Genomic DNA, 249,573 nt, shown 5'->3' with positions numbered 1-249,573 from the left:
CTGACCACTAAAGGAAGCTTCTGGCTTGAGATCAAGATGTCATTTCAGGACACGTTTCGCTAATAAGTTGCAGATTAATAATTCAGATCAGGACAAAAACTCGTTAGACATTCAATTTTAGTCCAGATTTATTAACAGAAAAAGGAGAGTGAAATCCTGATGAAAAATGTCACTTGTATCCCAAAGCAAGAAAGCATATTTAAAGCTTCTATCACTATATTTATTAAATGAGAGAAAATATGAAGAAATGATGTTTACTCTTTCAAATACAAATTATAAATCTATTAAAATAAATTACATGGGGGAAAATGCTTACCAATTTCATAAAGTAAACATGGGATCTTAAAATTAGTGGATATTTGTGTTAGAAAGCTTTGAATGAGACCCTTGCTCACCCTTTCCTCTGAACCCAGCAAGCTTTTTTTTTTTGTTTTTAAAAGATTGATAATAGACGTCTAAACATAGTCATCTTGGCTAAAACAAGGCTTAATCTGGGCTGTCATTAAAAATCTTATAGACGTCTGAGAATAGGACAAAACTAGACTAGTCATCAAATAAACAGACATTAATGACTACACACAAGTCAAAATTATTAGCCCCCCTTTAAATGTTTTTTCTTTTTTTTTTTTTTTTTTTTTTTATATTTCCCAAATGATGTTTAACAGAGCAAGGACATTTTCACAGTATGTCTGATAGTATTTTTTCTACTGGAGAAAGTCTGAGTTTTTTGGCTAGAATAAAAGCATATATAATTTTTTTAAACTAATTTAAGCTCAAAAATATTAGTACTTTTAAGCTATTTTTTCCGATAGTCTACAAAACAAACCATCATTATACAGTAACTTGCCTAGTTATCATATTCTGCCTAGTTAGCCTAATTAACCTAGTTAAGGCTTTAAATGTCACTTTAAACTGTATAGAAGTGTTGTAAAAAAAATCTAGTCAAATATTATTTACTGTCATCATAGCAAAGATAAAATAAACCAGTTATTAGAAAAAAGTTATTAAAACTATTATGTTTAGAAATGTGTTAAAAAAAATCTCTCTGTTAAGTAGAAATTGAGGGAAAAATAAACAGGGGGGCTGATAATTATGGGGGGGGGGATATTTCTGACTTTAACAGTATACAGTCTGTGTAATCTGTCTGACGACTAGTCTAGTTTTGAGCTATTCTTAGGGTATTTTCACACCTGCATTATTTAGTTTGGCTGAATCACACTCAAGTGCGCACCAAAAGCGGACCAAAAAAAGCGTACTGAGACCACCTCTTTAAAGAAAAGCTTTCAAATAAACCATGGAGCAGTTTGATTGTGGTGAGAACATGATCCAAACTAAAACAGACCCAACCACAACAAGTACTGCGCCTTTTTTAGCTAATCCAGCTGCCATAGTCTGATGCGCTGTCCTATCTTTGGGGGTGTGGAGGAAAAATATTTGTTGAAAGAGCGTTAGCAACAATTTTAAACAGAGAGAAAGAGGGGAAAACAGTCCCTGATGGATTGTTGGAAGATAACCATATCGCAGTTTAGGGAATGTATGAAGCTGACTTTAACTCATCACTTGATGCCGTATTACTGTCAATACATTATCGACATTTGATGCCTATTAATATGTGAGGTGTACAAGTGTGAGTGATTGACTTTGGCTGTGTGCACATGCTGTGGTGAGCTTCATACAGCTCTGCATGATTAATGAGAAAGAGATGACAAAGGTAATGAGGTTTGCTTAACAGTGTCATACTCACCCACAGGCTTTTACCGGAACCACACAACTAATGGAGAGAGAAAGAGAGAGAGAGAGCAGAGGGGGTTCAATGCAATTAAAATCTTCAATTTATTTCCCTTTCCCACTGTCTCTCCACTTCTGTCATAACGTCGTACATAGTGAGTCTTTTCATTGCTCATTTTGTATACTATTACTCATCATTTGCCACTCTCAAGGATTTATGATTGATTTTACCAAGCTTTCACTAGGATTAACACGCATTCAGGCTCAGTTTCAAAACATAGTGAATCCAGCTAGACAGCATCCTGACTCAAATGGAAGCTAAATGATTGATTTGTGATGGACTCTTTATAAACAGCAGCTCACGCATCATAAAAAATAGAGCATTTTAAGACTTGTAGCTGATTCTAATGAACTTTTTTTCTATATCTGGGTTTGTAATGTAAAAGAAAACTTTAGCAGAGTACAACTGAGACTACAGTGCATACTAAAGCCTACACTGATTTCCAGTTTGCTTCAACAGCAAAATAAAGTACTGACTATTGCATTTCTGTGACTCCCCTAAAGAAAATAATATGGAGATGCTGTACATTATGTATCTCAACAGGTTTATTTAGTTCTATAGTGCTTTTACAATGTAGATTGTATCTAAGCAGCTTTGCATAGAATATTATAGTAAATTGAAACCGTGTCAGTCCAGTTTTCAGAGTAGAAGTTCGGTTTAAATAAGTTCAGTGTGGTTTAGTTTTCATTGCTGAAGGTCCAAACACTGAAAAGCAAATCTATCGATGCACAGCTCCACAAGTCCCAAACCAAGCAAGCCAGTGGTGTCAGTGGCAAGGGACAAACTTCACCAATTGATCGAAGTGATGTACAAAAACCTCAAGAGAAACCAGGATCTGCTGGGTATGACCATTTCTCCTCTGGCCAAACTGCAGAGCTGCAGTCTAAGGCCCCGTTTACACTAATGCGTTTTAGTTTGAAAACGCATAAGTTTTGCTACGGTTACGCCATCCGTCCACACTACGCCGGAGTTCTCGAGCGCCGAAAACGGAGCGTTTCGAAAACGCTGGAGGGGCCATTTTCATTCTGAAACGCTGCTGCTCCGTCTCAGTGTGGATGGGGAAAGACGGAGACATCTGAAAACGGAGGCGGGGCTGCAGACATCCGCCTCTCTGATTGGGGCTTTTCCTCAATATTAGGTAGCCTAACACACAGTTCAGTCCTGAATCTTCTCCGTGTAAGTTCAGACTTCGCAAGTTTGATCAAGGCTGCATCTCTTCTTCTCAGTTTGATATGGAAAACATACCGAGGACACGCGTCAATCTTCACAGGGAACCATGTACTTTATAACTTCATTCACATCACCTTGGCTACGTTGTTTCACTTTCTCAACAATAAAATGTAAACTTGATATAAGGAACTGCCTATTTTTATTTTAATATTAACAACTAAACAGACAGCAGCAATGTTGAGGCGCCGTGCTGCATGAGCGTCATCTTCACTGTGTGGATATTTATAACAAAACGGAGCCGATAACTGCCTCCTTTCAATTTCAGTGAAAATACGAAACACACCCTCTCTTTTGCTGAATATCAGTTTTAATAATCGATAATGGCCATTATAAAAGTATAACATACAATAAGTTTATACATTATAGGAAATAAAGGCAAGCGATCAGTCAATATACAGAACGTAGGCTACGTGGTTACATTAATCATTAACTTATCTTTGCGCTCAGCCAAAACACGTTACCTGCGAACAAGTAATAGATTCCGATGACCAAAGTCAGGGAATATGTCGTTAGATAAAGACAACAAGATGAATGAAATATCACGTTTAATAAATATAGTGAGATTAGATCCAGCGGGAGATGCTTGATGAGAAGTCCGACTAGCAGAGCTCTCATCTGGGTAGATTGGCTCCAGCGATTGCCAAAGTGTGTGTGTGTGTGGTCACGTGATGTGCGTTTTCAGCGTTTTGGTGTGGACGAAGAGCAGTTCAGAAACGCTGGGTAAAACGCGAGTGTGGACGCGGATCGTTTTCATTCTAAAACGCCGTTTTAAAACTAAAACGCACTAGTGTAAACGGGGCCTAAGCGTCGGAGGCTGGAGAACGGAAGCATTAAAGTGTTACCAAGTTTTTGCATTGGTTTTGGTTAGCATGTTGCTCAGCTAACAGCACTCTAAAGGCCCATTTGGATAATTTTTGATCCACTTTATCACCAACATTTAACACCTTGTGACAAAACAAAGGATGCCGTTGTGAGCATGCACACCAGCGCGCTAAACGGCAGCTGTGAAAACAATTTAAAAAATAACACCTCAAACACCGGTAGTTGACATGTTAAAAAATGGTTGACCAATGAAATTGGCACTTTTGTTCAAGTTCCTAGGGCTGCTGAAGTTACAGCAAACATGACTTGGTAGCAGTGTGAGGTTGGATTTAGGATTTGGGGTAGGTGTAGACGTCAATAAAACAGGTTACTGTGAGGTTGGGTTTAGGATTGGGGTAGGTGTAGACATCAATAAAGCAACAGGTTACTGTGAGATTGGGTTTAGGGTTGGGGTAGGTGTAGACATTAATAAAACATAACAGGTCACTGTGAGGTTGGGTTTAGGATTGGGGTAGGTGTAGACATTAATAAAACATAACAGGTCACTGTGAGGTTGGGTTTAGGATTGGGGTAGGTGTAGACGTCAATAAAACAACAGGTTACTGTGAGATTGGGTTTATGGTTGGGGTAGGTGTAGACATTAATAAAACATAACAGATTATCGTGAGGTTGAGGTAGGTGTAGACATTAATAAAACAACAGGTTATTGTGAGGTTGGGTTAGGTGTAGACAATATTCAAAGATTAATACTGGACTCATGTCCAAGACATTAAATGAATAAAAACTTCAGTTTACAGCCCACTTGGAGCTTAAGTCCCACCCACTTAGTGCTGGCTCAGACCACCGTTTATACCCTTCTCAAAATCTCTAAAACACTGATGATAAATGCAAGGAAAATTGGTTGTGTATTATTTACTGATTTTATGTTTTAACTATATATATGTCTATATATGTCTATATATGTCTATATATGTCTATATATATATATATATATATATATATATATATATATATATATATATATATATATATATATATATATATATATATATTATTTACAAATTTCATGTTGTAACTAATTTGTAACATCTTAACATCTATATTATGACAATTATATATTTTAGAATTTATCTATGTACAAAGTATGGTTACAAAAATCAGAATATCCATAAATCCGATGGCAAAATTTGCTCCACATGGATGCTCAAATATTTGTCATTTAGCTTAGTCATTCTGTCCACTTTTTTTGTTCATTGTATACCTAAATATTTGGTCCAAATTGAGTAGATAGCTCAGGTCTTGAAGCAAAGCTGTTAACCTTCTCTCTAGGAGAAGGTGTTGAGTTGCCACACTACATGCAGGCATCATTTCAGAAAGCATTTCTGATGCACTTCCTGTAACAAAGCTGTTAGTCCAACATGCGGTTCTGATACGCAGCCATTTCCCATAGCGCCGACAACACAACATCCTCATCCACACGCCAAACAGTGTTTGGTTTTCTATCAGACTAAAACGCTGCAGACACCACCGCAGCCAAAAAGCAGTCGGCTTAATTTCTCCTCTGTCTGGTGATAAGTATTTATGAGATTGTGCAAGAAAAACCCAGCAGTATAAATCAGACGTGAGCAGGTCTTTGCGCCGTGCCAGCAATCTTGAAATCCTCAACTTAGGAAAAGTTCAACAGATCCATCTCTATAATGCAACAAAGCCCTGGAACCTTTTCAACCACAAACGTGTGATATAGAGAACACTCGTGCGATTCATCAGAAACGAGAGATAGAGATAATGATGGAGCGAGGGATAAATATTAAGAGCCAGAGAGAGTGAGAGAAGTGTTTGGACAAGGCCGTGAGCTTAGTGCCTCGGTTTGCATGCGCACCACAGGACAATTCATACAGACCGCCATGCCAAAAGTCCCCTGCGCTCAACTCAAACACATTTCTTTTCCGAGGCTCACCACGGTCCAAGACCAATACTGAGGCGAGCTTTACTATTTCTACAAAACTCTACGTCTTTGTCAACTTCTGGAGCATATGAGATGGGATTTATAGTTGAATGCTGCATTGAAGGACAAATATGGATGAATTACGCACAACACTGAAGATGTAATCCACAGACTGTCTTAATTATCGTTAGCATGCGAAACATCACTCCATCAAAGTGCACGAGCTGCAATCAAATGGTATTTCCATCCCGTGTTTTTGTTGAAATCTGTCTTCCAAAGCGAGGGAGAGAGGGCGCTGTGCTGGTCTGCAGTGGTCTGGACGCTGTCCATTTCTGACTGCGGGGACAGGGGGCAAATGGAGGGAGAGTGAGAGCGAGGCGAAGAGCGCGAGGGAGAGCGGGACGGAGAGGGATGCTGTGAGGCGTTCTGTTGAAACGTTCAGCGGTGGAGGGAAGCCATCTGCTGCATTACAGCAACCTGCAGGAGAGAGAGAGGTGAAGGAGGTAGCGGAGCACCTCAGGTAATGATCTCACCAAGGTTGGACCGAAACAAATGCACACGCCATTCTGCTACACTGACTTCAATCTGCTACTAGACATTTACGAGCAGGTGACAAAACGCTAGCCAAATGTGATACGCGCACACACATAGGGGGAAAGATGACCGCATGCATCACAGAGGAACAGTGCATTGCTCAAAGGTCGCTCTTGCAAAGCTCAGGAGACGAGCTGCTTCTTTTAAGTATTAATATTTCTTAAGTGCTTGCCAGAAATTCCCGAGGAAAAATAAAGGCAGAAACAAAGAAGACTATTGTTCTTTTTGGTTAATAGAGGCTAGATAGCAGGAGCTGTGGAAGTCCCTTTGCCTTAAGAGGCACACTAGTGACTGAGTGCCACCAGTACCAGTGCACTCACCACACACCAGTGGATGGGAATGATTGGGAGGCCATGGGTATGGGCCAATGGGGGGAAATTTGGCAAAGACACCAAGATTACATCCCTACTCTTTACGAGAAGTGCCATGGGATTTTTAATGACCTCAGAGTGTCAGGATGTCTCATTTGAAAGATGACACTCACTGACAGTATAGCGTCCCCTTTTACTGGGGCATTAGGATCAGACCACAGATTGAGCACCTCCTGCTGGAGCTAACACCACTTCCAACAACAACCTAGTTTTTCCATATGGTCTCCCATTCAGGTACTGACCAGGCTCAGTCCTAGTTAGCTTCAGTGAGTAACCGGTCTTGAGCTGCAGGGTGATATGGCTGTGGCAATGAAATGGGGGCATCCACTGGATTGTTGATTATATCAGCAATGAATGAGGTGGCGCGGACATTCGTGCTGTGTTAACCAATCAGTAGCTTTCTCTTGTAGGGTTGTGATTATGACGTAGCGCCTGTTGTTGGTGTCCAGGGGGAAAATCCTCTTGCTAACACCAGACAACAGCCTATTAAAATGGGCTCGGTTCAGTCTGAAGCACCGCTAAAAGCCTCCATCATCAAGGTACATTTTCTGGAAGAGTTGATGAATTCATAGTTGGGTGCACCTCTAAATGGATCTTGTGGACTCGGCTCCAAACAAATTAACACTGTTTATCAGCCTTCTTTAAGCACATAAACAAAGCTATTCTCTCAATAAAATCCATGTTAGCCAATTAGCAACGAAGCTAGAGTCATCAGGCACACAGACACGCCGCGGCAATTCGTAACTTTTTGATTTAGTGGCTAATTCGTATGAATTTGTATGATCTAATTCATACAATTTAGTATCATTTGCTCATCATCACCCAATGACGGTTGGGGTTAGGGTTGGGGTTGGGTGCCACGCCTCCTTTTTAAAATCTTACATTTTCATACGACTGAACTCGTACGAATTCGTACGAATTAACCACTTAACTGACAAAACGTAAAATACTTAAATTTCCTCGTGAGATCAGGCTGGAATACCTTGATTTATCTGCTCGTGCCGCGTCTGGTGTGAACACAGAATAAAAGACACCCTCTTTTCCAGATGCAACAGACACTTTCTCATAAGCACTCTATGTCTCTGGAAAACATTGTGCAATTGTGTGTCTATGTATTGTTGCTATTGGTGATTTGAAGTGCTTCTTTTTTTTCCTCATTTGTAAATCACTTAGAATAAAATTGTCTCCTAAATTAGTAAATGTAAATCTGTCTTGAAAGAAACCAGTCAATCTGCCTGACTTTTTAATTTCATTTCATTCCTAGCAAGAAAAAAAAAAGTAAATATGATATTTCATTTCACTGGAAAGCCTCCATTTACCACCAATGTAATCCCACTGATGTCTATGAGTAATTGAGGTATTGGGCGTCTCCGAGACAAGAAGTCTCTGTTTGTTTTCTATTTAATCTCCTTGCTGTAAGAAAAAAAAAAAAGATCCCCTTTTCGTTCATATGGAATAACAATTAACACATAAAATTGAAAATCTAATTGTATTATCCGTTTGACCGCTAATTACCTTCCCCTGCTTTTTATCTAATACATGCTGATAAAATGCTTCACAATAAGAGCATTTGTCATTTGTTTGAAATAACAGCATATATCACGCTTCGGTCGCTGTGTCAGCTGTATCAAGCCGACATGGCCCCCGACTTCACAATCGACCATGAAAAACACAGAGATAAGGCTATTGTTTACAAGGAGGACGTTTTATTTGGAGTACATCATTGACATTCCCGTTTGGTGCAGGTAACGGAGATAATATGGAGCCAATTGCTGCGCTCCAAACCTGGCATAAATATTCACCAGCCCTGCCCGCACAAAACAAATTGATTCCACATTCAAGGTTACTGATAAGATAACATCCGTGAGTGAATACCAATCTAGCTCCCATTGACTGAGCTGTAGCTGACATTGGTTGGGTGGGGGAAAATCTGCACACGTTGTTTTGTTGAATGATGAATGGACCAATTGAGTCTGCAGAGTTCTATTACTTTCCATCATCAAACGAAAGTTGCAGAGGAGCGCTGCTCTCCATTTTAGAGCAGGAACAGATTATGCATACAAAATGAGGACGGAATTAACCTTCACTAGCTATGACTGAAACCTGAACACTGCTTCATTGTGTACGTGCTTTTTTTAATATTTTTTTTTTGCGTGACCCATGTCTAATAATGTTATCTTGCACTAAAATGCCTCATGTTATATACGTTTGTGCCCCATCCCCCCCGCTATTCTCTTTTACTGTTTTCTCCAGATTTCTTCTCTCCAGTCGGTGTCCCCTGAGCTCAGACTAACTCCAAATATGAGATATAAATATCCTCTACATTTAATCTCTATTCTCTTTCAGTCTTCTTCATGGCCGGAGGTTTCTCTTTGCTCTCCCATTTTTTCAATCTTCTTCCCCTCCAACTACAGAGCAAGATTGATCCACTAACTTACTGCAGGACAGAATTTGAGAAACATTTTTATCCAGCTCAAATGTTTTATTGCATATTTAGATTTTCCAAGCAGAATTTCTTAGAGAAAAAAAAAAAAAAAAACTAAAAGACTTTCATGATGTATTATTCTAACTGGCAGCATCAACAGATTAGCATTTCTGTTCAAATATGTCCAAATAAACCTACTGCAGTGATGCAAATATCACTATCCAACTTTAATCTGTAGATATGGTGCTTCTGCATTATATGCGTGAACTATCACTTAAAAAAATCCACATTTTGATCAACTGGTATTGCTATTATTAGACACATCCGTCTTAATTTTTTAACTGCACTGGAATGGAGTCCACTTGTAAAATAATTCCCAGCTGTGACTTAATGGAATACAGCATTATTCGTCACTACCAGTTAAGCCCGATTCCCATAATGATGACACTTATGAGCTGTCTGTACAGTGCGACTCGGGAGGCAGTGGAATATATGGCTGATTCTAAAATTTCAGGTACACCATATAAACCTTAAAGATGCATTTTTCACCAATGAAAAACAACTTTGATGAAACTGTTTTCAATAATAAAGCAAATCTTATCAAGTGATCTCTACAAACCATGTGTTTATGTGTATTTGGAGGAATTTTATTTTGGAAATATTAACTTAAAGATTACCCCTGTTTATGACTGTCTCTCCCACCTGAACCATCAACACAATCTCACGGCAAATCGTAACTTTTTCATTTAGTGGCTAATTCGTATGAATTCGTACAATCTAATTCGTACAATTTAGTACGATTTGCTCATCCCCCAATGACGGTTGGGGTTAGGGGTGGGGTCAGGTGCCACGCCTCCTTTTTAAAATTGTACCATTTCGTACGACTGAACTCGTACGAATTCGTACGAATTAGCCACTAAACTGGCAAAACGTAAAATACTTACGTTTTCTCGTGAGATCAGGCTGGAACCATACATTCAGCTTTAAATCATCAAATAGTTGAGTCTAATTTTCATATTTTTAATGTATTTATTCCAGTAAGTTAAATAAACAGATACATGAAACATCTATTTTTGTATTATTTGCCATTCAGTAATAAAATAAAAATGTTGTGTCTCTTCCTGGATTTTGGTCAACTCTGTTAGATTGGCTGCACCCCAGTCCAATTTTTAATGCTCATCACTTGCTAAGTTCTCTCTGTCTCGTTCCCTCAGATCTACAACATTGATTACATTACACATGTCCACTACACGTCTTTCGGATGAGACATTAAACCAAGGTTCTAACACACTGTGATCAAAAAAAATGCCATGGTACTTCTCGTAAAGTGTAGGGGTACCCCGGTGTCCTGGCCAAAGTCTCTGAATCGGCCCTTATGAACTTGGCCTCCCAATCATCCCCATCCACAGAATTCACTGTCTTTCCACTCCACCAATAACCGGTGCGCACTGGCGATGTCATCTTGAGGTTGTCATTGCATCATACAAGTGGATGCTGCACACTGGTGGTGGTGTGGAGAGACCCCCCTCAAGATTGTAAAGTGCTTTGGGTGCATACAAAACCATAGAAATACACATTACATTACATTGCATTACATTACTGACTTCTGAGTTTAAATAGAATGGCCTAAACCAGGGGTGTCATACGCAGGCCGCAGCCCTGCACAGTTTAGTTCCTAACCCTAACCCACGTTTTAAAAACAATAATATGATGGAAATCCCCAGACTTCCCTCTTCTCAGACACATCCTCCAGCTCTTCTGGGGGGGATCAACAATTTAAAAAAATAGTAACAGAATTAAATGCCCCTTGTCACAAAACATATTGCATTATTTACGTTTATCATGTATTTAGTTTACTGCTAATTATTCATTTGTTCTTTATCATTCCAGTTAAGGAAAATGAACAGAAAATGTCTAAAATGGACCCAAAATTCTAGAATGAGTCATATATATTCCCAGAAGACTTGTAACAACTTGATATGAAACAAAAGTTTTAGAGATGGAGACTTTGACAGGCCCTGTCATGAGCATGAAGGCAGGAATGAAGGGAAATGTCAGCATCGACATCTACAAATGCTAAATGAGTAAGTTCAGTCCTCCTATACTTAAAGTGTCAAGCAGTGATTTCCCAGACCTAATAGTCATGAATCAATGAAATAGCTTTAAAGTGTTTATGGCTAAAGCTTGTGGCTAAAAGACGTTAGAGCACTCATTCAGTAACACTCCACTGAGTACTGATAGTTCTGCTAAGGATGCACAAAAGTCTACAGGTCTGCGGCAATCTGTATTTCACAGAAGCTGCATGTTTTATTTATCAGCTGGGTTCAACAAGGACTACCTGATGATCTGTGACCAGTGTAAAAGATGCTTTAGTTGGGAGACAATTGCCAATCACTACACTTTTAGAAATAGAGGTAAGCAAGCTGTCACTGGGGTGGTAGGTACCTTTTGAAAAGGTACACGTTTGTACTTAAAGGGTTCATATTGGTATCTCAATAGTATATATTAGTACCTAAAAAAATTAAAATGAACACTTTTGTACTTTTTAGGTACTAATATGTACCCTTGAAGTATTAATGTGGACCTTTTACGTACAAATTTGTACCTTTTTGAAAAGGTGCCACCCCAGTGACAGCTTGCGTACTTTATTTCTAAGAGTGTATGTTTCCATCCAAATATCCCAATTAGACTTTAGAAACTTGAATGGTGCAAAAACATTTGCAAATAAAGCACAGTGTCCATCTAGTGAGTCAAAGTGAATAAAACCGTTCTGATAAACAGCCACCAAATATCAAAAGTAGAATTTTTTTTTGAGGCATGAAAAGCCACTGTTTACCTTTTTTTCTTATATAATAAATTACCTGTGCCTTAGAACCAGGACACATCAAGCCGACAGCAAACATCCAGCACCAAGGAAAGACAAATATTTTGCGTTAGATCGCATCCGGGCAAAAAACTGTATGTTAAAGCACACCAAACAGATTAAAGTTTGTTTTGGCAAATGGGATACAGCTGTGGATACCTACATCAAAATAGCAACACTTTTGTGATCCTGTACAATAATAATTCATATTTTTACATTACCATGAGGGTTGGGGTAGGGATAGATATTAATAATATACAATCGAATTGGTAATTAAAAAATATGTAAATAATTTTCATTATAATTACTGTTTTTACAGGGTTAGATGTTAACAAAATACAATTATGCGTAATTTAATAAATAAGCATAAGAGAATTTTTGGAGGTAATAATACAGAACTACTTTGATGATGGACATTTGCTGAGGACATTTAGAATGACCGAAACAATATTTCGAACAAGCGACCTTTTTGCTATGAGGCGATTGTGCGTTTATCCAACTCAGTTGTGCACATTTTTTATGCACTTTTCACAATTGATACACTTCTTGTTATTTGCATAATCATTGTTCATGTGATATTCCAAAATGCACATAAAAATGGGATGATCAAAACATAGCTACTGACCTAAAACCGCATCAAAAATGCCAACTGAGCCAAGGTTCGAACCAGCAACCTCCTTGCTGTGAGGTGACAGCACTACCTATTGCGCCACTGTGTTGCCAAAATAAGCAATGAAATAAAATTACATATATATATATATATATATATATATATAAACCCTGCTGAAAAATCCAGCTTAAACCAGCTTAGGCTGGTCGGCTGATTTTAGCTGGTCAAAAAGGCTGGTTTTAGAGGGGTTTTGGCCACTTCCAGGCTGGTTTCCAGCCATTTCCAGCCTGATTTTAGCTGGTCAGGCTGGAAAATGACCAGCTAAATCCAGCTAAAACCAGCTTGACCAGCCTAGCCAGGCTGGGAGCCCTGCCAAAACCAGCTATGTCCAGCTTAAACATATTTATAAATGTCTAAATATCGGCGCAGTGGGTAGCACAATCGCCTCACAGCAAGAGCATCATTGGTTTGAACCCCAGCTGGGTCAGTTTGCATTTCTGTGTGGAGTTTGCATGTTATTCACGTGGGTTTTCTCCGGTGCTCCGGTTTCTCCCACAAGTCCAAAGACATGTGCTATATGTTATTTGAATAAGCTAAATTGGCCATAGTGTACGTGTGTGAATGCAAGAGTTTTTCTGTGTTTCCCACTGTTGGGTTGTGGGCGGCTGGAAGGGCATCCGCTGTGTAAAAAATATGCTAGATAAGTTGGCGGTTCATTCCACTGTGGCATCTCCTGATTAATAAAGGTACTAAGCCAAAAAATGAATGAACTAACGTCAAAATATCTAGCAAAAAGTGTCTTTCATAATTTCTGCATTTAATCTCATCACAGTCTAGTAGAGAGAATTGAGATCTCATTTGTGATTTTCTTTCTGTTCTAGTGGTTTTTTCCTGCCGTTCCTCCTCCTTCTCCTCCACCCACCAGTCTCTCTGACTTTCTCTCCCTCCGCATTTATCTTCACTTCCCTCTGTGTTTCTCCCTCTCTCTACGCTGATAGATCGCTTGTTGTGGGTTTGCTGACAGGATCAGCACGCAGACAGCCCGCTTTATTTATCTCCTCCTCTGTCCCTGATCCATCTCCGCTGTCACACACAGTCCTGCTCGCCCTAATCACCGCCATCTGCGAGCGGGAGAGAGTAACAGGAAGCCATACTTGGACATGTGACCTTCCTCTGCCACTCGCCGGGGCTAATCATCGCCCGTGTTATCAGCTGTTGGAGAGTGGGAGTGTGAAGGGAGAGAGAAAGAGAGAAAAAAAAAGATTCTGTGATGAATGATGTTGCTTTGATCGATGCAATTCAGATTTCATAACCTCAAATCTCTTAAAGTGGCCACACGGCCGTAAAGGTCAACTGTCTTAATAGAGACGAGGGGGCTTGATAATTTCACTGCATGAGAATAGAATTTCATTTGGATTCTCATCACACTACAACAGCTTGTTACACGCTGATTCTGAGTGCTGTTAGTGCTGGACTGGGCATGTTTAAGGTCAGTGGGAAATGTGTTTGCAACCCATTTTAGTTTTGTTATTGTGACATTTCTGGGTTATAAAAAATATAATCAAGGAGGAAAATGAAGGGTGGAATTAGATTTTGCATTAACTGGAACTTGAAAATGAAATGTATGTGTTCCTGAGCTTATGTGGTGAGTCCTTGGTGACTTATCTTTTATTACTATTTTTTTTAAATCAACATTTTAGATTTGGATTTTATAGGAAAAGCCTAAAATATAGTACCCAAAATGATTGAATAATTTCAGCCAACATAAACATAGAAAAAATAAAAATAAAAACCTTGCTAAAATAGGGTTCCCACAAAGCTAAATTTCTCTGGCCAAGATCTAGCCCACACAATCAGCTTTTGCTTGGCCCAAATGTTGTAGTGAACTACGGTACATGATTGGACCAAGTCTGGCTTCCATACAAAAGCCAAACATGGACCAAATCTGGGCCAAATCTCAGCCAAGTTAATAACCCATAACTGGGTCTAAACTGGGCCAGGTATGTTGGTGTGTTACGACTGCAATTAATTTGATAAACACATGAAGCATTTCACTTTATGGATGTTTTTTCTTGAAGCAACCTGATTGTAAGAATTTTTTTCTTACTCAAAAAAATAAATTAAATGTATTTTAAAAGTGGTCCAAGATAGGCCAAATTTACGTAGTCCACATATACATTTTTTTAAACATCTGGACCAAATACTACATTTGATTTCTGGCCCAAGTCTTGTTTGCCGCTTTAAAGACGGTGTATGCTGTATGCCAGTGCTGGACTGCCCACATGCTGTATGCCAATGCTAGACAAATGCCTCCTGTGCCAGCTTTATGCTAAATCTGGGCCAGAATGTTTTGCTTCCTGGGTTTTTATTATGTATTATATGCTTAATTCAGCCAGGAGATCAAATTGAGACAGTACTGCCTCTTCTTCCAGTGAGACCTGGTCAACACGACAGGCAGCACATAAAGTTTCACATAAAAATCACAAAAAACAATACCACAAAATTACAAAATCAACATTCATAAAAAGATCAGATCATACAAAACAATTACAAGTATCCCTTAAGACGTTGTACTGAAGATGTTTAAAGGTACTCCGAGTCTTAAGTTTGTCAAGATTAAGCTGATTTTGCAGGTCTTTCCAAGCCCTAGGAACATAAAAGGAAAAAGCACATTTGCCAAGTTCTGACAATACCCTTGTGACTGTTAACCAAATGAAGGAAACAAATCTAGTGTGTTGGTTATTTATGTGAAATTTAGCAAATTAGAAAGATAGGGTGGTGTTTTACCTAAGAAAGCCTTTAAAGTAGATAAATGTCATTTTCTTCTTTGATATAGAGATAACCAATCTAAGGAATCGTGCAAAATATAGTGGTGTATCAATGAGTCTGCACCTGTGACAAAGCGTATTGGTTCATGAAAAACAGATTCCAGTTTTCTAAGTAGAATAGCGGCTGCATGTATATAGAGATGATCACCATAATCAATTATGGACAAAAATATATGTACTCTCTACTAATTTCTTACAGGCCTTATTAGGAAAACATTTTTTTGACCAGTCTAAGAAACCAAATTTTGGCCAAAGCTTTTTCAATAACTTGTCAATGTATATATCAAAGGCTAATCTCTCGTCAATCCGAATACCTATATATTTATAAGAGGCTAAGAGCTAACTCTTTCTATTGGTACACCATTCGAAAATGTAATTGTCTGATCTGTTACCTTTGTGCGGCCACAGCTAAAAGTAATTTACTCTTATTTGAATTTAAAACCAATTTTAAATCCTCAACGTACACTGTAGTTCTTGAAAAGCGTTCTGTAAATTCTGTACAGCTTGATTTAAGGAGTGTGCCAGTGTATATATTATTGTATCATCTGCATACAGGTGTATTTTAGCTGAGTCTATTCCATGACGCAGGTCATTAATGTAGATAGAAAATAACAACGGAGTTAAGACAAATCCTTGGGAAACTCCAGTGTTGATGTTAGGAAAGGATGAATTATAATTTTCAACAGTCACACTTTATAGTGTGTTATAATTTTTTTAACCATTTTAGAGCAGGTTGACTAAAAGCCCTCTATACATTTTGTCACCTTAAAATTATAAGGTTCTACCTGACATTTTTGTCAAAATTTAGTTATTAACATTTTTATATAACAACTGATTTACATTATGGGATGTTTTTTTTAAAGTTGTTTACATTACACATACTGTTTGCTATAATGAATGCAAAAACTTTGAAGCTTAATATCTCAAAATCATTCAGAACGCAGATAGAACCTTATAATTTCAAGGTGACGATTTGCTTTCCAGGCTGTAACAGCACATTCAGCATGCAGCTTTTGATTGAGCTGCCAAATATCACCTGATTTTAGGACCATGCATGGTTAGGTCCGAATTTAAGTTTTTAAGAGCAGAATGTAAATTATTTTAGCAGTTCTTTTTTCCTTATCACAAGTTGTGTTTCTTTTGTCACACTGCTATTTAGTGCAATAACACATGCTTAAGTTTGCAATGTCTGAGTTTTACAGTTTAAAATAAATCAGGTTGAAATGGCAAGAGTCCCCGTAGGGACAATAGTAACACTGTTATTTATGTCCCACTGCTCATATTCAGACCTTATTTTTCACATTCTCATTAGAGTTTTCAGTGTTTATATTCAGATGTTTCATAAACTGAATGCATATTGCCCATAAAAATAAGCAAATATTCAAAATTTGAAGAAATTTAACATTTTGCATTGTTGAATTGCTTTTGAAACATTTGATGGAGCTGAATTTTAAAATAAAAATGCAGTTTAATAGTTTTTTGCAAAAATAAAAGACAACATATGTTTGCAGTTAACACAAGATCGTCAGATATATTTAAAATAAACAAGATTAAGCTGTTTACAAATACATCCATTCAGTAAATACTGTAAATTATAACTAATTATATTTAACCTCAATAGAAGTGATTGGGCAGCAGAAGACATGCATTTTGCACTCACCAAAAAGTCAATATATTGCAATAATAATAAAAAAAAAAACAATAAAAAAAGTAAGAAATGTAGTCAGTGTTAGTTTAAGCAAACATTTAAATTAATCTTTAAATTAATGCCTTCATTTAGTCACTTTCATGCTATACTTTCATCCCAAAAGTTTTGCTCATTTTCAGAACACAAGTGCAGATTATTGTGAAGAAAATCTTTGAAACTGGGCGGTAAGGTAGCACTGTCGTCTCACAGCAAGAAGGTCCCTGGTTGGACCAGTTGGCGTTTCTGTGTGGAGTTTGCATGTTCTGCTCCTGTTCGCATGGGATTCCCCCACAGTCCAGACACATGCACTGTTAGTGAATTGAATAAACTAAGTTGGCTGTAGTGTATGAGTGTAAATGTGAGATTGTATGGGTGTTTACTAGAACTGGATTATAGATGGAAGGGTGTCTGCTGCATAAAACATATGATGGAATAGTTGGTGGTTCGCTCCACTGTAAATACCTCAAAAATAAAGTCTAAGCCGAAGGAAAATGACTGAATGAATCTGGCCATAGTGTATAGGTTGTGGCTGAAAGGCAATCCGCTGCGTAAAACATATGCTGGAATAGTTGGCGGTTCATTCCAATATAGTTGGCGGTTCATTCCGCTGTGATGACCCTGATAAATGAGGGCCTAAGCCGAAGGAAATCATTTAATTGTATGTGCTTACATTGAAATTTTGTTCATCCCAAACAGCTTTTTAGCTTCAGAACATTTATTGAGAACTGAAAAAAATATATGACCAAAGCTGTTTAATCAACAAGACATTACTTTTTATGATGAACAGATTGATTTAAGGCTTTTACTCGCATAATAACATGAATCACTGAACACAAACAGAGGCTTTTTTCCAAGGCTTTTTTTCTTCTTTTTTGCTGGATTTTATAGGAACAGAAATGACTCTGACTTCATTAAAGTACTTTTGAAACTGATCAAAACTCTCTCTTTTTTTAGGTTTGAAACGACATGAGAGTGAGCAAATGATGACACCTTTCATTTTGGGGTGATCTAAGCCTTTAATACTTTCCATTTAGAATAAGACACATCATAGCAAATGCGTATTTAAAAAGTCAAAAGGATCAATTTGGTTTCCATGGATAGTTTTGGGGTAATGTATTAAAAAAAGGCTTTGTTTTGTGTATTTTCATAAGCCAGTCAGCAGACAGAGCTTGCCTCGCTCATGCTAAACAAACACTCTGTGCTGATCTGTGCAAGCGGAAGTCGAGGGAATTTAAGAGGAGCTGCAGCAATGTGTGTGTGTGTGTGTGTGTCTGGGACTGCAGTGTAATAAATGTGTGTGTGAATCAGAGAGGGTTTGTTAGCCTGCGGGCGGTCCGGTCTGGGGACAGCAGGAAGTATCTGCACTATGCATCTCGCCAGCTCACTAAACCCTGTGAGTATTCATAAAGTTGGGATCCAAGGAAAACAGATTACAGATCTTGTTCTCTTTCTCTGCCTGCCACAATTATTCCCCGTGTGCTATCAGAGGTAAAATCATACCTTTTGACACACACTTTGCCCTCAGTGGGAACTCGAAATAACACAGCCCGATGCAAACCAGACCAACGGGCTGGAAAAAGATGGAAGGGGTGTGAAAAAGAACCGAGAGAGGGACGTAAAAAGAGAAGGGCATTGGAATGAATGGAGAAAGTGAAAGAGACTGGGGAAAGGGAGAACAAAGGTGAGGCTGAAATTAATAGCTCTTTTACTTAGAGTGCTGTCAAAGACAATGGCAATGAAAAAGAGGACGTAGCTAAATGGTGGGAGATAACAAGCAGCTTTCCGCAGGCTAGCAACGTGCATGTGTGGACGTTCGGCCAACCACTGATAAACTCCTGCTGAGGACTGCAGGGGTCTGATTTCATTCATCCAGGCTGGTAGCTGAGAGTTGATGACTTCGGCTCACAGGTCGGCATTGGATTGTCTTTCTGTGTGGAGATTTGCTCTGTTTTTCTTGGCCTGAAACAGCGTCTCATTGGCCCTTCTGCAGCAGGTCATCTGTACCAGTGACTCGCTGTCCATCAGATTATCACACCAAAACTCACCACTCCATGAAAACTATTTGATCTCTCTCTCTCTTATTTTTTTGTAGGGTATACAGAGGTCATGAAATGGCAAGGACACAACATGAGTCAGGTTCACCTTGCCTACTCGAGCACTTGATGGTAAAATTGACAGTTAATTTACTCACTCTTTTTTTTCCTCAGTAGAACATTGAAGGAGATTTTAAGGTTAAACCATCATTCCAGGGGCCTCATGTATCAACGATGCGTACGCACAAAAACTTTGCGTATGCCAGGTTTCACGCTCAGAATCGCTCACGTTTGTATTTACAAACAATAAACTGAACGTGGGAATGTGCGCTGCTCCACGTCAGCTTAATGGCTGGCGTACGCACATTTTTTGTGTGCGCCTGTTTTATTTCCATTGGCGACTCCTAGAGGCAGTTGTGTTAAATTGCACTCTACAAAGTGTCTGAGCCTTGTAATGGCAGCTGTATGAGACAGGTTCACTAGCAGGTATACAAGGTTTCCATACCATACAGTTGACCAGCCAAACATTAAAGCGCAATTTGCTGCGGTCTCCTGTTTTCCCAATGTAATCGGAGCTATCTACTGCACGCACATTGCTATAAAGACACTATCTAAAGATGAATTTGCAAATGTGAATCCGAAACATTTCCATTCAATAAATGTGCAAATAAAAATAAAAGATGATGCACAGACTTATTAATAATTCCTACTTGTCTTCCTCGTTTATTAATAGTAGGCAAAATCTGTTATGTAGCGGGGGGGTGGGGGGGGTCGCTGGAAGAAGAATGAGTTCATCAGATGCTGGATTCGAACCGAGTTCATGCTCGAACGTGTCAAAACATGATAACATGCGTTTTCTTGCTGCGCCACTCAAACTGTTAAGGATTTTATAACATTTTGCACCTACTTTATACATCGCACTATCTCTTTTTTTTAATCCACACAGTGTGATGTTTAGACCCAACTGTGTTAACCGCATCAGCTAAACTCTCCCCACTCTTGTTTTAATTTGTTGTTAATTCCGGAGGACAAACTTGCAAATAACACAGTTTTTCTCTGGTCTTCCTCCGAAAGGAGCACCTCCAATTAATATTCTGTTCAAAGTCTCTCTTTTTGCTTGCTTTTGCCATTGCTTTTTCGTTGGGTTTAGCCAAAGTAGAGTCATTAGCATATTCATACAGGGGAGGAGGCAGGGAGGGGTTTTGCGCTCGTGCATGTTGCGCTTAGTTTCACGTTCATTTAGATGTACAAAGAATATTCGTGGGATTCGGCGTACGCAGTGTTTCTTATATCTGAATTTTTTTCTGCATACGCACATTTACAGCTTTGTGCGTACGTAATGTTTTAGTATGATTTCCACGCAAGTCTTCGTACATGAGGCCCGTGGTGAGTCTAACATAAAAGGTCAAATGTAGATGTTAGGTCCTATTTTCTATTATTTAATTTGAATTACACTATTTAACCAAAAGGTTGGGTTTGTCCATTTTTGACCCTATGCTTGATTACTACAACCATTTAAAAGCAACTAAAACAGCATTTTCTGTGTGTCGGTGTGTGTGTGTCACACACTGCAACTATGTTTGTATGAACAATTGGGAAGTCAGTGTGCAAAAGAAAGCTCATTGTGAAACAAAGGGGATGCCCCTTTAGAAAATAACTATTTTCCATTTATTCAGACACACACTTAAAAAGCTGGGTTGTTGTAACCCAACTGTGGGTCAAATTTGGACAAACCTAGCCATTAGGTAATTTTTGTTGTTAATTAAATTGAAATCACCCTTTAAACCCACAAGCTGGGTTTGTCCATATTTGACCCACATTTAGGTTACGATAACCCAGAATTTTTTAGAGTGCACTATGTTTTGTATGTGTCACAATCACCAGCTATCCAGCCTGTGCAGATCACTGGTAAAAACCCAGTATTGCATAGAACTACAAAATAATACGACATTAAATAGACTACAAGACCCAGTCATGCACCACTCACACACCTGGCCTAGATTGCCATGTTTGGAGACAGACTCAGCACTGAAGTGTGTGTGTGGGCGTGTGCTATATAAATAGTCCCAGTAATCAGTTCATGAGGAGCATCAGCTGTGTTTGTCTACAATCATGGCAATCTAGGCCAGGGGCCTGTTTCAGTAAAGAGGTTCAAACAACTCAGAGTTTAAACTTGAACTCTGAGTTGATTTACCGAGAGATTAAAAACTCAGAGTTTTCGGTTTCAGAACAGCTGATCTGAGTTGGGTCAATCAACTTCGAGTAGACCAACTCAGAGTTAAGCGCGCGCACCGTGACTATAAAAAGGCATTATCAGTGGAGCGCAGACATTACGAGTGACTATGGCAATATCTTATAAAAGAGATCACCATTTCTTTCTCCAGCTGAACTTGATGTTCTCATGCAAAGTTATAGCAAATATGAGTGTATATATTTGAAAAGAAGCAGCCACCAACCAGTTAGCGTGGGAAAACAGCTGCTCAAGATAATGCCTAATTTAACTTTTTAAGTATTTAAATATTTAAGTATAATAAAATAAGTAATGTAATTTGTGACGTTTATATATTTTTTCTAAACTTTCTTTTATACATTTATTAGTTTTAAATGATTTAACAGTGCACTTGTGTGTCTGCCTTTTTTATTGATCAAGTGATAGAGGTTAATATAACATTTAGAAGGTAAGCAGTACTAAAAATAATTTTTAGAAAGAATAATAATCCCATTAATCTAGTTACATGCATATCGAAGGTGAATTCAATTTAATTATTTATTAAAAAAGCATAAGCCATTCTCGTACAGTTCTTCTGTGTGTGACTAAAATGAAGGCAATAGCTATGTTTCCATCCAAATATATTACATAAATTTATGTGCAAGACTGGAATATTGCATAAAAGATGCGAATAAAATTCCATCCAACGAGTCAAAGAGAAAAAAATTGTCACTTCCTGATTTAACTGGCACCAAATATCAACAGTAAAAACAGAATTTACTGTGGTAGAAGAAGCTGCGTCAATTAATTCTTTATTTAGCCTAATTAATGTACTTGTGCCTCGATGTCAGAAGACAATGCTGAAACACAATGAACACGTGGGGGCGTCTGAAGCCATGAGACGCGGAGACTCTTGACACGCACCAGACGTTCGGAGGTAATTAATAATATACACTAATACTGAAACAGTTAAGGCATTTTAGAATGACTAAAACAATATTTAAGACGTGTTACAGTGTGCCCAGCCTGCTGGTTTGTTCATTTACACACATTTTCATTATCATATGATCATGATCTTTTTTTAATGTACATACTGTAATTTGTTCAGTAAAAGTGTTTCCATCGTAGTTTATGCGCACATTTTCTATCGAATAAAAGTTTACCCTACTCAGTTATGTGCGTTTTTAATGCATATTTTAAAAAGTTATGTGCATCATGACGTTTCTATCAATCGTTTTTATGCACGTATCCAAAATGAGCATTAAAAAAGGTGGGTGGAAACGTAAGGCTAAGGCGAGAAATACCGCTTCATCTTTAAAAAAAGGGGAGGAGACAGACAGAAACTCTGAGTTTAGAGAATAAAACCTGCTTCTGACCAGGTTAGATTCACAGAGTAAGTTACCACAGTAACTGACTCTGAGTTAAAGTTAACTCTCTTTCAGAAACAGGCTTGACTTACCCTGATTTCTCGAGTTTAACAAACCTGCCATTTTGAAACCGAAAACCCAGAGTTTCTCTCATTTCAGGGTTAAAATACTCTGAGTTTTCAGTTAACCTCCTTTCTGAAACAGGCCCCAGGTGTGTGAGTGGTGCACGACTGGATCTTGTAGTCCATTTAATAGTACTATGCTCTATTCCATTTGTAGTTCTATGCAATACTAATCAAATCTGCACAGGCTGGATCCAGGGGCGCCCCCAAGGGGTGGCCAGGGGTGGCCACGGCCACCCCTCGGTAAACTCTGGCCACCCCTGTGGCCACCCCTTTGGCCACCCCAATATCATTTTGCTGTTGACATTATGTACTTATAAATCCACAACATTTAAATAAATAAAATGCAGCCACTAAATTATTGTTGGTGTTACTGACGTAGCTGATTCATTGTCTCTCCCCCTTAGTGCTGGTTCAATGCTGAATGCTGGTGAAAGCAAACTGACGCATGCGCACAGAAAATCATTCCCGCGCGCCTCACGCACTCCCGTGTGAATTCCGGTTGGTTGTTTGCATGCACGCCGACAAAATACAGTACGCGCCGCTCATGCGCCGTGAAACGGAGTAACAGCCTTTTGTGCAGAGGTGAAAGTCGACTAAAGTTTATATAATATGATGATGATGATGATGATGATTATGATGTTACTTTCACTAAGCATGCCTTTAAAGCAGAAAGGAGGGATAATGAGTCAGGGAGATAAGACTTCATAACATGATTTCTCAGCCATGATCTCGTCTAAGACCACAGATAATTCTATAATACTTTTTTTGTATTCTTTAGAATTGTTATAATTAATTTTCATGCAAAAGGTTTCTCAAGTGATCTTGGCATATCACTCCAGTTGTTGTTTTCCAGTAATATTTAGGACTGATTTCTGTTATTTATTCAGAATAATAGTTGTATAATAATATTAATTGTATTTATTTGAAATAATTATAAATAAATTGTTATATTTATTGAATAACAAATCTAACAATTCAAGGGAGGTGGGGTGTATAGGGTGGTTCGCCAAGGGTGTCATTTAAACTAGAACCGCCACTACCCTCCCCGATCGTGGTTGACAGCACGCACACACCTTCAATAGACAGCAATGGCAATTTAATATTTACCTTAAGGTACAGTTTATCAATAGAAGAAGCTGCATTAATAAAATGGCTTAAAAAGTAATATGGATAAATGATATTATTAGGTATAGTGAGTGTGTATAGTAATGCCTTTTTTGGTTCAGTTTGATCATTTGTTTGGGTTATTAATAATTTCATTATTCTTTCATTCATTTTCTTTTCGGCTTAGTCCCTTTATTAATCCAGGGTCGCCACAGTTAAATGAACCGCCAACTTATCTAGCACATTTTTACACAGTGGATGCCCTTCCAGCAGCAACCCATCTCCGGGAATAATAAACTCATTAATCTTTATTAATTTTAGACATGGCATATACCATATGATGTACAATAAAAGCACGTAAAAAGTTATTTATAAAAGTTATTTATACTATATATATATATATATATATATATATATATATATATATATATATATATATATATATATATATATATATATGAAAAGTGTTTTTTAACTAAACATAGATTTTTATTTGGTTTGCACATGTACTTCCTGAATTACTTCAAGGAATAAATAGCAATATTTCAAGAAGAATTAATTAAATGAATAAAAACTACAATATTACATTTACCAAAAACAAAAATATAACATTACACTTAATTCATTATTTTTTTGTGTGCCACCCCAAGATTTGGTGCGGCCTCTTCTGGCCACCCCTAAGAAAGTTTTCTGGGGGCGCCACTGGCTGGATCGCTGGTGATTGTAGCGTTATGAACAATTGGGAAGTCAGTGTGCAATATAAAGCTCATTGTGAATCAAAAGTGATGCCCTTTAGAAAATGACTATTTTCCTCCATTTATTCAAACATGCACTTAAAATGATGGGTTGTTGTAACCCAGTGTTGGGTCAAATATGGACAAACATAGCCATCAGGTAGTTTTTGTTTCCAAATAAATTGAAATGACACTTTTCACCCACAAGCTACGTTTGTCCATATTTGACCCTCATTTAGATTAGGATAACCCAGCATTTTTAGAGTGTACTGATGTTGAATTTATGTCAATATTCTAAACATGTTGTTATAGAGTGTTAAGCTTTAGTATGTATTTACATATGAAATAATGGATTGTCAAAGTCAAATCAAAGTTAATCATTCCACACTCCCATAGTATCAGAGAAAATATTAATAAAGGACATTTATCACACCAAAACTCACCACTCCACTCTCTTAATTTTTTTTTTTTTTGTAGTGTATATAATGGTCAAGAAATGGCAAGGACACAACATGAGTCAAATTGGTGGCTGTGTGGAGTTTGCATGTTCTCCCCATGCTCGCATGGGTTTTCTCCGCATGCTCCGCACTGTCCAAAGACATGCACTGTAGGTGAATTGGGTAAACAAAATTGTCCATAGTGTATGATTGTATGTGTGTGTGCATGCGAGTGTTTCTCAGTACTGGGTAGCAGCCAGACCCTAGCAAAGAATTCTGGCCCAGATTTGGCATAAAGCTGGCAAAGCAGGCATTCATCCGGCACTGGCATACAGCATGTGGGCCAAACATGGCCGGGGTTTGGCAGAGGTGGCACCGTCTTTAAGGCGGCAAACAAGACTTGGGCCAGATGAAAAATTTAGTATTTGGCCCAGATTTAAAAATTTGATAAGTAGGCCATGTGAGTTTGGCCAGTCTTGACCCACATTTAAAATACACTAAAATCATTTTTGAATAAAGAAAAAAAATTCTACCTATCAGGTCACTTTGAAAAAAAGCGTGCCCAGAGTGTGCCTAAAGCGCATCACTCGATGGGTTTATCAATTTCATTACAATCGTGACACACTAACCTATCTGGCCCAGTTCAGGCCCAGTTATGAGTTATTAACTTGGCTGAGACTTGGCCCAGATATGGTCTGTTTTTGGCCCTTGTCTGGAAGCCAGATTTGGTCCAGTCATGTACCGTAATTCACTGCGGCATGTGGGCCAAGCAAAACCTGATTGTGTGGGCCAGAGCTGGGCCAGAGAATTTTTGCTATGTGGGGAAGGTCATCTCCCGCATAAAACATGTGCAGGAATAGTTGGAGGTTTATTCCACTATGAAGACCTCTGATAAATCAGAGACAATAAGTCAAAGGAAAATGAAATAATGTTGAATTGACGTCAGTATTCTAAACATGTTGTGCAGTTGTGATTCAACTCTGAAAACTGCACTGACACAGTTTCAATTTATTAAAACTTCTATGTCAAGCTGCTTTGACACAATCTACATTGTAAAAGTGCTATAGCTGCAGCTATAGATAATAAAGATTAATTGAATTGAATTATAGTCAAACTTTTGTTTGTATTTAAGTAAGGAATTATGGAGTATCAAAGTCAAGCATTCCACATTCCCACAGTAGCATTGAACATAATAATAAAGGACATGTGCTGATTTGTAAGTGAAACCTCTGTTGATAAAACACTGCACCAATTTTCCTAAAGTCTAAGAGCACAAGCTTTACCAAGTAAAAAAGTCCTCTAGGCCTTCCGCTAGGCCACGACTCCAGCTTCCATGTTGCTTTATTATGAATATCTGAATATTTTTACCGATTTTCCACAGTTGTGCTGTTGTGTATATGCAGCTTGTTTTTTTGTTTAGATCAACTTCAGCAGGGACCTTATTTGTATTCGCTGCACATACATTCATTAACGTACTGCGCCCAGCTTCAATCAGTCTTGTGCTGCCCGGTGTCTGTGTATGTGGTGCGCGTGTGTGGACGTAAGCATTGACTAATGGAAAAGAGAGTCGTGACAATAACGATTAGAGTCGACCCTGTCCCTAATGTATCTCCCACACACAATGAATACAGAATTAGGAATCGTCTTTTAAAACACTGCAGACAATGTCCAGTGTATCAAAGAGCACAAACCATTACTGAATTCTATCTATCTATCTATCTATCTATCTATCTATCTATCTATCTATCTATCTATCTATCTATCTATCTATCTATCTATCTATCTATCTATCTATCTATCTATCTATCTATCTATCTATCTATCTATCTATCTATCTATCTATCTATCTATCTATCTATCTATCTATCTATCTATCTATCTATCTATCTATCTATCTATCTATCTATCTATCTATCTATCTATCTGTCCACTACCTACAGTATAAAGTGGAGATCAAAATTAGGATATACATTTTAAGCCTATTTTATAAGTTGAATATATTCTGTTCTATATATAGATAAATATATATTGATATGTTAATGATAATAATATAATATATTTTATTTATAATGCACTTTTCTCAGTCTTAAAGCGCTAACAGGCATACAAGGCAAACAAAGCAGAACAATAAAAACAGTAAAATAAAAAAAATAAAAAGACCACAATAAAATATGAATGATTCAATACAATTAGATGATAAAATTAACAAAAATAATCTATCTAAGTTAAAAGCAACGGTAAAAAGGTGAGTCTTAAGAAGTTTCTTAAAACATTCCAGAGAAACAGCATTCCTGATGCTGGTGTAATGATCCATTTTGAGCAAGTGACACACTTTTGCAGGTTATTACAGTTTTTCTCAGTCGCTTTGGTGCGTTTCTCACAACACTAGTGCATTTCTGCACAACAGTTAATGCATTTTTCAAAACAATTAGTACAAACTGCAAAACCTAGCTGATAACCTGCAAAAGCGTGTCACATGCTTAAAATGGATAGTTCATTCCTCAAAAGCAAGTATTCATGTCAATCAAAGTGTCAGTATCATCAAAATGAAAAGCCCTGACACCGTTGTTTATGGACAAGATAGTCAAATGGCTTAGTCATGTTTTCATTATGACAGTTTACTCTACATTTTTTCAATGCAAAAAAGTCAGATTTTGGTGACACTTCCTGAAAATGCTCAAGACAGCACTGTATACTATTTGCACAGCCATTTGAAAACTACAGCAAAGTTAGACATCACCGCATTAAGTGAGTTATCTGAGTACAAGACACTGAATATGTATGTTTCACAATTTTACTGCATTTGCTCTTTGCAATACTCATTTATTCCCAGCATTGTGCAAAAGAATAAACACACCCTTATTTACAACAAACATAAACTCCCTTTAGGTAGAGCTGTGCACAACTGTAAACAATATTGCAGTACATATTGGAACTGAGCCTACAACATACACAGGTCTGTAAATCATTCATGAAATTGTTCAATTTTAAATACATTTTCAGTAAAATAAAGATTTAAATTTGTTTTATAAAATTTGTTTGACAGATTTTGACAAGTAGTTCAACATTTTTGTGTGTAACGACTCAAGTAATGAAATTTGGACTAGTTTTATATGGAATGACTATTCAGCATTCACAAGTTTAGTTAATTTTGACTGACATGACATAAGCAAATGATAATGTTATAAATAACAGCGAGTTATATGAAAGCAATTGATGCATGTCCAAAAGCAATTGCAATTTATTGAAAAGAATTAGAAACTGCTACTAGGATGTGCACAAATGACTAACTGTTTTGAGAAATGCATTACCTGTTGTGCAAATGTAAATAGTGTTGTGAGAAATGCACCAAAGCGACTGAGAAAAACTGTAACTAGGCTTTGCGGTTTGTACTAATTGTTTTGAGAAATGCATTAACTGTTGTGCAAATGTAAATAATGTTGTGAGAAATGCACCAAAGCGAATGGAAAAACTGAAATTGGCCGCCTAATTTTTAAGGTTTTCACTGACTTAGTAGTGAAAAAATACTAAGTGAAAAAAGTAGTTTTAAAGTCACTTAAACCATTCTAAAGTTGTTGTGCAAAAGAAATGTGACAAACACTTGTCCAGATAAAGGCCAAACCCTTTCAGGCTTATCAAAAGAAGATTATAAAATATTGCATCTTTTCAATATAGTGAGGGGAATCTCACTGGACAATTACAGTTTTTCTCGATTGCTTGGATGTAGTTGTCAACTGAAACTCCACATTTTCAAAACAGTTAACACACAGGCCTAAACAGCGGCACTCATGGTCAAAATGACACATTTTGCTTGCAAAAGGCACATATCGTGTCAAAACATTTAACATATGCAACAAAAGCTAGTTTTACCTTCAAACAGCACAACTTGCAAACAAGTATATGAGCTCTTTTAATTAATCATTACACAATGGACAACAAAATACAAAATACAGAACTCAAAATGCATCACCATTGCTTGCCATTGTAGCTTATAGCCAATGGCATTTGTTGTCTCTATTTGGGCTGTCAAATTCGCCTTTTTGCAAAGAATTGGATCAAGAATAAGATGTGCTTTGATTGAATATATATTGAATTCATGACATTTTTCAAACTGTGGCTGAAAACTGAAATACTGTATATAAAAAAACAGACAAAAGTAATAAAATACTGTAAATATTAGAGAAAACACATGTAAACCATATACAGTCAAAACTATTGGGAGTATAGGACATAGCCATATTGACCTCCTCCATCAATGCTGGCACAGAACAACACAGACCTTCCATCGTTTTTATAAGGTTTGCAGAATGATGGCTAATTGAAGATTTGTGTGAAAGAGTGTCAAACCGGTGCTTCAGTGATTTCATACTGATGTTGGTAGTTTTTAATAGTTAGGAACAGATGGATTCTGTTTGGTTACCAAAACTAAAACAATGGAGTTTGGACTGCTTGAATGACACCTGTGTTAACTGTTTGGAAAAATGGTGGGGAAAATGTGTCAACCCAATAAGAAAGGGTTTACACATTTGCAAGACCGGTCCTCTGCTCTGCTGGGATAGTGATAATGAAAATGAAGAGTAACCTAGTTCCTTTAACCAGGTCAAAGCAAACAAGAAAAACTTTAATTCAATGCTTTTGCTGGAAATTGGAATTTAAGATCTGTCCTAACATACATCGTCTCAACATTTAAGAGAATTTGGACCAAAAACACACTCTGTGGTCACTAAACCTCTCAATAGCATTTATAATGTATACACCATTTCAATGTGGCAAAGTCACTGGCGCACGAACATTTCCTGCTTGTTGTCAAACTATTTTATAACTGTAACAACAGGTAATTCAATCATATCAAATGTTAAAATGTGTTAAAACAGCTGCCATGAAATTATTTATCAATATGTGGACCTTTTTGGATTCTCTGAAGCTATAGAAATTAAAAAATGTAAAACAAAAAAAAGGTCAGAACCATTATTATTGTTTAGATCCCTCGAAAAGGTCTATATTAGTTATATAAAAAGTGTATGCACACTATAATGTAATATAATATATACCATTGCAATATTTATGGTCAATCGTTATATGATGTATGATTAGTGTTTGAGAATCTGTCTGTTATGTTTAGCAATATCCAACTTGTTGTTGGTAATGTATACTGTATTTTGAAGCCGTGAATGTCTCGAGGTGATTCATTTCACTTGCCGGGGAGAAAAGCAATGGCTCAAACTATTCCAAACAGCATTATATAGCTGGCATGTCCTAACAGCTGCTGTCAGGAGACATCTCTCCTGCCACCAGTGTAGCTAACGACTGCCATATCTCTGTCTTTTCAGACATTGTATTAGCCAGTCTAAAGTCCCACTCCATTCTCTTCGCCTACAGGAATGCAATTTAGTAGCCTGCAACAAAAAGTGGATTAGGTTTGGGAAGGAAACCCTGTGTCTGTTCTGGCACCCCCTCTCTTTAAGCTTGATTTTCTGCCTGATTGCAGCTCTCTGAATGAACCAATGAATGAATGAATGTTTCACAGAGACAGATCGGAGGGAGAGAAAGAGAGTAACTTTCACATTTCACAATCTAAATGGAAGAATTGCAGGCATAGACATAAAAAAATAATCAAAACAAAACAGTAGTGAAATCAGGAGCAGATTTTTGGACTGGTTGCTCATTCCAGTCATATGGTTTGTGTTTTTCAGACGACTGCTGAATGCTAAATGAGACAATTGGTCAAAAGTTTGGAATAATTAAGATTTTCTAATGTTTTTGAAAATAGTTCCTTGTGTTCACTAAGACTCAGGTTTGATCAAAAGTGCATTAAAACAATGCTGTTGTTATAAATTATTACAGTTAAAAATAATCCTGTGAATTTTCTCTAGTCCAGTGTTTAGTGATGTGATCTTTCAGGAATTATTCTAAATTTGTATATAAAATTAAAACAATTTGTCTACTTAGTTTGTAATATGGCACTCATGACTTTTACAGTCACTTTTCTGTTATTTTATGGATTTATTTCTTCTATTTTGACTACTAAAATGTCAATACATTTACATTAAACTGTTGTAATCTGTTGAAGTTAATAAAAACAGCGTTTTGAGCAGTGCTTAAAGTCTTAATATTCTGAAAACATTAAAGTTTTAAGTACAAGGGTGTATAGAATTAGCATGGACGGAGGGGACATGCCCCCACCGATATCCACAGAATATTAAAATGTCCCTATTAATAGTTTAAAATTAATGAGCTTTTAATTTAATTAATAAGTAAAATGTTCCAGTGAGGCTTGCTGTGAGACATGGACATTTCAAAGAAAAGTGTCAGTCACTTGAAGTCAAGTTCACTACAAGTTCACCATAAAGGTCAAGATAAAATGGTTATTGTCATATGTCTCCCCCTTTCCAGAAGTCTGCATTCATTCCTTATCAAAGTAAAATCATGTAAATTTTCTTTTGCACCATAAAACATGCTTGATTTAATGTTGTTTTCATTACTAATTGTATTTGATTTGTTTTGTTTTTTATTAAAGTTCAAAACAGAACATTCTGTTCTGTGCTGTTCTGTTTGCATGCTCAGAGAAGGAAAAGAACATGGACTTGAAAAGTAATCTTTTAGCTTTATGTGCATGAATGGCAATATCATTTATTCATTTTCTTGTTGGCTTAGTCCCTTTATTTATCCAGGATCGCCACAGCGGAATGAACCGCCAACTTATCCAGCACGTTTTTACGCAGCGGATGCCCTTCCAGCCGCAACCCATCTCTGGAGCTGTGGGGGAAACCGGAGCACCCGGAGGAAACCCACGCCAACGCAGAGAGAACATGCAAACTCCACCCAGAAATGCCAACAGAGCCGTGTTTCAATAGGTTTTGCAATATCATACTTGCAAAAATGTGTTCAGATGTGGTGAGAAGTGATTATGCACAAATAATCTCTCAGTAAACGGAAGTGTTTATTAAACTACCATTTTGTCAGACATTCCTTTAACTTTACATTTTAAATTTAAAAATTGTGCAATTGGGTGAGGGGTTTCAAATTAGGTCCCATTAATATCAAAAGCAATTCTACACCCTTAAGTAATTATTCACTTTGTATTATGTAAAAAAGACAATAATAATTACCTCTCTTGTTCAGCAAAAATGCGTTCATTTGATGGGTACTGACCATAAAGACAAAAGATTTGTTTTTCAAATAAAGGTGGTTATTGTTTTATCTTTTTATTAAAGAACCCTGACATTTTTAATGTACTTTCTAAAAAAAAAAAAAAAAAAAACATAAGTGGCGAAAAAAAAATAATTTTTTTTCAAATATAATAATAAACGAGAACAGTTGTATTTGGAATTGTTATAATTTGCATATTTCTGACGTCATTGATTGGACAAACGCAGGCCACGCGGCCCAGGCCACAGGCAATCTGTTTACATGAAAGCTGGGTGACTCTAGAGTCTAGACAATACTGCAGATCAGACTGCTATCAAGTTTATTCCTGACTGAGCTATTTGGACCACAGAGGTAAGAACGAAGTAGTTTCTCCATGTTTCTCCTAGTTTTCTTTCTCCATGTGACAGGGTTCCCCTTTCAGTAAGTTATATAAAATGACTGCTTATAAAAACGTGCTGTTGTTTGCTAACTTTTAGCACCATATCATTGTACGTAAGTTTGAAACTAAAATGTGCAGTAAAAAACAATTTCACTTTCGATTTGCTTTGAGCGTGAGACGCCGGGAATTGCGTCACAGCCGAGTAGAACCCGTTCCAGTACACACGCTGGAAAAACTAAATGAATGTTCCATTGATAACAATACTAACAGAGCACTAAAGATTCAACTTATGGCTGCTAACTAACAACCAGGAGTCCTGAAAAATCACAGTCAAGTAAACCTTGCCAAAATTATGTTGTGCAAGTATTGATTACTCAAAGTTTGAGTAAAAAGTTGCCCTTCAGAAGTTATCAAGAGTAGTGTGTAGAGTAATACACTAAACATTTTTCCACCTCATAGCCTGTGAATTAAACTTACTTAACTTTAACTTACACCAGTGCTTTTTACTTAAGAGAGTGTTTCTAAGTGCAAGTTAAGTTACTTGCAATTAATGGGTTATACTGTATATATAAAATGTGAGATGAAATTAATGTGAGAACACAACACATTACAGGCTGATGTATTTACATATGGCGCAAAATATGTGTAACCTAAGGAGCAAAAATAGGCTAAATAATTCAAAAGATTAATTGACTTCTGCTGTCTACATTTGTTTAAAAAACACTGATTTCTTTACAATTTAAAACGGCATCTTTGGATATGTTTTCTGCTGGAGATACTCTTGTCCTAAAAAAAATAATTAAAAATCTTACACATACCTTAGGAACGGTATTAAACATTTTTTTTTACGGTTTTAAAAACTTGACTTTTCCAAACCGCGGTATACTTTGAAAACTGTTATCGTTTCATGCCTAGCCTACAGTACAGTTTCAATAATTAGAGTATGTATAATTCGTTACTAAAATTCAGAAGAAAAAATGACATTTTAAACCATGTTAAATTATACTTTTAATTGTAACGATAAATTATAATAAATGCTCAAAAAAAATAAGCAAAAATGTCTAATTTTAGAAACATTTTAAATGTATTATTTAAATAATCATAATTTAAAAAATTCCTCATGACATGGCTACTGCATTTTTCATCCTCTGTTGTCAAATGTATGTTTTGCAGGGGTTGTGCCAATTACCCAGAACACCACACTCGTGTCTGTCACAAACATTCAAATTGCCTTCATTTTCCAATTATTTACATAAAGTGGGATCGATATCCCCGAACACATGGAGATGACAAGCAAATCACCATGCCACACTCCCCGCTGCGATGCCCAACCTCATGCTCTTCCCATAATGCAGCGCAGCTTTTTGCATACCATCTCAGCCTCAGTCAGCACGCAAACAAACAGACACATAAATATACTCTGAGACGTTCTGAAACAGCTGCACCATATGCGTCTGGACCGGACCGCTGTGAGGCTGAAAGGCAGCCCTTTGGGTGAGGGGTGCATCAGAGAGATACGAAGGGGGCGGCCGCTTTGAAGAGCTGATCTCTTTAACCACGTTAGACACAGCAGCCTTTCATTCTGCCCATTTTATTATGACATCCTGGCACTGTCATCCTCTCTCTCTCTCGTGATGTGATCCACCTCTGTGGCAGATTCTCGCCAGCGTGTTGATCCTGATGGATCGTGACATGCAAGAACGACACACAATCAGCCATGGACGAGCAGTCCAGATTGTATTATGAGCATATTTTGGGGAGGGCAAACGCAATGAAATCACTTGAGCTGTTGAGGGACAGTTTTAAATGAACATGCCCCCCCCCTTCCTTTTTTTGCTTGCATTGTCTCCTTTATATCATCAGATTAGTTTCTGTAAAAGGATCTCCTAATCTTCTGAGCCTGCACATCGCGGTGTGCCGGTGGGGTGTCTTTGCTGCGCGGCCAGCCATGCCCAAATGTGTGCTGACGAGCTAAAGTAGAGAAGGGAGATGCCTTTAAGGAGCTGCCTGCGCTGCCCATTATCATTTAAATGCCCGCTGGTCTGAGCAGGACCTGGCTTTAGGGGTTCCCACGGCAACCCTGATTCCGAGCTTAGTTGGAGAAGATTTTTGGAAAACTGACCCCGGGTGGAAGGAAAGACAGACGTTTCTGCAGTTGTTCTTTTCTTCCCAGTTGGGGTCGTTTGAGGTTTTGACATCTCAATGAGCTCATGGCAGGGTCTGTTCAGCGGGGTGATTGGCTGCAGATGAGGCTGAAAAGTGGAAGTTTTCAGTGTGAATTCAGAGCGGCTTGTCTGCTCACACACTGACATGCAGTATTACTTCCACTACAGCTACCTGAGCTGTCAACATCACACCACCGTGACAAGAGGGATGTTTGCGCATCTATTAGCACAAACGCATATCAATGAATTTGGAGGCATAGACGCAAGTTGCTGTAAGCTCATATGCATCATGTGCATGCTTAAATCAAAATGTTTGCTTTGCCTTAGTTCACTAAACCCCAGTGTCATTCTTAACTTATGATTTTATTCTTCTGTGAAACCTAAAAACTGAATTTTAGAAAAAAATGTAAAAATTAAAAATAACGTATTTGTATTTTAGTAAAGATTGCTCCTATAAAAAGTAGAATCAACTTAATTCATTTAGGGTCAAATTCTTTTACAAATATATATTGTTATCTTTGACAATAACTCATTTATTCATAAATACATTGAATTGATCTGATTCACTGAGTCCGTATAGAGACAAAATCTACAGATTATTTTACAAAATGACTTGAAAGATTCTCATGAAAGCCAATTTCTGCCCATTTATGCTTTTGTAAATGAACATTAACCCTGAATAGTCAAAATGATATTAATCATAATTATGATATAAAATTGAATTGATGACATAAATAGTCAAAATTGTTACATGAAACACAAAAAAAAGGCAAAATGTCAATTTTTACTGAGCAAAAATGATATAAATGATGGCTTAATTTGGTCTTCAAAACCACCAGATCCTGGGCGACACAGTGACTCAGTGGTTAGCACTGACTCCTCTCAGCAAGAAAGTCACTGGTTTCTGTGTAGCATTTCTGTGTGGAGTTTGAATGTTCTCCCCGTGTTTGTTTGGGTTTCCTCCAGGTGCTCCGGTTTCCCCCACAATACAAAGACGTGTGGGTATAGGTGAATTAAATAAGCTTAATTGGTCGCAGTGTGTGTGTCTGAATAAGTGTGTAAGGATGTTTTCCAGTATTTGGTTGCAGCTGGAAGGGCATCTGCTGTGTAAAACATATGCTGGATAAGTTGGCAGTTCATTCCGCTGTGGTGACTCCTGATGAATAAAGGGACTAAGTTGAAGCAAAATGAATAAATGAATGAATGAATGAATGAATGAATGAAACCACATCCTTAAAGTTCAGCACTTATTAAACAAAAATAAACAGAGAGGACAGTGGAAAGAGGAATAGAGTGTAACATACATGGCAGAAAGAGATGCACACATCAAGTGATCTAATACATTTCATCAGGCGAAGGAAGGGAAATAAATTGCTGACTTTTTGAATCATTATTATTTTGTATTATATTTACATTTTTGTTCCTGTAATGTGGGTAAAGTGGACCATAACTCTAATACATGTGCCAAGGAAAATACATATTTTCAATATCAATTTACAGCAAATCTGTGGCTATATGATATATATTCTTTATTCACTCATAAATCCAGCTGAAAAGCCCCTCATCTCGTTCCTATATTGTTCACGTAGTCCAAGTCAGCATGTGACAGTGTGGCTACACTGCAAGAAAGCTGAGCGACGTGACTGGATTGCTCCCATTATAATCAACAACGCTGTCTGTATTGCAAGCAGAGAATGTCTATCCAGGCTTGCTGTTGCATGCTAACTGTGTTGTGACAGCACAATATACCACTTCAAATTGTAAAATCCACCTGCAAGCCAAGCATGCTGCTAACGCTATGGAAGAGAGAGCTTCAGCCAAGTAATGACAGTGAAATAATTAAATTAGGACTAAGCCAATAATTCAATGCATTATATATACAGTTGAAGGCAGAATTATTAGCTCTCCTGTGAAATTTAAATTCTTTTTCAATATCACAAATCTTCCAAATGCTGTTTAATGGAGAGATGTTTTTTTCAACATGTTTTTAAACCTAATAGTTTAAAAAAAAACTGATTGCTAAAAGCTAATTATTTATTGTTTTTAAAAATATTTAGTCAAAAATTATTCACTGTCATCATGGCAAAGATAAAATAAATAAGATATTAGAGATGAGAAATTGGGGGGAAAACACGGGGGCTAATAATTCAGACTTCCACTGTGTGTGTATATATATACATATATATTAGTGCTGTCAATCGGTTAAAAAAATAACTAATTATCACACTTTTTGAAAATTAATCGCGATTAATCACATTTACAAGACTGGAACTTGTTATTTTGGCTATTCAAATGTAAAATAATGTAAACGTAAGACAAAAACTATTTAAATTTAAAATATAATTTTTTATTAGACTTTTTGTTTAACTTGTAACACAGATTTCTTCATGTAAACAACATACCCACAATAAACCATTAAGATTATGGCTTATTTAAGTGGACTGCCAAAATACAGGCATTGCAGATATAGAAAATGGAAAAATATAATAACTATAAAGAATTGAATACAATCTATTGCACTCATTGTAAAGTTGTATTGCTGTGAGTTGAGAACATTAATTACAAAGTAGAAACAATTTTGCTTACTCTTCTTTTACTTTCAGGCAGTTGCTAAAACAGTCCAGTCTGTTGACATATCTGGGGACAATGTGGACCTTTTCTTTTGAATGATGTGAGCTGAGAGTGCAACGCAATCTCATGGCAATTCGTAACTTTTTGATTTAGTGGCTACAGACAACGACGTGTTGGCAGGTTTATGCAGGTTTGTTGCTAAGAAACACACACACACACACACACACACACACACACACACACACACACACACACACACACACACACAGTGCGCGCAGAACAGGGCAGTCGGAGCGACTCCCTTCAGATTCAACACGCATGATCGCAATCATCAAAAAACTAACAAAAGCAGTTTTTTATTTTTTGAAAAGCATTTAAAGGTTAACAATATCAATCCTTTTAAGCTATAATTTTTGATTGTCTGCAGAACAAACACTTACAATGTCTTGCCTAATTACACTAACCTACCTAATTAGCCTAGTTAAGCCTTTAAATGTCACTTTAAGCTAAATGCTAGTATCTTGAAAAATATCTAGTAAAATTGTATGTACTGTCTTCATGGCAAAGATAAAATAAATCAGTTATTAGCAACCGATTTTTCAACATTTGAGTTATTAAAATTATTATGTTTAGAAATGTGTTGGAAAAAAAAATTCTCTGTCTAACAGAAATTGGGAAAAACATATATAGGGGGGCTAATAATGCAGGAGGGTTAATCATTTTGACTTTAACTGTATATATTTTATAGTATATTCTCAAGACTTCATATGGGTAGTTTCCCACAGACAGTAAGGATCATCAAATAGCATCAGACGCAGGCAGTAAAATCTTTCTAAGTGCTGACAGCTGAAAGCTCTGCACTTCTGGGATGCTCCTAAAAGAAGCTGTAAATTTTGGTCTGAGACGAGCCAAAAACTCAATGCTGCCCTTTTTTATCCTGACCGATTCTGCATCTCTCACCATTTTCTCCCTCACACAAACACGAAGATGCTGAGCCTTGGTAACAAAAATAAAGCCATCAGCACACTGGCTCATTCAGGCTTTTGTGGATTAAAGGCTCATTGGCACTGGATGGACGACCGGCACTCATGGTGGCTCACGTGGAAAAAAAAAACTTTGTAATTCCCGGGGATTTTTTCCCCTTTTCCTAGTTCAGAACAATACAGCACTTCAGTTGTATTTCAATGCACAATGGAAAGGCCCAACATTAGGAAACCCAATCATGTGGAACATCCCATTGCTGCTTCTTCAATGTGTGAGTGTGTGTAGTAGTAGGTGGATCACTGACACTGTATCCACAGACCTGAATTGTATGGATGAATGGCTCTACCTGAGTAGTAATTGACAGATTGACAGCACTTAAGAGATGCTGACAGTGTGTGTAACTGTGTGTGTGTGTGTACTTCTGAGAAAAGTCATGGGTCACTGGGGCAAGATGACCAGCTGACCAGATAAAGTGCAGTGTGTCTACATGGATCCTCCCACAAATGCCATTGCCTGACCTGTACACCTCCTGTTTTCCAGGACAGACATCCAACAAAGGCAAAAATCACAGAGGTCCTGGTCTTAATGATCATTGTCTTGGGGAACAGAATGACCGGCTTTGTGGAAATACACAGCTATAATTGAATGCAGCATGACCTCCGACCTCACCCCTAATGGTAGTGTAATGAGAGATGAGGGCTCATTGTTGCACCCATGTTGAAGATTTGGGATTCTACACTAACGACAGAGCAGACGGCCCATCTGTCAGGTACCAAACATATACGCTTTTTGTCTTTTTATCGCACACATGGGCCTATTTACTTTTAACAATTGCGCATTATGCGTTGCAACTCAGCATTTTTCCACACATAATTCACTGGAAAACTGGACACATTTTTTCGGCCTTTATCATTCACTATTTGTGTATATACTTATCGAAGTCATATATTGCTTGTTAAGTCATGAGTCGTGACATAGGGAATATTGTTTCTGGGTCCAAGCTGCTACTCAGTTTAATTAAGAAAGTATTCGTTCATGACCCCTTTTTATATACATATATATAAAATCACGGTGTACACAACCGTCTCTGGTAGGGCTGCACGTTAATGGAAAAGTGTAAACATTGCGATTAGGCATGGGATGATATCCGTTTTCAAGGTATACCGCGGTTTGGAAAAGTCAAGGTTGTAAAACCATCAAAATTTTCTTTAATACCATTCCTAAGGTATGTGTAAGATTTTTTTTTATTTACATTTTTTAGGACAACGGTATCTCCAGCAGAAAAGATATCTAAAGATGCCGTTTTAAATGGTTTAAAAATCTGTTTTTGAAACAAATGAAAACAGCAGAAGTCAATGATTAATTTAGCCTGGCATGTTTACTCTTTCAAAATATTTTAAATGTTTCTCAAAATAAAATATATTGTGTTTAAAAAGGAAAAAGTTTTTTCGAAATTAACCCAGACATTTAAAAATAATATATTTTAGAGCAGTAATCACAATACTGTGATACTGTGATTTTTAAAAAAATGTATCTAATGTTATCATATCGTCAGAATCTTATACCAGCCCATGCCTAATTGTGATATGTTTTTATTCTGTTGCAATAATAAATATAATGTAGCAAGTTGAATAACTATTTAGAAATAATTTATAATTTTAGATTGATTGGGAGTCTAGATTGTTTCTGTATGGGAGTGCATAAAATATAAACAATCTACAAGCATAGATAAATTCAATAATAAAAATATATTAAATAAACAGCATTTTAATGTTTTCGAGAGGAGTTGAACTGTATTCAGGTATATAATAATTGAATAATCAAATGTAAAATAATACTGCAATAATACTAGTCTTTGTTGTATAATTCAATCAAATTAATCGTAATTGAATTAAATTAAAAATGGTACAATTTTGCATCTAAAACCTTTACACAGTCACAGGCCTTAAAAAACACTTGCAAAGTGATATTGATGCTGAAATGATATTTTGTGCAGCCCTAGTCTCTGGACTTGCTGCATCAGTATTTTGACAATTTATGTTATATTTTGTGATACTATTATTTATAAAAAAATAAACCACTTTTTGGCCATCATATATTAATTATGATCAAGATCGAAAGTATTACAGCACTTTTTAAACTTCACTAGCACATTTATACTTTAACAATTCAAAAGTTTGGGCTTTTTCAGATAACATTTTTTTCTATTGTCTTTTTTATACTTACCAAGAAAGTTATTATTATTTTTTTTTATAAAAAAAAATAGAGTAAACAGCACAATTGTGATTCTTTTTTAAATTAATTTATTAATGTATGTAATATATTCTATTACAAATTATTTTTTTATAATTTAATTTTTTTTTATTCAATTAGTTTATTTTAATTAATTTGAACATTTATTCCTATGATATCAAAGATACAATTTGAGAAGATTATGGGACTAATCTAGTTTAATAGGCCCTATTCAAATTTCCGGGTTTTTCAATAGCAGAAGGCGTCATAGCTGGGTAAACAGAGTGCAGTGAATGGGAGAGTACACAAAATATGTATATTTTTTGCAATCCTATTTGCTAAAATAATAAAAGAATAGAATATAGTTTCAGAAAAGAAAAAAAAATGTCTGAGACTGATGACTAATGACGGCAGCCAGAGGAGAGAATAATGTCAAAGTTACTCTCAGCTCCATAGACTCTACATTAAAAAACACCTCGCATAAGCGGTTATTTGTTTTTTGTAATTTAACACAAAGATGATATAATAAATACATAAATGCATATAAATGTTAACACAATTTTAAAATCTAAATATTAAAAAACGTTCAAGGATTTAAGATCATGTTGACCGTTCAACGCGTCATGTTCAACAGTCTTGTGAAAAGGGTCTTGTGAAATCAACATTATTATTTCAAGATGTCTAAAAATAATTATTCATCTAGCCAATTTCTGTCAGATACAAAACAGAAAACATTAATTTATGCAAGCATAATTAAATGCAAACATTATTTTGCAGAAATTAGAAGTCAGTTATGAGGTAATATAATTATAATTAAACCACTATATAAAAGTCATAAGGTATTAGATTAAATGTCATTACTTCATAATTACATAAGACATATTGCATTTTTTATGATAAATAGTAAAAATGACAAAAGCTAAAAAATCTATGAAGATTATATATATATTTTTTAATTATGGCTGCAAATATTGAAATCATTTTAAATAATGTAAACCTTTCTTTGGCAAAATATTGCTCATTTAACAATTTGGATTTATTTTAATTGTTCTTTAAGCATTTTTAATGTGGCCAGGTGTTTTTTATTTATTTATTTATTTTTTTATATAATTTTATCAATTTAAAGCATAGGCCTCAAACTCTATTCCTGGAAGGCCACAGCACTGCATAGTTTTGGTTTAAATCGAAGTAAACACACCAGATCCAACTAATCAATGTGTCAATAATAATCAAGACTACTAGAAACTATTAAGCAGGCATGAGTTGGAGCTGGTTGGAGCTAAACTGCAGAGCTGTGGCCCTCCAGGAATTGAGTTTGAGAACATTGATTTAAAGTCTTCTTGATAAAAAATAAAAATCTTTAAAAAATATTACAAATCTTATTGACCTCCTTCCCTCCAGATATTGTAAAGGCAACATATTTTCTTTTTACACCCCACAACAAAATAAAATCTGTAATGTTACTAACATCATATGTGTCAGTGCTTGTAAAAAAAAATGGAAAAGCAAACAGTTTTATTCTACTTTGTCCAGCTGTCTTTTTTGCTCTTTTCAAAGTAGCACACTTCATCCTACCTCGCAAATAGATCTTCCATCTTTCCGTATAGCGCTGATCTATTATCTTGTTTTCCCTCCCGGGCCTGATTGCTCTAAACTAAAGTGATAGTGTGTCCTGAGGAGAATTTTCACCCCTGTTTTTATGTCTGTGAAAGGCTGATTACTATTGTGACAGATGCCTCACACAGCTGCAGACATTCTAGCAGACAGCTGAAAATGAGCAGTCATTATTTACATTATGTATTTTAGACTCATTCTTGCTGTTCTTGTGTCTTCGCCTCACAATGTCCCCCCTTCCTTTCTCACTGTTTTTTTTTTTTAATGTTGCCGGCTGTTTCTTCATCAAGGTATGAGTGCAGAGACTGATAACTAATTCCAGCAAAGTACAATAACCGAAGCTCCTGTCCCCCAGAGGGGCAGAAAGTAATTACTGACCTCCCACTAGTCGCACGCATACATGTGCGCGTCTCCCTGCTTCGCTGTCATTCGCTGTTTTTCTGTCTTGCTTTGACTGATTATGCTTAGCCCTCTGATGCATGGGGCTGAAAATTAAAATGACATTTTTTATAGATCCTTTATGATCTAAAATGCATGCATCAGAGGATTTAGAAAGTTAAACCTGGGTTATTTTAAATCCTAGGATTTCATGGTTTAGAAATACTCTCTCTTCTTAATTCAAAATAATGTTTTCTTTTACCATTTCAACACCTTACACTTAAACTACTGTAAAGACACAAACAGTGTTTGCATTTTCAAGTGGGTTTGCTAAAAAACATTTTAAATATGTCTTAATTTTCCTATGTCCTTGTACGTATATATTTACCAACAATCCATCTAACTAAAACTTTTAACAAAACTCTTATTTATAACTCCGTTAACCAATAGGGTTTAATTGTTTACCTTACAATAACATTGGTTTAAAAGTTCTCCATGGATTTATGGACCATATATGGTGAGGATACTGACCTGCACAGACTTTTGTACATGTGTTTAGTATTATTTTAAGAAATGGTATATTGAAAAAAATCTGTATGTGTACAACTAGTGTTTGCTTGTTTTGACACATATTTAAAATTTGTAATGTAAATTTTTTTGAGGGGTGTGGCAAGTAAAAATCCTTAGTGTTTAGCCCTGTTTAAGTGTGAAATGTAACAAATAAGGGTCTTAAATTAGGTTAGAAATTAATAATTAAAATGTGTTTAATGTCTAAAATTTGACTTGGTAAAATCTTCAAATACTCGAACTAAATACAGGTGTCTAAAACATTTTGAAGTAATTCACTTTTGATCACTTTAGCCTCGTTGACATCTGGTATTAACATACATTTTCATTGACCCGATCACAAGTGGACCATACTGAATACAGGTGTAAATGGGGTCTAAAACAATTTTGAGATAATCCACTTTTGACCACTTTAGCCTTGTTGACACCTGGTAATATACATTTTCATTGACCCGATCACAAGTGGACAATACTAAGTACAGGTGTGAATGGGGTCTAAAACCACTTTGAGGTAAATTACTAAACTTTTGACCCCGTTTACATCTGGTATAAGAAGACCGCTAAAAAAATGGACAATACTAAATACAGGTGTAAATTGGGTCTTAAACCCCTTTGAGATAATCCACATTTGACCCCGTTGACACCTGGTATTAAGATAAATTTTTATTGACCCGATCACAAGTGGACAATACTAAATACAGGTGTAAATGGGGTCTTAAACTATTTTGAGGTTATCCACATTTGACCTGGTGTACACCTGGTATTAAGATACATATTCACTGATCCAAAAAATAATAATGATATTAAAAACAGGTGTAAATGGGGTCTAAAACTACTTTGAGGTAATCAACATTTGAGCCAGTTTACACCTAGTATTAAGATATGTATTTACTGATCCGATTTAGAAGAAAAAAAGGGCGACGCTAAATACAAGTGTTAAAGTGTTTATAACCAGTTTGAGGTAATCAACTTTTGACCACTTTAGGCCTGTTTACATTAAGATACACATTTACTGATCTAATAAAAAAAAATGGATGATGTTTAATACAGATGTAAACGGGGTATAAAACATTTTGAGCTTATCCAATTTTCACCACTTCACTCATTTATATTTGCTATTAAGATACATCCGATCACAAGTGGATGATGTTTAATGCAGGTGTAAACAGGGCTTAAAATGTTTTTGTCTAGACCTGCTTTGACCACTTTGACCTAGTTTACACCTGGTATAAAGATACATTTTTATTGATCTCTGATCACAAGATGTCTAATGCAGGTGTAAACAGGGTCTAAAACTGGGTCAGTCACAATGGGTCTAAGTAAAGTTGTTTATGTATGAATCAATTGAACATTTTAGAAGATGTTTTTAGTAAGCGTTTAAAGTAACAATAAATAAGGATGTACCGATATAATCTTTTTGAAACCGATCCAATCTCGATATCAAAATTATAATATAACCGAATAATCCTATCCCGATACTGTGCCATTTTTTTCCCACATTAAATAGTTTCTACAGTTTTGATCATCATAAACTCAATATATCTTCTTTAGTAAAAATAACAGACCTATAGACCTACTGTACATGACAGATGACACAATCTCAAAAAAAAAAAATGTCATGCTTAGTGTTAAGTAGGCTACATTATTTAAGCATTCGTTACATTGATAGGATCTGTTGTGGTCCACCTTTTACTATTTTAATATTAACCCTCAAATACTGACCCTCATCACTATTAAAATAACCAGCCTTTCAGCAAAGCCTGATGTTTTCCTGCAGGTTTGATGCAGACAAAACTAAACTGTCTGAGGCCAATTTTACTTATTAAACACTCCTTTGCCTAAACTCACCGCGAGTGAAATGGAGAAAATGAAAGCACATCAGCACAGAGGAAAAATCAAATGTGCAAGACATAATCTTTAAACGAATGACTTATTAAAAATGTAGCAAATATATGTAAATATTTAAAAAATTACAGTGGAATATCAATTAAATCCTTATATTCCATGGAGCAAAGCTAACCATCTATCTGCACAGTTGTGTTAATTATTAATTTTTATTATTTTTTTGTCAGAAAAATTATTTTTTTGGAATAAATTTTGTTTGGTATAATTTGTATATTAATGTATTTTTTGTTGATCAGTTATCTACTAAACAAAAAAGAAGAAAAATTAACATTTGAGGTGAAGGTTAAAACAAGGTCTTTTATGCTTCAGCGCCAAAACACACTGGTTTGTTAGATAACAACCCAGCAAAAATATGCGTAATCAGAATCGATATTCGATCCAAGTATTGCATCGATGCATCCCTAACAATATAGCATATTAACACAAATATGTAGTTGTTTATAGCTTTAGTTGTTTTAGCTTCATTGCAAAGCAAGTTTACTTGTATACAAAAAATTCATATACAATAATAATTAATTATTTTCACATAAAAAAATGAGAAAATTAAACTAAGAACAACTAGAAAATTTAACAACATTAATCACACAGATTTCTTTGGGTTTCTGGTTAAAAATGTGAGGCACAGACTAATGCTATGCATTTAGTAATGTATGAAGTCATGAAGTTGTTTTAACTTTAACCTTGCTTTTATCTTGTGTGAACAGTTCCTAGTGATATATGTTTTATAAACACATTTTGGGAGGAGCATGGGCAGATGTTTTTGAAATTCAAATACATGATTACCAATCGTTCTATTATCCAATCAGCGTTAGACCAAACCCCTATAAATACCAAAAGTTGTCCTACCTGCAATATCTCATGACTTTAGCATCCATCCACCATCTCGACACCTCAGCTCTTAAACATTAACTACCCGGGGGGAGCGTTTTGGGGCCTGGCTGGACACTTCACTCGAACCCCAACTTCTCTTTCTTCCTCGATAAGGGGAATAACAGTTGGGGTGTCTTCGCCGAGGTCAGAGCCCTCTCCCTGTACAGCACGCCAAATACGCTTTATTTTTAAAACATCTGTAAGTGTGAACTCGTGAACTGTGGCTTAAAAGCAGGATTTAGCACAACAATAACCTGAGGATAAATGCGGTGTGATAAGCCCTAATATGAGCATCCATATACTCATATCAATTTTGTTTTCAACAAATAAATGCAATGAAAAGTTTGACTTCTTGGTTTATTTAATAGTGTGAATAATAAACTTGGTATAATGAGCTTATTTTTTTTGTATCAAAGGTCTGTCTGTCTTGTCACTGTCTGCGTGTCTCTCTCCTGGGCCTGTCCCAGTAAACACCCCTCCCACCCCGCTATGATGTGTCACTTCAGTCATCTGAGCCATCTGTTTACTGCCGTCCTCAATTACCTCTGGATTTGTGTGTGTATTTGCATGCGTGTTTGTATGAGAAAGTGAGTGAGAAAGAATGGGTTGAGTCAAACAGGTTAAGAGCGCTTGAAGTGTCATCGTATAGCAGGCGTTCCAATATTTATATTGCACTGGGCGGTAACTATATGCACTTTGCAGCTGTGGATCTTAAATGAGGTGATCAGCTTACACTGTTGCAGCATCCTCTGCTGAAATTGAGGGAGTTGTTTGTCATGTGTCATTGTTTGGCAAGGACGCTCTTTGTATACGGTCCCCTGAGTGTGAATGCGGCACCCAGGATGGCATTTCACGCCAGCGGTGATTTCCTCTTCCCTCAGTTAAGAAAGAAAGAAAGAGAAAGAAAGAAAGAGAGTAATAAAAGATCTGTTTTATTAAACGTATTGCAATTTCAATTTGATTTGCGATTTTAAGTTTGTTATCAACCTTCAGCTTAAAAATGTATTGTAGCTTTTTAGTGTTGGTTAAAAAAGGAAATGAAAAGATATTAACTTACTCCAACTTTTATTTAAATGTGTTAATAAATATTTAGAAATTAAACACTCATTTTTCTCTGGAGCGAACAGTGGTGAGTTATGGCATTAGTTATCTCCTGGTGCCTTTGTGATGTTTTTTCATATGGTGTAACAGCTGCAAACAATTCTGAAATTGTACTTTGCTGTTGCCAGCTACTATATTGAGTGTCACTGGCAATACTTTTAGTTGACTTTTTAGCAAGATACTCCCCATATAGCCACCTGTGGTGCTTTTTTATGTGCTGGTTGTTGTATTTCCTCGTGCTGTGGCAACAATTTGGCGATAGCTCTTGCAAATGACCTGGTTTTGTTTGGTGTCTGTGACATTGAAAGTAAAATATTCCCATATTACCGACATGCTGTTTTTCTTTGATATGAATTTGTCTATCAATGCTTCTGAAGCAGCAGACGCCATTGCACTTGTCTACGCTTTCTTGTTGTTTGTTTAATTGTGGGCTTTCTGCGTAGTTCAGTCGTGCAAAATTTGATTGGGCAGAACAAAAGTGTGCTCGCTCAATTGGATAGTAAAACGGTCGCACACAGATGGCAGTCACGCATTTGATCTGGGTGGGAGAAATTATAATACATATACATTTCATATCGCAGCCTCTTGCGATTTTTAGCTAATCGCAGTGTTTCAAATCGTTTCTGTGTGCTTCACGCAGGTGAGTGGGCTTGACATAACCGTATGTAGGTGACCAACTCTCTCTTTTCTATATGCACCAGACACTTTCTTATCAACATTCCGTTTCTTTGACTTGTCACAACATTTTATAGCTATACTGCTACTCTAATTGTTTTAAGTGCTTCTTTTATCCTCGCTTGTAATTCACCATAGATATAAATTGGTAAATGTAGTAGTCAAAATAATAATAATAATATTAATAATAATCACCAACTTCACAAAGTTTTAGTCTTTACAGGGCTCGAAATTGCGACCGTTTTGGTCACATATGCACCCGAAATTTTATGCAACCTCAATTTTCTTGGAAGCATTTGTGTGAGTGCATAAAATTGTGTTTTCACAGCAAATAGTTCACCACATGCACAGATTTAGGAGGCATTCACGCATTAAGCATCTTTGCACCTAAAAACAGCAAATGCATCGCTTAGGAATGGTTTAAAACAGTTGTCATGTCAACTTGCTGCAGCAAACAAAGCCCGTAATGCTTGCCCCGCCTTCAAGCTCTTCTTATTGGCCCACTGCACTAGAACACAACTAGATTGGTCAATATCAGCTGTCAATTAGGGTTGGGCCGATGAAAATGATCCACATCCACATCGTTTTACCTTGCATTTCTGAACAGCCCTCTGTCCGGTGAAAACGCACATCACGTGACTACACGCACACACACAACCACACGCTGTCATAGCTCTTCAAACATCATACCAAATTGGTCGACATCGCCCAACCCTACTGTCAATCACTCAGTTCCGATGACAGGGAGCTACGGCCGTGATAATGTAAAGGTCTGGATACAAGAGAATTAAAACAACACTGGCAGATTTAGTTTTGGAAACCGCCTGAAGTCACAAATAATGGCACATCTGACTAGTGATTATGTAATGAATGTTAATCCAGCATTTATAGTTTTGGAAGAGTAGATAAAAGACTTCCAGTGTTTTAATGACTAAAGCATTCACTGTAAAGCCGGGGGGACAAAGTTTTTAGGTAAGTTAACAATGTTTGCCACTGAATCTACACAATTTAAGCACGAGATGTTCTAACGTTATTTAATCCTTCATTTAATCATCACGATGCTGTCAATCGTGTGACTGACACCGCGTTTACCATCGCTAAAGAGCATGCATTCATTGAGATGAAACTAATATTGCAGCTCATGAAAAGACCTTTATATATTAAGATGGCTTATGCAAATAATAAGTTCTATGTCAATATCATCTGTGCAATATCAGATACCACTCGTGAGAACAGCAGTTTTTTATTGTTAATTCATTTAATCTCATTCACGTCAAGCAGTGCATGCTGGGCCGGTGAGCTCATGCAGATATTTGTGTTTTTGTTAGTTGTGTTTAGAGTGGAAATATACACGTACAGTATGGTGCTTATAAGTTTTGGTGGGTGCGACTACATTTGTTTGGTGCACCTAAATTTTTGAAGGAGCCCTGGTGCTACCAAGAAAAAAGGTTAATTTCGAGCCCTGTATTATTTTTATTAAAGAAACTATACAAAATGCATGTTGATATATTGTTCACAGCAAGATAAATGACACATTTTTCCATGCTAACTTTGAGGCATGAATTGTAACAATAAATATTAGCACCTTTATGTAAAACTGAGATGTTGCCTCAACGTATTTCTTAATTGTGTAAAAATTTTCTTTTAATTATTATTGAAGTAAACAATCAATTTAAAATGCAGCAAGCTTGTTTTGATCAGTAATGTACTTTAATTAATATTAATGGCATATTGGCCATGACAGTCATCTGGCTGCACTTACAATGCCTAATCCGCAGATCTGTTATTCAAACAAAAATAAGTCCCAAGTGTTTACATTAACTTAAATCACAACCAAGTATGCTTACCTAACCGAAATGATCAATCTGACAAAGTGCATTTGACTCGTGCAGCTACATGGGCATGAGATATTAATATAATTAGGCAGTAATTAGTCAGCGCCTACTCCTCCTCATGTCTTTCTAATGCAATATAAGCAATACTTTTGCTCTAAGGCAGACTACATATTTACACACAAATCCCACCAGTTTACTTCAAATTAAGACATAAGTGACTGCTCTGACCCATGCAAGTCAAACATCTGAAGCATGTAGGTATGTGATTGTGAGCTATGACTGCATATGAGATTATTCGAAAGCACCAACGTAGTTTTGCAAATCTAGTGCTTTCTACTGTAGAAATATTGTTACAGTTGTAACTTTTAGTATCAAATTGGCAAAGACAGTTCACTAATAGAGAGGCAGAACGCACGGGAGAGAGAGAGAGCAAGTAAGTAATGAAGAGAAGTTCATCTGGAATTGTTTCAGCGCTTTCATTATGCGTAACAACGTTCCCTGCACTGTTGATCAGACAAATTTGTCTGCGGGGCTTTTCTGACGCCCCTGTACACGTCACTCTTTCCTACTCTTACTCCTCATGCAGTGAAGCATTAAAAAGTCATTAAACTGCACTAATCTCACCCAATGAATAGATAGAGAGAAAGAGAACGAAAGAGGGAGAGACAGAGAAGTGCACTTCAAAAGTCAATTCAAATGATTTATAAGCTCCGTTTCGATCAGTCGTTTCTTTCGCCCTCTGGTTTTCAAGGACGTGGCCACACACCGATAGAAAAACAACTCAATAATGAAATAAAACGTGCGGAAAGATTGATAGTCAGCGAGGGAGAGATGCATTAGGCTGAAGGTAAACAGTCCACTTAGTCCACAACTCCTTAACTTTTCACAACGGTCCCAAAACAAGCATGCAGTGGACAAGAATGACAAACTGAAAGATTACTCTAATGGACTTAGACTAGGTTTCTGAAGCCAGTGTCGCCTTCAAATATGTTCTTGGTTGCCACGAAAATCCATTAGGCCTGCTGGAGTAGCATTACATTAAATCATGGCTGCCGTCCCCTTAAAATAGTCCTATTTCTTTGTATAAATCTAATCCTCTGACAACACTAGACTAAAAGCAGGACGATGAGAGGGTGAGAACAACAAGGTTTTGGATTGTTAAAAGCAGGGAATGAATGCAATGTTATGAATGTGATAGCATCTCAAAGCAGCGCTTCATCCTGACAGCAGGCTTAGTGTCAGTGTGTGATGATAGTCAAATCCCTGTGTCGGCACATGGAGAGAGGGAAAACAGCGCTACAGGTGTCACACAGGACAAGTGAAAGGGGGGTGTGTTTGTGTGTAAAAGCGATAGCAGGTATTAGCGCAGAAGCTTCTTGCTAAGCCCCTGTGGTGGTGACTGGACGGAATGCTTTAACACAGGTGCGTTTGAACTTTGATGTCTACACAGGTAAACTGCACACACACAAGTTGCACTCTTATACTAATGAGGACCGCCCATAGATGTCTATCTCTAAATTTAGGGAGTAGTAAATGTCAGTTGTTTATGAGCAAATCAACTGAATGAATTATTCACTGAATTAATCAAAAACACTGATTCTTTAGGGAACAAAAACAAGTGATATTTGATATGAGTGAGCCATTGATTTATTCATTGAAGTGTTTTGTGTTGCTAGTGGCAGTGTCTGAAATGATTTGCTCTGCAACCATCAAGTATGTTCTATAAATTATGAATGTGTGTGATATGAAAGTATTCTCGACTTCCAGTATAAACATTTTGTCTTCGTTTCATTGCTATTAACAACATCTCTTTTATGCCCTCATGGGCTACTAAACTGCTTGTGGAAATTTGGCATGAAGACAAACAACCCACAGTATATAACATGTAAGATATGAGAAGTCAATTTTAAAGTCAGCTTGAAATCAAAGTTTACATTTTTTTATTTTTATATGCATATACATTTACCGGCCACTTTAATAGGTACACTCCCTATTGTCTTGTTACAGGAGATATCAAGACTCATCAGACCAGGCAACAGTTTTTCAATCTTCTTTTGTTTAATTTTGGTGAGCCTGTGCGAATTGTAGCCTCAGTTTCCTGTTCTTAGCTGATAGGAGTGGCACCCGGTGGGGTCTTCTGCTGGTGGAGCCCATCCGCCTCAAGGTTCGATATGTTGTGCATTTAGGGATGCTCTTCTGCATACGTCGGATGTAACGAGTGGTTATTTGAGTTATTGTTGCCTTTCTATCTGCTCGAACCAGTCTAATCATTCTCCTCTGACTGCTGGTATCAACAAGGCAGAACAGAACTACTAAGTAGTCCCAAGTAGATCAGCTGTTTCGGAAATACTCAGACCAGCCCACCTGGCTCCATCAACCATGCCATGTCTTAACTCATACATGTGAAAGTGTGACATGAGCAGCAAACAGCCAATCACACAAAGCTGAAGAGAGCCCGTTTGAGTCATGATTCATTTCTCTGTTGAAGATTAACCGATATGTTTTTTGATAGATAATAGATTTCTATACATTTAGAAGGTTGATGCAGCAAAAAGTTTGAAAAGGCAACTTAAAGAAAAATATTATAAGAGTTAAAATTAATCAACTGGTTTTAATATTGTATGATTACAAATAGCTCAAAAGACTTTAAAAGCTATATTAAAGCATATTTATATGTTAAAGAGCCCATATTATACATGAAATAAGGTCATATCTTGGTTGTAAGGGTCTCCAACAACAGTCTAATATGCATGCAAGGTCAAAAAACACTTTCATGGTCTTATAATCTGCATTTATTTTTACCTAATTATCCCAGCGACTCCTGTATGAATCGTCCAGTGATTCATTTGTTCCCAAACCCCTCCTTAGCGCGGAGCTAATCTGCGCTGATTGGACCGATGACAGTCTGTCGCGATTGGTCGACTGCCTTCAGTCAGAGAGGGAAATGGCCAATAGCTAATCAGCAATTTAAAAAGTAATCACAGTTCATACACGCTCGATAGTGTAGGCGTGGACTTTAGCTGCCACACTATGGCCAGTGGATAGTGCCACGGATAACCGAACGAAGGACACAGTCGTGTACTCGCCATACCACACACACACAAAAACACACACACACACCTCCGGATGACAACGCTCCCGCTTCAGCCCGCACCCGCCAGGTTTTAGCCTGAGAACCCGCTCCGTTTTCTGCCCGCCGCGCCCGGTCCCGCTAGAGCGGAGAACACAACCAAATATCACCCAGTATACAGTCCAGACAGCCAAGCTGTCAGTATAAACACATACACACAGCACAAAGTACACAAAGCTCGTTCGTTCGTTCGCTCTCTCTCTCGCTCTCTCTCTCTCCCCGCGCCAGATTTCTGCGGCGCGGGAATACATTTCCGAATAAATCGCGGGAGCAGAACTCTAGCACGGAGCTCCATAAACAAACAGCACGCGTCGCGTTTTTAACGTGACTTTGCACGCGATAAGATAATATATCCAGTTAACCTGATACAGTACACGCGGTTACAAGTAACAAATCACAACTAAATACATTTGCAAGCTAGAGTAAACGAGGCAACAACTTTAACCGCACGTACTTACACTTGAGAAATGTAGGAAGAAACCCATCCTGACGTCCATCAGTTACTCTTTACTGATCCTTCCTTTAACAAACTCAGATGAAGTATTCTTTGTAGCATGTAGCTTCCAGAAGTTTCCAACTGCTTGGTTATAATGCTGATGTTTCATCTTTGGGTAGAGACTCAATATATCCATCTGCAGTGTGACTTCAATCGACCGGCATGTTTGTGTGCGTGTGTTTGTGGGTGTGCGTGTGTTTGTGGGTGTGTGTGTGTGTGTGTCTGGGTTACTGCGTCAGAGGGCGGGGCCTCAGGTTTGAAATCTCCCGGGTTTGCGCGTGCACGTGAAAAACTTTGTTTCGTTCGTACGTCATGGCGAAACACCTAATGAGTCGGTATCAAGGCGACTCGTTTGAAGCACTATGATTCGACTCTTTTATAGATGAATCAACAGTTTTAAACACTGTATTCTTACAGATTTAAGCCTTAGCTGGATACTTCACTTCACTTAGAGCTGTGTTACACACTACATGGAGGGGAATTTTCAAAAACCCATAATATGGGCTCTTTAATATTTGAATGCAACTGTTATTTTAGTTCATTTACATATTAAAGTTATTACTTTAATAGACAATTTGAAACCATTTAAACATATATAATTTGCAAATTTTATATAAACAAGTAATTATCAGCAAAAGACAACTTTGATTCCAATATATATATATATATATATATATATATATATATATATATATATATATATATATTTTTTTTTTTTTTTTTTTTTTTTGGTTAAAGGTTTAATTTTGGAACTATACAAAGACATAGGAGTGGCTTTATTGCATCAGATATATGTGTCACTTTTTCACAGCTGATTGGTGCAGTTTGGGTATGCTATCTCTAACCTAGAACAAAACCTGCACCAGATCAGTTTAACCATGTATCTTAAGTTACTAAGGTGAAGGAACCCAATCAAAACCAATCCACCTAAAACTCAAAGTTTGCTCAAAATGAACATTCCAATGCAAAAACATCATCATGTCCTGGATCAATAGCATACATTCAAGAGAATGAGATTATGATTGATTATAAGCAAGTATGGCATGTTGTCCCGGGAAAGAGCCCTGAGCTAAAAAGGTCCTTGAGCCCTGGGCTCCCTCCCATTTGCAAGGCGAGAAAGGAGCTTTGAGCTCAGGTAGATCTCGACCACTCCCCCTTTTTTGATAAGAGCTGATGACTGATGAAATGATTGCTATGAAGAGATATGCTGCTGGATGAGAGTTTGACTGTAGTGCTAAATTTAGATTGATCAATTTACTTGAGGTGCATGTTTTTGGAATGTGGGAGGAAACTGGAGAACCCGGGGGAAACCCATGCGAGCACAGGAAGAACATACTTCAGCTAACTTTGCACATGGCCTGTTATTGGACTACAACCGGTGACGTTCTTGCTGTAAGGCAACAGTGCTGACCACTGGGCCACCGTGCCGCCTTTAAAGGAAAAGATGGAAGAGTAGGGGTGGAAGGGGGGATTCTTCAAATCGAAGATGACTTTAGTGAGAAACCCTGGCTCTTTATAGGGGGTTAGGAATAGTCTGATTGGTGGATCAAGCGTAGTTAATGCAGAACTAGCCGTGTTCAGTCATAATCACGTGATCCTCTCGAAATTAGTTTATAAATAAACTTCACTTAATATAAAATATACTGAATGTATTTAACCCACATCATAAAATTTTATACTACGAAATAAACAGTAGCCCTATTATATTTTATTAGAAAAGTTAGTAATCAAGTTTTCCAAATAGCAATCTATTTTTTTATCAGTAATTGTTTTTGTCTCCACAAAACTTTGAGGCTTAGCTGAGCTGAGTTCTGCTGGAGGATGTGCTCGTGTCCAGACAGTAATTCTCCACGCCTCATCAGAATGTGTTATTTCAGCGGGTCCAGATTCTGGATCAGCCACGCTACACTAGCCTACGTGTGTTACTGACTAATCAGACTCCCCCAAGGGGGTCCGCTCGCTCTGACGCCAGTAATCCTGAACATGTAGCTCTAACTGCTAACAACCATGCAGACTCACACTCACTCACACACACACACATGGTGCCCTCTCCTGCGCAGTCATCCAACAGCTCCTTGGACAAACAGACGGAGAGATGATGATTATGTTGCCACTAATCTGTAGTCCCTCATTCCAGCCACCAGGGAAAGAGTGTACATCTTTTTTTTTTTTTTAATAAGGACATAAATGATCCCCACAAGGCAAAGAATTCCCACAGGATAGGGAGAGAGAGAAAATTTCACTCTTATGCTTATCATTGCGACTGCTTGCAACCAGGGGACAAAATGGCAATAAACAAGAGGTGCAGCAGAAGCCGGCGGGGTGATAATATGCACAGTTATTTACACGTTTGCATGTTTATCTGTGCTTGGCAGACTCCCGCTAGATCTGGGATGCATTCTCTACTCTCGCAGGGCGCAAAGCTTCTAGACAGTAGCACGCACACACACAGTCTGACTCCTCTGCTACTTGAGTGTGTTTTCTAGCTCGAGGTTTGAATGCATGATTGGCTTGGATAGAGATGTTTGTGCTCCCTGGAGAACGGCAGCCCAGCAGAAGACGGACTGCGCAGTGACTGATAATCTTTAGAAATTATAGAGACACTGCCCTAGAAACAGAACGAAAGAGAGAGGGAATGCAAAGAAAACCCATCACGATGGGAATTTGTCATAGGGATGTAGCGTACTTGTAAAAAAAAATCGTGAATCTGTTTTGTTTGCATCATATAAATTGTAGATTTTTTATTTAGGCTTCATGTGATTGTGTTCATATTTATATTCATAAAATATTCATAACTTTTTTTTATTTTTTTTTCCTCTTCAAAACAAACACGTATTCCAATTTTGGTTCTTGCAGCTCACATAAAAACAAAACAGTAAAGCATTTATCCCTTTGTAATGCTGCCATTTCTTTTGACGAGACATTTAGGGACCGAAGACACTAAGTAATAAGTGTTTCAGGTGTAATTTTGTCCCATTCTTCCTGCAAACAAGTCTTAATGTGAGCAACAGTATGGGGTTTTCATTGTTGTAATTTGCACTTTAAAATGCACCAATATTCTATATTGGAGACAGGTTGGGACTGGGCAGACCAGTCAAGTACCTGCATCATTTTCCTCCGCAGTCAGGACTTTTTGTAATGTTTGCAGAATGTGGTTTTGCATTGTCTTGTTGAAATATGCATGGGTGTTCCTGGAAAAGAAGGCATCTTGTATGTACTTTTTAGCATTAATGTTGCCATCACAGAAGCACCTTTGACAGACAAACCCCATGACAGACCTTGGTTTTTGGACTTTTGCTGGAAACCGTCTTAATGATCCTTTTCTTCTTTGGTCCAGAGCACACAGCGTCTATTTTTTTCTAAAAAAAAAAAAAAAAACCTGAAATACTGATTCATTTGACCACAGTACATGTTTCTACTATGTGATGGTCCATCCCAGATTCCTCCAACTCCAGAGAAGTCAACAATGCTTCTGGACACTGCCAACATATGGCTTTCTTTTTTCACAGTACAGTTTTCACTGGCATTTGTAGATGTAACTACATATTGTGCTACTTGACAAAGGTTTGTAAAAGTAGTCCTGAGCCCATGTGGTGATTATATCTTATGATGATTGTTGATGCAGTGCCGCCTGAGTGATCGGAGATCACAGATATTCAGCTTAGGCTTGTGCCATTGTCCTTTAAACACTGAAATTCTTCTAGATTCCTTAAATCCTTTAATTGTGATATGATGAGTTTAGATGCAAAAACCTCTAAGTGACGTCAGAAATTTCAATCGAAAATGAGCATTTTTCTTTGAGTTACTTCATTCTGAGGACTGTGAAAAAGGCATATTCTTTGCCTTAAGAGTGAAAATACTGAAGCGACACACAGGAGCCTGATAAAAATGCACAGTTGAGAAGAATATTTTTGACAGCATTTAGAGGTTTTTTGCATCTAAACTCTTCATATACAACTGTTGAAGGTGAAATATCCAAATGTCTTATCTTTCTTTGAGGAACATTGTTTTGTAACATTTCAATCATTTTCTAATGTATTTGTTGGCAAACTGGCGATCCTCGACTCATATTTGCTCCTAAAAGACTACACTTTTTTTTGAATGGTCCTTTTGTACCAAATCATAATTACAATCACCTGCTGACATCACCTGTTTTAGATCACAAATCACTGCTCCTATCCCAACTTTTTCAGAATGTGTTGCAGGTCTGAATGACAGGAAATTATGTATATTTACAAATTAAGTGAAGGTGACCAGACATTGCATGAATTACTGAAGGTAACGCTTGAAAATAAGGTTGTATTAATTACTGCTAGTTAATGCATTTACTATCATGGACAAACATAGAACAGTACATTTATTACAGAATTTGTTTATGTTAGTAACATTAGTTTATAAAAATACAGCTTTGTTTGAGATTTTACCAAAATCTAGGTGAATTGTATGTCAACAGCTCCTTTAGAAATGTTTTTACCTGGTAAAACCATGATGTGTTTAATACTTATTTTATGACAAAAAGCTGGAGTCAAACATGATCAATTAATAAATGCATTAAAAAATAAACAGAAATTTTAACATGTTAACATTTTCAAATGAATGTCATGTCAACATGTTAATGCTATATATAGTTAAATTCTATTTTTATATATAAAATATATATTTTATTTTTATTATTGTTTTAAATCAACTGCATATCTGTCTAAATAGTATGCGTGACAGTGAGAGAGTGCTGAAGCGAGAGCAGGAGATGGATGGAAGTAAAGAGAGATGATGTTAAGTATCTGGGTCATGTAAAGTTGTGTAATATAAACACAACCCCTTTGCCAGCCTGACATTGCTGTTGTTAGAGCAGAGACATTGAAATTCCTCCTGTCTTAACTAATAAACATTACACATTCCTTTCCATCCACTGTCTGTTTTTTCTTTTCTTTTGCTCCCTCTGTCTCTCTCTCTTCAGCTGTGACTTAAATGGGTCTGGAATATTCCCCTCTGTGGATTTCACCTTGATTGGATGTAATGACAGCATCTGTAGCCGCAAGTGCCCTTGGCGAGCTCCTTCAGGAGCCGAGGTTGTCCACATGTGCATACACCCCCATACATCTTCAAAAAAAAAAATGGTTTGACTTACCTTTGACTATCGGGGAAAAACTTAAATTACTTGTTGAGGTCAGGGTGACAGGACGATGGCTGACACCGCAAGCTTGTCTCCAGGAAATCCCAGTCAAGGTCAGAGAATCAGATATACAGGTGATTATCAGCTGTGTCTGGGATGCTGTGCTGCTGTCACAGCTCTTGTAATCGAAGATACACTGTTGCTTTTCATCTTCCTACAGAACTTCTTTTTTATTGTTTACAACAGTTTATTTATTTATTTTTTTAGACACTGATACTTGCGACAACTGAATAAGTTGTAAACATACATAGAAACACATAGTGGTGTTTTCCATTTCATTGTTGAATGAATCATTTGAGTAAATGATTGCTCTTCATCTATATTTTAAATTTGAATGAAGCGATTCTTTTAAAATGATTCAATGGCTTACTCAAAAAACCATCACTTTTATTCTAAAGTTGAGATAATCTGCATTTTGACCAAATAATTTTGTATAGCAGGACAGCAATTCTGTGTCGGTGTATGTGACAATTTAGTGTATGTGACAAATGAAGTATACCCAAATTCATAGTACTCATATTTGGTATTGTTTTTAGTAGTTGTGAAGTTAATATTTTTCTAATTAAGTACATACATTAGTGTGATTGTGTACAATAGAATGATTTTTGGATGTGGCCATTGGCTTTTCTTTTGTTTCTAAATGAAAGCAGATTTGAATAAATCTGTTAATTTGAATATTTCAGTGATTTGCTCATTAAAGTGGTCATTACTTTCATTATTAAACTGATGTCTTGTTTTTTTAACGAATAATTTGAATTAATTATCCAAATGAATTATTCATAAGAACACCTCACTTGTTTTGTTCTTTTATGAATGAGTGTATTAAATCAGTTAAATACTTTTGTCATAAAACCGTAAAAAGGTGAATGAGTGAATGATTCACTCATAGGGCCCTATCATACACCTGGCCCAATAAGGCACAAGACGTGTATGGCGCCATTTGTTGCTATTTTCAGACCAGTGCAACAGTAATTTTTACGTTTTGTGCCATGTTGTTTAAATAGCAAATCCATTTGCACCACTTTGTGGACTCTAGGATGTGCTAGTCTAAAATGGAGGTGTGTTAAGGCATTGTTGGTGCGCTGCGAATTTGAGAAACTGAAATAGACCGCGTCATTAACCAACTAAAAGCAGGTTTAAAGTCCAGCGCAGAGCACATTAGTTATGCGCCTCTGCAGGTCCAAACACTTACACATTGCTTAATACACACAGGATGTACAGCAATATACAAATATATTTACATATGAAAAATTAATGTATTAAAATGCTCCAAAAATTATAATTTTTTACATTAATATAAAAACCTCTGCCTCCATGCCTTTTTTCCAGCTTATTTCCAGATTATTATTTATTATATGCATGTTTATATTTGTTTTAATAACAACAAGTTTAGATTTGTCTATCTGTCGTGTTTAGGAGACATATTCGTCACTATATGGGGCATAAGAATAGGATGTGTGCTTGGATATAACTCCACACTTTGTTATTATTGTTCATTTGTTTGTTTGCTGGAAATTAGAACTGCATTTAGAAATGTTTTTGAAACAAATCTTTGCACTTAACATACAAAATTAAATATGTAGGCTAATGGATGCCTTCAGTTAGGTAAGTTTCCAGCGTTTCCTTATCCACGAAATTAAAGGAGTTAAAGAGCCCATATTATGGGTTTTTGAAAATTCCCCTCCATGTAGTGTGTAACACAGCTCTAAGTGAAGTGAAGTATCCAGCTAAGGCTTAAATCTGTAAGAATACAGTGTTTAAAACTGTTGATTCATCTATAAAAGAGTCGATTCATAGTGCTTCAAACGAGTCGCCTTGATACCGACTCATTAGGTGTTTCGCCATGACGTACGAACGAAACAAAGTTTTTCACGTGCACGCGCAAACCCGGGAGATTTCAAACCTGAGGCCCCGCCCTCTGACGCAGTAACCCAGACACACACACACACACACACACACCCACAAACACACGCACACAAACATGCCGGTCGATTGAAGTCACATTGCAGATGGATATATTGAGTCTCTACCCAAAGATGAAACCTCAGCATTATAGCCAAGCAGTTGGAAACTACTGGAAACTTCTGGAAGCTACATGCTACAAAGAATACTTCATCTGCGTTTGTTAAAGGAAGGATCAGTAACTTACTGATGGACATCAGGATGGGTTTCTTCCATTTCTCAAGTGTAAGTACGTGCGGTTAAAGTTGTTGCCTCGTTGACTCTAGCTTGCAAATGTATTTAGTTGTGATTTGTTACTTGTAACCGAGTGTACTGTATCAGGTTAACTGGCTATATTCTCTTATCGCGTGCAAAGTCACGTTAAAAACGCGACGCGTGCTGCTTTGTTTATGGAGTTCCGTGGTAACGTTAGAGGTGTGCATACCCGCGGCTGTCCCCGCGCCAGATTTCTGCGGCGCGGGAATAAATTTCCAAATAAATCGCCGGAGCGGTCGGTAACGGGTTTGATTTGGGACGGGAGCGGGCTGCCTGAGAAAGAGAAAGATGTGTCTGCTTGGTGCTTGTGTGTTAGTGCGCACGCGCGCGTATGAGAGAGAGAGAGAGAGAGAGAGAGAGAGAGAGCGAGCGAGCGAGCGAGAGCTTTATGCTTGGTGCTGTGTGTGTGTTTATACAGATTTTCGGTTTTGTTCTCCCCCGCTCTTTAGCGGGATCGGGCGCGGCGGGCAGAATACGGGGCGGGTTCTAAGGCTAAAACCTGGCGGGTGCGGGCGGAAGCGGGAGCGTTCTCGTCCGGAGGTGTTTGTGTGTGTGTGGCAGCTAAAATCCACGCCTACACTATCTAGCGTGTATGAACTGTGATTACTTTTTAAATTGCTGATTAGCTATTGGCCATTTCACTCTCTGACTGAAGGCAGTCGACCAATCGCGACAGACTGTCATCGGTCCAATCAGCGCAGATTAGCTTCGCGCTAAGGAGGGGTTTGGGAACAAATGAATCACTGGACGATTCATACAGGAGTCGCTGGGATAATTAGGTAAAAATAAATGCAGATTATAAGACCATGAAAGTGTTTTTTGACCTTGCATGCATATTAAACTGTTGTTGGAGACCCTTACAACCAAGATATGACCCTATTTCATGTATAATATGGGCTCTTTAAGTAAAGAGAAAATAAAGAGGCTGAATGGAGGAGGCTCATTCTTTTTCCTGGTGCTGCAGATGGTCTGTTTACTTGTTTTTTTGCTAGTAAAGTGTTCAGTTTTTCCACTTACAAAGTGTGCCATGTAAATAGCAAATGCGCCATGGCATGATGCAACTCTTAAAGTAAATAGGAGATGAGACTCTGATTGGTTTATTGCACGTTATGCTCAAAGCACACCCAAAACTCATTAAGAGAATAAGCACAACTTTGTTAGACCACGCGCCAGGAAGCAGAGCATATTTTTTTTTATTCCTAAAATGGCATAAGTGGATTGGCACACGCCCTTAATGCTTTTTTACCGTGCGCTTTAGACGCCTAGATTGATAAAATAGAGCCCATAGAGCACAGGTGTCAAACTCAGTTCCAAAAGGGCCACAGCTCTGCACAGTTTAGTTCCAACCCTAATTAAACACACCTGATCAAACTAATTGAGTCCTTCAGGCTTGTTTGAAACCTACAGTTAAGTGTGTTGGAGCAGGGTTGGAACTAAACTGTGCAGGGCTTCGGCCCTCCAGGAATTGAGTTTGACACCCCTGCCATAGAGTCACTACTAATGATGTAACCCCCCCCAAAAAAGTCACCTAATAATAATAAACATAAAATGGCTTGTATAATGCTATGATTAATTTGACTTTGTCAATTTTTATCATATTAAAATTGTGCGCGTGTGTGTGTTTATTTTTATAATTATTTATTTATTTATTTATTTTTGCAGAGTAGCAGTTGAGCAAGTACTTCTGGAAAGACAAAGTGACTGGTGTTCCACTAAAAGAATTGCCTCTTTTAATTAAAAAGCATGAAGTATTTCCCCACAGGCTCCATGTTATGTATTTTTTTCATATTCTTTTTCAACAAACGGCCTGTTTCTTTATATTGTCTCTGCAACTCTTGCATAATAGCCCTACAGCACACCTGTGGTGACCACCTCTAATGGCCACTTTATGTGGCTCTCAGCTGGACTGTGTGTGATTCCTGTCAGGTCAGGTTTGAAAGCCACAGAGTGAGCGATGTGCCAGTATTGTAAAGTTGATGTACTGTGTAAGTTTAAATTAAGTCATACTATAGAGCTTTTTGGCAGGCACTGACATTCACTCTCATAATGACAACTACAAAGTCCATTAAGATCATTGTCCTTCAATTTAGAAGATGAGTGGGTGGTGGATACCTTTCCCACTCTGCAGCCAGAGTGTTTTACATTCACATTGCTTTAGATTCTGCAAGCCTTAAGAAAAAAAGATTAGCAGTTTTGTATATATTTGCATAAATGTCTGAGAAGTACTTATTAAAAAAAAAAAAGTTCAAGGGGCCGAAAAATAGTTTGCAGGAATCTGTATCTGAAATAATAAAAATAAGCTAATATAAATATACATTTGACCTCCCTATAATTGTATACCATTACCAATTCATGATCAAGTTTAGCAGGGATGTGGAAAAATATGCACTCAGTGATCTGAAAGATCTTGACTACCCCTGACTAGACAATTTTTATTGTAAATTAAATGTTTGTATCTACATTTAGCCTAAACATGAAGTCAGATTAAACTATAGTGAGTATTTTAAATACGTATTTTAAAGATACTTGTGCCCACACATGGAAGTTATACAGTAAACAGTTAAGTGTGACATTTAAAGATCATCCATTTTTGGTGCAGGGATGCAAACGTGTACCCGTTCTGAAAAATTCACCATTTTGCTCACTTAAAAACAGATAATCTTTGATAATTGTTTGTTGAAATAGCCTAAAGGCATGGCCTGGTATAAGATTCTGACTGTATGATAACTTTGGATAAAATGTGACGATATCATAGTATCACAGTATTGTGATTTCTACTCTAAAATGTTATTTTTTAAAAAACAACAACTTTTTTTCAGCTTCATAACATGCTTGTAGGTGCAAAAGCAATTTTTGTTTTAAATGTTTGCTGATTCGTGGGCTGACCAGTAGCTTTTGATGTTGATGATACTGTTGTGATACTTTTGTCATAAATACATAAATAAAGAAGTTTTTGACAACACATAAAAAACAAAGAAAAAAACATACATATACCACAGCAAGAATACTGTATAACAGAAAGCTGAATCAGTTTTAAAACCGTGACTTGTACAAACCGTGGAAAACATTGAAACAGGTTACTAGATGTTAGAATCCCTAAAATCGCAGAAAATAAATGCTAATTACTCTTCCTCGAGTGGTTACAAGCCTTTGAGTTTCTTCAGTTAAACGCAAAGATATTTTGAAAAAAAACAGGGGTCTGTTCCATGACGTGGATTACTCAATAAGCTGCATTTGGTTATTGATGGTTTGACACAATCCAGGATCGTTTCTTTCTTCAAAACTCATTCGAGAGTTGTCAGAGTTGTGGTAGCTCAAACTTGCTTAGGAGCAGGCTTATTTCATATGAACAGGATTAGATAAACGGGTCTTTCTTAAGCAAAGGTAAATACTGGAAGTACTGAATTCTAATATTTTCTTAATGTAGTAGTCATATACACTTGGGAAAATAGTAAATGGTTGAATTTTTTTTTTTTTTAAATAAATAAATGATAATTTATCCAGTCATTCACATATTTTGATGCTCACCTTTACTAATATCAAAATGCTTTTTTAAAATCCGCTCTAAATGTAAAACAAAATAAATTGCTACTTTTGACATATGAAATTTTAAAGCATGCAGCCCACAACAAACTTTTTGTTATGAATTTTATGTAATTTTGCTCACACGGATAATTGAATATTAATCAGATGATGTCATAATGCTGCTGTGTCGTCAGCCAATCATTGCATTGCTGATCATGATTTTGAGGATCGATAGATCTGTCCTTCATAACACACACAGCGATCTCAGATCAGTTCATCCAGACATTTTAAGTGGATTCACAAACTTTTTTGAAGATCCAAATTAGCCAGAGATCACTTATCATGATTAAAAGATTCAGTATCTATCCTATCATCTTTAATAATTTAGGCGATGGTAGGAAGAATGGATACCTGAACACCTGTAACCATTGACTGAAAACAAAACAAATAGTATAGAAGTCAATGTTTAGAGATCTCCAAGATTTTTCAAAATATTTGAAAGAAACTCCTGAAGGTTTGAAACAAGGGTGAGTAAATGGTGAAAGAATTTTCATTTTTGGATGCCCTATTCTTTTAAGGGGAGAATTTATAAAGAGATTTTGATTGAACAAACATTTGTCTTAGTGAAGAGGAGTCATCAATATTTTGGCCCCAGAAGAGAAAAACAATGCATTTTAAATGTGAAAATGTTAATCACAGTGCATTGTGTGAGTGTTTTTGGAGAACACTAGCATACAGATTAGCCACAGTGGAACACAATGAAACTCAGAGGACACACACATCTTCACAAGGACCAACAAGGTACAATGGATCGACAGTGAAGTGTAACTGGAGAGGTGTCATGTTGGTTGTTCAAGAAACATGACAAACATTGACAGGAAGTACTAGTGTAATGACATGTTTTCCTCTCAGACTTCAACAAAAGCTACTTATTTATTATCCCTGCTCTGCTCCCAGGTGGCCCACTGGCTCAAGTAGGCTTGACCAGATATCTAAACCAAATAAAGCACCATTGTTGGAGACCAATCTATATAAGCTTGGACCAGTTGGAAGTAACTTCTTGTTTAAATGTATGCATACATTAAAATATCCAATAAGGAATACAGGGCAGCACCTTTCCAGGGTTTCTCTTCACACATCCTTAGAAGCGAAAGTAGGAGAATTCCTCCGAGGCCAGAGACATCTGCAATATAGACGTGGGCTGCTTACTGCCTGAGATCACAGACATCCTCCTCCTTCCCATCAGCATTTCTCTACCTCTGTTGATGTCTTAATGCAGTCCAGACCCACTCCACCGAGACACACCGTGTAGAAGTCACGGAGAGAGCTGGAGTCCACGCATCAAACTGCCTTTTCATATTCACCCTCTCAAAACACCCAGACACGTCCCTTATTCATGACTGACATCAAGAAGAGGACATGAGGTGAGAGGGGGAGAGAAAGCGAGGGAGAGAACGAGAGGGCTTCTGTAAGAGAAAGAGGAAGGATGAAAACCCAGAAAGAGCTGAGAGACAAACAGGAGTTGCTCTTTGAAGTCGTTTGATGTGCTGTGAGGATTGTAATGCTCAGGGATGATATATATTTCGAGCAGAGCTGTTGCGAGGACTGAGAGGGCTTGAGAATGAGAGAGAGAGAGAGAGAGAGAGAGAGAGAGAGAGAGACTGAAGGCTTTATTGTGAGAGAGACACATGCGTGCTGACCTGCTCCAGTCAGCTGCTTGATGTGCAAGCTAATGAAACTTTCTGCTGATGCCATTTATACACTAATGAGGGCCACTCACCTCCACACATGCGCGCACACACACTACAATGCATGTTGAGACTCGATACACAAATATGACATTTATTATTAAAAACACAAGCTAAGGCATGACCTTCGCTCGTAGTTAAGCTTAGTTTTTTTTTTTATAATCTTCCAATTTAGTTATAATTGTTTTGCAGGACTTGTTTCATTATGCCTCATTCACACTGGCAGTGACTTTTTAGCTGTCTGTTGCACTGGGTGGCAACCTGCAAATGCAGGTCTGTGTAGGTGTACAGCATGAGAGGATCATTTAAGCTCTACTGGTGCTCCTATTGGCTCAAGAAAGTCACTCTTCATTTGCATGAAGTTAAAGGATTCTCAACTTTTGTCGCATCGCTCGATATGCCCACCTGGTCGCCAATGGTCGCTTTCACGTGGCGCGGTGTCGCTGACCTCCACTGACTGTGCACACACCTCAATAATTGGAAGAGGCTTGTATACTTGACATAGTGATAATCTTTAAAATGACTGGGGGCGGTCAAAAGAAACCAACCATAAAATAAGACTGAAACAGAGAAGTAGAAAATTTTCGGAACGAATGTCATTATTAATATTGTTCGAGATTTTTAAACAAATTATTTTTTATATTTTTATAAATTATTTTAATGATTATAAAGATTTTTATAACCATTCAAGATGTTTTTTTAAAGTCTAACTTTGTTGCATCATGTGCTTTTGTTCATATCTCGGACAGTTTTACCTATTAAAGTTGATTAAAATCTAAATGACGAGAACATGGGTTGCTCTACAGATATGTTTTATTATGGCAAGAATAAAAGGAAATGTTTTACAAGAAAAGTGCCTATGTGAATGTATGGGTGGGATGGGTGGGGGTTTCGGAGTTAAAGGCTTACAAAAGTGTTCAAAAAGGGAAAAAAGCAGAAATTGAAAATTTGTATACAACAAATTCTATCTACTTGTGTTCAATAAATAAAGTAAAAAAAAAGAATAAAAGGAAAAAGTACACTTACTAAAAAATAATTATAATTTTTTTTTTTTTTGATTTTGCCCGCTCCTGACTAGTTTGTGGTAAAAAGGCAATGGTCCCACATTCCTAGCCATTATCAACAATAGAGCCTAGAAAAACAGGGCAACCTGTAAACCGATAGGTTGAAATATTCTTTTCCAGTTATCAAAGAAAAAAAATTGTTCCTTAATAATAGTTTTGTAGCTATTAAATTGTTTTATATATATATATATATATATATATATATATATATATATATATATATATATATATATATATATATATATATACACACACACACATCAGTGTTAAACCTATAAACGGTGGAAAAAAAATTCTGTAATTGTGTGCCTGGGTCTCCCCTTTTTCCATGGCCTCCTTTGGCTTTAAAAATCTTATCTCTTATCTAAGCAAAACTTTCCTCTCATTCCATGACTGGCAATTTCTAACCAAGAATTATTGGTCATCTGGTTATCCCTACTGCATAACCACCCATGGACGGATCATAAGTATTGTCTGTACAGGCGTACATGTTTCAGACAAAATCTCTTCAAAATGATTCATATTCAACTCAAATCAAATGCTGCACAGAACAAACTGTTTGCTCGAGTCTTATAATAGCCAATAAAGACGCAGAACACAATGTGCTGTAAAAATAGCATGTCAAATTGCACAAAAAAATATGCGAAACTGTGAAACCGCGAAAGGTGAACTGTGCGAGGGAAGACTGTATATGAATACTTCATATATAAGTATTCCATTAAAGAATGGCTTGTTATGATAGGGCAATAAGTAGCTAAGAAACAACTATTTAAACATTTAAAATGTAAGGGTTCAAAACATCCTAAGTACAGAGAAAATTATGTTTAAATTTGTCTACGTTATGTAATTATTGATGAAGCACATTGCTAAAAAAAAAAAAAATTTGATACAGTTTTGATAAAAAGGTTTTACAATAGAATATTTTTTTAAATTTTAATCTTAATCTTCATTTAATATTCTAATAGTTTTTGGCATAAAAGAAAAATTACATTTTGACCTATGCAATTTTTATTTATTTATTTTTTTTTGCGTATAGCCAAAAAAATACTCATGCAACATTTAGACACCACAAAAAGATCTAGGTTGATATGTTTCTTTATATATCTTCAAATATGATTGTGCAAGCTTTAATTTTACATTTGTTAAAGCACATCTCATAATTATGACAGCAATTGCTCTTTTACAGTTGAAGCCAGCATTATTAGCCCCCCATGCATTAGCCCCCCCCCCCCCCTGTTTATTTTTTCACTGTTTTCTGTTTAACTGAGAGCAGATTTTTTTCAACATATTTCTAAGCATAATAGTTTTAATAACTCATCTCTAATAACTGATTTATTTCATCTTTGCCATGATGACAGTAAATACTATTTTACTAGATATTTTTAAGACACTTCTACACAGCTTAAAGTGACATTTAAAGGCTTAACTAGGTTAATTAGGTTAACTAGGCAGGTTAGGGTAACTAGGCAAGTAATGGTATAATGATGGTTTGTTCTGTAGACTATCAAAGAAAAAAATAGCATAAAGGGGCTAATAATTTTGTTCTTAATATGGTGGGTTTTTTTTTGGAAATATTTAAAAAATAGTAAAAGGCTAATATTCTGACTTCAACTGTATATCTCAATTATTACAGTAATTATTATATATATGCACAAATGTGACTGTCAAAATAGTTTATCTTATGTGACTATCTCATAAATGTGTCAAGTTATATCTGCAAGTAAATATCTCAGAATTACTACTTTGTGCAAATGCAATCGTATAACATATGCACATTTATTTATATTACAATTGAGTGCATAGCTAAAAAAATTTCTTCCTTGCAAATGCTACTTTTTACCTAGAGTATCTCAAAACTGTATGCCACAAATAAAAATAAATCTTATGAATGTCTCCCAATATCTCACAGTTTTGTTTACAGTTTATATACAGTGCTCAGTATAATAGAGTACCCCCCCCCTCCTCTCATTTAAAATCTCTCATTTAAAAGGAACATTTTCTATAGGATGCTTTACAATATTATATTTGTCCATATACATTACTTTAGTCAGTACTAAAGCCAAATCTGGAGCTTATCTAACAAAATAACTTACAATAATAGGTCAATAATTAGTAGCCCAAATTTATATGATAGGGAAAATTATTAAATAAAATGTTTAAAAATAGCAAAAATCAGGAGAAACAAAAAATATATAAAATTTTGTTGAAATATTGCATTAAAAAATACAATGTATTATCTTTCCATTTCTAAAGATTTTCTGTGACAAAATTTTTTTAATAAATATATGTTTATTAAATCTGTTTTGTTCAAGTGCACCAATATATTCATATTCAATTAGTATTGGATACAAATATTCAATATGAAAATAGGGTGTACTCATATTTGCTGAGCACTGTATATTCATATTTTAATTGTTCTGTCTGTCAATAGTGACTTCCTTTTTACTTTGGCAGAAACAGGGATCTAGAAAGCCAGAATCTATTCACTCCATCCATTTAGCCATCGCCCTGAACAGTTTAGCAACTACTGTATAAGAATGCACCAAAAGCACTAATGTTTTATTTTTTCATAATGTAAAAATTGAGTTCAACTCAATGCTCCGTCACTGTGCTTCAGTTAAATGCACTTGTGAAGGTATTAGACGAGAGCTACAAATACTCTCTCACATACTGAAGGATATAAATGAAGCATGTTTATGTAACACATCACTGCTATAATCTCGGTGACGCCGGTGTGAATTGAAAATGTTCACATCTAGTTTGTGACCCACTCCACACCTTTCCAAACTTCTCCTTCCCACACATACTTACAGTTCAATGTATGAAACCCGATGTCCCTCCCACACACACACACACATGCACTCATATGCTTACATATGGAAATCAATGTCGGTATACACTGACAGCAGCTCTTCAAACGACAGTGAGAGAGAAATTGTGGAGAAGAAAAAAAAGCTATTATCTGCTACAAAAAGGGTGAGGTCTGATATGTAGAGTGATTGTTGACCTTCTCAATGCTGGGATGTTCTTCAAGACCCTCCTCAGAACCTGTTATCGTTATCTTCCAGACAATGCTAGACTTGCATTACAGACTTAACCATGAGGGCTATTAACTGTATAACAATAACAAGTGCAGATACACACATGCTTGACACTCCATTCCAGCATTAAGAAGGACAAGGGAGCGAGTTGAAAAGAAAGAGTGTAAAATGCGTTCGAAAAAAAGGGAATGGGGGTCAGGGATCAGCACTACCACCATGGTGGTCCTAATAATGCCGGAAAGCTTTGGAACAAAACAGATGAGCACAAACAAACGATGGCAGCAGTTTTCCCTCCAGTCCTCTGAATTAAAACCAAAGAAATGAAGCAGTGCTAAATTTTGGCTTTGGTTTGAGGTTTCAAGATAAAACACTGTATGACATAACTAATTACTGTAACAAAAACTGAGTGTCTTTATTTGACATCATGCTTGAAACTAAATCCATTTGTTTTGTCTAGCTAATCTTTAAAAAAAAGCGTTTGACAACTGCTCTGATAGAAATTAAAGCAAAAATGTGAGAACAATATTTCCATTTAACCAGCAGCATATTTATGTCCATCTTTATGTTGTTGTTTTTGTTCTATTCATTACAATCAAAAGAATTTAGAGTCAGCAGACATCAGATTTGTTAAAAAAAAAAAAAAACCTGAAACATTTACAAAGAATAGGATTTTTGTGATCATTAAGTTCTGGTCATCAGATGTTTGGTCATCAGATGTAGGTTTTTGGGACCCCACACAGACTTTCTATAGGATTTAAAACAAGAGATCTCTTTCTTTCTCTTGCCCCTCACACTCACATGCACACACCCAATCAGTCCCATGGGGTCACAACCAGAAGAAATCCCCTTTAATTGTTCACTACTTTGGATCTAAGGCATTTATTTACTGTTTACAAGGTAGAACAATGGGCATAAACAATTGGGAACAGCAACCTGCTGTTCCTAAAATAGGTTCAGTGGACTTTCAGACCAAATCCCCTCATCCCACCACACACAGAGAACAATGTGAGGGAGCAATTAACTAAAATAGTGATGCAGCTGAATAACTTTACTTTAAAGAGCTGCTATGCTTAGCTACTTAAAAAAACAGTAACAAGCTGTTTATTAAACTGTATCATAGTAGAATGAAATATTTACATGACAAAAAAATGTAGTAAAAAGTATTGTACATTTCGTGGACAAATTACAAAAATGATCCCCATTTACACTTTATGAAATTAAATGATTTATGAAAGTAATGGAATGTTATTATTAGTATTATTATTTATTATTTGCATATGTATATTTGTTTTAATTAAAGCAAGTTTAGATTTGGCCACCTGCTGGTTTTTGGAGACATGTTCATCCCTACATGGGGCATAAGAATAGGATGCGTGTTTGGATAGAACATTAAGTTGGAATAAAACTGAATTTAGAGATAGTTTTGAAACAAATATTTGTGCTATCAAACAAAATAAAATATGTAGGGTAATAGATGTCTTCAATGGAGTGAGTTTCCGCCATTTCCTCATCCACGAAATTCAAGGAGTAAAGTAAAGAGTAAAAGTAAAGTAAAGAGAAGGTGGCATTCTCTTGATGCAGATGGTCTGTTTAACTGTTTTCTCGCCTGTGAAGCGCTCAGTTTTTTTCCACTTACAAAGTCCGCCATGTAAATAGCAAATGCACCATGGTGTGATGCAACTGACTCTTAAAGTGAATGGGAGATGAGACTTGTTATGTTCAAAACACACGCATAACTCATTTAGGCACAAACCTGTTAGACCATGCGTCGGACAAGCCCTATATGCTTTTGCGTCATTCGCTTTAGACTTTGTGCCTAGATGGTTAAAATAGAGCCCTCTATCATACAGTATATGCCAGGCCAGTAGTTGTCAATATCATTTTGTGAGGGAAAGAAAATCACCAGATGCCTCCTGTTTTAGTTCTTGTGCATGCCTGTAGACTTCATATGTACTACACATAATGTCACAGTTTTATTTATTTATTTATTAAACTAATAAGCAGTTTTTTAAAACATTTTTTCATAATTTGAGCCCTCAAACTGACATTTTCACATAGGTTTCGGCATGAAAAAAGGCATGAAATGTTTTCTGTCTAAAATGTGAATCTTTCCCCTTAAATCTGAATAGGATATGTTTTGGGGTGCATTCTCTAGTGCTTAATGTTATGCAACCCAAAATAAATTTTGACTACTAGCAGCATCAATGAACTAATCCAACAGCTTTGTGAAATAGTTATGATATAGAATAAAGTGATGCATAATAGCAGTACTGTATGCTTTACAAATACAGTGGCTATGATTATGTAGCACAGTATTATTGACTACAGACTGTTTCAAAGCAGCTTCACATTAATGATTATATCTGAATCACACAAACTTCATTTTTTCTTCTGCAAATAAAAATTCTCAAAAGTAGCTAGGTAGCACTGTGGCTCATTGGTTAGCACTGTCGCCTCAAAACAAGAAGGTTGCTGGTTCGAGTCACAGTTGGGCCAGCTGGCATTTCTGCATGTTCTGCCCATGTTCGTGTTAGTTTCCTCCGGGTGCTCCGGTTTCCAAAGACATGCAGTATAAGTGAATTGAATATACTTAATTGGCCAGAGTGTATGTGCGTGTCTGCGAATGAGTATGTAAGGGTGTTTCCCAGTACGGTGTTGAGACTAGAAGGGCATCCACTACAAAAAAAATAAATAAAAAATCATATGCCAGAATAGTTGGTGGTTCATTCCACAGTGGTAACCTCTGAAATAGACACTAAGCTGATGGGGAAAAAGTAGTTAAAAATCTTCTAAAAACAATTTTGGCTATAAAGACTGGAATAGAGTCATTATTAAGTCAGTTCAGTCTCAATTACACTTCAGTAACTGTTAAGGTCAATACTATTTGATTATGCAAGAAAATCAATTCAGTGATGAGCAAGCAATAAAGATGGCAACCGTGTTGTTATTCAGTTCATGGCAGTTTAATGTTGATTCAGTTTAGTTTAACAATTCAATTCACTGCTGCTTTTTTAAAAGAGTAAATCAGTTTAACAAGTTGCTACAATTTTAAAGTACTGTAGCTTCCCCAGCACTGTTGGTAAGGGTCTTGGGTGGGATGTGTATAGGTGGGATTGAGTGAATCTATACGGCTGAGTGGGTTTTCAGGGATGCATTTCTAATTAGACTCAGTTAACGACAGTTTTTTTCCCATATTAATCAAAATCACAATTTCTTTACACAATTGTAGTCAGGTGAGAAGATTGACAGCTGACCTCACCGGAGATGGAGCATTAGATTGAGATCTCGGAGCATTGGATTGATTGATGATATTATTCTTTTGCAAATTGGGATTTGCAGGGGAAGCCAGAAGCTCTGCTGAAATTACTTCTTTCAAACAGTCCTCGGTGCATTCCATCTCAGTCCATCATAAGCCGCAGATGTGAAGCAGACCATTAAGTGCGTGTCTGTGAGTGTGTGTGTGTGTGGCGACGAGGTTGCGTATTGACGTCCTGTCTGCCTAATCACATTCCTAAGTCTCTCATCGTGTTTTCCCTGGCTGTGATGATCTGTTCCGAGCAGCACCAACGACCTTGGCTTTGGCCTTGTTTCAGACCCCATTGTGACTGATTGCTTAGCGCTGGAAGCTGGCAAAGAACCGGGCATGCCCTGGATCACATGATTCAGTTCAGCCCTTTGGTTCTGCATGCCATCGATAACTATTTTTTTTTATTTCATTCACATGACACTCAGCACACTCTTGGCTCTGTCCTTGGGGGACGGTGAGCAGGCGCAGGCATAGGAAAACGGAATATTAATAAGCCCCGAGTTTGTCTCACGCTGGAATTCATGCATCCCAATGATGCAGACGTTCCAGGGTCAAACATAAGGCTCTGGAATAGATGAGAAAAAATGAAACAGATGTAAATACAGGCAGACACAGCAGATATCCAAGATTTTTAACCCAAAATTTGCAAGGAAAGAAAGTGGAGTGTATCTGCAGACATGCTGACGGGATAGCAAAACTATTCATTTGCATCTGGTTAGTAATAATGATTCGAATGCATGAAAAGTTTGCCTTACTTTAAGTAGGTTCTATAGTGGAAAGCTAGTTTAATTCAAATAACTTACATTTTTTTTAGACTAGTGATGTCTGATAGTTATCATATATGATGATATTCAGGGCTTGCTAAATTTTTATATCCTTGGAAGCTCTCGGGCAGATATTTTTCAGTTTTTGGCAGATATAAATTGATATAAATTGTAGTAGCCAAATATAAATTACATCATTTATTAAATTAAAATTAAAACCTACATTTACTAAATAAAAATTCTATATGCAATGGCGTTTGTTACAGACTGTTTATTTTTAAAATAACCAAAATATTATTTAACATTTTTATTAGATTTTTTTTTTTAAAATAACCAAAGTAAAAATTGTTTCATTGTTTTTGGCAACAATAAAACCTTTTCAGAATGTTACAGAGTAGTTATATTTAAAACAATAACAATAATATACAAATATTTAGATGATGTGCAACTTGCATTGACAGGTGAAAATCCGATTTACCTGCTCACACTGCAGACACGAGAGCACAGATCCGATTCATAAAGGATAAGTTTCCACATATGAACAAGGCCTGAATCTGATTTGAGTAAATTGGAATTTACTCATGTGATTTTTTTCCTGCTTACACATACACGGGCCATATCTGTGCCACATGACAGAAAAAAAATCTCAATTGAGTCAATTGAACCATGCAGTGTAAATTTAGCCTAAATGTATCAGCAAGTGTGAACAAATCATTTGAATGAATGATTCAACTTAATCACCAAGGGCAGTTTTAGCATGTTATTTTTTTTATGAGCCACTGGCAGAAATCCCCAAAATATAAAGACATAATATTTTATTCAACATCACACACCTTAATTTGATGTTTCAAAATTACACAAGCAAACTTTCTTTTCAGTTTAACTACTAGCTAGAAAATACAGAAATCAGAAAAAAGGCTAAAAGGATTTTTTTTCCCCCTAGAGAAATGTATGCAATCAAGACACGAGAGGCTGGTTAACATACTGGGTTTAGTGCAATAATTAGTCATTAAAATAACAGTCACTATTTACCCATCTTAAAAAAAATAAAAACTCTTCAGCACAGTGAATCCTCATAATTTCTGATAAGTAAAATTAATAATTTGAAATCCTTACATATTAAACATTAGGCACTAATATGTCTCTAACTTTATCATCTTTTTCAAAAGCTCATAAAATGGCACATTCCTTTCAGCTTCATACTAAAACTCCACTGGCCATTTTCAGCAAAGCCAACACGAATCATTAATTAAGTCCCAAAACAAATGGATAAATTTGAATTAAGTAGATTGAATGCAGTAATAACGTGGTGACAAAATGTGTTGCATTAGCTCATTTTAATTAAGTAAATTGAACGAGCAGAAGAAATAACTTTTTGAGTGAGAAGCAATCATGAAAGGTTGCCGCATCACCTGCATGACTCATGAGTTCTCAGAAACACTTGGCAGCCGGCGTTAAATTAAAGCATTTCATAATAATTTCTTTAAAATGTTGATTAGAAAAAGACGCATAGTGGCATGTCCTCCCAGCCTAGAATACTGTACTTGTGCTTCTTTCCATACACTGAAAAATGACTTGTGCTGCATGTTCTATCTACTTTCAACAACACAGCTCTTAAGTTTTGTTGGGGACAACCTAATTGTTTTATGTTCAATCTACTTCAGTTTGCAAAAAAAAAAAAAAAGCGATTTGAAAATTCCCTTTTATGCAGACTGTAATACAGCACTAAGCGAATGAAAACATTCAGCTGTGGTTTAAATCCGAAAGTGCCCTGTGTTTAAAACTGTTGATTCTTTAGTGTAATAGTTGACTCAAAGTTGAATAAAGGAATCAAGTTGGGCTCAAATATTTTGCTTGAACACATCAACGTCGACTCGGTACATCACTAAATATATAGTTATAGATCCTGTAAAATGTGAACTCGCCTTTTCATTCAGACACTAACGCATCACGGGACTGATCATGGCATGAAGATGAGGATCACTGACAGATAGACATTCGGCTGCAGGGAATAAAGGATTCAATTTTATTTTCACAATGATACCACAGCATAGTCAACCATGTGCTGTGTTTGTTCCTTCATTTCTCTGATGATTGATACAATAACTTACGCTGCAATGTGGGATTCGCAGGCCGTTTGCTTGTAAAGGAAGGAGCAGCAGAGACTATTATTTATGGGACTTTATCAGACTTTGACTGGGACTTTGTCAGTAACTGTTACAGTTTAAATGGACCAGTTTCTTTTTCCTCTGGATCATGACATGTAAGTGTAATTAAAACTGTTGCCTCATTTTGTGTAGTTTGCAAAATATGTGTTCAATTGTGTGTTATAAGTTGTAATCGCCCCGCTTGTAATTATACATATCTATTATAGATCAGTGCTTGTACTGTATCTCTCAGCTTAAATCTGTATGGGACTGTTCACATATTGTGTCCAAAACCATGTTGAAAACATGGCACGTGATTCTTCCTTCACCAATTTAAATGGTGAAGAACTACAATTTAAAATTTTTATTTTAATTTCTGAATGCGTGATCCTCTTGACACATGCGGCACGGTCAATTTTCAAAATACAGTTGCAATCAAAATTATTAAACCCCCTTTGTTTTATTTTATTTCTTTTTTAAATATTTCCCAAATGATGATTAACAAAGCAAGGAAATTTTCACAGTATGTCTGATAATATTTTTTCTTCTGGATAGTCTTATTTGCTTTATTTTGGCTTGAATAAAAGCAGTTTAAAAAATAAAAAATAAAAAAACATTTTAAGGTCAAAATTATTAGCCCCTTTAAGCTACACAGTATATTTTTTTCGATAGTCTACTGAACAAACCATCATGATACAATAACTTGCGTAATTACCCAACCTGCCTAGTTAACCTAATTAATCCTAATTAACCTAGTTAAGCCTTTAAATGTCCCTTTAAGCTGTATAGAAGTGTCTTAAAATATATAGTAAAATATTTTTTACTGTCATCATGGCAAAGATAAAAGAAATCAGTTATTAGAAATGAGTTATTGAAACTATTATGATTATAAATGTGTTGAAAAAATCTTCTCTCTGTTAAACAGAAATTGGGGAAAAAATAAAGGGGGGGGGGTTGGGGGGGCTAATCATTAAATTCAATAATTACAAAAACAAGGGATTCGCTGAACTAATCATAGGAGTCATTAAGATAATTAGGTTAAAATAAATGTATATTATAATACAATGAAAGTGTTTTTTTTTTATTTTAATTTTTATTTTTTTACCTTGCATGCAGCCAGTTGTTGGAGACCCCTAAAACCAAATATGACCTTTTACAATGCTAAATAGGGGCTTTTTAAGTTAACTCAGTTAAAATAAATTTGTGTTTGGACAACATGAAGGAATTGTGTGGAACCAAGCTTTTAGAGAAGAAGAAATCCTCCTACTGCATGAAGTTTAAGGAAAAAAAAAAAAAAGAACAATCATGTTTACCATGCGCTGATTCCCCTCCCCTACAGCTCCCATGTCTCAATTCTTCTCTGAACTCTACTCTGAGTATCACAGACAGCTTCTCTCTTCTTTTGGTTGCCATGAGTCTGGTGGGAACTCTGGTGAGAAGTGCAGATGTTGAGCCATGCCTCAGTTTTACTTTCAAAGTTGTACCACAGCATGAAAACCATCTCATCTCCCTAGAGCTTCAATCTCTCTCTCTCTAACTGTCAGAATAGAACTGTATGTGTTCCGAACTCCCCGATTCCATGGATATTACCTTTCACGAGACTTTGAAATCTGTCCATATCAATTCGAGGCCCTTGAAGAGGCCAGCCAGCGCATTTAGATTGCACCTCAACGCTGTTGAACAAAAAAAAAAAGAGTTCTCTTAATGGAGCAAATCAGCACAATGATCCTGGGCCCTCACCAAACAATCATAATGTCTCCCTAATAGCCTTTACGAACTTTGAGGTTTATTCCGAATTGGACAGTTTTCCCAGAGCAGCTGTAAACCGGCAGCACTCCAGTGGAAAAATTTGTCCGTGGTGTTCTACTTCTTTGCAGATGACAAAGGGAAAATATTAGCGGGAAATAAGAGCTCTATGAATGAGAACTTTGGGATGTGAATAGAATCGTGGGAATATAGGAAGGAGGAATATGAGTAATACAAACTGTGATACAGAGGATCCTTGCTCTACCTCATTAACCGCTGGAACAGAGGTGTAGTGAAACTCAGAGAAAGCAGGCCATTTTCAAAACAAAATGGCTCAATTTGAGAACTGCAGCCTGAGCCGGCTGGGTTTACAGGTTCTCGAAATCACGTACCCTTGAAATTGTGCCGCAGGTTTGCCAGGTTCCTGGCGGTGCTGGCAGCTGAAGGAGTACTGTGGGTCCAGGCATGCAGGGGCGCCAGAACGTTCTCCATCTGCCGCGAGCTGCTCCCTGCTGCCCCGCGGCTGCTCTGGCCTAATTGAGTGATGCAGCTCCTGTCTCTCATAACGTCCTTTTATATAAGTTTTAGCATACAAGCAAAAAAAGAGACGCTACATGTGTGCATGCGTGATTCTAGCCTGATGAACGTGGGGTTTCAGGTCATGTTTGGGTCATGTAATTTTCAGGCGGATTTCCATTATAAGCTTCATTAACATCATCACTGGAGAGTCAGAGGGAGTCCAAAGCCATGTCTACACCTGGTATTTGGATGCATTTTGGTCAGTAGAATCACAAGTAGTTAAGGGAGACACATTCTCTTTTATACTTTAACGTTTATGTAAAATCAAGATTTATAATGATTATAAGTATCATTCATTGGGTGACAGTTTAGGCCTTGAGATGAAGAACAATATAAGTCCATATTTTCAAAGTTTGAGTAATACGATTTTTTTATTTGGATTGTGAACATTATATTACTTTTTTTTTTTTTATTTTACTTGAAGATAGACAACAAAAGCTTCTCAACTCTATGGTGATAAAATTTTTCATTGGCAGTATTAAAAATCTAAATTTATTGTGATTCATATTTCTCAAGTGTGGAAGAACGTTGTGGAATAGTTATAATTCCAATTCATCAAATCACTTTAAACCACTAAAGATCTGATTTTTTTTTATCTTGGTAGACATCGAAAGATAAATAAATAAAAACAAACAAATCAATTAAATAATTTTTTTCCAAGAAAATTTTTAAAAAGATGACAACATCAAAAGCTGAATGCCACATACTGACAGTTTTAGCATTAACTCCATGTATATAAGAAGTTGAGAGTTCCATTTATAGCATGTCCATCAAATACACAGTTCAGGTTCGTCTATCCATTGTGTGAGGATTCCAATGGTTAGCTAGCAAATTTTTTTTATTTATTTATTTTTTGCTGCTGTGAAAAAAGAAATCTGTGTTTTTGAAACTTATGAAGTTTTATAAACTAATTTCGAGAGGATCATGTGATATGATTGGTCGCGGTTGGCATCACATCAATAATCATTGCTAGTTCAACCAGATTTCATTGCTAGACCAATCAGATGAATTCTAGCCCAATATATAAGCCCATTCATCCTACCTTTCTGATCTTCGTTTTTGAAGAAACCACCCCATCTACCTCGTCCACCCCACCCCTTTCTATGCTACAGGACCAGGCGGGAGCCCTGGGCTCAAGTATCTCCCAGCTCAGGGGTCTCTCTCTGAACAGCATGACAAATTTATATCAAGCAATAGATAAGTGTGAACTCTTGAAATTAAGATATCAGATGTCAATGATCCATTTGAGTTATTTAGCCTGACCTTACTGCTCCGAAATATTATAATAATAATAATAATAATAATTCATTTTATTTATAAATGGCGCCTTTCTGGACACCCAAGGTCGCCTTACAGTAAGCATCATCAGACATGCTAAACAACTTAAACATTACTAAAAACAATCAATGACCAAACAAGTTAAAACGCAATAGCAAATATAAAAGAACATAATAAAAACATGATAAAAAATTGTTAAGTAAAAGCCTGCTTAAAAAGATGGGTCTTTAGACGTGATTTAAAATTGTGAAGACTATCACTGCTCCTAAGATCTACTGGAAGTGAGTTCCATAGCCTAGGAGCCATAGAACTAAAAGATCTGTCTCCCATTTTGCTCAGTCGAGTGCGAGGTGGTGCCAGAGTGAAGTTGTTAGCTGACCTAAGGGTACGAGAAGGGGTGTAGATATGGAGAAGTTCAGTGAAATATTGAGGAGCGAGATTATGAAGTGCCTTGAAAGTTAGAAGTAATATTTTAAAATCAATTCGATATTTTACTGGAAGCCAATGAAGCTGATAGAGGAGTGGTGTGACGTGCTCGTGAGATGGGGTCCTAGAGATGACACGAGCTGCATGGTTCTGAACCAGTTGGAGTTTATGGAGAAGTTTGGAAGGAAGTCCAGAAAGAAGTGCATTACAGTAGTCAAGACGTGAAGTAACTAATGCGTGGATGAGAATGGCTGTGTTATTAGTTGTGAGAGAAGGGCGGAGACGAGTTTTATATTACGCAGGTGGAAATATGCAGTACGTGTAATATTATTAATGTGACCTTCAAATGAGAGTGTGCTATCCAAGATGACACCCAAACTCTTTACCTGCATGGAGGGAAAAATTGTACTGTTATCGATGTTTATAGTGAATTTATCAGCTTTATCCAAAACACTTTTAGTGCCGATGAGAAGGGCTTCAGTTTTGTCGCTGTTTAATTTTAAAAAGTTAGCTGAAAGCCAGATTTTTATTTCAGCTAAACATCTGCTCAAAGCAGGAGGAGGAAAAGAACAGGAGGGCTTGGTGTTATAAATGTTTCTCAAAGTAAAATATATTTTGTTTAAAGGGGGAGGTTTTGTTTTTACCAAAAGATTTAAAAATAATATATTTTAAAACGGTAATCACAATACCGTGAAACCGTGATATTTTTATCCAAGGTTATCATACTCTCAGAATCTTACACCGGTCCTTGCCTAGGGTCATTCCCAAACATTTTTTTTAAAAGTGCCTAAAGATCCTTGTAAACAGAGATTGCACTTAGAAGAAAAATCATATATCTTAAAAAGTCAGCCTAAACTCATATTGTTTTACAGTGATTTACAACAGCCATGGGTTTAGATTTCAGCTTAATGCCTATGCAACTTTGTTAAAGTGACATTTCTGCACATTATACATCAACCTGACCCTATGTTGTTAAGAGCATACAGTGTTTGATGGCAGTTCATCTGTCTGCTCGATGAGAAGTGGGCACATGTGCCGCTCTGAAGGCCTGATGGAACGAGACGAGAGCAGGGCTGACGTGTCAATCAGCGGGACCAGGCGCTGGGACGACAAATGAAGTGTTGTGCTAGCGAGGGTATGGGGTTAATGCAATTACAGTGAGACTCAGCAGGGTCGAACCTCACACCTAAACCCATCCCTCTCTCTCCTCTCTCTTCATTGGCTACACCACAGGTCACACCAGGGCCAGTCCCAGGGCTTGATCCTGATCCGTCCCGCTGTGGAAACACTGTTCCCGGTGCCCTTGCTAACTGTGTTTAGTCTCCAGAGCTTCATGGAGGTAAACCCGTTCGGGGAGCCTCACTTGTGCTATGATAGAGGGAAGGTTCTGACATTAATTAGTGGGGTATGGTGGGCCGTGAAATCCAATAAGGCCAACGTAATGGTGCGCAGTGTATGCAAGCGATGAGGAGACATTAAAGTGGACGCCTGTCTGCCATCATGATGTCTGAAGGGTGACCCTGCACTTCCTGCTCGGGGCCAAGAGGCACAAACAGAGAGTAAGGTTACTGTCATAATGCGAAACAGACCGTGAGTGTGCGCAGAGGGGGAATATCTAAAAATGCACAAAGGAGAAGATGGCAAGTGGGTCAATGACATAGGAGAGCATCCATGATAAAGAAAAAGGACAGATCTTTAATGCAGTCTCAAATTTGTTTGTCGTTGGTGTTAGTTTCAAACAGTTTTGTTGATACTGTAACTACATTGAAGTCAGAACTATTAGCCCCCCTGAATTATTTTTTCCCCAACTTCTGTTTAACAGAGAGGATATTTTTTTCAACACATTTTTAATCATAATAGTTTTAATTACGCATTTCTAATTACTGATTTCTTTTATCTTTGCTATGATGACAGTAAATAATATTTTACTAAATATTTTACAAGACACTTCTTTACAGCTTAAAGTGAAATTTAGAGGCTTAACTAAGAATAATTAGGCAAGTTATTGTATAACGATGGTTTTTTCTGTAGACTATTGAAAAAAAAAAATGCTTAAAGGGGGCTAATAATTTTGCCCTTAAAATAGTGTTTAAAAAATTAAAAACTGATTTTATTTAAGCCAAAATAAAACAAATAAGACTTTCTATAGAAGAAAAATATTATCAGACATGCTGTGAAAATTTCCTTGCTCTGTTAAACAGCATTTAGGAAATATTTAAAAAAGAATAATTCTGACTTCAACTGTTTATTGTTATTTTAAGCATGTTACAGCAGGTCAAAGGTAAAGGTATATACTCAATGCACTTACCATATCATGTAAACAGTTATTTAAAAAAATAAATCATAATCATAAAATTTAAGTTCTAAACTGCTCACATATTTTGCGTTTAAGGAAATATGAATATATATATGTATATATGTATATATGTTTATGTATTTTTTTCCCATATATTACAATGTGCTTTGTTTATTTCGAGTGTTTGATTAATTTATTTAGCAAAAAACATTTAGATAAAATATAAATAAATAAATATATAAAGTCAAAACCAAAATTATTAATACCCCAGGCAAATTCTGAGTTTTTTTTTTTTTTTTAAATGCAAATAAAAACTGAGAAGTATGTATGGGTTGGACCCCCTTTTGCCTTCAGAACTGCCTTAGGGGCCGATCACACCAAACACGCTTTTTGCATTGAGAGACGCCTCTTTTGAATGATTTAATAACAGCAATGAGCATTTTGCGCGCTGCTTATGCACCCTGTGCGCCTCACGTTTTAACCGCCTGTTGCCTCTTGTGTTTTATTCTTGTGCGCCGTGCACTCGCAGTTGAAAAAAAAGGCTTATTGACACAAGGCTCAATTGGTACTAATAAAGTGTGCCAAGAAAGTATCCCTCACACCATTACATGACCATTACCAGCCTGAACCTTTGATACAAGGCAGGATGGATCCACGCTTTCATGTGGTTGATGCTAAATTCTGACCCTACCATCCGAATGTTGCAGCAGTAATTGAGACTCATCAGACCAGGAAATGTTTTTCCAATCTTCTATTGTCCAATTTTGGTGAGTCTGTGCGAATTGTAGCCTCAGTTTCTTGTTCTGTGCTGACAGGATTGGCACCCGGTGTGGTCCTCTTCTGCTGTAGCATATCGGCCTCAATGTTTGATGTGTTGTACATTCAGAAATGCTCTTCTGCATAGCTTGTAATGAGAGGTTATTTGAGTTGCTTTTGTCTTTCTATTGGCTGCAGTCTGGCCATTTTCTTCTGACCTCTGGCATTAACAAGGCATTCGTACCCACAGAACTGCCACTCACTAGATATTTTCTCTTTTTTGGATCATTCTCTGTAAACCCTAGAGATGGTTGTGCATGAAAATACCAGTAGATCAGCAGTTTCTGAAATACTCAGACCAGCCTGTCTGACACCAATAACCTCACCACGTTCAAAGTCACTTAAATCACCTTTCTTCCCCATTTTGATGCTCGGTTTGAACTGCAGAAGATCGTCTTGACCATGTCTACATGCCTAAGTTCATTGAGTTGCTGCCATGTGATTGACTGATTAGACATTTGCTAGTTAATGAGCAATTGGACAGGTGTACCTAATAAAGTGGCTGGTGAGTGTAGACAATACTTTTACTGCATTTAACTATCTTAATATTAATGTTTACATTTACTAATAAATAGCTGAAACCAGTGGTTGCTTTTGTTAACATTATAGACAAACATGAACAACCAATGGACAATGGTGTTTTAATTAATTAACATTCTAAAAAGTATTAAAAGCATGAAATTATGTATAAATACATTGGCCATTGTTAACTCATGCATTAATTAATGTTAACAAATAAAGGCATTTTAAGTTTTTGTGTCCATAAATAGAATTATTTTCAATTAACCTCATCATCAACCCTAGTATATTCTTGTATACACTAGAAAGTTTTAAATAAAATGCTAATTGCGACCACAAAAACAGACCACGGCATCAATTTAACAGTCATTTACTATTAAACACTTGTTAATGTTCACAGCAATCTATTGCATTTTAATCACTTTACATATATTTCACAATAAAGCAAAAGTGGTTTATTAAGAGAGAAAAAAGATGAAGAAAAAGTATCCCAGCTAGGAACACAAAACAAATTCTAATTACCTCACCCCACAATTCTTTAAACTGGCTGCGCTCAGCGGGAGGAAATGGGCTACTTCTGGAGCATAACATAAGCTCCGAGTTAACTCACACAGAAAATACCAACCTTAAACAAACATACACATGTATCGATGCCCATTTTTTCAGAGAAGCAGATACAGCAGGCTTAGCTAGCACAAAGGGAGGGGAAAAAAAAACTCAAATTTTCATCCAAACAAACACTGAGACCCTTACAGATCTCAAAGTGAAACCATATGATAAGATCCACAGTTCACCAAACGTCTGGCGTTCCAGCCCCAACCGGCCCCTCTACTGTCCTGAGCCGGTTCTCAGGGTTATGTATTCGGAAAAGTCCAAGCGTGAAATCACAGAGGCAGAGATTTGCATCTGCTCACCTAATACCGCAGGAATTCTCATGAACTCTGCACACTTCTAAACTCTGATAAATGCATCTTCCCAAAGGACGACGATGTTTTGAATTTCTCCACAACACTGTATGAAAAATGTATATTTATGATTTATAATGCAATCAATGGTCTTGGCTGCCTCTGAGATTTGGGGATTTGGAACAAACCGCATGCAGTGGATGCCGTCTGCAAGTCACAAACAAGATACTCTAAATGTAATGTGAATCCATACAGTTGTGGAGCTAACAAAAAAATTTATGGCCAAATCATTATATTGCAGTTGAGCCTTGGAAAATCCAGTGTTTTTATTTATTTAGTTTTTTATTCCAAGTCTGTCTATCTGAGCTTGCGCCAAGGGACAAAGATGGAAAGTGATGGGCTTTAAGTGACAGCAATCCCAATGTCTGCTGGTCAGTCAACAGGGGAGCAGCCATCCCTTTGGAGGGTTGACTAATGGACAACTCTCAGTCTCTGGGAAATGAACTTGGACGACTGCCGTCTAGGGATTTTCTTCCCTACGGTGTGAAAGCTGTACAAAGCAGCCTGCAAGTAAGCTTATGCAGATATGAAAGAGGAAAAAAAGGTGCTTTCATTGCCTTTTTTATGCATTGGACAGCAAATGTCACTAGGCTTATAATTGTTTCCTATGAGACAAAGAGGAGTTTTACTTTAGGGAGGAAACGGTGGCTCAAAGTCAAATGGCCTACTGAGTCACATTCAAATTTCAGGCCCTTTCTTGACTTGGAGGAGACATTTATGGGTCAAATGAGTTTCATTTTGGTGACTACATCACATTTTGTTCAAAAATAAGCATAGGATAAGCATGGGATACATGTTAGATGCAATTAACCTGTCAGATATAATATTGTAATTACATTTTTGTTAAAAAAAAGTCATGTCATAAATACATGCATAAATGCATTCAAGCTGCAAACTATGACTGGACACAAATGACAAAAATTACATTATAGGTAAATCATGTGACAGCAATATATGAAGGCAATCTTATCGTTCAGTTTAATTATACTATACATTGAACGAAAATATTACATTCAGTCATTTATTCATTTTCTTTCGGTTTAGTCCCTTTGTTAATCAGGGATTGCCACAGTAAAATTAACCACCAACTTATCTAGCCCATGTTTTTGGCAGCGGATGCTTTTCCAGCTGCAATCCATCACTGGGAATCACCCATACACACTTGTTCACACACATACACCACGGCCAATTTAGCTTACCCAATTCACCTATAGTGCATGTCTTTGGACTTGTGGGGGAAACCGGAGCACCCGGAGGAAACCTACGTGAACACTGAGAGAACATGCAAACTCCACACAGAAATGCCAGCCGAGGCTTGAACCAGCAACCTTCTTGCTGTGAGGTGATTGTGCTACCCACTGCTCCACCGCGTCACCCAGAAATGTTACAGTTACAAAGAAAACACTCATGGTCATTTGCCAAGGTAGGGCTTAGTTTAAACTAGTTTTGCTCATTGAAGTGCAATATTTGTCCGAATTTTCATAGATTTTGACATAGATTTTCTAGTCCCTCCAGGAAATCAGCAGTGACAGACATATAGAGAGAGGTTGTTCATGCTGTTCATACCTGCCAACGTTATTACAGGGTGTCTTAAAAAGTATAAAAAAATGATAAATCAATTTAGAAATATTTAAGGCCCTTAAAAAATATTAAAGTCTTAAATGCTATTTTACAAGGTATTACATTTTGTATCAGTATGCTAAAGTTTGCCTGAATTTAATCGTTGATGTTGGGATGCTGTGTAGTTTATGAAATCAAACAAATTCTGCTAGATTTGACATCACACTGCTTTGTTTACTGCAGTAATCAGGGAAACACTGTTATTCCTGCTTTTGTAAAGGTGCCACCTGTTGGGTTAATATTTTTTATTTAGTATTTAATTCAGTTTTAGTTTAGGATTCATTTCTTGCAATATTAATCAATATTTAGTAAATATATTGCAAGTTAAAATGTCAGCAATGTTACTGGTTGAAATCTAAAGTGGTGATGATGAGGTCTTAATGTATGCAAAAAGTCTTTAAAAAGGTCTTAAAAGGTATTGAATATCAATCTCTAAATCCTGTATATACTGTACCCTCCATAAAGCTGCGGTTAAACAAAATAATTGGACATTTAAAAAAGCGAGCGATTGCTCCATATTTCAAATTTCTGTGCAGAGAGGTCACGTTTTGATCTCTGATTGGTCTCACGCAGTCAAGTGATGCAATTTCGCAGGTCAGAGTTCACAAAGCTTGAACTTTGCAATGCAGTGAACTGTGAAACTTGATGCACGAACTTGCGTTTCCGGTCTGATGCATTCGCGTGCATATGGAAGTCTATGGAGAGAAAAGTGCAGTGTGACCGCAAATTTAGGATGCGATTTCATCAGTCCAATCACAGGTGAACACATAAGACCTTTCCAGTCAAACCTGGAGTGTGTTTTCAGTCACATTTCCAGTCACAAGTTTCTTTTGTCTACTTTCTACCACTATGATGAGGGATCTATATTGGCTTTCTCTTAACATTACTTGTAACACTGCAATAGCTGGGCTACCTATAGCAGAATTTCAGTGATTTACATTTTATAATAAACATACAAATCGTACTAAAAGTACCATATCAATTAAATACACTTTAGGAGTATGTTACTTTATGCATTGGCTAATGAAATTAAGAATAATTTATTTTATTTCCTATCAACTTTAAACCTTCACGTTGTTCTGTTTAGTTTTTTGTAAAATCCATTTAACATATAGTTTTGAACAACTAAAGTAAAAAAATTGTGTGTAATTATGCCTCTTTCAAATTTCTAAATTATAAGGCTAGGCAAATTGATTTCATCAAATTGATCTTACAAAATACTGTGATCATTGCTTTAAGTAGAATAACGTTACGATTGTTAAAAACACAATAATCTATACAAGTTTGTACAAATGGAATTAAACATTCACAAAGCTGTATGTCATGAAACACCAGTTCAAGGGCACATAAGATGCATTTTGAAGAGAAAGCATCTAAAGCCTATTTCAGAAATGTTTGCTGTTAAATGTGTAACATTAGGGGCATTTTGTAAAATAAAAAAATAAAAATAAAAAAACATACGAGCACAAGTAAGAGAACATTCTGAGGCCTGTGATCAAAACTGACTGGAGCTACTTGTGCATTTTAATGAAAATAATGCACACTCTCCAGCCTATTAAGAGTTTCAACAGACCATGGCATAACATGCAATAATCAATATGCTAGCAATCTTTTCGAGAGGTGTCTGGATGCAGACCTGGTGCAGTGCAGTGCAATCTGAGCTGGGCTTTTTAATGAGTTTTTCACCTAACCCTATCCCTCACAGTGACGTCACTAGCTCCCTTGAGTGCATTGTGTCTGACATTGCATCACTGAGAGATGCAGTCTCAGCTTGCATCATAAAGGTTGCATCCAGATACTATTGATCTTTTCATATAACTCATTAAATATATTGCCATGAGTGGTCTTTGATCCATTTGACAAAGCAATCGGTACCACTTTGTTTTGATGTTCCATTTGAGTAATAGTAGACTGTCTGCTTGATATCTGTTAGTACTGCTACTAAACAGACATTTAACTGACTATAAGAAACTATAAGACTCCATGTCGACTAAAACTAACGCTAACCTCAACCTAACAGTCCTTCTTATAATCTAATCGGAATTGGTTTGCATGTAGACGCAATGTAACTTAAATTCAGCGGACCATCAAAATAAAGTGTAACCAAGCAATTTACTGTATGCGCTGCTTAAGAAGTCCTTTACCTCACTATATCTGTCCAATTAGAGAGTTCTGTGTCTCTATGCCCCTCCCACTTCAGAACCTTTAGATAGCTTTGCTCTCATTATTCCTCCTCTCCGCAGGAAGCCCTCAAGGGTGGCTAGTGTTTACAGGACCACTCACTATGAAACTTACTCTTTGACAAGGTTGCAAAACAGAACAGTTCACAAATTCAGAAAGGTGTCACTGACAGATGAGGTCTGTCCTAACGCATGGCATATCAGCTTCATTGTAATATTTCCTCAAGGCTGAGAGAGCTGAAAGAGAACATAAAATATGCTCCATCTGTTCTGACAAGGAGAGAGAGAGTGAGGTTCTCACAGAGGCTCTGAGAAATGAAAACCTTTTTCTCTTGGGTCTTCTCACCCCATAAAACAGAGCCAGTGACTCGTCCGCCCATCTGTTCCTTTATCCACAAGAGTAAGAGAGGAGAGAGACGGAAAGAATGACACAAACGAGACTTTAGGTGCACTAGAATAAGGTAGATCACCCACCTCAACCTTTTCAGACTTTTTTAAGCACTCAAGAAATTACTTTTGCTGCTTGTTTTAACTACACTGTGAAACCCAATAAGTTAAGGTAACTCAAACGTTTTGAGAAATATTATTGCAACAAACCATTTAAGTTCAAAAACTAATCCTAATGAGGACTGTGAACTTAATCCATGTGAGTAAATGACACAATTTGAGCATGGTAAAACCAAATAAATGAAGAGAACTCAAACCAACTGAGTACTGTAAAACCCAATAAGTCAACTTATTTCATTTAAGTTGAAGTAATGAGGTATTTACTGAACTCATTACCTTCAACACTGAGTTTAAAACTCTTTTCAAATGAGTAGAATTAACTTTTAGGAAATTGAGTTAACTACACTCATTTAATTTGAGTAAACGCTGACTGTTGGGTTTTACAGTGTACGTATTCAAAATGAGTTGAAACAACATTTTTTTCTTTTTAGGACAATTTAATTGTTTTATGTTCAATCCACTTAAATTTGTAAAAACTATTAGGTTAAGTTAATCGGTTTGTTCCTGGACAACATAAATGAATTGCATTTATTTATTTATTTTTTTTGTGAGGGCTAATTCTGACAAAATTGTAATTTACTCATTACTCACTTGTTTCATTAAAAGCCCTTGTGGAACCACATATTCTAAACACTGATGTTTAGAATGAAATTACAATCAGGTAGCTAACAGGGTTTATCAAGCTAAAATAATTCATTAAGTTATTCAAATATTAATAGGGCGGTTTCTTCTGGGTGCTTCAGTTTCCCCCCACAGTCCGAAGATGTATAAGTGAATTGGTTAAAACTAAACTGGCCGTAGTGTATGAGTGCATGTCTGAATGCAAGGGTGCATATTTGTTTCCCAGTACTGAGTTGCGGCTGGAAGGGTTTCCACTGCGTAAAACATACTGTATGCTGGAATAGTTGGCAGTTCATTCTGCTGTGGTGACCCCTGATAAATAAGGAACTAAGCCGAAGGAAAATGAACGAATAGAGTATAAATACAGAGTAGCCATACAAAAAACATTGAGGAATAAGGCTAATAATTTATTCATTCATTTTTTTTTTGTCTTAGTCCCTTTATTAATCTGGGGTCACCACAGCTGAATGAACTGCCAACTTATCCAGCATATGTTTTACGCAGCGGATGCCCTCCCTGCTGTAACCCATCCCTGGGAAAAATCCATACACACTCATTCACACACATACACTATGGATAATTTAGCTTACCCAATTCACCTGTACAGCATGTCTTTGGACTGTGGGGGGAAACTGAAGCACCGTGATGAAATCCACGCGAACATAGGGAGAACATGCAAACTCAACACAGAAATGGCAACTGACCCAACCAAGGCTCGAACCAGCAACCTTCTTGCTATGAGGCGACAACACTATCTACTGCGCCATTGCGTCGCCTGAATAAGACTAAAATTTTATTCTTTTTCAGTCTTTAATAGCAAGCAATAGATGGCTGAAAGACCAATGTCAAGTTTAAAGTTTTGTATTACAAATAATGAAAGAAGTGGGTTTGCAATACATATTACTATACATACACTTATTGAACCAAAAAATAAATAAATAAAAGTGGAGTGTTGACACCTTTGTGGTTGCAGCTTTAATTACAGTATGTAAAGTGATTAAAATTGTCATTTTAAAATCTTTTTAAAGTCATTCAGACAAAAATTTGGTTGTTTTTCTTCACGGAAAATGTCAAACACTTCACATTGCATATGCCAATTAGACTTACAAGAATTTTACTGAGAAATAAATTAAATATCTTACATGGAAAATGAAATATAGGTGTCACGGTGGAGCAGTGGGTAGCACGATCGCCTTGCAGCATGAACGTCGCTGGTTCGAGCCCTGGCTGGGTCAGTTGGCATTTCTGTGTGGAGTTTGCATGTTTTCACCGTGTTGGTGTGGGTTTGCTTCGGGTTCCCTCACAGTCCAAAGACATGCTGTATAGGTGACATGCTGTATAGGTGACATGCTGTATCGGTGAATTAAATAAGCCAAATTGGCTGTGGTGTACAAGTGTGAATGCAAGAGTGTATAAGTGTTTCCGAGTGTTGGGTTGCAGCTGGAAGGGCATTCGCTGCATAGAACATGAGCTGGATAAGTGGGCGGTTCATTCCGCTGTGGCAATCCCCTGATGAATAAAATGACTGAGCCGAAAAGATAATGAATAAATGAATAAATGAACGAATAAAAAAGAAAAGAGTAAGAAAACTAATAAAATAAAAAAAAATTTCCTTTTCTTTTATATTTTTATAATTGAGAAGAAATTTTGACTCCCACCCAGTGTTGCCAAAGTGGATGGTTTTGAATTTGATTGTACAGGTAAAAAATGGCTTAGGCAGGTTGACAAAATTTGGGCGGTTTTGAAACATACATTTTGCTTTAAAAAAGTAACTATGTACTCTTACTCTTTTTAGGACGAATCCCCTTCATGTGCACGTGTGTCACGCAATGCCTGCAGGTAAACTTACAGCACTTTTTCATGAAACATTGAAGCGTTGTCTGATTGACAAGCAGCACCTAAATGTATTTATGGTATTATGCATTTACCTGAATCCATGGGGCTGCTGTTGAAGCTGTAACTCTTGTGTCCCGTTACTGTTGTGTCAAACAAGTCATCATTTGGTGAGTCGCCAAAGAAATTATTTTTAGGCTCACCAGATTTACTAGAGACAGTGGAGCACACTAGCTAATTAATATCCTTAAAACTAACAGACTGAAACTAACATCTAAAACAGTGTTTCTCAACCACGTTCCTGGAGGACCACCAGCACTGCATGTTTTGAATTCCTCCTTTGTCTGTCACGCCCATTACAGGTCTTTCAGTCTCTGCTAATGAGCCGATGATGTGAATCAGGTGTGTTTGGTAAAAGAGACAAGGAAAATGTTCAGAGCTGGTGGTCCTCCAGGAACGTGGTTGAGAAACACTGATCTAAAATACTTTATTTTAATTTGATGGGAAATTAAATGCAAATTTTTCGTAAACTATTTAAATAGCATCTTAACACAAATAAATCTACAATATCTAGGCTAATAGGTAGCATAATGTACATGAAAATAAGTGCAGTGTTGTGATGTGATCCGGTTATGTTGTAATTTTAGTATTGTGGTTCTGTGACTGTTTTTAATTTCTGTATGGATAAAAAATGAAAGTAAACGTAACTAGGCTAATTTCTGATTTAAATAAATACTAATAAAATAAAATAATAATCTAATATTTTCGGCGTTTGTTTATGCATTTGAGTGGATTTTGGACAGCTTTTGGGCTGGAATAAGTCAGCTATATCTGGCATCACTGCTCACACCATTTATGTTTTACTTAGGTTTACAATAATTTCCTGCTTTGTAAAACTTCTTGGGAAACAAATTGTGTAAAATTTATAATTTGTCTAAGTTTAGGTATAAAAAGTTATTCCAATAGGCTTATATTTACTAGTAAATGTGCACCGAATTCACCTTAATTCCATCACTGTGTGTGAGGAAACGACTAAAATGGTATTTGTTTTCCACTGAAATCTTTCCAGTGGCCATCTGCCATAGTTTTCTAACACAAAGTGTGAACAACACTGCGCTTCACTATTTATTAATACTAGATATGCTAATTAGATTTACAAGAAGCATTTCAGTGGAAAAATGTCAGAAAAAATATCTACTTTTGTGTTTTGTTTTGAAAAACACAAGGGTGAGTAAATGAAGCAAGAATTTTCTTCTCGCTTTACACCCAACACACACTCTCACAAAGTATCCACTCAACTTGCGGAGCAAAATGAAGAGTGACAATGCCTGAGTTTCATAATGATATAAAGATTTTAGCCACTGGACATTTCTTATCTAGCATCTGATTGTGTAGAATGGATTTATTGAACTCATTTATGCTGAGTAACAGTTTAATTGAGGCCAGTAAAGAGTCTTTCATTATCTAGATTGCTCTGTCAGACCAGGAAATGAATGGATATCCGTCTCTTCCAAATGCCACACTGACATACACACAGCCTGATACACACACACACATGGACAAAACAGAAGGACTGAAATCATTAAAGCATGTCTTGCTGACCAATTAACTGACAAATATCACAATATGGATGGAGAAGACATTCATTGAAGGATGTTTCTGCTTATAGAGACAGATGGGAGCGTTACACGTTTATCAGCACATAAGAGCTCCTCACGCTTATCTCTGCAAATTTGCCTGCTAGTTACTATTTTTAATACGTTTTCATTGAAATATGAGCCGTTTATAAGCCAGCAGAGTGTTTAATAGTATAAATGCCCCCAAAAAACTGTGGCGCAAAGAGCTAAGTGGAACAAATAAAAATCTGTGTGAACTAAAAGGCGAAAAGAAATCTGGGGATAATACTGTATGTACAATACATACATGTTCAACTTTTACACAGTTCCTAGATTTATTGGTGGAGGTACACACTTTTTCCATGTTTATAAACCTCACTCCTCTGACCTCTAAAGGTGCTCTCGAGGCCTTGTTAGAGCAACTGACTGCCTTGTGGAAGGTCACCGGTTCAATCACAGCTTAGAGTGACATGGGTGTAGAACCGGCGTGGTTACAGTGGTGCTGTGACCCAGATGGGAGTGAGGCTTAGGGGGGTAAATGTAACGGGGGCCAGCTAGCCAGTGAAGTGCTGTGCAGGTAAGCCTCACTTCTCTGACCTCCAAAAGTGCTCTGATGACAGGTGCTAGAGGTCATGGCATTTAGCCTCCTTGTTAGAGCATCCGACTCTCACGCAGAGAGTCGCCAATCCCAGCTCAGAGAGGGTTGGATGCAGTAGGACCGACTGGGTTAAATTCACACTGCAAGAATGGGGAATAATTTTAGAAATAGGAGTCCCTTTTGGGGCAACGCAATGGGTAGCACGATCACCTCACAGCAAGAAGGTCACTAGTTCGAGCCTCGACAATGTCAAGTTATTAAGTTAATTGTCGGCCTGACAATAGTTAATTGGATGTACAGTTTTTAGTTTTATCCTTGATCCAGAATATAAAATGACGTATAAATACATTTAGATCATTTACTGTAATTATTACTATTGGAATGTGAAGAGACTTTTAACCAGCACGGCAAAACATGTTTCTGAAGACAATCACTTACTGCACCTTTAATTTAATTTCTTGAACATTTGCTGTTAGTTTACTCTTGTCATCTAACATGTAGGTGACTTTTTGTCTCCAGTAAAACATTTGCTGAATCTATGGATTGTAATAATTATAATATAAATAATGTCAAGTTTTTGCACAAACTGATCTTTCACTTCTTAAGACCTTTATGTACATCATGTGCCATGGGTATTCATTTTGTTTTACCTGTACTGTGTGTGTTTTTTACTCTCCAAGTGACAGCATTTTACAAATCACAGTTTAATTTTTTTTAAATGATAATGAATAAATAAATAATGTTCTACTAAAGAAGAAAAACACCACAAATCTTGGTCTATAAGCATGAGTAAATGAGCAGCAAATTTTCATTTTGGATGTAAACTATCCTAGTAAGAAACTGAGCAGAGGAAAAGGAAGTCCAATCAACTCTTTCTTTATGCACATAAACACACACACACACACACACACACACACACACACACACACACACACACACACACACACTCACACAATCAGTACTATCTGTATTAACCAGTCAGAAAGGCGGAGATACGGCTGTCATTCCGTGCTCCAAAAATACACATTCCTGAGATGATTTTACTGCCAATGAGAGCGAGCTCACAACACACACTGATTGATAAAATATCATCGGTGTGTGCGCATATGTGTGTGTGTTCAGAGCAGGAGGGCAAACACAATAACTGAGTTCATAGTTAACCGAGAACAATTATATCCTGCATTGTATAAAGAGACCTGCACGGAGGGTTGAGTATTTAACTGCACTAATTAAAACGAGAATTGAGAGTGGGAGACAATGCTTAGCTTTCCATCCGTGACCTTCTCTTCCGATCTCACATACAAATTAGCCGGAAAATGTCACACTCGCGCTCTTCAGCTTCATGGCTGGATTCGTACATTCTTGAGGTAACATTTATTTTCACTAGAGAATTACCATAAACTGTATACATTCGTTCAGGACTTCATTAGCGGGTGGAAATCGAGCCCCCTGGAGTTTTAGCCAGCTGTTTTAAAGTGTACTAAACTAAACAAACAACATATTTTGAGCCCTGTAGGCTGCAGTGTTCCTGGAATGCCAAAAATAAATGTAAAAATATTATGTCTGAGTAGAATGTACTGTAATGAGTTTGGCTTGTGATGCTGCGAGGAGGAACGGGATGGAAAATCGTCATTAAGCACAGGAAGCAAATCACAGATGTAATCCTGTATCATGCTCTGGATCTGGTGCAGCCTTTTTAATTATTAGCCTTCTCATTCATCCAGAACCCAAATGCCAAAACACCAATCAATCAGCTCATTTCTTTTAAATCTTGTGCCATTTGTGGTCCATTTGTGTCTCTATGACTAATGGCTGATTAACAGGATACTGAATTTAGTTACATACTTGGCCGCAACTTTGTTTGGGCATGCGTAATGCCAGACAAATGTGAAAGTTATACTAATAAAATAATTTTCTTTAAAATAATTAATTATTGTTATGTCAATAAATCAATTTTAATATATCTATTTTAATCGGCCCAGTTAGAATTTTCCATTCTTTATACAGTAAGCAGATATGAAATGTGCTTCAACATTTTTTTCTGTTTGCTTTTAAATGTGATGCATTTTCAAACAGAACTAAAATATAGATGTGGTTTACATGTTTGGCACCATAGTTTGTAATAGGTGACTCTTAAACTGTCCCGTTTAATGGTTTACAAATAATATTTGATTCACGGCTGTGTCTGAACACTAAAATATTTAAACTTCCACAACTAGAGTGAATGCACACATGTGATGTAATAGTATCACTGTAAAAATATCTGTAAATGATCAGTTTTCCATATTTTGTATTCCATGTTTAATCTCAGCCCCTGTTATGGGAACTTGATCTTTCCTCCAACAACTTTTAACCTTGAAAACTTGGAGAAAGTGACTTTTTTTAAAAAACATTTTAAAATGATATAATGGATTTGTGTTGTTTTCTACATTTTAATGTATAGTTTTAAGGTTATCTTACAGATTTATTTCTCCCTAAATAATTTATTGGATATTGTATTATTTTAAACTACTAAAATGTCAATAAAAATCACTTTGTGAAACTGTAATGTGTAATGTGAATTTTCAACATCAAAAGTTGACAGAGCAGAGACTAAGGCCCCATAATGTAATTCACAACCGTATACAAACAGAAAACACACAAAATACGGAATATATATTTTTTTACAATGCAGTTAATTAGCATTATTTTCACTTAAAAGTGTCATTCTTTACACACCATGTATAATGGTAATTTTTTTTTTTAACATTAATTACATTACATCAAAAGTCATTAAAAATATATGTTCTTGCTGATATTATTTTATATTGTAATTATTTGCTTTGTGTGACTATTTTTGTCATATTCAAATTATTAATTTTATCATGGCTAATAAATGGAGGGTAGTACTTGCTTCATGAATAATTTAAAAGATATGTCAGTTGTTACTACAGTATGTGGCAAAATGAGACAAACATGATTGTCAGCAATTGTGGAAAAGTGGCTTTAAAACAGTTGTTTCAACATGATTTAAATCAAGTCACAAATAAACCAAAGTACAGCATTTATAAATGGGTTTAGAATGGACCATTTAAGTCACACATAAATAGCATCTAGAGAAGTGACTTGATGACACACAAGCACATATGTGATACTTGATCACGAAACCTGTGTGGTGTTGCATAGCCTAAAATGCACTGTTTGGGTCAAAATGATGGATTTCGATTTAAGGCCAAAATTTATTAGTATTAAAGGTGCAGTGGGTGATTGTCTTCAGAAACATTTTTTGTTGTGCTGGTTGAAAGTCTCTTCACAGTCCAATAGTAATGATTACAGTAAATGATCTAAATGTGTTTACATGTATTTTTATATTCTGGGTAAAGCATAAAACAAAAAAATGTTCATCCAATTAAATAGAGTCGGACTGACATCTCCCATAATTCCGATAAGCAGGTCAGACTGTCAGTAAGCATATGTAGATTCGGACTTCTGCCCATCTGTTCATGCAGATCCGCCATTAGCGCGTGCCCGTCTGCATCACAAACGCATGCGCGCAAGCGAGCTGCAGGCCGCTCGCTGATGCAGAGTCGGAGCTGGAGGCGTCGAAGGACAGACGAGCTCGGGCCGATTACTGTAAAGCCAGGCACGAGTATAATTCGCCTTTAAAGCGGCCACGGGATCACGAGACATACCGGGAGAAATCAAATGCTGAATTGAAACTTTTAAATTCACTTTTATATTTGCTTTTATATTCACATTGGGTCATTTTTGAACAATGATGGCCTTCCTATACTGTTTACCATGCTACTCTGAATATTCGCACTGAAATAGCATGTAAGTGTGGCAAAGTAATTAATGTAATTCCTGCATGGCGCTGGCACTAACTAACTGGCGAATGACATGAACTAGTGGGTTGTCTGTCTGCTGTTGTGACAGGGGGTGTAGCTTTGAATCACAATCCCTCCCCGCCGTTCAAAGATAATATGCTAAGCGGTTAGCATTTTGGCAGATCACCTACTGCACCTTTAAGTAAAGATCATTTTCCATGAAAAAATATACCTACTGTAAATACATAAAAAATTGATTTCTTTGCTAAAGAATTATTTAGTCAACTTAAAGGCATTTTTCTAATAATTTTTATGTGATTATTTTATGTGATGAATTTTTATTATGATTCCCGATTTTCATATAGTTGTATCTCGACCAATTATTGTCCCCTCCTAACTCACCATACGTTAATGAAAAGCTTAAGTGTTAAGTTTTTGGGTGAAGTATAAATCTCCATTTCCAAAAATTACTAAAAGACACAAGAAAATTTGCATCCGTCTCTATCAGTTGGTACTGTATAAACCAGTCCTGTCTTTACCCGGCCACTATATGCAGGGTTAATCTTCAACCTTCAGCTTCTATGAAAATGTGGTATATACTTAAACATTCTGCCTGGTTACATTCTCTGGGAAACAAACACATTTTGGCACTCGTGAATTGAAAAAGTAACACTCATTTTCCGGCACAGTTTTATTTACCAAAATAGAAGTGTGGTTGTCACTTTCAGAAATCAATCTGTGTGAATGTAACTGTATTAAACAAACAAAACAAACTGAAAAAATATATATGTTTGCTGTTCAAACATATAGCCTGTGTTTTATAGAAATTTCCACAGTACCCTATTGAATTAAATATTTAAAAAACAAACAAACCAAGCTGACTTCAAACACAAATTGCATAATTTCCAGAAAGCCTCCCACTTTTAAATGCCACATGATAGACCTTGTAGATCATTTTAATAAATTCAGCCAAAGTAAAATCTCATGAGAACTTTCACAAATGAGAGACCGCTTGGAGCCATCTGGTAATGTGGCAGCATTCATCAGACATTAATGAGTTTTTTTTTTTTACCCAACACAAAAAGAAGAGTCTCTCGCTTTATTTGTTTATTTAAATTTTTTTTAACAAGTTTCTTTTTCTTTTCTTTTCTTTTTTTTTTCATTGTCTGCTTCCAATTTGTCCAGAAAAAAATTATTTTACAATCTTGCCCAAACTTATAAACATGCTGACAGCTGTCCCATAACAATAAGTCAACAGTTTTACACTAACAAAACATTGTACACTGGGATATCATTTACCACACACTCTTAGAAATAAAGGTACTCGAGCTGTCACTGAGGTGGTACCTTTACAAAAGGTACATGTGTGTACTTAAAGGGTTCATATTGGTACCTCAAAAGTAGATATTAGTACCTTAAAATTTTAAGTATTTTTTAGATACTAATATGTACCCTTAAATTATTAATATGGACCTTTTAGTTACAAAGTGACAGCTCGTGTACCTTTATTTCTGAGAGCGCTGTTGGAATATCTAGCCAATTCCATGCGTGTTCAAGAGAAAAGGTCAGGAGAGGTTTTTCTTCAATGCCAAAAATATTAGTAAATTTCTAATTCCAATCACAAGTGTTTTCACAAGTGTTGATCTTCGATCATAATTATATTGTGGGATTTTTAATTAGAGCATATCTTTATGGGTGTGGATTTCCTTTTAATCAGATTTTTATTTTTTTTGTGTTGGAGTTTTTAAATTTTGTTTGCTGTTTATTATTCTCATTCCTATTCTAATTTTGGTGGGGAAGAAGAAAAAAAAATTACCTTTATTGCTAAAGTGTATAAGAATGGAAAATTTTAATTATGGGATAATTGGAAGTTAATAAGAGTGTTGGGAGTAATAAGCCTGAATATAGCAAGTATAAATCTTATTAAAAGAGGATATCGGAGTGACTTCAAGAGGGAAGAGACTGCACCACCGAAGAGGAGAACCAAGAGTGTGGAAATTATAAACTGAATCCAGAAAAGTTAAAGAAGTTGAGTTAAAAGGGGTTTTGGGTATCATCTAACAATGAAAGAGCACTGTGATGTTAGAGATTATTTTGAATTAGAGGTAAAACAAAGATTTAGGCAAAGGCCTGCAGTAATGACAGTTAAAACATTTGTGGGGATTTGATTATCTGTTTTTGTTTTTGTCTGCTCCAATGAGGAGCAGAAAGGGGGATTATTGAATAATAGGAACCATTTTTTATTATTTTTTGTCTCTTTTCTTTTAATCAAACAATTATTTGTATTGGTCATGTAAGGGTCATATATTAACTGAACTTCTAATGTTGTGGGTGAGTGCTGTGCATACTAATTAGCAGTTTTGTAGAAGTAGATAGATGCGGGTCCAAAATTAAATTCAGCTCTGCAGAAACTTCCTGTCTGAAGAGAGGTGTTAAAACTGAACACAGAACACAGAAAGATGTATACTTTGTTGTTGGGCAGAGAATTCATAGAAAAAGAGGAAGTATGCCGAAGGGGCGGCCAATGGAGCACTGAACAATGACTGACAAGTGACGTTACACCAAAACTCCACCTGTTAAGATCGGTGGTGTATATATGCTGAAGTCAGGAAATGTATGTGAGTTGCGAACCTCCTGAATGTAATTCTTGTATTGCATTGGGGTAACGTAACCCAGAGCTCTGTCATCGAATTATTCATTTGTATCTAATAAATTACTAATATTTTTGGCAATGAAGAAAAACCTCTCCTGACCTTTTCTCTTGAACACGCATGGAATTGGCTAGATATTCCAACAGCGCATACACCATAGTACTTATATTTATGTGCAACTTAAATTAAATAAGGCTTTGCCATCAGTGTAGTACGATTATCCTGTGCTGAATTATCAACAAAAACAACCAATCAATTCGAATAGTCACTCTGTCATCTAATCAGAAAACATATTTAAGCATATTTTCTCTTTTTTTTAGTGGTCACTTTTTCTGTCTCTAATATCAGCAAAAGAGACATAAAAACAGACAAGACAGGATCTTAAAATATATCTTACCTCCCCCCTTTACGTTATGCTCTCTTTTTTGTCAGACCTATGAGGTGTGTATTAGTCTATGCATGTGTAGTGTTTAATATAAATCAGTCTGGATTGGGACAGCTGATAAACACAGCTTAGCATTAAAAGAGTGCATGACTGCGAGGTTGTGCCGTGCTTCCTCATTTTCGTCACCTCATTCGTCTGTGTGCGGGGTTAAACAGATCGCTCTTTTAATTGGAGCCGCTCTATAAATCTGCGCTTTGTCATAACAGACATGTTGAACACGGTCACTCCGCCAAAAAACGTCTTCTCACACCTCGGCGAGTGTCACACTGTCAGCTCTTAGCTCGGTGTTTTCACAAGAGAAGACTTATTTGGAGCTGTGTGCGTAAGACACAACAGAAGAACACAAACGTATACATTCAAGGCAAAAATAAACAAGTTTCAACATAGATTTGAAACCAAGTCTCAGGTAAAGGAACAATCCACTTTTTTTTTTTTTTTGGTTTTAAAAGTCATTTTACAAGAGTTCATTTTTTTCATTTTATAATGCATTTATTCAGTCTCCTTTTCTTGAGGAAACACTTTTAGTTTAGCCTAGCATAAATCATTGAATCAGAATAGACTGTTAGCATTTGCTAAAATAAAAAAATAATGGTAATTGTCCTATTTAAATGTTGACTTGTCTGTACTTTACATCACATCTTTTACAGTTGCTAATTTCTTGGTCGAAATGGCCTAGTTCCTTGATTAATACTTCAGAATGAGAGTATAGTTCCTACATTAGTAGGGGTGTGATGAGATTTCGGGAGACTAAATCGCGATGAGATTTCTCGACACATGTTGTCACATCAGTTGTGATGTTATGATGGACCGTGAGGGTGAATTTAGCACTGAAAATTGGAGCCAGGATTGGATTTGAACTGCAAATCAAATGCTTTGCACACACCCGGCAACCCGGGCTGCCTCTGTGTTGCGCGTCACTCATTTGCTTGTGCGGTGTGACTTCAGTGCTTTTTTACTAGAGATCAAAGGTTGCTTTGTCCAAAAGCACAGGCTGCTACAACTGCCATCACAGAAATTAACCATTTGATGGAATTTTAGTCACATTATTAAAGTGCTGTACACACAGGTAAACTTTGTGATCAAACCACCATCTTGTAGGACTTTTAGCCGCATTTTGCGACAGGATAAGCCATGCACACATGGCTATTTGACACTCTTCTCTGTACCTACCAAGTTAATAAAGCACCAGAGACACACATCTCCACTGTGCACACTCTGAGAACTCCTGGAAAAACACACACCCGTCATAATTTATGCTGTTGCAAAATAACAAAGTTTTCTTTTGATTTGGCATGCGGTATCAAATTTCATTAAAACAACTCTCTCCTATCAGTCTACCTCAGTCAGAGTTTATAGCAAGATATTTTGTAGTGTTTGAATGTCCTTTATGACATTCTTAATTCAAATAGAAGTAAAATATTATCCATTATGAGTTTATTAAAAATCCCACCTACATTTTTTTCAGTTAAATAAAAATCTGTTTTCCATTTATATATTAGCAAATATTTTGCAGTGTTTGCATGTCCTTAACTGCATAGAATTTATTAAAAACATGTAAAATAACATTCATTATAAGTTCACTTAAAGCACCTAAATAGTTTTGCATTGTGTTTTCTTTCAGTTAATATTCCATTCATACATTTCATCATTGAGGATTCTAATGAAATAGTATAAAAATCTTGTCTTATTCTCGTGAACCTAATCTTGTGTCTCGTCTTGTGGAGTGTCTTGTCACACCCCTAGTTCCTGGCCATATTGACCTAAAAAATAGCATCTTTTAATTTCCCATTGGTTACACAATGTAACTACAGACGAGTCAAGCTTAAAATAGTAAAAATTATCAAAAACTATCACTTTTTTTTTTTTTTTTTTTTTAGCGATGCTAAAGGTCTAATCCGATTCAGTGATTTATGCTAAGCTAAGCTTAAAGTGCTGAAAGCCTCAGAGATCGTCTGAATAGATTTAAAAAAACGGTAAAACTCAAATGTTTAACTGTAGGGCACTTGTAAAATGAGCTTTAAATATTTTTAGAACATGTGGAGTGCTCCTTTAAAATGCAAATAAATTGTGCGCAAGATGCTCTTGGTTTAATATCAAACAGCAGATACCTTTGGAGGGTGGAATAATCCCAAGACAAAATATTCAGGAATCGAGAGTTTTCCACTTGAACTTTGAACTTGATATGTAAATAAGAGCTGAGCGGTGTGTTTCAAGCCATGTGTTCCAACTCAGTCATGCTGCTCACGTTCTTTGAATAGCTTTTCGTACTCTCACACAATACCTAATCGCTGTGCGTGAAGTCTTCCGTTTGTTGTCGGTCGGTGAACCATTTACTTTGCAGAAATCACGCCGACAATGTGAGAGGCCTTTTATCGCTTCATAATGAAATTTGCTTTGGTGCCTCATAAAACACCTGAACAGAAAAAAAGCAGGATGGGAAAAGAGTGCAGCGGGGCTTTGAGCCTGGGTAAACATGGCCTTTAAGAGCCCTCGTGTTTACATCTGAAGTCTCCTGACTGCTTAATGAGATCAAGCTGACAATTTACTATTGTTTTAGCGTCTACAAATTGTTCCTATATGATATCATACGGATCACACCACCAACTGGATTAAACAAACAAATCAGATGGCCTGGATGTAATAAGGTTATTTATAAAGAAGAAAAAAGGAGGGAAATGAAGTCCAGTGTAGTAATATGAAGCAGATACAGGATTGCTGGGGAATGTTGCCTTTATAATTATTGCATTACTGCTTGAAAAAGTTACTAATTGCATCACTTTTATGGAAAGTGGTAACACATTAGTTTTGCATTGCTTTAGTTTTGCATTGCAAAGTGTGTGGGTTGGCTATTTCTCAAAAGTCACCCTTGCAAATTGGACTTAGATATTTCAAAAAGGTGCATTTTAGGCTGTTTTTAGACTTGGTTTGTTTAGTACAGTGCAAAAATATAGATAGAGAGTTCAAGTCTTCAAGAATCATTAGCCCCCTGAATTATTAGCCCCCATTTATTTTTCCCCTAATTTCTGTGTAACAGTGAGAAGATGTATTCAACACATTTCTAAAGATAATAGTTTCAATAACTCATTTCTAATAACTGATTTATTTTATCTTTTCCATGATGACAGTAAATAATATTTTACTAGATATTTTTTCAAGACACTTCTATACAGCTTAAAGTGACATTTAAAGCCTTATCTAGGTTAATTAGGTTAACTAGGCAGGTTTGGGTAATTAGGCAAGTTATTGAATAAAAATGGTATATTTATATATAAAGTATATATATACTTTTATTTAGACTTTAAAAGGGTGTTCAAAAATGTTTAAACTGCTTTTATTCTAGCCAAAATAAAACAAATAAGACTTTATCCAGAAGAAAAAAATATTAACAGACATACAGTGAAAATTTCCTTTCTCTGTTAAACATCATTTGGGAAATTTTGAAAAAAAAATCTAAATAAATTCAAAGGGGGGCTAATAATTCTGACTTCAACTGTATGTATTACATTGTCCGCTTGGTGTCCACACTACAGACTGATTGACTTTTAAGACACGTCTACAGCTTAAAACTAAAAGTGCTAGTTGTTGGTGCATGTGATGCTGTTTTATCAGATAAGAACTCATGGATATTTTAAAAATGTTTAGATAAGTTAGAACCACAAATTCCTTTTCTGCATTTCTGATGCCACACAACGTGTTTATGGCTGCATCTTGATTTAAATGTCTTTAGTTCATGTTGAGTTCATATTTTAGTCTAGCCATACCAGAGGTTGTTTGTAAAATCAAGTTGCACTTTAGCAGTGGTCTCAGTCTGGATGTTGGTGTGCACCAAAGTTTAAATGGCAGTGTTTATGCTTATTCAAATGAACCACAATAACATTGCAATTGCATCAAACTTTAATCAAACCAAACATGCATTTTCACACGAGAAACATTTTTTTAGACCCTTGAATGTTAACTACTTAGTACATGTTATACTTGTGTTGATTCTTGTGCTCAACAGACAGCAAATGAGATGTATGCTGAAATTAAATCTGACTGGTGGAAACTTTCTCTTTTCTGATACTGGGGAATTTGGATTAGATTTGGAAGCAGGCCTAGTACCTGACTTGCATGACTGTTAGGGCAATTGAATGTTGTGGTAGTCACATTTTTTAAAGTAATATATTTACATTTAATATATGTACTTTTTTTCTCTATTTTCAGTTTTGCCATTTTGTTCTGTGTGATCTTAAATTTGACATTCATTCATTTTTTTTTTTGGCTCAGTCTCGGCGGGGGTGGGTGGGGGTATGGGGGCATTGGGGGAACTGTATTTCTGACGGCAGACACATGAACTAGAAGAACGTTTTCCTCTCGTGCTTGAACTACATCTGACAGTTTATAATGACGTTAATACACACTTTTCAAAGTTGTGTGTCACAACAAAACACTTTGTAATCCACTCAAAACGCTATTGAAACCCATTTTCAGAGCGCAAATTACCAGTAGTAAATGCTGTAAATGGAAGTTCTAAACATTCTACCTGAAAACGCTGGTCGCTATGGCGGCCTCCATGCAGCTGCTAGGAAAAGGTCTATAGGAGGATTACATTAACGTTACTACATATTTTGCGAACTAGTGCAGCACGCTGACACAGAAGGCAGAAAGATTGCTAATGAGTGCATGTTAAATAAAGTATATTCTGAGTACAAAAGCGATGTTCTACTCTGTTTAACATGAATGCGGGGAAGGCAGCATGTTGCCTGTTACATCATTTGAGATGCCATGTTGAGCGTTGCTGCACTGAAAACATTATATTTTGTACTTATTCTGTTTTATCTTTTTAGATATTAGACTAAATCGTTCAGTTCGTAAGGCGTACGAATTACGAAACAAATATGCGTATTGTTACACCCTTATATTTACACTATTTTTATTTTATTATAATTTTTTTTATGTGTTGATCAAAATTGTAAGCAGTGTTTTATTCTTTTTTTCTTTTGCAACCTCGGTTTTCCCGATGACGTTTTTTTGCTGCCATTGTCAGTACAGAATCTCTCGATATACATCATGTTCTGTGATCTTTGCTAATTTTCTATCCGCTTGTTGTGACATATGAAATTCTGTTTCCTGCTCCAAGCCACTACTCATTTGAATTGGAAAAAGTTTAGTTTAAGACCACTATATCACACAGTACAGTGAAATTTATATAAAAGCATGGTGTACACGCAATTCTCTCTGAACATACTGCATCATAGACATTAATATTTTAACAATTGCTGTTGAAAGTGGTGTTAATGAGGCCAGCAGGGGCGCTTAACCTGCAGTCTGTGTGAGTCCTAATGCCCTAATATAGTGAAGGGGATGCTATACTGCCAGTGAGCACTGTCTTTGGGATGAGATGTTAAACTGATGTTCTGACTCTCTGTGGTCATTAAAAATCCCATAGCAAGTGTAGGGGTGCAACCCCAGTGGCCAAATTCCCTCCATTGGCCTTTACCAATCATGGCCTCCCAATCATTCCCATCCGCCGAATTGGCTCAATCACTGTCTCTCCAGTCCAGCAATAGCTGGTGTGTGGTGAGCGCACTGGCGCCGTTGTCCTGTGGCTGCCGACGTATCATCCAGGTGGATGCTGCACACTGGTGGTGGTGTGGAGAGACTCCCCCTTACTGATTATGAAGTGCTTTGGGTGTTTAACCATACATGATAAATGTGCTCTATAAATACACATTACATTAAATGGATATGTATATATATATTGTGATCATGATTTTTGAAAGTATTACACCACTTTGTAAACGTTTATTATTAACATTTGTTTAGCTTCCCTTCACAGTTTGGTAGTGTTTGGACTCAGAAGCCGCTTTGCGTGACGTTACACTTAACAAGTGGATATGATTTCTTCAATTGTTTGTATGTTTGTGTTAGTGACCTTTTGTTTATTTTATGATTAATAAGCAAGTGAAAACATGTCAAAATTGACATACAGAATTGTTTATATCAATATGTTCACATTTTAATCATTTTAAAATGATTAGTTGGTAAACGTTAAACTGACAGTCCAATAGTATAACAAAATAACACTATTTCAACAGCACTGGTCACAGACATGGGAAAAGATGTACCATTACTCGTTAACCTTTTACTAACAGTTGTCTCTGCATCTTTGCTAAACTACGGTCAGTTGCTATCATTCTGTCAATAACAGCCACTGCTAAAAGAAGAAAAAAGAGATCAGATCGATACTTCGTTCAGAGGTTCATGTTTGCCCAAGAGAATGATCCAGGCCTGTCTGCGTGTTATTTTTCATTCGGTGGCCACAAACGTGTTCATAACATCCTGTTTCGGCTCATGCTGATATTGACACCAAATATGTGCCCAAATATGGTTAGTGAATACAATTTCTACTGTATTGTTGGGCAAACAGTGTGGGTGTGTGGGAGGGAGCGAGAAGAAGGAAAGTGCATTTTTTATTTTATTAGGTTATTTTGTTTTTGTAAGTGAGAACGAAGAGGAGGGGAAGAAAAAAAGAGCCAGGCCAGTGAGATAGAGAAGAAAGAGGGAAATGAGAAAATAGACTTCAATTGTCTATTAGAGAGGTTATTGGCCAGAGAAGATTACATTACCTACTCTTTCTGCGAGCTCATTCTCTTTACTCCCGAGAGGCCACCGTCTAATGAGGAGGGTTAGTGTTTAGGCATGGCTATAGCCTCTTACCCATGATGCCTTTGAATATACACAAAGCAATCTCACTCTAAAGCTCTCCAAACTTCATTGCAAAACACACAAAGAGGGATTTAATTCTCGCTTTTCAGCACGCACCTCACTCCGCTGCACAACTAATGAAGACAGCGCGCACATACACTCACCAAAATGAGACAAAAACAATTTTCTTGTCCAGGTTTTGAAAGCAGCGGGCAGAGCAGCGGAATCACATTGGCCGTCTGTGACCCTATGAGAGAGAGATAGAGCAGGTTATGAAACGCGGACTAGAAAAGGATACCAAGGAGACCGAGAGATAGAAGGAAAATTGGACGAGGAACGAGAGGGATAGAGAGCGTGTTGAATGCCAGAGGTTCTCCAATTTCATCCACAGCAATCCAAACCACAGGCCCTACAGTTCTCCTCCCCGACACAGCACTGCCAGCATCCACCACACTTAGCCACATCCCACACCAACCAGCCCAATGCCCTGGCCGCCCACACCACTGCACTCACGGGTTTAGGAGGGGCTGCTGGTCTGTAGTAACTCGGAAATTTTGTGGGCTGCTCTGAAAAAGCAGTATTGGGAGAGGTACTTTGCCTGTTCACAGGGGAGATGTGTGAGTTCAAGTCAAACGGATCAAACCGCAGGTCGGCTGAACTGCGCTGGGTGCTGGAAAGCTGTTTGCAGACAGTTCACTATCAATCTGGTCCGGGGAAAAAGAAAACAAAGAGTGGTGTGTCTGCGTACAATCTTAAAGGGATAGTTCACCCCAAAAAATATTCAATTTACCCCTTTTAATGACTTCTATCAAAGACTATAGAATACACAAGACGTGCCACTCATACAGTTTTGAGTGCGGAAATGTGTAATGTCAATATGGCTTGTAAACTTGTAAACAAAGAGTCGCTGTCATTTCTGGAGGAGATTCACCATCAAGACCAAGTGGTGAATTACTTCTGAAGAGCAACGCGATTAGATGATCATTATCCAGAGGATAATAATATGTAGAATGGGTGCGCACTAGCTAGGGCAACCTGAAAAAATGTTGGTTTTGTTCTAGGGCTGTGCGATTTGAGAAAAATATAGAATTGCAATTTTTTGACAGATATCGCAATTGTGATTTGATTTGCGATTTGAGTAGTCAAGATTAAGCTCAAGAACTTGTGTAGTAGCCTTTTAGTGTTAGATAAAAATAAACTGTAAACATATTAACTTACTCCAACTTTATTCAAATTGGTTTGTAAATATTCAGAAATTAAAAAAATAAGTTCTCTAGAGCAAACAGTAAGCACAAATAAAATGACCATACCTAAAATGACCATAAACAAGTTCAATTAAATTTAGGGAGATAATGCATCTGATTATAAAAAATAAAAAAAAAGTAATAATAATTACAAAAATACAGAACACTCGGCAAACTTAACAGTTTGCAAAAGTTCTGATTGGGCAGAATGAAAGTGTGCTCACTCAATTGGCTAGTAAGACTATCACACGCAGATGGCAGTCACGCATTTGTTCTGGGTGGAGGAAATGAAATGAAATAATACCATATCGCAGCCTTTTGCCATTAGCTAATTGTGCAGTGAAGAGTTTGTGTCTTTAATAAACTACGGCAGTTTGTGTTCATTGAACAGTAAGATTGATTAATAAATCCATTTGAAACAGCCCCTTAAAAGTCACGGCAAGCTTTCAGTTTCGGGCTTTGGCGCGTTTTGCACTCACACTACAAGCGTACCGCGCCAAAGCCCAAGTGAACCGCGCTCTGGCCCACCTCTTCCAACCGGGCCAGGGCCGGCCAAGTGAACCGTGCCTGAGCCTGATTCATAGCACTCACACTTCTCAAACAATCCGGAAAAACAGGCCTGGGCATGTTTCGGATAGCATAGTGTGAGTAGGACCTGAAACATCTTGTGAGTTAGTGGAGTTCCTCTGGTCGAGATTGAGGGTTGGCTCCGCCTTCTAACCTAATTGGTTTTGAAAATCTGTCATTGACTTCTTTGGACCCTTTAAAAATCATATGGCTGCCATTTAGAAGTGGGCTGCTGCATTGGACTGGACTCTTTTTAAATTAGCTGTATTTAAATATTTACATCCAACATTACTACACTAAATTACATATTCATGCATGCACATGCATCTGAAACACTTCTGATTCCTGAGTACTACATTTACATAATTTTGCTTTCATTTGTTTAAAATTGTGGTTTTCTTGGATGTCAATCTTTTTGTTATGTTTTTATGGTTTTATGTTGTTATTTTGATGTTGGACCATTTGAGTATTAGTTAACTGTGCCTAATATCTGTAGTTACTGCTCCTTCGACGGACATTTAACTGACTATAAGAAACTTTAACAACAAGTACTACTTATAACCTAATGACAATTAGGTGGCATGTAGATACAATGTAACTTAATTCAACAAACGAACCATCAAATTAAAGTGTGACCCTCATTAACTATTAATAATTAGTAAATAGACCTTTTTCACAGCGGAATTGAACACCGGAAGCGCCCTTCGAAGCCGTGTATAGTTTTTTCCGGTTTTGCTAGCAGCCGCAGAAACATGGCAACTTCAGGGCATCGAATGACATCCTCACTGTCAACTTTGCCAAAATTTGGACAAGACGACGTTGTTCGCTTGGTGAAGGACCACAGTAAGGTGAAAGGCTCAAAGCTGGACAAGGGATACAAGTTGTTCTTCGAACAGTTTGTTTTTAACTACAAGGGTAAGTAAATTGATAACATTATGTCTCAAGTATTTTGGTAGTTATCCTGTTAAGTTCTAATGTTAGTTAATTTAGTTGAGAGATTTTTTTTCTGCAAACCCTGTCTAAAACTGACACAGCCTAAATAAAACAGCATTTAAAAGATTATACCGATTTGCATAATTTGTGCAGAAAAAAATGTCCTACAAAAAGCGTTTGTTATGTAGGTTACTGTAATGCGTAGTGAGCAGCATATGCTAATATCAAGTCAGTTGTAAGCAAGATTAACTTTTTAACATCCAGCAGGATTAGTTTTATGTTAGTAGTTGTCCATAAGCTGTGCTAACCCCCTCCTTCCTTTGAATGCAGTGTCAGATATAGTGAACGACGAGGTAGTTGTACAGGCAAGTTGCTATCGGTCAATGAGAAAGAACGAGGAGCCCCATAAATTACAGGTTGCTTAATGCTCGCAAGGTTTCAAGTCTGGAAACATACTTTGATTACTACGCTGAGAAAATAAAGCTATTCGTTGTTGTGTTCAGTGTTTGTATACCATTCTATTAAAGTGTTACATTTTTTTTACACTTTGGTGGTCCCTATTGCACATTTTGTTGACTAAAAGTTGAATTGCAACTACATGCCAGTTACTGCTCATTTGAGTATTAGTAGACTGTCTGCTTAATATCTGCTGATACTGCTCCTTTAACACATTTAACTGACTATAAGAAACTTAAGTACGTAAACTTACACTAACCCCAACCTAACAGTCTACTTATAATCTATGAAGAATTAGTTGGTATGTAGATGCAATGTAACTTAAATTCAACAAAATGTGTTGAGGTACCTTAAAAAAAATGTGATACCCATTTTCCCACTAACCTCTACATTTTTAAATTTTGCTGCAAAAGTTGCAAATATCTTCAAAACACTCAGTTTGTAGCGATTGGGGTGTGTTTCCAGATCTTTAGGTTCAAGTTAGTTTATGTTCTTGTTCAAGTTCATTTTGTTCCACTGCTGTTGCAGTTTTTCCAGTGTTGTTTCTTGGCCAAATTATCCTTATGTATTTATAGTAATTATTATTTTATTGTTGCTTATTTTATACTTTAAGGTTGTACTGCAAGCAGTAAGTAGGCCTGTTGCATTAAATGGATGTAGCTGTTCCTGTGCAGCTGGAAAGGCCTTGTGCAATCATGTGGTGGCACTGCTTTTCCAAACTGCACACTACAGTACCATGGGAGTGAAGACAGTACCAACCGCACTATCATGCACCAGTGCTCTTCAAACATGGCACAGGCCAAGGACAAAGGTAAGATGTCTAAACCAAGGAAGAATCTTTTCAAACACACACACACTCACACATACACACACACTCACACATACACACACACACGCACACACACACACACACACACACACACACACACACACACACACACATATATATATATATATACTCATTTCACTACATGTGATTTAGAGAAGAATAAAAAATACATGAGTTTACTGTATAATGTCACTGTAATCAAGTTAAAACATTTCATCAACCAAATGTATTAGTTTCTGTTTTTCATGGAAATCATACTTTTTTATTTGTTTAGATTGTAGTCTTGGCATTAGCAGAAACTACTTATTTAATTTGTGTAAGAATGATTTTTTTGTTAAATATAAAAACTTACTTTAGTCTATAACAAAAATGTCATTCAGGGAATTAGACCTGAACCCATGGATGAAGTTGTGGTGCGGAAGCCAAAAGCAGCAGGACGAAGTTGTGTTAAGTCTACACTCTATCAGGCATACCCAGGTGAGATTGTACACAGACACACAAACACAATCTCCCTTAACTTGTTTATCACCTATTTGACTTTCTTTGTTCTGCTGGACACAGAAAAGTAATTTTGAAGAAAGTTGAAAACCTGTAACCATTGACTTCAATAGAATTTGTTTCTCTTACTATGGAAGTCAATGGTTACAGGTTTTGAGCTCTCTTCAAAATATATTTTTCTGTGTCCAGCAGAACAAAGAAAGTCAAATAGGTATTAAATAAGTAAAGGGAGATAAAATTATGTCAGAATTTACATTTTCAACAGAAGTAATAAACTAAAATGTCTGAAAACACACAAGGGCAGGTAAATAATTATAACATTTTCATTTTTGGGTAAACAATCCACACTCTCACACAGACCTGTCTGTCAGCAGTATTGTCACTTTCTTTAATTGTCTATTTTCAGGACCTTTTCCTGACCCAGCACTGCTCTCCGTTGGTGATAAATTGAGAGACCTTAGACCACAGCTTGGTATTTGCTCAATCTTGTGTGGCCTCTCAAGCATGGAATTAGTGGAATCAAAATTTGGTCAAGTCCCAAAGGGCTCGGTTCTCTCTTATCAATGCCCCACTGCAGTATCACATGAAATTTGCAAGCATCCTGAAGCCCCTTCATTCCCAAAACTGCCATTACATGGCTATAGATTAGACAGGCACATGAATTACGTTCCCAGTTTTGAGGAGTATTACCATATTGAGAGTTTGATGGTTACTAGTGAACTATCATGCATTATTGAGAAAAACACAAGAGAGCAATCAGAGAATCCACTTTGGAAAGAACTGCGACAGCCACGCTTAACTTCCAGCAGATTTGGTGAAGTGTACAGTGCAAGAGGGGATTCATCATCTGAGGCACTTGCAGTCAGGATGCTGAGAGGTGTACGGCAAACATCCGATATGAAAAGAGGCATTGAACTTGAGCCAGAAGTCCTACAGCTGTACAGTGACTTTTGTGGTGTAAATGTGTCACCTTCTGGATTTGTCATTCACCCTGATGCACCATACCTGGGTACTAGTCCTGACGCTAAAGTTTATGATCCATCTGAAAAACCACCCTTTGGGTTGGCTGAGGTGAAATGCCCGAATGTTAACAGCATAGCAGAGGCTACACATATCAAATTTACTAATGGTCAGGCTAAATTGAAAAGAAACCACAAATATTTCTGGCAGGTTTTAGGCCAGTTGGCAATAACTGGTTTGCCTTGGTGTGATTTTATCACGTCTACTAAAAGTGATCTCACAGTAGAGAGAATTTGGAAGGACGAGTCCCTGATCAACGATTTAAAGAAAAAACTTGACCTTTTTTATTTCAACACTTACATGCAAACTTACCTGAAAAACCAGTAACATACACATGTAAAAATTGCCACACACACCACATGTATTGTTCTCTTTATGAGTTTGATTTATTCATTGAAAATGGGACATAGCTGTATATTAATGTTGTGTGTGTTTGTGTGTGTAGATTGTAGATACATGTTTGTGTGTGTGTGTGTGTGTGTGTGTGTGTGTGTGTGTGTATACATTATTGGATATGTACATTTTTATGCAAATATTCAACAATCTATTCATCTACAGAACTTATTTATATTGTGAAGCACTATCCAATAAACATTTCTTAATGGAGTTCACCTTTGTTCACTTCATTTTTTACACACAGATGTGGTCTTTTGTATCCAGTGGATATTGGAAATTGGACATTAAACAGCAGGTTGTCCATAGCTGATTAACAGAACCTGAAAGTGTAAGAGGAACAGTTGTGTCCCAGATATGGTACTCTTTTATTCTCCTGATAGCTCTCTCTACCAGAATTCTTAGACGGGCAATACTTTGTGTTTTTTCTGTGTTCTCCTTGCTGAAGCATGCACCTCTTTTGAATGGAGGGATGATGAGGCTTGCACCAACATCTGACAGCATCTGATCAATGACAAAGCCTTTATCGGCCATGCATGCATCTCCAGGTTCAAGTAGTTGGAGAATTCCACACTGCTTGGTTATTTCTTGGTCAGATATTGACCCGGTGAAGAGCTTGGAAACAAAGGTGATTACACCACATGGGGCAATACCTATCAGAGCCTTGAAAGTGGTGTGATTTTTGTAGACTGAAAATGTTTCAGACTGTAATGTAAGCGATGATGGAGATTCGCATCTAATTTCTGTGCAGTCCACAATCACTCTCAGATTTGGACAGTATTCTGCAAATTTAGCTGGCATCAGTTGTGTGACCTGTTCCCTTGACATCCAGATAGGCAGTGACCCCAAGACAAGGTATAAATAGTTGGCCCATGTGATGATCACTCTGCTCACAGTGGCGGTACTGATGCCAAAAATGTCTGCTATAACCTTCTCTTTAAGGCCAGCAGCAACACGACAGCAGTACAGGAACAGCTCATCCACAAGCGCAAGTTTACGGGTTGAACCTCCTTTTTCAAAATCCACAGCACCACTGTTTCTCTGTGCTTTACTCCAGTACACTAATTTGGAGGCTGATGGGGCAACTGATTCCCAAAATATCCAGAATACTTTCTCAGATGGGAATCGAGTGTAAAATCTAAAGTCCTCATCAGTTGCACAGTATCTGTTAATGTGTAATTTTGAGGCAGATAGATCACAGAGTTGGACTTCTAACTGTCTGATCTTGGCCTCTAGCTCTCTGATTCTTTGAGCAGCAGCATCCAAATGTCCTGAAAGGTACAAAACATATTAAATAAAAATATATACTAACACACACACACACATATTTCATATTTTATTATAACACATATGTATGTAAACTGTCTATAAATACAGTACATCCGTTTATAATGTAAATATAATAACTTATATTTTTAAATAAAAATGTTTTCTGCTGTACATACCAGGTGATGGTTGACATGCATAGTCGTGGTCTGCTTGAGGGAGTATCGGCACAGCTACGGCTGGAGCAGTGCGGTCAACACGAACATCAACACCAAGCCGAGTACTTGCCCGTTGAAAAGGTGACTCACGTGTAACTCGGTCTGTACTCCAGTCATTCCAGGAAAAAAGGCGAGGTGCAGCACCAGGATTTATCTTCCTCCTTCCACTTTTGGTAGTGTAAATATCGTCCGCTTTGAAGTGCATACTGCACACGAACGTACTCCCGCGTTTAATTTGAAACAAAGGACCTTCATCCCGTCTGATAAATTTTACCCATGACTTCCTCTGTTCTTCATCTTTCGGGAAATCGTGGAAACTGAGGTAAGGGTGACGTTGTTTTGAGTTTGAGCAGCCGGGAACGCTGCAATAACAGCGATGAGACGACTCAGCCATTCTTTCTTACTGCGTTGCATTGAACCGGATGTTGTGATACACTGCTTCGCTTACCGGAACCAGGAAGTGTGAAAAAGGCCTATTAGGAGTTTATTTAGCTAAATCATTTAATGGTCTGTAATATAATAATATTATGTACCTTAAAAAACGTGACCAAAATAGCAATAGAAATGTGTTTTCTGTGTCTTTCGGTTCTGCCAAAGTAAAAAAAAAAATCTTTGAAATGACATAAGGGTGAGTAAATGAGAGAATTGTAATTTGGGGTGAACTATTCTTTTAATACTGCTAATGGAAGATTCAATAATGCAGTGCAATAGCAGAATGATCATATCTTCAGGGCGATTCGTGTGATGGTACTTTGGTGCATTGGGTTGGTTGCAGGAATAAATGGGGGGTGAAATAGTACGCTGAAATCTGAGTTGAGACGGCTTTGAGTTTGAAAAGATGCCTCAGGGCCAAATGGAAGGATGCAACGAAATAAAAAAAAGTAGTGGATCTTATTGAGCTCTTTTTTTTCCATTAAGACCTGAAGTTTACAGAATTACTTCAATGACTTAAGTGCTAATCAAACTAAGGGACTTTTTTGATTTACCAAATACGATCACCAGCCAGTATATTACGTACAGCTTGCTATTACCAGTATAGACACCCATTTTCCTTTAAACACCCTAAATTCATTATGCCATAGATTTAACAAGAAAATTTAACAAGGTTTGCTGGAAATATTCCTCAGAGAGATTTGATTCTATATTCGCATGATAGCATGACAGTCACATCAAATTCACATCAAATTCCCCATGTCCTTTCCACTAATCTTTCATTCCACCAGAGGGGCTCTTCACTGAAAAAAAATATTCATTGGGTTTGCTCAATTTTAAGGTAAGTGGTTGCAAACAACTTATATGGCCTGAATGTAAACAAACTAAATAAATTCAGGTATGTTCAACTTATTTTTTTGTTTAAACTCAGCCCATATATATTGTTTGCAACTAGTTACCTGAAACTAATTTTATATATCTCTACCCAAAGATGCTAGTTAAATGTATGCACAAAACTGGAATATCGCATAAAAGACATGCGAATAAAGCAGAACTTCCATCCAAGTAGTCACAAAATTGTCTCTTTCTGATTAACTGCCGCCAAATCAAATTTACAGTCAACAGTAAAAGCTAAATTTGCTGCTGTAGGAGAAGCTGTGTGAATCTTTTCTTCATTTAATAAATTACTTGTGCCTCAGAAGACAATATGCCAACATGTAATAAACACGTGGTGGCGTTTAAAGACCTGAGACGTGGAGCACAGATGCTCTTGACAGTTCTGGAGATAATTAATAATACAATAACACTAATACTAAAATGGTTAAGGCGTTGTAGAATGTCCAAAGCAACATTTAAGATGTTTTACAATGTGCTCAGCTTGCTAGTTTATCCATTCACATACATTTTTGTCATCACATGATCTCTTATAGCAAAATCATATGACTTTAATGTGCATACTGGAATTTCTTAGTTAAAAAGTGTTTCCATCATAGTTTATGCACATTTTCTTATCGAATAAAAAGTTTTTACTACTCAGTTATGTGCATATTTTTTTATGTGCATTTTCATGATTTATGCACATCTTGGCGTTTCCATTAACTGTTTTTTTATGCGCATATCCAAGATGCGCATAAAAAATAGGTGGATGGAAACGTAGCTATAGTAAATCCAATTAATCGTTTTTTTAATTTTTTTCAGTGTCCTGGATTTTGAGCGCATTGTCACTTTCCAGGAAATTAGACAACACATTCAACATTGTTGTCATAAAGGAATAGATATGGTTAGATGGCACTAAGCATCCCAAAATATCCAATAGTATCTGGATGCAGCATTTATGATGCAAGCTGAGATTACATCACTCAGCGATGCAATGTCAGATACATTGCACTTAACGGAGTGAGTGACGTCACTGTGATGGGTAGGGTTAGGGTTGGGGTTAGGTGAGCGCATTAAAAAGCATTGGATGCAGCTCAGATTGCGCTGCATCCAGACCACTCTCAAAATATCCACCATTATCCTACCACTACCTATCCGAATACAAGCCAGGATGGATTCATGCTTTATTGCTATTCACGCCAAATTCTGACCCTAATGAATGTTGCAGCCAAAATTGAGATTCATCAGACTATGCAACATTTTTCCATTTTTTTCATTTTTTCCTGTGTTGCGTCAGTTTGCTGTTGTTAGCTGTCAGAGGTGGTACTAGTGTTTTTTTTTTTTGTTTGTTTTTCTGATACTGTAGCTCATCTGCTTCAAGGTTTAACACGTTGTGTGTTCAAAAATGCTGTTCTGCAGGCCTCGATTGTACTCTTATCTTGCTGTCAACATGAGCCATTCTGGGCATTCTCTTCTGACTTTTGTATTTTTACCTCCACACGAGACACTTACTGTATATGTTCTCTTATTCCATTCTACAAAAACTCTGTGTAAACCACAGCAACAACTGAGCACTGAGCCAAGCCAAATAAAACAATGAATCAAGGTACTGACCTTCAGAAAACTTTCCTTCATTCATTTACCTGACGATTTTATCAAAAGCGACTTGATTCATCCTGGAGGCAGTGCAAATTATCATGGTTGGAGTGAAGATAATACAAAGTAAGATGCAAAGTTAGGTAATTTTCTTCACACCAATTGTTTGTTTAAGAGGCGCTCATGAACCATAATCCAGTATGCATGATGATTTTGTTTGCCTTTTTTTAATATGCACTCAAGAGTTTTGAAAAAAATCTTGCACAGCACTCAAACCGATTGATGTCAAACAACCTCGGCCCATACCAAAGGGTCATGCTGGACATTTGAAGCCCATTTATGCCCAATAGGTGAAGCTGTTAAAGGCTCCCATGGCAATCATGCACCTGTCTGTTGAAAGCAAATTGGGAAAGTAAATAGCATAATAGCACAGACCTCCGCATGTGTTGTTTTCCCACGGCGGTGCAAGAGTGCTCAAAGGTGGTGTGCAATTGATTTCATGCTTCTTAGAGAACTCATACGCTTGTCTTTGACGCCCTGGAGCATTGTGATGCCTCTAAACAGTCAAATTAGCATGAATTAAGTATCCTGGACTGAGCTCTCGCTGTTCTGATGACTGTATGTGAATGTTTAAAGGTGAATGGCTTTTTTGGCTGCGGGAACTGTGTGGATGACTATGGTGGACAATGAGATGGACAATCTGGCTCTGGGCAGGAATGGACAAAGCGGACTAAAGGAAGGAAGCTGGAGTCTGAGTCCACAGAGATAACGGCTGAGAGAAGATTCACTCCAAACTACATGCTATTATGGTAAATGCTTCCCATCCTCATGCATGACACGCTGCTTAGACAAAAGATGCTCTTCGTTGTACGGATTTGTCAAAGATATGGGACATCTGTTTTCTATGGCCATTGGATTCTGTAGCACTCCAATGAAGGACAATGTAAGAGAGATATGAGTTACTAGCACTATTTTGATGCTTAAGTCACAGTGATGGATGAATATAGTTTCATATATCAGAAAGCAAAATAAAAAAATCTAGCTACTATATACAGTTGAAATCTTTAATTATTAGCCCCCCCTTGATTTTTTATTTTTATTTTTTTTAAATATTTCCCAAACTATGTTGAACAGAGCAAAGAAATTTTCACAGTATGTCTGATAATATTTTTTCTTCTGGAGAAAGTCTTACTTGTTTTATTTCGGCTATAATAAAAACAGTTTTCATTTATTAAAAAAACATTTTAGGGACAACATTATTAGCCCCTTTAGGCAATTTTTTTTACAGAAAAAAACATCTACTGAACAAACCATCGTTATACAGTAATTTGCCTAATTACCCTAACCTGCTCTCTAAAATTAAACAATTGAAGATTAGAAAAGCGTTGCCTGGTCTGATGAGTCTCGATTTCTGCTGTGACATTCAGATGGTAAGGTCAGATTTTGGCTTCAACAGCATCCATCCTGCCTTGTATCAACGATTCAGGCTGGTTGTGGTGTAATAGTGTAGGGGATATTTTCTTGGCACACTTTGTGCCCATTAATAACAGTTGAGCATCATGTCAATGCCACAGCCTACCTGAGTATTGTTGCTGACCATGTCCATCTCTTTATTACCACAGTGTATCCATCTTCTGATGGCTATTTTCAGCAGGATAATGTGCCATGTCATAAAGCGCAAATCATCTCAGACTGGTTTCTTGAACATGACAATGAGTTTGCTGTACTCCAATGGCCTCCACAGTCACCAGATCCTAAGATAATAGAGTACATTTGAGATGTGGTGGAATGGGAGATTGACATCATGGATGTGCAAAATCATGTCAGTATAGACCAATTTTTCTGAGGAATCTAATCTAGATTAATCAAAGTCCTTGATTGCGATTAACAAGTGAATTATTTTAATCGATTGATAGACCTATAATGAACACATCCCTCACAGATCTCTCTTTTAAATGAATATTTTCTTTAGGATGCTTTACAAAACCATAGTTTTGAATAAACATTAGATTAGTCAGCACTGAAACTAAAACTGAAACTCATCTAACAACAACTACAACACAAACTTAGGATCACAATGCAAAAATAAATACACCCAAATTCAAATTTTGGGGGGAAATAAAAAATGAAATTTTAATAAACATGAAAAATGAAGAGAAAATATTATGTTTTGCAAAATTGTAAAATAATTGCAATATGCTCAAATTTCAATGTAAAGGCAGACATTGGATTTTACATAGTTAGCTTAGAAAAGCCTACAGTGAATGAAGTTAGGGGACTACAAAGAAAATACATCCAGGCTAGTGAAATCACAAGCTCTTCAGGTTACTCGCAATCACCACGCGCACACACCGTTTGCAGCGAAGGGGTGTGTCCAGAAAATGTTATAGCAGAGAATGCTAAAATGCTGTCCAAATGCTGCTATTTCCACAGAGCTTCTTCTGTTTCTGTATTTTGGCTCCAAAGGACATGATACAAAGAGAGAAATGCTTAGTTTAATTTTATGTTCCAGAGAATGATAAAAAATATATATAGCTAGCATTTAACAAAGGATAGATTCTCTTAGTTCAGTGCTGGATTCAACAAAAAAATCCTGTAACCGACAAAGCTGTGGACTGTGAGCCACAACCTGTATTTTTATTTGTTAAAACATCCTATTAAAATAATCTATTACATGCAAAGTTTCTAGCGTTAATAGTATGTTGTAGAAAAGATGTAAACAATGGGAATTGCTGTTTGGCACAGCTAACAATTTAGCTACAAATTCATATTTATCCATCAAACCGCTGTAAACACCCTCAAGCTTCACCAGTGCTGCAGTGTCTCTCTATGCAGCCGCTTTCAGTGTCTCTCTATGCAGCCGCTTTCCCTGCAATCTACATCTCAAATAACAACCTCGCAAAAAATATGTAACCCTTTCATTTCACTTACACATGCTTATAACCAGAATTTGTATGAAAGACACTTGTTAGATTTTATTTTAGAGAGCAGGCATATGGTTCAGCTCTTCATTTTCTGTCTGATTCAGCTACTGTTTACACAGCGCTAAAGTGCATGCTTGTAGGGGCGTGACATGTAGCCGTTCTGTGAATCACAGCACATTATGTTAGCTGACCAATGAGAGCCTCTTGAGGCCAGGCCTTTCAGAGGAACTAGCAAATATGACAGTCGTTTTCATAATAGCTGAGTAGCTGTATATACTCAAAGTAAGATATATAAAAAAAATAACGTGATTTTCTACAAATGAAGCATGAGTACACATTGCTTTGCATCTTTTAAACACAACCAACCCTTACAAATACACTGGGGACCACCCCTTTAAATGCACCAAATAAATGTAAATACATTTGCATGGCCTGTATGGGTGGCTCTTACTTCTGCCTGTCCAGATGTTTAGACATCCAGCAATTTCACACCTCTGTATAGCACAGTGATGCACGCAGACATTTCTGACCCTGATGAGTGCTCCCTGTTCCCTCTTTCAGCCCTTATACCCAGTCTGGTTAACCCTACCTGTCACCACCAGCCAATGTCATTTGATACTAATTGAACCCCCAATTCTCCCATTCGGACCAGTTCCAGCACTGCGGGCCTCTGCGAAAACCCTCACATCCATCTCTGTGCCTTTCAGTTTGTATACCCGGCCTCCAACTTGCCTCTCCAGGCGGCGGGACGGCAGGGCTTCCTGACCGGGCCCTTTGAAGGTCCAAGGAAGACAGATTACCTGTCCGAGCCCCAGGATGCATTTGTTTGATGTTGGCTGCTCACTGGAGTGTTTGCTGACATTGCCAAGAGGCCAAAGATGTCTCCGGGTCTTTTGTTTTCCACCTTTCAACACCAGGTCCAGTTCACTTTCCAGAACATTTCTGGAACAGACAGATGCATCGCCTTGAGGTCATTTGGGTCAACAATTGTCTAGTATATTCAGTTTGAAATTTTTTTAAAACAATTTTACTTTTGTTTTAATATAAAAGAGAACTTTATCGAAAACATATTCTGCTTCTGTGGAATTTTCATTAAGGAAATTGGGATACTATATTTCTGTTCAAATTCATTTTATTTCTTATGAAAAATAACATGGAAAATAAACACAAAAATAGCATTTTAAATATATCATTATAAAAATGATAATTTTTCTTAATAATTGTATACAATAAAGAACTGAAAGTTAATAATCTACATAAGTTATGCTTCAAAGCTAATAACTAAAACTGATAACGAAAAAGTAATTATTATAAAATAAAAAGAATTAGTTTAGAATTAATTTATTCAATTCAATTCAGCTTTATTTGTAAAGCGCTTTTACAATGGATATTGAGTCAAAGCAGCTTCACATAAATGGTCATAGTAACTGGATCAGGGTAGTTCAGTTTTTAGTGTTTAAGTTCAGTTTAGTTTAGCTCAGTTCAGTGTGGTTTAAAGTCATTACTAAGAGTCCAAGCACTGAAGAGCAAATCCATCGATGTGTAGCTCTACCAATCCTGAGCCATGCAAGCCAGTGGCGACAGCGGAGAGGGAAAAAAAACTTCACCAATAGGAGAGTGAAGAAAAAAAACCTTCTGAGAAACCAGCCTCAGTTCGGCACGACCATTTTAATTTCTCCGCTGGCCAAAAGTCTTGTGTGAGCTGCAGTCTCAGCAGTGGAGGCTGGAAGCTGTCCTCAGCGAAGACTCGTCTGTCCCTGGAGCATCACTGAAATTCTCATGCTCTCCACTCCATTTAGAATTCTTTTAGTTAAAATCAGATGAAATTTGTGAAACAAGATTAAAAATGAGATTAAAGAGATTAAAATATTTGTTTTTATTATTTTGTATTTAGTTATTTAGGCAGCATGGTGGTGCAGTGGGTAGCACAGTCGCCCCACATCAAGAAGGTTGCTGGTTCGAGCCCCGGCTCGGTCAGTTGGCATTTCTGTGTGGAATCTGCATTTTCTTCATGTGTTTGCATGCATTTCCTCCGGCTGGTCCGGTTTCCCCCACAAGTCCAAAAAAAAAACAAACAATGTGTGGTATAGGTGAATTGGGTAAGTTAAATTTATTTTTATTATTAATTTATTTTTTAAGTCCCATGCTGGCAGCTAGCTCTCTACAACTCTCACATGGTCACACACTGAATGTAAGCAGGGCTGCGCCCGGTCAGTACCTGGATGGGAGACCACATGAGAAATCTAGGTTGCTGTCAGAAGTGGTGTTAGTGAGACCAGCAGGAGGTGCCCAACCTGTGGTCTGTGTGGGTTCTAATGACCCGGTATAGTGATGGGAACTCTATACTGCTCAGTGAGCGATGTCTTTCAAATTAGATGTTAAAACGAGGTCCCGATTCTCTGTGGTCATTTAAAATCCCAAAATAGTTGGGGTTTAACCCCGGCATCCTGGCCAAATCTGCCTACTGGCCTCTGTCCATCATGGCCTCCTAACCAACCCCATACCATAATTGGCTTCATCACTCTGTTAGCTGGTGTGTGGTGTGCGGTCTGGTGCAATATGGCTGCCGTTATGTCATCCAGGTGGATGCTGCACACTGGTGGTGGTTAAGGAGATTCCCCCAAAAATGTGTTAAGTGCTTTGAGTGTCTATATAATATCCGCTATATAAATGTATGTATGTATGTATGTATTATTATTATTATTATTATTATTATTATTATTATTATTATTATTATTACAGTTTTAGGTGACAGAATTTTTTACAAAATAATTTATAATTAAACTAAATTAATTTAAACATCAACAGTTCTACAATTTTGAGTTTACAAAAAGTATACTATGCAACCTAGACACGTTCTGAAAGCATAGCTCTATATACATTTCTGGAATCCATCAGAGGGCGCTGTGAATGCTTTTCATTCATTCATTTTCTTTTTGGCTCAGTCCCTTTATTAATCTGGGGTCGCCACAGCGAAATGAACCACGAAATTATCCAGCACGTTTGATGCAGTGGATGCTCTTCTATACCTGGGAAAGTTTATGCTTTTATCAGATCTCAAATTTCTCTCACGAGTGCCATTCAAGTGTGATGTTCTCATGTAAATCCACCAGAGGCTGCTGTCGACTGACTGACTGATTGACTGACCTACTCTCCTCCTTCCCTAAATAGTGTTTCCCTATAGTGTTTTTAAAAGCACTGATTGACCGCCCACCCCCTTCCCTAATCGAACCGTATTTTAAAAAGTAATCCAGAAAAAGAAAAGCACCCTGATTTTTACAGCGTTTTTAGTTTTCATCACATTCTTATTCTGTGATTTACTTATTTAATTTTTTGGCTTTTTTTTTTTTTTTTTTGGTTCACCTACTTTCTGGAAGCGTACTCAAACCCCGTTATCATGGTCAGCTATGCTTTGCGTCTCAAGTCTGCCAACACATGTCGAGTTACTGGACAAACTGGTAACAGTAGAAAAGGAACGGCATCATAACGGCCTGTGGTATTCGCTTTAAAGATGAAATGCAGGCGTACATACTTCTGGCTACATCCTTTGTGATCTTCGGAAACGTACGTATATAGAGCTACATTTTCAGAATGAGCCTATGTTGCAGCTGTGGCAGTGCAGTTTTATTTAAATTACTTATTTATTTATTTATTTATTTATTTTTCTTTTATACAACTTTTCTCCATAATGTAGTTTACAAAAAAAGTGTTTTATTTTAATCACATTATAATCATATAATTATTGTTATTATACATTCACATTTTCAATTAAATACATTAAAAGGTCCTGTAAAATTATTATTATTTTTTTTTATGTTAGTTCCAGTATTTTAGTTTAGGACATCTATAAGCGCGTGTGGTACAAAACAATGACAAAATTCACATTTAGAAGATGTAAAGATTGTAGTTTGTCTTCTGCCTGAAAAAAATCTGTTTTTTTTTTTCCACATAACCTCATACCTCAGTTTCCCATCAAATCTTGACTAATCAAATGCCCTCTAGTATCTAATGTGTCCCGCCCCCTATTGAGATGCTTCTCATTTGCTTTTCATTTGATGTGCTTGAGCTCAACCACTCTCACTGTCAGAGCTGTGATAAAACTAAACACTACTGGCTGGAGCTACTTTATGTCCCATCCTCTCTTTGTTTTTCAATTGAAACTACGTCAAACATTGAATAAAGAATGCACATCTCAAAGCACTTAATTGGACCTTTAAAGTATACTTAAATTACCAAATGCATTTCGTTGGCAGTCATGTGACTCATTTAACCCAAACAAGATATTTGCCCACACTGCACTGCACTGCTATTTTGCTTTGTTTGATAGCCTTGATGAAGGTTAATGTCAGCTTGTACAGTACAGACTTTAGACTGCACTTCTTCAGTAGATACAGGATGTTCACTCTCAGTTGTTGTTTGTCAGTAGAATGCAAGGAGTTTTACTCATCCTCGGTACAGGAATTCAAGCATTTCAGTTGAAAGCAATTTCAGTCTTCTCTGTGTGGTTTTATTGAAGACATTGCCTTAAAAAGCTGACAAAACCAACACAAATGAGAAGCTACAGTAGCATAACCGCCAACAAAACCAGCAAACCATTCATTAAAGGCTATATTCATCACTAACATTGTTGATTTGATTGACGATAGGCATTTATATATTAATCATTATACATTAGAAATGAATCAATTATAAGAAATACAATACACTTATGGGAAAAAATCATTACAACAACCACATTTAAGCTTCAGGACGGCTGACACTGAAGGAATGAGGAAAATACGATACAAAGAACTGTCAGATTCTCTTCACGTCTAATTATTTGTTACAGCTCTAAAACAGGAGCTTTAGTGATTAGCTGCCAGAGATCGATGTGTTTGATCTCCTGGGCTTATTATTTCCTGAGATGGGCTTGTTAAAGACGTTTGTGTCAGACCAGACAGAATGGAGCAGAACAAACAGCGGCATGTGGGTAAAGTGAGATTTTCAGCAGGAGACAGACTGTGCTCACCCAGGATCCTCCGGGACACAGCTCACAGGCCTTTGAAGTTCTCCCTCTTTCTTTTTTTCCCTCCCTCTACCATTCCACTTGCTAGACCTGACAGCTGTCTTAATGAAGACATACGCTCCCAAGTCAGCCTGCCCTCTGAGGAGAGGGAGAGAGAGAGAAGGAGAGAGAGAGGGAGAGAAATGCAAGAGATGCAGAAGGAAAAGCAGTAAAGTCAGAGAGAGAGATAGAGATAGAGGGAGAGACTTGTGCAGACATCTGTCAGGACAGGCTTAGACTGTGTACAGACACCGCGTTGAAGCTTCCTGGGGAAATAATACATTTGGTTTTCTTGCCCCTGGGCAAAACACAGTTTTGGGGAATTTCTCTCACTCTACGTCTCAATTTCTGAATTTCACTGCACTTCGGGGATCTTCTTGTACTTGCAGCGTTTTGGCTTGCTCCTTTTCCCAATGTTCCTGCTTTAAAAAAAAAAAAAAAAAAGATTTCCTCTTTTACTGTAAGTCCTCTCTTGCCCTGGCTGTGGCCATTTGTCTTCTCTTTCTGTTTCTATTACATCTATGAGCCCTTACATTTTTTTGCCATCTCCTTCTCACTTCAACAATTACCCGATTTATGTCTGATGTTAAAATTAGTGTGATGAACAAATGAAATAAAATAAAAATACTTAAAATAAATTAATTTTAATTAAAGAAGTAAATAAAATGACATTTAAATATATATATATATATATATATATATATATATATATATATATATATATATATATATATATATATATATATATATATATATATATATGTATATATATATATATATGTATATATGTATATATATATATATATATATATATATATATATATATATATATATATATATATATATATATATATATATATTGAATAAATGCATGTATCAATAATTAAATGGGCTTTGATTAAAAAAGGTAATAAACTGTGAAAAAAATATTAATTGGATTTCTTAAATATTTTAAGTTGCAAACAGTTTATTTAGGCTAAATTTAAACAAATGAAGTTTAACATTACTGAATACATGTTTTTGTTTAAATTCAGCCTAAATAAAATGTTTTAATACATTTTTACAAAAATATTTTTTTCAATGTAGTTACATTACATTGAAAAGTACAAAATAGCACATTGTGAAAGAAAATAATAATAAATTTAAAAAAAGACAGTTTTCCGTGTTTTGTGATGAATGCTTTTTTAGTTAATTATGCTTTTGAGTTGCATTATGGGACCTTAATCTTTTCTCCAAATGCTTTTGATGTTGAAAAGTTTTTGAAAGTGACTTTTATTAACATTTTTATTAGTTTGAAGTGATATATTGTGTGGGTTGGTGTTGTATATTATGACACAAGACCCTCATAATACCCTGCCAGTATTTCTCTAGATATTATTTCTTATAAATTATATTATTTTAAACTACTAAAATTTCAATAAAAGTAGTTTGGTTAAATTGAGTTAAATTGATAGAATTGTCAATTTCAAAAAAGGACAGAGCAGAAATAAAACTACTATCATTCATTTATTTTGTGTGAATCACAAAATATTGAAACTGTTACTTAACTGAATAACTGAAACTGTAACTATTTTTTATTGATTGGTTGATTGATGTATTCATTAAATGATCACACTAGTTAATTGACACTTTGAATTTGCCGTCTTTCAGATGAGACGGTAAACCGAGGTCCCGACTCTCTGTGGTCGTTAAAAATCCCAGGATGTCCTTCGTAAAAGAGTAGGGGTTTAACCCCGGCATCCTGGCCAAATCTGCCCACTGGCCTTTGTCCATCATGGCCTCCTAACCCTCCCCATATCATAATTGGCTTCATCAATCTGTGTCCTCTACACCAATCAGCTGGTGTGTAGTGTGCGGTCTGGCGCAAAATGGCTGCCGTCGCATCAACAAATTATTATTAATTATTATTATTATTATTATTGAATTAAAAAAAATCTTTTACAATAGTTCATGTTCTCCAAATGTTTAAGGATTAAATATATAAATCATTATTCAATCAAATAATCAATAATTTCCTTAATCTATCATACATGCATCTATCCATCCATCCATCCCTGTATCCAACCGTCCATTCATGCCTGTATCCATCCATCCATCCATCCATCCATCCATCCATTCATCCATCCATCCATCCATCCCTGCATCCATCCATACATCCATCTATCTGTCCAACTATCCCTGTATCCATCCATTCTTACATCCATCCCTGCATCCATCCCTGTATCCATCCATCCATCCATCCATCCGTCCACCCATCCCTGCATCCATCCATCCACCCCTGCATCCATCTCTCCATCCATCCATCCCTCCATCCATCTTTCCATCCATCCATCCATCCATCAATCCCTGCATCCATCTATCCATCCCTTCATCAATCTCTGTATCAATACATATATTCCTGTATAAATCCATTCATCCATCTATTCATCCATGTGTCTGTTCGTCCATCCATCCATCCATCCATTCATCCATCCATCCATCCGTTCATTCATCCGTCCATCCATCCTTGCATCCATCCATGCATCCATCCGCCCACCCATCTGTTCATCCATCCATGCATCCATTCATTTATCCCTGCATTCATCCATCCATCCATCCATCCATCCCTTCATCCATCCATATACTCCTGTATCCATCCATCCACACATCCATCCCTGCATCCATCCACCCATCCATCCATCTGTTCATCCTTCTCTGTATCCATTCATCTATTTCTGTATCCATCTATCCGGCCATCCATCCATCCATCCATTCCTCCGTCCGTCCATCCGTACCAGTATAATTAGCAATCATTTCTTTTTATAGAGAAATAAAGCATTTAATAAATTAATTTTCCTTGTGCCCGTGAGCAGGGATCTTGAAGCAGTCAGCAAGACAAATGAGTGTGCTATCATTAGCTTTATAGATAATACAGACCTCCTTGGTCTCAAATGTCCACTTGACCACCGTGATGGGATCACCTCAGGACAGATGTTGATAGCAGGTGTTAAAGAAGGCCAGTAATCACTTCCTTCTGCTCTTCTTTATCTCTTTCTCTCCCTCACTTTCTCCATCTGCCGCACTTTGATGTGGAAGTGTAGAGTAATCAGTAGTCTGTTGTTGCTGAGGGGTTTCAGCGCTTTCTGTCTCTTTCTTTTTTTTAGCTTCGTTTTCTTACATAACTTATCTATGATGGTGAGCCGAGTGCACTCGGATTCTCCTGCCTGCTGTAACTGGAACAGATGTTCTTACAAGCTGGAAAAGCATCCCGTAAGCCTTGTTTCTGAAGCTCTGAACCATTTTGTCTTCAGCAATTTCAGTTTGCAAGGAATCACCGAATTATCCAGAGAACATGTTAACACACTGCGCGCTCATGCTAATGAGATATTTTTAGGTCATCTCTGAAGACGGCTGGAAATATTCTTCAGTCATATCACATTATTGTTTTACTGTATGCAATTTGTTACTTATTCGGTTTAGCTGCGCCTGAATGAGAAAGCAGTTACTGTATGTGATAAATCACTGTCAGATTGCACATGCTGATTTCCAAGCATATTTTGTTAAGGAACAGATTGATATCATTTCAAGATGTACATACATTTGTGCTATAACATGTATATATGTCAACCCTTCAGCATCAATTGAATATAAGTTACACATACAGTAGTTACCATTTGAAGTGGATCATCACCTTTCAACAAAGTTGTCCTAAAACTTTTGAATAACACCCCTTCTTATCCTGGGACAATATTGAAAAACACTTTTGATTATTTTCAAATGTTGACTACTGTAGACAAAGTGATACCAAAGCAAGCTGATTTCCATACCAATACACCCACATAATTGTAATTGCATAATTCATATTTATTTGAAATAAGAAAACAGAGAAATACAGAAAACATGGGAAAAAAAGGATTTGCTTAAATGCCATTGAGAAGAAAAAATAGGACACATTTTGGTCCTGATGGTCAAGCATCAAGGTTACATTTTTCTACCTTGCATAAATCTATTCATGAGAGGAAATAAGGGTGAAATATAACATTTTAATCAGACAAACAGATAAATAAATTACATAGAGATGAGTATTAAATGTCCACTACTACCTGACAAAAGTCTTGTCACCTATCCAAGATGAAAAACTAATAATAACTTGACTTTAGTTGATCATTTAATAAGAAGTGGCTAATATGAAAGGCAAAGGCCTCTAGATTACGCTGATTTTATCAAAATATGACCATGCCTTAATTTTTTATTATTTAATTAGGAAAAGGTTTGACTTTGCTTAGACTAAAGTCTTTTCACTTAAGAGAAGTAATGTACAGTATATTAAATAAAGTCATGGTGTAGTGAAAAAAGAATTAACATTGTGTTTGACTCCTATGAGCTTGGATGACTGCATTCATACATCTCTTCCATAACTCAAATAGCTTATGTATAAAGTCATTTGGAATAGCAAAGAAAGTGTTCTTACAGGACTCCCAGAATTCACCAAGATTCTTTGGATTCATCTTCAATGCCTCTTTCGTCTTACAACAGACATGCTCAATAAAGTTCATGACTGGGGATTGGGCTGGCTAATCCTGGAGCACCTTCTTTCGTTTCAGGAACTTTGATGTTGAGGCTGAAGTATAAAAAGGAGTTCTATCCTGCTGAAGAATTTTCCCTCTGCTGTGGTTTATAATGTAATTGGCAGCACAAATGTCTTGATAATTCAGGCTGTTGATGTTGTCATTCACCCTGCAGATCTCTCGCCGGCCCATACTGAATGTAACCCCAAACCTTGATTTTTCCTTGACCAAACTTGACAGATTTCTGTGAGAATCTTGGGCCCATGTGAGTTCCAATAGGTCTTCAGTATTTGTGATGATTGGGATGCAGTTCAACAGATGATGATCAGAAAGAAATCTAATATCTGCCACTTTACAAAATGATCAGCTAGAAGTCAAGTTAGTATTTGTTGCTCTTACAACTGGAATCGACGACAAGACTTTTGTCAGGTAGTGTATGTGTGTGTGTGGGCATATGTGTTAAATAATGTACCGTTATATAATGTTAGATTGTGAACAAAAGATCTGTGTTCCAGCCGTCTATGTAGGTCCCCTGGATAGGTAGACGTCCTAGGTCCCAATTTAACGTGTGTGTTGTTAAAAAATGCAGCAGTGCATATTGTCAATATTCACTGAGATGTTGATTAAATGTGTGTACTCATTTAAGTTGAGCAGTATATATATTCATATATTAGTTTCAATTTCGATTCAAAAATATTTGCTCGTAAAACCTAATTATTTAGCATTTAATGTCACTGTCAGAATATATAAATGTGTAAAACTTTAGAGTTTAGCATGTAAATAAAGTCAGATTATGAGTTAAAAGTGTTTTTCACCATCAGTGTCTGTTGGATAGGTTGATGTCACTCTGAGCTTCAGATAAAAAAAAATAAAAAGACTTATTTTCAATTATATTATGAAAAAAGACCTTAAGAGAACATTTTTGGATGTAAATTTTGTTTTATTAAAATCAGCAGAAACTCTGGTCTCTCTTGTCCAGTATAGAGTGACAGTCCCCTCTTAGTGTGTGTGTGTGTGTGTGTGTGTGTGTGTGTGTGTGTGTGTGTGTGTGTGTGTGTGTGTGTGTGTGTGTGTGTGTGTGTGTGTGTGTGTGTGTGTGTGTGTCTTTGACAGAACATGTCAAAGATGAATTGAACATAGCTAATAACTTTACAACTATGTTTTAATCAAGCGTGTAGTGAAAATGAAGGTTAGTCAAGACAACACAGACAATCTGTTCCACAATACTAACAGAAACTAAAACAAGATTTTTTTAAAGGCAAAAAAAAAAAAAAAAAAAATAGAAGGCTGAGTGAGAGTTTGAAAAAACACAATGGAAAATGAAGTTTCAGCTTTGCCTCATAAAGTTAGTAGAGCTAAATTAATGCTTGTCTTAGTCCATATACTTTGTTTTTGCAGCAAGAGATCATGCTAAAATGTCTTATTTTTGTCCCTGAAATCTTCTACGCTCACTTTTAAAACTCTTGCTCAAGACAGATCTAAAGACTCAACAGATGCCTCAATTTGCACTTCTTTTAATTGCATTGCTATGAAAAAAATATATATTAATGAGATCTCATTTGTCATTTTTCTTCTTGTGGGATTTAAATCTGCAGAGAGGAGAAGTATGTGGATAAGATAAAAGATTAGTGGAATTGACCAATTTGGTTTTTGCCTGAATATTTTTTTGTTTTGTACTCTAATAGTTCAGGTACCTGTTGACATGCATTCTATGAATTATCATCAACCACAGTTTCAGCTAAAAGCATTTTTAATGTTCTACTGAAGAAAATAAAAATATCCTTACCAAGATCTCCAATGGTTTAAGAATGAGTGAATCAACATTATTTTACACTTTTATGGTCATTTTGTTCTATAAACATCTAAGTAAGAAAAGTGCCTGAATGGAAAAGGAAGAAAGAGTTAAAAGAGGAATAGAAATGAGAAGATGAAAAAGGAAAGAGAGAGAGAGAGAGAGGCTCCAAGGTGACAGAGATGGTATTGATCAGCTTGTCGAGAGTCTGGTTTTGAGAGCGAGGCCTTTGCCACTGACATTAACCTTGCTGCTCTGACACCAATAACAGCTAATGCCTGCTGAGAAGTGATTGATCTAATGCTGTCCTCCTGCACAAGCTCACTCACACACACACACACACACATGCATAAAGAGAGATGTACACACTGACTCACTTCATGATGTCAAGCAGCCACAAAATGAATCTGGTGACAGGAGAAATGGCTTGTCGATACTGACAGAAGTCTGGACGGTCAGATGAAATATGGTTCATTAAGGCAATAGTTCACATAAAAAAATGAAAGAATGTCGCTCCAAGCCTGTATTACTTCCCATCTAAAAGTGTCTGAGTCAAACTTTTTGTTACATTTTTATGAACATGAATGAGGTTTTGTGCTTTGATGCTGAGAAAGTGGTTAACTGACTTGTTTGCTGGACTCTAAATTCTAAAGCAAACTAGTTTCTTAAGTAAATACATCATGCTAACAACAACTAAAAGGACAATTTACTTGAAGGGGTGTTCATAAGACTGTCATGAAACCTTTATAATCATGACATGACACATCATGAATGTGAATGAGATTTTATATGCATGCTTATGACAACTGTTATCAAGTGTCATTTGCAACCAGACAACCAGTCTTTATCTTTGTCATGATAACATCACCAAGACAACATAACTTCTGTCATAAATATGATTGCCATGAGGAAATAAAGTTACCATAAATATTTTTTTCTGATCATATTTTTACTAGAAAAAAAAATATTTATCATTAAATTTCTTATTAAAAGTGTCAATACTTAAATAGTTGTTAATAGTGTAAATAACATTCCATGACATTTTAATTGACAACTTTAGCTTGCACCACTGTAGTTGAGGTAAGGAAATGTATATTAAGGACATTGGTGTTATACAATTCATGACATATTTATATTGGCTTCATGAAAGTCATGTTTATGACAGATTTATGACACGTTTTGTTGTGTTGGCAATGTTAAGTTGTCATGACAAAGACAAAAACATAGCAAACAATGCCTTGTTTCCATTTAAACATCAGTTCTGTCTGGTTCTCGAATCTGATTTTTTGCAATAACAGAACTTGTACAGCCTCCTCACCCTTCTGTATTACTCCGCCCACGTAGAGTGACAGCAGATCAATAAATTCACTACAGTTTGACAAATTTTGCAGCTGTTGGACAACATAATGTTCTATTGAGGCTGTTTTTAGTCGAGAATGTAGTCGTTTAGATTGCAACTATACAGTTCATTTATAAGGAAAGTGCCTAATTTAAATATTTATAACTTCGCATTGCACATTGGCATTCATCGGCCTGTCATACTGAGCAGAGCAAAGACAGTTGAAAATCTGCCACAAGATGGTGACAGAGACCGCATAATAAATGCTAAGAGAAGAAAAACTGAGCGTAATTTCAAACTACAGCTGATGTCTTTTTCGGGGTTAACTATTGTGATTGCAGCAGAGAAATACTGAGAAATGTCTCTAGACATTTCATGCCACTCAGCCTCATAATTTTAAATAAATGTGCAAAATTACCTGTTTTGTCATCACTTTAGACATTATGTGAATCATTCAAATACTAGCTCTTAAGTGACATCTGTAAAGTAGCAACAGTTTCTGTTGTCAGCTGCAGATGTGAATATGGAAGAAAGTAGTTCCTTGTATACGCAATCATGTCATCAAACTGTTGTATAAACGCAATATCACACTACTAGCAGTGTGATATGGCTGTATATCGTCACTAGTGGGACACACTTCTCCCACCAGTGCCAATATACAGCCATATCCCACTGCTACAAGTGTGATATTGCTCATTTAAAATTTCATTCACATTCATGACGTGTTATATCATGATTACAAAGGTTTAAGGACAGTCTTATTAACACCCTTGGAAAAAGATGCTGAGAAAGAAAATAGATTTTTGCCATGTACATTTTTTTACACAAATTATGTCTTATGCTGGTTTCACTCCAATGACGGAAAACAGCATCACTTGCTCCTATTTATTTGAGTGATGTTTTTCCCCTCACACAATTTTTTTCTTCACTTGTTCAGTTATTTGAACTTTCTCTGCAAGTGTGATTAAGACAAATAATGCATGTTTGCAGCAAACGCGTTACGCATTCCACATCATTCCCAATGTGCAGTAACAATTCACCTTTATTCATGTATTTCTATTGATTTTGTATCTATTTAACTTACACAAATAGTTCATTTCATGTTCGTTGTGTACTCAGCATTAGAATAGAGCAAACAATATTTTTTTCTTTCATGATTTTTTATAAAACTTTTTTTTTTTTTGGAGAAAATTAGATTTTTTTTTAGTTAAGATTCAACTTTATTGTCATTACACATGGTCAAAGCAACGAAATGCAGTTTAGGTCAAACCAGGTGTGCATTTTCAGCAAGTGCAGGATATAGGTATAAGATATAAAGTGCAGTTATAGAAAAAACTACAGCATGGGTAATATTTACAGGTGGATATACTATGAACGTTATATACAGGCTGTATTAACTATGAATATAGATTTTCTTAAGATTAATATATGTGCAGGTTACTATTAATAATCAGAAGTGTGCAGATAGATATGAAAATAATTACAAATGTATATGTTAATGGATATGTACAATTCAAGATAAATTAGTGCAGCAAAATTGTAGTGTACAATTTGTGTACATAAATGTGCAAATATTACATAGTGAATTGTTTATTGAGAGTATAAGTTATGAGGATAGTGTGGGGTGTATGGGGGGAGGGGCAATGGGAAAATTATAACTGATACAGATATAAAGATAATGATTAAAGTCTATACAATTTGTAGTACCTCCTGAATGTTCCTCAAACGTGTATTTATATATAATAAAAACTTTAAATTAAGTGACAAATGTGATCATATAGCTTCAGCAGACCTGGAATATTACTTTCATGAAGCACTTTTATGTTAGTTTTATGATGCTTTTCATTCTTCTTTTTTTAAAGCTTGAACTCTCCAATCTTAATGTATAACTTTAATTGCAGAGGGAAAAGTCACTGGTATATTATTAAAAGCATAAATTTTACCCTTTATGTTCAACTGACAAAGAAACTCATACAGGTATTGAATGACATGAGGGTGAGTAAATGATTTTTGGGTGAACTAATCCTTTAATTTGGTCTGTCTCTGCTCTAACAGATGCGACTGCCTGACCTTTCCTGCACAGATCTGCTCCTCTATTCATCTGGAAAAAAGGGAGTGGATTTTTTCAAGATGTTCTCCAATGCCGGTAAAAGCAGGTAAGGAATTTTGACAGTGGGCGAGGCGCTGAGATGCAGGTCACATTCGAATGTACATGAGAGAGAATGAATTCCGGGACCTCAGACAATGGGGCCAGTGTTAAAACGAAGCTCTTTCGCACGACCCGGGCCTGGAGGTGCACTGACAGCTCATGTCATCCCACCCCATCTGCGTTTATTTTTCAGAGTCATGGAGTCATTTCAGCATGATGTGAAGGCCGGGTGGTGATCTTCATAGACATGCACGTACAGACACACAAACTTAAGTCTGACTTCAGCTGATATCATCAACACAATCCTTTTGAAATTTGTTGGTGTGGAACTAAAAAAAAATACACATTATGTGTTTTGTTTTTTTCTAAATTCAAAGCATGTAGACGTACACACACACAGACAACCAGCCTTGCCATCTATCAGGGCCAGTGGCTGTGACTAAGCCTGCATGGAATCTGGAATCCACAGAACATTTTGCAGACCTCCACGAATTCAGCACACAAGTCATTCATCAGGAGAAGACAGATGTGTTGTGTTTATTTATATTTTGACTAATTTTAAAACCATTCAGCAATTAGGGCTTGTTCAGTCAGGCTGCAAAAATGGAATTGTTTTTTGGATCAATCCTCAACTCATAACCCATTTCGTTTTTTAGAGGTCTGAGTAAGAACCCCCACAAGCCTGATTATTCATGCATCTTTGTTCAATATTTCACATTTGCTGTTGGTGTTGTTGTTTTTATTGAGAAATGTTGGACATTCCCTCAGCATTTAATTTGTATACATTTTTCATTCTACAGTGACTTAAATGCTGTTATATGACTTTGTTGTTATTCGTGTATTTGGTGGAATGAACTGTTTTTGCACAGTTTAAGATTCAGAAACACCCTATTTTACCCTTACTGAACATTATTGGTGCTCGTCTCTATCCCATTTTTCTGAAACAAGACAATTTTTCAAGCTGAGTATCATGAAAAGCACAATGTGCTCTGATGGGCCAGCTATCCAGTGCATAAATCCTTTTCACAAGCCTGTTATGGCACGTTTAATGGTCATCAGCATCTTAAATCCTTTAAAGTTTTTAATACTTTTATTTTTTTTTAAAAGTATGAAAATTTATATGTATTTATCTATGTATTATATCATCTTTGTAAAAAACTAATTACTGCTTGTGCGAGGGTTTTCTAATGCAGCGTCCATTGGATAGGACAGCAAATTTGACGTTACTCTTTCCATCTGGCTGCCGCCATCAGTCTTACACAAGTTTTTTTTGTCCCTTTTCCGAGTCTTTATAACATCATCGTGGAGTTTCTCTTTAATTATTTGAGCAAATAAGATTGTAAAAAAACTATTAGTTGTATTCTCCCATTCACTGCGCTTTAAGTTTTCCCAACTACTGTATGACGACTTCTGCTACGTAGAAACCGGGAAGTGTGAAAAGGGTCTGTGATTGATCAAATACCTCAAACATGTGATGGAAAGTTACACCCCTTTAAGGTAACACTTCCATTTTTTGTTAACATTTAGGCAGAGTTTTAAAGTTATTTTCACCAACCAACGATTTGTAGGGTGAGTTTGAACGAGGCATTTTAGTGGGTGAAACTTATTTTTTTATATAAAGACCATCTCTAAGTTTGAGACTACACATGTTGTTTAAACTAGTGCGCTTTTGTTTTAATTTGGGTTTTAGGTTCAAAACACTCCTCATCTAGACTTGCGTTTTTATTGTGTTTTAGAAAAACAATCTGTCCACGCTGTACATCCTAAAATGCATAATACATGCATGTTTTGCTAGCATCTGTACTTTCTGTAATGGTCAATTACTGTAAAATGGCTTAATGAATCAGGAAACTCGGTAACACTTTATAACTACAAACTATAAACCATTTATTAAGTATTAGCAAATAGTGAATTCATTATCTGTTAAGCATCAACTCTACTTTAATAGATGTCAGTAAGCAGTTTATAACTGCAGCTACAAATGCTGTATTCTTGACTCAAAAGCACATTTTACATTATTTACAAACCAGTCATTCAAGCATTCACGCATAATTGTATATATATATATTTTTTTAAGATCATTCAGAATGCGTATTTGATTAATAAACTGTTAAAACTACCATTTATTATTCTTATTATTCAGGAATATACTAATAGTTAACTTGTATGTTAATAAATGCTTTATCAACTCAACTTCATCCAGTTATGTGACCTAATCTAAAGTGAGGATTATTTATGCTTTATAAATCCCTAATAAATGACAATTAAAGGCTCAGTTATATTCTAAACAGGAAAAAAAAAACTTTATTTATTGCTATCCATTTAAAAATACACCAATCAAATCAAACAAATCAAATAAAATAAAATAGTATTTTAAAAAATTATTTGCAATTTTAACTTTTAAACATCTAAACATTGTTTAAATGATGGTTAAACATTGCTAAATCACATTGAAATGTTGTATCATAAAATGTTGTTAAATTATTATATTGTTTTTTTATCCATCTTTGTTATATTTTACACTCCTGTTATTCAACAATGTTTACTCTTTACGAAAATTGTATATTTGATAGGATTGCAAAGATTATTGTTCATTTGATACTAATGTAATTGTCATTTAAAAGAGATTTATAAAGCATAAATAATCTGCACTTTAGATTAGATCACAAAACTAGATAAAGTTGGCATAATAAAGCATTTATTAACATACAAATTAACTATTAATATATGCCCGAACAATGAGATGCATAAACATTTACTAACTAATTCTGAATGATCTTAAACTACCAACTACTCTTAAATACAAATGATTAGTAAATAATGCAATATTTTAGTTAGTCATGAAAAATCAATCAGTCACGAATTATGAAAGTACAACGATTAGGAACATTATAAATGTCAAGAATACAGCATTTATAGCAGCAGTTATAAACTGCTTACTAACATTTGTTAATGTAGAGTTAATGATTAATAAATAATGAAAAAGCTATATGCAATTGCTTAATAAATGGTTCATAGTGTGTGGTTATTATAAAGTGTTATCGGAAACGCATTTGCAATAATCAAGAAGACCAGTCAGAGAGTGATTGTGAATGGCCAGGCCAGTTTGTACTGAATGAAACACCAGCATTTACAGAGTAAATCCTGACTAAATTCCATTGAAATCGGATGACCGTGGAGTGTGTTTGAGTATAGTGAACTGATTGTTCTAGAAACCAAAACTAACTGTGTTATCTTTCTGGATGTAGACATAATATTGTTATCACAGCATGAAAGGCATGGTCAGAAATGATATTTATTTGATTGTTAAGTCTAAGCAATGCTCAGTAGGCATTAAAAAAAGTTTGTCAAGACAATCTTCACCATATAATCACACCACCACTATCAGTCTGGACCATTGCAGGAAGGATCAATGCTTTCATTCTGAATGTTGCTGCAGAAACTGAGACTCTACTGACCATGCAAACTTTTTTTCCAATCTTCTGTTGTCCAATTTTGGAAAATTAATTTCCTGTTCTCAGCTGTCAGGATTGGCACCGGTCTGATCTTCTGTTGCTGTAGCTCATCTGCTTCAAGATTTGACATGTTTTGTGATCAGAGATTCTCTTCTGCTGACCTTAGTTGAATTAAGCTGTCATTCGAGTTCTCCTCTGACCTCTTGCATCAACAAGAGTTTTTTTTTTTTTTTTCCCCCATTGAACTGCACTTATTGGGTATTTTCTTTTTTCGGGCCATTCTTTGCAAACCCTAGAGATGGTTGGATGTGGAAATTCTATTAGATCAGCAGGTTCTGAGATACTCAGACCAGCCTGCCTGGCTCCAACAACAATGTAAATTTCAAAGTCACTTAAATCACCTTTCTGATGCTCGGTTTGAGCTTTAGCAGACAGTCTAGGTTAAGTCTGCATGCTTAAATGCACTGTTGCCCCTCTGATTAGGTGCTTGCTTTAACAAGTTGTTTTAAACCTTATAAAACGGCCATCGATTGCATATTACATTACAATAATTTGCAGTCAGTATTGGATTTTCTTTAAACAAATATATGAAAACGCCAGTGCAGAACAGCATTTTATCTCATTTAAACCCATTCCACTCCTCCCATTATTAATGTAAAAAAAAACTTGTGAAGTTTGCAGATGATTCCATCATGTTAATCTAAAACTCAAAGTTACAAAATCATCTAGTTCATATTAACACTCAAGCTCACATGCTTGATTAAAATTGCATCACATTAAAACGACATTACATTGCAGAAAATAAATCTTCTACTGTGGATTTTGGGACTGCAGCAGTAACATGAGATCATTATGTGGATGGAAATCCACAGAGACTTTCTGGAGCATTGAAACGGGTCAGTACGGGTGAAACTACCAAGTCACCCACCACAGTTTATTCAGTTTTGCCATCATCCATATCATCTCTGTCTCTGAAGCAGCTCATCCCTCCTGAACTCAGCGTTAAGAACATTCCATTCTCGCAGCGCCAGTGTGTTTGTGTGTTTTGAAAGGTCTCCTGGTTCTGGGTGACCTGGAGCTGAAGTGCTGAGAATCTGCTAGAGACCTCTTCATGACTTCTCTGTAAAGACAAACAGTCCATTTCCAGAGCATTTTGGGTTGGGGTCACATGTCGTGACGTTGATCCGACACAGAAAGGTCAAACGCTGGACTTGTTCAAACTCTTTTATTTTGTGCCTTAAGGAATTTAAACGGACTTTAACACTCAAAGTACAACATTTTGTTAGTTTAGAGTCTGGATAAGTCTGAAGGTTTGTTAGTGTTGTTTAACTGCTTGGCATAGGGTCACTTGTTGCAGGAGGAATTAGGTTCCTCCACAAGTGGATCATTCAGAGCTGACCTTAAAAACGTCTGGCTAGTTAACTTTCTGCCTTCTTTTGGCTCAGTAAAAACAAAATGGAATCAAGAAACGCTGATAGAACTGTTGAATCCAATGTTGCACTGCTATAGAGGAAACATTTCAAATAATAAAAATAAAACAATTTAAAGTATTTTGGACATTCATTTACTGCATTTTGGGGGTCTCAAATCAAACATTTTTGTTTTGTGTTCTCTGTGACAAAAAATAAATAAATAAATAAATAAATAAATAAATAAACTTACATTTAGTCTGTAGGGCATCACGGTGGCACAATGAGTAGCACGATCACCTCGCAGCAAGAAGGTAGCCGTTTCGAGCCCCGGCAGGGTCAGTTGGTATTTCTGTGTGGAGTTTGCATGTTCTTCCTGTGATCTCTTGAGTTTCCTCCGGGTGCTCCGGTTTCCCCCCAGAGTCCAAAGACATGTGGTACAGGTAAATTGGGTAAGCTAAATTGTCTGTAGTGTATGTGTGTGAATGAGTGTGTATGGATGTTTCCCAGTGATGGGTTGCAGCTGGAAGGGCATCCGCTGTGTAAAACATATGCTGAATAAGTTGGCAGTTCATTCCGGCGTGGCAACCCTAGATTAAAAAAGGGACAAAGCTGAAAATAAAATGAATGAATGAATTTAGTCTGTAATCGTGATCAAGTACTTGACAACCAACAGAAACAATGTCAACTACTACACTGGCATGCATAATATGGAGTTTTCAGTTGTTTTTGTAAATCTGTTTTGACAACATTATCATGTATACCGGAAACCTTTCTGTTTTAGTATATTGTTATGATGTAAACATACTCATAGATGCAAGATTATTCTCTCACAATGTGGGGCATTCCAGAATGGATTTTGCAAAGGTTGGAGTGATTTAAAATCCAGGGGAAGGCTCAAAAAGAGTGTTTTAAAAATGTTTTGTAAAACTATACTTATGGCAACATTACTGTCTGCAAAATATATGTTGTTTCTTGCACGTTTTGTGACACATTTAAAGAAATTTGTCCAGTCATAGATTCCAAAACTAAACATGAGTGAATGCAATTCTGACATACAAGATTTTCACAGAAGTCAGTCAAGTTTGTTGAAGGAAAAATCATGGTTTGGGGTTGGGGTGAGATCTGCAGCGCAACTTCAACAGTCTGCAACTTCAACAGTATTAAGACATTTGTGCTGCCCGTTACATGACAAACTACGGGAGAGGGCAAATTCTTCAGCAGGATAGCACTCCTTTTTATACTTCTGCCTCCATATCAAAGTTTCTAAAAGCAAAGAAGATCAAGATGCTCCAGGATTGACCATTCCAGTCACCAGACATGAACCTCATTGAGCATGTCTGGGGTAAGATGGAGAAGGCATTGAAAATGAATCCAAAGAATCTTGATGAACTCTGGGAGTCCTGCAATAGCGCTTTCTTTGCCATTCCAGATGACTTTATTAATCAGTTATGTGAGTCATTGCAGAGATGTATGGATGCAATTGTTCAACCTCATGAGTCATACACAATATATACACTGTGCATTATTTCTGTTCAGCGACAAGACTTTTGTCTAAGTCAGTCCTTACTGTTCTAATTAAATAATTAAAAATTAAGGCATGGTCATATTTTATTTTGATAAAATAAGCGTAATCTAGTGGCCTTTGCTTTTCATGCCTTTCATTATTTGCCACTTCTGATGCCAAATAATCAACTTGAATTCAAATTATTATTTGTTGTTCCTAAAATTTGGATAGGCAACAAGACATTTGTCAGGTAGTGTAGACTAGAAAATAAATAAATGTTGAAATGCTGCTAGTGTATTTCAACTGGAAACTGTTCTGAACTGAATATAGTTTATTTGTATTTTTGGGATCATTTTAATAAAGTCTGTGAACAAACACTAAACCCCATACATAGGCTTGCATAAATGATAAGAATTTTCATATTGCTGTGTACCTTTAAACTCTCTTTTCCCTATTTATAATTACAATATGGGTCAATGAAATTACGCCATATTCATTGTGATCACTAAAGCCTCCAACATATTCTCAGATTCATTTCTGTCTTTGAGTTGGATTTATTTGTTGTCCAGGAAGCTGTGTCACATATGGCCTTAATGAGTTTCTCAGTAAGTACCCTCTGACAGACATAACTTGGTCTTTGGTGCTTTTGACCCCAGCTGGACAGTTTCCGTCAACTGCTGAATGACAACACTCTGTAAAAGGCCTGATTAGGTATGTTCCATCCCCCACAAAAGTCATCAGAAAGCAAGACCACATATGTTTGTTGAAAAGACCAGCACTGCTCGTCTGACTCATTTCCGCCACTGTGAAATGTTTATTCTGAACGGTTAATTTCAGCGAACTGCTTTTGTTCAGTGAATACTTTTACTTTGTCCAATATGCATCAAACATGGCAGAATGAAACATTTACCTTGTCTTTACCTCTTACTCTATTTATTGTCTACAGTTTTGATGCAATCAATATATCTACTGTCACATTAATCGGATTCAGAAGCCATAGAGAAGGTGGTCAGCGAGTTGACTGGGGCTTTCAGGAGTCTGGTATCTGATTGCAGACCTCAGGCTGAGTCTGACTGCCGCGGTGATGATCGGTGATCACATCAGTATTCTCAGACAGGGAGACACCCTTCAGCTCTTCCCCTCTGCTTTGCTGATGAAATGCTGCCATGTCTGAGGGCAATGCTAAAAATGCAGGGAGGAGGGGGATTTACAGGTTCTTTTGTAAGCATTAAAAAAGACAGTAAGAAAAGAGGATGGGAACGGGAAGAGGAACTGATTCAAGCTAAATAGAATTCTAAATGAAGCTTGGGAGGAGCATACTTATCATAATCCTGTCAATCACAGAACGTACGCCTGTGATAATCCTGCTGACATCCACTTTCTCAATTGTACATTTCTCTTTTTTATGCGTATTTATTATTATAAAAAACAATTAAGTGTCACAGTCTTCCAGACAGAGTGTTGCTGTCTAAATAATAGTAATGGTGGTAGGGATAATTTGTGATTTTTCTATAGGTTACAGTTACAGCATGCCAGTAAGGTGATGGTCTTTATAAGTAAATTTTTATTATTTATTTTTTATTTTTTTAAGTGGATTTAGCTGTTGAGCTGTCAGGCTATTTTTGTTAGTGTGTTGCCTCTCGTTGGGTTAACATTGGAATGAGTTTGCCCAATTCAGCTTGCAGAATTTCCGCTGGTCGTCAGTGAAAGAGCACTCTGATTGGCTGTTGCTACAAATCAGAGCGCGAGACCAAAATCTGAATTGACGAAACCAAGCAAACAATGTAAGTCAAGAGGAAACACAAAAGATTTTTGCAAACAGTATGCATTATCAGATTTTCAGACGTATTGGCATGAGCAAACCATAGAAGTACTGTGAAAAGGGGGCAAATAGCTGCTTTGTTTATAGTTTGTATTGTGTGGAGCACTAGTTCCAGATTAACTTTGTGGAATGACAATACAGACTTCTGCCAGTGGTCCCCAACCTTTTTATCAGTGTGGATCAATCAATGCTTGACAATTTTATCATGGACCAGGGTGGGGTGGTTGTTTGTAGGTTGCTAGGTGACCATTAGTTGTTTTTTTTTCAGAGGACGACAAGCTGATAAAGCTTTGCTGTCACTCTGATACAAGTTTTGTTTATGGAGAAAACTATACAAAGCACTGCAGTGTTGGGGTGTTCTGTGTTTGTCTGAGATAATAGTCTACAGAAATGTGTATATTCCATACAAGCTGAAGGGGATCAGTCAGTTCTTGTCACATGACTCGCAGTGCACTCGCGGCATGAATTTTGGCTGGGTGCATCTAGAAGGTGTCAGCGTGTCACGCCTTTTGCGTGTGCACACCTCCATTGGAAATAACGAAATTGCACAAACTCAACAGTCGATCCTCCTGCACAATAATAGTTGTTCCCCTGATTTGTTGACAAATGGATTGCAGATCCATTCCTTGATAGTTTGAGGGTCCTTCGCTGTGCCTTTTCCCACTAGCAAAAAATCCTTTCAAAGATGTCTGTTTCTTACTCATTTTGCTTCTTGTGGGTTCAATTTGGGCACTCAGGGGATCGAGATGTAAGCGAGAGAATACAGCCATTATCAAAATAAAAGATTTTTCCAAATAAAAAATAATTCAGACTCAGATAATAAATACAACATAAATAATTAATGATTTATTTTACAGCCCGGTACCAATTGATCCACGGACCTGTACTGGTCCGTGGCCCGGTGGTTGAGGACCACTGATTTACATGACGATATTGTTTTTGGAACTGACAAATGCATAAATTTGAAAATGAGTTTCAAAGTGGGAGTTTTTGAAAATGCATCCTTTTCCAGGCATGTAAAACACCCTACTGTTTCCTAACCAAGTGACCGCACCAAATACTCGTCTGGCATACGCAGTACATGCTGATCTTCAGAAATGTTGTTGTAGATTTAATTTATTTTTTATTTTTTTAAATGCAAAGAAACAACATTTCCAGGCTCATTGTGGATACGCACCCAGGTCTACATTTCTGGAGACATCGAAATATGTACCCAGAGCTACATCTGCTTGCAGTTTTGGTTCCACATATCCAAAAGCAGCCGCTGTGTACATTGATCTCAAATTTCTGTCATGAAAAAATGCCTTTTTCACATTTAAATCCAGCAAAGGCCACAATATGCATTTCAGTTGACCAGCTTGATGTTGACTGACTGACTTAATGTTTTCAAAAGCAATCTGGGAAAAAAAAGCCGCCCTAGCTATGTGATTTTTACCAAATTTTCAGATTTTATCACATTTTTAGCCTGTTTTTTTATTTATTTTTTTTTTTTTAAAGCTTTTGCTTTATCTGGTTTCTGGAACTATTCTTCGTCAGACTCGAACCCTGCCGTCATGGTCCACTCCACTCCACGTCCCAAGTCTATTGGCATAAGTGGCTAGCATATAACACCAGAAAAGCCTTCTATACGGAGGTAAGCAGTCAGCAATAGTAAAAAATAAAATAAAACGCTGTCAGCGGCGTCATCCCACCCTATAGTGTTTGTTTTACAGATAAAATGCAGAGAGATGTACCTCTGGGTATATATTTTGCGGTCTCTTTTCTTTTGTATTCAACAGAACAAAAAACATTAGTTTGGAACAAGTCAATGGTAAGTAAATGATGGCTGAATTTTGGGTGAGCTATCTCTTTAAGGTTGTGTTTAGCCAACTGCTATACCATTCCCATAGAAACATAATGCCTGAACTGCTCCTGAAAAGTTCATATTTTGTTAATTTCCAAGATATTTCCAGCATAAGCAATCGGTCGTTGCTGGCCATCCATCTTCTTACCATATGCTAGTAAACAGTTGTTCCCAACTTTGGATTGTCTTTCAGTACTTTATGTTTGTATATGGTGAGCTCAGGCATGTGTTGAGGAAACTGAAGCTGCTTGTATGCCGTTTTTACAGCTGCGCGCTTTGAAGGCTGCTGTTATCAAATCCCAATGCTTTTCACCATGCTTGTTCACTGTTTACATATCATTTATGGAATTTCTTCTCCTATAAAACATCAACAGAAAAGTTTGCAGCATTAAAGCTTTTTTTTTTTTTTCTTCCTTTAGACCTTATCATCATCTACATTGTCTGGAAGTCCAGTACAGCGGCAGCACAAACAAAACAGACAAAGCTCATGTTTAGATGATGCTATCGTCTCAGTTTCAAAGCTAAAGTGATTTATGTCAGCTTCCTAACATGTCTGTGCCTGCTTTGGCTCATTGAGGCATTGTAAAGTGCGTTCACTCCATTCAGATCAAAACAGGAAGTACAAACAACGCACAAACAACAGCCTAATCGCTTCCTGTCAGAGGTCTTTTGCGGAGCACGACCCATAAGAAAACAACAGCGCCGTTGGTCAGATGGGGAGATAAAGAAAGGCCATCTCTTTCATCATTTCCCATCTTCTCAAGCACAATGTTTTGCAAACATGTTTATAGTTGTAAGAGATACATATTTTGCGAGCACCCACACACTATGGTTATGGACAGCGGCCAGCAGAACATATTACAGCTTCAACCCATGTGCTCTTGCCCACACACAGTGACACTGGCATGATCTATAGGGAGACTCCCATTAAAATATACACCCGGTCAGATTTATAGTGAGCATTGACTCCCCAAAAAAAGATCATTAGATGAACATGTTGAATTTATGTGTATATGTGCTCAAGTACCTTTCGAAATAGTGCCTGGGGATGTGAATATGTCTGTTGAAACTTGTGTACCTGTATATTGAACTGTGCAGTATGTGCTTTATGTTCATGTGTAGATGTGTGTATGGAGGGGTTGAAGCCGTGGAGAATTGGAATCTGGGTTATTTATGTATTTATGTTGTGTTTGTGAAATCGTACTGTAGTCTACAGGAGTCTGCGTGTCTTCTTGAACTTGTATTTATTTGTGTTGCGCCTAAGGCAAGGGTTGAAACTAGAGGTCTGAAAATCCCTCGGGGTCAAGAATGGAGCTATAACTTAAATTTACACCATGTTATCATCTCAATGTCTCTCTCACACATACATACACACACTCACTATTTTTTTTTCATTAGGTTTAAGTTCACCTCAAAAGCTCGTAGTGTTGTTGAATAATTGAATTGGTGAATTTTTACCGCTCAAAATATGATATATTTTATTATATAATAATAATATTTTAAATATGTTTATATTTAAAATGTCAGAAAATGTTTTATTTCATAAAAAAATAACAAAATGCTGCCATATTTATATTATTCTTAAGTCAACATAGTACTAATTTCAGATCAAATCTATAGTTGGTGGGATAACCAAAAATAATCACTACAAAAGAAAAACATTTCTAATTCTAAACAGTTTTATTTAAAAAATCAGCATACTTTACAATCTTTTTTATGTTCTCATTCCTTTTGTAGAATCAAACAAACATCAACACATTAACATTTTAATAAGTTGATCGCTGATCTAGGAAATAAACTAAGATGATGACCCACAATGACCCCAAATGCACATGAATAGATCAAGTAAATATATAATACCTGACAAAAGTCTTGTCATCCATCCCAGTTTTAAGAGCTACAAAAAATAACTTCTAGTTGATCATTTGGAAAAGTGGCAGAAGGTAGATCTGTTAAACTGCATTCCAATCATCACAAATACTACAGAAGACCTATTGAAAGCTGGATGGACCCATGATTCTTACAGATATCAGTCAAGTTTGGTGAAGGGAAAAATCATGGTTTAGGGTTACATTCAGTATGGGGTTGTGCGGGAGATCTGCAGAGTGGATGGCAACATCAACAGCCTGAGGTATCAAGACATTTGTGCTTCTCCTTACATCACAAACCACAGGAGAGGGCAAATTCTTCAGCAGTATATCATTCCTTCTCATACTTCAGCCCCAACATCAAAGTTCCTAAAAACAAAGAAGGTCAAGGTGCTCCAGGATTGGCCCGCCCAGTCACCAGATATGAACAATATTGACCATGTCTGGGGTAAGATGGAGGAGGAGGCATTTAAGATGAATCCAAAGAAACTTGATGAACTCTCAGAGTCCTGCAAGAACACTTTCTTTGCCATTCCAGATGACTTTATTAATCAGTTATTTGAGTCATTGCAGAGATGTATGGATGCAGTCATCCAAGCTCAAGAGAGTCATACACAATATGATTTTTTTTTTTCCACTGCACCATGACTTTATATCCGATACTGTACATTATTTCTGATAAGTGACAAGACTTTTGTCTAAGCAAAGTCAGACCTTACTGTCCTAATTGATCAATTTAAAAAAAAATTAAGGCATGATCATATTTTATTTAAATAAAATAAGTATAATCTAGAGGTCTTTGCATTTCATATAAGCCACTTCTGATAACAAATGATCAACAAGAAATCAAATTATTGTTGTTTGTAAAACTTGGCTAGACAACAAGACTTTTGTCAGATATCAATATCATACCATATTACTTTCTTTGTAAAAATATATTTAATATAATATATATTAGACCATATTATATTATTACACTATATTTCACTTAACTAATCTGTTCAAGGCCAAACTACTTTAAATTATGTTTACATTATCAAAATAGCTTCTGGAGCACAGAACGTTTAAAGACAATCAACCATAAACAGTTAGATCAGTTTGAAACGTGCTTTCTCATTGAGCAGAGCGGCTCTGGAAAGAGTCATATCCTGAGACCATTCAGGGCATGACACAAAGAACGTCCTGCCAACTTTCTGCCTTTGAAGTCCAAAACATTTCACTGGCGAATCCATTTTACACTTTTGACCCATTTATCACTGTTTTGACAAGAGAGAGAATGCATGAGTAAGCCAGTCATAATCACCAAGCTCTTCTGGCAGTAAAGAAGCACCAGGCCTGAGAGACTGTCTCTACTTGCTTTCTGTCAATGATGGTAGAGGGGGGAAAAATACTTGTAATAGATACATGCTCTGGTTTTTCTCAAAAGGCCTTTTGTTTTATAGAGAAATCTGTCAGACTTAAGGGGGATTTAAAGGGGTTTGATGTGCAACTCTAGAATGTACATTGAGCACATCATTTATCTTCCTGATCCAAAAGTCAGATGAATGCTAATTAATTGTAAACTTTAAATGTGGAGATGCATTAGACCACACATCTTTGGTGGAATGCTGTAAAGTGAAATTAGGTTTTGCAAGTTTTAGACTCTTCTAAAGCATAAAAAAATCATTATGTTTGCAGATATTTAAGGAACATGTTAAGTGAACTTAAGTTTTTTTATGAAAAACAATGCTTAAGTCAGTTATTCTCCTTTGAAATGGAGCGTTCCATGTCGTAATGTAATATATATATATATATATATATATATATATATATATATATATATATATATATATATATATATATATATATATATATATATATATATATATAAATAAAATGTCCCAGTTTCAGGAATGTTTAATGGCATTTGTCAAAAGATGAAACAGCCAATTGGATGGTGACTACATCACCACTGCAAACTGTAGGCAAACAATTGAATAATACTGTCTTTATATAATGGCTTAAATATACAAGTTTTTATAAAATAACTACAATATAAAAAAATCGAAAATTGTTTTGCCATTGTATACAGGATACAATGAAATTGCAGAGCTTCTACTTAAGATGCTGAAAGGACTAACAAAGATACATGAGAGAAAGAAATATGCAATTAAATGAAAATATTTGTAAAATGCTTAGATAAGTCATGATTAATTGCAACCAAAATAAAAGTCTTTTGACGTTATAAATGTGTACTGTGTATATTTATTATTTAAATACACACATGCATGCATAAATATTTATATATTTATTTATATTTAGATATAAAATGTATATGGACACGACACACACACTATAAATACATAAACATGCATACAGTTGAAGACAGAATTATTAGCCCCCCCACCCCCGATTATTATAATTATTATTATTATTAGTAGTAGTAGTAGTAGTAGTAGTATTAGTATTATTATTATTTTATATATTTCTCAAATAATGTTTAACAGAGCAAGGATTTTTTTTATAAATGCCATAATATTTTTTCTTTTTTATTGTATTAGCTAGAATGAAAGCAGTTTTTTTTTTTTTTTACATTTTGAGGTCAAAATTATCAGCCCCTTTAAGCTATATATTTTTCGATAATCTACAGAATAAACCGACGTTATATAATAAGTTGCCTAATTACCCTAACCTGCCTAGTTAACATAATTAACCTAGTTAAGCCTTTAAATTCCCCTTTAAAATTATCAAGTAAAATATTATGTACTGTCATCATGGCAAAGATAAAATAAATCAGTTATTAGAAATGAGTTATTAAAACTATAATGTTTAGAAATGTGTTGAAAAAAATCTTCTCTCCGTTAAACAGAAATTGGGGAAAAAATAAACAGGGGGGCTAATAATTCTGAATTCAACTGTGAATTTGTTTTAAATATGTGTTTGTATTACATAATAAATAAATATTACACAAACACACACACACATACACACGTCGAAACAAACTTTTATTTTGGATGTGATAAATTGCAATTAATCTTTGCCCAGCACTAATTTAAAATCCTTTAAATGATTATAACCGTGACTTGCTACTCAAATTTTGCACATAAATAAGTATTTGTGTTTGACACTGTGTATAAAACTTTAACCATATTACTTGCACTGGCTATATATTCGTTTCCTATTTTATTTAGAACAAACTATATTTGCTGGTATATTAATGACAAAAAATGCCATTCTCTGAGATCAAGAAGCTATTTTCATTGGTGGTTGTCTGTGTTTTACATTTTCTGATAACATACTTCTGGGTAAACTCTTAAAAATCAAAAATTCTTTTGAGGATTGGTGTGTGCATAGTTTTGGCCGAGCTCATAAGAGACCTGATCCTCTTTGATTTGTTGTGCTGTGGTTGGTGGTCAGGTTGTACACCCGCAGGCGCAGATTTACCCCACAATATCACCAACATCAGTCAACTTGCTCTTCTTATTGCCTCTTGTGGGATTAATCTGACCTCCCCAATGCCTGCATAACTCCAAGCAGTGCCCAGAATCTGCACAGAAAGTGACAAGGAGGACATGCAGGAAAAAAAGTGAGATATAAAGTAACAAACTGGAGCCTCGTTTGCATTCGAAACAAACTGCCACTGCTGAATAGTGCCCTGGAGGGTCATTAGAGCTGACATTTGTGTGTCATTGGATCATTTCCTTCCACCTCAGCCATAGCGTGCTCTGTGCCGCACTCTCTCTTTATGGAGAGGAGTCTTGCCTTTTTATTGCACCCTTGTTTTGCTATTTGCATTTACAGAGTGAACTCTGAGGTTACACTGCCTTCGCCGAGTCGACCCGATCTGCCTTTCTGTACTCCCATAGAGACTGTTTGTATAATTGTGGAAGAAACTAAGTGTGTGAAACAGCCAAACTCCTCTAAAACACCTTAACTAGCTTGTAAAATCCATCGAAAGGTCACAGTAAAATATCTACTTTCAAAGCCGGTCCCAGAATTGACTGCGGGGGATGTTTTTTGGTGCAACGTGTTTTAGCCATCACGATGGCAATTTAAGACATACGCAGAACATATTTGTCATGTGAGATTACTTTTGAACAAGCTTACTGCAAGTGCATCACAAAACATCTGTATTATAAAGACTGGAAGTCTAGTGCATCTGTTTTCAGGATGACGTCAGCCTAGGAAAGGGATTTCACTGCAATAACTCTCCATCAGGTCAAGACTTACAGTGTCATTATTAGCCAAAAGAAATCTTATTGATAATAAGAATAAAACATTTTTATAAATGTTTTAAATATTTTAATAGATGTATTATAGATTGTGTAATATTGTTATGACTGTTTTAAGATTATTTACCTTTTTTCCCCTTATATTTAAATGGGATTTTTGATGCTTGTTCAAATTCATTCATTCATTTTCTTTTCGGCTTAGTGCATTTATTAATCTGGGTTCGCTACAGTGGAATGAACTGCCAACTTATCCAGCATATGTTTTACGAAGTGGATGCCCTTCCAGCTGCAATCCATTCTGGGAAAGCTTTTTCAACTATTAAACTATTAATTTAAAAATATTTATTCTGGAGATTTTTGGGGGAAACTTAATTGCTTTATGTTCAATCTACTCAAATTAGTTGTGTTAACTTAATGGATTTGTGTTGTGGCAACATAAATGAATTGTGTGCAAACCTTCATTGTTTCACAGTGTAGCTAGTAAAGCTTGCAAATTTAAAATCATTATTATTAGAGACAATGTACGTAAGACCAGCCTTGTATTTTTAGACTTCCTTTTAGCTTTTATAACCTTGTTTTAAGTTTGCCTATATATGATTGTTCTATAGTGACAAAATACATTCCTTTATGTAAAGCTTCAGTATATTTTGAGAAGCAACTAATAATAATCTTGCAGTAACTACTCTAAGATCTCACATATATTGAATAAAAAAGTGGACAATATGAATTGGATCTTGATTTATTTCATATAATAGTCCTTTTTTATGTTTAAATGCTTTGCCTCATTTATGAGAGAATGTCACTTCTTAAATGAACAGAAATTCTCCTGTTTAGGTTCTCTTAAAACAACACTATAAAACCCAAAAAGTTAAAGTAACTCAAACCATTTGAGGAAACCGACTGCAATAAATCATTTAAATTCAAAAACTAATCCTTATGAATACTGTGAACTTAATCCATTTGAGTAAATGAAGCAACTTGAGCAAAATAGATGAAGAGAACTCAAACCAACTGAGTACTATAAAACCCAATAAGTTGAGGCAGCTCAAACCGTTTGAGTTAAAGACTAATCTATATGAGTACTGTGAACTTACTCCATTTAAGTTGAGGTAATGAGATATTTAATCAACTTATTACCTTCAACTCTAAAATCTTTGCAAATGAGTAGAATTTACTTTCAGTCAATTTTGAGTTAAGTACACTCATTACATTTGGTAAAGTTGACTGTTGGGTTTTAGTACACAAAATAATTTCTCATTAGACCAAAATAAGAAAAGCATACACCTTAAAATGCTATCAACAAGCTATGTTTAAGATAATTAGACGAAATACTCGGCTTTGAATAACTTTTATAATACTTATTTTTAGATATTTTATTTTCAGGGGCTCAGAATTTCTCTTAATTTAAAAATTAGACCAAAATAAGAAAAGCATACAGCTTAAAATGCTATCGACAAGCTAGGTAATTAGATAAGATAATTAGACTAAATACTCTGATTTAAATAACTTTTATAATACTTATTTTTAGATACAGGGGGCAACCTAATTGATTTATGTTCAATCCACTTTAATTTGTTAAGTTAACTTCATTGATTTGTGTTGGGACAACATGAATGAATTGTGTGGAACCCTGCATATTTACGCTGTAAAACCTAGCTAAGTTTTTTTGTTATTATTATTTATATTTATTTTAAAGATTATCACCAAGTATAATTATTTTACTACACTTTCAGCTAATTTGACATGTGTCTAGGCTGAATCTTCTTAAATCATTAATATATAATTTCATTTGATTGCAGTGTATTTCAAACAATTTATTTTTACAGTTGTGTTGTCTGAGTTATACGAAAAGAAGACAAACTCAGAGCAAATTGTTTTGGCCGCAGCATCTGCAGACCAGCTCTAATACCAGTCCAAGCTCTTGCTCGACCGTTTTTCGTGGCCCATGAATGTTTTACAGACAGTGAAGATAAAACACTAGTAATGTCTTCATCGGGGCAGACTTTGAAGCGCGGACATCTGCTTCTTATTTTATCACCGTTCCCTCAGCTCGCCCATCCCAAAAAGCCACAATTTCCAATCAGCCGTTTGCTTGGGATTGTTGTAATTAAATACTTAGGCTTTATTGGCTTCCCCTCTTGCTGAAGACTTCCATGGGGCCAAGTCTCTAGTGGAAAGGAAGAGCTGACTGCAGATTGTGACAGATTAAGAGGCAATAAAGTTCAGGATGAGTTCAAGCCGGGAGGTTTGGGAGGCAAGTGACCTGGCTTTTCCTCTTACACACCACAGTGTTTAGAGAGTAAAGCGCAGACAAGCTCGGCACAGTCCTAACTCTGCCTGAATAAGCTGACAGAAGAATGTCTGATGAGATAAAAGTGTAAGGAAGATAAGAGATGTTCAGAAGTGATGCAGTCAGTTTGTGAGGAAGAAGGAGATCATGAAAGAGAAAGCAGACGACCTTCTGAGAAGAAGCAAAGAATCGAGTTCATAGGATGAGAGAAAAGAGAAACAAAGTTTGGAATAAACGCTGTGAAAGAGATTATGCAAGGTGTGTGTGTTTGTGTGTGTACAGAAGAAGCTCACTAGGATGTCATTCAGTTTAACAACAGTTTATATACTAAAACATTCTTGTCAGTCATGCTTAGAACAGGAACTATTTAATGGCATACTCGGACTATTTAGAAATCATTTAAATAATTACTGTTTTACATTCTAATACACTATCCTTGCCACATGGTCATTTGTCACCAAAGTTGTGCTACAATTTTTCTATTTTTGTTAATTCGAATATTCATATATTTTAAAAAGCTCAGCTCGAATATGTTGGTTGTTTAATTTGTACATTAGTGTATGTTATATGTTAAAATATATGTTATTTATACAACCCCAAATCAGAAAAAAATCCAGGCTCTGTCATGATATGGAGTTGTGTGAGTGCCCTTTACAAAGGTAACTTGCACTTCTTTGATGGCACCATTAATGCTGAAAAGTACATAGAGATTTTGGAGCACAATATGCTGCCTTCAAGAAGACATATTTTCCAAGGACACCCATGCATATTTCAACATGACAATGCAAAACCATATTCTGCACACATTACAAAGTTCGGGCTGCGGCGGAAGAGAATACAGGTATTTGACTGCCCTTACCGCCGTCCTGACCTGTCTCTAACATTGAATATGTGGCGCATTTTAAAGCGACAAATGCGAAAACGAAGACCCTGTACTGCTGCCCATCTTAAGAATTGTCTGCAGGAAGAATGTCTTCAGTCCCTAAACATTTTTTAAGTGTTGTGAAAAAGAATGGCAAAATTACAAAGTGGTAAATGCTTTACTGTTTCAACTTTTTATAAACGTGTTGCAAGGACCAACATTGGAATACTTGTTTTATTTGAGAAAATAAATAAATTAATAAATAAATTATGAGAAACACATTAAATAATGTGCTGTTGTTGTGTCTACAATGAAATAAAAGTCAAAAATAAATTTGGAAATCACTACTTTCACTACTTTATTTGTGTTCGGAATTGGGGTTGTACGTTATTTCACCCATATTTTGTTTTCACCCAAAAGTTGATAAACCATTTATTAGAAAATTAAGCCCCTTAAAGTCTTAATCATGTTTTTACGAGGTCTTAATTTTGTTCAAGTGTTGTTCACAGTGTTTGACTCTAAAACAGCACAAAATATATTTATTTTCCTCGATTGGTTCGGGCCGGGTGCGTCCAAGCTTCTCATTCCTAGGTAATGTCAAGTAATTTGTGACAAACACTGGAAGGTGAAGTGACGGGGGTCTGTTCAATACAGCACGCGCTGCAGTTGAAGGCTGCGCAGAGCGTGAGTCACCTAACATTAAGCGAGTGGCTGAGCAGCTGATAACATTTGCATATTTAAACCTAAAGGGTTCTCAACGCCGTGTTTCTGTTGCGCAGAACGAAACTGCTGCAACTAAACAAAATGATGTCACCTGTGTGCTAGATTAAAGTTCCAAGCTTATAGGTACACCAAGGCTAATGTGCATGCACACTGGATTAACTGTAGCAGCGGGCCATTCACATATCGTATCTTTTCCAAAATAGTTGCGCAAGTCGCACCTTTTAGACGCACCGAGTAGAAAACATCACACACCGTAGCGGTGAGAGTTACATTTATAATTACACCATTGACTATTCCTTACACCTTACCCTACCTTAAACTTATCTATACCACCAAACTTTTTTCTAACCCTACCCTATACCACCACAAGAGCACCAGTAGTGTTCTGCAATACATTATGAACACATTAAGTGATTTCCATAATTGGCAAATAAAATATTCACATTCAGCAGTTGTAATTATATAATTATAATCTAAATTGCGGCAATTTTATCAATTATAAAAACAGAAACTCGCCACTTAATTTTCCCTCAGTTTAGGTTTCTAAAAAACCCAAAAGAAAAGCATTTGACTGTAGCTATACAACACATCTGTAAATGCTCTACTCTGCATTGTGGACACCAGAGCCCCACTTCTCCTTTATCTGCCAGACCACCGCCACACAGCCCTGACCGTCAGTCTCTTTTGTCAGGAAATGGAACACATTCCTCCACTTTTTCCCTCTGCGTTCCCTTGTTTTCTCCTCAACTGCTGCAGGCAACTTCAGGCAGTGTGTTAGGAAATGAGTGAGAGTATTCGAGTAAAACGGAGCGAAAACAGAAGGTTAAGCACATTTTAATGAGAATTGCCCTACTAACAAGCGAGGTGACCCCGCAGCAGCCCAGTATGCCGGCAGACAGACATGCTACACAGTCCATTTGAAGAGGCTCATGTAATGAGCCTCATGTTTGCGTGTCAAAGTTCTTCTTGTTTCTCAGCCGCGGTCTCCATCAGGTGCCTCTCTTGTCTAACTAGCAGTCTTTAAGCGATCGACAACATGACAAAGCCTTTAACATGGTGGTGACTCTGGCCCAAAGTGCTTGGAGATTCCTCTACAAATGTTGTTGTACACTGATTGTCCTGATTATGGGTTAAATATTAAATCCATGTGTGTTTCTCGCCACGCTGCCAGAGCTGTTTTAGTCATCAGTTACTCCCCGAAGCAAGAGCCCCTTTAAAGGGAAGAAGCGAGCGCTAGCTGATGCTGGAGCGTGTTCAGTCGTGTGCAAAACAGTGTCATAATACTGATCGCTTATAAAGTGAAACAATAATGGGTACTGATGGCTGCCAAATGCCTTTTCTTCCTCTAACAACGTCTATTGTCGGAGTTCATAAAAATGTGCGGGTGTAAGTTGTGTGCAGTGAAAAGGTGTGTTATTACTCAGAAGCTGTGTATGTACTTGAGTGAGTGCAAAACTGTCCCCTGGGCCATGGTTGGCATTTGTTGTCCTCCTGGCAGCCATCATGGCGAGATGATGGATGACCACCCACTAGTGGTGCTGGTCAGGGGTTCTGAGAAGACCTGCTGGTGGTTTATCTAATGAAAAGCTGGCACCATATATCTACAACACAAAGCACCATCTGCTAGGGGGCACCGTGTCTGCTTCTCCTGTTGAAGACAGAAAAACCACAGCCAGAGCTGTGTGCCACTCAGATAGATAGAATGATAGATAGATAGATAGATAGATAGATAGATAGATAGATAGATAGATAGATAGATAGATAGATAGATAGATAGATAGATAGATAGATAGATAGATAGATAGATAGATAGATAGATAGATAGATAGACACACCGACAGACAGACAGACAGACAGACAGATAGATAGATAGATAGATAGATAGATAGATAGATAGATAGATAGATGGATGGATGGATGGATGGATGGATGGATGGATGGATGGATGGATGGATGGATGGATGGATGGATGGATGGATGGATGGATGGATGGATGGATGGATGGATGGATGGATGGATAGAGCGAGTGATTTCGGGAGGGAGGGACAGATTGAGAAATATATGTATGGATAAATAAATAGACAGACGGATGGACAGATTGGTGGAATGGATCTATGGACAGATTAATGAAGATACGGATGGATGGATGGATGGATGGATGGATGGATAGATGGATGGATGGATGGATGGATGGATGGATGGATGGATGGATGGATAGAGCGAGTGATTTCGGGAGGGAGGGACAGATTGAGAAATATATGTATGGATAAATAAATAGACAGACGGATGGACAGATTGGTGGAATGGATCTATGGACAGATTAATGAAGATACGGATGGATGGATGGATGGATGGATGGATGGATGGATGGATGGACAAACAGATTGATGGAATGGATGTATGGACAGATAGATAGACAGATGGACCGATTGGTGGAATAGATGTATGGATAGATAGATAGACAGACAGACAAACAGAAAGATAGATAGATGGAGAAATATATAGACACATATGGATGGATGTAACTTGGGATAGATAGATAGATAGATAGATAGATAGATAGATAGATAGATAGATAGATAGATAGATAGATAGATAGATAGATAGATAGATAGATAGATAGATAGATAGATATTTAGATAGATAGATAGATAGATAGATAGATAGATAGATAGATAGATAGATAGATAGATAGATAGATAGATAGATAGATAGATAGATAGATAGATAGATGGATGGATGGATGGATGGATGGATGGATGGATGGACTGTGGGAGGGAGGGAGGGACGGATTGAGAAATATATGTATGGAAAAATAAATTGACAGACGGATGGACAGATTGGTGGAATGGATCAATGGACAGATGGATGAAGATACAGATGGATGGATGGATGGATGGATGGATGGACAAACAGATTGATGGAATGGATGTATGGACAGATAGATAGACAGATTGACCGATTGGTGGGATGGATGTATGGATAGATAGATAGACAGACAGACAGACAGACAAACAGAAAGATAGATAGATGGAGAAATATATAGACACATATTGATGGATGTAACTTGGTGGGATAGATAGATAGATAGATAGGTAGATAGATAGATAGATAGATAGATAGATAGATAGATAGATAGATAGATAGATAGATAGATAGATAGATAGATAGATAGATAGATAGATAGATAGATAGATAGATAGATAGATAGATAGATGGAAGGAGGGGCAGATAATTAGATAGATGGATGGATGAATGGATGGATGGATGGATGGATGGATGGATGGATGGATGGATGGATCAATGGATGGACAACCCATCAGTGGAATTGATGTATGCACAGATAGATAGACAGACGTAAGTAAGTAAGGAAGGAAGGATGGATGGTTGGATGGATGGACAGAAGGAAGGATGGATGGATGGAAGGTTGGATGGATGGATAGATGGATGGATGGATGGATCTTCCTTATAAAATTCCAGCTTAATTTTCTGTTGCTTAACTAGTTTGCATCAAATTCAGCTTTACTTGTAAATTTGAGTTCAGGATTCTGAGATAAAGGGAAATGTGCTTGTGTCTGGATGGAGTGCCGTGAACAGAGGCATCATGAGCAGAGCTGGGTTTTTCGTCCTCACTGTTTTATCTTTCAAAGTAACCTCCTGCTGTCCAAATCTGTTTGCATTTAGGGGAAGTTGGTCAGGAGAGAAATGTTCCATGTGAACGGCAATTTAAGGCACGATGGAGCACAGGCCACAGGTCCTGGTCACAGAGCATTAACTACACTTCAGCATCATGCATCATTTAAAGAAATGAGGTTTGCGTGTGAGTGTTAGAGTGAGTTTCGACATGTGTTCTTAAATCTGCATTGCATTGTGCACAAACTGTGAAACTTCTTGATTATTGTCTGGCCCTCGTTACACTGGGAAGATTGATAATGGCCATTATTTCTTTGTTTGTTTGCTGTAAAAGGGGATGTCAAGATTATCTAAATGAACATTAACATTAGATTTCCTGTCTGCATTTATTTAACGTTTGGGGTTTTAATGAGTTCTGGCTCTGGTTTTTAAAAAATGTGAACACAATGCCTTTAAACTGGAGCCAGCTCGACTTAAGCAATTAATTAAGTAACGGATTAAGATCTTTAATGAAGTTTGACACATAATATAGTAGAAAATTAAGTCCAAGTCCACAACACACAGTTTTATCAGCTCTCTAGTTCATTTCCAAGTGGAAAATTGGACCTAATTAAAAAACGCAGCTGAACAGGTACTGTAGAAATGCTGCAGTCACATTATTGGCTCTCCAGCTCCTGGTATTATTACTGTATGCATTGATCAGCTGTTCTTTCCTCTATACCCCATCGATGTACATTACTTTCCAATCGATTTTTATCCGCCAGCAATTGTTATTTCCAACTTCACGAGCCTTCGGTGAGATATCTGTTTTGTCTCTGTGGGACATCAAGAAGATGAATCAAGAGTGACTCATTGTGTTACTCATAAGCGCTTGTGGGCTTTTCCAACCGCAAACATTAGTGAACTACAGCCAAGTGGTTTGCTACTGAGATAGCACTGTTGTAACCAGACGTAACAGTTTTATAAACAGCCAAACAACCACAGAACAGTCAAACAAAGGTAATGAAGCAGCTGTATTTTTCTTAAAGGGCTAGTTAGCATTTTAAAACTATGATACTTGCTTAATCCACATTCCAGATCTTTTATGAATATTGCAGACTACAAACAAAGTTCTTTAAAGGAAAGTCATCTCACTTGGCAGCCATCTTTGAAACGTTTCTCGGGCAGTATGCTAAGGCATACTGTTTGAATGAGGAATCATCAAATTCTCCATAGTTGCATGCTAAGCTTATGGTTAAATTTCCTATTAGGAATCACTAATAAAATTAAACAACAAATGTATCTTTAGTTTCTTTTCTAAACATTCGAATCACACAAAATCTACAGAAACTCACGTCTGGTCTGAGTCCTTCCGATGAAGTGTCCTAGTAGTCTATAGCGATCGCTGATTGGCTCCTGTACAAGAAGGCGGGGCTTCATTCGCCATATTGAGCGTTACACTTTTCCCCCATTCAAAACTATACGAGTGACATGTCTTGTGTATTCTATAATCTTTGCTTCAAAAAAGTCACTTGTGTCATCTCTAAATTGCTGCATCCAAAATCGGATGTTACTTTTAAAAAAATTGCTCATTTTGAATGAGCAACAACTTCGTGAGTCTGGTTTCCATGATACTGGAATCTCATTACTGATACTACATCAACATCATATGCGACAAGTAACCAATAAAAAACGATAACAAACAATGAAACTATGAAACTATATATATAAAAATGGCTGATCGTTCTTTATAATTTGTAAAAGTTTTATTATTTATATTTTTATAATTTTATTATAATTACCAAAAAAAAGCTTTTATTTTAATGTGTTCTTGTTAAGATGCATAAGTACATATTACATGTACTAAAATAAAATCTTAAAATCAGAGAGAGAAGATCAAGCTGCAGAATGGCCCAACCAATCACCTGACTTGAATCCAATAGAGAATACAAATTAAAGATCAGATTTGTTAGAGAAAACCCACAGGACCAAAATCGGTTCAGTTCCAGGTCAGCAGCTCTTTTAGAAAATGTATTTCCAGGAAAAAACAACAACACTTATTTTGCACATGCCAACTACTCTGAGTTAGCTACAGCAAAAATGCAAATGTAAACACAAATTGTGATGATACAAAAGATTAATAGAAATAACAGTATTGTTGTCATTATTTGTTTTCAATTTATGCCAACAGCTTGCCATTAAATTAAAAAATGTAGTAGTACTTCTAATCAAACCATCAACTATAAACAGACCCATGCCATGCCAACAAAAGAGATTAGTTTACCTAATTAAGGTACATGTGTTTGCAGACTGAGAGGTGACCAGAGAGTAAAGGACATCTGAAGGGCAGCCAGAATGAACAGGAATGACACAGAAATGCTCTTCCTCTACACAGGTATTCCAATTCAGCAGAAAACGCCGCTATTTCAGCTCACTCGAACCTCACTATTGGCCCCCCTCCATAAACACACACACACACACACACACACAAGCCTCTATAATACTGTCCTGCACTCCCACACACACACACACTCTGCCAACGCTTCCTGCGTCCGCAATGCCAGCATGACTGAGCCTCTGGTGGGTTGTTGGATTCAGGTGTCAGGGGTACCAGCCAGCATGAACACTCTGTGAACACAGCCATGCATATGACAGCTCCATGGGACAACGTACAAGCGTGTGCGTTTGTCTTGCTGTTCCTGCCCTAATCAGATCATCCCTGGGGTACATCAGATTGACGCATTCTGCCCGCCTTCTCACTCATTTCTGTGGGAAGTACTGGCATGACAAGGGCTACTGCAGTGTGTACATGAGCACAGATTTATCATGAGTAAAAACACATATGAGACATTCTTTCACAGCATATGATGTTGCTGATGTTTAGCTTTTAAACCTAGAACTTTCAGTCTCTTACTTTCTTTAAAGTGATTGTGTGTCTTTTGAAAACTTAAACCACTCGCTTTTTCATAATTTATCTTATTTTTTTATCAAATGTTTCATCTTTATGTAATTTATACCTGCATGACTGTCTTTCTTCTGTGAAACAATATATTTTCTACAGATGAAAGTCATACAGGTTTAGAAAAAACATAAGGGTGAATAAATGATGACAGAAGTTGGTGTGAACTACTGTACAATATGTCCACGCCACTGTATCTCAGCAAAACAGATCTGATCTCATTTTTATTGTGTATATATCAGACCCCCTTAGTTTTTCATGATTTTTGTCTGTTTTTTGGGGGGGTGGGTGGGGGGGGGGGGGGGGTTGGGGGGATTAAAATGTCTGATTTTGTGTGGATAATTCCCAGAAATTTGCAGACAATTTTGCTATTAAAAAAAATATACATACAGTTGAAGTTGGAATTATTAGCCCCCCTTTCATTTTTATGTTGATGTTTTTGATGATGTTTATCATAGCATATCATATTTTCACAGTATGTCTAATAATATTTTTCTTCTGGAGAAAGTCTTATTTGTTTTATTTTAGCTAGAATAAAAGCAGTTTTTATTTTTTCAAATCCATCTTAGGGTCAAAATTATTAGCCCCTTTAAGCTATATATTTACGATGACCGACAGAACAAACCATCATTATACAATAACTTGCCTAATTACCCTAACCTGCCTAGTTAAATTAATTAACCTTGAGCCTTTAAATGTTATTTTAAGCTGTATAGATGTGCATTAAAAATATCTAGTAAAATATTATTTACTGTCATCATGACAAAGATAAAATAAATCAGTTATTCGAAATGAGTTATTAAACTATTATGTTTAGATAAAAATCTTCTCTTCATTAAACAGAAATTGGGGAAAAAAATAAACAGGGACGCTAATAATTCAAGGGGGATAATAATTCTGACTTCAACTGTATCTTAATATCTAATAAATGTCTTATTTACTATATTAGGTATCCTACTATGTTAGGTTTCTTTAATCTGACATAACAACGGTGACACAATAAAAATAAAGCTTCTTTATTTTGTTCTCTTGTCAAGAAAAGATCTAAAACAGATCTAAAATGTTAGGGATTAAGTCAAAGGAAGGTTGTATAATTTTTATGTGATGTGGTGGAATGGGAAATTCGCATTATAGATATGCCGTCGACAAATTTGCTTCAACTGCATGATGCCACCATGTCAATATGGACCAAAATCTCTGAGGAATATTTCCAGTACCTTGTTGAATCAGTGCCACAAAGGATTAAGGCAAATCTGAAGGTCCAACTCTGTACTAGTACGGTGTACCTAATAAAGTGACTGGTGAGTGCAGTTTATTAATAGTCAGTTCCTCAACATTTAACCCACTTAAAGTTAAACAGGAATTTCTGTTCAAAATTATATCATATGATATCATTTGTGTTTACACACCGTAGATAAGCCGCTAAGTGTGTATACCGCAATTGCTGAAGTCAAAATTCATACTGCGCTCTATTGGTCCATGGAATCGATGAATTCCTCAATGCACACACACATCTGCAAGGTTTCACACACACCAAATCCAGATGTTGCTTGAACGAGTCCACAGCGGGAGATGGAGAGCAGAGCTTTCCATCATTCCAACAGCAGCAAACAGCTCTGTAGAGGAGAAAACCTAAAACGTATCAGGTGGAACAGGTCTGGAAACTGTTTCTGCCTTGTTTATTCGACTTTCACTTAATTCTTGATTCAGAGATACTGAGTGTAGATCAGCATGTTGGACTTGCGGTCCAGCCAGAATATGCACCATTTCAAGCAGGAGGCCATTTGTGACCTTCAGAGTCGAAGTTTCGCAAACCTGTTCACTGTAAAATGGTCTACAAAAGACACAGAGAGAAACCAGGGCGGCTGAATTATTTTTGCTAACTATTCCTGTCGGCTTTGATGGTAAGCAGAGGGATGGAGAGTCAGCTTCAATGTTCCCTTGGGATCTAAGTATACATATGGTTTCAGATATTTCTACCTGTGGCTGAAATGAAAATGGCAAATGGCTTCCAGAGTTAGCCGGTGAAGATGACCCTGAAAAAGAAAAAGAAAATACAGAGGAGGTATTGATGACCACAGTGTAACCGTTTAAGATGTTTTTCATTTTACCCCTATGTGTAATTTTTTTAAAAATGAAAGTTCTATTGATCCTAAAAAGGGTTTAGAGCCTAATGTCACTGGAGATCATAAGAGAACTATTTTAGTTCATATGATCTGGTTTCAGCTTTTCTCTGACAATGGAATATTATTTTCCTGAACAAGGTTTTTTTGCAGTAATTTAAAAGAAAAAAAAAACTAATAAAACAAAACAGAAAAATAAATAAAAAGTAGATTAATACTGTATATACCACGTTGAAAAAAAAAAACAATATTATATTATAGAATGATAAGATTGCTTATTGTACTACAGTAATTAGAATGACAAAATTTTGTACAATCTGTGTGCAATCTGCGCATCAGAGCAGTGGTTCCCAAAGTGGGGGTCGAGGGACAATGACTCATGAGACAATGACTCAATGACAATAAGTGATCTCCAAAAGTCAGAAAAAATATTAAACTATTAGAATTACCATATTTTTGCATAACCCATAGAAGATAAAAATAGCAGTTTTTATTAGTAAAAAACAGCAACATGCAAAATGAAAAGACATCAGCCTTTCAATTATTGTTTCATAGGATTGCTCTGTTTACGTTAGATTAACAACACAGCAATAGTGTCAGCTGCAGCAGTTTGATTTTTATAGCACCAAGTTAAACTTTCTGACATCTTTATGGCAATCAAATAATACAGGCCACAACTGAACATTGAGAATGATCTCTGATTGGCGGTCTTCAAAATGAATGAGCATGGTGCCCACCAGTCTCTTTAGTTGAGGTTAATATTAAGTTAAACAAATTGTTAAATGACTATAAAAATTATATGGTTGTTAGACTTTTGCGCTTTTATTGTGTTGTCAATATGTTTGTGTTTTATAGGCTTATTGTTGTGTGCGCATCAATTGTTTATATATAACAACCTACAAGGATTTTGGGAGTCGCAAGCCGCTGGCATTGTTATTTTAAGGGTTGCAGGCTGAAACGTTTGGGAACCCCTGCATTAGAAAAATCATTTTATTTGATTTCCTTGGTGATGAGTTAATGATGGCGTATTGATGACATATTTAATTATAGCTGCGTAAGACTTAAATAAAAATTATCTTTTCGAATGAAGAGTTTGTTTGAAAATCTGATTTTCTGACAGCCATGCAATATTCTGCAATATCAGAACTAGTACAACCTCTTCACTCTTGTGTATTACTCCGCCTACACGAGAGGCAAGCAGAGGACCACAGTTTGACAAATATTCCAGCTGTTGGATGACATAATGTACTTTTGAAGCTTTCTAGGTGAGAATGTAGATGTTTTGTAGCAGAGAAAAGACAGTTGATGTTATCTATTTACAAGATGGTGTCAAAGACCGCATAATAAGCCCTTAGAAGAGAAAAATTCAGCCTAAAACCACAAGTTACAGCTCATCAATTCTTTACAAATCTGGTAAGTTACATTAAAGGTCAATCTCTCTCTTTTATGTTGTAGTGCTATATTTATACCAGTAGTTGTAGTGTATTGAGTGTGAGATGGGACTCATATCAGGAATGTATTTTGTGTTGGCCACTCTTTGTATAACTCTGAACTTTTTGATTGGCCATCTGTTTGTTGAGTTTCCTGTTTTCGGTACATGCAGACTAGTTCAGTAAAAAGAAAGAAAGAAGAAATGCCCACGTTTTTAGTGTTTTTCCTTATTGTAAACACAACAGCAAGTTTTTGTGCTGCTTTGACTTTTTCAAGGTTACTTACTGAGATCTCCCAATTGCAACAGAGAAATATTGAGAAATGTCTTTAGACTGATGGGATTTCATGCCGTTCAGCCTTATAGTCTTAAAATGTGAGCAAAATTGACTGTTTTGTCATCACTTCAGACATTACGCTAGAGAATCATTTAAATACTAGCTCTAAAGTGACATTTGTGAACTGACAACTGTTTCTGCTGCTCTGACGTCAGCTGCATATGTGAATGAGTGGTGGAAGAAAGTAGTTCCTTTTAGAAAAGGATTTTGAGACTCTCCGTGTTTGATTTTCTTTTTTATCTACTCAATTATGCCATCAAGTTGTTGTATAAACCCAAAAAGAGTGTTTTTAGATAGTGCACACACTTTTTCCTCTGCATTGGTTCTCATTTCAGAGCTTGTTTAAATATATCCATACTTTTGTCATTTTATTTATTTTTTGTGCGTTTTTGCTATTGCAGTCATAATTGTGTCCGTATCAATTGCAGAAAAAGTAGCTTGTAGCTTGCGACAGCACAAAGAAGTACAGCAGCTCATCCGAAGATGGCTGTCTGAATCCCAAGCAGTTGTTTTGTTATCAGACAAAGCAGGTAACAAAGATTAGTCAGCATCTCCAGAGCAGCTGGATTCACCCACGCTGAGCTCTTATCTGACGATCATCCCCGCATGATATTGTGTTTTCATATCTGAGGTTTCTGTTACAGTTACTTTTGCGTTTTTGAGAAATACGACATGTCCCATATGAGCCGAATGTTCTGTGATAAAAATAACAGGGCAGAAAAATGTGTCCGTGTTTAACATCAGGGTTTAAACATTCGCTCTGCCACATTTTGAGTGCAAACCTCAGCATGCTAACAAAAATCAAGCAGCAAAAAAGAGACGCCCTTCTGTTTCCTTTACCCTCTGCATCTCACGGCTCGGTTCGTGAATGTGTGTCTGTGTGTTCTGGCTATTTTGGCTTTGCTCATGAAGAGAAGCCCACCAGAGGATGAAAACAACACAAATCAATCGTGCTGATGGGCTCCCTCCTGCTCCGTTCAGAGGCCAGCAGCAGTGAAATATACCAGCACTTTACAAAGGAAAACACACAATAAATACTCGCAATATAAACATATGTCAGATGAATGAGAGAGAGAGAGAGGAGACAGAGAAACAAAAGAAAAATGACGACGCATGTGATTTATTGCCAAAGGATGAAACGAACAGCTTTCAAAGAGTAGTTCGGTCAGAGAACAGAAATATGAGCTGTTACAAATACTTCCTCCCTTTGTTATGAAATGGTCCGTGACACTTTTGATAAAGATGACCTGATAAAAACATTTAATGCGTTGTGTTTCACAAACAGTGGGGCTTTTGTGTAAAATCGAGAGCGATATCTACAGTGCTGGCGGAAGAGTGACTGAAAATAGTGCCTGACATGGTGTGCAAATATTTATTAGGAAGAGATAAAAATGAATAAGAGCAGAGAGACTGTCTGTCAGTTTGTTACATGTTTAAGTTAAGAATAAACTGCCATGGTAAGTTCATGTATTCATTAATATTTATGAATCATTCTGCACGTTGATTGCAGCAGTCGGTGGAGACAAGTGGATTTGTGAGTAGCCTGGTTTCCATTACAGATTTGCTCAAAACTTTCGCAATTTATTTTCTAATTGTCGGTCTGTTCATGGGTGGCACGATAGCTCAGTGGTTTACCCTGTCGCTTCACAGCAAGAAGGTCGCTGGTTTGCTGGTTCCCCATAATCCAAAGGCATGCGGTATAGGTGAATTGGGTAAACAAAATTGTCCATGTAGCGTTTGAGTGCATGTGTGAATATGAGAGTGTATGGGTTTTTCCCAGTACTGGAAGGGCATTCGCTGCGTAAAACATATGCCAAAAATAGGTGGATGTTAATTCCCTTGTGGCGACCCCTGATAAATAAGGGAGTAAGGAAAATTAATGAATGAATCTGGTCTGTTCACTTACATTTGTGAACTTGATCCGCAAAACCAGTTATAAGTGTCATATTTAATTTTCCATTCATTTATGGTTTAATATTATAGAACAATATTTGTCTGAGATACAACTAGCCTATTTGAAAATCTTGAATTTGAGATAATAACTTGCCTAATTACCCTAACCTACCTAGTTAACCTAATTAACCTAGTTAAGCCTTTAAATGTCACCTTAAGCTGTATAGAAGTGTCTTGAAAATATCTAGTAAAATATTATTTACGGTCATTATGGCAAAGATAAAACAAATCAGTTATTAGAAATGAGTTACTAAAACTATTATCTTTAGAAATGTGTTGGGGGAAAAAATATCTCCGTTAAACAGATATTGGGGGGAAAAAATAAACAGTGGGGGCTAATAATACAGGGGGGCTAATAATTCTGACTTCAACTGTAAATATTGACAAAATTCTCTTTAAAGTTGTCTAAATAAAGTGATTCGCAAGCCACATAATCTATTCAAAAGTATTGTTAAAATTACAGTAGAAAAATTTAATTGTGTTATTAAAAGATGACTTTTACAAACGCTTTATAGCAGATGAACATTTTCACCCACACAATGTATTTGTGGCTGTTGCCAAAATTTATAGTTCTAGTGTAACAAGGTTTTGTGGTATAGGGTCGCGTTTCTGAATCTTTCTGCAGTAAAAGTTATTGCAGTAGGTGGCAACAACCGTCTGTGTGAATCATTGGTTGATTGATTCTTGCCATTTGTTAAAACATGCAGCTTTATTTAGAAGTGTCTTGTTGGAACTGAAGTCTCTCACTTTTTAGTAGTTTACTGAGTACGGACTTGCTTTGCCACTTATAAAGTACATTCTTTGAATATGTGTAGGTGCATTTTAACTAGGGGTTGGATAATGAAACTGAAACATCTGGTTTAAGACCACAATAATTTATTAGTATAGTGTAGGGCCTCCATTTGTGGCCAATGCGGCATCAATTCATCTTGGGAATGACACAGACAAGTCCTGCCAGTGTGATTTTGAGCCATTCTTCGTGCAAAATAGTGGCCAGGTCACTACGTGATCCTGGGGAAGAAAGACTGACTTGCTTCTAGGGATGCTCAAAATAATCGATTAACCGTTAACCGAAAGGGTGCGTTTTTAACCGATTAATGCTATCGGTTAAACGATTAAAATTATTATTTTATATATTTTTAGTTTGGCTGCATAAGGGGCCGACTGAATGCGCCTTTGTGTTAAGAGAGGCATCTTTTGCACGCGGCTCATCCCAGAGCAGCAGTTTGTGTTGTCAAGACAACTACAGAGAACTTTTAAAGAGCTTGGTTTTCGCTACATTCATTCTTCAATGGCGGGGACCAAAATGCATCCAGCCACAACTACATTACCCATTCAAAACAGTCAGTTATTGTTGTTGTTTTTAATAGCGGATTATAATCGCACCGAAACGTATTAAAAGGTAAGTGAATTATAACAGCGCAAACTTTTCTGTAACCATATATAGTGCTGTGCGCTATCTGTTGGCGTTACGTGCTGACTGACTGACTGACAGGTGCACGATGCGTGAGGGCAGCAAACTCGATGAAGCTTTCAGTTAAGATGAACACAGTTTCTATAGTTATACTTTATTTATAGATAAAGTATGACTCTGCATATAATCACTCTATCTTGCTGGAGATTATAGCCGTTTCGCTTTACTTCAGGAGGACGCATTAATGCCGCTCTGAAGGTCTAATCGCTGTTTTAAATTATCCAGAGCTGTATGAATGTACAAATCTTGAATATCATAATAGTATTAAATATTACAATTGTAACAACACAGACAGCAACACTTTTGCACAATCGATACCTAGCTGATTCAGTCGTTTCATAAGTGGACCGCGCTCCTTCTCTTCTTTTTTCCTTGTCAACATAAAGGCAGTGAGGTGCACCTTTTCTGCCCTAATGCCATTTCGGCTGATGTTGACCTGGATCTGCGTCATAAACGCAACAAATAGGCTTTACCTTTTATTTTATAGCATATAAAGCATGTATGCACATTAATGCAATATCATATTTAAACAACAAAACTGTTTACAAAAAGTCTACATATGCGCGCGTTGTTGTTTTCTTTTCATCATGCAGCGCGCGCACTTAACCGCAAGGGAGAGAGAGGAATATAGCAAGACATAATCTTTAAAATAATGATTTCTATTAAAAATGTAAAAAGGTTTTGTGATTATAATAATAACAGCGGGGCATTAAATAAATGCATATTTTCCGTGGAGCGGGCAATTTGAGGAAGTCAGCTATTTTTATTTGACGGAAGACAAAAATATGATTGAAAAAAAAACAGCCTATGCCGGTTATTAAAAAGAATCAGTCAGTATTTTTGTTTTGTAACATAAATTAATTATTTAAGTGAAAATAATTTAGGGCAGTCCTATTTATTTTAGTCATTTTATTTAGTTTATTCTGTTCTTCTGTGCTAAACACTGCTTGTGCGTGAAAATACTGTTGATATGTTCTATTATTAATATGCTAGCATATAAAAATAAATCAGTATTTTAAAATGCAATATTTAATGTGTCGGACACAAAATAGACACGTCAATTTGTTTAATATAAAATTAATAGTAATCTGACCAGTTAACCGTTAATAACCGATTAATGAGCGGCGGTTGTCGGTTAGCAAAATTAACCGAAATGAACATCCCTACTTGCTTCATAAAAACAGCCCAAAGTGTCTCAATAATATTTAGCTCTGGTGACTGCGCAGGACATGGAACATGTACAACTTCACTTTCATGTTTATCAAACCACTCTGTCATCAGTCTTGATGTGTGTATTTTTGGTGTATTTTCAACGTGATACAAGGCACTGCCTTCATAATACAATGTTTGAACCATTGGGTGCACATGGTCCTCCAGAATGTTTCGGTAGTCTTTGGCAGTGTTGTGCCCATCTAGCACAAGTATTGGGAATGCCATGATATTGCAACCCAAACCATCACTGATCCACCCCCATGCTTCACTCTGGGCATGCAACAGTCAAAGTGGTTTGCTTCTTTGGGGCTTCTCCACACTGTAACTCTCCCGATTGAGTGTCCAAAGGTTTGGCTTTAGCAGCCCAGCCATGTATAGTTTCCCTGTGGAGCTCCTTACGAATATTTTTGGTGTTTCATCCTTTTTCATGGTATGCTGAAATTACCCTGTATACCATGGTTCTTGATACATCACAAATGTGATATGATACAATTTATCCTTTTTTTGAACTCTGACATGTCAACCATATTGTGTGCAATGCAATATTTTAAGCAAAACTGTGCATATTATTAGTAAAAAAATAATTAAAATTAATTAAAATTAAATCAAAACAAAATAAAATAAAACAAATAAAATAAAATACATTTTCTCAAAATTAATATTGATTTAAAAAAAAAACTTGATTTAAAAAAAAAAAAAGATTTTTGGTATTTAAACTGAAAAAAAAAACATCAATAAATTGACACCTACAACTTTTTTTTGGCTTTTGTCAAAATATACCATTGCAATTTAAGAATGTTCTTGTGGTCAAGGGTCATAAACAGTATGTGACCTGTTGTGGCTTTTCAAGTGCATTTAACCACATGGGTCTTAACACCTTGAAAGCTATTTGATCTTATACTTTTTCAAGTACCTCTAAAAGTAGTCAATGGTGGATGATCAAAATGTTTGATCGGATTGATAAATATGCATCTTCAGACCCATTGAGTCTAGGCTACATAAAAGCTCAAACTCTTACAGGTGTATCATTGCATAAATATAGATGCAGTGTACAGCATAGCAACTTTTGACCACCATATTGTAATGCCAAAATACTGTATTACAATTTAGTGCAATCAATAAACTACGTACTACTACATGATAGTTGTACATAGCTCATACTGCAGCTTTGTCAGGTTCCCACAGTTCTTGGGAACGGTACTATTCTGAAGTGTGTGTATTACGCATAATGCCAAGCAGTGGGGCTCACTGTGGGACTTTACATTGGTTAGTTTATGCAGCTGTGTCAAAAGGAAAACTAGCTCTCCGAAGGGGTAGAAAAGCAAGAATCCACCTAGAGACTTGAGCTCTGCTGCGCTCAGGTTTCCTGCACTGCGCTCACTCCTGCGCTCACTCCTGCGCCCACATGCTGCCCACAATCACCAGCTCATACAAGGGGAAGCAGGAGGAGTGAATGTGCCTGCAGTTCAGATCTGTCTGCTATTGAACATTTATAGTTGTTCATGAAAAATAGAATCAGATTACGGAGCGATGGAGCAGCTTGTAACTTGTCAGATTGGGCACATTTTGTTTGTAAAACTTTAGCAATTAGGATCGTTAGTTAACAGATGATTAAATGTTGCAATTAAAAGGTAAGTTGATTTGACGCAGTGGTAAACATTTTTAGCATCCATTGAAACCAAAATTATTTTACTGTGTATTTACAGAATGTAATTTATCTGAAAACTTTGGAAATATTTCCTTTTTTGTCAGTTGCATAAAGGATAAAGAGAGTTATGATATGTGTAGGCCCATATAATCTGAATCCCCAGAAATAAGCAGATTTTTCAGCCCATCATCAAGTCTATTTATTTACGTGTGTGAATTTATTCAGGATATTTTTAGATGTACAATATGGTTTGTACAGTAATATTTTTCATATTTTAGTAGATATTTCAGAAACTTTATCTAGTTTTGTTTAAGAAACAAGTAGTGGATTTGCATTTTAAACTTTGAATAAATATTAAAAACATATAATTTTTTTTTATTAAATGTGTTGTTTTAGTTACTATATTCTCAAAATCATTTTCCATAAATTCAAAACTGCAAGAAAAAAAAAGTAGATTCTCTTGGGCCCTGGCTATGTGTTTAGATGATGATTGTTGATGTACATTCTTGAAGGCATGCAGATATTTTCAGATAAACGCACTTCTGAAGTAGCTTGTTTTTGACCACATTACAGTACTGTATTACTATGTCAAGTGATCTCTATAACTGTTTCTAAATTCCAAGAATGCAGAGAACTTTTTTGCTTCAGAGAGCGTTTTTGTGAAGACCGGTCTTGGCAGGTCACCTCAAAAGAGCGACCTCGGGAGAACGTGAGAACGCAGAATGCGTCCTGTTAGAAATGAGATGCTGCTTTCTTCCTGATGGTCACATGACCTTCACGCATTTTTAAAGGAAAATTATTTAAACATAACATCATTAATACAGCAATTTTTTGTTTTTATCCCTTTATATATATATATATATATATATATATATATATATATATATATATATATATATATATATATATATATATATATATATATATATATATATATATATAACATGCATAAAAACCTTTCAAATAAATGTTGCACAATTCAAATAAAATCAATTTTAATATACATTTTTTGAACATTCCCTAATGTGTTTATGCCTTTATTAAGATTTTTATGATAATGTTTACTTTCACCGTCACATTTAGGGAAACTCCTGAGATAAATAAATCATATCTCTAAACTTTATTAATAAATCTATATAAAATGCTGCACTTCCCATCTCCTTTATTTGGTCGCAATGACTTCTGTGACCTTTAGAGCATGTTCGGTGTTTAAGTTTGCATCCGTGCGTCCTCGATTAAAAAAAAAAACACATCCGGGTCCTTTCACGTGTCCTTTTATGTGTCATCGGTGGTTGATGATGACATTACACAAGAACATGAGGACACAAGATCACTGAAGAACGCATATTGAGAAGCAAACATTGTCACAAGTCTGGTTTGTGTGCGTTGTGTTCATGTAGTTGTTGTCATGTGATGTCCCATGTGTTTGTTCCGTGTGCTTTTGTTTATGTCATGTGTTTTCTTTGTTCTGTTTTCCTGCCATTTGTTCATGTTCATTAGTTCTATCTGTGTCACACTGTATTCATTTCAATCATGTCCTGTGTATTTATATCCCTGAGTTCAGTTTATTTGTGGTCCGGTATTGTATTGTCAAACTCCACGTCCTGACTGTGTTCGATGTTCTAATTCCTGTTGTAATTTGCTTTTTGTAAGTGCTTTTCCTATGATCTGTGTGTTTGTAAGTGAACCTCATGTGACAGAACATCAGACATGTAAACACTTAGAGCCCTACAACTGTCAAAAATACAAATAATAATAAAGAAAGACTTTAAATGAGGTATATATGAGATATATGAGAAACTAGTATGACTAAAAATGACAAATATATTGATATAAAACATCTAAAAAGTGTCTCTAGGTGTGGTTATTGGAATTATTGCAAAATAATTGGCTCCAGTCTGCCGAATTATTAAAAAATAATGGACACCCAAGGTGTAACGGCCACTTTCACCACCTCGGGTGTGGATTATTTCTTAATAATTCCACAGGCCTGTCGTCAATTATTCCTTACTTAAAATGATATAATGCTGATTTTATTGCATTTGAGCGGAGGGAAAAAAAGAGGGAGAGAAGGTGAAGAGAGGAGCACCTCTGTGCTGACGGCACTCTGTCAGTACAGGAATTCCTCCCTCTGCGTTTGATTGTTTTTCTTCAAAGCAGATGATGACGGCTCCCATATTTCATCGGGACAGACCTGTTCTTTCAGATGGACCCCCGGTTCCACTTGTTCATATAAGGCTGTGTGAACATATATGGCCATGAACACACACACCGTTATGACCGTACAATACGATTAGTTCAGCTATTAGTCTTCGCTTTGGATTCGTGTCGACAAGTCATTGATCTTGTGACTTCAATTGCTCTTGTTCTGTTCGATTCAGAATCATTTTTCTGTCCAATATAATAATAACTTTACTTGCATGTCTATACAATTTGATGTAGTTTCTGTTAAACTGCCTCTTTAGGTTTTCTATAACTTTTAATCAGCAATTCTTAGCATTTACAAAGCTAGCAGAACTGACCTTCATAATGTGTTGGATCATATATATTAAAGCTGTGCAATATTGAAGAAAAATGGGATATGAGATAGCATATTAAATATATGATATTAAATATATTTGATATATGATTTGAAAAAAGTTATGTAACCAACTTATTTTCATTATTTCAGGAAAAATAACGTATACTTCTAAAAGGCAACAGCCATGTTTCATAAAACAAATTAGACACTTAAAAATGTTAAAAAAAAAAAAAAAATATTGGTATAGTTTTCTCAACCTGTAAATATCACGAACAATCAGTTAAACAAAAACACTTGGAACAGAGTGCAGTTGCTTCTTTGCTCTCTTTTGCTTTATTAACATGGCTTCTTAAATTCCTACATGTTTTTGGACAGAAAAACCATTCCACTCTTTCTTGCGTGTTGACGTAACTACCAAGGTGCTGAAAAGTCTTTCAGAAAGTGTGTTAGAGGCACACAAAGAGATATTTTTGAATGTAATTGCTCAATTATCTTAAGCCTTCAAAAATGTATATTGCAATATGCACATTTGCAATATTTTAATGGTTTAGATATACTGTGCAGCCCTAACATTCATTTAGTAAACTTGAATTCTTCTAGGCAACTAGTTGAATATCAAAATTGGATATGTGTACAAAACTATTATGCGCAATCACTGCCTAAAACTAAGCATTGAAACCCTCATGATGCTTATTCTATGAGCTTAATTATGTTAGTTAAAAAATAATAATAATAAATCAGAATTTCCCTGATGATATTTCACTTTTTATGTTTTTGTTGGCATTTCAAAAGTTATTATTTTTTTTTTTTTCCCTCAACTGTTATTTTTCCCTATAAATTATATATTAGAATGTAACATCTCATAAAATGTTGAGACATAATGCGTATTGCATTACTTTATTTATTGCATTGCTTTTTATTTATTTTATTTAATACGTATTGCAATTATTTTTAGCATGTTTCCATGATGGTGTTTAACCGTTGTGTGAATTACAATGAGTGTCTTTACATATAGTGCATTAGTATGTTTCTCTGCTTGTGGGAAAGCTGTTTGAGATGAGCTTTGGCTCATCGTGTGACTTTCTCATTACCTCATTACCATCTTATCCTTATTTTTTTACACTGTATAGGCACTAAATACAACGACTGATGTTTAGTGTGATTGTGAGTTAATATCATATACGAGTTTGCAAAATAATTGATGACTAAAAATAATCTATTCAGGACTCTAGACATTACTTTAGGAAGTCAGCATAATCCAGTAACTAATACATTCTTAGCCATAACACAACAGTAGTCATGTAAGTTTTACCTTCTGGCAGTGGGTGGATGTAAAAGTTGGCTAAAAAATAAAAGAAGCTGCTAACAAACCACTCAACTCTACAAATAAATAGTGATCATGTACTGCATTTGAGAAACTTATTTTAACATCTTTTGCAGTCAGGAGAAACACACCGACTAAAGAAACAAGTCATTTTTACTTTTTCTCCAGGCTCCTGCTGGTGGTGCTTTCGCCCATCCATAACGGCAGTTGTTCTGTGAAAGCGTGGCTGGTTATTGGTCTTGTGGTTTATGATCTACTCGACCGCCGCTCTGTTTGATGTGCAGGTTACAGTGGTTTGGGGGGATTACGGGACACCTGATCCGGGTGGTTTTACTCAACCCCCTGCTAGAGCTTTTGACGAGCGAGAGTGAGGAATGACAAGCATGAGGGAAATGTCTGGCCTCATGAATTCGCGAGAGAGACACAAAGCCATATGGAGATCTTTCATGTTGCACTACTGCGATACGGTCAAGTATAATTAGGCTGCGTTAAAAATACTGCATGCAGAGCATATCTGAATTTACATCTCAAAAGAGACGAGTCACACTGTGAATCCAATCACCAAGTCTATAAGTGCAACGCCATGAAATTTATGAGGGGCTATTAACTAAAAGATACTAAAAAAGCATTGTGTTTTACAGTATATTATTGATACTTTGTGTTATATATAACATTAACTGTTTAATAATTACTCTTTATACAGTCCTGTCTTGTTCTCAAATTAAATTGGCTGATAGCCGTGTGATATTCTCGTAATAACCGCACTTGTACAGACTCCTCACCCTTCTGTATTACTCTGCCCATGTTGAGTGACCGCAGATCAATAAGCTCACTATAGTTTGACAGATATTGCTGCTGCTGGACAACATAATGTACATTTGAGGCCTTTTTAGATGAGAATGTAGTTGTTTAGATTGCAACTATGCAGTTTATTTATACAAATAGAGCCTATTTTAAATATTTATACTGTAATTTCAGAGAGACAGTGTGTCCACATCCATCAGCCGGAGCAAAGACGGTTGATGTTGTCCATCCACAAGATGACGACAGGATCGTATAATAAACCCTAAGAGGAGAATAACAGTGTAATTTCTAACTACAGCTGATCAAATTGAGTGACTTTCTAAGTTGGTCTCCCTCTTTTGTATATGTTGTAGTGCTGTATTTATATCTTAGTAATTGTAGTGTATTGAGTGAGAGATTGGACTCACATATTAGGAATGAATGTATGTTGTGTTGGCCGCTCTTTGTGTAATCTTGAGTTACTTTTTGGTTGGTCATCTGTTTGTTTTTAATAAGTTTCCTTTTTTCTTTAATGCAGATTAGAAAGAATGAAAGAAGAAATGCTTGCATGTTTAGCATTGTTCCTTATCGCAAACACAACAGCAGTCTGGTAGTGTTTGTGCTGTTTTGGCTTTTTCTGGGTTTTTTATTGTGATCTCCTGATTGTAACTGAGAAATACTTGTAGACCGGTGGCATTTCATGCCATTTAGCCTTATAATCTTAAAATGTAAGAAAAATCACCTGTTTTGTCACCACTTTAGACATTATGCTAAAGAATCATTAAAGTACTAGCTCTTAAGTGATGTTGGTGAATTAGTAATGGTTCCTGCGGTTCTGACCAGCTGCAGATGTGAATGAATGCGGAGGAAAGTAGTTCCTCATACAAAAGGATTTTAGGACTCTCTGTGTTTAATTTTCTTTTTTATTTACATGATTATGCCATCGAACTGGTGTATAAACGCAATATCACACTCATAGCAGTGCGATATGGCTGTATATATACACTGATGGGACACAAAGGCACTCGTCCTGCGGCCTTGTGCCAATGTGCTGATATACAGTCGTATCGCACTGCTTCTCGTGTGATATTGCTCATATATAAATATATTGTTAATATATAATATTTGAATTACCTAGCATCTTTAGAAATAAATATATAATACATTTAAATTCAAGCTCATGTGCCATATAAAAAAAAATTTAATTAAATTAAAAAAAAACTTTTTACCTAAATTTTATGTTTTTTGTTTCTCTTAATTCTTTCTCTTTTAAAATAAAAAAAATTGATGTACTCATTTTTGGGCTGTTATTGTGAGTTCTAATACAAGGATATTTATTTATTTAAACACCAGCTTTAATTAGCTCCAGATTTGCCTTTGAAATGATTGTCATAAATTAGACACGATTGCTATATTTTATAATGTTCATTGAGTACCATGGTGAAAAGTAGGTAATCTTAAACAAGATTTTGTTTCCTTTTGGCAGCTATTTATTCATTGCTTAAATCCAAATGTAGTTGATAGTTACAGGTTATAAAATAATAACATCATGCAAGTTTGTAGAGAGAGAAAAAATAGGAAATTGTTTAGAAACAATAAAAATTTGTTGTATTGTTTTGTGCTTTTTTATTATGTTAAATATTCAGCACACAGCATTGATTAATGTAAATACTGATTAATAATTTATTTTATCCTAATTATCTTTTTTATTTATCACTTAACATTTAAATTATTTCAAGTTTTATATTTTATTCAATCAAAAAAAATGTAGATTTTTTAAAAATACTTTAATATTTTTCAAATTGCTGTTTAGCAAAGATAGTTTTTTTCAACTAAATTCTAAACATACTGTAATAGTTTTAATAGCTAATTTCTAAATGCTAATTTCTTTTGTTATTGCCATGATGACAGTGCATAATATTTAACTAGGTATTTTGAAAATTATTAGATACTTAATATTCAGCTTAGTAAAGTATAACAACTTTGCATCAATATATGTGTGACAATGAATACTAATTTAATAATAAAAATAATGAATGAAAGAATGAATGAGCATTTTCATAAGTGAGCCACTCCAAGTTTATAATACAATGTTTTGATGCCATCAGTGCACCGTTGTATGTTTTTTTTATGGATCTGTGCTTCAGCAGAGCTCAGTGCATGTGAAGACACAAAGCAGCAGAAGTCTGGCAAGTGTAATCATTACTCAAAGTGACACTAGAGTTGCTCAGACTTCCGTGTGCAGGAACGCTGCTGTGGCTCTGAAAGAGGAAGGCAGACGTTTGCAGTGTTGCTGTGTAAAGTCAAAGTCAAATCCCACCACAGGATTCACAGACATTAGCACAACTCACACAAACCTGTTAATGCTTCCTTATGCTTTATCCAGCTGCTGCAGTCATTCAGACACACACACACACACACACACACAAACACAGACACACACTGGCCACAGGGAGTAACCCTGAGCTCCAAATGTATTACTTTACAGTGTGTCCTTACTGTTCTTTTATTCCCACTGCATTAGGGCGGATTTGGGATATATTTAACTGCCACCTAAGATGGGAGAGGAACCTATGGAAGCTTGTTTCTGCAATATGAATATAAAATATATATAAATAGAAATTTAAAAACTAGTCATAAATAAAATAAAAATGTCAAAATAATTATAAGGGTTTTTTTTTTTCTGTAGAATGGCAGTTCAATTATTTTTACAACCCAGGCTCATTCTGAAAATGTACCGCTATATACATTTCTGGTGAGTGCCAAATACGTCTCAGGAGGTACGTTTTTATTTATTTATTTTTTATTTTTTTGCAGTTTTTGTTTTCACCAATCCACAAGAGGCCCCTGTGGACACGTTTTCTGATCCCAAATTTCTCTCGCGAGTGGCATTCGCGCCTGCTGTTCTTGTGTAAATTCACCAGAGTCTGCTGTCGACTGATTGACTGACCGACTGATCCACCCTCCTTCTTCCCTAATTCCAACCAATAGTGTTATCAAAAGCACCAATTGACCCATTCACTCACTTCCCTAAACCAAACCCACAGTTTTAAAAAGTAATCCAGTATAACAAATGTCCTCGCCTAATTTTGACTATGTTTTCAGATTATACCACATTCTCACACTGTTATTTACTTGTTTGTTTTATTTTTTGGATTCTGTTTTTGTCTTACAAGCTTCCTTGAATCATTCTTTGCCAGACAAAAATATTGCTGAAGGGGGCTAATAATATTTATTCATTCATTCATTTTCTTTTCAGCTTAGTCCTTTTATTAATCTGGGGTCGCCACAGCAGAATAAACCGCCTTTTCCAGCATACGTTTTACGCAGCAGGTGCCCTTCCAGCCGCAACCCATCACTGGAAAACATCCACACACACACTTATTCACACACACACTCATACACACACTTATTCACACACACACATACACTACGGCCAATTTTAGCAGACACAATTCGCCTGTAATGCATGTCTTTGGACTGTGAGGGAAGCCAGAGCACCCGGAGGAAACTCACGCAAACACTGGGAGAACATGCCAACTCCACACAGAAATGTCAACTAACCCAGCCGAGGCTCGAACCAGCGACCTTCTTGCTGTAAGGCAAATGTGCTACCCACTGTCGTTTTGGATAAAAGCATGTGCCAAATGCATACATGTAAATGTGCATACATGCAATGTTGATGTGCAAGAAAAACAACCCAGCATAGGTGGTCTCATATTAGCCTGAAGGGGTTTACTTTGCCATAATAACTATCTTGATGTACACAATGCTGCTTATTAGATGGCTATATTATGTAATACATTGAGTCTTAATTTTAAGTCATAAAATAGAAAAAAAAAAAAATAATATATATATATGTGTATATATATATATATATATATATATATATATATATATATATATATATATATATATATATATATATATCGCAGATATAACAAACTAATAACAATTAACAAAATTGCAAGGAAATATGTAGGCTCACAAATCAGAGATCAAAAATATGGAATTTTAAGATATACATTCTGAATTGTAAGAAATAATATCAGAATCGTGAGGAAGATTTTGAACTTGCAACTGTGAAAATAAGGTATAAATCTGTGGACAAAACACATAGAAATTTGAGATATAAATTCAGATTCGCAAGAAAAAAGTGAAGATGGGGCAACACAGTGGCTCAGTGTTTAGCACTGTTACCTCACAGAAAGGTCGATTTTTTTTTTGTATGGAGTTTGCATATTCTCCCCATGTTGGCTTGGGTTTCTTTCGGGTGCTCTGATTTCCCCCACGGTCCAAAGACATGCGCTATAGGTGAATTGAATAAACTTAATTGCCCGTTTTGTGTGTGCTTGTGAGAATGTATGGGTTTTGCCCAGTACTGGGTTGCAGCTGGAAGGGCATCTGCTGTGTAAAACATATGCTGGATAAGTTGATGATTCATTCTGCTGTGGCCACCCTGATAAATAAATGACTAAGCCGAAGAAAAACGAATGAATGAAAGTCAAGATATAACTTCACAATTGTGGAATTTTATTTTTTTTTTACAATTTTGAGAAAAAAAAAGTGTAATATAAATTAAATTAAAAACTAAATTGCAAGGAATCCTTGTAAATTTTAAATTAAGAAAAAAACAAAGGTTTAAGAAAAAAGTCAGAATTGTGGAAAAGCCTTTAATTTTACAAGTGTGAAAAACAAAGATATTTCTTTTTCTAAGAATTATGAGTTTTTAACTTACAATTCTGAGTTTGTCTCAAAATCATTTCTTACTCACAATTCAGGTATACAGTTTTTCCTGCTTCTTTCTCTGTGTGTGTGGAGGAAATGACTTCAATAGAAAACAGTCCGACAGCTGAATGAAAAGTCCTGATGTATTTCATTATAAATCCTTCAGAATGCCGCCTCCACAATACCTGCTTATGCTGAAATACATAAATTATATCTAGATCTAATGGGAAAAAGAGAAACAAGGTTACAAGAAAAGGTGTCTGAAAAGAAATAAAATTGGCACAGTTAAAAATAAGACCACTTCCACATTTCACTTCACATAACTGCCATAAAAATCGGCTGAAAGGTCAAAGCTGTCCAAACAGAAACAAAGAAATCAATTATATCATTATAACGGCCCAGCAGACGATTACAAACCCGACCGCTGCCATATGAGCTTCAACAATATTTGCCAAAGATCAAGTACATCAAAAAATGAGGCAGCTGAAGACAGAAAGCAGAAGAGAGAGAGAGAGAGAGAGAGAGAGAGAAGAAAAAAATGTCATAATTGTCACCGAATATCCCTGCTCTTCAGAAGAGAGCTCTAAAAGCTGCGGGGAAAACTCAGACAGAGCGATTACTGATGTTTTTATTGCAACCGAATACGCCGGCGCAATAATTGACTGCCTGTAGGAAATACGAAACTTTTATAGATAGAGTCTCCAGGCCAGCAAAGAGTCAGCAAGCGATTGAAGCATCGGGTAAGTTGGCAACGAATAGAGACGTCGGGATTGAAGCTGTTTACAGATGAGTCAATGAGTGCAAACAGGCACAGGACTAACAGGTGCAGAAAAAAAAGCTGTCAGCCGTTTCCCTGCCGGCGCTCAGTAATGAGGATGTATCTCGTGGCGAAAGAAATTTATGGTGCTCTGCAGTTGCCTGCGTCTATTGGGGAGCAAGAAAGTGTGTGTGAGAACAAGGAGTTAAGATTGGGACGGAGTGTGAAAGAGAATCGAATCCTTCAGCGAGTCCTTCTTTGGGTATAAAGCAGGGATCAATGAAACCTTGCTGTTGGGTGGAGCGTCATGGGCGGATTTGAATCTGAAATCTTTTGTTTGTTCCGCCACTGGCAGATATCTGAAATGAAAAGATAGAGGACTCAAAGGACGCGGCAGAAAATGAGACGTGAAGTTTACAGAGAACAAGAAAGACGTCAATGAAAAAAGTTTGCTGAAAGTTTTTTGGGGCGGAATTTGAAGCGAGACGTTTCCCTCTCCACCTTCTACTGCCTCCTTGGGTTGTGTTTGATTTATAAAACACTGACTTTCAAAGTTATTCTGTGTGTGTGCGCTGGAGGAAAGGCAGCTAGAAAGCAGGCATCAATCATGTTGATGGAGTCAGTCTGTTGGTGTGTGTATGTGGGCTTTTTTAAAAGAGAGCGTGTCTGCTTAAGTGTACTCGAGTATGTTTACTTGAAGGGGGATTTCGGCACCGCCTGAAGTTTGCACACACTGAATTAGTCAGCACACATGCTGGAGATCTAAGACAAATACTGGAGCAATGTGATTGGCCTCCCATCTCCACAAACCCCTCCTCCATCAGAAAACACAATGAGGATTGCTAGCAATTGTGACGTTTTTTACAGTAAAGTAATTTAGTCAAGCTGATGGTCGTGGGGAGTGGAGAACATGAGTCTGATTCCAGCGACGCTCCAGGGACAGACGAGTCTTCGCTGAGGCCATCTTCCAGCCTAAACCACGACGAATGAAGTTCTGCACAAGACTTTTGGCCAGCGGAGAAATTAAAATGGTCGTGCCCAACTGAGTCTGGTTCTCTCAGGTTTTTTTTCTTCACTCCCATCAGGTGAAGTTTTTTTCCCTCTCCGCTGTTGCCACTGCCTCGCATGGTTCAGGATTGGTAGAGCTATGCATCGATGAATTTGCTCTTCAGTGTTTGAACTCTCAGTAATGATTAAATCACACTGAACTGAGCTAAACTGAACTGAACTGAACTTAAACACTAAAACCTGAACCACACTGTTCCAGTTACTGAACCACACTGTTCCAGTTACTATGACCATTTATGTGAAGCTGCTTTGACACAATCTACATTGTAAAAGCGCTATACAAATAAAGCTGAATTGAATTGAATTGAATTGAATCAAGCGGTTATTAAAATAAATAATTAGTGCTATCAACATTAACATGGTGGGTTTGATTCTCAGGGAAAGCCAGAACTTAAGTACTTTCAATGCAATGTTCAGCTGAAGTCAGAATTATTACATGGATGTATTGGATGTACATTTTCCTGCTTAGTAGATGATTTTTTTCCCAGTTGGGTGCAAAAATATTAATTTAAATTGAAGTATATTTTCTCAGACAAGCTTCCACAAAAAAAGCAGTTTCTATAGCAAGTGGCAAATTTACACTGTATGGAGATTTATGGGATACAGTACGTTCATGCCACTTATAATTATGAAGACAAGATGCATTTGAGATGCATATTTAAGATGCATATATATATATTTTTTTATCTTAACTTTTTTTTGAAAAACAGCTTCCAGCAAGCATAGAGTGCTAACTTGTTATTATTCCAGTTGTTATCGGGACATAATGACACACACACACACACACACACACACACACACACACACACACACACACACACAGTTAAAGTCAAATTTATTCGCTTAAATGAAATTTTACATAAATATATATTTTTATTTCAATAATTCCAAAGTTCTGTTTCATTTTTACAACTAATTTTTTTTAATGTAATAGTTAACTAATTCTAAATACTAATTACTTTTATTATTGTCATGATGACATAATCTAATATCTAATATTTAGCAAAATATTAAATAATAGTATTCAACAAATTGGTCTTGAAAAATATCTGGTAAAATATTATTTACTGTAATCATGGCAAAGATAAAGTAAACCCGTTATTAGAAATGAGTTATTAAAACTATTATGCTTAGAAATGTGTTGAAAAAAATGTATCTCCATTAAAAAGAAATTAGGGGGTAAAAAAAGAGTGGGGCTAATAATTTATATATATGTATATATTATTAGCCCCCCTTTGAATTTTTTTTTTCTTTTTAAAATATTTTCCAAATGATGTTTAACAGAGCAAGAAAGTTTTCACAGTATGTCTGATAATATTTTTTCTTCTGGAGAAAGCCTTATTTGTTTTATATATATATACACACACACGCACACCTGTTGAGCTGCACATTGATGGATTTGCTCTTCAGTGTTATGACAATTTACATTGTAAAGCAAATTAAAATGAATATGGGGGAGGCGTGGGCTTGTTGGTAGTTGGGGGGTAGTTAACTCCTTTAAAAAGAAAATCAGCATTAACGTTTTTTATGATATCACATACGTATACTGTACACATATATGTGTATATCTGTTTAAATGTGTTGTTTATTTATTTCACTGTTTATTTTGTTTAATGTTTTTTTTTACTTTGTTTTAAGTTGTATTTTTTAATCTCATAAAGATCATCAAGTGAACAGGAAGTACTAGTGGTTACCCTTCCAAAAAAAAAAAGAAACGAATTCTTGCTTGACACCCCTCGTCCCTCTCTCACCCTCATTCTCCGTCATGCTGCTGATCAATGGAACCTTACACCCCGTCCCAATCCATCAGCACCTGTCCTGCTGTATGGCCCATACATGCCTCCCTCTTAAAGAGCACTAATTAAAAGGCCAAGGGTCAACTGGATGGAAAACACAGCAGTGCACAGCATTTGAACGTTGGATAAACACTGCTAGCTTGTCACAACATTTTCTCTTCGGCATTAAAAAAAAAATTGATTTCCCCTCCAAAGCGCCCTTAACTTTCCTCTTTACACTAACACCGCCATTCCTCCAGGCAGCGGGACAGATTACAAAGATTACTGTGTTCTGCATTTCGACAGGCACCTTGATTGAAGACTATGGAGGGTCTTGGAACTGCTTATAAACATAATTATCTGAAGGATTTCTATGATGGTGATTGTATCTCATTTCTCATTTCAACACTCTATTGGCAACTGATTACTAACGGATGCAAGACACCCCCACCCCCCAAAAAATGAAACACTGATGGCCATAGTTTTGTACTTTATCCAGGCTTTGTTCGAATAAAGTGATTTTCATAATATACAGACGCCCCAAAATGTATATGGACATTAAAAAACAATTAAAAATGAAAGAATACAATTACACTTTTCAAGCAAAGCATTTCACAAGATGACGTTTGTTAGGTTTGCAATTATCAAACAATGAATGCATTGTGTTAGAGTCGAGATGGAAAGCATTTGGACGCGTTGTGGTTGTCAAACATTAGTGAAACATGTCCATAGTTAATGTGATGACCTACACCTGGCTAATGGCTAGTAAACTTGAGGCATGCTTTGTTCTAACATGATATTTTATTTCTAATAAAACGTGATAGAGTCCACCAAAAATAAATTAAAAAAAAACATACAGTTGTAATCAGAATTGTTAAACCAACTTTGATTTTTTTTTTTCTTTTTAAAATATTTCCAAAATGATGTTTAACAGAACCAGGAAATTTTCACAGTATGTCTGATAATATTATTTTTTACTGGAGAAAGTCTTATTTGTTTTTTTTTTCAGCTAGAATAAAAACAGATTTTTTATTTTTTTAAATCCATTTTAAGGTCAAAATTAATAACCCCTTTAAGCTATATATTTTTTCCATAGTCTACAGAACAAACCATCATTATACAATAACTTTCCTAATTACCCTAACCTGCCTAGTTAACCTAATTAACCTAGTTAAGCCTTTAAATGTCACTTTAAGCTGTATAGAAGTGTATAGAAATGTGTTGAAAAAATCTCCCCGTTAAACAGAAATTGGGGAAAAAATAAACAAGGGGGCTAAAAAGGGGGTGGGGGTGGGGGGATAATACAGTAATAATGTAATAATTATTATTACATAATAATAATGGGGAGATAATAATGTAATAATTCTGACTTCAATTGTATATTTTAATGGTTTTACAGTACAGATACATTTTAATATTAAAGTGCATCTCTCCTGTACATTTCTGCAGTGATTTCAGTAGATTGTCAAAAAGTAAAAGTAAGTTATTCAAATAATAAAAAAAACGTTTGTAAAAAGTCATTTTTGAAATTAAATGTATTGTTATAAACAATAAATACATGTAAACATTGTATTTAATAAGATAAGTTTGTATGATACTGTATGATATTATTATTATTTTATTGTTTTAATTATGTATGCAGGCAAAAAAAACAGGCTAATTGTCTATTATCAAAACAATAAAATACATAAACAAACCATTTATTCATGTTTTGTCATTTTCAGGGGTCGCCACGTTGCAATGAACCGCAAACTATTCCAGCATATGTTTTACGCAGTGGATGCCCTTACAGAGCTGCAATCCAGTCGCCCAACCTGTTTTCATCAAGTAGGACATGTTCCTGGATTAATTAGTTCATTCATTCATTTTCTTTTTGGCTTAGTCCCTTTAATAATCTGGGGTCGCCACAGCGTAATGAACCGCTAACTTATCCAGCATATGTTTTACGCAGCGGATGCCCCTCCAGCTGCAACCCATCACTGGGAAACACCCATACATTCTACATTCACACTCATTCACTGCGGCCAATTTTAGCATACCCAGATCACCTGTACTGCATGTCTTTGAACTTGTGGGGGAAACCAGAGCACCTGGAGAAAACCCACATAAACACGGGGAGAACATGCAAACTCCACACAGAAATGCCAATTGACCCAGCCGAGGCTCGAACCAGTGACCTTCTTGTTGTGAGGCAACAGCACTACCTACTGCGCCAGGGTATTGCCTGTTCCTGGATTAATATTTATGTTTATTCTGAAACAACATTCCAATCAGCCAATCAGAATTAAAGGATACGTTTACCATTTATGTTACATTTAGGCTTACAGTTTATGCCTATTTTACATGATTGTTATCCAACTATTATCCCCCCTCCCCCATACCCCTTAGGTAGGGACATCATTACATTACAAGATTTTCTCATGATTCAAACAATAGATGCTTGACACAGTGGTTCTGGGAAAATCCCAAACAATACACTGTACTTTTGTTGTAGGTACATCATTGTTTGGGAAATGCACCACAGACCGATGATTACAAGGTGCATTGTGTCTACTAACTACACAGGTGTTAAATTCTGGCAAACACTAGTAAAAACACCTACCTTAGTAAGTAGTGTTACATAATTCCCATATTTTTGTTTTTATGACATGGAAATGTCAACATAATCTCACAGCAATTTGCAACATTTTATTTTGGGGATAATTCAAATTAACTTGTAACTTATAGCATGATTTGCTCATTCCCCAATGAGGCATATGGTTAAAGGTTGGGTTTGTGTGGGCATGCCAAATGTTAAATATGTATGTTTTCATACAAACTAATTGTATGAATTTGTATGAATTAGCCACTTTTTTGACAATAGGTAAAAAACTTAATTTCTATAGTTACAGTAGTTACTATAGAACAGTTATTGAACAGTACATATAGTTACAATACATGAAATTGATCAATTTTAATAGTTACAGTAGTTACTATTGAACATTTATAGAACACTACAAATGGTTACAATATGTAAAATAGTTACATTTTTATTGTTACAATAGTTACTACAGAACAGTTATCAAACATTACAGTTACAATGCGTAAAATAGTTACAATATGTACAATAGTTACATTTAGTTATAATAGTTACTATTGAACAATATTTAAACATTACAAACAGTTACAATATGTAAAATAGTTACATTTCTATAGTTACAATAGTTACTACAGAACAGTTATCGAATAGTTACAATATGTAAAATAGTTACATTTAGTTACAATAGTTACTATAGAACAGTTATCGAACAGGGAAAAACTGTTACAATATGTAAAATAGTTACATTTAGTTACACTAGTTATTACAGAACAGTTATCAAATAGTTACAATATGTAAAATAGTTACGTTTAGTTACATTAGTTACTATAGGACAGTTATCGAACAATACAAAAAGTTACAATACATAGTCCTATAAAAAAAGCAAACACTACATCTCTCTATATTTAGACTAAAAGACTGCTTTATTTATTTATTTATTTATTTATTTTATTATTATTATTATTTTTTTATTTAAGACTACTTATTTGTACTGAATGTTTGTGCTTTCATTTTAGTTGTCTTTCATTTCTTCAATTCTATTTTCCAAAACGAATCCTCTTTGCACTTAAAAAGTTTACAATAAACCAAGTAAACAAATTTTAAATGTAAGTTAAGGTGATCACAAGTTCACAACTGTGAGGTGATGTGCTCTACCGGCAGGATAATCTATATTATTTTGCAGTTTTTCATATGCGCACGTTTAAGATTTGAGATAATAACATTGCCATGATAGTCAAAGAAATCAAAACATTATTTTCACCATGTATCTTTTCTACAGCATAGTATAGTGAAACTAAATTAAAATTATATTTTAATTGAACACATCACATCACATACAGTAAGCTACGCCTACAGAACAGTCTGTTTAGCATTGTGAAAAGGCAAAGCTGAATATCTGTGGTTAAAGTGCCACCCAGCGGTCAAATGCTACTGGCGCATCAAGTACCGCCGTCGCCGCGGTATGAATGGCGGCACAAGGAACACATTGAAGTAGTAATTTAGTTACTAGAGTTACTATAGAATAGTTATCGAACATTACAAATAGTTACAATATGTAAAATAGTTACGTTTAGTTACAATAGTTACTATAGAACACTCATCGAAAAGTACAAATTGTTACAATACAAAAATAGTTACATTTATATAGTTATAGTTGCTATTGAACAGTTATTGAACATTACAAATAGTTACAATACGTAGTTACATTTAGTTACAATAGTTACTATAGAACAGCTATCAAACAGTGCAAATAGTTGCAATATTTAAATTAGTTATATAGATACTTACTTGTGAGATGAAACTTGAAACAAATGCATATGCAAAAATCCCTATGTCCATGCCCTTTCAGGACTTATGTTTCAATTCTAACAGTAGATTTTCTAATGGCCAATTCAATCTGGCCCAAACGTTCTGAATATTTTTGGCTGTTATAAAGGAATTTTACTGTCACCTGCGATGGCAGATTGAGCAAATTCTGAAATCATCTTCCACTAACAATGTTCTGCTCGTCAAATGGTGGTCAGATTGCAGGTATTTTCCCTCTCATCGCCTTTCTTACCGGCCTAACGGAAACCAGGAATTAAACATTGGGTGACGACCAAGTTTCCTTATATTGGGTTATAAACCCAAATGAGGTGCGGTTTTAGGGTTTGCTTAAAATGCTGACTTGTTATTGCAGGCAGGCTGCCAGGAATGTGAGTCAAGGCTGATTTCGTGTAATGTATCAAAGAAATCATCCCGGCACCATGTCCCGCCAAAACCGCAATTGACCTTAAGATCTGCTAATCACTAAAATCATATTAGAAATAAAAACGAGAACGTGCTCTGCCTCTAATTAAAGCTTGTTTAGCATGTTTATGATTCCTTTAACGACTCCCTTGGAAAGAAAACGCCCATTTTATGATGGGAAACAGCGCTTGTGGGAGAGCTCAAGTATACCCACATTTCCTAGCATGATCTTTTCCCTTTCTGATATCACATATAAATCTGAACTGCGTTTATTAGAGTGGGGGTTAAAAAAAAATGTGTTGCTGTAGATCAAAAATACAATGATCTGATGCAGCATTTTTCTAAAATAAATACAATAAGGTTTCTTTTTATAGCATAATACTGCTACTAGTTAATGTTGACTAACCATCAGCAATATTTTATAAACCATTTAATAATCTTTCATTCTAATAATTTATTTGTTAACATGAGTTAACGTGAACTAAAATAAGCAAGAATTGAATAATTGTGTTTGTCTTCACTAACATTAACAAAGGTTAACAAATGATGTGAACATAAATTGTTTAGAGTTTTAGCTAATGTTGATACATTTAATATTATTACTTTAAATCCCACTTATACTGTGTAAATGTAAAAAGGAATATTACATTCTGATACATTTTTTCTAATTATACTTGTTTCTACTGTGTTTGTATAACTGTTTCTGGGTGAACAGGGGGTAATTTTACTTATTTTCTGTCTAAATTTTGGCCTATATGACGAAAGCTAAATGAAACTGCTGTATTAAATTTGATAATAATGTCAAACTTGTGTCATAAACATTTTAGTTAATTTTGATAATCTGTCTGAACTTATTCGGCTTTTTAGTTTTTCTTGATTTTTAATGTATACACTGTAAAAAATATTCGGTTCCACATAAATCAGACATCATGAACAAATTAAGTTAACTTATTAGTCTTTACAAATTTAAGTAGATAGAGCATAAAACAATTGCGTTGTACCAAAACAACCAGAAACAGAATCCAGAACCAGAAGATTTTTTTTTCTTTTCTTTTCTTGTCTCTGGATTATTTAAATTCATGCAAAATGTTGTAACAAAAAAAAAATAATAATAAAAAATAAATATATATATATATATATATATATATATATATATATATATATATATATATATATATATATATATATATATATATATATATATATATATATATATATATATATATATATTGTGGTTTTGAATTTTTGTTCCAATATTTTGCATGAATTTAAATATTTTATATTTCCATTTCTAAAGATGTTCTTTGACTAAAATTTTATTTTAATAAATAGATCTGTTTAAGGGCGAGGCCGTGGCGCAGTAGGTAGTGCTGTCGCCTCACAGCAAGAAGGTCGCTGGTTCGAACCTTGGCTCAGTTGGTGTTTATGTGTAGAGTTTACATGTTCTCCCTGCCTTCGCGTGGGTTTCCTCCAGGTGCTCTGGTTTCCCCCACAGTTCAAAGACATGCGGTACAGGTGAATTGGGTTGGCTAAATTGTCCGTAGTGTATGAGTGAATGTGTGTGTGGATGTTTCCCAGAGATAGGTTGTGGCTGGAAGGGCATCCGCTGTGTAAAAACTTGCTGGATAAGTTGGCGGTTCATTGAAGGGACTAAGCCGACATGAAAATGAATGAATGAAGATCTGTTTAATAAATCTGTTTGGTTCAAATGCACCTGAGAAATGGATACAAATATTCATTTTCAAAATGTGGCATACTCATATATGCTGAGCACTGTATACTGTAACAACAATAGCATTCAGCCTTGAAATAGACACCTATTCTACCAAACTAGCTGTTTGTAAGGCCAGTAGGGGTAATTCTGACGATCCTTTACACCAAAATGCAGGTTTATCTACAAACACAAATGCCAATCTGTAATATATGAAAAACACACACGCACAAGTCTGTGAAACAGCGTTCACTGTGCAGCGCACTGCATGCTGGGAAATTTTGTGCGGTGTCCACCTACATGAGGCAGACAGGCGTATTTTCTCCTCCCACAGCAGTTCAAAAGCGCCTTTCTGGCTTTGATCATCCTTTCTTTGCTCTTTTCTTCTCTCTTTTTTTAACTCCTCACTTTTGTTCTCAACTCAAAGGACACACGCAGGAAAAAAAAATTGTTTATATTTGCTCAAACAGAATGTTTGCAGATCTGCCACCCGTGTCCCATGTGTGTAAACAACCATCGCATGAAACACCCACTGAAGCGGAGATGCACATTTTTATCCAGTCAACAACACCTGCAAAACAGCCTTACCTTTGATCAACTACACACCGTCCTTATTAAACATGCCAACAGCAGCCACTATATATAGTGCTTTCAATCCCCCTACACAAACTACATCCACATCCAACATGTGACCTCTGATCTCTGTCCTTCAAGTGACCCTTATCTTTTTATGACATATATGCAATATAAAGTCATGGAGAACATTGTTACCCCCCTAGGAGTTCTTATTAGTACATTACGATTTTTATAAACCAGTATTATTCACTTTATTTTTAATTTTTAATTTCTCTTTGGGTGATGATGCACTTTAAATGTTGACTACTGTATACAGACACGCAATAAAATAAATATATATTTTTAAATAATTCAATGTTTTTATTATTAATAATTAATTAAATTATAATAGATTTTTTTAAATAATTAATAGAAAAGTTAATTAATAGAAAACTACTGAGATCTAAAATTAAATTCATTTAGGCCTAAATTATATTTTTAAACATTTTTATTAAATATCATATATTTAATCTAAAATTAATTAGTTTAAAAAAAATTAAATCTAGAATTAGAGTTATGGAAAGATGTTAAAAACCTAAAATAAATTAAGTAAAATAAATCCACACCAAGCATGTGACCTCTGAATCCTGTTCTTCAAGTGTCAATGAGACACATGCAACATAAAGTAATGGAGAAAATTGTTGCCCCCCTAGAAGTTCTAATTAGTACAAAAAGTTTTTTTTTTTTTTTTTCATACACCATTAAGTATCCCTTTATATTTATTTTTTTTTATTTATCTTTATATATATGGGGTGATGGTGCACTTCAGTTAGGGCTGTCATTATAAAAAAACTGCATTGCAATATTTTTTTTTGCAGCAATAAATGTTGCGATAAACATAATATGTAACAATAATTTCATTGCAGACTTTAGATTGATCAGGATAATTTTACAGGGGAGTGAACTATCAATATATTTTTAGGTAATTTATTATATGCATACAGTATAATAAACAATACAGTCAAATACAATAGAGCAAATAATTAAATGAAACAAAAAAAATAATCTGGTTTTCTGGGCAGATTCTCACAGTAATCAGTTACACAAATTGAATAATCAGATGTAAATTAATAATAAATAGTCTTCATCATATCATTTTTTTTAATAAAATGAATCTGTAATAAACTATTTTATGCTCTATTAAAATGCTTTGAACTTTGTTAAAATGCTTGCAAGGTCACATGCCTTAACACATTCACATGATCAACTTTCACTATATTATGCTCAAATTCTGCAGAGTCTCCACAAAGTTCATGTGTTTTGACCTGTGGCTTTTGGTTATCTATAATCCCAACTCAACATTGCATATCTTGCGATGTGACTATTATGGGGACACACATTGCGAAATCGATGCTCAAACAATATATTGTGCAGCCCTAATTTCAATATATTTTTATACATCAGTATTAATCACTTTATATTTCATTTTTATAATCTAATAATTATAATAATAATAATCAATATTAAAGTGATTTCTGAAGGATCTTGTGACTCTGAAGTCTGGAGTAATGAAGCTGAAATTTTATCAATAAAATCACTGGAATAAATCATTAAATTTAATTATAAATTAATTTTAAACATTTGTTTTATAGTGCAATAACATTTCATAATTTTACAATTTGTGCTGTATTTTTAATTAAATAAATGCAGCCTTGTTAAACAGAATAATCTTCGTTTAAATCATTTAAAAATCTTTGGTGTGCTAGGTGTGACCCCACACTTTTGACCGGTTGTGTGTGTATATACTTCACTTCAAATGTTGACTGCTTTATGCAGGCACACACAGAAATTGTTATATTTTTAAATAATTAAATAGTTTTTAAATAATTCATATACAAGTTGAAACTACCAAAATCTTAAATAAAATTAATTTAAAAACATATTTTTTTCAATTAAATATAATATTTGTAACCTCAAATAAATAAAATAAAATAAATCCACACCAAGCTAGTGACTTATTATTTTATATTTTAAATTCAATTAAACTCCATCAACACCTCTGACATATGTGACCTCTGACCTCTGTCCCCCAAGTGACCCTCATCTTGTTATCAGACTCTATATCATCTCACGGTGCGCATGAGGTTATTAAAGCAGAGTTTTGGAACAGGTGGGAGACGACTATGTTTCATTTGGATTAGTTTGCTGAATTAGCATTGTCTACTTGTGATTGTCCTGCTGTCACAATTACTGCTTATCATTATTTAAATCAGTTTCGCCTATAAATAGATAAAATCTAAATGGGAAAGCAGCTCTTGTTGGAGGCACATCAAAGCTCAGCGATAGCGTTTTCTCTCTCCAGTGTCCACTATCCAGTTTCTGAACAGGACAGACCTCAGCAGACCGGTCAATTGAAGCTCTCTAAAGGGTCATGAAAGTCTACAACAGATTTTGTGAGATGTTAACAGCTAAAAATACATTATTAATACTGTAATGAAAATTGGTTCTATTTGCAGAATTAGCTTTTCTCGTTTGAAAACAAAGTTGAAGCTCTGTCGGGAAATATTTAGGAGTAATGATTGGCCGCCATGACTGGAAATGTATGTCTTATTTTGTGCATTTCACCACATTCAATCATAAGGATCTCTGGTTCTGCATCCCTTTATCATTGTGTATCAAATTATACCTAGACTATTGGGGGGATGAACTTTTTTTTATCTGGTGTCTAAAAAAATACACAACGTATGTATTTTTACTTTACTTTTAGGCTGTATGTAAATGCAAATGCAAAAAGATGTTTTGTGAACACTTATAATGTCTCTATGTAGGCTAGATCTGCCTGTTTTGACTGAATATTTTCTCTGTATAACCTGCTGGATGCAATCATGTATTTACAGAGGTATGAACCATTATAGAGGTGGCTAGATGTATATTTATATTATTTATTGTTTTTAATTAATAATAGTACTATTTAAGATACAGATCAGAAAAGACCCAACCATGTTTTGACATCTTTCAGGGGGATAAAGGCTCATTTAGGTGGATAAAACTCCCCCCAAATCCCCCTGTAATTCACACGCTGCCCTTTACTGAAATTCACTACTTCAGTCTTATGCGTGACCTCCAGTCTTGTCATCTGGAAGTGAACAGCGCTTAGTGGTGCATCCCAAAGAGGCACAAACTCACCTTTAATGTTCTATGCTGGTGAATTGACTTGTCCAACCCAGTTTTAAAGGGCACCTATTATGCCCCTTTTTTTTACAAGATGTTAAATTAGTCTTTTGTGTCCCCAGAATGTATCTGTGAAGTTCCAGCTTGAAATACCCATCAGGCCATTATTTATACCCTATTGAAAATGTCAAATTTTGGCACAGAGAAGATATAAGCTATTTTGTGAGCTGTGCCTTTAAATGCAAATGAGTGCATGTTTCTAATGAGTTGCGCAGAGATTTTTTTAAGTCTGGGGGAGATGAACAGGTCTGCTTTACTTGACATTGGAAAACCTGTAATGCTAACTTGGTCACATTAAGCACACCTTAGCCAATCACGTACTGTAGTAGACTTTGGTCTCGTCTTTGTGTACTACCATAGAGGCAGCGTTAGCATCAGCCTTTATGATTTTAGGTGAAGAGTTTCAGGCTTGCATTTAATAGGCGTTGGTTTGAGCATGTTGCCTCATCGTAAAGTTTTTTATTTATTTATTTTTTTTAGCAAAGTGCAGTTACAGTAAACAAGTGACAACAAATTTTTGATTTCTAAGACAATGTTAACTTGCTAACTGGCACATTGATTTACATGATGGTTTGTTCAAAAATGCTATAAAAATACAAAGTGTACCAGTTATCACTTCCTGAAATGCTGCTGGTTCAGATTTACAGTATTAGGAATAGATCCATCTTTTGAACCCAATTTCTTTGCAAATCCTGCCTTGCATTGCCTCGCATTCAAAACTGAGAGCTGACGAATAAAGGCTGATTTATACTTCTGCGTCAAACACCGGCGTATGCTACGGCGCTGACGCATAGCCCTTCGCCGTGGCCGTTGGGGTCGCTGACGTGCACCTCTCAAAAATTGTAACTACACATCGCAACGACGCGTAGCGCAAGCTCTGTGATTGGTCGGCTTGGTAGCACTGACGAGTCTGGGCGTGACCAAGAGCCACGCGAATGGCGCGAGCTGGACGCGAGCCCAATGGAGCGATTGTTTACAAGTGTGGAGTCCCGTGAAGGAGCTCCTGATGGAAAGTTTTGTTTTGTGTTTACCTCATAGTTAAAGTTGTTGCACATCCGCCAGTTCCTGCCTCAAAATGAGCGAGTTTGAGCCACTTGTACATCCCGGAAGTGTTCAGGAAAAGCAAAACAGCAGCAAAGAAACTCGACACAGAGAAACATTAACACCTCACTGCCAACTAGCGTTTCGGAAGTGTTAATACAGACCAACAGAGACAGCGTGCAGAAGTATAAATGCACAGCTACGCGCGTTGCATGTGCCGTGGGTCATGACGGTCACTTGACGCAGAAGTATAAACCAGGCTTTACACACACATGTCAATCAATAATAATAATTTTGGGTGGATATAAACACACAGCTATGTCAATGTGCGGATGGCAAGATTGCACAGCTTTTGATCCTGGTTTATTTTTAGAAAAAATAAATAAATGAATGAATGAGTGAGTGAGTGAGTGAGTGAGTGAGTGAGTGAGTGAGTGAGTGATGTGAGTGAGTGATGTGTTTAAAGCACTCAAATATAGGTGAAGTTATTTTATTTATACCCAAAGCTAGATTTTGTTTGCAGTCAAGTGTCGCCATTTCATTACAGTACCACACAAAAAACTAGTAGTGACAACAAATTGACATAAAACATACACACAAAACACTCTTTCAAAAAAAATAATAAATGATCTCTTCAATTGTTCAACATCCAGAACCCCACCCCCAATAAATAGGTCCTTAAAATTTATTTATTAAATGTAAAATCTACAAGTCACAGAAACACCTCTGCTTTAGTCTATGCCATATATAAATGTCTAATGGCTGTGTCTAATGTTCCAAAAGTTGCTTTTGCCTGATAGCTTTTAAAAAATGGACACAAAAATATACTGCAATCCACATTTCACTGCAGTTTCTTGGTATAATTAACCCTACACTTGTTTTCAAGTCTGGCAAAAGCATGGTTCTAGAGAAGAGATAATAGCAATGCAAAATTAAGGTAAAGCAATGTAGCTGACAGAATAATCTTCTCTTACGTTTTCTTTTGAAAATCCCAGGGATGGGTTTAGATCAGTGGTTTGCTAGGTCAGGAGTTCTCAAACTTTTCAGCCCAGTATTCTCTGAGGGGGTTATAAATATATAAACACAACAGCGCACACATACCAAAAGGCCCAAGTCTAGTCATCATTTAATTTTAGAGAATGCCACTTGGACAGTATCCTCCATGTTCAGTTGTGGCCTGTATTTATTTTTAATGTACGTGAGTGCTGTAAAGGTGTCAGAAAGTTTAACCTTGTGCCATAAAATCGATCTGCTGCATCTGACGCTATTGCTGTGACTTTAATATAACGTTATCACCCCAGGGATCGCAAAAAATAGAGAAGCTGATGGCTTTTTGTTTGTATGTTGTTGTTTTTTTTTTCAATTTTATCATTAACATGTTAATAATATTACTATTGTTACTGTTTTGTTCTTACTATAATTACTGTTTTGTTCTACAGTAGGTTGAGGATAAAATATGGTCATTCTAATAATTTAATAAAACAAGTTAGATTTTTGGAAATTGCCAAGCAATTTTTTTTTGGTCACACTTTACAATAAGGTTTATTGGTTAATGTTAATTAATGCATTGACTAACATGAACAATCAAGGAACAATAAATTTACTACTTTAATTGTTCATGTTAGTTAACGTTAGTTAATGAAAATACAGTAGTTCATTGTTAGTTCATGTTAACTCATGGTGCATTAACTAATGTTAACAAGCATGGACTTGGATGTTAATAATGCATTAGTAAATGTTCAATTATGATGAATAAATGCTGTACATGTGTTGTTCATGATTAGTTCATGTTAGTAAATGCATTAACTAATGAACCTTATTGTAAAGTGTCACCTTTTTTTTTTTTTGCCAACACAAAAATGTTGTTTCCATTTTTCTGCGATGCAGGAAGTTGGTTTGGCGTGTTGCTTTTGCCATCTACATATTTGGTAAATGTGCACTCAAACTCAACGGCTGTAATTGCTGCTCTCTGCATTGCACTCCATCCCACCAATGTGTGTGTGTGAAAAACATTGCTGAAGCAGGAGGTTTCAGGACACTTTAACCTTTGCTTTCCCTCTCTCCTCACATCTGTCGTTCCTAAACGACTGCATTTAAGGCAAGCTCTAAAAGGCAATGGGGAAAGATGCCACAGTGGCCTTAGAGACCCAGACATGCAGAGAGTGACCAGCGTTCTGATAAACACGGCCGGCCCGGGCAAACATTCAACCTAAAAACGCGAAGTGCGGTGACTTTCCTGCCATCTGTTCTTGGACTACGACCAAGCGTGGCGGCAGAGCAAACAAGCTATTAGACATGATACGGTTTGGTGCTCTGGGTTTTGATGCCTGCGAGGGGAAAAAGCTTGTCACAGTATAAAGGACTTTTCAAAGTCTGGCCTTTATTTATTTAATCTGCTGTACAGCTTGAGAAATTCTGTTTTTTTTAGGTTTATTTTAGTTTCATTTTCCATGGGTGGCAATGTCATTGTCGGTCAGTCCTACAGAGCTGTGGATGAATATTCTTTGAGACACTTTCCAATTGAAAATGAGATCATTCCAATGACTTTTTATTTATTTATTTAAACTATTTATAAAATAAAAGACATAAAATTAAGTTGACTTATTGCAGGAACCTGTGAAAATACAGACTTCAGAAAGTTAAGCCCTTATGGATACAACTTGGTAAAATATTTATATTATATAAAATAAAAGTGCTTCCCATGCAAGTGTATGTGCATATAAATTCTAATAAATTACAGTTTTATAAATAATGTTATGAGATTTGAGTTTTTAAAAAATTGCTAAAAAAATACTTATTTTGAAAATACAAATGTATTATTATTCATCATTTAGAAAAATAAGTAAATAAACTTGTAATAAATAGAAAACAGTAGCCCGTAGACAAATAACAAACTGGCTAGCTCATTTCCTCAGTCAGAATTTGTTTGTTTAAATAATTATACTGTAAATTAAACTTGTCTTAAAACCTTCTATCAGTTATTTTCACAATTTATGATGGCATTCTTTCAAAAATAGGACACATGAGCTCATATAGGGGTCAAATTCTAGGCTTTGTCAGCAATGGATGAGTTTTTCGAACCACCTGATATAAAGGTTATTATATAAAAGAATATTAATAAAAGGTAATAATAAATACTTAATAAAACACCCAGATGTAGCCATGGCCAAATTATTGGCAGTTTTTGGTGAATATGAGCAAAGTAAGCTGTAAAAAAATTGTTTTATTTTATTTTATTTTTTCATTCAGATAAATCACAAATCTCTAACTATTTACCGAACAGAACAATTGGAAATTAAATATACAAAAAAATTTTTAAACATTTTTATTTATTTATTTTTCTAGATTTTATTCAAGTAAATGGACAAAATTGTAATCTTTCATTGAAATAAATCTATTATGAAATTCATTATGAAAGTTTTTTTCTCCAACATAATTTATACATACAGTACAGCATTTTTTTTATTTTTTATTATTAAATAGAAATTTTGAAATAAAATAACACTGAAACACTTGTTGGGAATAAATGTGTGTATAATGATGACAGGTTGTATATGGATATTTGTATGTACAGTAAGCCTGTTTCATTGATTCATTTATTTTCCTTCAGCTTAGTCCCTTTATTTATCAGGGGTCACCACAGCGGAATGAACCGCCAACTTATCAAGAAAACGTTTCACACAGCAGATGCCCTTTCAGCTGCAACCCTGTACTGGGAAACATCCATACACCCTCATTCACACACATACACTACGAACAACTTAGTTTATTCAAATCACCTATAGCACATGTCTTTGGACTGGTGGGGGATACCGGAGCACCCAGAGGAAACATGAGGAGAACATGCAAACTCTACACAGAAATGCCAACTGACTCAGCCGAGACTCGAACCAGCAACCTTCTTGCTGTGAGGTGACAGTGCTGATCACTGAGCCACTGTGTGTACGTGTTTTTTCTATGAAGGCTGGGGTTAGGGTTTAGGGTCAGTATAACAGGATTATACAGTTTGCACAGCATAAAAATTGTTACGTCTACCGTTACTATGAACCATGAAAACAAGTGTGTGTGTGTGGTTGTGCATGTGTGTGCATGTGTGTGTGATGACGATCTGACCCCAGTGTGAATGTGATTATGACTCAGACTCAGGCTCACAGCAGGGGGACAGACAGACCTCACTGTCGCCTGGCAACCAGGTGAGACCCGAGGTCAAACAAGCATGTCTGCTGTTTCCTCTGGAATGCACCTTGTGGCCACTGAAATCTGGATAAGACCACGAACATGCGCTTTAGATATCACCACTGTGTAAAAGAGGAATGGAGAACGATTAAATTCAGATTTAAATGTACACACAATTATACCTGTAATTTTTTTTTGTGACCAAAATTGAAAAAATTGTGGGAGTATGGGTGTGGGTGTGTGTGTGCGTGTGCGTGCGTGTGGGTGTGCGTGTGTGTGTGTGTGTGTGTGTGTGTCCTAGTGTTTCCTAGTACTGGGTTGTGGCTGGATGTGCATCTGCTGTGTAAAACATATGCCAAATTAGTTGGTGGGTCATTCCACTGTGGCGACCCCTGATAAAATAAAATGAATTAATGAATGAATGACACTCTTATTTTATGTTCTTAGATTAATATAAATTCTTGAATTCAAGTTAGATTAAAGTCAATTTTTTTTTTGTCAATATGGTGTTAGTGATGCTGCAGGAATTACACAAGTGAAGTGTATTTATTTATAAAGTAATTTCAAGAGGATCACATGCTTATGATTGATCACGGCTGGTCCCTCATCAGCCAATTCATGATTCACCAATCAGACAATTCCTAAGTCTCCATAAATAACCCGTTTCATACCACAATTAGGTTCGTTTAGAAGAAAGCCCCCTTGCACCCCTACTCCTCCTCTTTTCCTAGATGGGTATCACGGCAACCCAGTGGTTAGCACTGTTACCTCACAGCAAGAACATCCCCAGTTCTAGTCCTTAACAAACCAGTTGACATTTCTGTAAGGTGTTTACATGTTGTCCCTGTGCTCGCATGGGTTTCCCCCGGTTCCCCCATTTTCCTCCCACCATCCAAAAACATGCAACTTAAGTTAGTTGACTAATCCAAATCGGCACTATAGACATGCACCTAGTAAGTAGTTATCTCTTTATGACAATCCCTAATTGTTCATTAGCTACAAACAGCAGTTTTCGAGATCTACTGTACCTGAGCTCAAACTCCCCTCTCGCCCTGCAAACCAAAGAGAGCCCCAGGCTCGAGGATCTTATGTGCTCGGGTCTCTTTTCTAGGACAGCATGCCAAACAAGCTTTATAATCAATCATCAGCTTACTGTGAACTCTTGAAATTATCTGAAAGAGTCTTTAACAATTCTTATTTATTTTGTTTTATAATTTTTTGTGTTCCACTTATGATGTTATCAAGATTTGCACAATAAAGTCTGTGGAAAAAAATCTTTACAATGTTTATTTTGTTAGCACGCATAGTTACTCTCTATGTGAATAGTTAATCCACACAAGTTGCCGGTTTATTCCAACCCCGGATGAATAAATGGACTAAGCCGAAGGAAAGTTAATGAATGAATAATGTTAGTCCACTCTTAATCTTCAAAGTCTGACCATTCACTTCACCATTCACTGTGTTTGGAGTGGCGGCTCTTCTCTGTTGATATCAGTTTGACAGCTTCAGACACAATATTCTTATCTATGCTCCTCATACCATTCGTTTGCTACCAGGGATTTATGCAAGAAAGAAAAGACTCTCCCTTTACTTAATATTAAGAATATTGAAATAAAAGTCTTTGCAATTTCCAGTTCATGCAGATTTTTATAAAGTAATTGGTAATCTAATTGTACAGCTTAATTTCAAAGCTCATGCTCTCTTTCCTGGCATCAGAAGGAGGGCATTGCAAAGACTGTGTTATTACCAGCCTGATCTCACGAGAAAACGTAAGTATTTTACGTTTTGGCAGTTTAGTGGCTAATTCGTACGAATTCGTTTGAGTTCAGTCGTAAGAAAATGTACGATTTTTAAAAGGAGGCGTGGCACCTAACCCCACCTCTAAACTCAACCGTCATTGGGGGATACGCAAATCATACTAAAATGTACGAATTAGATCGTACGAATTTGTACGAATTAGCCACTAAATGAAAAAGTTACGAATTGCTGTGAGATTGTGTTGGTTATTACACAGCTTGGCTCTTGTCCAGCATTTGTTTTCAGCAAATGTCTGTATTTGCCTCTCTCATTATTTACCTTCTGCATACTTTCTGCAAAACAGACACTGATGAACAAGTAGGTCTTGATCTTCTTCTGTGGAGGCGGAGTTTAGCAACATTATTGCATAATGAAGTGGTTCATTCTGCAGCCTCTTATTTACTGGCTTCAGTATAAGCTGATTTTAAACTGACATAATTTTAAGAACTGAAATGTGAGTTGTTGTTTTTTTATAGTTCAATAATATGTCAAAAGGTCCCATTAAAGGGTCAAGACTGGAGTACTTTTTAAAGATTTTAACTGATTTGTGTGTGTTGAGAATTTTTAAAGACAACATTAGCATCTGTCAGCTTTAATTGTGGGGAAAAATGTGAATTTGTTTTTTTTTTTTTTTTGCTTTTGTCAGCTAATTATATCTTCCGGGATTAAAATAATTATTGGGGCCGGATCAAAATCGGTGACATATCGCGAATCTGCTAGTGGAGTGATGATGCATCAGTTTCTCATTATTATTCATAGCTGAGTTTTCTTATCCTATGGGAAGACCCTGCTTCTTAATTAATCATGACTGCACGTGCTTTCCGGGGACAGACTAATATGGACAAACCACATACCTGCTAAAAGCTGTGGGACAGCGCACAGCATGAAGTATTTAGCTTTTCATGAAGGCTTGTATGTGTTTGTTTCCATGTCATCCACAAAGTGTGTTGCATGGCTTTCTCCACGAAGCAGTCAGGCCACCGACACAGTCAACTGTAAAAGCTGTTCGAGAATTGGAGAATGGCAGACTTTTATCAGTTGAGTACTTTACCATTCAGACACATTGCCATGCTGCCATGTTCGCACATGTTTAAAATCCTCCAGATTACCAGCAGGGCTAATGGTTGGAATAGATAGGGAAAGAGACCTGGTGTACTGCTATTCACGTTGTCTGCATTAAACCCGGGCTTCAGGAGGAGAGAATTTTTGCTCATTTATAGTGTTTATATAAACATGATTATCTTTATAATGATATAACAAGTTGTGATTATATATTATATGAAATTATGATCAGCCTATTGTATATGTAACAATATTAAATCACTTACTGTGTATTTCTTTGCATTTTAACTCTGCATGTGAACTATAAAATTATGCATCGTCTCACATTTTGTACTGGATTTTTTTTTTATCTTCAGCTGGTGAGCCATCTGATAAAAACCCTTCTTTTTCCCTTACTCTGCTGGTCATGCCCACTCCTCCCTCTGCCCATGGTGCTTCACGGCCATCATGAAGCATTTTTGGAGAAAATTCTGAGGTAGACTGAAAGAGGGGGTTTCATGACCCTTTAAAGAAACAGATAGAAATAAACAGGAAAAATATCCTGACAGTCAAAAGTCTAGACATGCTCGACTCTTTCCAATTAGGCTTAAAAATAAATGCTTTAACTTTATGGACAATGACTTGGTTCAATGTAAAAATATCCATTAATTAATAGTTTTTTCAGTATTTTGTAATTTATGTTTTTGTTTTATATTAATGCTTTTCAGTTGCGGTTTCAGTTGATCTTTTCAGTTGATCTTGAGCTTTCTTCCAACATTTTTTTAACCTTAAAGTTAGAAAAAGTGACTTTTATTAATATTTTTGAATAGTTTAAAATGTTATATTTTCTGAGTTGGTGTTGTATATTATGGTACAAAAAACCTTGTTTTACATTTTTAGTTATTTTACACACTTATTTCTTTATAAATAGTTCTTACATTTTCAAACTACTAAAATGTCAATAAAAGTTACTTTGTTAAACTATATAGTTACATTTTCAACATCGAAAGTTGACAGCAGAGATCCCATAATGCAATAAACAAACATAAATAAATGGAAAACACGTATAATAATTAACATATATATATATATATATATATATATATATATATATATATATATATATATATATATTTTTTTTTTTTTATTATTATTTTTTTTTTACAGTGGACAATATGTCTCTCAATATAATTCCAAAGATGGACATTTATGAGGTTAAATTGAACATTTCTTTGGTAAGTATATAATTCCCACACTTCCATTTGTGTCATCTGATAGTTTTGATGACTTTATTATTATTCTCAAATGTTGACTGGTCGTGTAGCGGTTTATCTAGGTCAAGCCCTCTAAACAAAAAAGTCCCTGTTCGCCGGAGATAAAAGACAGATATTTTGTGTCATGGTAGGGGTTTGTTGTTGGGGTTTGTGTCATATCTGCCGCTGCAGTTTATTTTCTCTTCGGGTTGAAGAAACGGGTATAACGTTTCCTCGCATGTTGGAACTAGAACAATATTTTGGATCATACCTCTCCGTAGAGAATCAATATTTTGGAATGGGACGTCCTACTGAAAGCTGCCAGAGGCTGAGTAAGAGCTAATGTGATTAGTGCGAACAGTTCGAACCCCTCCTTCATACTTCCATCAAACGCTGCTCCACAAAAACACTGACAGGACAAATTGAAAACAGAATGAGGCTGTTAGTCAAAGCCACACCGTTTCTGCCTCTTTTTTTCTCTCTCTCGTCTTTTATTTTCGCCGCCTAAGGACAAGGACAAAGTTTGTTTGATTTATACTTAGTTGAGACCATTTGAACTCTGCTGACCTCAAGTCGACAATTTCTTTGACCTGCACATGAAGTGGCTTGAGTGTATGGAATTAATTTTTGAAGTGTGAAGTTTTTCCTTCCATGAATCTTGCCAACATGGCGTTTATAGAAAATGTACGGCAGCTTCATTACCTTGCCCGTTTCATATCTATGATTGTAAATTATACACAAGGCAGCAGAAATGGGTAAGATGGACAGTCCCTGTGTGAAAAGAAGCTGTAAGCGGCGCAGTGTTATTGAGTCTGGATAATTGATTTACTGGATATCGCTGAAGTGGTGAAGTCGATGACTCTAGAATGTTCCCATTCTTCTGAATAAAATAAAATAAGTTATTTTAAATGATTAAGTATTATGTGAAATCTCGAATTTGATATTTGAACATGTGTTTTTGATGTCTTCCTCAACTCTCTTCAGTCCACTTATCTCATTTCAAATTGTATTGGGTAGTTTGACACCCTTTTAGCAGCTTCTAATGAGAAATTTAAACTGGCTTGGGAGGGTGAACTTGGAACTGAGTTATAAGTGAAACTATGGGATAAGTGCCTGACTGCATTACGGTCCTGTTTGGTAAACAGTAGGCACCAATTAATACAGTTCAAGGTCATTCATCGCCTGCACTTTACCAAAACCCAATTACACAAAATGTTTTCTTCTATTGCACCTATGTGTGGTAAGTGTAAAATTACAAAGGACACCACAGCTTATGCATTTTGGTTGTGCCCCTCTTTGTTCAATTTTGGACAAACATTTTTGATTTATACTCCAAGGCCTATAATAATTTCTCTTTTACCGTACACCAGAGATGGCAAAAGTACACACATCCTTTACTCAAGTAGAAGTACAGATACTCATGTTTAAAATGACTCTGGTAAAAGTTGAAGTACTTAATACACTTTTGGACTCAAGGAAAAGTAAAGAAGTAAGGCCTGTAAAAAACGAATGTTCTTAAGTAAAAAGTACCTATTACTACTACATGTTTTAGTTTCACTGAATATCTGGTTTCCCCCACAGTCCGAAGACATGCAGGAGTGCGTTTCCCAAAACCATCATTAGCCAACTAAGGTCGCAAGTTCCGTCGTCACAAACATATTTTGTTGATTTGCCGTTTCCCAAATCCGTCGCTCCAACGAACATTCGCAAACTGCATCGCAAACTTGAGCACTCACGACAACACCTCTGGAGTTTAATTAGAAACATAATTCCTGGCTGTGTTCTATTCCCACTTATCCCCCCAATGCCCTATTAATTTAGAACATTCTAACATTTAAAGTTGGAATTATTAAAAAATTTAAAAATCATTAAAGTCATCGCTCTTAGGTGTAATTTGCTTTCAAAGTATTTTTACAGTTGAGTTTTAGTAATTTTCAAATTTACAATTGTGCTTCCTTCGCAGTGCACTTTGAAAAGGTTGATGTCATTTTGAACACAGCTTCATGGTGACAGCTATAGGTGACCTATTATTTCCAAGCAAAATTTATGTAATGTCTCCAAAGCTTGTAAAAAAAAGCATACATTAATTATTTTAATTTAAAGTAGGATATTTATTAAGTATCTGTACTGTATATGACATGGGCCTGCTGGTTAGAACTTTCTGCTGGGGTTTGCATGTGTCAAATTGTAAAAGTAGACTTTTCTAAAAAATAGCAAATAAATAAACAATACCATAATTATTAATAATAATAATAATAATAATAATAATAATAATAATGTTTGTGGATGTTTCCCAGAGATGGGTTGTGGCTGGAAGGGCATCCGCTGCGTACAAACTTGCTGGATAAGTTGGCGGTTCATTCCGCTGTGGCGACCCCGGATTAATAAAGGGATTAAGCTGACAAGAAAATGAATATATATATATATATATACACACACAATACATTAGAGTATCCAATGTCTTGAGTCTGGTGTCCGCTTGAATAACCTATACTCTAATTAAAATTAAATAAAGAAAATATTATTATTGTATATTATATGTGCTACTGTGCTAAAATGGTAATTAAAAAAAAAGAGAGAGATTATATAGTGGTTTGAACAGACTATGGCACAACAGATTCCACATGTGGACTGATCCATCATCAAAAAATCTAATGAGTGTTTCTGTATCTGACAGCAGCTCCCTAAGTTAAAGTGTCAGCTGTATGTCTCTGGCTTTTCTATGTTTCTGTTTCCCGGAGAGCTCAAGCGGGAATGTGGTTGGGAACATGATGTGTGTACATGTGTGTTTTGTGAGATGGGAAACAGAGTGTGGCAAGGTAAATTACAGCATTCAGGAATAGCAAATGACAGAGATGAGAAGGATAATCTCTGGAAGATGAAGGCACACAGACCACAGGTATGACCCCATATCCCACACCAGGACACACACATATCGAGCCATAGCAGAAACAAAGAGAGATGCAGAGAGACTCTCACAAATATGGTGCATATTCACAGAAAACCAAATATTACTATCATGTATGAGTCGCGTTTGCTTTTAAGGAATACTGAACAGCTCTTATAGACTATATTTTAAAGCCCAGGCATAAAAACAGAATGCAGGGGGCTTAGAATAATTCAAAAGCATAACATATTAATCTCTGGGAAACTCTTGATTCATGTGCATGCAGTAGGTCTGACTCACTCACTGATTCAAATGATCTAGGCAGAGAGAGTCTGCAATTGAAAACTCACTCATTTAAATAATTCAGTCAGAATGTATCTGCTGTTTACAACTCACTCAATTCAAAAACCTCTAAGTGCAAATTTTTTAAATCACTAAATGGTTCATTACACCCCTAAGTCGAAGCTAAAATGCAGGGGTGACCTTGCTTTGCCAGTTGCTGGTCCTAGATTATGAAATGCTTTACCCCTTTCTGTTACATCTATATCTAGTTACATCTATCTAATTTTTGTCTGTTTTTAAATCTAGGTTGAAAACTTACCTTTTTGATGTGGCATTTTATCAGTAAGAATTGTTTGTTTTAGCTATTTTAGCTATGCACGGGAGCACGGTGGCGCAGTGGTTAGCATAATTGCCTCACAGCCAGAATGTCACTAGTTCAAGCCCTGGCTGGGTCAGTTGGCCTTTCTGTGTGGAGTTTGCATGCTCTCCCTGTGTTTGCGTGGGTTTCCTCCGGATGCTCCAGTTTCCCCCACAGTCCAAAAACATGTGCTAGAGGTGAATTGGGTAAGCTAAATTGTCTGTTGTGTATGTATGCGTATGGATGTTTCCCAGAGATGGGTTGAAGCTAGAACAGCATTCGTTGCGTAAAACATATGCTGGATAAGTTGGTGGTTCATTGCGCTGTGATGACCCCAGATTACTAAAGAGACTAAACCTAAAAGAAAACGAATCTTCAGCGTTACAGCAGATAAACAGCAGTCAGTGATAGAGACAGACACAAAAGAAGCTGAAATACAGCTCATTAGTTAAAAATACAGAGGGAGTTTATTTCATGTGGTGGAGTTTTTTCAAGCCTTTCTGAAATGATGAGTCAAACACACGCACATACACATGTAGTATATGCAAGTTTACTAACACATGTGGACGTGGTGATTATATTGGTTAAGAATTAGATAGTGATTTTACTTTATTGCAAACATGCTCTGTTTTAACGTTTTTGATTTATTAAATTTATAAAAATCACAGAAAGTTGGACATATATTTTAATCCCGGTTTAATTGCAAAAAAGAAATGCTCTCTGGACATGTGTAAACATGTTATTATGGAAACATGGCACCTGTCAATCAAATTGGTGGGCGGGGAAACCGCACTCCTATGTCAGGAGGTGGTGGGCCTCAAAATCACTGGGATTTGGGTACTATTTTAACGTCAATAAATTAAAAAAAGTATATAAATATAAAGACTTATTGTCTTTATATCACCCCAATATGAGTGTGGACACACTATACTCACACAGTTCTGTCAAAATTGCTTCTAAATGTTAATTTTCATCATTTATTCATTCCTTTAAATGAAATAAAAATAGGCTACTCATCACCATAAACATGAAATGACTAAACCTACATATGGGAGTGAGAACATATGGGATTGCTCATTTTAGAAGAAAATTTCAGACGGCACTTAGAGGTTTTTGCATCTGAACTCTTCAGAAGCGCCTGTATTGCATAAGTGCATTAAAAACTGAAGTAAAACCAAGAAGGTGGGCTTTATGTATTTAATGGAGTCATATTTTATCAAGTTATCTGTACTCTTACTCAAGTGCTTGATTTGTATGCTTCACCAACAACTGATCAAAATGACACAGAACTTGTGAACCAGCATGTAATTTCTGCTTGGTAGGAGAGCAACAGCTTGCAAGACGTAAAAAAAAAAAAAAAAAAAACTCTAATCTTCCCACTGGGGAAATACACGGTGCTATTTAACACAGCAATAATCTTTAACCATATAAAACCCCCATGCAGGAACGCAGAGCCTTCGATTCCCACAGCTTAGTAAACCACATGGCCCACAACAAACACTTGCGAGTCTTCCCCAGCGATGTGGCGTTCCAGACTGCGGCGTTTAATCGCGATGCACAGCTCTCTTTTATTCCCCAACAGGTGCTGCTAAACCACACCAGTCTCACCCAAGCATGAGCCCGGTGTGTGCCAGCTCAGTGTGTGTGTGTGTGTGTGTGCCAAATGCACGGTGGATGTGCCTGCTGCGGGGACATTGTAGAGCGGTTCCTGACGGCTCGCTGGCTTCTGTGCGCTGCCTGGGTTTTCAGATCCCTGGAGGACGTGCAATCATCGGTGGTTAGAAAGCTTCCTTTGCAGCTAAGCATCTGCTGAAGCCGGCACAGACCTGCCAGGAAAACACGGTGGAGACTAATGTTAGGGGGGCTGTTTTTGACGAGTCGGGGTCTGTGTGAGAGGAAGTGAGTAATTACGAGTCCCACGCATCATTAGCACCCCCAGTCTGTCTGACAAGGGCGAGTTTCACACTTATTTTGGAACGCCTCAAAGTGTGTGTGTATGTGTGTGCAATAATGTAATAATCAAGTCCATGTGGTTATTGTATCTCATTGAAATTCACTTTCAATGCTCAAAGCTTAAAATTCTGTCTTCATACTGTATTTCCTGCCTTTAAGTGATATTGGAAATTTCCAGCTTTGCGCTTATGATGTCGTGATTGCGAGCTTGTAGCGTTGAAGTGCTTTGTTAATAGAGAGAATAGAAATCATAGTGTACACTGGGTTCCTTGAGGAAGTGTTTTTAAAGATAATAAAACATAGTTTATAAAGATAATTCTGAATATACATTCACAACACTATCTAGATTTTAGTTACATGCTGATTGAAAGGGCAAAAAAAGGGCAAAAAAAATTTTTACCCCTTTTTTTAAGATTTACAATAAGTCTTTTGTGTCTCCTGAATGTGTCAGTAAAGTTTCAGCTCAAAATATGCTTCCGATTATTTATTAGACCTTTCTAGATCTGGGAAACTTGATCTGTTTGGACATTATAGATGTTTTTGTTGCCTGTGCCTTTAATGCAAATGAGCTGGTTCTCCCCGCCTACCATTTTGACGTGCGAGTCAGACCCATCAAGATTTCTGTTTATTGCTCTGATGCATAGATCCTTCAAGTAGATAAACAGCAAAGTGACAGACAGGAATGAAGCCAGTCTCCCTTTCTACAGTAAGAACTTTCTCAATGGTTATTTGATGTATTTGTTCTGGAGTTAATTCAAGCCTTTCTGCAATGATGAGTCACACACAATGTCATTATAAAGTTTATATCACTCTAAGATGACCGTTGACACATTTTACCTACACACAGTTCTGTCCAAACAGCTTACAAAAGTTGCCCTTTAACTGATTCTAAAACAATATTGATTCAATTGGTTGTCCGTTTATGTAAATATACACTTTGGCACTTTAGCAGCTAGATACAGTGATTGTGAAGCGCTTTGGGGTGTATGGCCATACACAAATGCGCCAAATAAATTGAAAATACACATTACATTACAGTGATTTAGCCTTTGTGGAAAAAAAATAATATTTAATAAATAAACAGCAGTGGTCACTCACTCAAAAAATATTTTTGTCCAAACTATTTATTTAAAATAAGCTGAAAGAACACAAATCTTGAGATTTCTTAGGGACAGCTTAATTAGTTTGTGTTTAATCTACCTACATGTGTTAAATAACTTAATCCCTAATCCTTAAACTTAATTGTGTGAAACCCAGCATTTTTCTCTATTCTCCCAACTCAGAAACTCTGTTTTTAGATTAGATTTCTAGCAGTAAATATGACACGAGAGGCTATTTATGTCAAAATTGTATTTAGGACCGTTCTCATAGCACATGAGGGCAGCATTACTCACCCCCATGCTTTCAAATTCCATCACACAGAGGAAGTTTAACAATACATCCAAGCTGCTTTTAAAGCAAAACCTTTGTATCATGTACATTATGTCCTCACAGTGGAATAATTTTGCATTAGGGTTGTAGCAATAAAGCAGAGTGAAAAAATTCTAAATTTTTATTTTACAGCACGTATACAGTAATGTAACTCTAAATAATCCAGCTCTTGACTGAAAAACTGAAATCTCACATTTAATTTGTTTCATTTATACTCCGTGCTGGAGGGCATCCCCACACAAGACTCATAGGAATAAAAAAAAAAGAAAACATTAGAATGTTTTAGATCATGGCAACAATGTTGTATATCATTATTGTGAATAATTTTTGTGAAAAAAACAACAAAATAATTTTTTTTATATAATCTTAAATATAAATATTATATTATATATACACACGTTTGTTTTATTATATACAGTAGAGAAGATAAGTATTGAACATGTCACCATTTTTCTCAGAAAACATAGTTCTAAAAAGGCTGTTGACCTAAAAATTTTCCCCGGATGTTGGTAACAAAAAAAAAAAATCCATATATGCAAAAAAAAAAAAAAAGTTTAATTAATTTACAAATTAAGTTATGCCTAATAAAATGAAACAATGCAGGGAAAAAAGTATTAAACACATGAAGTGAGGGAGATGCAGAAAAGCTGTGAAAGCCCAGCTGAAATCTCTAGATTAGCTGCTTCAGTCCAACATCTACACTACCAGGATGATGAAGATAAAAACAGGATGGGCATTTCTGCAAGACAATGATTCAAAACACAGCCAATGAAACTCTCAAATGCTTTTAGAGATCAAAAATCAAGCTGCAGAATGGCCCAGCAAATCACCTGACTTGAATCCAATAGAAAATACAAAATAAAGATTAGACCAAGACCCACAGAACCATCAAGATTTTTACACTCTGTTGGGAAAAACTCACACCAGAGCAATTCATGTAACTTCATTCTCCATACAAGAGGTGCCTTTGAAATGCCATTAAAAAAAAAAAAAAGAAAAAAAACTTTTATATAAAGTATTAAACATTTCAGTAGTTCAGAACTTTCTTCTTGTGTCATTACATTGTTACATTACATTTTTTTTATTTTTTTAGATGTTTTATTTTTTTTATTTTTATGTTTGTATTGTTTTAGTTTTTACCACAATGTGGTTGAATTCCATGTCAACAGGTCCTTTAGAAAAAAAAATGAAGTGTTCATTACTTATTTTATGCCAAATATTTAGTACATCCAGAATTAAAACATTTCTTTAGTGTTTTAAAGAAGAAAATCAGGTTTAGAACAACAAAAGGCTGAGTAAATGATGACAGATTTTTCATTTTAACATGAACTCTCCCTTTAATTATGGGACACTAAATCCCCTTCATTTACAGCTGCCATCACATAGAGATATATATTAAAATGTTCTGCTAATGATCATCTAAATCCACCTCATTTTGCACTGATGTGGAACTCTGCCAGCAGCAACGGGTGTGTGTCTTTATATTGAAAGAGGGCGAAACCACCTCCCACTGCGTTTGCTGATGATGGAGAGAGAGCGAAATGAAGGGGAAACTTAAAAGTGAGAGAGTAAATGTAACATTACTTAAATGAGCAATTAGCTATAAACTCAATCGCCAGAGGCAATCATCCAAACCCGCGTCTGATGCGTATTCCATCACAAGTGTTAGTGCATTTGTGTATATATAAGTGTCTATGGCTCTGCAATCTAACCATATATCCTCTTCATTTTGGGTGGAGAAGGGAAAATTGCATAGATTTTCTTGGATGAAAAGATGATGTGTTCATCTGTCCTCCCTTTAATTCGCTTTCATTTATCTTCCAGATTTCTCTTGTTGGAGGGAAGCGGCGTGTTGCGTTAGATTGCTGCTGATGTGTGTGGATCATGTTTACCCAGTTGACAGTGCCAGATCTGAGCTTTCTCTTTTTGGCTCTCCATGCACCAGTAACCCTGCAGACCATTTCGTCATCACACCGGCTCTGCTATCGCTGTGATCTTCTGACTCCGTGGGCACAGCGGCCGCTGACAGTGCGGTTTTTTGTCTATGACGTTCCTGTGTATTGAAATGAAGAGCACGTTCAAAGGCCTGTGATGATTTTCAAAGGCCTGATCCTGGAGGGAAATGGTGTGGTTTAGTTTTGAACAAGTCTTACATGCATGTCGTTTTTTGTTCACTAGAGCCTGAATAAATTGCGTGCGGAAGGATATTCTGGAAAATCTAGAAATAATAAGTACGAGGTGCCTTTCATGTAGAGTATGTGATTCCATAAACAAAATCGATGCGAATTAGCTCATCTGTCTGAGGAGATTTACTAGATTGTTATGAAACGTGATACTGAGCAGCAACAGTCACTGTCAGGCAACATCATGATGTTAGTTGTTTCCAGGTCCAAATCACTTGTTGCCAAATGACAAATTACGCTAATATGCTTAACAGCAACCACGTGTAAAGTTGCAAACTCTGGGGTGTAGGATTGATTTGAAAAGTGGTTTAGACAGATTAAAGCATGGCTATTCATTTACTGAAATGTTGGCTGGTTGAACTGGATGTTGCTATGGGTGGTCACTAGGCCCAGTAAGGCTGGAAAAAGTAATAATACCAACCTAGGCTCATTCTGAAAACTTAATGCTTTATACATTTTAAGGAGATCGTGGAATAAGTTCCAGGAGGTATGTTTTTTGCAGTTTTTGTGTTTGCGAATTTACCAGAAGCCGCTGTGGATGCATTTTGACATCTCAATTTTCTCTCACGAGTGCCATTCACACCTGCTGTTCTCAAGTATTGACTGACTGACAGATCGACTGACCCACCCTTCTCCTTTCCTAAACCCAACCAATAGTGTTTTCAAAAGCACCAATTAACCTGCTTTTTATCATTTTGGAAAGGCACTTTCTATCCAAGACTAAAAAGGGCATGTGCACTGCACAGGTTGAGCCCTATGTGTGCACGTGCCTGCTTGTCGTTGTGGTCAACTCCTCTCTGCATCTCAAGTCCTCAAACTGGCAACAGTGGGAAAGCCTTTCATACGGAGGTAAGCAGTACCCTCAGGGTTATTCCTCCTGGTACTGTGACATCATTGTTTCCAGAAAGTTGCATTTTGCCTATCCACATGGCTAAGTGCCAGGCAGCCTTTTCTCACACAGTTATCCAAAATAGTTTGTTTCATCGCAACGAAAACAATGGTGTCATATGGACAAAATTATACTAAAGGGAACCTATTTGTTATGATCACCAGCGATTTAGCGGCTGCGGATTGCTGAAAAACTACACACACCACACTAACGAACTGCAACTCCCAGCAAACACCTCACACACACCGGTTCCTGTTTTCCATTGATTACATACACACAGCGGAAATATCATTATGGACTGATTACAAGGACTATTTACACAGCACGCACACGCACTTCTAGGCTTATCTGTCTTGTTTATTTGTATTGTGAGCATGTTCCCGTGTTTTCCCTTTTTTATGTTGTTTGCTGCCCAAATTGACCATTCATCTGTTTGTGACCATGCTCTGGTTTTCTCTGCATGTTCTTGTTTGTTCCCATTCCGACCATTGACTGTGAGATGATTCTCTTTATTAAATCTATATTTGGATCCTCAACTCTGTTGTCCAGCGTCCATACATGATAGTATTATGCAAAAATCACTTTATAATGAGTTTAAACACAGTTGTATGGCAACAGCGTGTGAGTATAGCCAGCCTATAATTGTAAAAATTATTTGATTTTATTTTTTTATACTCACATTTGATCAAAACAGTCTGCAGAAACACTTTGACTGACATTCTTCCTTTGCACATGTCATCATAGGGTTAAAGTCCAGCCCACTTGTGACAATCTCTTCCTCATAAACATAAACAGACATAAGTGAGAAGCAGACGTCTGCCATTAGAGTTTTCACCTTCTGAACATAATGTCAGCGACTAAGAGGATCATAAATGTGAAGTTTTAGGATGACAAATGAACACTCTAGTCTCAATAGACTGCCTTTCCAGCAGGCACACAACATCGTTATACATTAACATTAGGTTAGATTTAGGTCATGACGTCAGGTAACCAAAATTCAATGTCTAGAAAATGTCTATACAACGTTATTTTGACATTCAATAAGGAAATCAAATTCCGTTGATATTTGGTTGATTTTAGGTTGTGTTGGAAAGTGACCAAAATCTGATAGATGTCATAGTGATATCATCCACACAACGTCAAGATGTAGCATGATTAGACGTTGATTTTAGGTTGGACGTTGGACACTCACACCAACCTGATTTTCATTTCTAAACAAAATCAAATGTCCCCACGACGTTGGGGTACAACGTCAATATGACGTCATGTTGCCGTCCTGTGCCTTCAAGGTTTTTTTTTCAGTTGTTTTCAGTTTTCACACAGATATTGTTAGTTCTGATTTGAATCTGCTGATATGCGGATGCACAGGCATCTGTGGCTCTGCCCTTTTTTAAAAAGTGCAAAAAATAATTTGAGTTTAAAGTAGTGACAGTCACCAAAACAGCACAATTTGTGTGTTATTTTAAACTAAAACTTCACATCCACACTTTAGGGACATATTTTACAATGAGTAAAAAGGAGCATAGTAGGTACCCTTTAAACTTACTTTAAGCTTTAAACTAAATCATTTCCCACGACAGGGGCTAATTGATATGTGAAGGGCACTGGACAACAGAGTACAGGATTCACATGCAGTATTTATGAAGAAGAATAGTCGGGCAGGCAAAGGTCGATCAAAGAAGCAAACAAGTGCATATAGAGAATCCAAAGAATGGTCAGTAAACAGACAAATGGTCAGGACAGATGGCAAAAAAAAACAGAAACAGTAAAACAAGGCAAAGGGTAAAACACGGCAAAGGCTAGACAAAGGAAACGCACCATAATGTTCACTAACAGTTTAACAAGACTCTGCAATTGGTGTGTGTGCTGTGCTGCTTTAAAGTCCATGTAATCAAAGTGAAACAGGAACAGGTGTGAGTGTGTGGTGCATGACAGGATTTGTTGATCTTTTGGTGGCAGATTTGTAGTTCTCGAGCGCTTTGTATGGACTAGATTGCTGGTGATTGTTACACTAATTTCCAACATAGGCTCATTCTGAAAACGTAGCCCTATATAAATATGCTTGAATTATGTTTGTATGGCTGCATTTTGTCCTGAAAACGAATGCTACAGGTCAGTATCATGCCATTCCTTTTCTTGCCTACAGGCTGACTACTTTACTTGGTATGGACGGCTTTCTCGCTGTAACCAGTTTGTCCTGTAGCTTGCCATTTTCGTTGGCACACTTGAGACGCAGAGAGGAGATGACCGTGACAATGGGGTTCAAGTCTGGTGAAGAACAGTTCCATAAAGCCGGTAAGACAAAAACAGAAGCCAAAAAAAAAAGATAATAAATAAACAAGTAAATAACAGGGTGAGAATGTGGTAAAATCTGAAAATGTGGTGAAAGTCAGTCAAAGGCTTTTCTTTTTCTGGATTGCATTTTAAAACTGTCATTTGGGTTAAAGGAAGTAAGTGGGCGGGTCAATCTTTGCTTTTGAAAACACTATTGGTTGGGTTAAGTTAAGAAGGAGGGTGGGTAAGTTGATCATTCAGTTAGTCAGTCATTCGACAGCGGCCTCAGGTGGATTAACGTGTGAACAACAGGTGTGAATGGCACTCGTGAGAGAAATTTGAGATGTGAAAAAGTGTACACAGCAGCCTCTGGTGAATTCACAAAAACAAAAACTGCAAAAAAGTGCAAAAAAGTGCAAAAAATAAAAAAACAATAGCTCTTGGGACATATTTGGCGCTCTCCAGAAATTTATATAGCTTTATGTTTTTAGAATTTTGCTCTTTCAATCTCTACTGGATAAGATTTCAGTTTCACAAGTTTCACAAAAAAATCTAGTACAAAAACTGTCTAATATGGTATTTAAGTTCAAATTTTAACAAATGAAATCCTATAAAACTAATCCTTTCACAGTTTATGCACCTATTCAAAAAGCGAACCAATAGCTGCACACATCTGGATGCTTACTGCTTGAAAAAAAAGTGAAGTGAGAAAAAAAAAAGCCATTGAAGTGCTCGACATAGAGGTTACCGACAAAAACAATACCGGTGAGTGATTGCACCGTCAAGACTCACAGACATTAAAAGTTCATCTGTCATCGGGCAGGTCTGCGAAAATTATGAAAATCTGGAAGCCATTGACCACACAGCTGTCGGAGAGAGCGAGAAACCGGGGCCGAGCGCTTAGAGATGTCGGGGCCCTGAAGTGGGTCATGAGAGGGCCACCAAAATAAATCAGCAGTCAAAGGGTCATTACCGCACAAATAATCCTATTAAAAGCAAGCCACAAGAGTCAGTGCACACAGACACACACACCTGGGCACGTTTGTTAGAGTTAGTGATACAGCGACTGACAAAAACACAGACATCTATTCATCGACACATAAAACGCTCACTTACACACACACACACACACACACACACTTGAACGCAGACACTTTAATGCACAGCCCGTATCCCTTTCAAAAAGAAAAAAAACTAAAACAAATTGGCCAATCAGCTCTTCAGAAGATTTCCATGAGCTGGACATACCGTGAGGGAACTCAATCCAACAAAGCACGGCTCTGGAATATGAAGCATAATCCTTTTTTATTGTGATGTCCCCCAGGGGCCCGAGGGCTAGATCATTATCTAATCCAAATCGAGGAGGCCAGCCGCATATCAATTTTGTCCAGGCCTGAAACCGATACGGTCGGTGAATTAATAACTACATATTTTGCAGAGTCAGAGAGGGCTTTGACAATAACCCCGTGCTGGAGTTTGCATTTTAATGCCACCAGTGTCTGAAAAAGTTTTACAACATTTGAGAAACAAGGGAAAATGAGTTTCAGGCCTCTAATTATTCAAAAAACTTTTTGCAGATGGTTTTATGAGGTAGAGTTTTGGAGGAGCTTGGAGAAACAGAACCCAAAATATTTACCATTGAATTTGCTTTGACATGTCTGGCTTAGCAGTGAGATTTTCTTATGATAAAATTTGCTTAAAATCAAATTTAGAACATTAAAAGCACGTTTGTTACACATTCCAGGAGTTATAATAACCATAATTTATGTATAATTATATGAAATAACTGTAAAATAACACTCTCAGAAATAAAGGTACAAAATCTGTCATTTTTAAAAGGTACTTTTTTGTTCCCAACAGGTCCTTTAAAACAGTGGTTCCTAAAGTGGGGGTTGTGGGGCAATAAGTGGGGGTCACTTTGTGATTCCCAAAAATCAAATTTGTTAATAAACTATTGGAAACCATATTTTATCCATAACCTACAGAAGGTAAAATAGCATTTAATAGTTAGATTTAAAAAAACAACATGCAAATAAAAAGCAAATAGATTTTTTTTTCATTTGACTTAGTGTCTTTACATTATATTAGACACAGCAATAGCGTCAGTTGCAAAAGATTGATTTCACAGCAACATAGTAAACTTTCACACCTTTACAGAACTCGTGTACATTTATTTTCTACATTTTTCTTTTTAAGATTTAAAAAACAAATCATACTAAACATGGAGGATGATCACCAAGTGGCGGTCTTCAATATTAAACCCAGAATAGACTTGTGCAGTAAACATTGTGCCCAACACCAGATGAGGTAAACGTTTTATTATTAATTTTAAAGTAAACGTTTATTCATTTATTTTCTCTTTGGTTTATTCCCTTTATTAATCTGTGAAATTATTAACTGGAATTGTTATTTTGGGGCTTGCGGGCTGAAAGCTTGGGAACCCCTGTTTAAAAGTACATATTATTACCTAAAAAAGTACAAATCTACTGTATACCTCATAGTACCTTAAAAGTACAAAAGTGATACTTAAAGGTACAAAAGTATACCCTAAAGCAGGGGTGTCAAACTGCCGGCTCGCAAGCCAGTTGCGGCCCCCTTCCTCCTCCGTCTGGCCTGCAACTGATGTCAAAAATATAACGAGATTCAGCCCAACTAAACACATATTTCTGAATCACTATCATTGCATCCCAACTACTGGATATTTAAAGTGCTGTACTAAACATTTGAGTTACTTTCGGTTTGAGTAACGCACATGCAGATTATTTCTGGGCCTGATTTAATTTAAAGTACTCTTTTTTTTTACTTAAACTTTATTTTTGAAAATACTCAAGGGTCACTTGATTATAATTAGTTTTATACCATCTGTATCGTGTTGTACAAACACATCTCCATGGCTTACACATTATGATAGTGGTGTAAATATGATCATTAATTCATTCATTTTCTTTTCGGCTTAGCCCCTTTTTTAATTTGGGGTCCCCACAGTGGAATGAACCGCCAACTTATCCAGCATATGCTTTTATGCAGAGGATGCCCTTCTACCTGCAACCCATCACTGGGAAACACCCGTACATTCTCATTCACACACATACACTACGGACCATTTAGCTTACCCAATTCATCTATACCACATGTTTTTAGGACTGTGGGGGAAACCGGAGCACCCGGAAGAAATCCATGCTAACACGGGGAGAACATGCAAACTCCACACAGAAATGCCAACTGATCCAGCCGGGGCTCGAACAAGCAACCTTCTTGCTGTCACCCACTGTGCCACTGTGCTGCCCATAAATATGATCATTTTGCAAATATTCCATTTAATTGGTCTCATTTAATTGATTTTTCTCCTATGCATATTAAGATTTGTATAAAATATGCATTATATATATATATATATATATATATATATATATATATATATATATATATATACATATATATATATATATATATATATACATATATATATATATATATATATATATATATATATATATTGATTGATTGATTGATTGATTGATTGATTGATTGATTGATTGATTGATTGATTGATTGGGACAGAATATAATTATTGTTATGCCTCTTATTAAATTGTAGTATTTTCATAGCAGTTTGAACTACCCCTTCAATATGCGCAGTAAGAAACAAAAAGAAAAAGCTTTGGCTGTATATACTCTGGGGAAGAATGTTTGAGTTAATTAATAATCATTAATACATGCTATAGAAGTATTGTTTATTGCTATTTTATGCAAGCAATTACTCCAACGTTAACATATCAAACCTTATTGTAGCGCGGAACAGATCCTATCACACTTTTATTTGCCATCCCACAAGTCTCATTTGTGCTGTAATCCTTTTTGCAGACTTCAAAGTGAATGGTTCTGTTATCGGCTCGCTGAATTAGGGAAGGATAACATGATGATTTTCATCGCATAAAACAATGTTTCTGTGTCTGTTTGCGTCTCGGTTTGACCTTGAGCTCCTCTGCGCTTTGCTGCAGTGGAGAGCTGATCTGCTGATAGTTCAGTGTGAGCGGAGCAGGTTGGCAGTGATGTTTATCTCCCTCCCCAGTAAAGACCAATGAGCTCATGTAATTTAGATTAATGGCAGGGGGAGGCTTTTTCATGCTTGGGACCCTGCTTGAAAAACTCCCTAGAAAACAGAGGATGAATTCTCTCTCATCTGTTCCCAATAGGCGAATTCCAGGCATCTATTTCAACCTTTCCCTTCTTGCTCTGTTTAGGGTCTCAGAGACTCAAATGGGATTTTAATAGAGTGGAAAATTTACTTAACAGTGAACTTTCAGGGTAATATTTTTTTCACAGTGTCATGATAATTATGTATAGATACAGTTTGACAGTAGTTGCCTGTATATGGGAGAACATAATCTATGTGTAATCGAATTATAAGTACTAAATTAAACTATTATTTTAAAAATATTTTTTTAACAATGTTAAGAAAGTTTTGACATCTTCATTCTGTTTAACAGTTGTTGTTTTTTTACCACACAGATAAATACATTGTGTTTCCTTCTGGATCATCAGTGAGCATCTGAATCTTTAATAATAGTTGTGTTTGAGTCTCTCAGTCGTCCTTAGTGTGAAAAGATGGATCTCAGAATCCTACAGTCACTGATGGAAAGGGTTCAAATATGAAAAAAATTGCTGGACTGAAAAATCTGAAGAAGATTGAGGACACAAGAACAATCATCACATAGCAAAAAAATAATAATAAATAAATAATAATAACAATAACAAATATAAAAAATACAGTCATAGATGATTGAGGAACTACACATGTTTTCGAAAACCAAGGGTTCACAAACCCTCCTGGGACGCATTCGGTACACTCCAGAAATGTATATAGCGGTATGTTTTCAGAATGCACCTGGGTTGACAAATTATAAATCTTGCAAAAAAGCAAGATTTTTAACAGATATTTGATTTTGGTGTAAAGTTGGTGTAAAACATTAGTTTATATACTAAAACACTTGCCTGAACTCTTTAGGGCAGGAATCATTTGATAACGTTGGAAAAAAAACGTTTAAAAAAGCCATAAAATACACAATAGCCAATTTAACGACTAGGTTTTACCCATTTGTTATTTTATTAATTTCAGCTTTATGTACTGTATAAACCTTCTTTCATTTTAGTAATGCATTGTATATGTGTCTGAAATTTAACTAAAGAAAGCATAATTATAATTCCTTAAATTAATCCAGCTCTATGAACAGCATTTTCATTCAAAAGATACTTGTTTATCCTACATACTCTAAAAGTGTTCTTAACCTTTTAACTTGCATCATCAGGTAACACTTTATAATAACTACAGTACACACTATAGACCTTTTTCTCCGTCGTTGCATAGCGTTCCATAGCGACTAGCGTCTTCCTGTTTACAGCATTTGGAGCTGGTAAATCTCAATCAGAAAATGGGTGTCAATACTGTTTTGAGTGGCTCATGTTTTTTTTTTTTTTTGTGATGCACAACTTTGATTTTGAAAAATGTGTGTTAAAGCATACTTCTGCCATGCGGATCAAGCATGATAGAACAACCATACTACTGACATGAAACTTAACAGGTGTGTAAGCCATGCAATTTCCAAAAAAAAAAAAAATAAATAAAATGCCACTTTATTTTCACTTTATGCTATTTGTTCAATCGATGTAGTGGGACAGTACATGTGTGTCAAACAATTTGGGGAATTTAATTTTTTTTGGGGTTAATTATATACATTTTCTGTTCAGCTTAGTCTCTTTATTAATCAGGGGTCCCCACAGCGGAATAAACCACCAACTTATCCAGCATATGTTTTACACAGCAGATGCCCTTCCAGCTGCAACCCATCACTGGCAAACACCCATTCACACACATTCACACACATAATATTTTAGCTTACCCAATTTACCTGTACCGCATGTCACTGGACTTGTGGGGGAAACCGGAGCACCCAGAGGAAACCAACACGAACGTGGGACGAACATGCAAACTCTACACAGAAATGACCCAGCCGAGGCTCGAACCACCAACCTTCTTGCTGTGAGGCGACAGCACTACCTATTGCGTCACCACATCGCAGGTTGGTTATATATTTGAAAAAAAAGGGAAAATGTTCTTTCAAAGCTGTCCAAATGTGACTGTTTCTACACATAAAGCTGCTGACCAGAAGTTCAGAGAATCCTCCTTATGCATACATTCAAAGCATAATGGGTAATTTTGCGTTCTTTGAAAAAGGTCTAAATCGTTTGTTAAGCATTATCACATATTTAATTCATGATTTGTTAAGCATTACCTCTACATTATAAGACATTTTATAAACAGTTTAAAAACAGTTTATTAATTTGTAAATACTGCAATAATTTAATAATCGAAAATGTATCAGGAACAAAATATGAAAATACAATCATTAAGCACAATATACATGTCTTTATAAGTCAAGAAGACAACATTTGTAGCTGTAATTATAAACTGCTTACTAATGTCTTATAATGAAGAGGTAATGCTTAACAAATCGTCACCTTGGAATTATAAGGTTCTATCTGCGTTCTGAATGATTTTAAGATATTTAACTTCAAAGTTTTTGCATTTGAAATAGCGAACATTGTTTTTTAAATAAAAAAGTTTTAAAATGTAAATTACTTATAAAAAATCTTCCCATATTGTAAATTAGTTGTCATTTAATAAGAATATGCTAACTCAGTTTTGACAAAAATATCAAATAGAACCTTATCATTCTAAGGTGACGAAGTGACAAATGAACTATTGGGCAACATGGTGGCTCAGTGGTTAGCACTGTCACCTCACAGCAAGAAGGTTGCTGGTTTGAGTTCCAGCTGGGTCAGTTGGCATTTCTGTATGGAGTTTCCTTGTTCTCCTATGTTTCCTTGGGTTTCCTCTGGGTGCACTAGATGCACTAGATGAATTGGGTAAGCAAAATTGGCCAGAGTGTATGAGTGTATGTTTAAATGTATGGGTGTTTCTCAGTGCTGGGTTGCAGCTGAAAGGGTATCTGCTGCATAAAATATGTGCTGTAATAGTTGGTGGTTCATTCCACTGTGGCGATGCCTAAATAAGGTACTAAACCAAAGGAAAATGAATAAATTAACTATGTCTATATAGTTATTATAAAGTGTCACTAGAAATTGTACAAAAAAAAAATCTTTGGGTGGAAGCTAAAGGGTTAATGCATGTAATCATAAACAATCGAAAAAATCGAATCCATAATTTAAACTCATTATCCATAAAACAGGCAGGTAAATTCTGACAGAATGCTAATCTTTTAGTAAACCATCTCATTAAACCACCCCCTCTCTCCCCAGTTTTCTCTTTTTTTCCCTCTAAATTTATTCCGAGTCCACTGGTGTAGTCTGAATGAGTGCTTGTTTTAAGCACATTCCTTTATCATGTGAAAAGGACACGAAAAGCCGAACAGCTCACAGGAGAGCAACATATCTAAGAGCACCAGAACAATATGACACGTCCAGAAGGATAATCGGCCCTCGGTTTTGGAGAGGTCACCTTATGACATTTATGCATCCCATTATCATGCTTATGTGCCCCAAATATCAGCGCTGTCCTTGTGGAGATTATGGTGCTTTATCACACAATGCCTGGCACCCTCACAGGTGCAGCTAATGTTTTATGTACCATTGTCATAGCCAGTTCCACTCACACAAGGAGTAGTGCTTCAAAAAAAAAAAAAAAGAGTGGAAATGCAGCTTAATGAAGCCACATGGAGTAGAGAGCGAAACGAGAGCACATTTTCCTGTTCAACATTCCACATTCCGCACTGATTGGCGCCTTTGTAAATAATCCGTAGGCGAGAGATCGATGTGTTGGCTCTGCTCCGCCGAATGGCCACTGTAAACCAGGAAGGCCTCGAGGGGAAGATTTTCTCCCATCGGCAAAGCGCTAGCCAGGCCACAGTCACCTGAAAAGTGAGATTTATTTTCTGGGAGGAAAAAACAAGGAATGGGATTAGCTCCAGAGCTGGAGGAAGCCGCAACGGCGTGCGATAAGATCAGGAATGGGAAAGCTGTTAGGCGAGCGTGGGGGATGTGCCTTCATCTTCCGTCCAGCTGAGAATGATCCTGATGGTTCCTGCCATGAACGGGGTTCAAAGATCAGCTCCTCCGTTGCTGTGTCCTCCGCAGATAAATGCAGCTAATCAGGCTGCTGTGCGATTGTGGCTGTGGAGGTTGCATTGAAGTTCCTGAGTGATTCAGAGAGAAAGAACTGTAACGTTTAAGCGCTTTTACATTGGAGGAACATGTTCATAGAACTATTGTTGGAAGTATCTGCTTTTTCAATGCAATCTCACTGAAACTTTTTGATTTAGTGGCTAATTTGTGTTAATTTCAACACAATCTCACGGCAATTCGTAACTTTTTCATTTAGTGGCTAATTCGTATGAATTCGTAGGATCTAATTCGTACAATTTAGTATGATTTGCTCATCCCCCAATGACGGTTGGGGTAAGGGGTGGGGTTAGGTGCCACGCCTCCTTTTTAAAATCGTACCATTTCGTACGACTGAACTCGTACGAATTTGTACGAATTAGCCACTAAACTGGCAAAACGTAAAATACTTACGTTTTCTCGTGAGATCAGGCTGGTTCATTTTGTACAGTCTCATTTGGACTGTATGATTTTCTCATCCCCCGATGAGGGGTAGGTTTTGGGGTGCGGCTTGTGGACATGCCTCCCTTCAAAATAACGATCAGTTTCTGTCATGTTCAAAGTACAGACTGATAGGTCACCTAATCTGCTCTTGCGTAAGTAACTACATGGCACAGCCAATGAGCTTGGTCCTCAACATTTTTAATGCTCCACATTGTTTTACGCTTAAAAGCTGCAGCACAATTTTGGAGACCCTCCTCCACCTAAGCTTCACCTGTGTTTAGATCTGTGTTTAAATCAAAGCAGCAGCAGCATAGCTAGTCTGTACGACCAAGACCAAACACATATATATATATATGCATACAATATAATGCTTATTCCAAAATATTTACCTTTACTATAAATTACTATTACTGTTTAAAAAATTGTATTTTAATTGCATAACACCTGGCTTTAGTGGATTTTTTGTAGTGCATGTTATATACTATAATTTGTTTCTGTTTAATACAACATTATTTACAGTAAATAACTGAACTGAACTGTTATGCCTCATGTTTTATTGACAGTTTTATTGATAACTAAGATATGAAAGACTTGGATTAAAGTTGCTTCGATTTAAAATGAAAATGTAAAAAATAGCTTAGATGTAGCTAAGCTACTTTTGCCATGTAGCTTTTAGCTTAGCTTGCTACATTTTCCATGGTGTAGCTTTTAGTGTAGTTAAGCTAAATTTTAAGTAGAGTAGCTAATAGCTTAGCTCACTACATTTTTCAAGTAGGTCGCCCAACACTGAACATTGCCTATACATATTCATTATCATACTAAGTGAATGGTCATGACAGAAATGAAATCATGAATTAGTTAAAAACTGCTCGTTACGCTACTTGATGTTGCAAACTGATATTTTTTTATTATATTATTCTACTCGGTCTGTATAGTAATGCAAACATTTGTTTTCAGAGCAAGTAGTTTGCCCGTTATCTGCCATATATTATTTCTAGTCATTTCTCCCATAGGCAATTGAATTCTAAAGTTCTAAAACAAACACGCACACTTCCGCATTTTAGAATAAGGTCAATAGGTTTTGTTTTTAGCTAATTATTGAAAACTTTATTTTTTGTTTGAACTTTACAGTTCATGAATTTTATGTTGAATATGTGAATATTTTGGTTCCCTTCAGTTCAAACTCATGGCTTTAGCATTGTTAGCATTGTCGAACCAGTAGAGCTACAGTAACTTGTTACAAGTCCAAGACAAAGAAGATGTGATTCAAAAGTAGTAGATTGGCTTTTCTACAGTACATTAGGCTGTAATTTGCAGGGCAAGTGTGATATCCCTATCAGCTAGTATGCTAAATTCAATAGAAGGCTAGTAATAAAAGCTCAAGCATGCTGCATTTCTGTCATAAAGAACTCAGATTTATGAAGACGTCTCCGATTATATTTAGTACATTATTCTTTGGGCACACTGATACAATAAAAGCTACTGCCAGAGAACAAAAAGATTAAAATCAGTGCATGTAATCAAATTAAAATTTAGTAGCTTTAATTTAACTTTTTTCCCCCTATGGCATTCTACCATTTTTAATCATTTTTGAAAGAACTCTTTTATGCACACTGGGCTATTATTTGCTAATAATACTGCTAATTTCTGTGGTGGTGAAGCTGACTTTCAGTGCTACAATCTTTTAGAAATTATTTAGATTTGCTGCTCAAGAAACATTTTGTAATATTATGATGCTTGTGTCACTTTCTTTCTTTCTTTCTTTCTTTCTTTCTTTCTTTCTTTCTTTCTTTCTTTCTTTCCTACTTGCTTTCTTTCCCTCTTTCTTTATTTTCTTTCTTTCTTGTAAATTGTATTATCATTTGTTTGTTTGTTTGTTTATTGTTCTTATACATTTCAAAATTATAATTTTGACCAATTTTTGAACGTTTGCTGAATAAAAGTAACAATTTATTTGTTTGTTTTTTTTATTCTATTTTATTTGCTGTTGTTGTAAATGTCTTGACTATAATTTTTGATCAATTTATAAATCCTTGCTGAATGAAAATACTACTTTATTTATTTGTTTGTTTGTTTGTTTGATTGATTGTTTATTATTCTTTTAAATTTCATAATTTTAATTTTGACCAATTTTTTAACCTTTGCTGAATAATAGTAATACTTTATTTATTTATTTATTTATTTATTTATTTATTTATTTATTTATTTTATTTATTTTATTTATTTTATTTATTTTATTTATTTTATTTATTTATTTTATTTATTTATTTATTTTTTTTTCTTTATTTTATTTATTTATTTATTTATTTTTTATTGCTGTTTTCTTGTAAATTTCCTTACCTTAATTTTTTTACCAATTTGACATTTCGTTTGTTATTTAGTTTGTTAATTCTTTTATATTCATTTATTAATTCATTTATATATTTATTTATTTTAGTATATGATATTTATAGCAGTGTACTTTCACTGTAGTAAATCACTGAACCATACACCTATAACATGTTTATATTTTAACATCCAACATTAAATCAATATTAACATATATTATCAATAACATTAAGCAATAATATGCACTATCCTGATATAAGGCTCAGTGGCGTGAGCCTGAGGTGTGTGTGTGTGTGTGTGTGTGTGTGTGTGTGTGTGTGTGTGTGTGTGTGTGTGTGTGTGTGTGTGTGTGTGTGTGTGTTTGTGTGTGTGTTTGTGTGTGTGTTTGTGTGTGTGTGTGTGTGTGTGTGTGTGTGTGTGTGTGTGTGTGTGTGTGTATGTGTGTATGTGTGCGTGTGCGTCTGTGTGTGTGTGTGTGTGTGTATGTAAAGTACTGTTCTATTGATGTGTCCACTTCAGCATAAACCCCACTGCGCTCATGAGAACTGCAAAGGAACAGTCTCCTCCGTCTCTGTGTGTCAGTGACTGAACGGGGGGATTTGGGGTTTGTCCCTCCTCTCGACTGTACCGCCAAACACATGAAAGAGATGAGCACCACTTGTCTCTGTCTGCCAAAAAGCTTCTTTCTCTTTTCTCCCTGTCTCTGTCCTTTTTTTTACACTCACTCTCTTTTTCTCTGGAGTAAAAGAGTGAGAGGTCGCCATGCTGGAGGTGTATAATGACAGTGTCCTTCAAAAACACAAAGGCTCTTCATGTGAGCTAATGCTTCAGCATTTCAGGCAGACAGCTCTGAATAAAGGCCCTGCTCTCCACAGCCCTCGGCTCACTAAACACACTGCGCTAAAGCCTCTGAATGAAGAACAGACGGCAGGGAGAGGACAGTGTTAGTGATGAAAAGCACTGTGTGACTGAACATTCCCTGACCCTAGAGACAACAGCTTTTTCTTTTTTTCTTTTTTTTCTTTTTTGGAAATGTACTTTTATTAAGAAGTCTTTTGATAGGTTTGGGCTGTTTTCAGGGACACTGTGTTTTTCTCAAAGATTTCACGCTGAAGATTATATTCTCTGTTGTTTCTCCTGGTCAATGACTGTGTTTCCATCCATGTTAGATTTTTTTGTGTGTGTATTTTGAGATATTGCACAAAAATATGCTTAATGGAAATGTGCCTGCCATCTTAATGATTTGTTGTTTAAATGAGTTTTAACTTTTTTTTTATCTCTATTAATATTTTTGTATTGTTTTTTAGGGTGACAATTTTAACAACTGTCCAGGGACAATGCATGTCTTCTGGCTAATTCTGCTGCATTTGCAGCAATGCTAATCAATTTATACTGTCCCTGCCAAACAAACAAACAAACTAAAAAAACAAACAAACAAATAAATAAATAAAATAATAATATAAAATAAAAAAATAAATAAATAATCAAATAAATAAATGTCAGGATGCGCATACATTTTGAAAATGCTCATAAAGAAACTTGTGTGAACACCTGAGTAAAATAAATGTGTATAAACTATAATGAAAGCACATTTAATGAACAAATTCCAGCATGCACATCAAAAACGTTATATGATTTTGTCTCAACAGGTCACGTGATAATAGAAATGGATGTTATGGGATGGCATTAATGGACAAATCAGTGAACTGAAGACACCAACCGAGGCTCATTCTGAAAAGATATCCCTATATATATTTCTGGAGAGCGCCAAATACATCCCAGGAGGTAAGTTTTTTTCTCTAGATTTTGTTTTTGCGAATCCCCCAGAGCCCACTGTGTATGCTTTTTGAGATCTCAGATTTTTCTCATGAGTGCCATTTGCACCTACTCTTCTCACATAAATTCACTAAAGACTGCTGACAATTGACTGACTGACAAACCAACCGATACCCCACCCTCCCCAATCCCTAAACAATACTGATATTGTTTTCAAAAGCACCTATTCCACTTCCTTAAACTCAACCCACAGTGTTTTGAAAAGCAATCCAGAAAAGCCCATGATTTTACCACATTATTAGATTTGACCACATCCTCATCCTGTTATTTACTTGTAAATGTTATTTTTTTAGCTTTTGTTTTTGTCTTACCCGCTTTCTGGAACCGTTTTTCACCAGACTTAAACCCCGTCATCGAGGTCAACTTTGTGCCTTAAGTCCATTAAGGTATGCTGCGACTATCTGGACTATCTGGTAGCAGTGGGAAAGCCGTCCATACAGTGGTAAGTGATCAGCTGGTAAGTGTGTCATTCCACCCCGTAGAGTCTGTTTTAAAGACTAAATGCAGCCATACGTATTTCTGGCAACATAATTCACGATCTCCATAAATGTACAGTAATAGTCAGAATTATTAGCCCCTCTTTGATTTTTAAATATTTCCCAAATGATTTTTAACAGAGCAAGGGAATTTTCACTGTATGTCTGATAATATTTTACTTATTTGTTTTAATTTAACTAAGTTTTTAATTTTTTAAAAGCATTTGTGATATGTATTTTTCTGTAACTCTGTTCTATATGCTGCCTGTCTTGACCAGGACTCCCTGGTAGAAGAGATATTGTATCCCAATGAGACTTTCCTGGTTAAATAAGTAAATAAAAATAAATAAAAAAATTAAAAATAAATAAATAAATAAAAAAATAAATAATACAAATTTTAACAAAATTGTTTTTTTTTTTTGTTTCTCTTGAATTTTGCTATTTTAAAAAACAACTATTTAATAATATTCCCTAGCCTATGTAGACTACTAATTTTTGAACCATTATTGTAAGTTATTTTGTTAGATTGGCTCCAGATTTGACTTCGGTATTTACTAATCTAACGAATATACACACATATAATATTGTAAAGCATCTTATAGACAATATTAATTTAAATGAGAGATTTGTGGGGGTGTACTCAGAATTGCTCAGAGTTTACAAGATACCAAGGTGTGCAGGCAGAAATTAGAATGGCAATAAAAATTGGAGAATATAAAAAAATGTAAAAGTTGAATAAAAGGTGAAAAACCCCTAAAAATAATAATAATAATAATAAACTATCTACTATACTATATAACTGAATTTCAATAGAAAATACAAGCTTATTAGACACATATTATATACAAATATGATACAACTTTATTATAAATGATTGTTCGACAATGCAATAAATAAAACATTCAAATAATAAAATAAAACACATTTTATCCAGTGAGGGTTATAGCGAGTTGACAACCTCACGACTCTAATCTGTAAAACTCTGACCGAACATGACAAAACAACAGTTGAAGGTCAGCTCTGTGAAAGAGTGTTTCTCCTCCCCTTAATTCTGACAGTAATCTGCACCCAATTCCCCCATCAGCTCTTCTTTATCCAGCTGGACTTCTCCTACACGCCAGCCATCGCTTCACTTCCTTTTCCAATTACTCCTAAAACAGGCTGCTATTAAAGAGCATTAGTTTTCCTGAGGGAAGAAACTCTGCGTGTGTGCGTGCGTGCATGTGTGTGAGTGTGTGTGTGTGCGTGACTGTCATGTCCAGTAGCTCAGCAGTGGGTGGCCTTTAGTGGGAGGAATGGAGACCAGCCATAAGAGATTAAACACCCTTGGAGACGCTGCCGCTCAAGCTCTGTTTTCCATAACGTCCTTTCTCACATTTTGTGCTTTTACTGTAGCCAGTTTGGAGGATAATACTGTACAGACTTGCCCAAATGCTGGAGAAAATAATGAGAGAATTGAAAAATGTAAATGCAGTTAGGTGTTTTTTATTTTTCCATTGTGGCGTCAGCTGTCCGTTCAGTGCAGAGGTGGCAACTGGCATGGAGGATGGCAGGATGGTGCTTTTTTCGATGTAATTCATGCGATTGTGCGCTGATCTCTGCCAGATTTCGGCACAGTGTGGGCAGCCTGGACTGCTCTTCATACTTGCATTCAGTCAAGAGCGCTAATGAGGGATGTTGATCAAAGAGTCCTGGTCCCCTCGGTCCACCTCTTCTGAGTCTTTTCTTCTGAGTTGTATGATCTGAGCGAGAGCCAGCTTTGCTTAGAGCACCAAGCGAGTACAAAAGCCATTAATAAACCACTGTGGAGGCTCTACCAGGCATTTAATCATTGCCCTCCATCTCCTCCAGGCGAGCTGTTGTGGCGGTCAAACAGCCTCTCCAGCTATTCACCTTTTTCCTGCAGTGTATGCCCTGTGATGCTTGCAATATGGCAAACTTCTGTTCAACTGTAAACAGTCAGTGAAGGGTTTTAAAAAAGTAAGAACAAAGAGATGATGTTATTCTCCTCTTTGTTCTTTTATTGAACAATAAAAGACAACCTTTTAGAATTAACTAAGTACTTTCAGGATTCTTTATGCAGCAATACTAAGGACATGTTGACTGTTACTGTACTGCAGGGAATACAACAATACACAGGCTCATTCTGAAAACATCATACACCTCTACATACCTCTACATACATTTCTGGAGATTGTTAAATATATCCCAGGAGCTACTTTTTTTTTTTTTTTTTTTTGCAGTTTTTGTTTTCGGGAATCCATGAGAGGCTGCTGTGTAAGTTTTTTGAGATCTCAATTTTTTCTCTCGAGTACCATTCGCACCTGTTGTTCTCTCGTAACTGTTTGGCTGACTGAATGACTGACTGACTGACCCATTGACTGATCCACCTCTCTCCCTCCTTAAACCCAACCAATAGTATTTTAAAAAGCACATATTAAACCGCCCACCCACTTCCCTAAACCCAAGCGACAAATTTAAAAAGCAATTCAGAAAAAGATAAGCCCCTGTCAGATTTTTGCCATGTTTTACAACATTCTCACCCTGTTATTTACTCGTTTAATACATTTTTTGGCTTCTGTTTTTGTCTTACCAGCTGTCTGGAACCATTCTTCACTGGACCTTGTCATTGTGGTCATCTCCTCTTTGCTTTTCAAGTCCATCGACGTACATGGTGAGCTAATAGGACAAACTGGTTACAGCAGGAAATCGGTCTTTACGAAGGTAAGCGGTCAGCTCTTAAGCGCGAAAAGGAACGGCATCATACCGCCCCGTAGCATTCATTTTAAAGACGAAATGCAGCAATACATACTTCTGGCTACATAATTTGTGATCTCCAGAAATGTATATTGGGTTACGTTTTCAGAATGAGCCTATGTTGGATATTTGTATAACTGGGACATGGAGCATTTCCAGAAGATTGTGAAGTTGCAGTCATGAGAAAAGTCTGGTGGCCAAATGTGCTCACACCTGTTCTGGTGCAGCATTTGCTTAAGAGTGTGATTCTGTTCCAGGACTGCTTCATCCTCAATATCACATTACTGGATTGCATTCAAGACAGTTTGTGCTTTTTGGAAATCATGAGATATGTTGACTGAAGAAGTGTCTGAATTAAAAAAATGACACGAGAGCACATATAACATCCAAGAGAAACATTCAGCAAAAGCTGCTCTTTTACAGCAGAATAAAAAATACTTTTAGCATTTTGTATTTTGCTTTGTTTTGTAGTAAAGGTTTTCAATTATTATGCATAAAAAAAGAACAAATTCGCTAAATTTACCAACAGAATACTGGTATATTTTCCTGTTTTTGTTAAATTATTTTTCCCGCCTAACTGAACATACATTGTTGCTTTAATAACTCTAAAGTTGTTTATATATTCCCAAGGAATATATAACAGATCAAGGTTTTTTTTGTTGTTGTTGTTGTTTGTTTGGCTGAAATAACAGCATCTTTTAACTTTTTACAAATATTTTTTAAGGTTAATGTTAATATATATATATAAACACAAAAAATTATATATATATATATATACATAGAGAGGTCAGGCTTATGTTGATGGTTTCACAATAAATACATAAATAATTGTTTTGTTTATTTATGTATTTATTTTATTTTTTTGGCTACAGATTATTATCAGAACGTTATCAAATGACTTGCCAATAGTTAACCTAATTAACCTAGTTAAAACTTTAACCCTTACGTACTGTTAGGGATGTTTTCATCCACTCTGGGGTGATTTTGAGTCTTAATTTGGCCATAACATTTTCTGTGTTTCAGCTAGCAAAATGATTTTTGGTGACAAATCTTATTGGACACATATTGTGGGAAAATGCTTTGATTTTTTTAAAAAAAATTTTTTAACTCAACAATGCACTCTGTGCATTTTTTTAATTACTGGATTTTAACTCTTTCATTGCCAAATTCATAAATTTGGTGAAAAAACACACAAAATTACGTATTTTCAATATAAATAGTAATTATAAAGAAATAAAGGAAAAATGCCCCTTTCACTCAGTAATACTGGTTAATAAACAGAAAATTTCCAGAACTACTTTACCGGTAGATTAAAAAATGCGATGTTCATTTTCCGGAATGGAACATTCACACATCCATTCCAAAACACCGGAAATGTTGACATCATTAACCAGAAATTACCTCTTAAAGGCTGCGCTTGTATTTGTAGACATAGAGAGGTCAGGCTTATGTTGATGGTTTCACTTTTATTTAAAGCTGTAGCGTTCATGCAGCTGTTTTGTCCCTGACACATCCAAAGGCAGAAGCGCTAACTGCAGCTAAATGTTTACACATGTGACTACATTACAAATTCTGTGGATGGATAAGTATCATGAACAACTTCGATGAAAACACAGAGGAACACTTTCACATGTTGGGATGTAGATAATAATGTGTTTGCTGGCGTTCACCGGAGCACTTCTATCACATTCACACACATCAAGCAACTGAAGCAGAGCTTGAAGGTAAACAAACAGTGGTCATAAGCATTTTAGCGGTAATTTTTTACACAGTTGGCATTAAGAAGAAAGAAAGAAACGTTATCTGACTAACATCCAGCGGTGAAATGTGTCTGGAAAATATTTAAAGGCTTTTTTTTTCATAAACAGAGCAGATGTGAATGCGTCTGAATGTTCTGATTGGCTGGAGTAGACGTCTCATGTCAAAGCGTTCTAAGCGTGAACGCGCTCTTTCCGGCAGTTTCCTTCTATGTTCACACAGAGCAGCATTCTGGCAAATTACCTGTAATGTTACAACTTCTCTTTCCGAAAAATTGCTAGAACAAATTTACAGGTATTTTCAAAAAGGGCCTGTGCACACATAATCCCTTTCCGGAAAATTACTGCCAATTATAATGTATGTGTGAAAGGGGCTAAAGTCTTGGACGTGAAAGATTAGTAACAACGTGGGCTTTGATGCATTGTTAGTTTTTGTGCAGCATGAAATTGTCATTTGCTCTCCCTAATTTACTGTTGGTGGCTGTTTTTGCCAAATTGACTTCCATTATAGCCACATTTTTTTATTACAAAACCATGGCACCATATAATCATATATATTTTTACTGTTGATCATAAGTTGGCTCAAAAAAAGTTTTTATTTTAACCACTATTTCAACCACAAATCAGTTTAAAGCATTTATTGTGTTGCTAATTTTAATATGATATAACACATTATACTGTAATATATGTTATAACTGAAGTTATTTCAACTGAAAACAAAACAAAAAAGTCAAATAAAGTGTATATTGTAGATGACGTATATGGCTGAGGTCTAATGTGCATTAGCAGACAGATCTGTCCATTTACTTGCAGCACATCGGAGAGACATCGCGCTTCACTGCTTCTTTTCCACCTTTCTAAAAGAGAGACGTACAGAGATGCACACACACACACCTATAGACACACAAACCCACATACATTTACACCCACAGCTACAAACACAAGCCATTACTGTCCATCTGCCTCAGTGACAGGTGAGCTGTGAGGGCAGGCCTGAGTGGAGCTCTGCTAATGATTCCTCTCTCTCTGCTCTAGACTGGGCCGAGGCCACCGGGTTCTCCAGCTCTTAATGCTGGTGTTGCCCAATTAGCCACCATCACTGTATACACCGCGCTCATGACCTCACACACATTCTTTGCATGTTGAGGCCCAAGGCAGATGGGAGAGGTGCAGTTCTTAGAGGCCTCTGTTCCTGGAGTTTGCTCACTAATTTACCAGCGCCATTTTGGCCACTGTTTAATCATCAGAGACAATACTTTGAATGTGATAAAAGATTCCTGTAAACCTTGGTAGTCGTTATTAGCTGGTTTGACATGTTCACCGACAGCTGATTAAAGGCCAATGTGATACATTTTTTTTTCCAGTGAAATTCTGTCAGTATTAGAAGCAGGATTCCCATTAGTCGTGGAATTTTTAGAATATCATAGAAGTTTAAAAGGTCCATTACAAACAATGAAAGTCATGGAATATCAGGATTTTTTTTTGCAATTTAACAAAATGTATTTTTTGTACCACAGTGGTGGATCTAGGAGTTTCTAAAGGCAGGGACCATAGTGGTCATGGACAGTTTACAGGCGTTCTTCAATTGGTGCTTGCACCATATGTTTAAAACATCAAACTGTTTTTGACCTATTAAAATACAGTGTATAGGCCTATCATGTTTTTCAGGGGTTATTTTACATATGCAAAGAGCAGAGATATCAGAAAATCGAATTTTACCTGCAGCGTATAATGTAGGAAAGAAAATAATTGTGTCAACATATATGGGAGACTGGGAAGTGTTGTAACATGGGGGCAGTCAGAAACAGTTGCTTGTGTTGAAGTTGCATGTGTCTTTGAGCAAGCTTATGTTTTATCATTAGTTATTTTCAGAGATGTATAGTAACAAAGTAGAACTACTGTACTTCGCTACTTTACTTAAGTACTAAAAGGCTGTGTCTGTACTCTACTGGAGTATTGTTTTTTTCTCTTATGTCCACTTTTATTTCAGTACATATTTTCAATGAGTTTAATACTTTTACTCTGATAGATTTTTTTATGTGCTGCAACATTACTTGTTACTAGGGGTGTCAAAATTATTGATATCGGTTCAGTAATAGATCATAACCGGTTATTACGCACTGATGTCGTTTATCTCCTATGCTTGATGTATCAGTAGAATACTATGGCGAAGGAGGTGAGGGCGAGTAAATAATGCTCTTACTACAATGAAGGTGGAACAGCACACAAGCCGCTATTTCACTACATCGGAGAAATGCTGTAAAACTCCGTCTTTACCTCTCTCTTTCATATTGGACATTTGACCCGCTGGCCTGTTTGTGAGGTAACTTTTCCTCTCCTCTAGTCTGTTAAAGCGGCACTTGTGGATCCACACACGAGTGTGCCTGAGGTGCACGTTTTCTCCACTGTGTCTATTATGAATTACCTGTGATAACCGCATATTATGCACATTCAGACTGTAACCACGGTTGTTCTTCCCATCATCGGGTAACTTTCATTTCTAAAGCCGATCGCAGCCCTTTCTGTTGAGCAGGTGAAGACAAAAACCAATCATAGGGGTGTAAGACCTCGCGTGTCAGCGCTCAAAAAGCAATCGGGATAATATTTACATTAGTTTATTTTCTGTAAATGCTCATGCTGTCTTCTGTGCATGTATTGGAGTTTTGTTTGATACATTCAGAAAGAATGTTTTCTTTGAGCAGGTCAAATAGAATGTTTAGAACTTCCGTTTATAGCGTTTACAATCGGTAATTTGTGGTGCCAAAATGGGTTTCAATAGTATTTTGAGTGGATTATGGAGTGTTTTTTGTGACACACAACTTTAAAAGGTGTGTGTTAAAGCTGTTATAATCTGTCAGATCTGTGGTTCAAGTGCGAGAGAAAAGCATGTTTCTTTTTGTTCTACTTTATCACGTGCCCCCCAAAAAGATATTTAAAATAAACAAAACAATATGATGTCTTTTGACTGCTTTCTTTAATAACTACTTTACTCAATACTTGTACTTTTACTTTCAGTGTTTGAGTAGTAAATTTTGAAATAAACTACTTGCAATACTTAAGTACAAAAAATGTTGAATACTTTAATACTTTAATACTTCTACTTAAATATGGCGCTTAAAAAGCACTTCAACTTGTACTCAAGTCACTTTTTTGATAGAGCACTTGTACTTCTACTTAAGTTTGAGTCAAAATCTCTGGTTAATTTAATTTTTTTTTTTTTTAGGGGGGGAGGGGGTGATTAGACAAACAAATGTTTTTAGCATTCATTAGATAAAAAAAAACTTCTTAATATCTAAAGAAGCTGTTTCATTAGTTTAGTTTTATGCTAAGCATCTAACTTCAATATCACATGCTATAAAGTAACTATGTTATAGCTACCCCTAGATCTGCCCCTGACCACATTCAAAAACTTATTTTGCTGCTTGTTCAAATTTAAAATAAACTGAAACTACACAATTTTTAAAAAATTTTTAGGGACAACTTATTTGTTTTATATTTAATCCACTTAAATTAGTTTAATCGATTAAACAAATCAAACTTAATTAATTAACTGTTGGAACATTATGAATCAATTATGTGGAACTCAGTATTTTTACAGTGCATGTTTTTATTTATTTATTTTTTTATCACATTTCATGTTTCACGTGTTTTGCCTGTTGTTGTGGTTATTTTTCACTGCCACATTATTCCTTTCTCTCTTGGCAACCAGCAATTAAATGCAGTCTCCAGGCTGTACCTGTTAAAAAATGGTCTGTGGCTGGTGCTGTTCAACCATTTGAACAGTGTCCTGGCAGGCCAAAATTTGCAAGTTCAAGCTTGATTTTATGTTAAATTTAGCGATAGCAGAATCCAAAAATTCTGAAGGGACAACAGCTGCCTGTTTCTCTGTTCATTATAGGTCATGGAAATTCAGATTTTAGTCAGTTAAAGTCAGGGTTTTGACATTTTGTTCAGACTATAGAAGATTTTAGACCTTTCAAAAAACTTTCTAATATGACCCCCATCCCTCAAACATTAGTAGTAACCATAGTAACTAGGTTATCTGGAGCCTTCTTTGTGTAATCTCAACAACCATGTTATGCACTTCACCAGGAAGCCAATAGAAATTAAGCAACTTGCCAATATGCTCAAAAGTATTTGTGAAGAGAATATGAGCTCTTCTATGGGCTATTAGATATGCTCATGTCATTTAAACACGCACACTCTCTCTCAGGCACACTTTCTCTCTCTCTTCTGCCTGTGATTGAATCAAAGTGGAGAGATCTAACATGTTGCAATTAACAAAAAGTATGACAATTGTTGCACTGCAAGAGCAATGCTAATTTTAACTTGTCTATAACTTGGCAAATGACCATGGAATAAGCAAGAAAAATTAGCTTTCCAATTATTTAGTTATTAAATAATTATTTATTTAGTTAGTTAGTTAGTTAGTTAGTTAGTTAGTTAGTTAGTTAAATGAATCATAACATAAATCAAACACAATTTACATAATTGACAGTTTTATTCGACGCAACTTTGTACTAATTAAGGAACAGAAAGGCATAAATGCTAATAAGTAGAGGCAAATAAACAAGATGTGTTTAAATCTTTCGTACATCATACAATGAAACACACTTGCTGCTGAATTTTGCAATACTAGCAAGTGGGAATTTGGCTTTGAAAGTATTAATGAAGACAAAAGATGGTCCCACTTTATATTAAGTGTCCTTAACTATTAAGTACTTACATCAAAAAATAAATGCAATGTACTTACTGTGTTTATAATGTATCTGAGAACACTTGTGGTGCTTTTGAGTTGGGATAGAGGTTGGGTTATGGACAGGTTTGGTGGCATGGGTAGGTTTAAGGGTGGGTTAAGGTGTGGGGATGGTCAACAGTGTATTTACAAATGTAATTACAAAAGTTAATTACAGATGTAATTGCATACATGTATTTAATCAAGCATAAGTACACCGTAAATACATGTATTTACACAATAAGTACATTGTAACAAACTATTCATTCCTGTGTAAGTACATATTAGTTAAGGCCACTTAATATAAAGTGGGACCCAAAAGATTTCCAAAAGTGAGACACATTCTGTATTTTGTGTGTCAGTTTGAGGTTCTGTTTTGCAGTTTCATTAGTTGCTGGTTAGCCATTATGCCCTGTTTGTTGTCATGACTACTGATTATGTTTACCACCTGTGGCTTGTTTGGTTGCTTATTTTCCCTAGTACATATTACCTGTTGTTTGGCTTTTGCATTGATGTTAAGGTGCTCTCTCTGTGTTGTTTTGATGGTTCAAAATAATTCCATATGAATCTGGTGGTTTAATCTGAGTATAATGAAGAAAAATAATTACATTGTTAAACAATTTAATGATCGACTTCATATATAAACACTTATCAACGAAGATAAACTGAAGCTCAACCATACTCACTTGGCAAGTGAGAATAAAACTCAATGGCTGTGTTCATGCAATCAAATAATCCACTAGTAATCAATTGCTCTTTCATACTGAAAAGCCTTCATGCAAACTAAATCAGTCTGACCAAGCTAGAGCCGAATGAAATTTCAGTCAGATTGGAAGTGTACTGTAGAATATACTAATCAAATCAAGAGGACATGTAAACACTTGGTTGGATTGAAAACTGAAATGAAAAGTACTGTGCGTGTACAATGATGTAGAAAAGGTGTAATGGCGTTTGACACATTCAATTCAATTCAATTCAATTCAGCTTTATTTGTATAGCGCTTTTACAATGTAGATTGTGTCAAAGCAGCTTCACATAAATGGTCATAGTAACTGGAACAGTGTGGTTCAGGTTTTAGTGTTTAAGTTCAGTTTAGTTCAGTTTAGCTCAGTTCAGTGTGATTCACATGAAGCAAGCTGTTGTTTTTATCCAAGTATTATAAATAGCTAGAATTTGTAATCTACAATCTGGGCGACACAGTGGCTCAGCAAGAAGGCTGCCTCCCTAGGTAGACATCCAAGAGGCATCTAAAACAGATGCCCGAGCCACCTCAGCTGACTTCTTTTGATGTGGAGGAGCAGCGGCTCTACTCCAAGCTCCTCTCGGTTGACAGAGCTCCTCACCCTATCTATTATGGTGCACCCTACCAGCCTGCAAAAGAAATTTTTTTTGGCCCCTTGTATCCGTGATCTTGTTCTTCCGGTCATGACCCAGAGCTCATGACCATTGATGAGAGTAAGAACATAGATTGACCGGTAAATCAAGAGCTTTGCCTCTCAGCTCAGCTCCTTCTTTACCACAATCGACAGGTACATCGAACACATTACTGCTGCTGCTGCACCGATCTGCCTGTCAATCTCAAGTTTCATCCTTCCCTCACTGGTGAACAAAACTCCAAGATACTCCTCCATCTGGGGCAAGGACTTTCCTCCAACCTGGAGATGCCAAACCACCTTTTTCTGGTGGAGGACCATGCCTGGGACTTGAAAGTGCTGATTCTCATCCCAGCTGCATCACACTCTGCAGCAAATCGCCCCTGTGTATGCAAAATGTACACCACAAAACTGGGAACAATCCAAATGTCTTGTTTTGTCAAGTTGTTCACAAAACTTTAAATTAATTCTGTCCATTATAAATAGTGTCCAATCTGTCCGAAGAGTTTCTTTAGACTTCGATAAAACCCATCAGTTCATATGAATTAAAAATAAAATAGATTTTTGATGGAGGAACACAAAACTCTGCAATTTGATTTTAAAAAGCCTTCATTTGTGTTCTGAAAATATACTGAACTCTTGGGTTTTACATGACTTGAGTGTTGAGTAAATGTGAGAGTTTTTATTTTGGCCCAAACTAACCTCTGACTAAAAGTAGTTTAGTTGTAGTGTTCAGCATTTGACATTAAATCTCGAAGTGAACAATAGGACAGAATTCAAGCATGAACAGTCCAAACATTCCCACAAAAAGCTCCAGCGTGTCAGAACAGAAGCAATCAGATGCATCAGCGAGCGTTTCTGTGTTCGCTCTTTAACGTGATGCATTTCAAAGGCTGACAAGCACGAATGGTGTCTGCCTTTCTCTGGCGGCTGTCATCACCTGTCTGCACAGGACAGCCTCATCCACAGGTCAGAGATCAGCCATCACCCGCAAAAACCAAAAGACAGACACTGGGAACAGTGAGACTGATGCTGTCCATAGAGAGAGATCATGCCAAAAAATGCTGCAGCGCAACAAAAGAGATGTTCTATGAGCAAACAGAGGAATACTTTCAATTATTTTTCACAATACACAAAAATCTGCCAAAAAAAATAATAATAAAAGTGCAAACAAGTTATTTTAGAAGAGAGAGAGATGCTTCTATAGAAGGTTTGCTCTACTGAAAGATGCTGTTGAGTGTTGACAGTGTGCATATGTGTGGAAACACGAGACAGGAAGAAGCAGTGACAGATAAGAATACAAAGAGAAGGAGACGAACAGAGAGAGAGAGAGAAAGAGAGAGAGAAGGTGGAAGGGGAGACATGGAGAGATGAGGGGGAATGAGGTGGCAGAGAAAAGACAGATAAAGGATAAACACAGACAGGTAAGAATACAGGGACAATTTTGAACAGCTATGGCTGTGCACAGATAGAGAGTTTTGGGGGGATTTTTGACAAGGGTCTGGATGCAGACCAGGTGCAACAACAAGCTGAGCTGCATGCAGTGCTTTTAATGCACTCACCTAACCCCACCCCTCACAGTGACATCACTAGCTCCATTGAGTGCATTGTGTCTGACGTTGCATGTCTGAGATTCAGTAACAGCATATATGAGTACACACCATACAAATCTCTCATTTCAATGAATACCTCCCATAGGACGCTTTACAATATTATATTTGTCCAAATGCATTAGTTTAGTCAGCACTGAAGCCAAATCTGGAGCTAATCTAACAAAATAAGTTACAATAATGGTTCAAAAATTAGTAGTCTAAATATATTTGTTAGGGAAAAATATGAAATAATATTTTCCAAAATAGCAAAAATCAAGTGAAACAAAAATATATAAAATTTAGTTGAAATTTTGTAGTTTGTAATTTTTTGCAATATTTTGCATGAATTTAAATGTATTATCTTTTCATTTCTAAGATGTTCTGTTACAAAAATATTATTTTAAGAAATATTTTGGTTTAATAAATCAGTTTTGTTGAAATGCACCAACATATATTACCTATATTCACTGAGTAATGGTTAAAAATAATCAATATCAAAATGGGGTGTACTTATATACTGTATACTGGGTCACAACTTGCAAATCCAAGTCTGCATCCTGATACTATTGGGTTTTTTTGCACTGAGAAAGTATGAAGTCAGTTCATTAGGTCTGAAATTAGAAGTACATCAATTAGTTGATAAAGATGTTAACAAAGAATAATTTTCAGTCCAACAGTCAAACAAGACAAATAAATAAATAAATCTGTCATTAAATTTAATATTATTTTGTTCACGTTTTTAATTCAATTTTATATATTCACTTTAAATTTATTTTATGTTCTTTATTCTATATGTTTACACACTTAACCTAATACTGAATAATGTTAAATTTAATGCCATAGGATACAAAGAATACTTTTATTTTTGTTTCTTTTTATTAGTCGATGCGGTGCCGCAGTGGGTAGCGATCTCGCCTCACCGCAAGAAGGTCACTGGTTTGAGCCTGGAAGGGCATCCGCTGCATAAAACACATACTGGATAAGTTGGCGGTACATTCCGCTGTGGCGACCCTGGATTAATAAAGGCAATAAGCCGAAAAAGAAAAGAAATGAATTAATGTTTTTATTGAATAAAAATAAAGAATATACAATTTCATAATCGTTCATTAAATAATTTTTCTTCAGCTTAGTCTCTTATTCGTCAGGGGTCGTCACAGCGGAATGAATCACCAACTATTCCAGCATATGTTTTACACAGCAGATGCCCTTCCAGCAGCAACCCAGTACTAAGAAACATCTATATACTCTCACATTTACACACACACTACACTACGGGCTATGTAGTTTATTCAATTCACCTATAGCGTATGACTTTGCACTGTCTCTGGACCTACGCGAACACGACGAGAACATGTGACCTTCTTGCTGTGTGGTGACAGTGCTAACCACTGAGCCACCGTGTCACGCGATTTCATTATTTATTCAATAACACTACATTTAAATAGTTTTACATTTTTTATAAAATATTTAAAATATGACCAGGAAAATTGTTTTTCATTTTATATTGTTTTATTCTGTGTTTCTAAATGTAGTGTGTTTATTATATCAAGCGCTTCATACGCTTTGTCATATTTCCGTGTCTTAGTTTTCGTGAGACTAGCATTTCTCATTCTTTCCTTCTCTCTTCACGTTGTTTTTCATCCCTGTTAAATATTTTCCATGGTGTGTCTTTTAAAAAAACTTGTTCCTGGAGGTCACAGCACCCCCCCTGGCATCGCTCCAAGCCCCCCCAGAGGGACGCGCCCCACTATTAGAGAAAGACTGGGCTAATAGAAGGACTTTTACAGTAAATAAATAAATTAAAAATATTTTGAAAAATGCTCCTTTTTATGCAAAGAAAACGTTCGAGGTTACAGAAGTAACCCTTCGTTCCCCGAGGAGGGGAACGGAAGTGCCATGAATGGGAGGATTCGGATCAGAAGCCGCTTATCTGGAGAGTATTGAACGGGCCAATGAATGAAATTAATTGGCAGCGTAAGCTTGCGCAGGTGTGCGACATCTGCAATTATCTCAGCATATAAGCACACCTGAAGCCAGCAGACGCCATCCTTTTAAGCTGAAGAGACTTTCAAACAGCTAAGGGACAGTCATTATGGCGACGGAATATGGCACTTCCGTTCCCCTCCTCGGGGAACGAAGGGTTACTTCTGTAACCTCGAACGTTCCCCTTCGGTTGGGGAACTTCAGTGCCATGAATGGGAGAATATGGAAAGCGCCATAATGACTGCACCTTACCAACACCCCCGATGAGGAGATAGTCAAGCAAGCGTGACGCACCCACATCATGGGGGGCGCGGTCCTCCAACGTGTCCCTGGCCCTAATTTATCCTACTTCAACAGAAGTTTTACGGATTTAGATATATTTTTTGGGAAGTCGTGAGCATCTAGATAATTCTAGGAAATACGACAGTACGTTGGGAAGCGTGCAATCCCGATAGGGAGGACGCTGCGGAGGCCATCCGTTACCCAAGGGGGGGGATAGATGGCAGAATTTACCTATGGACTAGCCCTAAAAAGGGGGAGTACGCATAGCAAAAGAGTGGTTAGCGGAGAGGGAAGACACGGGTCCACCCAGGGGGGGGACTTAACCGTGGCGGAATAAGCATATGGGATCGCCTAGTGGGGATCACGCATAGCAGGCACCTATACCCAAAACGCGGGCTGACCAGCGGGCAGACCTACAACGTAGTGGGCCAGCAAGTGACTCCTCCGCTGAGTCAGTGCTGGGGGCCACGGAGGAATCTGCAGGGCTCACCTGACGGGGAACTTTACTGACAGATAAAAAAGGCGCACGTACCTCCGTGTTAGGGAGAATGGCGCCGCAAGCGTGTTTCAACACCCTACCGAGTTGTCTCCTCAATCACCAAAGGGTTACCTAATACCCTTGAGGAAACCGGCTCCACTCGCAGATTGTAAAACCTTGCAAATGTGTTGGGTGTCGCCCAGCCCGCAGCTCTACAGATGTCTGTTAGAGAGGCGCCGCGTGCACGCGCCCAAGAGGATGCAACGCTCCGAGTGGAGTGTGCACGAACTCCCGGGGGACACGGCTGACCTCGACTCGAATAAGCGAGTGAAATGGCATCCACAATCCAGTGGGATAATCTTTGTTTTGATACGGCACTTCCCTGCTGCCGACCGCCATAACAGACAAAGAGCTGCTCAGATGATCTAAAATTCTGAGTACGGTCCACATAAATGCGCAGAGCGCGAACTGGACAAATTAAAGAAAGGGCTGGGTCTGCCTCCTCCGGGGGCAGCGCTTGCAGGTTCACTACCTGATCTCTAAAGGGGGTGGTAGGAACCTTGGGCACATAACCGGGGCGGGGTCTCAGGATGACGTGAGAGTAATCCGGCCCGAATTCCAGGCACGAGTCACTGACCGAAAATGCCTCCAGGTCCCCGACCCTCTTGATGGAGGCCAACGCAACCAGCAGAGCTGTCTTCAGGGACAGAAATCTTAGAGATACTGATTCGAGTGGCTCAAAGGGATCGGATCGCAGACTCGTGAGAACGAGGGCGAGATCCCAAGAGGGCATGAGAGGGGGGCGAGATGGATTAATTCGCCTAGCACCCCTAAGGAACTGGATGACCAGGTTATGCTTTCCCACGGTGCCGCCAGCTACCGCGCTATGATAAGCGGAGATGGCGGCCACGTAAACCTTGAGAGTGGAGGGCGACAGCCTGCTGTCCAACTTCTCTTGAAGGAAAGAGAGCACAACACTAATCTGGCAATTTCGGGGGTCTTCTCTGCGAGAGACGCACCATTCAGTGAATAGACTCCACTTCAGGGCGTAGGCGCGCCTCGTGGAGGGGGCTCTAGCCTGAGTGATGGTATTAACCACCGCAGTCGGTAGGTTACCTAAGTCTTCCTCGCGTCTAGGGACCACACGTGGAGGTTCCAAAGATCGGGGCGAGGGTGCCAGATGGTGCCCTGTCCCTGAGAGAGTAGGTCCTCTCTCAAAGGGATCCGCCAGGGGAGGGCCGTCGCGAGGAGTGAGAGCTCTGATATCCAGGTCCGGTTGGGCCAAAGGGGCGCAACTAGCAGAACCTGTTCCTCGTCCTCCCTGACCTTGCACAGAAACTGCGCGAGCAGGCTCACTGGGGGAAACGCATACTTGCGCATGCCCCGAGGCCAGCTGTGGGCCAGTGCATCCGTGCCGAGAGAGCCCTCGGTCAGGGAAAAAAACAACTGGCAGTGAGCGTTCTCGGGGGAAGCAAACAGATCGATCTGGGCCTCCCCGAATCGCGCCCATATCAGCTGAACAGACTCGGGGTGGAGTCTCCATTCTCCAGGGCGTAACAGCTGTCGTGAGAGCGCATCGGCTGCACGATTGAGCGTGCCTGGGACGTGAATGGCGCGCAGCGATTTCAGCCGCGGGTGACTCCAGAGGAGCAGACGGCGGGCGAGCTGAGACATGCGGCGAGAGCGCATACCCCCCCATGCGGTTGATATACGCCGCCGCCGCCATACTGTCCGTCCTGACCAGCACGTGTTGCCGCTCCAGCACCGGTAAAAAGCGGTGGAGAGCGAGGAACACTGCCAACAGCTCTAGGCGATTGATATGCCAATGCAGCTGGGCACCCTTCCAGAGGCCCGCAGCCGCATGCCCGCGACACACGGCCCCCCAACCCGTGTTGGAAGCGTCTGTTGAAACAACAACATGGCTGGACGCCTGTCCTAGAGGCACACCGGCCTGTAGGAACGAGGGGTCGTTCCAAGGGCTGAGGGCGCGGCGACACAGCGCAGTAACCGAGACCCGGTGTGTGCCCACGTGCCATGCGCGTCTGGGGACCCGATCGTGAAGCCAGTGCTGAAGTGGTCTCATATGGAGCAACCCGAGCGGCGTGACGGCGGCTGCGGATGCCATATGCCCCAGGAGCCTCTGAAAGAACTTCAGTGGGACCACTAGTTTGCTGTCGAGCTCCCTCAGACAGTTCAGCAACAGGCGAGCGCGTTCCTCGGAGAGGTGCGCTACCATGGTGATCGAGTCCAGCTCCATCCCGAGAAAAGAAATCCTCTGCACGGGGGCGAGTTTGCTCTTTTCTCGGTTGACCTGAAGCCCCAGTAGGCGGAGATGCCGAAGCACCTTGTCCCTGTGCATAATCAATTGCTCCCGCGAGTGGGCTAAAATCAGCCAGTCGTCGAGATAATTGAGCATGCGAATGCCCGCGAGCCGAAGGGGCGCTAGGGCACCCTCCGCGAGTTTGGTGAAGACCCGCGGAGACAGAGAGAGCCCGAAGGGGAGGACCTTGTACTGCCACGCTCGACCCTCGAACGCAAACCGCAGAAATTGGCGGTGGCGTGGAAGAATGGAGACATGGAAATACGCGTCCTTCAGGTCTATGGCTGCAAACCAATCCCGAGGACGAACGCATTGGAGAATGCGCCTCTGCGTGAGCATTCTGAACGGCAGCTTGTGCAGACAGCGGTTCAAAACGCGCAGATCTAGGATTGGCCGTGACCCACCGCTCTTTTTGGGTACGATGAAGTATGGGCTGTAAAACCCACTCTCCATCTCGGCTGGAGGAACCGGCTCGATTGCACCCTTCGCCAGGAGGGCAGCAATCTCCTCTCGCAAGACAGGGGCGGACAGGGGGTTGACCCTGGAGAAATACACGCCCGTAAACTTGGGGGGCCGTTTCGCGAACTGAATCGCGTAACCGAGTCTGATTGTGCGTATGAGCCACCGCGAGGGGCTGGCCCGCGCTAACCAGGCAGGCAGAGCCCTCGCTAATGGAGTCATCGCTACAATCGCTGACGTACCAGCGGTGGGGCAGCGCGGAGTGGGTGTGCTGATCCGGGAAGCACGAGGGTCCCGCGGAAGAGCTGGAGGAGAGCGATTCGCTCTGGCTCCGCACCCTGACTCCGGAGAGGGGGCTGGAGGGCTGAGGAAAGGGAGACCGTCCCCCCAGCGCTCGTGAGCCACTGGCGAAGCACGTAGAGTCTGCGAGCCGGAAGGCAGCGCGTCCCGGACTGGCAGAACTCGTGCAGTCACATCCGGGGAAGGGAAAAAGTGCTCTTTTACTGATGTTTTGGTGGCACTGAAAAGTACCGTTGTTATCGGGGCCCCGCCCTCCAGCGGGGAAAGAGCAAGTTTCCTCTTCTCCGGATGGCCTGTCTCAGGGACGCTTCGCGGTCCGTTTACCGGACTTAACGGCGCCCTGGGCAGGAGGGGCTGCCTGCTTTCGAGGTGAACGCCGCGCCCGCTTGGCCGGAGGCGCAGGCGGGGGCGGGGCAGCACTCGTTGGCGGGCGCCCTCGGCGAGGAACAGCGGAGGTGGATGGCTCGGCGGGCGGAGCGGGCTTACGGCCACGCCGATAGATGACATTGCCCATCGCATCCGACTGCTCTTTCACCGCCTTGAATTCCTGGGTGAATTCACCGACGGTGTCGCCGAACAGGCCAGCCTGGGATATGGGCGAGTCAAGAAAGCGAACTTTGTCAACGTCGCGCATATCGGCCAGGTTTAGCCAGAGGTGGCGTTCCTGAACCACAAGTGTGGACATCGTCCTCCCCAGCGCACACGCGGCGGACTTAGTAGTCCGAAGAGCATAGTCGGTCGCGGTGCGCAGCTCATGTAATAAGCTTGGGTTGGACCCGCCCTCGTGCAGCTCGGCCAGCGCCTGCGCTTGGTAGCGCTGGTAGGTGGCCATCGCGTGCAAAGCAGAAGCAGCCTGGCCCGCAGCCTTATAAGCTCTGGCTCCGAGGGAGGCAGACAACCTACAGGCTTTGGACGGGAGGCGGGGCAAACCCCGCCACGTAGAGGCGCCGCGCGGACAAAGATTGACCGCGATAGCGCGCTCCACTGACGGGATCGCCTCATACCCCCTGGCAGCTCCGCCGTCAAGGGCGGTGAGGGCGGAGGCACTCGCAGCACGGGCAGAGAAAGGTGCCCTCCAGGACTGCGTGAGCCTACTGTGCACTTCCGGGAAGAAGGGGACGAGAGGCTTCGAAGGCTTCGCCTTCTGGTCCTCTACGTAGCACCCATCTAGTCGGTCCGGCCGCGGAGCTGG

At 36.8% G+C, this 249,573-nt stretch overlaps 2 protein-coding genes and 1 long non-coding RNA gene across 9 annotated transcripts; 2 read left to right on the top strand and 1 right to left on the bottom strand.

Annotated features, from left to right (window-relative positions):
• The first annotated feature begins 13,866 nt into the window (after positions 1-13,866).
• On the top strand, positions 13,867-233,547 carry LOC141378650 (uncharacterized). 7 transcript variants are annotated; one of them, XR_015478782.1, is made up of 8 exons: positions 13,867-14,138; positions 18,119-18,167; positions 19,257-19,329; positions 37,470-37,627; positions 38,962-39,190; positions 118,364-118,536; positions 135,429-135,529; positions 135,716-138,873. It is a non-coding gene; the product is annotated as an uncharacterized LOC141378650 (long non-coding RNA). The 7 variants fall into 7 exon arrangements; XR_015478785.2 differs by lacking the exons at positions 13,867-14,138; positions 18,119-18,167; positions 19,257-19,329; positions 37,470-37,627; positions 135,716-138,873 and adding exons at positions 32,561-32,673; positions 229,683-229,818; positions 232,942-233,547; XR_015478786.2 differs by lacking the exons at positions 13,867-14,138; positions 18,119-18,167; positions 19,257-19,329; positions 37,470-37,627 and adding exons at positions 32,561-32,673; positions 91,559-91,602.
• On the top strand, positions 109,950-113,552 carry LOC147846443 (uncharacterized). Its single transcript, XM_087241218.1, has 4 exons — positions 109,950-110,125; positions 111,213-111,410; positions 111,809-111,905; positions 112,333-113,552. Exons 2-4 carry the CDS (start codon positions 111,336-111,338, stop codon positions 113,271-113,273), a joined length of 1,113 nt encoding a protein of 370 aa, XP_087097344.1. The 5' UTR covers positions 109,950-110,125; positions 111,213-111,335; the 3' UTR covers positions 113,274-113,552.
• On the bottom strand, positions 113,322-115,309 carry LOC147846442 (uncharacterized). Its single transcript, XM_087241214.1, has 2 exons — positions 114,785-115,309; positions 113,322-114,610 (listed from the first exon to the last, which is right to left on the bottom strand). The coding sequence occupies exons 1-2, from the start codon at positions 115,215-115,217 to the stop codon at positions 113,577-113,579; spliced, it is 1,467 nt and encodes a 488-aa protein (XP_087097340.1). The 5' UTR covers positions 115,218-115,309; the 3' UTR covers positions 113,322-113,576.
• Positions 233,548-249,573: the final 16,026 nt, after the last annotated feature.

This window comes from Danio rerio, chromosome 2 (genome assembly GCF_052040795.2).
Source record: "Danio rerio strain M-AB ecotype USA chromosome 2, GRCz13ab, whole genome shotgun sequence".
NCBI lineage: Eukaryota > Metazoa > Chordata > Actinopteri > Cypriniformes > Danionidae > Danio > Danio rerio.
Note: the sequence above shows the minus strand (reverse complement) of the source record. Positions and strands in the feature narration are given on the sequence as shown.

Bases quoted from the DNA above. Each gene is read 5' to 3' on its own strand.
- LOC147846442 (XM_087241214.1), bottom strand. From the start codon at position 115,217: ATGGCTGAGTCGTCTCATCGCTGTTATTGCAGCGTTCCCGGCTGCTCA. The intron at 114,611-114,784 runs GTATGTACAGCA...TGTACCTTTCAG, and splicing joins TGCATGTCAACCATCACCTG to GACATTTGGATGCTGCTGCT.
- LOC147846443 (XM_087241218.1), top strand. From the start codon at position 111,336: ATGGGAGTGAAGACAGTACCAACCGCACTATCATGCACCAGTGCTCTT. The intron at 111,411-111,808 runs GTAAGATGTCTA...AATGTCATTCAG, and splicing joins GGCACAGGCCAAGGACAAAG to GGAATTAGACCTGAACCCAT. The intron at 111,906-112,332 runs GTGAGATTGTAC...GTCTATTTTCAG, and splicing joins ACTCTATCAGGCATACCCAG to GACCTTTTCCTGACCCAGCA.